Raw genomic sequence first — 288,358 nt, 5'->3', positions numbered from 1 at the left:
TTTTTGGTCGGAACCCTTCAGACTGAAAGCAGAAAGGAGGGAACTAGAGATAGTAAAAGACCAAAACAGATGACCAAGGAAGGGTGGAGCCCATAGAGATCCATTGTTGGCTGGGGAAGGGATGATAACGAAGGGACATATGGATGCAAACAGTGAAACTAGTCGGATGACTAAGGTGGGAGGGGGGGGGGGGGGTCAGAGGGAGTGCAGGGGTTACTTGAAATTAGAGGAATCAATTTAAAAAATAGTATACTCTCATTGTCAGCGATGAAGCTATCAGATTGTCCTAGAGCGGCATTTGGTTCACCAATGCCCTCTGGCGAAGGAATCAGCCCTTTGGCTCCATGTGACTCAAAACCCAACTGTGTGGTTGACTCATTGGTCAAGGCTGTACTTATTGGGCAATAAATCCAACCAAAAACTGCATCCCAAATATATAAAGCAAGGTAAGAGTACAACTATTGGGCCAACTCATCACACCTGAGCTTGTCTCCTCAAACAGAGGGGTGGGCCAAGGGTGGGTATGTGTTCCTGAATTGTGTACAGTGTATTCTGTCAGCTGCATGGTAAACCCAACAGTGTACTAATTGTGCTCCCTCTCTGGATTCAGGGCTGGGGTGACGAGGAGGGAATTGAAAATTGAGGAGGGCGGCACGGTAGAGTTGCTGCCTTACAGCGGAATCGAACCCAGGTTTGATCCCGACCTCGCCTGCTGTCTGTACAGAGTATGTACGTCCTCCCCATGACCGCATGGGTTTTCTCAGAGAACTTCGATTTCCTCCCACACCCCAAAGACGTACAGGTTTGTAGGTTAATTGGCTTGATATAAATGTTAATTTTCCCGAGTGTGTATAGGGTAGTGTTGAGGTGTGGGGATCTTTGGTCGGTGCGGACTCGGTGGGCCGAAGGGCCTGTTTCCGCGCTGTATCTCTAAACTAAACTAAACTGAATACGTGACAGATGGCATTGCGTTCACTCTAACATCCTCACCCCCCTCCCCCCTCTCCGTAACAGATGCCTTCAACAACCCAGTCCTCAGCACAGTCACCTCAGGTGACCGGACTCTCCAGGTGACTATATCTTCAATAACAAAAGCTCCTCTGCCAGTTCTGTTCTTCCTTTTGTGCAACTGTCTCCTTTTTTTGACGGACTTCTTGACACGCTGCCAGGCATAAATTCTGCGGCAATCGGATCCAGCAATATGCAATAAATCCCACCAGAGACCGACACTCTGCACTGACGTGAGTAGATCAAGGACATGAAACTCAGGCTGCAACTGCTCCCCATTCCTTCCTTGTGAAACTTTGGTTAGGCCGCATTTGGACTTTTTGGGGTAGTGGGTGCAGTTCTGGTCACCCCCATTACAGGAGGGATGTGGAGGCTTTGGAGGGGGTTCCGAAGTGGTTTACCAGGATGCTGTGTGGTTAAGAGGCTATTGGCGAGAAGGAGAAGTTGACAAGCTAGGATTAGTTCCTGCCTTCTCCCCATACCCCCTGACTCCGCTATCCTTAAGAGCTCTATCTAGCTCTCTCTTGAATGCATTCAGAGAATTGGCCTCCGCTGTCTTCTGAGGCAGAGAATTCCACAGATTTACAACTCTCTGACTGAAAAGGTTTATCATTGTCACTAAGTTTATTGGACCAAAGATTTTTTTTGTGTTATCCAGCAAGTGGTACTATACACAAGTACAATCATACCAGACACAAGAACAACAGGTAGTAAGTAGCAAGGTGAAAGAAAGTGCAGGATATATTGTACATTCTCCCCATGACATGTGTGGGTTTTCACCGGGGTCTCCGGTTTCCTCCCACGCTCCAGAGACGTACAGGTTTGTAGGTTAATTGGCTTTGGTATCATTGTAAATTGTCCCTAGTTTGTGTGTCAGATAGTGTTAGCGTGGAGTGGTCGCTGGTCGGCATGGACTGGGTGGGCCGAAGGGCCCGTTTCCACGCTGTATCTCTAAACTAAACTACACAGGGAGGATAATTTGAATGTGAGCGAGCACAGGATTCTGAGCGTACGCACCCCAGCCTCTGCCTCTCTCTTAGACAACGTTCCCACAAGTGGACCATCTTCCCCGAGTACGTGAGGTGCTTTCCACTCACTACTCTCCACTGCGGGCAGTTGGGAGTGGAATAACACGTGGACTCATTGCGGGAAGCATCTGTACACAGGGACTCTGTGGCAGCTTATCACAGTGGGGAGAGAGACAGAAGACTTCTGGCTGTCTCTCAGTATGAATTGCCCTCTCTGTCACACTGTCCTGACTGTGTTGTTGCTGTGCTTATCCTTTCCTTCCAGTGACAGATGCATCCATTCCACAGAGAGGCAGGCACCTGCAGTGATTCAGCCTGTTAGTTTCCAAAACAGGCAGAGATTTAGACTCTTGTCCGATGCAGTGTCTCCCTGTTTGGAATGAAGTCTCAATATAAGAGCCCCAGGGACCCCAGAGATTGGACCGGTTTGTTAAAAAAACACTCAACTGCACGGAGTGATGACAGGTCAGGCACAGCCCTCAACGCACCGCAAGACATCCAATGTCCGAGAAGTGTCCTTCAGCCCTACCTGAGTCAGCTGGTGAATTATTATTGAACACCGAGCTCGGTAATCGGGCTCCTCACACTGCCCTGTATTGCCTGGGACAGTGACCTCGTCTCTGGCAACTCAGGCCTCCTGTCCACCGCTGAGGTTGTTCGGTTCTCAATCACGGCCACACCTTCGGCAGTCTGGAGCTTCCGCTTCGGAAATTCCCTCCAAAATCTCTTCTCTCTTCCTCCCACTGCTGTGCGAAAGGAATTTGATTTGAATCATGAGTACCAGGGTATTTATTCACAAAATGCTGGAGTAACTCAGCAGGTCAGGCAGCATCTCAGGAGAGAAGGAATGGGCGACGTTTCGGGTCGAGACCCATTCCTTCCCTCCTGAGATGCTGCCTGACCTGCTGAGTTACTCCAGCATTTTGTGAATAAATACCTTCGATTTGTACCAGCATCTGCTGTTATTTTCTTATGAGTACCAGGGTGTCGTTTCTCAATTTAAGGAGGCACCTTACCAGAGAAGCAGTCTGGCCCGCTGAGTTACTCCAGCACTTTGTGTCTGTCTTTGGTATAAATCAGCATCTGCAGTTCTATTTTATTACTATCAAGCAACCTTCTCCACGTTGATTTCATCAATGATAACTAGACATTGAGCGAGCTGAACGAGACATTAACAGGTGGAGCAGGTGAAACTATTTCCTTGGTTGGTGGGATGAACAGCTGTCTGGGACCAAGTTCACAGACTCTGTTAGAATACCCATGTTTAGTTTAGTTTATTTAGTTAAGTTTAGAGATACAGCGCAGAAACAGGCCCTTCGGCCCACCGAGTCCGCGCCGATCAGCGATCCCCGCACATTAACACGATCCTACACACACTAGGGACAATTTACAATTATACCAATCCAATTAACCTACATACCTGCACGTCTTTGAAGGGTGGGAGGAAACCGAAGATCTCGGAGAAAACCCACTCGGTCATGGGGAGAACGTACAAACTCCGTACAGACAGCACCCGTAGTCGGGATAGAACCCGAGTCTCCGGCGCTTTAAGCGCTGTAAGGCAGCAACTCAACCGCTGCGCCACCATGCAGAGAGTTAGTGTAAGAGGTCAAAGATTTAGTGGGATTCTGAGGAAGATCGTTTTCAACCAGAGCATAAAACAAAGTGATGGAGGAATTCACCAGACATACATGCATTTAGATGGACGAGGGCTGACTAGGAATAGTCAGCACGGTTTGTACATGGAAGATCGTGTCTCATGAATCTGATTGAGGTTTTTGAAGATGTGACCAAAAAGCTTGATGAGGGCAGTGCTCTAAATGCTGTAAAAGGGCACGGTGGCGCAGTGGTAGAGTTGCTGCCGGCACAGGATGGACAGCCACACACAGCACGGTGGTGCAGCGGTAGAGTTGCTGCCTTACAGTGCTAGAGACCCTGGTTCGATCCTGACCTCGAGTGCTGTCTCTCTGGAGTGTGTGCATACTCACAGTGACCGTGGGTTTTCTCCGGGTGCTCCGGTTTCCTCCCACACTCCAAAGACGTACAGGTTTGTAGGTTATTTGGCTCTTGTAACATTGTAAATTGTCCCTAGTGCGCAGGTTAGTGCTAGTGTAATGGGAGATCGCTGGTCGGAGCGGACTCAGTGGGCCGAAGGTTTGGCGCTTAAGGGTTATGGAATGGGGGATATTTCAACTTCCCAGGCATTATCTGGGAAGCCTTCCCATATCCCACTTATGGAATCTTTATACAGAAATAAGTGCTGTCAGAATTCTGTTTGAGAAATGATTTACTTTTTACTTTTTTTAATGGTTGTGGCCTTTGAATTCTCTATTTTATTTTTTAACAGAACTTTGTTTTAAGTTAGTGTTAAACGCTCAAAAAGTGTCAGGGACGTCAGGGCAGTGGAAGTGATGTATATGGACTTCATTCAAGGCATTGACGTTCTCACATGAGGGGGGCTTGGCTGCGCTCTGCAGCTGCGGCTCACCGGCAGTCTCTCTGTCTTTTTTTTTGTTTTTGTCTATTGTCATCGTTTAAATGTACGTTTTGATTTATTTTTAACTCTGTTTATGTGGGGGGTGGGGGGGGGAACCTTTTTTTCCAATCTCCTCCTCAACGGAGATGCGAGCTTTATCGTGTCGTATCTCCGTTCGCGCTACGGCCTAACACCGTGGAGTCGGCGGCCTCCATCTGGGATCGACCTTGAAGACTCCGGTCGCAGGGCCTGGACTTACCATCTCGGAGGCTTCGGCCGTGGGCCCTGCAGACCGCAACATCGGGAGTTCGCAGGTCCCTGGCTGGCGACCGGCTTTCGGGAACTCCAGCCGCAGCAGCTTCGACCGCCCCGGAGCGCGAGGTTTGATCGACCCGCTCGCAGGCCCCTCATCGCCCTGCGTGGCCTGGCCGCAGCACTTTCCATCGCCCGGTGGGGGCTTCAAAAGTTGGGAGCCTCGATCGCCTCGTGGCACCACGGGAGAAGAATGAGGAGGAGATAAGACTTTTCTTTGCCTTCCATCACAGTGAGGGTGTGCCTGGAGCAATCACTGTGATGGCTGTTTGTGTTAAAATTGTAATTGTGTGTCTTGTGTTCTTTATTGTCTACTGCCGGACCCTGACGTGAGAGGACGCTGGCGCTATTTGTTCGCCGCTTCTCCGTCAGGACAGTTCGTCTGTTTGTTTTTATGTCTTGACCCTTTTGTAAAGCGTCTTTGAGCACTTGGAAAAGCGCTATAAAAAATAAATGTTTATTATTATTATTATTATTATTATGAGAGGCAGCTTCAAAAGGCCTCATGGCACCGTTGGGTTCAATGTCCTGTTTCCATGCTGTAGCATTCTATTTGCCTTGAACACATCCAGTGGGAGTGAGCAATATGTTCTCACCGCCCTTTGTTAAAGATGTTTCTTCTCAATCCTCCATTGGGCTTCTAGCATGGCTCGCTCATAACAACAGCCGCCAGTTCTGAGTATAACACCAAGTGCTGGAGGGACTCAGCGGGTCAGGCAGCATCTGTGGAGGGAATTACCACAGTGCCCCCTCTGTGAAGCACTCATCCCCCTCTGACTCATCTCTCCCCTGGGCTGCCTATCCGAAGCTCAGAGTCAGAATTTTGGGAGTAAAGCTAGAAAAGACATTTACAGAGGATGGTAGAAATCTAAGACTATCTTCCATAAATGGTCATTGCTGTTGGACTAATAATAGAGCTTCAGCAATCAATTATAGTACATAGAAATGAGTCATACGTCATCTCATTAAAGGATGGAGCAGCCTCAAGGGGCCAAATGGCCTCCTTCTGTTTCAACATGCTATATTAATTCCTATAAATCTAAAATTATGAGAGATATAAATAGGGTAGATAGTCAGAAGCTGTCTGCCAGGGGTGGAAATGTCAAGGACCAGAGGGCACAGTTTTAAGGCGAGAGGGGCAGAGTTTGAAGAAGATGTGCGGGGCAAGTTTTTTTACACAGAGAGTAATGGGTGCTTGGATCATGACGCCTAGGGCTGGTGGTGGAGACATATGGTGTAAGACACCTTACACACAGGTGCTTGGATCATGACGCCTAGGGCTGGTGGTGGAGACATATGGTGTAAGACACCTTACACACAGGTACTTGGATCATGACACCTAGAGCTGGTGGTAGACAGATATGATAGTGGCATTTAAGAAACGCTTAGAGAGGCATGTAAGGAATGGAGGAATACGGATCTTGCGCGGGCAGAGGAAATTAGTTTACCTTGGCACTGTGTGTTCAGCACAAACAATGGGCTGAAGGGCTTGTTTATGTGCTGTACTGTGTCCTATATTCTATAAATCTTGCTTCCTTTGTAACCCCATGTTGGCATTTCTATGATGTTCCAGCGGCTTTGCTGCCAATTGTACAGACTGAGCTGAAACCATCTGTAGATGGTAAGGATGGCAAAGCCACCTTTATCCCTGGCATTCTAACGTTCTTCAGGGCTGACGGCCTAGGGTGAGGCTCCAGACTGCTGGCATCATCTCATGTTGCCGCCCATTCACCGTCAGTGGGTCAAAATCCTGGAACTCCCTCCTTAACAGCATTGTAGGTAAACGCACACGTCAAGGACTGCAGTGGTTCAAGAGGCAGCTCACCACCACTTTCTCTGGGGCAAGAAGGGATGGGTAATTAAATACTGTCTCACTGCAAAGTCCACATCCTTTGTATGTTTTTTTTTAAAATGTGGATTAAGGCTCATACTAAAGCAAACCAAATGTGACTGCCATTGACACAGCATGTCAAAAATGGTCAAATGCTCCAATTAAATCTAGAGGACCTTTCCCAAAGACTCAATAGGTCTGGTAACAGGTCACATGAAAGTCATAAAATCACACAGCAGGGAAACAGGCCCATTAGGCTCATCAAGTTCTTACTAACCATCAGCCACCCATTTATACAAATCCAACAATAATCGCATTTTCTTTTTTCTCCCCACATTTCCGTTCATCTCCCCCCAGATACTGCCGCTCACCTACACGCTAAGGGACATTTGCGGCGGCCAATATAGTCGCCAACCCGCACGACTTTGGGATGTGGGGGGGTAGGGGGGAGACCAGAGCACCCGAAGGAAACCCACGCAGTCGCAGGGAGGACATGCAACATGGGCAGCCAGAGGGGTCAGGATTGAACGTGGGTGGCCAGAGCTGTGAGCTCTACCAGCTTTGCCACTCTTCTGTCCTGGAAGAGGCCGAGGGCAGCAGCAGACCCTGAGGATACAAAGATCTTGAGAGGCTGTAGTCATAGAGCCACACAGTGTGGAAACAGCCCAACTTGCCCACACCGACGAACATGCCCATGTACAGCAGTCCCACTTGCCTGCGCTTGGCCCATAACCCTCTAAACCTGACCTATCCATGTATCTGTCTAATTGCTTCATATACATTGCAATTGTACCTGCCCCAACTACCTCCTCTGACAGCTCGCTCCATACACCCACCACCCTTAGTGTGAAAAAGTTACCCCTCAGGTTCCTGTAAAATCTTTCTCCCTTCACCTTAAACCTATGCCCCCTGGTTTTCAATTCCCCGGTTCTCAATGTGTCCACCCGATCTATTACACCTCTATAGGGTCACCTCTCATCCTCTTGCACTCTATGGAAAAGAGTCCCAGCCTGCTCAACCTCACCCCGTTGCTCAGATCCTTGGGTCCTGGCAACATCCTTGTAAATCTTCTGTGCACCCTTTCCAGCTTGACAGCTCCAGAACGAGCAAAGTGGCTGACACCATGATTAGTTTCACGAACAAGGCGTACATATTAAAATTAAAAGGGATTAATGTGGCAAAGAGGTTGGGAGGGTGGGGGGGAAGGGAAGGAAGGGGAGAGGGTTGATTGGGAATTGGCACACACGAGGAGAGAGGCAAAAGAGTTTGCAAATGAGGCGGGATTTGCAGAAGGCGAGAGGCTTGAGCGGAGTGCGGGGAGCGATGTGCTAGCATTATCTGTCAGAGAGGAATGAGCGCTCGTTGAGAGCAGGATAAATCATCGCTCGGACTGTGAGAGGCGTAAGTGGGACAGTGCAGCGTACGGTGATGGATTGTCAGCGTGCACCTTGCTCAGCTCCTCAGCTGCCTGCCTGACAATTCACTGCCGAGCTGCTTTGTAGTTCTGTCTGTCGCTCTGAAGCGAGATCAGGTTGAAAGTAAATGGATTGCCACTTGATTATACACCGAGGCTCTCTAAGACACTGGCCAGCCCGCATTTGGAGCTCTGTGAACAAATTTGGGCACCTGATCTGTGGAAGGATGTGCTGGCTCTGGAGAGGGTCCAGAGGAGTAGTTTTACGAGAATGATCCCAGGAATGAGTGGGTTAACATATGATGAGCATTTGACTCACTGTATTCGCTGCTCTAAACTCACTGGAGTTTAGAAGGATGAGGGGGGACCTCATTGAAACTTACCGAATAGTGAATGTGGAGAGGATGTTTCAACCAGTGGGAGTCTAGGACCAGAGGCCATTGCCTCAGAATTAAAGGACATTCCTTTAGGAAGGAAATGAGGAGGAATTTCTTTAGTCAGAAGGTGGTGAATCTGTGGAATTCTTTGCCACAGAAGGCTGTGGAGGCCAAGTCAATGGATATTTTGTATGGCGGAGATAGATAGATTCTTGATTAGTACAGGTGTCAGAGGTTATGGGGAGAAGGCAGGAGAATGGGGTTAGGAGGGAGAGCTTGATCAGCCATGATTGAATGGTGGAGTAGACTAGATGGGCCGAATGGCCTAATTCTACTCCTATCACTTATGACCTTCTGGTATGGTCAGCAAGGGAAACACCCGTAACACCTTCACACATGCCATCATCATTCAATTCATTTGTAAGTCTCTTGCCATCCATTAACTAAGTTTGAGGAGGTGAATGCTCCACCGATCTTCGACAGGTATGGTACTTTAGTTGTCACATGTACCGAGATACAGTGAAATTCATTTTTGTATGCAGTGCAGTACAAGTATTACTATACATAAGCACTTAGATATTACATATTACATAAGCATCTCAGATACAGTGCACGTGTATAGCAGTAGTACACTAAGACTGCATTCAGAGTCACCAGTTTGGCACCATTTTCCAGTCCCAGTTGTTGTAAGAGGAGGGATCTTGACCTGACCATGAAGGTGTACGGTGGAGACCATGCTGACTGCTTGCTTCATCACCAGACTCGGTCATTTGCATCCCCAAGAACGAAGGAGGCTGCAGAAAATGGATGGCATCGCCGGGTCCATCACGGGTACTGACCTCCCCAGCAACGAGAGGGATCTGCAGGAAGCCCTGCCTCGAGAAGGCAGCTGACATTGTCAGAGACCCACACCACCCTGGCCACGCTGGCAGCTCACTGCTATCATCAGGAAGAAGGTGCAGGAACCTGACAACTGTAGCCTCCAGGTTCAAGAGTAGCTTCTTCCCACAAATATCAGGCTCTGGAACCACCTTGCACACCCCTAACCATAACCCTATCCCAGCACTGAACTGCCATGGACTTCGTACTACTAAGGTTTCATTAGATTATTTTTAGATTTAGAGAGATACAGGGCGGAAACAGGCCCTTCGGCCCAACGGGTCCGCGCCGCCCAGCGATCCCCGCACATTACCACTATCCTACACACACAAGGGACAATTTTTACATTTGCCCAGCCAATTAACCTACATACCTGTACGTCTTTGGAGTGTGGGAGGAAACCGAAGATCTCGGAGAAAACCCACGCAGGTCACGGGGAGAACGTACAAACTCCGTGCAGACGACGCCCGTAGTCAGGATCGAACCTGAGTCTCCGGCGCTGCATTCGCTGTAAGGCAGCAACTCTACCGCTGCGCTACCGTGCCGCCCGTACTCTAACTGCTTCTCTTGTTACTTGAGATTCTTTAAAAGCTATCTCTGTCTCCAAGCTTTAGGTCTTCAATCCATATGTAACAGTGTCAGATAAGGATCAGCATTCCTGGAAAGTGCATCAAAGATGTCATACAAACAACAATGGCTGTTGTGGATTGTGTTTAATGTAACACGCACGGTGGTGCTGCTGGTAGAACAAATGCCTCACAGCTGCAACGGCCCAGGTTCTGACTTCCACTGCTGTCTGTGTGGAGTTTACGTGTTCTCCCTGTGACCGCATGCATGGGTTTCCTCCCACATCCCAAAGATGAGCCAGTTAGTAGGTGTATTGGCCACTGTAAATGGCCCCTGGCGTGCAGGCGAATGGTAGAATCTGGGTGGAGTTGATGGGAATGCGGGGAGATTTTTTTTTTTTAATGGTGAGATTCATCCAGGATTAGAGTAAATGTGTGTTGGATGGTCGTCCTGGACTCGGCAGGTCAAAGGGCCTACTTCTGCACCATGTAACTCTATGACAGGGCTTAAAGTGAGGTACGGACAAGATGGAACGGGAAGGCAGATTATTATCTGAATGGTGGCCGATTAGGAAAAGGGGAGATGCAACGAGACCTGGGTGTCGTGGTACACCAGTCATTGAAAGTAGGCATGCAGGTGCAGCAGGCAGTGTAGAAAGCGAATGGTATGTTGGCATTCATAGCGAGGGGATTTGAGTATAGGAGCAGGGAGGTTCTGCTGCAGTTGTACGGGGCATTGGTGAGACCACACCTGGAGTATTGCGTACAGTTTTGGTCTCCTAATCTGAGGAAATACATTCTTGCCATAGAGGGAGTACAGAGAAGGTTCACCAGATTGATTCCTGGGATGGCAGGACTTTCATATGAAGAAAGACTGGATAGACTCGGCTTGTACTCGCTGGAATTTAGAAGATTGAGGGGGGATCTTATAGAAACTTACAAAATTCTTAAGGGGTTGGACAGGTTAGATGCAGCAAGATTGTTCCCGATGTTGGGGAAGTCCAGAACAAGGGGTCACAGTTTAAGGATAAGGGGGAAGTCTTTTAGGACCAAGATGAGAAAGTTTTTTTTCACACAGAGAGTGGTGAATCTGAGGAATTCTCTGCCACAGAAGGTAGTTGAGGCCAGTTCATTGGCTATATTTAAGAGGGAGTTAGATGTGGCCTTTGTGGCTAAAGGGATCAGGGGGTATGGAGAGAAGGCAGGTACGGGATACTGAGTTGGATGATCAGCCATGATCATATTGAACGGCAGTGCAGGCTCGAAGGGCCGAATGGCCTACTCCTGCACCTAATTTCTATGTTTCAATGTTTCTAAAACCAGGCCATTCTTGGTGACACCCAGCTGCCTGGAACTGGGGATCCTGTGCAGTTATAGTGGTTTATAAGTTGTAACATGCTTCGTTGCCCCCCGGGGTTGGGAAAGGTTCTACGTGGATGTGACTCCTTCCTACGGAAAAGCGGTGTAAATGCTCGAAGCACCGACTACCACCACAGCGATGAATCCATTCCCATTAGAACCGAGCGTGATTCACTAATTCAACACAACTCGGGAGTGCGTGCAGTATAAAGAGATTTTTAAAAAACAAGGCAGACTAATTAGGCCAACAGTGACTATGTGCAACATCAGCAGAGGAGCGCGTCAGGATTTTGGATGAGTTTTCAGCCCAACGCTCTCACAAAGAAGCAAAGGTAAACAGGTTAATGCTGCTGTTAAACAGATGGAGGAGGTCAGGTTGATGTCACACAAACACATTAAGCATTTGTAGACTGGGATTAACAGAGGTTCGCAGCCCCTGGAGTCAGCAGAGAGTTGAGTTTATTATTTAAACTATCTCACGTAATTACAGACACACCGGCTCCAGAAGGTCATACGGAGAAAACAATGGGGAGGCTCTTTGCAAAGTCACAACAAGGAGCTGCATTTAGATTGTACCTGCAGCACATCGGTGACGTGCTCTGGCAGAGCTTTCGCAAACAATCCCTGGCAACAGGACCACAGGAAGGCATCGATCGTGGGTGATGGGTGACCACTTTAGCATTTCCCTCCAGCCCGCAAGGGGATCCCTGAACTTCCAGCTCCCCATCCTTGTCATTCTCCAGCTCACTCCCACTCTGCCTCTCACTCTTTGGCCTCCTGCACTAGTCCAGCGTAAACACCTAACCTTCCAACGTGGCACGTTGCGGTCTTCCATACTGTGAGCAAATTTGGGCCCCATATCTGAGGAAGGATGTGCTGGCTCTGGAGAGGGTCCAGGGGAGATTTACAAAAATGATCCCAGGAATGAGTGGGTTAGCACATGATGAGCGTTTGACAGCACTGGGCCTGTACTCGCTGGAGTTTAGAAGGTTGAGGGGTGACGTCATTGAAACTTACAGAATAATGAAAGGCATGGATAAAGTGGATGTGGAAAGGATGTTTCCATCGGTGGGAGAGTCTAGAGCCAGAGGTCAGAGCCTCAGAATTAAAGGGCACTCTTTTAGAAAGGAGGTGAGGAGGAACTTCTTTAGTCAGAGGGTAGTTAATCTGTGGAACTCATTGCCACAGAGGGCTGTGGAAGCCGTCAGTGGATACTTTTAAGGCAGAGATAGGCAAATTCTTGATTTGAGTGAGTGTCAAGGGTTACGGGGAAAATGGGATTAGGAGGCAGAGATCAGCTATGATTGAATGGCGTTGTAAACTCGATGGGCCTAGTGGCCTAATTATACTCCTATAACTTGTGAACTTCCTGACTCAACACTGTGTCCCATTACATCTTCTCCTGACCAGTTTACATTTCCTTATTTGTTCTGATTACAATCTCCTTTTCAGCATCAGTCCTCTCTGTCCTTGCACCTCCCCTGCACTTCACGTGCCCATGCCGACGAACATGCCCCATCTACACATGTCCCACCTGCCTGCGTTTGGCCCATATCCTTCTAAACCTGTCCTATCCATGTATCTGTCCAAATATTTTTTTATATTTTGATAGTACCTGCTTCAACTACCTCCTCTAGCAGATTGTTCCATATACCTACCATCTTTTGTGTAAAAAAAGTTGTTCCTCAGGTTCCTATTAAATCATCCCCCCTAACCTTAAACCGATGTCTTCTGGTTCACAATTTCCCTACTCTGCATATAAGACTCTGAGCATTTATCCTATCTATTCTCCACATGATCTTAGACACCTCTATAAGATCACTCCTCATCTTCCTGCACTCCAAGGAATAAAGTCCCAGCCTGCTCAACCTCTCCCGATAGCTCAAGCCCCCAAGTCATGGCAACATACTCATAAATCTTCTCTGCATCCTCTCCAGCTTAACAACATCTTTCCTATAACAGGGTGATCAAAACTGAACATAATACTCTTAATGTGGCCTCACTAATGTCTTGTACAACTGTAACATAACCTCACAACTTCTGTACTCAGTACTCTGATTGATGATGGCCAATGTACCAAAAGCCTTCTTGACCACCCTATCTACCTGTGATGCCACTTTTAAGGATTTTTAGTTAGTCCTTGCATTTTTTTAAAAATCTGAAATTGATCTTTTGCTGTAACACTACATTCTCCACTTGGGTATTTTTCAGTTTGCACTACCTGTTGCACTGGTGTCTGGTTTGATAGTACTCATGCATGGTATGATTTGATGGGATATCACGCAAAACAAAATATCTCGGTACATGTGACAATAAAAACAATACCAATACCAATGCCAATTCACATCAAAGCAACACCTTTTGAATCATTAGCCATCCCTCAGATTATTCCAACAAGAACTGTTGAGACAGACCCTGTCTCAGACACAGGTGATTCTGTCTCCTGTTGCCATGTGCTCTAGTTGCTATGGGGTGAGGTCATTCATGGTACGACATTCTTCTCCATGAATGAGACACATCAGTGGCTTCTATGGTGTTGCAGTGGTTAGATTACCTGACTAGCAATCCAGTGGTTAGATTACCTGACTAGCAATCCAAAACCCAATGTGGCTGGGATTTAAATTTGGTGAATAAATTCATGTGATAGGAGGAGAATAAGGTCATTCGGCCCATCAAGTCTAATCTAGAAGGATCTAGAGTTTGGGAAAACAGCAACAACTGTAATAATGTCCCATCCAGTTCAGTGTTGTCCGTCAGAGGGAAATCCGTCCGTGTACAGACTGGCCTACAGGTGACACCTGCCACGTGCCCGTGAGGTGGCATGGTGGCACAGCGGTAGAGTTGCTGCCTTACAGCGCTTGCAGCACCGGAGACTCAGGTTCGATCCCCACCACGGGGGGGGGGGGGGGGGGGGGTTCTGTATGGAGTTTGTACGTTCTCCCCGTGACCTGCGTGGGTTTTCTCCGAGATCATCGGTTTCCTCCCACACTCCAAAGACGTACAGGTTTGTAGGAAAATTTCTTGGTAAATGTAAAAATTGTCTCTGGTATTGATTGTCCCGATCCCAAGGATAGTGTTAATGTGCGGCGATCGCTGGTCGGCGCGGACCCGGTGGGCCGAAAGGCCTGTTTCCGCGCTGTATCTCTAAAACTAAATCTCTGAAACTAAAATGGTGACTGAAATGGCGGGTCCTACTACACCATCTTTCTCAAGGTGCGATTAGTAATGGGCAATAAATGCTGTCCTTGTCGGCAATGCGCAGATCCCCCCCAAAAAATGAATGAAGGAGAAATAAGTCCCTAGGTGTTCCTGCTAGTCCTGACAGGAGTTTTGTGGTTCTGGAATTTGAGTGCAGACTGCTGGATCGATGTTTTTTCATGGATTGGGAACCAATATCACCAGTCCTTGCAAGGGTTGGTACTGTAAGCCACACCTAATTACCGACAAAAGGGACTGATGTTCCAGCCAAGAGTGTGGAGGTGCGCAGCAAGGAATGCTGGAGCTAGATGGGGATCTTCACCAGCAGCAGGTGCTGGTGACTTGGTTCGAAAGACAACATTCAGGGCAAGAGGGACAGATAGGGAGACACAACCATGAATGAATGAATGAATAAGTTTATTGGCCAAGTATGTACACATACAAGGAATGGAGTTCAAATGGAATTCTACCATGCAGGGATTCTGTGAATGGGGTAGGAGGAGAGGTAGACACAAAATACAGGAGTAACTCAGCGGGACAGGCAGCATCTCTGGAGAAAAGGAATAGGTGACATTTTGGGTCGAGACCCTTCTTCAGACCATAAACGTCACCTATTCCTTTACTCCAGAGATGCTGCCTGACCCGCTGAGTTACTCCAGCATTTTGTGTCTATCTTCAGTGTAAACTAGCATCTGCAGTTCCTTCCTCCATGGAAGGAGAGGAAGTTGTTCCGAATCACGGCAGCCATTCCGTCCAGCCTGCCTGCTTTTATGTTGCTTTTACAAATTTTTTTTGGTAACTTCCCTGTTCAACTTCTGCTTAAAATGATCATTGCAATAAACTTCCACCATCGCTATGCAATCATTCTGATCTCAATAACTCTCTGGATGAGAATATTTCCCTGCATTCCGCTTGCTGGTTGGTTGGCAATGATATTAAATCAGTGACCTCTGGTTTCTCATACACTCACCAGAGGGAATAGATTTATTTCTTATGTACTCATGCTTTGATCTTTTCTGTTCTTTTAATGAGGCTTAGCTCCTCTTTAAATACATTTTGTCTTGGCCCTGTTATGAATGATTTCACTGACAGGTCCATCCAGTAACTTTGGTGGAAGACAAGGCCTTGACATGGAGGATTAACAACATCATCACTCTCCATAGAGGGGACTAGTTTCCTAATGTGAGGCGCTCCTGCCACCTAGTGAGCAACTGCGGAACTGCCGCCGCTCTGGGCATTAAAAGTAAAACTTTGGTAATCTGCTATCTGCTTATTCAGATATCCTGATGGCTCGGCATCTGGCTCGCAAGCCAGGCCCCTTCCGACTTTGCAGATGTGCAGTTGAAATTGGCATCATGGTTGGCACAGATGCAGCAGGCCTGTGCTAACGGACTCCAGTTCCAGCTTTCACCTTGAAACTGAAGAGGATTTCAGTATAGGAGTAATTAGGTTCTTCTGCAGTTGTATAGGGCCCTGGTAAGACCACATCTGGAGTATTGTGTACAGTTTTGGTCTCCTAATTTGAGGAAGGACATCCTTGTAATTGAGGCAGTGCAGCATAGGTTCACGAGATTGATCCCTGGGATGGGGGGAAAGATTGAAAAGACTAGGCTTGTATTCACTGGAGTTTAGAAGGTGAGAGGGGATCTTATAGAAACATATAAAATTATAAAAGGACTGGACAAGCTAGATGCAGGAAAAATGTTCCCAATGTTGGGGGAGTCCAGAACCAAGGCCCACAGTCTTAGAATAAAGGGGAGGCCATTTAAAACTGAGGTGAGAAAAAACTTTTTCACCCAGAGAGTTGTGAATTTGTGGAATTCTCTGCCACAGAGGGCAGTGGAAGCCAATTCATTGGATGGATTTAAGAGAGAGTTAGATAGAGCTCTAGGGGCTAGTGGAATCAAGGGATATGGGGAGAAGGCAGGCACGGGTTACTGATTGGAGATGATCAGCCATGATCACAATGAATGGCGGTGCTGGCTCGAAGGGCCGAATGGCCTCCTCCTGCACCTATTTTCTATGTTTCACCTCTTTCTGCTTCCTGCAATGCCTTGAAACTTAAGCTTCCGTTAATCTTACCTGTCGAATTGGAACATTTATTAACTTACTGCATTACATTTAAAAAGTAGTGAATTAGAAATATATTGGAGTATTACTGGAAATAAAATGCATTAGTCTGGAAATTCTGCAGGTTCTGGCACCATCAAATTTGCTAAGGTGCTGGATTGATGGAGTTTTAATATTATACCTGACCTTATTGCACAGAATCTCTTCACAGAATTATTCTGTGCACAGATTTACCTGGTCTCAATGCAGTGGGCCTGTTTTTTTTTTGCAAGGCCAAAGAAAACCAGACTCAATAAATGGGTAGTGCCTTGAATGTTGCACTGAAGGAGCCCACTTCCTGTAAATTGTAGCACAGTGGAGTAGCTAGTACAACTGCTGCCTCAAAACTCCAGTGGCCAAGGGGTCAATCCTGGCCTCGGGTGCTGTCTGTGTGGAGTTTGCACAGTGGCCCTGCTTCCTCCGGGTGCTCCCCAGTTTCCTGCCACATCCGAAAGGCGTGTAAGTTGATTAGTTTGTTGCCCATTGAAAAGTGTCCATGTTGTGTAAGTGAATGGGCAAAGTCAATGAACATGTGGTCAGAATGAAATGAAACGTGATTTGTGTAAATCAATGTCAATGAGTGCATGATAGGCCACATGAAAACAAAGGGCCAAAAGACCGTGCGGCACGGTGGCGCAGCGGTAGAGTTGCTGCCTTACAGCGCTTGCAGCGTCGGAAGCTCGTGTTCCATCCCGACTACGGGTGCTGTCTGCATGGAGTTTATCCGTTCTACCCCTGAACGTGTGGGTTTTCTCTGAGATCTGTTTCCTCCCACACTCCAAAGACGTACAGTTTTGTAGGTTAAGTGGTTTGGTATAAGTGAAACTTGTTCCTAGTGTGTGTAGGATAGCGTTAATGTGCGGGGATCGCTGGCCGGTGTGGACTCGGTGGGCCAAAAGGTCTGTTTCCACACTGTATCTCTAAAACTAAAACCGGTAAACACTGAACACTTATAATGAATGCGTTGCTCTCCACCATTTGCCAATGAGATGCCTCATTAAATGTCATTGCAGAAAAAAAAGCTTATGATGGTGGAGGTAACATATTGATGTGGACAGAAGACTGGTTGGAGAATAAGAGACACGGATTCGGCAGAACTGGGTCCTCTGGCAGGCACGATATAATGTTAGGGTGGTGTGTTACTAGGAACAGTGCAGTTGTTCCAACTTGTATGTCTTGTTATGTAAAAGACTTGGATGAATTCTAGTGAACTTCTACAAACATATTCTTTCCCCCTCCACTGTCTCCCCCCATCCAACACTTCCCCTCCCCCTTACTTCTCTCCCCCCCCCCCCCCCCCCATAAACCTGCCTGTTCTTACACCAGTTTCTCCCCCTTCCACCTTCCCCTCTCCCCACCCTTTCCTCTCCCCTTTCCCTCCCTCCTCCACTAAAGGTCCGTTAAGGTCCAGCTTCACAGTTCACAACTATGTATCCCTCTTCGGCTCACACCTGTCTCTATCCAACAATCAGCCTATCAGGGAACCTCCTCACCTGACGTCATCTATTGCCGGCTCTGATTTTACCTGCCCTTTCTTTGCTTCCTGTTTTTTCCCCACTCTCTCTGCTACAATCAGTCTGAACAACAGTCCCAACCTGCAATATTTACTCCAGAGATGCTGCTGTACGTCCAATTACTCTAGCATTTTGTGTCTATCTATGAAGGTTGTAGGATCCTGTGGGGTTTAGTTAAGAGATACAGCATGGAAACAGGCCCTTCGGCCCTCTGAGTCCGCACCAAGCAGCGATCCCAGCACATGAATGCTGTCCTCACACACTAGGGACGGATTTTACATTTACAAGCCAATTCACCTACAAAACCTGTACGTCTTTGGAGTGTTGGAGGAAATCAAAGATCTCGGAGAAAACCCATGCAGGTCACAGGGAGAATGTACAAGCTCCTTACAGCCAAGCACTCATAGTCGGGATCGAACCCTGGTCTCTGGCACTGTAAGGCAGCAGCTCTACCGCTACGCCACCGTGTGGTTGTGAAGAGAGGATGTTTCCTCGTTGGTAGAATCTAGAACTAGAACTCTTCTCAAAGATCAGTGGAACCAGAGTCTTTGAATATTACTAAGGCACAGGTAGATAGATTCTCGATAAGTGAGGGCTGAAAGATCACCAAACATACAGTGCATTCAGAAAGTATTCAGATCCCTTCACTTTTTCCACATTTTGTTACATTACAGCCTTATTTTAAAATGGATTAAATTCTTTTTTTTATCATCAACCTGCACACAATACCCCATAATAAAAAAAGTGAAAATAGGTGTTTAGAAATTTTTGTAAAGTAATTAAAAAGAAATAACTGAAATATCGCATTTACATAGGTATTCACACTCTTTACTCAGTACTTTGTTGAGGCACATTTGGCAGCAATTACAGCAAGTCTTCTTGGGTATGACGCTACAAGCTTGGCACACCTGTATTTGGGTAATTTCTTCCATTCTTCTCTGCAGATCCTCTGAAACTCTGTCAGGTTGGATATGGAGCTATTTTCAGGTCCCTCCAGATATGTTCGATCGAGTTCAAGTCCGGGCTCTGGCTGGGCCATTCAAGGACATTCACAGACTTGTCACGAAGCCACTCCTGCATTGCTCCAGCTGTGTGCTTAGGGTCATTGTCCTGTTGGAAGGTGAACCTCCGCCCCAGTCTGAGGTCCAGAACACTCTGGAGCAGGTTTTCATCAAGGATCTCTCTGTACTTTACTCCGTTCATCTTTCCCTCAATCCTGACTAGTCTCCCAGTTCCTGCCACTGAAAAACTTCCCCACAGCATGATGCTGCCACCACCTTGCTTCACCATAGGTATGGTATTGGCCAGGTGATGAGCGGTGCCTGCTTTCCTCCAGACGCGATGCTTGGCATTCAGGCCAAAGTGTTTAATCTTGGTTTCATCAGACCAGAGAATCTTGTTTCTCATGGTCTGAGAGTCCTTTAGGTGCCTTTTGGCAAACTCCAAGCGGGCTGTCATGTGCCTTTTACTGAGGAGTGGCTTCCGTCTGGCCACTCTACCATAAAGGCCTGATTGGTGGAGTGCTGCAGATATAGTTGTCCTTCTGAAAGGCTCTCCCATCTTCACAGAGGAACTCTGGAGCTCTGTCAGAGTGACCATCGGGTTCTTGGTCACCTCCCTGACCAAGGCCCTTCTACCCCGATTGCTCAGTTTGACTGGGCGGCCAGCTCTATGAAGAGTCCTGGTGGTTCGAAAGTTCTTCCATTTAAGAATTACAGAGGCCACGGTGCTCTCCGGGACCTGCAATGCTGCAGAAATTGTTTTATACCCTTCCCCAGATCTGTGTCTCGACACAATCCTGTCTCGGAGGTCTGCGGACAATTCCTTCGTCTTCATGGCGTGGTTTTTGCTTTGACATGCACTGTCAACTGTGGGACTTTATATAGACAGGTGTGTGCCTTTCCAAATCATGTCCAATCAATTTAATTTACAACTGGTGGACTCCAGTCAAGTTGTAGAAACATCTCAAGGATAATCAATGGAAACAGGATGAACCTAAGCTCAATATTGAGTGTCATAGCAAAGGGTCTGAATACTTATGTAAAATGTGACATTTCAGTTATTTCTTTTTAATTACTTTGCAAAAGTTTCTAAACACCTGTTTGCGCTTTTTTATTATGGGGTATTGTATGTAGATTGATGATTAAAAAAAAAGAATTTAATCCATTTTAAAATATGGCTGTAATGTATCAAAATGTGGATAAAGTGAAGGGGTTTGAATACTTTCTGAATGCACTGTAGATGGCAATATGGAGCTAAGGCTACACACAGATGAGCCGTCTTATTAAATGGTTAGAGCAACTTTAGAGTTGCAGAGTCAGAGTACTGCAGCACAGGCACAGGCTCTTTGCCCCAATTCCAACTGATTGTGATGCCCCATCTATACTAATCCACAGTCCAAATGACATTTAAGTGCTGTAACCTTTTAAGCATTGAGAGGCCAAGTGGCTCCTCCTGCTCCCAAATCTTTAATTTAATAGTCAATAGTCGTTTATTTGTCACATACACATAAATGTGTAGTGAAATGAAACATTACCCGCAGTTAAACAATAAGACCAATAAGAATAATCAATAAAAATGCAATAACACATACAATCACAACTAACACCAAACAAAAAGAAACATCCATCACAGTGAGTCTCCTCCAGTCCCTCCTCACTGTAATGGAAGGCCAAAAATGTATTTTTCTCTTCCCTGCCGTCTTCTCCCGCGGTCAGGCTGTTGGAGTTGCCACGTCAGGGCGGTCGGGGCTCCCGATATTGAAGCCCCCGCTGGACGGTGAAAGGTCCGCGGACTACTCCAGGCCGCGCCGGACGGTGAAAGGTCCGCGGCCTATTCCAGGCCGCGCCGGACGGTGAAAGGTCCGCGGCGGGCCAACCCAAGCCCCGCGATTCGGGGCGGGCGAACACGCTGCCTCTGCCGCTGCCAGAGCTCCTGATGTCGGCCCCCACCCAGGGGCCTGCGAGCTTCCGACATCCACGCGGCCCGCGCCGGAGCCTCCGGAGACGAATCGCAGCCGCTCCCGCAGCATCCGCAGGCAGCCAGCGCCGCAGGTGGTGAGTCCGGGCCGCAGGCTCTGCGAACCAGAGCCCCAGGTGGTCCCAGGTGCATGGCCGGTGGTAGGCCGCAACGGGAACGGAGACACGACACAGAAACAAAGGTCGCGTCTCCGTTCGGGAGAGAGAATTTTACAGTTCCTGTTCCCTCCCCACCCCACCCCCCCCCCCCCCCAAACATAACATACAAACACTACACCATATTAAAACTACAATTCATACAAAACAACAAAAAACACAAAAGACAGACGGACTGCAGGCAAGCCGCAGCTGCGACGGCAGCGCTGCCACACTGAACGGATGCCAGTTTGTCAGACCATCCAGTGAATCTCGAGCTGTCCCAGAGTGTTTTCCCTCCACTGGTCAATGCAAGGGTGCAGTGTCCAGTGATTAGTTTAGTTTAGTTTAGAGATACAGTGAGGAAACAGGCCCTTCAGCCCACCGACTCCGCACCGATCAGCGATCCCCGCACACTAATGCAAGCCTTCACACAATTTACACATACCAAGTACACATACCCAAGCCAATTAACCTACAAACCTGTCTTTGGAGTGTGGGAGGAAACCGAAGATCTCGAAGAAAACCCACACGGTCATGGTAAAAACGTACAAACTCCATACAGACAGCACCCGTAGTCAGGATCGAACCCGGGTCTCTGGCGCAGCAAGCGTTGTAAGGCAGCAATTCTAGCTATGTGCTACGTGCTGCCCTGTGATGGGGAGTCCCATGAGGGGGAGGATCCAGTCTCCTACTATTCTCCCCATGCACTCATGACTGTGCAGCCAAATGGAGCTCCAGCCTTATCTACAAGTTTGCAGATGTAACCACTGTGGTGTGGCCAGATCACAATGATAAGATGGAGTCCAGGAAGGAGACCCTTCTTCAGACCCGACCCGAAACATCACCCATTCCTTCTCTCCAGGGATGCTGCCTGTCCCGCTGAGTTACTCCAGCTTTTTGTGTCTATCTTCAGTTTAAACCAGCATCTGCAGTTCGTTTTAACATAAATCTAAGCCTAAATCTAGAAGGCTTTAAGAAGTGGATTCCTGATCTTCTGGAGGAGACAAAGTTCTTCTGAGCTGGATATTTACTGAATCATTTGGACAGGTGTATGGATTGGAGGGATACTGGCAAAATGCAGGCCTGTATGGGACTTGTTTAGGTAGGCCACTTGGTTGGCACAGAAGAGTTGGACGGACTATGAATCCTTGATTTAATGTCCATACTATTGGGCTTTAAGCTATGAAAGTGGGGTCAAGGAAAGAGCATTCACCTCACGGCCTTGTTTCCACCAATCTTTCCACCACTATGCACGAGAAGCGCAATAAGCACAAGAAGCGCAAGACGCCATTGTATTCAGATGCTGAGAAGTGTGTTCAGCTCTGGCTGAACAGTTCCTAATCTTGTGACATGGACTCGATAAGAAGAAGAAGAAGAAGAAGAAGAAGCTATAAAAGTGAAATATGGGGTGCTTGAAACAAGGAACTGCAGATGCTGGTTTACAAAAAGGGCACAAAGTGCTGGAGATACTCAGCGGATATCAGCGAGATACTCAACATCCCTGGAGAACATGGATGGGTGACGTTTCGTGTTAGATGCAGGGGAAATGTTCCCAATGTTGGGGGAGTCCAGAACCAGGGGCCACAGTCTAAGAATAAAGAGGAGGCCATTTAAAACTGAGATGAAAAAAAACTTTTTCACCCAGAGAGTTGTGAATTTGTGGAATTCTCTACCACAGAAGGCAGTGGGGGCCAATTCACTGGATGAATTTAAAAGAGAGTTAGATAGAGCTCTAGGGGTTAGCGGAATCAAGGGATATGGAGTAAAGGCAGGGGCACAGGTTACTGATTGTGGATGATCTGCCATGATCACGAATGGCGGTACTCGCTCGAAGGGCCTCCTCCCGAACCTATTTTCTATGTTTCTAGGCGTTGGGAGCCTTCTTCCGATGGTATGCTGTTCTAGTTTGCGTTTGGCTTCACCATGGCATTGGAGGCAGCCGAGGACAGATAGGTCTCTGTGGGAATGTGAAGGGGAGTTGAAATAGCTTTCAACCGTAAGCTCCAGACTGCCACTGTAGACAGAGGGCAGTTGCTCTACAAAATGGTTGCCTAATCCACACAGGGTCTCGCCAATACAGAATTGCACATAAATGTCAGCCTGACGTGGAAGGGCTGTTAGGTCATTGGATGAAGGGGCTCCCCCATCCAGCTCCATCTTCCTGGTATCCCAACACCCTTATGTGGTTCCAACCAACCCCCGCTCCTACCCCTCCTCGCACTTCTACACACCAGACATCTTTCCTCTTTCTCACCCTCTAGCTCTAGTCTTTAGACTTTACTTTGGACTTTAGAGTGTTACAGTGAGGAAACAGGTCCTTCAGCCCACCAAGTCCACCCCAACCAGAAATCACCCCTTACATTGGCAGCATTCTACACACAAGGAACAATTTACAATTTACTGAAGCCATTTAATGGACAAACCTTTACGTCTTTGGAGTGCGGGAGGAAACCGGAGCACCCAGAGAAAACCCATGCGGTCACAGGGAGAACGTACAAACAGTGCCCAAAGTCAGGATCGATCCTGGGTCTCTGGCGCTGTAAGGCAGCAACTCTACCGCTGCTCCACCGTGCCACCCTGGGTTAGCATCTCGACCCAGAAAGTCAACCATTCTCTGGCCTCTACTTTCTCTTGCCTCAACCAGCTCATCGGCCACCTCTCGTGTCTCCACAGTCTTATTGAATCAGAACATGGAACTTACAACATGGAGCAGTATATCACAGCCCAGGAGCCGAACCTTCGACCCACAATGTCTGAGGCGGGCATGATGCCAAGATAAACTAATCTCCTCAGTTTACATGTGATTCATATTCCCCAAATGGGGCGGCCAGAACTGCACAGAATATTCCAAATAGGGCCTTATCAAAGATTTACAAAACTGCAACATGACTTCCCAACTCTTATCCATATGCCCCAACCAATGAAGGCAAGCACGCCACAGATCTTTGTTACCACTCTATCTATTTGGGTCGCCACTTAAAATGTGGAGCAGGCTCAGGGGGCTAATTGGACCATTTCCCTCTGATTTATTCCTACCTTCTGTCTCTGCATGTCATCCTGAATCACATTTGCATTGTGAAATGGGGGCGAGCGATTGATTTAAGCAGGAGTCTTAGTATGTCCGCGTGACTGGGGTAATCTCCCTACCCCTGCTCATTCAGTGTTGACCTGGTTTATTTTTAGCTGGGAGCTGTTCCTGCTCACTTTCACTCAGCTGTCCTGTCACTCGAATAGCAGCGTCTCTGAGTCTGTTCCACAAGGCACTCGGACGGCCGGAGGTGAGCTTGCAACTAACTTTTTCATCTACGGTGTGTGTGTGTGTGTTTGTGTTTGTGTTTTCTGTACATACGTGCACACACACTCGTGTTTGTACACATGTGCGTGGGTTGGCGTGTAAAGGGGGGGGGAGGAATCACTGTATCACTCAGCCCCCTTTCGTGGCCGCTGAGAGTTTACTGTGTGCTGGGAGTGGGGTGGGGTGGCTTCCTGTGATTTTGGTCACCATCGCGTGGTGCGATTGTCAGGTGCTGTGGGGGGAGGGGGGAGGGGGTGGGTGGGTGGAATCTGAGCCTCCTGAAATTATATTCCATTGTTACTTGCATGTGAAATCTCTCGTTGCTCTGGGGGGGGGGGGGGGGGGGGGGGGGGGGTGAGATGGAGGTGATTCTATGATTTAATGCTGAATATTCACAACTAATTTGCAACCGCAGGAACTGTGCTCAAGACTGTCCTTGATCTTAAGCCAATCATCCTTGTTTTCAAACTCGTACAAGAGTTCTCTCTCTCCCTCTCCCTCTCCCTCCCTCTCCCTCCCTCCCCCTCCCTCCCCCTCCCTCTCCCTCCCTCCCCCTCCCTCCCCCTCCCTCCCCCTCCTTCCCCCTCTAGAATAACGACCTTCAAATATCTAATTTCCTGTCTGTCTCTAGTCTGTCTCAGTGCATCTTGTGTGTCTCGCTGTGTTTCTTCTTTTAAAATTCACCCACCAGACCCAATCTCAGAGACCTGAGCTAACAGCTGTGTTAGTTATTCACCATTTCTTTTTTAAATACACCTCTGATATACCTGGGGATATGTTGTTACAAGGCACTACATAAGTGGAAGTTGTTGAATGTCAGAGGGGAGTATTTTTTCATTCATTCAAAGGATATGAGCACTACAGCGTTTAATTGCCTGAGAAGGTGTCTTCTTAACTCGCTGCAGTCCTTGAGGTGTGGATATGCCTACAATACTTTTGGGGAGAGAGTTCCAGTGTTGTGACAGCAAAGGAACGGTGACATATTCCCCAGTCAGCGTGGCTTGAAGGGCAAATTCAAGGTGGTGATGTCCTCATGCTTTTGTCCTTGTAGCAAGTAGAAGTCAGGAGTTTGGAAGATGCTGTCTAAGGAGTCTTGTTGAATTGCTGCAGTGCATCTTGTAGAAGATACAAACTGCTGCTACTGCCCTTCAGTGATGGAGTGAGCGAGTGTTTGTGGATCCGGTACCTATCAAGGGGGCTGTTATGGTGCTCGAGTGTTGTTGAAGCTGCACTCATCCAGGGCAAGAGGGGAGTTTTCCATCACACTCGTGACCTGAGCCTTGTTGATGGTGGGACAGGCTTTGGGGAGATAGCTGAGCTATCGCCACAGGACTCTGAGCCTCTAATCTGCTCTTGCTGCCTTATTGTGTACATGGCTACTCCAGTTCAGATTCTGGCCAATGGTAACTCTTGAGATATTAAGAGTGGGGGATTCAGTGATGGTAATGCCATTGAATATCAGGGGGTGAGAGCTGGATGTTCTCCGGATGTCAAACAATTTCCACATCAGAGTCCCTTTTTTTCAAAAGCACAACGTCAACCACTGATCAAGTAATAACTTATGAGTTATAGAAACATAGAAACATAGAAACATAGAAAATAGGTGCAGGAGCAGGCCATTCGGCCCTTCGAGCCTGCACCGCAATTCAATATGATCATGGCTGATCATCCAGCTCAGTAGCCTGTACCTGCCTTCTCTCCATACCCTCTGATCCCTTTAGCAAAAAGGGCCACATCTAACTCCCTCTTAAATATAGCCAATGAACTGGCCTCAACTACCTTCTGTGGCAGAGAATTCCACAGACTCACCACTCTCTGTGTGAAGAAATGTTTTCTCATCTCGGTCCTAAAAGACTTCCCCCTTATCCTTAAGCTGTGACCCCTGGTTCTGGACTCCTCCAACATCGGGAACAATCTTCCCGCATCTAGCCTCTCCAACCCCTTAAGAATTTTATATGTTTCTATAAGATCCCCCCTCAATCTTCTAAATTCCAGCGAGTACAAGCCCAGTCTATCCAGTCTTTCCTCATATGCAAGTCCCGCCATCCCAGGGATTAATCTGGTGAACCTTCTCTGTACTCCCTCTAAGGCAAGAACGTCTTTCCTCAGGTTAGGAGACCAAAACTGCACACAATACTCCAGGTGCGGTCTCACCAAGGCCCTGTACAACTGCAGCAGAACCTCCCTGCTCCTAAACTCAAATCCTCTTGCTATGAATGCCAACATACCATTCGCTTTCTTCACTGCCTGCTGCACCTGCATGCTTGCTTTCAATGACTGGTGCACCATGACACCCAGGTCACGTTGCATCTCCCCTTCTCCCAATCGGTCACCATTCAGGTAATACTCTGCTTTCCTGTTCTTGCCGCCAAAGTGGATAACCTCACATTTATCCACATTATATTGCATCTGCCATGCATTTGCCCACTCGCCTAATCTATCCAAATCACTCTGCAGCCTCCTAGCATCCTCCTCGCAGCTAACACTGCCACCCAGCTTCATGTCATCCGCAAACTTAGAGATGTTGCATTCAATTCCCTCGTCCAAATCATTAATATACACTGTAAATAACTGGGGTCCCAGCACTGAGCCTTGCGGTACCCCACTAGTCACTGCCTGCCATTCCGTAAAGGACCCGTTTATTCCTACTCTTTGCTTCCTGTCCGCCAACCAATTTTCTATCCACCTCAAAACTGAACCCTCAATACCGTGTGCTTTAAGTTTGTACACCAATCTCCTATGTGGGACCTTGTCGAAGGCCTTCTGAAAGTCCAGATATAACACATTGGTATATCTTGTGTTCATATAATCATATTGACTAGTAATCAGAGTAACTAATAATAATATTTTGAAGTGGTTTATCGTTTCATCACTCATTGCATTATGGATAGGAATAAAGTATGGAGTAGCTCAGCAGGTCAGGCAGCATCTCTGGGGAAATAAAGTATGGAGTAGCTCAGCAGGTCAGGCAGCATCTCTGGGGAAATAAAGTATGGAGTAGCTCAGCAGGTCAGGCAGCATCTCTGGGGAAATAAAGTATGGAGTAACTCAGCAGGTCAGGCAGCATCTCTGGGGAAATAAAGTATGGAGTAACTCAGCAGGTCAGGCAGCATCTCTGGGGAAATAAAGTATGGAGTAACTCAGCAGGTCAGGCAGCATCTCTGGGGAAATAAAGTATGGAGTAACTCAGCAGGTCAGGCAGCATCTCTGGGGAAATAAAGTATGGAGTAACTCAGCAGGTCAGGCAGCATCTCTGGGGAAATAGGATGGGTGATGTTTCGGGCTGGGTCCCTTCCTCAGACTGAAAGGTTTTCAGTCTGCCCGCTGAGTTACTCCAGCACTTTGTGTCTATCTTCGGTGTAAACCAGCATCTGCAGTTCCTCCCTGCACAGTAATATTTTGGAGTTGTTGATCGTTCATCAATCTAATAATGATATTATTCACTATTTCAAGCAGGAGGCAGGTTGACACTCCACGTTTGAGCTGTGATTGGTTGGATTCCATCGACATCCAAGTGGGTGATAGTAATTGGGAGCGCGGTGTCACCATGCCCAAAATAACAAGCTGACACTTCCTCGGGCAGCTGACAGCTGCTTGCTCTTCACAACATTTGACGCACGCAGGACGTTTTTGTTTCCCTTGGTAACAAGGAGCTGGGTCACTTGGACATTCATCTCAGTTACCGGGTCCCTCCTGGGTCTCTCCATCTCGCCCATCTCCAATCTCACTGAGCTACTAGTTGCGGCCATAGAATAGAACAGCTCGAGTAATTGGAGTCTATTGTTTCTTAATAAAAAGTAGATAGATTTTGCCATAGAGTCATAGAGTCATTGGGGTCTATTGTTTCTTAATAAAAAGTAGATAGATTTTGTCAAAGAGTCATAGAGTCATAGAGTGATACAGTGTGGAAACAGGCCCTTCGGCCCAACTTGCCCAACATGTCCTAGCTACACTAGTCCCACCTGTCTGCGCTTGGTCCATATCCCTCCAAACCTGTCCTATCCATGTACCTGTCTAACTGTTTCTTAAATGTTGGGATAGTCCCAACCTTAACTACCTCCTCTGGCAGCTTGGTCCATACACCCACCACCCTTTGTGTGAAAAGGCTACCCCTTTGTGTGAAAAAGTTACCCCTGTCATAGAGAGATACGGCACAGAAGAGTCTCGACCTGAAAGGTCACCCAGTCCTTCTCTCCTGAGACGCTGCCTGTCCCGCTGAGTTACTCCAGCTTTTTATGTCTATCCACAGAAACGAGCACCTTTGGCCCATGTCCCGACCAACAAGTACCCATTTCCACACCTGGCACTAATCCTGTTTTATTCTCCCCACATTCCCACCAACTCCTTTCAAATTCTCCTACTCACCCACACCCCACGGACAAAATTGCAGCAGCTAATTAACACCTTTGAGCTTTGAAAGGAATTTGGAGCACCCGGAGGAAACTCGCATGGTCACAGGGAAAAACCTGCAAACTCCGCACAGACAGCATTGAACCAGGCTCACTGCAACTCTGAGGCAGCAGCTCTACTTGCAGCACCGTTGTGCCTTCCAAAACTCCTGTGCCAAAACTCCTCCTCCAAAATTAATCACTCCACTGGTGGTGGCAATGTCTTCACTAACTTGGGTTCTGGAATTCCCCTCACTGAACCTCACTGTCTTTCCAGCCCTCTTTCTCAACCTTTCAACAGTGGGCAACAAAAAATTGGTTTCTAGTCAAGAGGGCCACATAGAACAGTTCAGCACAGGAATAGATCTTTCGGCCAAACATGTTGCCCGGTTAAATTAAACTCCCCGCTTGCATGTCATGAGCCAAAACATTATGTCATCATGGGCACTCTGACCGGTCTGCGGCTAAGCAGCCCCATATGCAGCAGGGTGCAATGCACTCTGTATGTGACACATTCCTCCCGTGACCACCATTACATTTTTCTGTGACTTGTGCCACAGTAGACCTTATGTTGGTTCGGACCAGACGGGATAGCCTTCGTTGCCCTCGAGCATCGATGAGCCTTGGGCACCCAACACCCTGTCACCGGTTTGAAGTTTGTCCCTCCTCGACCCACTGTCAATAGGTACTCACCACTGCCGACCGGGAGCACCCCACAAACCTTGCCGTTTCAGAGATCCTCTGACCCACTCGTCTGGCCATAACAATTTGGCCCTTGTCAAAGTCGCTCAGGTCTTTACTCCTGCCCATTTCTTCTGCATCCAACACATCAACTTCAAGAATTGACTGTTCACTTGCTGCCTAATATATCCCACCCCTTGACAGGTGCCATTGTAACAAGATAATCAATGTTATTCACTTCACCTGTCAGTGGTCATAATGTTTTGTCTCATCGGTATATATTCCTCCATTCCTTACATATCTATATTCCCATCTAAAAGCCTCTTTGGCTTTTAAATCTCCTTTACATTTTCCGCTTCTGACCTTGTAGGTCTCCCCTCAGTCTCCAACGCTCCAGAGAAAACGATGCAACTTTGTCCAACCTTATAGCTGCTACCCTTTAATCTATGCAGCATTCCTGGGAAATCTCTTCTGCACTCTCTTCAAAGCCCCCACATCCTTCCTGTAATGGGGTAACCGGAACTGCACACACGACTCCGAAAGGTTTTACAAAGCTGAAACAGAACGTCTTGATACTCAATGCCCTGAGCAATGAAGGCTAGCATAAGGTCATAAGTGATAGTAGAATTAGGCCATTTGGCCCATCAAGTCTACTCCGCCATTCAATCATGGCTGATCTATCTCTTCTTCACAACCCCATTCTCCTGCCTTCTCCCCATAACCTCTGACACCTGCACTTTCTTTACTTGGACCTCTGTACATCAATGTTGTTAAGGGTCTTGACATTAAATGTATACTTACATTCGACCTCCTAAAGTGCACCACCTCAAATTCAGCTTTTAGATGAAACTCAAAGTAAACAGTATACACGTAGTAATGATAAATAAAACAATAAATACAATGACATGTGTCAAACAGTGGAATGGTGCAAGATTGGAGAATAAATTCCAAGCAGTGCAAACGAATATTAAAGCACAAAGGGGATTTAAATTAAAATTTGAAGGGGATCTGAATGGTAAGTCTTTCACACGCAGAGTGGTGGGTATAGAGAATGGCCTGCCAGAGGATGTGGTAGAAACAAGTATAATAACAATGTTTAAATGACATTTGGACAAGTGCATGGATAGGAAAGCCAAATGCTGGAAAATGGAAATAACTTGGATCTTGGTCGGCACAGATGAATTGGGTCAAAGTTTCTTTTTCCATGCAGTAGCACTCTATGAATCTATGGATTTCTATTCAAATCATCCCATAGATCCCTCTAAATCCCCCGGGGTTCCAGAATCAGAATTCCCCAACACAACAAAGAAGCGGAATGATGCTGTTTTGCTGTCAGTAGTTATTAGTCAATCTCACTTTTAGGCAGCAGAATACACAACTCACTGTGGTAAATAATGGGGCCACTCATTCACCCCACTTCCAGACCTTACACAAGTTGAGTTTCAAGAGTCAAGAGTGTTTTATAGTCATGTGTCCCGAAACAGAACAATTAACAAAGTGCATCAGTACAACCTATATGAAAACATAGTACTCTGTAAACACTGCAATAAACTCACACACAAACACACACATTTATACATATACTGTATGCATACTATGTAAGTCTCTTAACACCATAATAAGCTTACATATATATATATATGTAATAAACCAACAATAATAGTGCAAAGACAAAAAAATGCCCCCCCCCCCCCCCCCCTCCCCCCAAGTCAATGTAGTTTGGAGCTTATTTGGAGGTTGTAGTGTTTAATAGCCTGATGGTTGTAGGGAAGCTGGTCTTGAACCTGGACGTTACTGCTTTCCGTCTACTATACCTTCTTCCCAATGGCAGGATTGAAATGAGAGTGTGGCCAGGGAGGTGTGGGTCTCTGATGATGCTGACTGCCTTTTTGAACAGCGGTCTCTGTAGATCCCTTCGATGGGAAGTCAGTACCCATGATGGACTGGCCGGTGTTCAACACTTTTTGCAATCTCCTTCGTTTCTTGGCTTCCGAGTTGTTGAACCAGGCTGTGCTGCAACCAATCAGTAAGCTCCCTACTGTACAACTGTACAAGTTTAAGAGAGAATTCATTGACATACTGAATTTCCTCAATATTCTAAGGAAATAGAGGCATTCATGGGCTGATGCACAAGCACAGCAAGGTGTAGGTATAATAACAATCTTGCTTGCAGCCTTATCCAGGCATGTAGACTGAGACAACACTCAAAAGCATTCTACACATAAATTACACATATATTCTACAAGACAGTGAAAAGAAAAAGATTGTGCAAAAACAAAACATGAATGCAAAAACACAATTAGAAAACAAGTCCATGGTAGTACAAGAAGCGTTTGGCAGTGTTTAGTCTCATTCCACTAACTTGTTTCTCTACAAACTATCCTTCCCACATATGGGGTGGCACAGTGGCGCAGCGGTAGAATTGCTGCCTTACACTGCCAGAGAACCGGGTTCGATCCTGACCACAGGTGCTTATCTGTACGGAGTTTGTTCGTTCTAACCGTGACCTGCGTGGGTTTTCTCCAGGATCTCTGGTTTCCTCCCACACTCCAACGATGTACAGGTTTATGGGCTAATGGGCTTGGTATAATTGTAAATCGTCCATAGTGTGTAGGATAGTGTTAGTATGTGGGGATCGCTAGTCAGTGTAGATTCAATGGGCCAAAAGGCCTGTTTCCATGCTGTATCTCTAAACTAAATTAAACCAAAATGAAACTCTACCCCCCCCCCCCCCCCCCCCTCCCAGATTCTACTGCTCACCTATACACTTGGGGACAATTTGCAATGGCTAATTAACCAAAGCATTCATTGTGATGTGGGACGAAACTATAGAACCCACCGGAAACTATGCAGGCTCAGGGAGAGCAGGCACCACTGCGCCGCCTACAATGGTCATGGCATGAATGCTACATGCCACTTACCAGCCTGCACCTGATTATTGTCCAGGCCTTGTGCATGCATGTTTGGACCGGCCATTTATTGGGGATGGACACAAAATGCTGCAGTAACATCCACTGTCTCTCTGACCCTCACCGCCTCCCCAGCCGATCCCACCAAAGCTGCCGCTGCCGCTGCCGCCAATCTTCACCTCCACCCCGGAACCACCAACGCTTCCGCCAATGAGTTACTCCAGCATTTTGTGTCTACCTTCAGTATAAAACAGCATCTCCAGTTTATGCCTGTCCCGCTGAGTTACTCCAGCATTTTGTGCCTGTCTTCGGTTTAAACCAGCATCTGCAGTTTATGCCTGTCCCGCTGAGTTACTCCAGCATTTTGTGTCTATCTTTGGTTTAAACCAGCATCTGCAGTTCCTTCCTGCACATTTCGTCTGCTCCACTGCAAAATCTCCTCAAGGTATGTCTACTTTGAAGAAGTTCTCCTCCGCTCTCTGACGAGAGTTCTGCAACATCCTCTCTCGCTGCCTTTCCCCCAACTCTAGTCCGAAGAAGGGTCTCGACCCGAAATGGCACCCAATCCTTCTCTCCAGAGATGCTGCCTGTCCCATTGAGTTACTCCAGCATTTTGTGTCTATCTGTAGTTCCTTCCTACACACTTCATTTGCTGAGGAGTTGTGGGTGGAATTGAACATAATACAATCATGAAATCCCTGAAATTAAAAAACCCCAGAAAAGGCTGGAAACACACAGCAGAGCAGGTAGATCCTTGAAGAGAGAAATAGCTGATACTTCAGGTCAAGGACCCTTTATCAGAACTAGGGCAGACTCTTCAACTCAAAACATGAACTGTCTCCACAGACATTGCTCAACCTGCACAGTGTTTCCAGCTTTTCCTGTTTTTATTTCTTATTTCCCACATCTGCAATTTTTTTAATCCTTCTTTACAGAAGACGCCACAAACCTGGATTGAAAACATAGAAGAAGCTTAGCTGGTTTTCCTTTACGATTTTTAAATGATTTTAATTCATGATTATCACTTATGTATGCCTCAAACTTGATACTTCTTAATACATTATAACCTTTTATATTATCATTAAATGTCTCCAGTCAGAGACCTATGAAAAGGAGTTCAAAGACGTACAAAGATGTATAGATTTGTAGGCGAATTGGCTTGGTAAAATTGTGAATTGTCCCTTGGGTGTGTAGGATAGTGTTAGTGTGCAGGGATCACTGGTCGGCACAGACTCGGTGGGCCGAAGGGCCTGTTCCCGCTCTGTATCTCTAAACTAAACTAAAGAATGGCCTTTGCTAGCAGCGAGTTGTCTAAAGGTGGTAATGATGTCAGAGTCTCAGGATCCATTACCAGAGGCATGGTTGCAGCTCACAGACCACATCCCTTCCAGGGCAGCCAAGTATCCAACACATTCAGACCCGTGGGGACAGCATGAGGCATGGGCCAGAGCAAGGGCGATCCGGTCTAATGTTTCAGGATGAAATGTGAACCCTGGTTCTCTCCTTTTGGCTGAGAATGTTTTGTTTTAACTCAGAGTAGCAGCATCTGCAATATTTTATTTCATTTTTATGTTTTGACTATATGTTCATGTGTGTGTGTATGTGTGTGTGTGTGTGTGTGTGTGTGTGTGTGTGTGTGTGTGTGTTTGTATGTGCACATGTGTAGATTTGTAAATATGTATGTGTGATGCTTGCATGTTTGTGTGTTCATGTACATATGTGTGTGTATACAAATATACGTCCACACCCATGTATGCAAGCTTGTTTGAGTATGGAAATATCTATATGTATCCGTGCATGTGAACAACTTTCTTCCATATTCAAGCAGATGACTGTCACAGCTAGGTTAATGGGAAGGGAAATTTAAAATATCTCAAGGGTTGAGACTGTGCTAACCCAGAAAAAGCTCACAGCCATGATGTGAGAGTTCGCTGTGCTGCCCTTCTGTGGGTTTAGCAGTGAAGCTGCCCAGTCAGAGGGGAGGGGGGGGAAGGGAGTGTGTGACAGTGACTCTGGAAAATGCTGGTCAGCACAGCCCTATTTGGAAATGATCGGAGGGACAAGTCGTCGTGGAGCAGCTGCTGCACACGGGGCAGCTCCACGCACAAGGCAAGAGGGAAATAATTAACTCAGCCTGTCATAGCATCATAGCACGCAGCCTCTGTCTCAAAGGAGAATCCATCTGCAGCTCACCGCCAGCAAACACCATGAACACTTACGCACATGTACGCCTACACGCACACGCATTCACGAGCACGCACCCACACGCTTGTACACACACACTGGCTCTCGCCGACTCCATGCACAAGTATACACACAGCACACACATAAACACACACTCTTAGACTACACAAACGGGCTTGCATATTTGATATGTAGTAATGCGCAAACACCCACAGACACTGATGAGGCCATTGTAAGACCCACGGACTCTTCCACAGATGGGTAGGACGTGGTTGACAGAGAAGGTAGGTGGACAGCCAATGCGCTGGTATGCTCCTTCTTTCACTTACACAGGGTCTCTGTGTGCTTCCAATGCACAGGCTTGAGGTTCTCAATACCATACCAAATGCTCCTTCCTCAATCTGAGCAAACATGTTGGGGATGCTTCATTGCATTTGAGAACATCCATGAACCTTTCCCTCCATCTGCCTGGGATTTTCTTTCCACGACTGCTCGGAATAGAATGTCTTGCTCAAGACTTTGGTGCCAGGCATACAAACACTGTGATACACAAAGTGCTGGACTAACTCAGCGGGTCAGACAGCATCTCTGGAGGAGAATGGATTGACCATGTTTCAGGTCAGGACCCCAAATTAAGCCTATTTATGTTCTCCAGAGATGCTGACTGACACACTCAGTTACTCCAGCACTTGTGTTTTTTGTTTGTAAACTAGCATCTTCAGTTCTTTGTGTCTCACAATACGGCCGGCTCAATGTAGCCAGGCATCACTGGAACTCAGTGTAGGGGACATTGGCCAGGGGGAGAAGGAGGACACAATAGAATTTTGCAGAAACTGTGTTGGTGATATCTTTAGAGAGTTGTGAGGTGCATGTTGTAAATAATCCAGGTCTCAAAACCATACTAGAAAGACAGAATAATTGCTGCTCAGTGGACCATAATTTTTGTGTCAGATCCAAGATCTTGATCTTCAAATGTCCATTCCCTCATTTAACCAAAGCAGGGCTGGCACATTGAAAGTGATGGAAAAAGCTTCATCATTGATATCCCTTTTTGGTCCACCATCTCTCCCTAGTAATGGAGTCAAAGGCTATGAGATGGAAGAAGGTCATGCCCAGAAGACATTGCTGATTCCGGCATTTCTCTCGTTGAAGATTATGCCCACAGTGCCTATTGATGGAGGATCTATGCTGGGATTTAGGAGGAGCTCTTTCACCAGTGGAGGAGACATCCACCAATGGCGCTCCCTGTGGCAGGCGTCAGTAAGACCTTTCTTGGTTACCATGGTTATATTTGTCACCTTTCTTGATCATGATAACGGCATTTCTGATGTCACCTAGTATATCCTTCTTTGCCCAAATATGGATGATGAGACATTGAAAACTCCTCATCATCGAGTATTAGAACAGCATTAGTATTCCAGGTGTGACCTCACCGACATATCGTACAACAGGGACAGCTCCATGAGACTTGGAATGATAAATGTTTGGGAGCAGCTCCTTTAGATCAAGGAACGTTGCTTGTTGCTGGGAAGAGTGGGAAATGTTTGAAAACCATGACTTATAAAGGCTTTGACACAACTGGGTCAGTGCAGCCAGTGTACGTGTGGCTTTGACAGTGTGTTGTTCCTCCTTAGGCAACGTTGAACAACAATGGAGTGCCATGAGTCTGCCAACAACAACAATCCCTCACAACATGTCCCTCCTGATGGAATTGGGATGCAGGAGCCTGTCCAATCTCCAGCATTGGCACCCATTGCCAATCAACTAGAGAAGCAAGGAGCACCTGAGAAAGACCCAAAAGACCCCATCACTTCCGATCAGGCACCAGTAAAGATGGCCTCCCCTGCACTGAAGGAGGTGGCTCCACCTGAGCAGGACCCGATAGGCCCTGACATCGCGGAGGAGCTGGACAGACAGCTGGAGAACATCATCAAAAACTATGGCGCCGGGGACAGCAAGGAGGCGCAGGAAGAGGCGGGGAGAGGTGAGGCTTTGAACAACGGAGAGGTGGAGGCCCAGGAAGATGGGGACAGGGAGCAGCCGGGGCCTGCATTCACTGGCGATGCCGACAAGGAAACGGAGAAGGAGCAGAAGCTGGACAAAAAGAGGCTGAAGGGAATGGGTGAGTCAAAACAGGAAATAAATAAAACTGCACTCATTGAGTCCTACAGCATGGAAACAGGCCCTTCAGCACGACTTGTCCATGCCAACAAACATGCCCATCTATACAGGTATACATCTTTCTGCATTTTGGCCCATAACCCTCTAAACCTTTCTTATTCCTGCACCTGTCCAATTGTCTTTTAAATGTTGTCATTATGCCTGCCGCAACCATTTTCTCTGCCAGCTTGTTTCATATGCACATCTTCCTCTGTGTGAAAAAGGTTGTCCCTCAGGTTCCTATTAAATCTTTCTCTTCTCACATTAAACTTGTGCTCTTTAGTTCTTGATTACCAAACCCTGGGAAAAAAAGACTCTGTACATTCACCCTATTTATTCCCCTCATGATTTTGTACACCCTTATGATCACCCCTCCTACATTTCTTATGCTCCAGCAAATAAGACCTAGCCTACCCAATGTCCCCCAATAACTCAATCCCTCAAGTCCTGGAAACATTCTCGTATAAAAGGGTGCACCTCAGAATAAAAGGTCATAAGGACGTTCCTTTCGAAAGGAGGAGGAATTTCTTTAGTCAGAGAGTGGTGAATTTGGATTTTTTTGCCACAGATGACTGTGGAGGCCAAGTCATGGGTAATTTTAAGGAGGAGATTGACAGATTCTTGATTAGTACGGGTGTCAGGTGTAATGGGGAGAAAGCAGGATAATGGGGTTGAGCGGGAAAGATAGATCAGCCATGATTGAATGGCGGAATAGACTTGACGGGCCGAATGGCTGAATTCTGCTCCGATGACTTGTGAAAATCTTTTCTACATTCTTTCTAACTTAAGGCTAGAATGCAGAGGCTGGGAACTGAAAAACAGAAACACTGAAAGTTCTCAGCCTGTCAGGCAGCTTCTGTGGAAAGAGAAACCAGCATGGGATGAAAATTGACAGGGGAAGGTTAGGAAGCTTGCAGGCAACACAAAAGTTGCAGACGGTGTGAAAGGCAGTCAACGGATGCATTTCACTTTGTAAAAGTTTGGAGCTAAAAAGAAGTGTTAAATTGCAGAGACAAGGGAGAGGGATGGATCAAACAGATGGGAATGCTTGCAATAGAGTGGAGATGAGAAGAGTCTGAATGACACAGAAGGTGGATGGTCACAGTACATATTGAAAAGTGTAAATAAGAGGATACAAATTAAATGTACAAGAAGGGAGAACTTACTAAATGCTATAAATGTGAGATACAAACCCGTAAGGTAGGTTTTCTGAAAATGTTGAATTTTATGTGAACTCTGCCACGGTAGGATGAATAAGATTATACATGACTATTCCAGAGATTACAAGGAGATTCCATGGGCAACGCAGAGACATGGCTGGTAGAGCTATTGCCTCATAGATTCAGTATGGGGAGGGAGGGAGTTGGGGGGGCTGGGAGGTGGCGAGGGATAGAAATTTGGAATTTACCTCAGAAAATGGCAATTGATGTTGGGACAATTATTAATTCCAAATTTGAGATTGGTGTATCATTGTAATTCATCGATCGCAAAGTAATAAAATATGATGGTTAAGTTACTGGAGGAGCAGCCAGAGTTCGGAACACTGATGCAGGGATGTGAGTTCGAATCCCACCACGGCAGCTGGGTTAATTAAATTCAACGTGATTGAATAAAAACTGGAATTTTCTGTCATTTTCCATGACCAAAGATTGGCGTTCACATCCATATTTTGTCCTTCAGGAACGTAAATCCGCTGACCTTGCCTGGCATTGTCTTTTAATTGTCTTCTCAACATAAGAGCACCTTGATATGAATGTACAGCATTTTACTTCAGTATTCTCCTGTTGCCAGCTCTACCGTAGCCGGATATGTTGCCACCATCACTCCACTGGGGGAAAATTAAAGTATTGTTTTTATTTTTCTTCTGTTTTGAAACACAGGGAAGGAGATCGCTGCCTTGGTGCAGAATCTGAGTAAGATCAGCTCGCCCGAGGAGAGGCAAGATGCACTTCTCCTGAAGTACTCGGAACTGGTCAGTAAACGTGACTCCATCGACTGCATGCTCTTTCCCCCGCTCCTTGCTGGGAATGTCTGCCTCCTGTGTCCAGGTACAGCTCCAAGCAACTGCTGGTCATGACGTGGTCATCATCTGGTGCTAGAGCAACAAAATGTCAACACCTTTAGCAAGAAGGCCGCCGGAACCACGCTCTTTACTCTCCATTCTAAGCCCAGGGATTCTTGAAGTCAACTGACGGTGTTTTAATTATTATCCACTTGCTTTATATCATACTCTCATCACAGCTGGATGTCCCAAAGAACTAGGTAGCCAACGATGTACCCCAAACTAGAGTAATCTAATGAGAAACATAAAAGTAGACTGCAATTGCTTCCATGGATCTGTAAAAAGGAAGACTTTAGCAAAGTTTAATGTGGGTTCCTTACAAGCCGAGGCAGAAGAAATTATAGAGTGATGGCATGAAAACAGGCCCTTTTTACTCAGGACGGCACGGTGGCGTAGCAGTAGAGTTGCTGCCTTACGGCGCCAGAAATCCGGGTTCAATCCTGACTACGAGGACTGTCTGTACTGAGTTTGTACATTCTCCTTCTGACCGCGTGGATTTTCTCCGGGTGCTCCGGTTTCCTCTCACATTCCAAAGACGTGGGGGTTTGTAGGTTACTTGGCTTCTGTAAATTGTCCCCTAGAGTGTAGGATAGAACTAGTGTATGGGATGAAATGCATTTGAACTTTCAGTAAGTCTTTTCTTGATATTATGCTTTCATAACAGCAGGATGAATTATTACACAGAAGAGTTATTAAACAAGAGTCAAACATATGTGTTGGGAGTAAATATGGCTGTGGACTGAGTTCCAGAGAGAAACAAGTGTGGTAAATGGATAATTTTCAGGTTGGAAGTCTGCCTAGTAGAGATGCCACAACCTTTATGGATTATACAGATGTGGGGATTGTAAAATATCCATACTTACTAATTATACAAAAATTAATACAAAGCACCATATCAACGCCAGTTGCATGGAAGTTACAGGGAGACCTCAGAAAAAGACTGAAGAAGGGTCTCGACCCGAAACGTCACCCATTCCTTCTCTCCTGAGATGCTGCCTGACCTGCTGAGTTACTCCAGCATTTTGTGATGCGGGTACCAGAAGCAATTAGACTTCCAGTGACGGGTGTGGAGGCCAAGCCATTGCGTATTTTTAAAGTGGAGATTCACAGATTCTTGATCAGTAAGGGTTTCAAAAGTTATGGGGAGAAGACCAGGAAAATGCTAAGTCCTTCAGGAAGTCTTTGATAAGATACTACAGGAGAGTTGTGGGAAGATAGAGGGAAAGATAGATCAGTCATGATTGAATGACGGAATAGACTCGATCGGCCAAATGGTCTTATTCTGCTCCTATGACTTATGAACATGAACTTGTGTATTAAGGAGGCAAATAGTCCAATAGTCTTTTTTCCAAAAGGATTTGGGTACCATCCTGCTATTTAGCGATGAGATGAGGAAAAACTTCTTAGGACTGAGATGAGGAAAAACTTCTTCACCCAGAGAGTTGTGAATCTGTGGAATTCTCTGCCACAGAGGGCAGTGGAGGCCAATTCACTGGATGTTTTCAAGAGAGTTAGATTTAGCTCTTAGGGCTAAAGGAATCAAGGGATATGGGGAAGAAGCTCCTGCATCTATTTTTCTATGTTTCTATGCATCTGGAATATTATGCACAGTCTCGTCTCCTTATCCAAGGAAGGAGGATATAGTTGAGATTGTAGCAGTTCATTAAAGTGGATGGTGATCTTTTGAGAGGGGATTAAGCAAACCAAGGCCACACTTCCTCGAGTTTAGTAGAACAAAAGGAACTCATATTATAACAGTTCTCATGAGCCGTGAGTAGAGTGATGTTTGGCCTGGCTGGATAACTGGAACCAAACGTCAGTGTTACATTTTTTTTAAATGGCCTACTTAGTACATGATGAGAAATGTCTTCACCCAGAAACTAGCATTTCTTTTCAATTTACTTCCCAACAGAACTGTGGAAGCTTAGTCACTGAGTTTATTCGAGACAGGAATCGATAGAGTATTCGATAGTGAGGTGTGGGGTTCCTGCACATTTTTGGAATGTGGGAGTAAACCGGAGCACAAGGAGGAAACCCACATGGTCACGGGGAGAACATACATACTCCATACAGACAGCATTCACAGTCAGAATCGAACGCGGTTCTCTGATGCTGTACGGCAGCAACTCTGTGGCCTGTGTTACTGTGCCACCCCTTCCTATGGCAGAATTTATCTCTCATGTTATTGTCGTTTGTGTTATGGAAATTCTCCATTGCAGAATTCAGAAATCATTCCCTAAAAAGTTCTTCCTTACAGAATAGATGCAGTATTTTTTGGCTCCTACAGAGGCTCCCTGCTGCCATCTTCAGGGATGTAGCCAGTACTGCTTACCTTCCAAAAGTATCCATGTCCAAATGGATTCCATGGAAAACATGGAGACGCAAGCAGTTGCTGATGGGATCGAACCACCAGTCACATCTTCCCATTCCCACACTTTTCTGCTTTCGGTAGAGACCACTCTACTCAACCACTCTACTCAATCTTGTCTATTGCATTCGGTATGGCCTCCTTTACATGAGCGAGAACAAGCATAAATATGGCGGCTGCTACGCAAACACTTGGAATCATAGGGTCAAACAGCATGGAAATAGGCCTTTCAGACCAACTCCCCATGCTGACTAAGATGCCCCATTTACACTAGTCCCACCTGCCCACGTTTGGCCCATATTGCTCTAAACCATTCCTAGCCATGTACCTGGCCAAATGTCTTTTAAATGTTCTTATACATCTGCCCCAACTACCTCCTCTGGCAGCTTGTTCCATATAACCACTTACCCGCTGTGTGGAAAACCTTGCCCCGCAGATTCCTATTAAATATGTTCCCTCTCACCCTTAACTTGTGCTATGTATGCAAATTCCAGTGTTTAAATCTAATGGAAAGAAAAGAATGGGCAACATTTATAGGACATTTGGACAGGCGCATGGAATGAGAAAGGTTTAGAGGGATAAGGGTCACATACAGGCAAATGGACTAGTGTAAATGGACAGTAGACACAATCTTGTAAATGGACAGTAGACACAAAATGCTGGAGAACCTCAGGCAGCATCTCTGGAGAGAAGGAATGGATGACGTTTTGGGTTGAGACCCTTCTTCAGACTTCTTCAGTGTAAATGGACATCTTGGTCAGCATGGACAAGTTGGGTTGAAGAGCCTATTTCACTGCTGTATGCGCCTTGATGTTAGGTAGCACGCCTGCGGTCCAATGTGCTTGATGAGGTACCTGGTGTATCCAGTTCCCAGTTCCCATTTCCTGGGAATTTCCAACTCTTTTTATAAGAGCTATGATGTGATCAGACCTCTCTGGGGACGAATGGTTGTGTTTCACCATGTTGAAATAGAAATTTCATGGGAAATAGGCCCTTCGGCCCAACTTGCCCACAATGACCAATATGTCCCATCTACATTAGTCCCACTTGCCTGTGTTTGGCACAGATCCCATTAAACCTGTCCTATCCATGTACCGAAGATAGACAGAAAATGCTAGGGTAACTCAGCGGGACAGGCAGCATAACTGGATGGAAGGAATGGGTGATGTTTCAGGTGCCGATCGGAAACGTCACCCATTCCTTCTATCCAGAGATGCTGCCTGTCCTGCTGAGTTACTCCAGCATTTTGTGCCTTTCTAGGGCACCTGCAGTTCCTTCCTACACTATCCATGTACCTGTCTAATTGCTTGCTTCGTAAATGTTGCGATAATCAGGTTAAGATGTCAGGAACCAATGGATTAGATAATCAATGTCAGGGTGACCGCAGTGGGTGGCCTTGTGTCACGGGGCCGGTGTCCCCCGGAGTCTCCTGCTGTAGCTGGCAAGTGCCAAGTGTTCCCCAGTCACCCAGTGACCCCTGGTGTGTCCCTGTTGTCTACCTGCAGCTGGAGGTGTACCGGGGAGAGCAGAAGCAGAGGAAGTTGCTCCAGAGGAAGCAGATGCAGCTGGCCAATGAGAAGGACCATCTTCAGGGCGAGCACACCAGGGCCATCCTAGCCCGCAGCAAGCTCGAGAGTCTGTGCCGGGAGCTCCAGAGACACAACAAGACCCTCAAGGTGCGTAGCACAGGGAACAATCCCCAGCTTAAAGTAAGATAGCAACCATTAAACCCTACAAGTGGGTAACTCTCCTGAACGCATCGCGCCGAGTCTCTCTTCTGCTGACAGAGTGGGGAGAAGACAATCTCAGTGTAGGAAGAAACTGCAGATGCTGGTTTAAACCGAAGACAGACACAAAATGCTGGAGTAACTCAGCGGGACATCTCTGGAGAGAAGGAATGGGTGAGGTTTTGGGTCGAGACCTTCAGACTGATCAGTCTGAAAACAATCTTGGTATTCTCCTTCGGTTGGTGTTACCATGGATGGAACTCGTTTAAATAGGTTGGTGGGGGGGGGTGAATCACGCAGTTGTAGGGTGCCTCAGGTGTGAGGAGATCTGATGGAAATATATAAATTATAGAGACATAAATCAGGTAAAGTCAGAAAACCTTTTCTCAGGGTGTGGAAATGACAAATACTAAAGGGCATAGCTGGGAAAAGTATAAGTAAGACGTGTGGGGCAAGTTTTCTTTTTAACACAGAGGGTGGTGAGTGCTTGGAACACGTTGCCAGGGGTGGTGATGGGAGTAGATACAATGGTGGCGAGCGAGAGGCTTTTAGATTGGCACATGCACATCCAGGGAATGGTGAGATATGGATCCCATACAGGGAAAGAAGACTACTTTAACTTGTCATCATGTTTGGCACAGGCCTCGTAGGCTGAATCATCTGTTCCTGTGCTGTACTGTTCTATGTTCTCTGGTCAAACCAGGTAGAGGAAAACCAGCAGATTCCACAGAGGGAATGCTGGGAAATCTAGAGTTCCACCATCCACAAAATAAAATGTTCCATTCGTGTTTGACTTTAAAAGTTTCCAGGAATTCTTTTAAAAAAGTGAAGCAAAGAGCATTTCACAATAGGTTAATTGGCCATGGCAAACTACCTTGATGTGTGGGTGAATAAATAGACTGGGAGGAAAATTGATGAGAATGTGGGAGACTTAAACGGATTAGTGTGAATTGATTGGCATGTACTCGATGGGCTGAAGGGCCAGCTCCCATTTGAATAACTCAATGGCTTTTTTTTCTTTCTCATTATCCTGTCTTTATCCTCTCCTCCTTTTCCTTTCTTACTTTCGCCATTTTTTTTCTTTCCACGCTATTCATCCTTTGTCTCCCCACTTCTCTTCACCTTTTCTCTTTCTGTCTCTCCCGTGCTTTCTCCCTCATTCTCTCTCCCTCCTCCCCCCCCCCCCCCCCCCACCCCCGGTGAGTTACCCAACATTCTCGCTCTCCCTCTCCCACATTTTCTCTCTCTCCCTTATTGACTTCTTATCGGGTCCACATCGCAAGATTATAAATAGTTCAGCCAGAGCTGAACACACTTCTTGGCATCTGCATACAATGGCGTCTTGCGCTTCTTGCGCTTCTTGCGCTTCTCGTCCGTGGTGGTGGAAAGATTGGTGGAAGCAGGGCCGCGACTGAATGCTCTTTCCTTGACCCCCCCTCATTGACTGTCTCGCTCATTTCTCCCTCTCTCTCTTTCTCCCTTTCTCTCTCCCCATTCTCCCTCCCTCCCTCCCTTTTCCCTCTCCCTCCCCCTTGTTCTCTCTTTCCCTCTGTTATTTTGTCTCTCTCCCTCTCCCTCCACCTTTATTTTCCTCTCTCTCCCTCATTCCCTCCCCCACCTCCTCTCCCCCTCTCCCTTCCTCTTTCCTACCTACGAACCTGATACCTCTCCCTGCTACAGGAGGAGAGTTTACAACGAGCAAGGGAAGAGGAGGAGAAACGGAAGGAGGTGACCAACCATTTCCAGGACACCCTGGTCGACATTCAGACCCAGATAGACCAGCACACCCAGCGGAACATCAAGCTGGGTGAGGAGAACGTGGAGCTGGCCGGCAAGCTACAAACCATCATTGAACAATACGAGTCTCGAGAGGAGGTAATGACCAGGGGCAGGAAGCCAGGCAGTCTGTTCCTTCCCCAACACCTGGAGCTCTTGCCCAGTCTAAACGCCTTTCATGTTGGCATCTTAGTCAGCATGGAAGCATTGGGCTTGTTTCCATGCTGTACGACTATGTTTTACAGCTAGTAATCGGAAGAAATTGAATTCAATGCCACAACAGTGCCAAGAAGCTTAATTGTCAAAGGGGTAGAAGGAGAATGAGAGCTTTGTATCCACACCAGCCATAAAGGAGCCCTTAGTCAATAGCCCTGCAAGAACAACTATACCGATCCAGGTCCTTGTAAATACGATGAGATTTTCAGCCTCCCTTCTAGGGACCTCTCCCCATCCAGGAAAAAAATGATTTCTTCAACGGCTTAGTTTAGTTTAGAGATACAGTGCAGAAACAGGCCCTGCAGCCCACTGAGTCCGTGCCGACCAGCAGTACGTGCACACTATCACTATCCTACGTACACTTGGGACAATTTACAATTTTACCAAGCCAATTAACCTGCAAACCTGTACATGTTTGGAGTGTGGGAGGAAATTTGAGCTCTCAGAGAATACCCATGCAGGTCATGGGTAGAACGTACAAACTACGTACAGACAGCTCCCATGGTCAGGATCAAACCCGGGTCTCTGGCGCCTAATGATCTCTCTCTCCTGAGGGAAATTGCTCCTTCCTGTTCACCTTGTCCAGGCCCCCCACAATGTTATACATCTTATCTCATCTTGCCTCACTCTCCCACAGAGAAAACAACCCCAGCCTGGACATTTCCTCCTGATAACCACAATTCGCCAGCCCTGCAGCATTCTGGGAAATCTCCCCGCACCGTCACACCCCCACTCCTCGTGTGGTGGTCACAACTGTGACCAATGCTCCAGTTGTGGCCTTACCAGTGTTTGCAACAGTTCACCATCCTGATCTTACACTCAGAAAATGATGGAAACTCTCAGCAAGTCAGGCAGCATCTGCGGAAAGAGAGTCAACATTTCAGGCCAAACAACTGTCATCAGGATGCCTCCAACCTGAAACCTCTGTGCAGATGCTGCCTGACCTGCTGCGTGTTTCCAGCATTTTCTGTTTTTATTTCAGACTTCTAGCGTCTGCATTTTTTTGTTTTTCATTTACTCTAATCTTACTTGGCCTAACTGTTGATGGATGTCTTCTACTATTTCATTGACCATTAAATTCTCTGAGACTGAGAGTGATGATAGATTTGGGGAACAATGAATGAATGAATGAATGAATGAATGAATGAATGAATGAATGAATGAATGATACTTTATTGTCACATGTGACAAGAAACAGTGATATTCTTTGTTTTGCATACCCAAGTTATGCAAAGAGTTGCCACATAAAGGGTGCTGACAAAATTACAACGTATCCCACACCAGGTAGTTCTCCTCTCCCCCCCCCCACCCCCCTCCCCCCACACGGAAATGCTAATTTTCTCCACGATTTCTCATGCATCTGATGATCAAACTCCTGACTTTGATAATAATCGAGGGACTTTCAGAGAAAGTCATTGAGATTGAGGGCTTGGCTCCTGATAACTACGGGCAAAGTTTTGTCTCTGACTTTAGTCTCTAGCAGATCCAACACATGGCTGGATGGTCCCACTGACAGGCGGTTGGTGAATCTGGGAGAGGGGAAAAAAACTGCAAGAGAACTCAGAGGGTCAAGCAGCATCTGAAGGAAATGGACTGATGATGTTTTGGGTCAGGACCCTCTTTTAGTCTGATGGAGTAGAGGGGAGATAGCTGGAGAGAGGTGAGGTGGAAAGATGAGTTAAGGGCTGGAAAATGACAGGTGGATCCAGGTAAGGAGGGGTTGGTTGGAAGATGAGTCAGGTGGGGGAGAGAAGGGTGTGGCAGAAGGTGGTGCAGCGGTAGAGTTGCTGCCTTACAGCGCCTGGGACCCTGGTTCGATCCTGACTACGGGTGCTGTCTGCATGGAGTTTGTATGTTCTCCCCGTGACCTGCATGGGTTTTTTCCGGAATCTCCAGTTTTCTCCCACATTCCAAAGATGTGCAGGTTTGTAGGTTATTCGGCTTTGGTAAAATTGTAAATTGTTCTGAATGTGTAGGATAGTGTAAGTGCGCAGGGATCGCTGGTCGGTGAGGACTCGGTGGGCCGAAGGGCCTGTTTCTGCTAAGAAACCAAGAATTACAGCTCCTTCAAACTCGTTTATTACATTCAGAGCTCTTGTTGTGGTCTCCTCCACGTCGGTGACTCTAAATGTATATTAGGAGATCGTTTTGCCAAATATTTGTGCTCTGTCTGCCAAGCCAGCTGGAGCTCCCAGTTGCCTGCGACTTCACTTCCCTTTCCCATACTGACCTCTCTGCCCTGAGGCCACACACATACTGGAAGAACAGCACTCACTGTCCACGTGAGTAGTCTACCTCCAATGGCTTGGTTCAATGATGCTTTATTTGGCACTTATGCAACTGCACAGTGAAATTCCTTTTGCGTATATTACACATGCAGGCGCCACCATTTTTGGCGCCATTATTCAAAGTCCAAAGTCCGGTCAGCCTGCACACTCGGAGTACTGCAGCAGTTCCTGCGAGCTGACATCCCACTCCTCTCCTCGTCTGGCCTACCTTTGTGTCCCAGGGGTGGCTCCTGCAGCCGACCTTAAAAGCTCTGGAGGCATTACCCCGGATCACTCTCCAACTGACCCTTTGCTCCTTCTGTCTCCCGGTTACGCCATCTGGCCCTTTGCTCCTTGTGTCTCCCGGTTACGCCATCTGACGAGCCTTTGGGCGGGTTACCAGTCTTGTCGATTGTCGAGCCTTCGGGCAGGCAAACATTGAAATCTCCAATTTCAAGTAAATCCCCTGCCACTTTGCATCTACCCAGCCCCCCCCCCCCCCACCCCACTCCACCCCACCTCTCCCAATGCACACCTTTCTTCCCTGTCACCTGGTTCCTGTCCCCTCCTCTAATCACTCATCACCCACCCCTCCCCAGTCCAGGTCCCCATTTTTCTTCCTTCTCTCACCTCATTTCCTTCTTCTCTCCCTCAGTATCTACACTTCACCTCCCACCTACCTTTCTTATTACATTCCACCATTGCACCTCTTTGTCTTCCTCACTTATCACCTCCATCCTTGGCTACTATCTCCACTCTTTTCTCGCCCACCTGACTCATTTGCCAATCAAGTGTACAAGTTATAGGAGTAGAATTAGGCCATTCGACCCATCGAGTCCACTGCGCCATTCAATCATGTCTGATCTCTGCCTCCTGATCCCATTTTCCTGCCTTCTCCCCATAACCCTTGACACCCGTTCTAATCAAGAATATGTCTATCTCTGCCTTAAAGATATCCACTGACTTGGCCTCCACAGCCCTCTGTGGCAATGAGTTCCACAGATGAACTACCTTCTGACTAAAGAAGTTCCTCCTCACCTCCTTTCTTAAAAAGAGCGTCCTTTAATTCTGAGGCTATGACCTCTGGTCCTAGACTCTCCCACCAGTGGAAACATCCTTTCCACATCCACTCCATCTATGCCTTTCATTATTCTGTAAGTTTCAATGACGTCCCCCCTCAACCTTCTAAACTCCAGCGAGTAAAGGCCACAATGCTGTCAAACACTCATCATATGCTAATCCACCCCCACATTACCTGGATCCACCTGTCACTTGCCAGCTCTTGGTCCACCCCTTCCCCTCACCTCCCTCTACCTGCTACCTCCCCTCCACCCCCAACAGTCTGTGGAAGGATTCCTGCCTGAAACGCTGCCTGTCCATTTCCCTCCACAGATGCTGCCTGACCTGTAGTGTTCCTCCAGCAATTTTGTTGTTTGTTTGTTTAAGATTTGACTGTGTGTAGTCTCTGGTGTCTTCAGAGACAGTGGGAAATTGGGGATGAGCTTACTCACTGCGCAAAAGTTCTTGAACCGGTTTTGCCAGAATGCAGTCATTCACCATTTAGTCTGCCCGTGTTTAATCTCCCCTGCAGCACTTTAAGAAGATTGTCAAGCACAGGGATCTGCAGCAACAACTGGCAGATGCAAAGCTACGGCAGGAACAGGAACTGAAGAAAGAGGCTGACGAACGGCATGGGGAAGAACGAGAATATGCAAGTATTGGCCAATCTTCCCGGCCGCAAGGAGATCTGTTCATCAAACCTCACGTATCTGTTCACCCACCATCGGTGTAGTTGCTCGACAATTCCTCAAGGGGTGGTATCGTGGGGCAGCGGTATAGTTGCTGCCTCACAGCACCAGAGCCGTGGGTTCGATCCTGACTACGGGGGCTCTCTGTACGGAGTTTGTACGTTCTCACCGTGACCTGCGTGGGGTTTTTTCCCGGGTGCTCCGGTTTCCCCCCAAACTCTTAAGACGTACAGGATTGTAGGTTAATTTGGCTTCCGTAATTGTAAATTGTTCCTTGTCTGGAGGATTGTGCTAGTGTATGCGGATTACTGGTCGGCACGGGCTCGATGGGCCGAAGGGCCTGTTTCTATGCTGTATCTCTAAACTAAACTAAACTAAACGAAATTAAGTCAGCCAATTCTTTACCCAATTTAAAGGCCAGATTTCTCGCACAGAAGGTGGTGGGTATATGGAATTAGCTACCAGAGGAAGTGGCCGAAGCAGGTACAATACAACACTTGAACAAGTTCATAGATAGGAAAGGTTTACAGGGATGTGGGTCAGATATACGCAAATGGGACGAGCTCAGGTAGGCAACTTTGTTGGCATGGACAGGTTAGGTTGAAGGGCCTGCTTTCAAGCTGTCTGACTCTAAGCATTGGTTAGCTCTTAGATTATTTTGTAGAATATAGTTAGTTAAACACATGCCCAGTGTTATAGTGAGTCATGGAGAGAGATTTAGCATGGAAACAGGCCCTTCAGCCATTGAGCTCACCTAGACTATTAACCACATATTTGCACTAATATTCCATTAATCCTATCCTTATTCTCCATGTATTCCCATCAACTCCCTCAAGATTCTACTTCTCGCATACCCACCAGGGAAAACTTATAGTAGCCAATTAACCGACCGGCCCACCAGACTTTGGGTTGTGGGAGGAAACCGGACTACCCGGACGAAACCCACATGACCGCAGGTAGAACATGCAATGAGATATGGGCCAAATGCAGTCAAATGAGATGAGCACAGCTACAACAGCAGGTTGGCATGGATATGTTGGGCCGAATGGACTTATTCCATGCTGTTGGGCTCCATGGCCCAGGTCACTGAAGCTGTGTGTTAGCAGCTCTGCTGGCTGCACCACTGTGCCGCCCTTGGTCGTGCTAATAGGAAGCCAAGAGGAGTAGACGTGGAAGCCTTTCCTTTACCTCTGTAAGGTGAGCTGTGTGTGATACTCAAGGATCTTCCCATCGCCGAGACAGTAATGCATCCATCCCACATAAACTAGGCAGAGCAGGAGATTGGGCAGACTGTCTGAGGGAATTGGAAAGGTTGTCTGGCACAGCCAGAGGTGCTGCTCCCTCATAGACCCAGTGACTCAGGCCCAATCCTGACCTGGGTGCTGTCTGTGTAGAGTTTGCACGTTCTCCCTCCAACCCCATGGGTTTTTCCCAAATGCTCCAGTTCCCACGCACATCCCTAAAACACGTGGGTTAGTAGGTTAAGCAGCCTCTGTAAAATTTCCCTGGTGTATGGCTGAGTGATAGAATGTGGGAAGAGCGGATGGAAATGTGGGGAGAATAAAATGGGATCAGTATTGGATTGATATAGATTGATTGCTGGCACAGACCCATGGGGCTGAAGGGCCTGCTGCTGTGCTGTATGACTTCATAACTATAATTATCTATGACTCTATTTAGCCCCTCCAGCCTGCTCCACCATTGGAATAACCACACACTTCATTACAACCAGCTGTACCAGAGCTGCTGATGATCCCCAGTGATGATGGGCCGAAGGTCCTGTCTCCACGCTGTATGACTCTATGACCCTGACTCTATGTGGCGTGGTTCGGAAGGGAGATTAAAGGGCAGTGAGCGATCATGAGGTGTTGCCATCATGAGGGTTTGTGCAGGCTTGAAGGACCAGTTTCAGTTTATTTTATTGTCACGTGTACCGAGGTACCGCGAAAAGCTTTTGTTGCGCGCTAACCAGACAGCAGAAAGACAATACATGGTTACGATCGAGCCATTTACAGCTGGTCTTTTCTTGAGCACCAGTTCCATCTCTGCCAGATATTAGTGTTGGTACTGGTGCAGGAATCTGGAGAGAGTTGATGGAATGTAAAGGGGAGTAAAAACGGCATTAGAGGTGGATTAGTGAAAATAGATCCAGATTTAATTTTAATTAAAGTAAAACTAATTTAAAATCCAGTTACATTTTTAACTGCTGATATAGATGCTGAAATATGGCTTCTGGACGTGGAGGGGCAGGGTGGGGAGGTGGGGGGTAGCAGTCGTTCCTGGCTAATTGGCTCTTTACCATCTCTCTCAATGTCTCCCTCCAATAGCTACTGACCCAAGCCGCTGAGTGGAAGCTGCAAACCAACATCATGAAGGAACAAGAGACGCTGCTCAGGACCCAGGTTGTTCCACTATTGATGTCAGCGTGGAGGAGTTTGTGCACAGCTGCATGGTGTGCCAGCTGTGTCTCGTTGATTCATACCCTTTGCATGGGAAGACATGCCCCTCCATTTTAAATGCACCCAACCCTAACACAAAAGTGAGACCTAACATAGCCAATACCAGTAAGTGTGATATTTTAACCTGTTGCTAATCTTAAGAAGCACTTATTAACCGCAAGATGTTGTATTAAGCAATAGGACGAATGGCACTTTTACCCATTTTATTGGTGGAGTAGGGTACAAATGTCAAGAACTGGATGTTTTCAAACCAAGGGGATCCTTTACTTCGAAACCCAAGAGACAGCGATCGCAGGAATCTGGAGCAACAAACAATCAGGGGGTCAGGAAGCATCTGTGGGGGGTGATGGACAATTGATGTTTCGGGTCAGGACCCTGCTTCTGGACTGGAAAAGTAGAGGGGAGATGACCATTAAGGAGCAGAGGGCATCCACAAAATAGGGCAGAAAGAGACTCATTTTTCCACCATCAAAAAGACATCTCTAGTAATGTGACACTCCCTCAGTAGTGCATCGGGATGCTAACCTGCTTTCTGGGCTACAGTCGGGAAAGGATCTGCCTTCTGCAATACCTAAACATTATGCACGTCTTTACATTATGCTTTCATTAGTTATTCATTTGTGCCAGGTTTTACAATTTGATCTTGCAAGTGTTGGGGGTGTAGCTTAGTGGGAGAGCACATGTTTTGCATGTATGAGGCCCTGGGTTCAATTCCTGGCAATGCCACACTGGTGCCTGTGATTTTTTTCCCCCCCAATACCAGTATATTGGCAAGGATCTTAACTAAGTTCCAGATGTGATGGGGAGGAGAACATTGTGTCTGGTTAAGAAAGTAAAACACCCACAGAGCAGCAAAGTCGATCTAATGTCGCCTCGGGTAACCATAAAGTTAAGGACAATGGTGACTGAGCATTATGACTGGAAGGCTGACACCAGTGGGGTTCCACAGACTTGGTTCTCAAACCATTTTGTTATCTACCACAGATTTAGATCTAAATGCAGGGAACCGAAGGAAGACACCAAACTTGAGCATGTGTTTAACAGTGAGGAGGACAGCTTTAGACTGCAGGGTGGTAGAGACATCTATAGGCAAACTAGAAAGTGCTTGATGAAGAGTGCTATAGACCAAGTGGTGAGGTGATGGGATTCATATGTTTCCATGTTGAGGGATACCGTATGGGCAGGAAAAACATCAAATGGGTTTTAATACAGCGGTGGAAATTGAAGTACAAGACCAGGTTGAAGTACAATAAATGGAATATTGAAAGGTGTGGGTGAACATAGGAAGTGTGGATGTAACAAGTGGAATGGATAAGGGAGAGCCAGTGGATGTAGTATATCTGGATTTTCAAAAAGACTTTGACAAGGTCCCAAACAGGAGATTAATGTGCAAAATTAAAGCACATGGAGTTGGGGGTAGGGTATTGACATGGATGGAGAACTGGTTGGCAGGCAGGAAGCAAAGAGTAGAAATTAACGGGTCCTTTTCAGAATAGCAGGCAGTGACTAGTGGGGTGTCGCAAGGCTCGGTGTTGGGACCCCAGTTGTTTGCAATATATATTAACGATTTAGACGAGGGAATTAAATGTAACATCTCCAAGTTTGCGGATGACACAAAACTGGGTGGCAGTGTGAGCTGCGAGGAGGATGTTGTGAGGCTGCAGGGTGACTTGGATCAGTTGGGTGAGTGGGTAGATGCATGGCAGATGCAGTATAATGTGGATAAATGTGAGATCCATTTTGGTGGCAAGAACAGGAAGGCAGATTATTATCTGAATGGTGTCAGATTAGGAATGGGGGAGGTGCAATGAGACCCGGGTGTGCTTGTACATCAGTCACTGAAAGTAAGCATGCAGGTACAATAGGCAGTGAAGAAAGCTAATGGCATGTTGGCCTTCATTTCAAGAGGATTTGAGTTTCGGGGCAAGGAGGTCCCACTGCAGTTGTACAGGGCTGGTGAGACCGCACCAGGAGTATTGTGTGCAATTTTGGTCTCCTAATTTGAGGAAGGACATTATTGCTATTGAGGGAGTGCAGCGTGGGTTCACCAGGTTAATTCCCGAGATGGCGGGACTGACATATGATGAAAGAATGGGTCGACTGGGTTTGTATTCACTGGAATTCAGAAGGATGAGAGAGGATCTTATAAAAACATATAAAATTATTAAAGGATTGGACAGGCTGGATGCAGGAAAACTGTTCCCGATGTTGGGGGAGTCCAGAACCAGGGGGTCACTGTTTAAGAATAAGGAGTAGGCCATTTTGGACTGAGATGAGGAAAAACTTTTTCACCCAGAGAGTTGTGAATCTGTGGAATTCTCTGCCACAGAAGGCAGTGGAGGCCAATTCACTGGATGTTTTCAAGAGAGAGTTAGAGTTAGCTCTTAGGGTTAAAGGAATCATGGGAAATGGGGGAAAAGCAGGAACGGGGTACTGATTTTACATGATCAGTTATGATCATATTGAATGGCGGTGCTGGCTCGAAGGGCTGAATGGCCAACCCCTGCGCCTATTTTTCTATGTTTCTATGGTCCTTAAAGACAGTAGGACAAATTAACAGACATTAAGGATTATTATGGATTGCTTTCCTTTTTTAGCCGAGGTTTAGAATATAGGAGCACGGCATTCCTACCAGATATGTATGTAAGATAGGATGATATCATAGATATGTATGCAAGATATGCAGTCTGAAGAAGGGTCCCGACCCAAAACGTCACTGATCCTTTTTCTCCAGAGATGCTGCCTGACCCGCTGAGTTACTTCAGCATTCTGTGTCTATCTTCAGTATAAACCAGCATCTGTAGTTCCTTTCTACACAGATATGTATACAATATCCATCAGCCTCAGCTAGAGTACAGCAAACACTTCTGATATTGCCTGGATTGGAGTACTTTAGTTACAAGCAGAGGTTGGGCCAAGTGGGTTTATTATCACTAGAGAGGAGGCTGAGGAGTGAACTTAAATAGGTGTTTAAAATCATGATGTGCATATATATATATATATATATATATATATATATATATATATATATATATACACACTATATGGCAAATAGAGAGTTTTTTTCAGAGCAAGGGAGTCCAGTACGGGAGGGCACTGGTTTACGGTGAGAGGGGATACATTTTTAAATCTTTTTGATGCAGAGGGTGGCAGTTTTTTTTAATGAGAAGTCAGAGGAGGTTGTAGAGCAGATCCAATTATAATGTCTAAAAGTCATTTGGTCAGGTACTTAGACAGGAATGGAGCAGAGGGAAACATTTCTAATGGAGGCAAATGGGATTGTCTTTCTCAGCTGTTATCAGGCAACTGAACTGTCCTTTCATCAGCTAGATTGCAGTCCTGACCTCCCATCTACCTCATCAGAGACCTTTAATCGGACTTTATCTTGCACTAAATGTTGTACCCTTTATCCCTTTATCTATACACTGTGGGCAGCTTGATTGTACTCACGTATAGTCTTTTTGACTAGAAAGCAGGCAAACAAAGGCTTTTCATTGTAACAAGGTACATGTGACAATATTAAACTAGACTAAACATCACAGTTGCCATGGACACATTAGACTGAAAGGGCCTATTTCAACACAATATGATTCTATTATTCTATATAACCAGGTTCACGTTTTAAATTAAAGCAGTTAAAATGGGTTTTTTACTGCAGACAGATTGAATTTTAGGAATAGAAACTTTCATATTGCCCATCAAAAGATTTTAAAAATGTTAGGCGAACAGCTACACTTCCAAAAAACAGTCAGATATATGTAATTATGAGAGACACAGATGAAGAGACAGTCAGAATATTTTTCCCTTAGCAATGTTATCAAAAACACGAGGGCATAGTTTGGTGACAGAAAGGGAATCTGATGGGAAAGCTTTTCACACAGGGTTGATTAGTATTTGGATCTCGCTGCCAGGGATGGTGTTGTAATCAGATACAATCACTATGTTTCAGAGGCATTTAGACAGACACCAAAGGTATAGAGTGGTACAGACCTAACGTGAGTAAATGGGATCAGTGGTACGGACAAAACAGGTGGCATGAACACAGTGGGCTGAAGGGCTCATTATTTCTGTGCTGTCCGACTCCTTGTCAGATTCAAATGAACATAGGGAAACCAAACCACTCGTGCAAGGACATAATTAGGAAATATGTTGCCAGTGTATTTGTGACCAAACTTCATTCAGAATGAATGGGAAGTGCAACTCTTGAGCCTTTAATGCAATGAAGTATCCCAACCAAGTCAAAGCGACCAGGCAATAACATTACAGCCAGTCACATGTGGAGCCACCAAAGCTTGGTCAAAGAGGCCAAGGAGTGTTCCAGGGATCAGAGAGGTGAGGGTGAGCAATGTCAGAGGCCAGGGGCCCAGAAATTGATGATGCAGTGAAGGAAGGCGGGCATGTGGAATTGGCCTCATGCAGGTTACAGGCATGACAACTTTATGCAGGAGCTCATCTATTCCACAGGACATGTGGTGTTGGTCTGGACTGATGTTAGAAACAAGTATGTGCTTGGACAGAGTCCACTGTTTATAAATAAATGTGCTAATGCTCAGGTCTCTATAAATAAATACATGTTAGCGGGGGCAATATTGCATTGCTTGGTCAGAAGTGTATATGCTTGTGCTGTGCACCTGGGCTGTTGCTGAATTCCAGACCGGGGGAAATCATGTATCAAAAATGATATAAATTCTAGGGTTGGAGCTAGACTCAGAAAGGCCATTTTATACCCATGGAGATTTCCACTTTGCAACCATAGAGGTAATTTCTGAAATTGTTCTCTAGCATAACAAAATCATTTTTGAAGTGTACTCCACCAGTCTCCCCACAGTGGTGGTTAAACGCCCCACTAAAAACATGAGTATGGGTATCATAGAATACATGTTCATGTAAAGATAGTTAAAACACAGTCTCAGATTACAGGGCAAGAGATTAGGATTTAAAATGAGAAGGAGTTTCTTCACTCAGTGGGTCGTGAACCTGGTAAATCCCCTCTCATTGAAACTGTAGAAACTAGTGTCACTGAAGAAGGAGAAAAAAAGTTCTTGACTCAAAGACATTAAGGAGTTTGGGAAGAGAGCAGAAATACTGTATTGAGATGGATGATCAATTATCACTGACAACTTGTTCTTACTTTCAATGATTTACAGCAATAGTATTTTCATTTATATAACACCTTCCACTATCTCAAACTATCCTACCTAACTTTGCAAAGGAGTTTAGTTTCTATTTATTATTGTCACGTGCACCAAGGTACAGTGAAAAGTTTTTGTTTATTTGCTATCCAGTCAAAGACCATACATGAATACAATCAAGCCGTCTATGCACAGTGTAAAGGCTAAAGGGACAAAGTATGAAATGACCAGGTAATCGATTCAGGATTCTCTGTTGTCCTGGAGTCAATGGAGCGTCCTCTGTACCACCCTGAAACAGTGCTTGTGGCATCTTTAAGTTCCACCTAAGAGACTGAGCAGGGCTCCAGTTTACACTTCATTCAAAAGTGGGGCAGTCTTCCTCAGCAACAGACTTAGACACCAGCCTGGATTTTATGATCAAATCATTGGAGTGGTGTTTGAACCTACAATCTTCTACTTCCAAGGGCAGTGTCAAATAAAATGAGCTACACTTCACAATGACAGTTGGTATGAGTCCAAAGCACGTTATCTATTCACATGTCCATTGGCAGTGATAGCTGTTTTGCTATTAAAAAAAAACATAGAAAATAGGTGCAGGAGGAGACCATTTGGCCCTTCGAGCCAGCACCGCCATTCATTGTGATCATGGCTGATCATCCACAATCAGTAGCCTGTGCCTGCCTTCTGCCCATATCCCTTGATTCCACTAGCCCCGAGAGCTCTATCTAACTCTCTTTTAAATTAATCCAGTGAATTGGCCTCCACTGCCTTCTGTGGCAAAGAATTTGACAACTCTGGGTGAACAAGTTTTTTCTCAGCTGAGTTTTAAATGGCCTCCCCTTTATTCTTACACTGTGGCCCCTGGTTCTGGACTCCCCCAACATTGGGAACATTTTTCCTGCGTCTAGCTTGAACAGTCCTTTTATAATTTTATATGTTTCGATAAGATCCCCCCCCTCATCCTCCTAAATTCCAGTGAATACAAGCTCAGTCTTTCCAATCTTTCCTCATATGACAGTCCCGCCATCCCGGGCATTAATCTTGTGAACCTACGCAAGATAACTATACTGAGCAGCTCAAATGTATTCAGCTCATAGTTCACAAGAATCCATAATTCCCCATCCCAGTGGACGCCTAGAAACAGTGGCATTGGGCTGAGTTTTTCTTGCCCTGCTGACAATTTAGGCTGCTTTGCTCACAGTAACGCTCTGCTTTCTCACAGCTCCCATCACAACTTTTTGATGGATTTTTTTCCCCGTTTGAGCTATGACTTTAGAGAGAAAGAAAGATGTTCAGTAAAACAGCAATGAGAGGGAACAGTGTGAAGGACAACAGCTATTCGCACGAGGTACATCTCTCCACTAGTGACTTTTGAGGAGCGACCGTTTGATTATTTAAAGGAAAAATAGACGATGCATATAAGGACAGGTGGCGCTGTGGGATTGAATTGCTCTAGTTGAAGAATCAGCACCAGTGATGGGCTGATTAGCCCAATGATCTGCAAATCTGTGTGACAACAGACATTATCTTGTCGACCTGATTGGTATTTCGGCTTGGTAGAATTGTTTTAATTCATGAGATTGGGACTTTGCGGGCAAGACCATTGTTTGTTGCCCACATCTAATTACCATTGAGGAGGTGGTGGCGAGCTGTCTTCTTGAACTCCTGTGGTCCTTCTGCTGAAAGAGCTGTTGGGTCAGGAGATCCAGGATTTAGACCCAGCGGCGATATATATCCAAGTGGGGATTGTGTGTGGCTTGGAAGGCAAGATGCACATAGTTCCATTCTGCCTGTAATATTTATCCTTGTTGGTAGAAGACACAAGTAGCAGCTGTCAGAGTGGCTTAGAGAGTAACTGCAACCCATTTTGTGCATGATACCCACTGCAAACAGTGTAAAGGGACTGAATGTATAGGGTGGTGGACGGGATGCCTATCATGTATGCTGCCCTATCCTAGTGTCAAGCTTCTGTGTTGTTGGAGCGGCATTCATCTCGCATTCCTTTAATAAGATGTACCTCATTGAAATTGGGCTGCATAAGATAAACCGTGCGATGAGCTAAGATGCATGTGCATGAGAATTCACTGATGTTTAATCACACTTACTATTTTAAAGCCATTGGTAAACTAATGTTAATGCATTAATCGCTAACATTGGATGAACACAAATCCATAGCCAAGTGTAGAATGCAATAATGCTCTCAAGAGATCCAAGGGCAGGCATTGGCTTTGTGGCTCCTCAAACCTGCTGCACCATTCACTAGATTGGGGGGTGAGTCCAACCCTGACCTCCTCACTCTCTCCACTGTCTCCCTTGTAATTTTGAAAGTCAAAACTTCTGCCTCGGGAACATTCTGTGGCTCCACCTCCACACCTCCTTGGAATAGAGAACTCCAAAGATCACCACACTTGGAGAGAAGTTTCTCTTCACCCCCATCTGAAATGGATGAGTCCTTATTCTAAAATTATACGACCTTCTGAAAGAAAGTAACAAATTCAAATTGGTCTGTGCATGCAGTCTAAGCAGTGCATGGCCCTTCCACTTGCATTTCTATTTCAAGCACCAACATTCCAGATTTTCTTGTATTGCAACATTCTGTAGCCACGCTCAGTTAAAATATAATTTGCTTTTTCATTCCTCCTTCCAAAGTTGATAACATCCCATTTTGCCTCTTAATACTCCATCTGCCAGATTCTTGTGTACCAACTTAATCCATATCCCTTTGTAGGCTCTGTGTGTCCACCTTGTGACTTGCACTTACCCATTAATGTATCATAGTCTGGCTGCAGTACAGTTGGTGCTAAATCACCAGCATGGATGAGAAGTAGTTGATGCCCCAGCAAGATCTCTGTGATGCACAACTAGATATTAATTGCCAATCCAAAAATGACCCATTTATCCCTACTCTGTTACCTGATTGTCTAATGGATTTCGGCATGTCCTGCTGATCCTATTCATAATAGAATCCAGCATTTCCCTTTTAGCAGATGTTAGGCTTACTGCCCATGCTTCCCTGTTTTCTCTGTCACTCCTTTGAACAGTGGTGTTACATTTGCAGTTTTCCAATTTTGTGAGACCTCTCCAGATCCAAGGAATTTTGGTAGTAGATTGCAACCAATGCATCCCTTGCAAGCCAAAAGGTCCAGAGGACCTGTTGCCCTTTAGCTTTATTAGTTTGCCTAAAATATATGTAAAGGTATTGTAGAAATAAAGGACTGCAGATGCTGGTTTATACCAAAGATAGACACAAAGTGCTGGAGTAATTCAGCCAGCATCTCTGGAGATCTTTCTCCCTTCATCTTAAGCCTATATCCTTTGGTTCTCGATACACCCATATCGCTAAGCAGCAGGGAAACAGGCCCTTTGGCCCAACTCGTCTATGCCGACAAAGTTGTCCAACTGAGCTAGTTCCACTTGCAACTGCCTGGCCCATATCCGTCCAAACCCTTCCTATACATGTACCTGTCCAGGTATCTTTTAACTGTTGTAATTACATCCATTTCCTCTGGCAGATATTTCCATATACCCACAAACCTCAGTGTGGAAAAAGTTGCCCTTCAAGTCTCTTTTAAATCTTTCCCCTCATCATAAACCTATGCCCTCTAGTTTTAGACCCCTATCCTGGGGAAAATACGGTAACAATTCACCTTATGCTCCTTTGCTGAGATTTATGAAATATTTCCTCATGTCTGCTGCTGCTGATCCACTGTTTTACCCTTCTGGTTATTTCTCTGATCCATTTTAGCCAACTATCCTCATGCCTATTTTATTTATATCCAGAACACTGGTTTCGGACCCAAGTTTCTCACCCTCAAACTGAATTTGAAAAGTAAACATCCTATCATCACTTTTTCCTAGGGGTTCTCATTCTGTTGTGGCCATTAATTAATCTTGTCTTACTATATAATGTCAAATCCTTCACGTCTTCATCTGCCTTGTGCACCCTAACTGCGCAATGCCTTTCACCCAGGATTAAAGCGATTTGTATCAGTTTAAGTCACAGGGATGCAGTCGGCAATGCACACACCATAAGCTCTCACATACTGTGTGGGATGATGTTCAATTTTTGTGTGCTGATTGAGGAACGGACACAGGGAGAGCTCCTGTACTCTTCTTCAAACCAGTCCAATTGATTATTTACATTTATATAGCGGAGATCAAAGGCATTTGGCCCGACTGATAGATGCTCTCCAAGGTCCTTTCCTGAGCTAGTGTTTGACCCCTGTCCCTCTAAATCTTTCCAATTAATGTACCTGTCTAAATGCCTTTTAAGCATTGTAACTGTATCCATCTCTACCACATCTTCTGGCAGTTCATTCTATATACCCACCGCTATCTGTGTAGGAAAAACATGCTCCTCAGGTCCCCTTTAAATCACTCTCACTATGCCCCCTGAGAAGGCAGGTGGGGCCTTGATCTGATATTTCATTCTTTGGGCTGCACAATGTTGCTGCCTTACTGCACCAGAGACCCGGGTTCGATCCTGACTACAGGTGCCATGTGTACGGAGTTTGTACATTCTCTCAGTGACTGCATGGTGCTCTGGCTTCCTCCCACACTCCAAAGACGCCCAGGTTTGTAGGTTTATTGGCTTTGGTAAAATTGTAAATTGTCCATAGTGTGTGGGATACTGCTAGTGTAAGGGGATGATCGTTGGTTCGTTGGGCCGAAGGGCCTGTTTCCACACTGTCTCCCTAAAGTCTAAAGACAGCATCTGCAACAAAGCAGCACTCGCTTGGTGCTTCCATACAATATTCAGCCCGGAATATCTTCCTTGGAGAGCCAGCCACTGAAATGAAAGGTTTACTGTAGCTTGCAATGGGAATGCTCTTCTCTCCAAACCTAACGTGTGTCTGCCATTCTATTTTTAGCTTACATTGTACTCAGAGAAGTTTGAGCAGTTCCAGGGCACGCTGGCGAAAAGCAATGAAGCATTTTCCACCTTCAAGCAAGACATGGAAAAGGTCAGTAACAAGAAACTCTTTGGATAATCACAGATCTTGAGAAGATCCAGATGATGGATCCTGACCCAAAACATGAATTGCCCGTTTGCCATTGGTTTATTATTGTTGTGTGTACCGAGAATACAATGAAAAACTAGACACACAAATTTAAAATGAGAGGGCAAAGATTTATAGGAGACCTGAAGGGCAAGTTTTTCACCTAGGGAGTGGTGAGTATGTGGAACGAGCTGCCAGAGGAAGCAGTAAAGGGGAGTTCAGTTACAACTTTAAAAAGAAATTTGGACAGGTCCAGGAATAGAAAGGATTTAAAGGAGATAAGGACCAAATGCAGAAACATTGGATGAGCTCTGGAAGGCACCTTAGTTAGCATTGGATGAGTTGGGCCCAAGCACCTGTTTCTGTGCTGTATATCCGTACTCTATAGAACTTAAAACAATACAGTAGTGGAACAGGCACTTTGGCCTACCATGTCTGTGCCAACCCAATGCTAATTTAAACTGCATATCTAAAAAAGACACAAAGTACTGTTCAGTTTAGTTTATTGTCACGTGTACCGAGGTACAGTGAAAACCCTTTGTTCCATGCTAACCAGCCAGTGGAAAGACAATACATTATTAAAATCGAGCCATACACCGTGTACAGATACATATCGTTTAGTGTAAGATAAAGCCAGTAAGGTCCAATCGAAGATAGTCCAAGGGTCACCAATGAGGTAGATAGCAGTTCAGGATTGCACTCTGGTTGCAGTAGGATGGTTCAGTTGCCTGATAACAGCTGGGAAGAAATTGTCCCTGAATCTGGAGGTGTTCGTTGTTACACTTCTATACATTTAGCCCAATGATAGAGGGGAGAAGAGGATTACTGGTGTAACTCAGTGGGTCCGGCAGCATCTCTTTTGAACATGGATAAGTGATGCTTTGGGTAGGGAATGTGAACTTGAACCAATAATCATATGACCCAAGATGAAGGGGGGGGGGGGGGGGGGGGGGGGCAAGATGACAAAGAACTACCGACCTGAAACTTGTTTCTCTGGCTATAACACTGATCATTGTACTCTTACAGATGACAAAGAGGATGAAGAACCTTGAGAAGGAGACCTTAATGTGGAAGACAAAGTGGGAATCCTGCAACAAAGTTCTGCTGGGTATGATTGAGGAGGTGAGCATTAATTTTTCCCCACCCTTACATGACCTTCTCTCTTCCACAAGCCACTATTTCCAGCCTGTAAAGTCCCCCCCATCAGTCGCTCTCCAAAACAGTTGGCAGAAGAAGTTCCACACGATAACAAGTTAAAAAAAAATTGAGATCCATGTTGGATGAGAGGGATGTTTCATAGAAACATAGAAAATAGGTTGTATGGCCCTTCGAGCCAGCACCACCATTCATTGTGATCATGGCTGATCATCCACATATTAATTTTGAGCTGGGGTAGAAAATGGAAGATTCAGGGACAACCAAGAATATGATTGAACATTCTCAAATAATTTTTATTCTACCTTTCATATCCCTTTTGGAATGTCCGAAAGTGTTTTACAAGCAAAGGGCTTGTGAGAATGTAGTTGCTTTTGGAACAAACCTGCTTAGAATGTCAGGGAGACACAGGCTTTTTTATATTGTCATCCCTTTGCCCAGGATAGTCAGTGCTCATCCTGCCGTTATAAATAAGGCCACGGTTTCCTTTGGCAAGTTGTCAGTTTTATCCAGGTGTCTGCTCCAATAAACATTTAGACTTGAGGATGAGGTGCAGCACCCTCTCCTCCCCCACTCCCCTCCCCCCTTCTTCCTCCCCTCCCCCCTCCCCCCCCCCCTCCACCTCTCCTCCCTCCCTTCCCCCTCCTCCCCCTCCTCTCCTTCCCAAACCCCCCTTCCCCTCCCCTCCCCATCCCCCTTAACCTCCCTTATCCTCCCTCCTCCCTCCCTGGGAGGTAGATTTAAACTTTAAAATGTGAATAACTTCAAAAATATAACCGATTTCAATGAAACTTCTTCCATTAGCACCAAAGGGATGATGGTGAGTAAGGTGGGCCTAAAATTGTCACGCTATCGTGTACCCTTTTGGCTGTAGTTCAGGAACAAACAAACGGGTTTTAGTATATAGATGGGCCAAAAGCAGGCAGGTGGGACTAGTGTCAATAGGGCACATTGGTCAGCATGGGCAAGTTGGCCAAAGGGCCTGTTTCAATGCTGTATGACTCTATGGCTCTATGACCTAGCTCTGAACCCATTTCTTCATTGAAGATCATCTCCTGTAACTCGATTGTCCTATAGATCAGCTTCAATAGTACAGGTGCTCCCCAGGTACGACAGGGTACCGTTCCTGAGAACTGTTGGTAACCCGGACAGTTTGCAATCGGAAATCGGTTTAGGACCCGCGTTCGCACACAGCAGAAAGATATCTGCACAGCTGGATTGTGTCAGAGGAAGATAGTCTGGAGAAGCATTATAAATTTTGCTTTGCCATTCTTAATAATAAAGCTGACACTAACAAATTTAAGGATTGTAGGATTAATTAATTCTCTTTTAAAAGATTTTACTGCAGATGTGGTTTGAAATACTATTTACAGTGTTAGAAGGCACACTGCTGCTGGCCCAGATGGTGTGTATCTAGGATTCACAAAATGGACATCAATATGTTAATGATAAGAGCGGCACTGTGGCACGGTAGAGTTGCTGTCTTACTGTGCCAGTGACCCAGGGTTTGATCCTGACTATGTGTGCTGTCTACACAGAGTTTTTTCATTATCCCTGTGAGCTATAATGGATCGAAGATCGTGCAAACTCCACACAGACAGCACCCGAGGTCTAGATCGAACCCAGGTCTCTGGCACTGTGCGGCAGCAGCTCTACCAGTTGCGCCACTGTGCCGCGCTTTTAAATGCTTTTAAAAAGGTGATCTCAAATACTGGTGTCAGTGGGGAGCATATAGGATTGTCTTAAAAGCCCAAGTGGTGTACTAATGTGCTTTAAGGAAGGTAAATAAAATAGCCGTCCTTCCCAGGTCTGGCTTTAGGTAGAATACAAGATCCAAGTTAAAAACGAATGTTGCTGGGAACATTCAGCAGATCAGAGAGAAACAAAGTTAACGTATCACGTCAAATATCCTTCATCAGAACTGGGAAAGACAAAACGTTGAAGAGGAAGTGGGATAGGAATGGATAAGATAAAGGGATAAATGGAACCTCCGATAGGGTAAGGCCAGGGCTGCACACAGAATATAGAACAGTACAGCACAGGAACAGGCCATTCGGCCCACAATGTCTGTGCCGAACATTGAGACCAAGACAATCCCCTCTGTCTGCACATGATCCATATCTCCATTCCCTGCATAGCCAATGTGCCTAACTAAAAGCCTCTTAAACTCCACTACAGTGATTGCTGCTCCACCACTCCAGTAGTGCTTCCCAGGCACCCAGCACTCTCTGTATAAAAAAACCTGCCTGCACCTATCCTCGAAAATTGACTCTCTCACTTCAAATCTATGCCCTCTAGTATTTGACATTTTTACCCTGGAAAAAGGTTCTAACTGTCCACCTTGTTCATTCCTCTCATCATTGTATATACTTCTCTCACATCTCCCCTCAAACTTCGATGCTCCAGAGAAAACCAATGCTCCTGAGGAGGAATTTCTTTAGTCAGAGGGTGGCGAATCTGTGGAATTTAGGGGCATTTTGACGGGCACATGAACACACAGCGAATGGAAGAATATGGATCATGGTTGCCTGCTGAATGGTCTAGTTCTTGTTCTGTACTGTTCTATGTAAGAGCAGGGAGGAAGATTCATTAGAATCATGGGGCATACAGAAACAGATCCTTCGGCCCAACTCGTCCATCTAAGATAGTGCCATTTGTCCATATCCCTCCAAATCTTTCCTATCCATGTACCTGTCCAAGTGCCTTTTAAATTATGTTCTAGTACCTGTCTTCTGGCCGCTCTTTCCATATACCCACCGCTCTGTGTGTGAAGGGGCTGTCCCTTAAATCTTTCCCTTGGAGAACCAGTACGGGATCAACGGGCTGAATGGCCTCTGGCGCTGAGAGACTCTGACCCTGGTCTGCTCCGTTGCAGAGAGAAATACGATCCAAGGAATACGAGTGCTTCCAGCTGAAGATCAAGAGGTTGGAGAGCCTGTGCCGGGTGTTGCAGGATGAGAGGACCGAGCTCTACAAGAGGATCATGAACGTGCGCAGCAAGGCGGGGGACACAGAGACACAGGCCGCCGACCAGGGCGACACTGCAGGGGAGGAAGAGGACGGCTCTGCCCTCAGTGTGGCTGCGGGGCAACAACGTCTGCAAGACCTGGCAACAGCGCTCACGGTCGTCTACTGTGCAGAGGGAATGGAAGACAGCAGCTCTTCGCCGGGGCCCCTGGAGCCTGTCGCCGAAATGGTCCAGCAGACAGTGGGGGGAGATGCTGCAGGAACAGAGTCTGCTCCACCTCCTCGACCTGCCCCGGCCTCTGCTCCCATTCCCACCATTCACACTCCGCTCGCTGCTCCTGCTGCACTTCATGCTGCCGCTGCCGGGACAGGACTTGCTCCAGTCCCTGCCCCAGTCTCTGCTTCAGCTCCGGCTCCAGTCCCTGCCCCAGTCCCTGCTTCAGCTCCGGCTCCAGTTTCTTCCCCAGTCCCTGCCCCAGTCTCTGCTTCAGCTCCGGCTCCAGTCCCTGCTTCAGCTCCGGCTCCAGTCCCTGCCCCAGTCTCTGCTTCAGCTCCGGCTCCAGTCCCTGCCCCAGTCTCTGCTTCAGCTCCGGCTCCAGTCCCTGCTTCAGCTCCGGCTCCAGTCCCTGCCCCAGTCCCTGCTTCAGCTCCGGCTCCAGTTTCTTCCCCAGTCCCTGCTTCAGCTCCGGCTCCAGTCCCTGCTTCAGCTCCGGCTCCAGTCCCTGCTTCAGCTCCGGCTCCAGTCCCTGCTTCAGCTCCGGCTCCAGTCCCTGCTTCAGCTCCGGCTCCAGTTTCTTCCCCAGTCCCTGCTTCAGCTCCGGCTCCAGTCCCTGCTTCAGCTCCGGTTCCAGTTTCTTCCCCAGTCCCTGCTTCAGCTCCGGCTCCAGTCCCTGCCCCAGTCCCTGCTTCAGCTCCGGCTCCAGTTTCTTCCCCAGTCCCTGCTCCCACTCCAGTTCCTGCCGCCCCTCCAGTTCATGCTCCCGTTTCTGCTGTGGTCCCAGTCCTTGACCAAGCTCCCACTTCAGTCCCTGCTCTCACTCCAGTTCCTGCTCCCACTCTCGTTCCCGCTGCCGCTCCCGTTGCTGATCCAACACCACTTCCAGTGCCTGCTCCGGGTCTAAGCCTGGGTCCCACTCCCACTGCAGTTTCCACTCCTATCGCACAGGCCATTCCCGCTCCAGCTCCTCCCTGTGAAACAGCAGCTGAGGCTGCAGTGGCCGGGTGGGCGGGAGGCACTGATTTGGATACTGCTGACTGATTGGGAAATAAGTACACAGTCGGGCAATGCCAATTACTTTTTAACACTTGTCAATAAAGGGTTAATTTGTTTTCCAATACTTGGTGCACTGATATGAAATTAATCTCAGTTTCTCATTCTAGCATTCCACAAAATATGTCACAAGAGGAGGATCTTATGCTATAATGTATAAGAAAATAACTGCAGATGCTGGTACAAATCGAAGGTATTTATTCACAAAGTGCTGGAGTAACTCAGCGGGTCAGGCAGCATCTCAGGAGAGAAGGAATGGGTGACGTTGCGGAAGAAAGGTCTCCACCCGAAACGTCACCCATTCCTTCTCTCCCGAGATGCTGCCTGGCCCGCTGAGTTACTCCAGCACTTTGTGAATAAATACCTAGGATCTTATACTGACCGAACACTTATTTTAAAAAGGACACAAAGTGCTCGAGTAACTCAGCGAGTCAAACAGCATCTCTGGAGATCACGGACAGGTGCCGTTTCGGGTCGGGACCCTTCTTCAGAAAGTTGGAAAAGAGTTAGGACAGGACTAAGCGTGGCAAGTAATAGGTGGATACATGTGGGGAGAAGAGGTGGAAAGAGAAGGGGTAGAAAGTTGGAAGAGGAGAGGCAGGACAAAGCCTGACAAGTAATAGGTGGATAAATAATTGGTGGGGGGGGAGGGCGGGGGAGAAGGGACCTGACCCTAAACATCACCTATTTATGTTCTCCAGACATGCTGCTTGCTCCGCTGAGTTACTCCAACACTGTCTTTTTACAGGAAAAAAGGCAAGAGAATTAGGTTGGGGGGGGGGGGGGGTTAATAGATCCACTATGATCGAATAGCAGAATAGTCTTGATGGGCCAAATGGCCTAATTATGCTCCTATGCCATGTGGTATTTTTTGTAAACAAGCATCTGCAGTTCCTTAGCATGGTGTATCTCTGGAATTCTCTAGCTGAGAGTTGTGAAGCTTGGCTCGGTGAAGCTACTGAAAGAGGAACTAGGGTTTTTTTTTTAAATGTTGTGGAATTGAGGCCCTTGTGGAAGTGGTGCAGAAGAGGAGGGAGATGGGTCTTGAGGCATCATCTGCCACAGCCCTGTCCAATCCACCATTAGATAACCACTTATGAGGTGTTTACGCAGTAATCAACCAGAACCATTGTGTCCATACCAATGGACACTGGAGCTCACTGAGCTCCTAGGTTTTGATCATCTGCAAATGTGGAAACTATTTAATATTATCTCAAATTCACTTTATTAGCAGATTAAAGCTAAACTATGGGTGCTGGGACCAATCTCTGGGAATTCCACTGTAAACTCCCCCCAATTCTGAAAACAACTGTTAACTACTACGCCTTTTCCTGTAATTTAGCCAATTTTATAAACATGCCCCACTGTGCTTTACATTCCAAAGGCTATAACCTTAATGATGTTTATTAAATGACCCTATCAAACATCTTGTGGATATCCATATGCACATCATTACCTTCCTCAGCCCCCTCTTTCATACAGAAAGTATTCAGTCTCCTTCACTTTTTCCACATTTTGTTACGTTACAGCCTTATTTTAAAATGGATTAAATTCTTTTTTTTATCATCAACCTGCACACAATACCCCATAATAAAAAAGTGAAAACAGGTGTTTAGAAATTTTTGCAAAGTAATTAAAAATAAATAACTGGAATATCACATTTACATAAGTATTCAGACCCTTTACTCAGTACTTTGTTGAGGTACCTTTGCCAGCATTTACAGCCTCAAGTGTTCTTGGGTATAGCTTTACAAGCTAGGCACACCTGTATTTGGGTAATTTCTCCCATTCTTCTCAGCAGATCCTCTGAAGCTCTCTCAGGTTGGATGGGGAGCGTCGATGCACAGCTATTTTCAGGTCCCTCCAAAGATGTTTGATCGAGTTCAAGTCCGGGCTCTGGCTGGGCCATTCAAGGACATTCACAGACTTGTCACGAAGCCACTCCTGTGTTGTCTTGGCTGTGTGCTTGGGGTTGTTGTCCTGTTGGAAGGTGAACCTCCTCCCCAGCCTGAGGTCCAGAACGCTCTGGAGCAGGTTTTCATCAAGGGTCTCACTGTACTTTGCTCCATTCATCTTCCCTCGATCCTGACTAGTCTCCCAGTTCCTGCAGCTGAAAAACATTCCCACATCATGATGCTGCCACCATCATGCTTCACTGTAGGTATGGCATTGGCCCGGTGATGAGCAGTGCCTGGTTTCCTCCAGACTTGATGCTTGGCATTCAGGCCAAAGAGTTCAATCTTGGTTTCATCAGACCAGAGAATCTTGTTTCTCATGGTCTGAGAGTCCTTTAGGTGCCTTTTGGCAAACTCCAAGCGGGCTGTCATGTGCCTTTTAGTGAGGAGTGGCTTCCGTCTGGCCACTCTACCATAAAGGCCTGATTGGTGGAGTGCTGCAGATATAGTTGTCCTTCTGGAAGGTTTTCCCATCTTCACAGAGGAACTCTGGAGTTCTGTCAGAGTGACCATCGGGTTCTTGGTCACCTCCCTGATCCCTTCCCTCCCTTCTCCCCCGATTGCTCACTTTGGCTGGCGGCCAGCTCTATGAAGAGTCCTGGTGGTTCCAAAGTTCTTCCACTTAAGAATTACAGAGGCCACGGTGCTCTGCAATGCTGCAGAAATTGTTTTATACCCTTCCCCAGATCTGTCTCTCGACATAATCCTGTCTCGGAGGTCTACGGACAATTTCTTCGTCTTCATGGCGTGGTTTTTGCTTTGACATGCACTGTCAACTGTGGGGACCTTATATAGACAGGTGTGTGCCTTTCCAAATCATGTCCAATCAATTTAATTTACCACTGGTGGACTCTAATCAAGTTGTGGAAACATCTCAAGGATAATCAATGGAAACAGGATGAACCTAAACTCAATTTTAAGTGTCCTAGCAAAGGGTCTGAATACTTGTATAAATGCGATATTTCAGATATTTCTTTTTAATTACTTTGCAGAAATTTCCAAACACCTGTTTTCGCTTCTTCATTCTGGGGTATTGTGAGTAGATTGATGATTAAATTTTTTTTTTTAATCCATTTTAAAATAAGGCTGTAACGTAACAAAATGTGGGAAAGGTGAAGGGTCTGAATACTTTCTGAATGCATTGTATAAAAGGAGACAGCAGATAGTTTTATTTATATTATCTTTCATAGCCTCAACATGATTTATAGGTTTCGCAGTGAATTCAAACTTTTATTCTCTACTTTGAGCCCGATTGAACATCTCTGAAGGGACCTGAAAATAGCTGTACATCGACGCTCCCCATCCAACCTGACAGAGCTCGAGAGGATCTGCAGAGAAGAAAGGGAGAAATTACCCAAAAACAGGTGTGCCAGGCTTGTCGAGCCATACCCAAGAACACTTGAGGCTGCAATCACTGCCAAAGGTGCCTCAAAAAAGTACTGAATAAAGGGTCTGAATACTTATGTAAATGTGATATTCCAGTTATTTATTTTTAATTACTTTGCAAAAATGTCTAAACACCTGTTTTCGCTTTTTTATTCTGGGGTATTGTGTGTAGATTGATGATAAAAAAAAAAGAATTTAATCCATTTGACAATAAGGCTATAACAGAGCAAAATGTGGAAAAAGTGAAGGGGTCTGAATACTTTCTGAATGCACTGTATATAGATAACACCTAAAAGAAGCACTACATCTTACTTAGATATGGCTTAGAGTGGATGTGGAAAGGATGTTTCCAGTAATGGGAGAGTCTAGAACCAGAGGACCGACTCAGAATAAAAGGATGTACCTTTAGAGTGAAGATGAAGAATTTTATTTTGTTTTGTTTTAGGTGGTCAATCAGTGGAATTAATTGCCGCAGACGGCTGTGAAGAGAAAGACTTTGGGTATTTTTAAAACAGAGATTGATAGGTTCTTGATTAGTAATGGAGTCAAAGGTTAGAAGGGGTTGAGAGGGGAAAAAAGATCAGCCATAATTCAATCTCAGAGTGGACTCGATGGGCCGAATGGCCTAATTCTGCTCCTGTTTTATGGTCATAACTGTTGAGTGCACAAAGAACACACAAGACACAAAATCAAAAGGCTCCTTACCATAATTTATTGCAAGTAAAAATGTGCTCTTGACCAAAAATGTGGCTTTTACCACCCGAACAATAAGCTTTACAGCACAATACCCTCAAACCTTTGATCGCCATTCACTTTTCACAAGTGGAGCAGTGAAGAATCTCAGTAAAAGCATGAAACCTGCACCAGGTTCAGGTCCACCAGCTTGTGTTCCTCAGGCTTAGAAAGCAGAGTTACAAACGCTTACTTGTATAACACTGTACAAACCCTTCTTGTGCGCACACAAGCTCAACACACACTCTCTCTCAGACACACAAACTTTTCCTAATGCAAAAATAACACATTTTTTTCTCCAAATAAACAATTTATAATTTGTATATTTTTGACTGGGATAAGCAGTGTGAGACCATCAGCAAATGTCATCATTAAAACATGGGGCATTTGGAGGGGATTAGCTTCTAATGGGATCAGTAGTCCCAATCCAGTCTGGTAAATGCCAGCAGAGCAAGAAAAAGTCTTAGTCCAAAACCATCAGCTCTGACAGTCAGTTTAGGGATCACACCAACCACTTGGGGTTCACAGGGAGAAGGGATGAATGAAAAATACATGCAGCAGGATTGGGGATATGGGGGGGAGGGGGAAAATTACAGCCATCCTAATAGGCTCATTCTCCCAAGTCAAAAATCAACTCCATGAAGGGAAATCGTTTTTCCAATGCAGAATCTTTTATCCTTTATCAAGCTCAGAATTTAGACCACAGCGAACAGGTGTACAAGAACTTCCAAGGATCCTCTTCCATCTGATTGCCAATCAAAGGTTCAAAGCAGACCAATTCTCCCATTAGATCTACCTGTATAGAGCCAATACTCAAATAGGATGCAGGAGGTACAGAAGGAAGATGCACCTCTAAAAGAGTAATCCAATTAGTCTCAACATGTCCACTTTACCATAGGACTGTAGAGATATGGCACGGAAACAGGCTGTCCAGCCCATCGAGTCTGTGCCGACCAGCGATTACCTCGTAGACGAACACTATCCTACACACATACCAGGGACAATTTTTACCAAAGCCAATTAACCTACAAACCTTCACATCTTTGGAGTGCGGGAGGAAACCGGAGCACCTGGAGGAAACCCACGCGGTCACAGGGAGAACATACCAGCTCTGTACAGACAGCACCCACAGTCAGGATCGAATCCGGGTCTCTGGCACTGCAAGACAGCAACTCTACCATTGCGCCACCGTACCGCCCCTTCTTCTCCCTATGGATGTGCAGTATTTCTCCTCTTCTAACACAGATCCAATTATATGTTGAATGTCATACTTAAATCTGGCTCTTGCAACATTTTGGGAATTCAGTCGTTTAAAACGAGTCTCATAAAAGTGAAGGTGGAGCGGGTGTGGAGAGAGAGATTTACTGGAGAGCATCCATGGATGAGGGGCTCAGGTTACGTGGAAAGATTAGCAAAGTTGGAGATTTTTTTTAAGTCAAGTTCCGATTGAAGAGCTGGAAATCATCAAGAGTAAATAAGGAGAAACTGGTCTCAGGATTGCAAACCAGGATTCAATGATTAAGGGAGATTGGTAGAGTGGAGGGGAGGGCCGAGGAACAAGTGTTGCAACATGGTTTTAGTGGTGTGTAACACTGGTTGCACGGGCAAAACAGTAAAAATTCAATCACTATTTTCTTAAAAGAATCGGTTAGATTTACCTGCAGATTTATAGGAAGAGGATGAGGAATGGTACAGGCTGAATGTTCTTACAAAATGTCAAAGACCCAATGCATGAAATAGTCTTCAACTGTGTTGTAACCATTCTATAGTTCATCGCTTGCGATCTAATCATTTAAACACTATTCCCCACTGTAATCTGCCTTCAGAAAGTGGTTTTCACTAATCTAAACCCCTCAAAATTTTAATTAAATCTCTCTTTAAATAACCCAACTCCAAATATAACAATCTCAGACTCTCCAAACAACCCAAACTCCAGATGCTGCTTGAGTGAATTGCCTCCCTCTGCATTCTTGCCAGGGTTACATCAGCACAGTCAGACTAAGACAGGCTGATGCAGCCAAACCAAACAGAGACAGTAATGTACATCTCAGAGTCCAGAGTTCATCAGCACACATCCATCCTTTAATAATAATTGTAAAAGATTTTTTTGGGGGAAGGGGTAGCGGTAATGCAATGGCACATACATTGGTTGATAATGGACTCAGCAGCACAACATGGGACACTGCACACCGAGATGGCACAGTGGTGCAGCAATAGAGTTGCTGCCTTACAGCGCCAGAATTCAATCCTGACTGCGGGTACTTGTCTGTACGGAGTTTGTACGTTCTCCCTATGACCTGCATGGATTTTCTCCGAGACCACTGGTTTCTTCCCACACTCCAAAGATGTACAGGTTTGTAGGTTAATTGGCTTTATATAATTGCAAATTGTCCCTCGTGTGTAGGATAGTGCTAGTGTATGGGGTGATCGCTTGTCAGCATGGACTTGGTGGGCCGAAAGGCCTGTTTCCACACTGTACCTATAAACTAAAAAAAACAAAAAACATAGGGTCACCGGGTAATGGGGCTGGACCTCTTTGGGAAAATACGTCCTTTAGAGACTGGACCTAATGGCGCCCTTTATCCTCTATGTGATCCAACTAGATTATTGCATGGATGTCTGATTTTAGATGGTCCGGAGCTTCCTGGGCAATTCCTTTAATAGGAATCTGAGGGGTAACTTTTTCACAAGGGTGGTGGGTGTATGGAACAAGCTGCCAAAGGAGGTAGTTGAGGCTGGGACTATCGCAACGTTTAGGAAACAGTTAGATAGGTACATGGATAGGACAAGTTGGAGGAATGTGGACCAAACGCAGGCAGGTGGGATTAGTGTAGCTGGGACACGTTGGCCGGTGTGAGCAAGTTGGGCCGAAGTTAGGAAGTGATGTTATAGATACATGGGACATTGTCACGGCCACATTTGGAGTACTAAGTACAGTTCTGGTGACCTTGCAAAAGGAAGAATGTCATTAAACTGGAAAGAGGGCAAAGAAGATTTCTGAGTATGTGTTACTGAGTCTAGATGAATTTGAGTTCCAAGGGGAAGCTGGATAGGGTGGGTCTTTCTTTTCATAGAGTGTAAAAGGCCACGGGGTGATCTTATAGAGATTTATAATATAACGAGGGGAGTAGATAAGGTGAATAGCCACCATCTTTTTCCAGGTAGGGAAGTCTAAAACTAGAGGGCATAGGTTTAAGGTGAGAGAGGTAAAGATTTTAAAGAGACCAGAGGGGCATCTTTGTTAAACAGTAAGTATATGGTACTAGGAAATGGTAGAGTCAAGTAGTTAGGTCAATTTAAAAATAAACTTGTATAGGTACATGAAAAGGAATGAGAGACATTCAACACAAATTCTATGAATGAGTGCCAAAGGTTGTATTGAACCAAAAAGGAGACTAAAGTGCTGGTCTTTTAAGTGGCCAAAGACAGTGGAGTCAAAATGATTGTGGGATGGAGAAATAAAGTAACTGGCAACTGGAGCCAAGACCCAACTTCAAAGTAATATTCCAATAATTGACCTCTCAGCTGCAGCACAGAGGAGGCACCACTGCTAATGAGTCACAGGTTTATGGGTTCAAGTCCTAATCAAACAGCCTGGACAAGTTCTGGGCCCACTCTCCCACCCAATACTAATGAGGTTCTGTACTTTTGAAAGTTCTGTCTTTTGGTATTATTGCCAAGCAAAGGAAGGACATTATCTTCAGTTCCTATTCAACGGTTCCTATTCCACAATCAGCACGACAAAAGCCACCCATCATATTGTGATCCAACTAGTCACTACATTTTGAAGTAATTGAAACTGAGCAGAAACCCACATTGATATAAATCCAAGTCTTCATTCACAGAAGATGGGCTCCATCAGTAGGTGTACAATGGAGACCATACTGACTGGTTACATCACAGCCTGGTTCAGTAATCTGAATTCTCAAGACTTAAGGAGGCTGCAGAAAGTGGTGCACATTGCCTGGTCCGCCTTGGGTATTGTCCTCTCCACACCATTGAACGGATCTACAGGAAGCACTCCCTCAAGAAGGCAGCTGGTATTCAAAGATCCACACCCTGTCCTGACCACTCTCTTTTGCTCTGCTACTAACAGGAAGGTGGTGCAGGAGCCTGAGAATCGTTACCTCCAGATTAAAGAGCAGCTTCTTCCCATCACCCATCATGTTCTGGAACTACTCTGCACAACCCTAACCACAACTCTGCCTCAGCACCAAACTACTATGGAACTTGCACGACCATTGTTGCTCAATATACTTTGGTTTTTGCATTATTGTGGTGTGGTTTATTTTGAAGAACTGATCATTTATTTTAGATTTATTTGTCATGTTGCATCCAACGTGCCTGTAAAGCTGCAAGAAGCAAAACTTTCATTTTTCCTGTTCATATGGCAAATAATCACTCTTGAACCAACAGGGATTTAGGTCGGGGAAAAGGCAGGAGGAGAGTTTGTTATGGCAGTAATATATCCAGTGCAGAGAATAAATTAAGCAAGCAAGGGGAACAAAAAGTCTTACAGGGGGGAAAACATAGTCCTACCTAATGAAAGCAGCAAGCGTCAATCCACCTCCTTTGCGCAAAAATTATTTCCCCTCTTTAAATCCAACATATCACAACTGGAGTCTTGAACCAACCCTAATAAGGGCAGGGAAATACTCAAGGGAAAGGGAAGGCACCCGGTGCCTGGAGTAGAGTTACATTCAACCGTCAAGCACCAATTACCAACTACAACAGCAAAATAAAACCCCTTCTGATTCTTTTCAAGGTGGAAACAGAACCTTGGAGGATGCAGTCTCAAACCAACCCAACCGATCGAACCAGCAGCTTGTATGCAAATCTTTTTCACTTGGAATAGGCAACTTACCAATTCAGCTAACCCTCCCAACCCCATAACCAATGGCTAACACTGGATAAAGACTTACACACAAGCAACCGAAACAGAAACGAGTAAAGGTTCTATACCTCTATATAATAATTACTCTAGAAAGAAAACAAAAAGAGAAAGCATTTGTCAATAAGCTTCCAACACTTTGAAGGAGGAAAAGGGTTTTACAAAGTGGTAGTCTAGGTTGCCACAGTGCGGACATTGTTGGACATTGCTGTATTCAGAGAAATATTGCATCCCCACTCGCACATCGATGACCGGCTTCCCACAGTGCTTGCAGTTCAGCCTCGCCTGAAAGGAAAAAAATGATTTCTTTAATCACGATTTTGAGTGCAAGTGAGAAAGTGAGGACAGATATCCTTGTCAACTAACGATGTGGAAAAGGTGCGGAATGCAGCTTCAATACCTCTCTCCCCAAAATGTAAGGGGAATGGGGGGGGGGGGGCGGGGAAGCAGAAACCCCCAACACACTGAGTACCTGGATGAGCAGCAACCTGCAGAGGCACAGTCCAAGACTTGGAGGGGTTAGTCTCACCCAACATGCACTCAGTGGGCCAAATGGTCTTTCTGTGCTACAATTTTATATGGTACATAAGGTGGATTAGGTATACAGATAGCACGGGGAAATATTAAAAGGATAAAAGGGTAATAAAAAGGGTGCAGATGAACATAGGGGTACAGGAATGTGGATTGGCAACTGCTCTGTATTAAGGGATTTCCAGTATCTAAAAATACCCTCACTCACACCACTATCCCTTTGGCAAACCAACTTTAAACAGGCTAGGACACAAAGATCTGGAGTAACTCAGCAGAACAGGCAGCATCTCTAGAGAACATGGATAGGTGACGTTTCGGGTCTGGACCCATCTTCAGACTGATTGCTGTCTAGCTGAAACGGTTTTGAGGGACAGAAATGAACATAAGTGCAGCACTCACCTGACAGCAAGGAAACGCAGCCAGAATATCATAAGTGTACATGGTTCCCAGCTGGTGCCAGCTTCCATCCCAACGCGACTTGCATTTGATGCAAATTATCTTATGCACTCCTTCTAGGCAATCCACACAAATGGCGTAGAGGTGCATGAGCCTTCCTGCAACAACAAAATTTGGGTCAGGTTTAACCACCAATAGTATTTACAGTAGGCACATTATAAGCTGGGGAACATGGCTCTTACACAAGGTAGACGCAACCAGCTGGTAAATTGTGGCCGCAACACAAGAGTTACTTGTACAAGAGTGCCAACATTCAGAAACACACTACAGATCCCAGCTTTCATGGACAAGCCCACAACCACACGAGACCTGAAAGATTACATTACAATTTCCATTCTAAATATTTACGTAATTTATTTTGAAGAGCTAAAAATTATGGCTTAAAATAGTGAGACCAGAGTGTATGAACAAACAAACGATTTTCCACTGCTAAAGGGCTCAGGTTGCTATGCACACAGCAGTTAAGTGATACAAAGCCCTCTTCAAGCAGGTCCACAAGGTTGGCTGACTCCACTTCTACACTGAAGAGTTTCTTCTCCCTCAGAGCTGCAGTCTTTACAATCCAACATTAAACCAAATCTCAGTCTGTTCCCTCAGAAACATGTACAAGAACCTGTGGCACTGTTGTGAAGAAGAATTGGATAATTCCTGGTCCACTAGCCAATATCCAACTCTCAACCAACCATACAAATCTGATCATCCCATTGCTTCTGAGAGCTTGTTGTAAGCAAATTAGCTATCCTCATTCCGCATTGCAGCAGTGACCAAAAGTGTCAACAGCACTATGGGCTAGTCTAGAATTATGAATAGGACTTTGACACAGATGAATGGGACTAAGAATGGGATGTATTCAAGAGTGAGTTAGATATAGCTCATAGGGCTAATGGAATTAAGGAATATGGGGAGAAAGCAGAAAATGGGTACTGATTTTGGATAATCAGCCATGATCATATTGAATGGCGGTGCTGGCTTGAAGGGCTGAATGGCCTACTCCTGCACCTATTTTCAATGTTTCTATGTTTACAAATGCAAGGTTTCTTCCCCTAGCCCCCACTCTCAAAGACACCTCTGTTGTTGGAGTAAGGTTTCCTTCGTAACTTCAGTTAGAGCAGGGGTGTCAAACTCATTTTAGGTCAAGGGCCGAAATGGGCAAAATGCGACTTCATGCGGGCCGGATCAGTTGTGCATGCGTGAACGCATGCGTACGTGCTCCCACAGCTTTCGTTGCCTTTGTTTTTTCAACCCGCTCTCATGTGTCTCAGTCTCTGCTATAAACCACAAAGTGTTTCACTTTACAAATTTTGTTTCTTATGAAGAATATTGCCTAGCAAGCATTACTTTTATGATTGGTATCTAGGCCCAAGATAGAGTGGATGTGGAAATAATGTTTCCAGTAATAGGAGAGTCTGGGACTAAAGGTCACAGCATCAGAATAAAAGGTCATACATTCAAAACGGAGATGAGGAGGAATGGGTGGTGAATCTGTGGAATTCATTGCTTCAGACAACGGTGGAGGCCAAGACATTGGGTATTTTTGAGACAGAGACTGATAGGTCTTGATTAGGTTACAAGGTGAAAGAAGACAATAGAATGTGGTTGAGAAAGAAAATAGATCAGTCATGTGGTTGAATGGCAAAGTAGACTTGATGGGCTAAATGGCCTAATTGTGTGTTCCCTGAATCATAGTCTTCCTACAGTGTTTATGTTTTGCCCACAATGGGCTGGCTGGGTGGTGAGCAGCCAAACAGCAGCTACCAGGCATGGTGAAAGATGGTCTGTCCATCATCTCACCTGAAAGCCCCGCTCCCCATCCTTCTCCATATGTCTTTCTTCCTTCCCCTCACATCCTCTCCCCTCACCTCTCATGTCCTTCTCTACCCTCACCTGCCCTCCCCTTTCCTCAGCCTATCCCTTCTCTCATCCCCACTTCCTTCCTCCCCTCCCTTCTTCATCCCCTCTCTTTCCTTACCTCATCCCTAAATCCCCTTCCTTCCCTCATCCCTAAACACCATTCCTTCTCTCATCTGATCCCTTCCTCACCCCCTCCCTCCCTACTTCCTTTCTTTACCACCTACTCACCCACTCCCCTCCCTCTCTTCCCTTCCTCATCCCTAAAAACCCTCCCTTCCCTCATCTGCTCCCCCTCCCCTTCTTTTACTGCCAACTTCTCCCTTTGCTTCACTATTCCCGCATAACTACCAGCACGTCTTCACATCCCATCTAACCCTTACCCAAACCCAGAGCACCCACCCCGGAGAGCAACTCAGATTTTGGATCGCTGGCTGCGGCCCCATTCACAGTGCTGCGACTATCCACGCACTCACTGGGTCTCAGGTACATGGTGGCGGTCTCTGTGGCAGCAGCCCAGGAACTTCGATAATGCTGAGACTCCCCACCTTCCCCAGCGCCGGCCCCTTCCCACCCGTGTCACCGCATGGCCGGATATGGGCAGAGCTTCCACTCACCCCCGGGAGCTGAGGAGTGGGGAGGTGACAGCTGCAGATCGGACATGCATTTTCCTTCTGTGCAAAATTCATATTTCCTGTGAGTTTAAGCGGTCATGTTGCTCACTTTCTGTGTATAATCTAACAGCGCTTTTTTTTTTGCCAAATCATCCCGCGGGCCGGATTGGACCTCTATGCGGCCCACAGGCCGGTAGTTTGACACCCCTGAGTTAGAGAGTAGTTTAGCATGGAAATAGGCTCTTCATCCAAATCATTCATGCCGACAGACACCCATCTAAGCCGGTTTTATTTGCCCACATTTAACCCATATCCCTCTAAACCTACTGCATTCATGTAGCTGTCCAAATGTTATGTTATTTTATTTGTTATGTTATTATACCCACTTCTAGCACTTCCTCTGGCAGCTCACCCTCAGAGTAATAAAAACTGCCCCTTGGGTTCCTTTTAAATCTTTCTCCTTTCATCTTAAACATCTACCCTCTAGGTTTTGATTCCTTGGGGAAAAGATTATATGCATTCACCTATCTATGACCCTCATAACTTTATGAACCTCTGGAAGATCACCCCCCCCCAACATCTTGTGCAAGTGCATTCTGCAGTCAGTGCCCTGAATGATGAATGTCACTATGCCAAATGCTGTCTTCACCACCCCATTTACCTGTGATGCCACATTCTGGGAACAATGCATTTGTACTCTTGTTCTACAATACCTCCCAGGCCCCAACATTTCACTGTGAAAGTCCTTCCTTGCTTTGACTTCCCAAAATGTATACCTTGCACTTATCTGAATTGAACTCCATTTGCCATTCCTCAGATTACTTGCTGAATTGATTAATATCCCGCTGTGATTTTTGATAACCTTCATGGTCCACAATACATTCTATTTTAGTTTTATATGCAAATTGTCCAACCATGCTTTGCATATTTTCATTCAAATTGTTTAAATGACAAAGAACAATGTGCCCAGCACTAATCCTTGCAGCACATGACTTAACACAAGACGCCAATCTGAAACCAAACTTCTACCACCAATCTCTGCTTCCTACCATCAAGCTATGTATCCAGTTAACTAGCTCTCCCTGGATCCCACATGACCTAACCTTCCAGACTAACCTAGCCAGCCACACCTTGTCAAAGGCCTTGCTGAATGAAGCCCACATAGACAACGTCTACCATTCTGCCCTCAATCCTCTTGGTTACCTTTTTGAAAAAAACATTGTTTAGTGAGACACAACCCACACACAATACTGCACTATGTCCAATCAGAAGGACCCTGTGGGGCGGGGTAGGGGGTGCCAAGGGAAGAAAGAGGAACCATTGAAGACTATAGTGAATACTTTTGTAATTTGTCTGCACACTATACATGGCGGCTCTTTGCATACCCTGTGTATGATATGCAAAGCAAGGAATTTCACTGCAACATGTCACGTGATAATAAAGTATTAATCAATCAATCTTTCGGTTTTCTAAAACTACACCTGTAGCTAAAGATGAAGTAAATATCTCTGCAAGGGCCACTGCAATTTCTTCCTTATCTTCCCACAATGTCCGAGAATGCACCTAGTCAGACACTGGGGATTGATCCACCTTCATATACTTTAAAACTGCCATAATCTAATCTTTGGTCATTCGTATTCAGTCCAAGAGATCACAATTCAGTTCCTTAGCTGAATTCCTTAGCTGCCTCGATTTTCTCCACAGTAAAAATGGATGAGAAATATTCATTAAATTAACCCCCCCCCCCCCCCCCAATCCCCTGTGACTCCGCTCATAGAGCGCCATGCTGATCTTCACCAGGAAAATAGGCAGAATTCATTTATAAAACCGCAGTGTAATGAATTTGCAAAAAGTTCATGTCTGTAGATCGTTCACTCCAAGCCAATATCACTGTGACCTCGGAACATGAGCTCTTCACCTCTGCTCCCACAAGTTCCATCCTCACTATGTCCAAAGTCCCATCATAAGGTCATAAGTGATAGGAGCTGAATTAGGCCAATCAGCCCATTGTCTGCTCCACCATTCAATCATGGTTCATCTATATCTCCCTCCTAACCCCATTCTCCTGCCATCTCCCCATAACCCTTGACACCCGTCCTAACCCACACCTTCCCACTCAGAGACCTTGCAATCAACCCCATGTCTTTTGTCTCGAGAACCTCGAGAAGGGTGGCATGGTGGCGCAGCAGTAGAGTTGCTGCCTTACAGACCACAGACCCCGGTTCGATCCTGACTACGGGTGCTGTTGGTATGAAGTTGCACGTTCTCCACGATTTTGTGGGTTAATTTGCTTGGTAAAATTATAAATTGTTCCTAGTGTGTGTAGAATAATGTTAAATTGCAGGGATCGCTGGTTGGTGCAGACTCGGTGGGCCAAAGAGCCTGTTTCCTCGCTGTAACTCTAAACTAAACCTGCTATTTCTGTCCGCCAATCACCACCTTCTCAAACCCTAGTGCGCCATTCTCAGAGATTTACCTGCTCGTCCATTCGCCACTACAAGCCTCTCACAATGACTAAATGTGTTTAAATGAGCAGCAGAATCTTGGTAGAAGAGGTGGCAAATCTTCAATTCTCCTAGTCACGGATACTACCCTTACGACCTAGTGTTACGCACTGACTATTAACCACCCATTTACCGTACCCTAGTCCCATTTTATTCTCCCCATTCTGATCAACTCAACCCAGATTCCATCACTCACCTACACACTAGGAGTAATTTACAGTGGCAAATTAATCAACATCTCTTTGGAATGCAGGAGCAAAGAATAAGGTAGCGAAGATTTTTACTCCATATGCTTTCCCCATTCCACTAAGACAGTAACTAAATCTCCATTGGCAAGGCCCAAAATATTGACCAAGAATTCTATGTTGCAAGTTCAATACACCTGCATCGCTCAAACAATTTTTTTTAAAACGAGTAATTTAGAAGAGCTGCTTTAACTGTAGTTGCAAGTCCAAAGGCAACCGCATAAAGACCTACTTGCCATCTGCATCTCTGAATATTGCAATTTATAACAGTTTCCCCGCATTATTTTCAACCAGTTCTCAGGCTCCAGCTAACACTGGCAAGATTAACATTTATTGCTTACCTATCACTCCCTTGAAAGACAGTGGCAATATGTTACCTTCTTTGTAGCAGATCCACTTCAAGAGGGCAATAAACAGTCGACCACATTGTTGTGGCACTAGACGCAGCTGGCTTTCTCTTATTTACAAGAATGGCAGAATTCCTTCTTCCCACCAGTATAATAGTGAACAAGCTTATAAAGTACCTCTCAATTTCATGGCCACTTTTGCAGAAAGTAAATGAACTTGAATCGTCGTAACTGCCTGTGACTTTTGAACACACACAAGCCCCAATTTAGCTCAATCTCTGCAGATGAATGTTGGCTGGTTGGCGTTAATTCATTGGGTTGAGGGCCTGTTTCGTGCTGTATAAATCCAATGCTTTGGGCCTGCACCACCATTCAATTAAATAATGTTTGATCAGATTATTGGTCACAGTTCCACTTCCCTGCTAGGTCTCCATATCGTTGGCAGAAGTCTAAAAATCTAACTCGGCTTTGAATTTATTTGATTGCTCAGCCCCAAAGGTTTCAGTGGTCCAAAGATTCAACCCCTCAAAACCAAACTCCCACTTCATCTATGTCCACAACTGATAAACCTCTAAGCTGAAACAAGGCCCCAAATTTTAGATCCCATCACTCAACACCTACACTGTCAAGCCCGTCAGTGCCTGGATAAAAACAAATCACTTCGCATTCTTCTGAACTCCAGCAGGTTTTGGTCCAATTCACTCAATCGTCCTTTGTAGGACAACTCCCTTGTCTCATGAATTGTTAAAGTGAACCCTTGACTAAACAGTTTCCCAAGACCAAAGTGCTGCACATTACTGAAATATCATTAATATCTTGTAAAGTCATAGTGAGACGTCTTAAATCTTACATTCCACTTTGCAAGTGACCAGCCTTTCATTGCCTGCCGATTCTAGCTATCTCCACATTCGCCTGCTCTGGCTTCATCTGCTTTCCCTTTCTTTTGCCGTTTTGTTTTGGTCTGCCTGCCTCCACACATCATCTAGCTGCCTCCCACTGCCCAATCTAGCCCCATATGCCCCTCATCCTTCATTCCTCCCTCACCCACCTCTCACTTCAGTCTCACGGGTGAAGAGGGTGCTGCACCAATGCAGGAGAGGTTTGGGCCCAATGGGTCCACTTGGTCTAGTAATTTTATAAACTGAGAGGTCTCCTCTCAGTCTCCAACGCTCCAGAGAAAACATTCCAAGTTTGTCCAATTTCTCCTTATAGCTATTACCCTCTAATCCAGGCAACAATGTGATGAACTGCTTCCGCACCCTCTCCAAAGCTTCCACATCCTTCCACCAATGCAATGCATGCAGAATCACACGCAATGTTCCAAATATGGCCTAACAAAAGTTTTATAAAGCTGCAACACGATTTCCTGACTCTTATACTCAAATGCCTCAATTGACGAAGACAAGTATATCATATTCTTTCTTTACTACGCTGCTGGTGTAGCTACTTACAGGTAGCTATGGCATTGCAACCCAAGATCCCTCTTTACACCAATGCTCTTAAGGGTCCTGCCATTTACTTCAGGCAACTTGTTTCCTCTGTACTAGAACCGGTCATTTCTGCAGTATGGCAACCTATCTATGATTTTGCTCCATTTCTCTCACTTTCTCTATCAGCACACCCCAATCTGCTAACCACGCCCTTCAGCCCTGCAATTCACACTTTTCACTTTTGGCTGTGTGCTCGCTTTCTAACTCTCATCTCAAAAGCTTTCCATACATCCCAATACAGTAGATAGAAACATCTATATTTGGTCAATATTCAGAGTCTCTATCCCAGGGTTGAAATGTAAAATATTAGAGAGAGTCAGGACTTGGGAGTGCTAGTGCAGGATTCCCCCAAAAATCTGCAAGTCGACTCGGTAGTGAAGATGGCAAATGCAATGTGGGAGCCCTGGTTGAAATTTAGGAGTTGTCCTTGAATGCAGGAGAAGTGCCAGAAGACTGGAGGGTGGCATATGTTGTACCTCTTTTCAAGAAGGGCTGCAGGGAAAATGCTGGGAACTTAACATCTGTAGTTGGCAAGTTACTGGTGAGTATTCTGAGGGATAGGATATACAGTCATTTGGATGAGCAAGGTCTGATTACAGATAGTCAGTATGGTTTTGTATGTGGGAGGTCGCATCTCACAAATCTGATTGATTTTTTTGAAGACGTGATCAAAAAGGTTAATGAGGGCAGAGCTGTAGATGTTGTGCACGTGCACTTCAGTAAGGCATTCGACAAGATTCCGCATGGTAGGCTGCTCTGGAAGGTTAGATCGCATGGGATCCAAGGAGAGATAGCTGAATGGACAGCAAATTGGATCCATGGAAGGAAACAGAGGGTAATGGTGGAAGGCTGCTTCTCAAACTGGATGTCTGCGACTAGTGGTGTGCCTCAGGGTTCAGTGTTGGGCCCGCTACTGTTTGTCATCTACATCAATGATTTGGATGAGAACAAACAGGGCAAGATTAGCAAGTTTGCTGATGATACAAAAGTTAGTGGTTTTGCAGACAGTGAACTTGATTGTGAACGATTGCAGCAGGATCTGGATCGATTGGCCAGGTGGGCAGAGGAATGGTTAATAGAATTTAATACAGAGAAGTGTGAGGTGTTGCATTTTGGGACAAGGGCAGGACCTAGACAGTAAATGGTAGGCCTCTGCATGGTGTTGGAGAGCAGGTGAATCTAGGGGTACAGGTGCATGATTCCTTGAAGGTCAAGTCGCAGGTAGATAAGGTGGTCAAAAAGGCTTTTGGCACTTTGGCCTTCATCAGTCAGAGTATTGAGTATAGAAGTTGGGAGGTCATGTTGCAGTTGTGTAAGAAGTTGGTGAGACCGCATTTAGAATATTGTGTTCAGTTCTGGGCACCATGTTATAGAAAAGATATTGTCAAGCTTGAAAGGGTTCAGAAAAGATTTACGAGGATGATACAAAATCATGAGAGGAATAGATCGGGTAGATGCAGAGTCTTTTGCCCAGAGTAGGGGAATCGAGGACCAGAAGACAAAGTTTCAAGGTGAAGGGGAAAAGATTTAATAGGAATCCGAGGGGTAATGTTTTCACACAGTGGTGGGTGTATTGAACAAGTTGCCAGAGGAGGTTGTTAAGGCTAGGATTATCCCATTGTTTAAGAAACGGTTAAGACAGGTACATGGATAGGTCAGGTTTGGAGGGATATCGACCAAGCGCAGGCAAGTGGGACAAGTGTAGCTGGGACATTGTACACAGAGTGTGGGCGAGTTGGGCCGAAGAGTCTGTTTCCACACTGTATCACTCTATGACTCCATGTATTTCAAGGCAGCCAGAATAAGACACTGGACAGGCCATATTTGGAGTATTGTGAGCAATTTTGGGCATCATATCTGAGGATGTGCTGGCCCTGGAAAGGCTCCAGAGAAGGTTTACAAGAAAGATCCCAGGAATTAATGGGTTAACATATGATGAGCGTTTGACAACACTGGGTCTGTACTCACTGCAGTTTAGAAGAGTGAGGTGGGGACCTCATTGAAATGTACCGAATAGTGAAAAGCTTGGTCAGAGTGGATATGGAGAGAATGTTTCCACGAATGGGGGAGTCTGGGACTGGAGTTCATAGCCTCAGAATTAAAGGATGGTCCTTTAGGAAGGAGATGGAGGAATTTCTTTAGCCAGAGGATGGTGAATCTGTGGAATTCCTTGCCACAGAAGGCTGTGGAGGTCATGGATATTTTTAAGGCAGAGATTAATAGATTCTTGATTAGTACAGGTGTCAAGAGTTATGGGGAGAAGGCAGGAGAATGAGGTTAGGAGGGAGAGATAGATCAGCTATGATTGAATGGCGGAGTAGACTTGATGGGCTGAATGGCCTAATTCTGCTCCGATCACTTATGACCTTACGAGTTTAAGGTAAGAGGAAAGGTAAAGGTGAAGAGTTTGAGGTAAAGGAAGATGTGCCAAGCAAGTTTGTTTGTACACAGAGTGCTAGATGCCTGTAACATGTTGTTTAACCATCCTCTCTGCAACTTAAAGCCAACTGGTGTTCCCTCTTAAAGCAGGCTGCTGGAAATACTCAGCTGGTCAGGCAGCACATGTGGAAAAAAGAAGCAGGATTAATCTTTCAGATTGGAAACCCTTTATCAGAACTGGGAAAGAGAAAAAATAAATTAATTTTAAATTGGGGAAAGCAGGGAGATGCTAAGTGTATATCTGTTGTACGGGGAGACCAAGTAGAAATTAGAGCAAGATTATGCTTCACTCCCACTAATCGAGAACTGGACAGAGGCACAGAAACTCGTTAGCACGTAACAAAAGCTTTTCACTGTACCTCGGTACACGTGACAATATACTAAACTAAAATTACTGTTGTACTCCTGTGAGGTACGGTTTGTCTGGCTAGGTGCAATATAATGATTTTCACTATATCTTGGTACATGCCCACAATAAACCAATACCAATGTGTGCCTACGCTACTTCAATTTCCCCAGGTTCAGCCCAAATGAATGTGACCTACCTTGGAGGTGACAGGGGACGTCATATTCGATCTCATCGTGCCGGGAAGGGCTGAGAAACAGGGTGCCGTCCACCAGCGGGAAGAGTTCGAAGACAGGCAGTGCCTTGTGGCAGAGGGCACAGTTGACCACATTCCTCTGGCTGGCGCTCAGCGCCGCCAGGATGAACTTCCTGAGCTCCTCGCCCTGGCCGGCCTGCGCATCGTCCTCCATCCGCACGTGGTAGGTGTTCACCTTGTGCTTGGGCACATGGGCCAGCAGCTCTGACAGGTCCAGCCGCCGGAGGAACTGTACCGAGGGTTCCAGCCGGCCGGCCGTCGGCTGTGGCGGCAGCAGCGTCGGCTCACCCTGTCCAAAGCGAGAGCCGCCTGGCAGCAGCTTGCGGCAGGCCTCGGCCTGCAGGGCCGTCTTGAGGAACTCGCCCAGGTGGCGAGCCGCCCGGGGGCCGCCTGCGGAGAACGGTAGGTAGGGCTGGCCCGCAGAGGGCGGGGACTGGTGGGGCGGGGAGCCGCAGGGCGAGCGGTAGCTCCCGTTGGCCGGGCCTTTCTCCTGAGAGTTCTGCCGGTCCACCGAGTGCCGTCTCTGCCCCTCGTGAGGCTTAACCGGTCGGTTGAGCTTGCACTTCTTGCCGTCGTCGGACGGCAGCTCTCCCGCCTTGGGCACGCCCGCCTTCTTCTTCTTGTCGTCCTGCCTCCGGCGCACCTGGTACCAGTCCACGTCCTTCCTCAGGTGGCCCTGCCCGCAGCGGCAGGAGCAAAAGCGGAAGGCCAGGTCGTAACCCTTTTTGTTCCACATGTTCTGCCGGCATTGCTTCTCATTCCAGCTGCGAGCCCGGCCGATGCAATTGAATTGCACCAGGATGCTGCTCTCCCATTCGTAGAAGCACTGCAGGTGCATCCAGTTGCCGAAGGGACAGTGCTCGTTGTTGCAGACTACCCGCTGGTAGTCATCCTTGTCCAGTTCCACTGAACGACCCAGGCCGCACACCAGCGGTGTGGCGCAGGGCGCATCTGTGGAAGGCAAGAGAGAGGATGGGTTACCGGAGCAGTGTTTGTGCACAGTACCAAACACCCAGTGCGTTCACGCAACCAATACCAGATACAAACCCCTGCCAAGTACTTCCATGAGCACCACACCAAGCAAGACTGTACTGCCAGATGTCCTTCAACTGGGTCGCTATTCCTTGGAACGCAGGAGGATGAGGAGTATAAAATGAGGTGTGTAAAATCATGAGACGAATAAATCAGGTAGACGCACAGAATCTCTTGCCCAGAATACATAGGTTCATATTGGGCATAGGTTTAAGGTGAAAAAGGAAATAGGAATCTGAGGGCTAACTTTTTCACACAAAGGTTGGTGGATATATGGAACGAGCTGCCAGAGGAGGTAGCTGAGGTAGGGACTAAGAAACAATTAGACAGGTACTTGGATAAGACAGGCTTGGAGGGATATAGGCCAAACGCAGGCAGGTGAGACCAGCGTAGATGGGACATGTTGGTTGGTGTGGGCAAGTTAGGCCGAAGGACCTGCCTCCACGCTGAATGACTCTAATTGGATGAGGCCGGTCTACTCTCAGGGATAGCGTAATAAGGTCCAAATTCCCACGTCAAAGAAAAGAGGAATCCTCCATAGTAGCTCAACCATTTACTTCACCCTCAGCCATTACATGAAAATATGGTCTATTTTGGTTATCACCATACTTTTGTGTGGGGAATTGTAACATGGCTTACAAGATATGCAACAACTAGTTGTAAAACAATTTGGAATCTTGCAAGAACTGACAACATAGGAAGATATAAAACACCTTGATGTCATAAAAACATTTACGATCACCTTTCACAGACAATAAAGTAGTTCCGACCTTTGCGCTTTCCATCCCCTTCACCAAGATACCACCATCATACACATCTTCCCCTCAACATTTCAAAAGGACCATTCCATTTGAAGAAGGGTCTCGACCCAAAACGTCACCCATTCCTTCGCTCCAGAGATGCTGCCTGTCCCGCTGAGTTACTCCAGCTTTGTGTATCTATCTTCGGTTTAAACCAGCATCTGCAGTTCCTTCATACACATTCCATTTGAATTCCATGGTCTGCTCCTCCCCCTCCACCAACCTGTCCACTTCAAACTGCACTTTCCTGTGGATATGCAGGAGATCAAACACCTGTCCTTTCACCTCTTCCTATCCCATCATTCATGGCGCTGAACACCGTTCCAGGTGAAGCAGTAATTCAATTGCATAGGTTCCAATCTGATGTACTGTACTCATTGTTCACAACGTGGCCCCTTTTCAACAGGGAAAGGAAAATGCAGATAGGATGACCACTTTGAATAGCACTGTGTTCAGCCAGCAGAGGGTCCCTGAGTTTCCCATTGGCTACCATTTTAAATTTCCACTCTGGCCTGATGCAATGTAAGCCTGAGGAACAACACTTTTTTGTCTGGATATGTTGCTGGCCTCCAGACTCCACATCATTCTTTAACTTCAGGTTTCTTGCATTCTCTGACCATTCCATCTTGTGACATTGGCTCTCTTCATTTCGGTCTCCATTAGTACAGCCCATTTGGGCTTTTCCATCAGTTCTAAAATTCACAACTTTTATAGTCCTTTATGTTCTCCCTCTCTAGCTAATTAAACAGCATTTATTTTCCTGTTCAGAATCCCCCCCCCCCCCTCTTAACTGCCCGCATTAACCCACTTGGTGACTTCCTTTATTATAGCTTATCCCACAACAAATCTAGCCTCACTGTCAGAGATATTCCATTTGTCCTTTCCACCCCTTCCAACCTCACTATCCAAACCTTAAAACCAACGCCTCTTTTCCAATTCTGAACAGAGGAAACCGGACATGAAACATTAACTCCGTTTCTCAGTCCACACAAACGCTGTTGAAGCTGCGTGTTTTAACTGCTTCCTGTTTTTGGTTTGTTTCTGACTTTTCAGTGCTCCTGTTAACGTAGGAAATGCAGCAGACAATTTTCACACAAAATATAATAATGACCAGATAAAAGGTCAGATTGTGCTGCCAACTAGCCAGGAGGTCACAGAGTCAAAGTCCTAGTGGGATACAGCAAGGAAACAATCCCTTCAACCTATTCAGTCCATACTTATGATCAACTACCCATTTACACTCATCCTGTATTAATCCCATTTATGCGAATCTCAACAACTCCCCCCAGATTCCACCACCCACATACTTACGAGGGCAATTTATAATGGCCAATTAACCTACCAACCTGTACATTTTTTAAAGTGGGAGGAGACCAAAGCAACAGGGGAGAACCCATTCAGGGAGAATGTGCAAAACTCCTCACACACCGTGAATAAACCTGGGTCCTGGAGCAGTAAGGCAACGGATTGACCAGCTGCACCACTGTACCACCTACAAAGAACTGTGCAGGCTGCAGGTAACCAGTGTCAATGCACTCGGGGCTTTCACACATGCAGTAGGACAGAATGTGCTGGTGATCCAACACAGACACATCTTCTGCCTGTGCTTTGTTAGCCTGCTATTCAGCCAAATCATACTATACACGAATACAATCCAGCCATACACAAACACGACAGGTAGTACAAAGAGAAAAATACTGGAATGCAGAACATAACGCTACAGCATTGCAGCTTGAGAGAAAAAGTGCGTGGTCTGTAATGTGATAGGTTGGAAGATCAGAAATTTGGCCTAGCTTATGGGAGGACTGCTTACTAGTTGATAACAGCAAGGAAGAAGCTATACGTAAATCTGATGGGACATGCTTTCAAACTTTAAGAGGAGAGGGAATGACCAGTGTGAAAAAGGTCCTTCATTATGTTGGCTGCTTTCCTGAGGCAGCATGAAGTGTAGATGGAGTTGATGTTGAGGAAGCAGGTCTATGTGATGGACTGGGCTACACCTACAATTCAAGTTACAGGATTTAATGTCCAGAGAAGAAACTGCTGAGGTTTTTTTTAACCCGTCTCAACAGAGATGCATTTTCCAGCACAAATTCCAATTGTTGCTCTTCAAACCCCAGTCATGGCGCTGCAGATAGCTCTTCTCTCCCTGAGAGAGAAGGTTCACATCCCACTCTGGAGGCTTGTGCTGAAACAGAAGCTCTCCCTATAATGCATTACTGAGGGGGTGCTGCACTGTCTGAGGAGATTCCTTAAACCATGACCCCGTTTGCCATCTGAGACAGAAAATCTGCAGGAAAACGTGCAAACTTCCACACAGGCAGCACCACAAGGCAGGATCAAACCTGGTACTCTAGAGCTGCAAGCCAGCTGTTCTACCCGCTGCGCCACTTCCAATTTATTTCCTAACAGATACTGAAGCAGATGATTGGGTCTTTATTGCATGTGTGTGGGAGCTTGCTGTGCTCCCATATTTCCTATAATAAAAAATAAATGTACTGTTAAGTCCTTGGGACTGCCTTGCATGGTTGTGAATGACTAAATAAATATGTCTTTGTAGTGGCCTGGCGGAGGCCAGAGAAAAGGCAAGACGCCAGGCAGTGTTTAATAAGATTCTTTTATTAGGCTGTGAGCTCCTGCCCACAGCGTAGTTCTCCTAGGGATAAGATACGCCTTCCCTTGGTCTGGCTTTTAACCCCTTTCGCCTGTCCGTCACGTAACGAGGGGGCTGACCCAAGGAGTGGCCTGATCCGCCACAGGACCCCCCCCCCCAAGAACCGGAGGTACAAAACGGACAGGAGGGCGCACGAGGCGACCAGCCCGGGTGCGCACCATGACCGGCGCAGGGACCGGCGACTGACCGACAGGTGGAGGGGTCGTAGCAGACACTGGAGGGGGTAGCTTGGACGGGGGGCGACCGCGCGGGCGGGGCTGTGCAACCGGCACCGGCCGATCAATGTCCACGTGTGCCGGCTTCAGCCGTGCGACCGAAACAGTCTCTCTGCGACCCCCCATGTCCAGAACGAATGTGGCCGAGCCGTGTTGCAGGACCCGGAAGGGGCCCTCGTACGGCCGCTGGAGAAGTGATCGGTGTGCGTCCCTGCGCAGGAACACAAACTCCAGTCCTCCAGAGCGGCAGGGACGTGTGGCTGGAATGTCCCATGACGTGACGTGGGCACAGGTGCCAGCCTGCCCACCGTCTGCCGAAGACGTTGCAGGGCGTCAGAAGGCTGCTCCACTCGACCCTGCGCTGGTGGGATGAACTCCCCGGGAACCGTCAAGGGGGCCCCGTACACCAACTCGGCGGAGGAGGAGGCCAAGTCCTCAGTGCGGATCCCCAGCAAAACCCACGGCAGGGCGTCCACCCAGTCTGGGCCCGTGAGCCGAGCCTTCAGGGCAGCTTTCAGCTGGCGGTGAAAGCGTTCCACCAACCCGTTCGACTGTGGATGGTACGCCGTAGTGTGGTGTAGGCTGACACCCAAGAGTCTTGCCATGGCCGACCACAGTTCCGAAGTGAACTGTGGCCCCCGGTCGGATGTAATGTCCAGTGGCACCCCGAACCGGGCGATCCAGTGCGCCGCCAAGGCCCGCGCGCAGGTGGCCGTCGAGGTGTCTGCCAGCGGAATGGCCTCCGGCCACCGCGTGAAGCGATCTACCACAGTGAAGAGGAGGGTCATGCCCCGGGACGGCGGCAGCGGCCCCACGATGTCCACATGAATGTGGTCGAAGCGCTGCCGAGGGACACGAAACTCTTGCAGAGGCGCACGCACGTGTCGCTGGATTTTTGAGGTTTGGCACGGGATGCAGGTGCGTGCCCAGTGTGCGACCTGCTTACGCAGCCCGTGCCACATGAAACGGGAGGATACAAGGGCCACCGTCGCCCGAATGGAGGGGTGAGACAGCCCGTGGAGCACCTCGAATACCCTGCGACGCCAGACGACAGGGACGATGGGCCGAGGCAGGCCAGTGGAGGTGTCGCACAACAGTGTTGTATCCCCGGGGCCACAGACAATGTCCTCCAGCTGCAGGCCGGACACGGCTGTACGATAGGCGGCCATCTCCTCGTCCCCCAGCTGTGCGGCTGCTAGGGCGGAATAGTCGATCCCCCCGGCCATTTGTAGGACGGCGTGGATCGCGGGTCTAGACAGGGCGTCGGCCACCCTGTTGTTTTTTCCCTCCACGAACCGAATTGAGGTGGTGTATTCCGACACATAAGCCAATTGTCTCTGTTGCCGCGCAGACCACGGATCCGAAACCTTGGCGAACGCAAAGGTGAGTGGCGTGTGGTCTGTGAACGCGGTGAAGGGTCTCCCCTCTAGGAAGTACCTAAAGTGGCGTACCGCGAGGTAGAGGGCGAGGAGCTCCCGGTCGAACGCGCTGTAATGCCGTTGGGCCCCGCTGAGGTGCCTGCTAAAGAAGGCGAGTGGCCGCCAACACCCGTCGATGTGCTGCTCTAGCACCGCACCGACCGCCACCTCAGAAGCGTCCACGGTCAGGGCGGTTGGGGCATCCTCCTTAGGATGGACGAGCATCGTGGCCCTGGCTAGGGCCTCCTTAGCCTGCTCAAAGGCCGCTCCTGCTTCGTCGTCCCACTCAACCTCCTTGCGGCGACCAGCCATGAGGTGGAAGAGTGGGCGCATAGTTCTGGCCACCGACGGCAGGAAGCGGTGATAGAACGAGACCATCCCAACGAATTCCTGCAGGCCCTTGACAGTGGTCGGTCGGGGGAAACGGCGGACAGCTTCGACCCTGTCCGGAAGAGGTACCACCCCTTGTGGGGTCACCCGATGGCCGAGGAAATCGATGGCCGTCACCCCAAAACGGCACTTGGAAGTATTGATTGACAACCCGTACTCGCTGAGGCGTTTACACAGCTGGCGGAGGTGGGTGCAGTGCTCCTGCTTCGAGCGGCTGGCCACGAGTACGTCGTCCAAGTACACAAAGACGAATTCCAGGCCACGGCACACACAGTCCATAAGCCGTTGGAAGGCCTGTGCGGCGTTCTTCAACCCGAACGGCATCCGTAGGAACTCGAATAGGCCGAACGGGGTGATGATGGCAGTCTTGGGGATGTCATCGGGGTGGACCGGGATTTGATTATATCCACGCACAAGGTCCACCTTGGAGAACACGGATGCTCCGGCCAGGTGGGCATTAAAGTCCTGGATGTGCGGAACCGGGTACCTGTCGGTAACGGTCGCGTCATTTAAGCGCCGATAGTCCCCGCACGGTCGCCAACCCCCGTCCGCCTTGGGGACCAAGTGGAGTGGTGACGCCCACGGGCTATCGGAAGGGCGCACGATGCCCATTGACTCCATCTGACGAAACTCCTCTCGAGCTAGACGGAGCTTGTCTGGAGCGAGACGCCGCGCTCGGGCGTGCACGGGTGGCCCGGTGGTGGGGATGTGATGTTGCACCCCGTGCTTGGGAGCGGAGGAGGAGAAGTGGGTTTCCACAATGTCCGGGAAGTCCGCCAGGATGCGCGCGTACGTCGCATCCACGGACGACAGGTGTCCGACGTTGGGGGAGACCGGCCTCAGCGTGCTGGAGTGCACCAGGCGCTGCCGCCTGACATCCACGAGCATGGAATGCGCCCACAGGAAGTCGGCGCCCAGCAGCGGCTGGGAAACATCGGCAATGATGAACCGCCACGTGAACCAGCTGTCGCCGAAGTTAAGGGCGAGCTGGCAGACCCTGTAAGTGTTGATGGGGCTACCGTTCGCCGCAGTGAGGAGGGGGCCGCGTTTGCCCGTATGGATATCGGCGGTGGAAGGAGGTAGGACGCTCACCTCTGCTCCAGTGTCGACGAGGAACCGACCCCCGGTGCGGCGATCCCGGGCGAACACACGATGGATCTGGCCGGCCGCCGAAGGGATCACTGACAGCCGGTCCTTGCGTTTCCCGGAAAGGCACAGGGTAGGCGACATTGCTTGGCGTTCGGTCCCCAACGACGGTGATAATAGCACCAGCCGCCTTTGCTGGTGTCCAGTGGTGGTGCAGACTGGGATGCCCACCAGCGACCTCCGGTGGTCTCCAGCGGTATTGGAGGTGGTGCTGCTTGGGCCGACCACCAGCGACCTCTGGTGGCGTCTGGCTGAATTGTCGGCGGGCCGTGCGAGAAGGGCGTGCCGGCACCGGGGTGCCCGATGGCAGCCGGATTTCGCCGCGGGGGTCGCCCTGAAACGGGGTCGACGGCGGCCCCAGCTTGCTGTTGGCCTTCCGACGCCGCGGAAAAGACGGCTAGGGCTTCCAGGTCCTCCCGACGGGACATCCAGATTTGATCAGCGCGCTCGCCCAGCCGCTGCGTGTCGGTGAAGGGGTCCTCAGCGAGCTGAGAACGGAGGTCGACCGGGAGCTGCCGCAGGTAGGCCTGCTTGAATAAGAAACAGGGCGGGTGGTTGCCCATAAGGGCGAGCATGTCCTCCAGAAGGGCCGACGGCCGTCGGTCCCCGAGCCCCCCCTGGCTCATAACGCGAGTTGCCCTCTCGGCGTCGCTGAGGCCGAACCTCCTGATAAGGAGTTCTTTAAGGCCCTTATATTTGTCATCCGCGGGGGGGTCATTAAGGTAAGGCTTTACTCGCCTTGCTGTCGCCTGGTCCAGGGCGCCGACGACATAAAAGTACTTCGTCAAGTCGACGGTTACCCCTCGCACAGCAAACTGTGCCTCTGCCTGCTGAAACCAGACCTCAGGCTCTTCGGTCCACAGGGTCGGGAGTTTGAGGGAGACGGCCTCGAGGTCGGCAGGACCGAGGGCGGCAGGACCGGGTTGCACGAGGGCAGCAGGACCGGGTTGCACATTATCGTTTGACATCACTACGTGTGATGTCCGTCGAGGTCACCAATGTAGTGGCCTGGCGGAGGCCAGAGAAAAGGCAAGACGCCAGGCAGTGTTTAGTAAGATTCTTTTATTAGGCTGTGAGCTCCTGCCCACAGCGTAGTTCTCCTAGGGATAAGATACGCCTTCCCTTGGTCTGGCTTTTAACCCCTTTCGCCTGTCCGTCACGTAACGAGGGGGCTGACCCAAGGAGTGGCCTGATCCGCCACATCTTGCTCTTACCTTTGACTAAATGCAATATTTCAAATTTTATGCGATAACACTCCTATGAAGCCCTTGGAATAAAACGACACATTACAACTGTTTGTTAATACACTCAAAGTAGAAAATAAAAGTTTGAATTCACTGCGAAACCTATAAATCATGTTGAGGCCATGAAAGATAATATAAATAAAACTATCTGCTGTCTCCTTTTATACAGTGCATTCAGAAAGTATTCAGACCCCTTCACTTTTTCCACATTTTGTTACGTTACAGTCTTATTTTAAAATGGATTAGATTCTTTTTTTTTAAATCATCAATCTACACACAATACCCCAGAATGAAGAAGTGAAAACAGGTGTTTAGATTTTTTTGCAAAGTAATTAACAAGAAATAACTGAAATATCACATTTACATAAGTATTCAGACCCTTTGCTATGACACTCAAAATTGAGCTTAGGTTCATCCTGTTTCTAATGATTATCCTTGAGATGTTTCTACAACTTGATTGGAGTCCACCACTGGTAAATTAAATTGATTGGACATGATTTGGAAAGGCACACACCTGTCTATACAAGGTCCCACCGTTGATAGTGCACGTCAGAGCAAAAACCACACCATGACGACAAAGGAATTGTCCATAGACCTCCGACAGGATTGTGTCGAGACACAGATCTGGGGAAGGGTATAAAACAATTTCTGCAGCATTGCAGGTCCCGAAGAGCACAGTGGCCTCCGTCATTCTTAAGTGGAAGAACTTTGGAACTACCAGGACCCTTCCTAGAGCTGGCCGCCCGGTCAAACTGAACAATCGGGGGAGAAGGGCCTTGGTCAGGAAGGTGACCAAGAACCCGATGGTCACTATGACAGAGCTGTGAAGATGGGAGAACCTTCCAGAAGGACAACTATATCTGCAGCACTGTACCAATCAGGCCTTTATGGTAGAGTGGCCAGACGGAAGCCACTCCTCAGTAAAAGGCACATGACAGCCCGCTTGGAGTTTGCCAAAAGGCACCTAAAGTTCTCTCAGACCATGAGAAACAAGATTCTCTGGTCTGATGAAACTAAGATTAAACTCTTTGGCTTGAATGCCAAATGTCGCGTCTGGAGGAAACCAGGTACCGCTCATCACCTGGCCAATACCATACCTACATTGAAGGATGGTGGGGATGTTTTTCAGTGGCAGAAACTGGGAGACTAGTCAGGATCGAGGGAAAGATGAACGGAGCAAAGTACAGAGAGATCCTTGATGAAAACCTGCTCCAGAGCATTCTGGACCTCAGACTGGGGTGGAGGTTCACCTTCCAACAGGACAACGACCCTAAGCACACAGCCAAGACAATGCAGGAGTGGCTTTGTGACAAGTCTGTGAATGTCCTCGAGTGGCCCAGCCAGAGCCCGGACTGGAACCTGATCGAACATCTCTGGAGGGACCTGAAAATAGCTGTGCATCGATGCTCCCCATCCAGCCTGACAGAGCTTGAGAGGATCTGCAGAGAAGAATGAGATAAATTACCCAAATACAGGTGTGCCAAGCATGTAGCATCATACCCAAAAAGACTGGAGGCTGTAATCGCTGCCAAAGGTGCCTCAACAAAATACTGAGAAAAGGGTCTGAATACTTATGTAAAAGTGATATTTCAGTTATTTCTTTTTAATTACTTTACAAAATTTCTAAACACCTGTTTTTGCTTTTTTATTATGGAGTATTGTGTGTAGATTGATTATAAAAAGTAAATTTAATCCATTTTAAAATAAGGCTGTAACTTAACAAAATGTGGAAAAAATGAAGGGGTCTGAATACTTTCTGAATGCACTGTATGCCAATATTCATATGTCATTGCAATATTAAGGGTCATTCACATCAATTATCGTGAAAATACTTTTAGCCTTTGTGTAATATGTCTTTGTAGACAGTCTCTCACAAGTTCAGTTTCAGCTCAATTAAGTTTATTGTCATGTGTATCGAGGTACAGTGAAAAGCTTTTGTTACATGCTAACCAGTCAGTGGAAAGACATTACATGATTACAATCAAGCCATTCACAGTGTACATAATAGGGGAATAACATTTAGTGCAAGTTAAAGCTAGTAAAGTCCAATTAATGATAGTCCAAGGGTCACCAATGAGGTAGATAGTAGTTCAGAACTGCTCTCTAGTTGTGGTTGGATGGTTCAGTTGCCAGATAACAGCTGGGAAGAAACTGTCCCTAAATCTGGAGGTGTGCGTTTTTACTCTTCTGTACCTTTTGTCCAATGGGAGAGGGAAGAAGAGGGAGTGGCCAGAGTGCGACTTGTCCTTGATTTTGCTGGTGGCCTTGCCGAGGCAGCGTGAGGTATAAATGTAGTCAATGGAAGGGAGGTTGGTTTGTGTGATGGTCTGGGCTGTATACACAATTCGCGGCAATTTCTCCCAGTGTTGAATGAAGCTGTTCCTAAACCAAGCTGATGCATCCCAATAAAATGCTTTACACGGCGTATCTGTAGAAGTTGGTGAAAGTTGTTGCCAAACTTCTAAGGAAGTAGAGGCGTTGGTGTGCTTTCTTGGTCAGAGACTGGTGAATTTATAATGGGAAGTATGCAAATGAAGGAATAAAACAAGCACGATGTGTTTGTCTTCACAAACGTCACAAGCACCTGCTATAAAAACCTAAAAACCTGTCCAGCAAGAAAGGGGAACTGAAGGAAATAAGCATTCAGTAAACAGAAGTAAAAATTAGTTTCAAGCTAATAAATCTCGTACACTTAATAATCTACACCCCAAAGTTTTGAAACAGGTGGCAATGGAGATGGTGGATGCTCTCGTCATCTGCCTCCAAAATTGTCTGGATTCTGGAATTTCTCCCGACCAACTATTTAAGAAAATGAAAAGAAAATCTGGGAACTGTTGGCAGGGTAACCAAAAATCAATGGAAGAAGGTAAAATAAGAAAATAAGAAATCTATAATGAAGAATAGGATAATAAAACATGTTGACAAGAATAGAATTGAATTGAGTCGGTAGAGATTCATGAAAGGGAAACCTAGTTTGACTGACAGACTGGGAGGTCTTCAAGATGTGATTAGTGGAACAGTGAGAATACATGCCTGTTTCTAAGGTAGGCAGGCAATGACTATTAGGCTACCACAGAAGTCAGTGCTTGGGCTCCAGCTTCACAAGCTGCACCAAGGCTTTAGTGGAGGGGGCCAAATGCCATATTTCCAAGTCTACAAATGATGCAAAACTAGGTGGAATTGAAAGTGGAGAGGAGGATGCAAAGAGGCTTCAAGGGGATGCGGACAAGGTTGAGCAAGTGAGCAATAAGTGGCAGATAATGTGGCAAAATGATGTCATTCTGTTTGGAACACAAAATAGAAATGCGGAATACGCATTTTAAATGGTGAGAGATGAGGGATGAGGAAGCAAAGGAGAAGGCAAGTGGTGTACTGGCCTTTTGGACAAAATATAATAGAACATAGAACAGTACAGCAATGGAAGGGGGGTGGGGGAGTAACAAAGGATGACCCTGCATGGGGGAACCGCCGAGAACTAAGGTAGACCACAAAAAGAAAGTTAAAAATGGTTTGTCACCGCCCTTTATGTGGCGACTTTTTGCATACCTTGGGTATGCAAAACAAAGAATATCACTGTGACTTGTCCCATATGACAATAAAGTATCGTTCATTCATTCATTCTTTCAACCATAACATCTGTGCAGATGACGATGCCAATTTAAACTGTTCATCAATCTGCACATAGTCCATATCCCTCCATCCCTTGCCCTTTCATGTGCATATCCAGATGTCTCTCAAATGCCTCTATTGTATCTGGTTCCACCACTACCCCTGGCAGCACATTCAAGGCACCTGCAACCTGTGTCAAATAAATTGCTCATAAACCTCCTTTAAAGTTACCCCCACTCATTTCAAAGCTATGACTTTTTGTATTTCACATTTCCTCTCTAACTATCTACCCTATATACATATAATCATAATTTTATATACTTCTATTTGGTCTCCCCTCAGCCTCCGACTCTCCAAGTTTCTCTCCAAGAAAACAATCCAAGTTTGTCGAACCTCTCCTTACAGGCCGTGCATTCTTTAATCGCAAGAAAAGTTAAGAATGTTGCAGTGCAATTTATACGGGACCTTGATGAGACCACACCTGGAGTATTGTGTACAGTTTTGGTTTCCTTATCTAAGGCTGTATTTGCCTTAGAGGAGTGTGGCAATGAATGACTAGACATGTTCCAGGGAATAGTGGGATTTCTGTATGAAACAAGATTAAGACTAGGCTGGTTTTCTCTACCAGAAGAGAAGGATCTCACTAAATTCCGACATGGCTGAACAGGTTAATTGCAGGGAGGATGTTTCCCCTGCCTGAGGAGACTAGACCCAGGGATCAGAATAAAGGGAGAACCATATAGAATTGACCAAGGTGATTTTATTTTACTCAGGGGGGTTGGTGAATCTTTGGAGCGTCTTCCTCTGATGGTTGTGAAACATATCAGCATTGTTCATTCAAAACTAGTTGTCCACTATAAGGATGATGTGGAGACTTTGGAAAGAAAGAAATTGCCGCGAATTGTGGACCCTCCCTTCCATTGACTCCATTTATACCTCACGCTGCCTCGGCAAGGCCGGAAGCATAATTAAGGACAAGTCATACCCGAGCCATACTCTCTTCTCCCCTCTCCCATCGGTATAGAAGTGTGAAAACGCACACCTCAAGATTCAGGGTCAGTTTCTTCCCAGCTGTTATCAGGCAAATTAACCATCCTACCACAACTAGAACGCTCTGAACTCCACAGACTATTATTGTTATTATTGCACTATTATTGTTTGTTTGTGTTGTACGTGTATGTATGTGTGCGTGTGCATGTGTATATATACATATGTATGTATGTATATGTATATACACACAGTTAACTTTTTTGTTTGTTATACTGTTTACAGTGTACAATGTTTACATATACTGTTGCATGCTGCAAATAAGAATTTCATTGTTCTATCTGGGACATATGACAATAAAACACTCTTGAGCAGTCCTGAACTACTATCGACCGCATTGGTGACCCTTGGACTATATTTGATCGAACTGCTCTGGCTTTACCTTGCACTAAACGTTATTCCCTTATCATGTACACTGTAAATAGCTAATTATGTATTGTATTTCCTTGACTGGACAGCAAGCAACTAAATCATTTCACTGTACGTCGGTACACGTGACAATAAACTAAACTGCACAAAGGGTGCATCGCTCGACTTTGTTGAGTGGTGTGGGCTGAATCACCTGCAGTTCAATACCAACAAGACTAAGGAGTTTAGGAAGTGAGGAACACCCCTGTTCCCAGTCTCCATCAAGAGTGTGGATGTGCAGTTTACCAAGGAGTACAAGTACCTTGGAGTTTACCTGGACAGTAAACTGGACTGGTCCAATAATGCTGAGGCATTGTATAAGAAGGGACAGAGCCACCTGTACTTTCTGAGGATAAAATGCTGCAGATGCTCTACCAATCGGTAGGGGCCAGTGCCATCTTCTTCGCTGTCTTGTCCCTGCCTCCCCCCCCCCCCCCCCCCAAAATCTTCGCACATCCCCAATCCTGGACTTTCCACTCGTCACTTTGATTTAATGTTTCGTATATTGTTGTGTTTTACGACTGTTTGTCGACCAATTTCTCTCCTGGGATAAATAAAGTTCTATTGTATTGTACTGTATCGTATAAGAGGTTCACTGGGATGCTACCTGAATTTGAGGGTATTCGCTATAAATTGGATAAACCTGGATTATTTTTTCTGGAGCATGGATGCTGAGGTTGGACCTGATGGAAGTTTATAAAATTATGAGAGGCATAAATAGGGTAGATAGTCATAACCTATTTCCCACAGTGGAAATGTCAAATCGTAGAGAGCATAGCTTTAAAGTAAATGGAGGAAAGTTCAAAGGAGATGCTGCGCAGAGCAAAATTTTAATACAGGGAGTTGTATGTAGCTAGAAATTGCTGCCAGGGATAGTGATGGAAGCATGTGTGATATTAGTGTTTAAAAGGCTTTTTTATTAGGCACACAAATATGCAGGGAATGGAGAGATATGGATCGCATGCAGAAAGAAAAGAGTAGTTTAATGCGGCATCATGTTCGGCACAGACATTATGGGTGGAAGGGCCTGTTCCTGTGCTGTACTGTTCTATGTTTAAAACAGAGATCATCAGATTTCTGGATATCAAATGACACAGGATCGTGCAGGCAAAAGATACTGGAGTAGGAGATTGGTCATGCTCAGGACGAACGGCTGCGCAGGCTCAGATTTCTTTGTTCTAATTCATTCTATTTTCTTAGAAACTGATGAGCTGGTCTCTATGGAAATGTGTCACAACAGTAAGGCGGCAAACCAGGACTGTAAGGATTCAACTACAAGGTTAAATAGGAGAAAATGGGTCTTTGGAACAAAGATGGTCACAGAACAGAGGAGTACTTTTCAGGAAAGGGTCCCTCTGCTTAAAATGTCTGTGCCGAACATGATGACAAGATAAACAAATCTCAATTGCCTGTACATGATCAATATCCCTCCACTCCCTGCAAATCCACGTGCCTATCTGAAAGCCTCGTAAATATCACTATCACATCTGCCTCTGCCTCCACTCCACCCCCCGGCAGCATGGCCAGGCACCCACCACAATGTAAAATAACGCCCCGCACATCTCCCTTTAACCTTGCTCCTCACACCTTAAACCTCTGTCCTCTTAGTCTTTGACATTTTCACCCTGGGAAAAAAGGTTCTGACCGTCTCCCCTATCTATACCTCTCATGATTTTATTTATATGCTCCCATCAGGTCTCCCCTCAACCTCGGGCATTCCACAATCCAAGTTTGTCCAGCCTCTCCTTGAAGCAAATACCACCTAATGCATGCATCATTCTGGTACATATTCTGTACCCTCTCCAAAGCTTCCACGTCCTTCCTGCAATGGGCGACTAAAACTGCACAAAATGCAATGGGACAAACCAGAATTGCACACAGAACGCAACTGCACTCCTTGGAACGGAGAGAGCTGCTGGAAGATTTGATGGAGGTGGACAAGATTAAGAATGGTTTGGAATAATAAGTAGAGGGAATCTGTTGTCGTGCTGGATGGTTCAAGGACCAGGCGACATACATTGCAAGCAACGGAAACATAATATCTTTCGGAGGAATCAGTTTTGTTGCATATATTAAAATATCAGTTATGATGCCTGTAAGGGTGGTTACAGTTATTCAGGATCTTCAGGAGGGATTTAGATAGACACTTGAAGGCCTCCTTCTGTGACATAAAAACAATTCTGAAACCATCCAACTAGATGACACCACAACTGCAATGGGGTTAGCCTCACTAGGCTAAGGAAAGAGAAGAATATCAACTTAGCCTGTGAGACCCATCGCCCACCACTGCCCAGTGGCTCCATAGCAGAGCAGCGTTAGGTATTGGGTGTGAATCAATCACTGTTCAATAACTCAGCCCAGCCTACAAGGTGGAATTTGGTGCTATTTGTGTCCTCGAAGTGAAGGGTTGCAGAGGAGTGATCCTACTGACAATCAGCAAGTTTAAAAAGGAGAAAAAAACAGAAGATATACGCCCTTGCCCATAACATGTATTGATCGGTGATATTCATTCGCTCCTAAAGGTCTCAGTGGACATAGTGATAGAGTCACACAACACGGAAACAGGCCCTTCGGCCCAATCTGTGCTTGCTGGACAGGATGCCTATTTAGCGTGGTCCCATGTCCATCTCAATCTTTCCTATCTAAGTACCCGTACAAATGTCCTTTAAATGTTGTTATATTGTGATTTAGGTTGGTGTGTTCTTAAACCCAGCGTTTAGTCCGTGTACAATCGGCCAACCAGAAACCAGTGACATTCTCCACATAAAATCTGCTCGTCCACACCGGAGAAACTTCACACCCAAAATATAAATAATAAACAGCAACCTGTCGGTTCCACAATCACACCGCACTGTTATTATTTTAGTTGGAAGTGCTTCCTTCGCAGGGATTGTCTCACCGTGGTCGTTGCCCGCCTCGGCCGGGCCGGATGAGGCTCCGGTAGCCCCTGCCCCCACCGCCGCTCCCGCTACCGTCGCCGCTCCGGCTCCAACCCCAGCCCCAGCCCCGGCCACCAGAGGCTGAGCTGCCGTCCCGGCCGCCCACTCCTGCTCGTCGCCGCTGCTGTTGGTGCGCTTATTTTTCCGGCCCTTGATGCTCTTCTGGTTGGGCATGGTAAGGGTAAGGGTGAGGGTCCGGGGCCTGACGCTGGGCTCATCCGTCCGCTGTCTCTGTTGGTTTACATAACCCGCATCGCTCAACTCCCCTCCCTCCCTCGGTCGGTCCCGCCACTCGCTGTGCTGTGGCTCCGGTGAGGTGCGGGCGGCGCCGTCAACGGGGAGGGCGCGTCCCACCGCCTTGCTGTGTTGTGTTGTGTTGTGAGGGGGGGGTGCTCGTTAACCTGGTGCGTGAGCGCGTACACCGAGCTGCCGAGCGCGCGGCCCCGGGCCAACCGACCCACTCGACTGAGCGAGCGCGCTCCCGCGTCGGCCTATGCGCGCGCACAATCTGTCCGTCCCACCGTCCGCCCCCCACAAAAGATACTAGAGGAAGAAGATAGACCACTCGACCCTCAAAACCGTAAAATTGCACGGCGCCATTTTAGTAAGCAGAAACTCGCAGAAAGAAACATTTAAAAAGAAAAATAACAAAAATCTGTGAATTGATAGATGAGATATATTCTGCATTTTAATGGTATCACACATTCTGTTCCCCCAAAACAGATTACACTGCGAGAGGCATAGCGAACGTCGGGTTTTGCTTACTAAAATGGCGGACGTTCCGCTCCTTTACGTACTACACTTCAGTATATGTGATTTCAACGGAGTGGTCCATCTTGTTCCTCTAGTATCTTTGCCCCCCCCCCAGGCCAGTGAGCGCGCTCCGAACCCAGGCGCACTCCCGCGTCGACCTTTTCCGCTTGGGCGAGTGTGTGTGTGTGTGTGCGCGCGGCATATGGCGGGGGCGCGCGCGCCGATCGTCCTCTTCGGGCGTCGACATTTTACGGCCGGTGGAGCCGCTCCGGCACAGACTGTCCAGTTGTACTTTCAATCAAACGTTCTCCCACACCACACCAAGAACACCCCCCATTCCACCTCCACCTCCGTCCTGTGGAGATCAACAACGGGTGCATTGGTGTTGTGGAGACTGCAGTTTGCTGTGACCTGCAGCCAATTGATCCGCTTTCTGCTTTGCTCAGCTGCAAAAAAAAACTGTCGGTAAATGATGCTGGTCATAGGTCATGCTGGTCATGGATGTGGAATAGGTCAGGCATCATCTGTGGCAAGAGAAATCGGTTGAACGTTTAAAGTCAAAGACTTCATCTTGGAACAATAAGTTCGTTTCAGAGTCAAGAGATTTTATTTGTTTGGCATATTGCACTGGGTATGAACTTGAACGGTGAAATGTTTACTTGCTGCAAGCACGTTGGACATAGCAACAACAATAAATATTCCAGTGCAAAAAAAAAAAAAAAAAGTACTTGGAGCACCAAGTACTTAGTGCAAGTCCATAGCTGCTGAAGTAGGGTTGTGCACTACTTTTGGTGTTTCCACGTACTTTGTTTTATGATACTGGAATATTTATTGTTGTTGCTATGTTCAACCTGCTTGCTATAAGTAAACATTTCACCGTTCAAGTCCATACCCAGTGCAATATGCCAAACAAATAAAAACTTAACCACAACCCTATCTCAAGCTATGGATTTTGAGCCGGGTGGTTCAAGAACCCGATGATTGAATGGGAGGAAGCCGTTCTTGAACCTGGAGCTAATTGTGTTCTGGTTCCTGTATCTTCTTTTAGGTCGTGATGCACCGTCAGTGTGCTCGCGATTAGCTTGATTAGAAGTTAAAGTATTTGGCAACATGTCAGTTTAAGTTGCACAAAGTGTAAAAGGAGTGACTAAAATAAAGGGAAGATTTCTAATGGCATAGATCTGGGATTTTTGCTGTTTGTGGTAGATGGATGTTCATGATGTGATCTCTCTGCATTGGGGAAACCGAAGCCATGTTAAGTGATGGCAGATTAAGCATCTCCGCATATGCTATAGAGATGGCCTTGCATTTATGTAATGTCCTATAACAATCTGATAACCCTATCAGGCCCTAGGGACCAGCAAACTTGCTAAGATGCATAATGCTTTTCCCTTTTCAATGCTAATTTGTCCTTGAGTTTCACCATCCCACTCCCTGAATTCTACAACATCGTTTTCCTTAGTGAGTACAGATGAAATGTATTCAATTAAAACCTCACTTATCTCCTTTGGTTTTACACTTAGATTGCCCCTTTTGACCTCAATGGGCTGTTCTTTTAGTCCAAAATGCTTGTAGATACAAGAACTTGTAGATGGGGAGGAGCTCAGCGGATCGCATAGCATCTGGATTGGGAATGGACAGGCAACGTTTCAGATTGGGGCCTTGCTTCAGAAAGGATAAGGATCAAGATGGAATTTAATTGCAGAAGAGCCAACTTCTGCAGGTTGAAGTTACTTAGATATTTAAAATTAGAAGAGCTGCAATTAAACACAGAGGCTATTTAACTAGCAATGTTTCAGGTGCAGATAGGAGGTAAAGTAGTGACCAAAGTGAGACCTTCCTGGATGTTGATAGAGATAGACAAAGTGACAAAACCCCAAAACCAGAATATAGGACAGATGTTACAATGATAGCATGTGAGAGCGAAGAGCTAAAAAGGGAAAACACAGAGGGGAAGTGAAAAAGGAAATAGGCTAATGAAAATATTTTGAGAATAGATTCAGTGAACACAAAAGGAAACACAAAAGTCTTGCGAAGCAATGTAAGAAAGCAATTAGAAAAACAGGGGTTAGATGAGGACTCCAGACGTGATCTATGCCAAGATAGAGTGATATGGCATGGAAGCAGGCCCTTCGCCTCAACTCGTCTGTGCCGACAAGAGGTCCCTTCTCTGCTAGACCCATTTGCTTGCATTCGGCCCATATCCTTCTAAACCTTTCCTATCCATGAAGCTGTCAAAGTTTCTTTTAAATGTTGTTATAGTATCAGCCTCAACTATCTCGACTGAAAGCTTGCTGCATATACTCACCACCCTCTGAATGAAAAAAAATGTCCTTCAAGTTCTTATCTTGCCTTCTCTCCTGAAACCTATTTCCTCTGGTTCTTCATTCCTCTATCCTGTGTATTCACCCTATCTATTTCCCTCATAATTTTATTCACCTCTATATCATCCCCTCAGACTGCTGCGCTCGCAAGAATAAAGCCGCAGCCTGCCTAACCTTTCCCTGCAGCTCAGGCCCTTGAGCCCTGGCAACATCCTCGTAAATCTTCTCTGCACCTTTCCAGCTTAATGATGTCCATCCTATAGCAGGGTAACCAAAATTCAACACAGTACTCCAAATGTGGTGCCAAAACTGAACACAGTACCCCAAATACAGTAACCAAATCATGGACTATTCTGGTTAGGCACCTACAGTACCACTAATCGACACTAGAGGTGCACTGCAGATTGCCTCCTTAGAAAATAAGTGTTGTACAAGAAGGTTAAGTATCTTAATGAAAACCATCAGTCAGCCAAATATTGCATGCAAAAAAAAATCGAATAATTTAACGGTAATTGATGTTCAACATGATTGCATCTTTCATTAGAGGAAGGAACATGGATTATTTGCAGTCAGATAATAGTTGATTTTGGCATCGTGTTCGGCACAGCAGGCATGGTAGGCTGAATCCACTTTTCTTGTGCTGTACTGTTCAATGTTCTAACATGTTAAAAACATTTTGAGAACCAACTTCAATCTTCATAGAATAACAGAATCTTCAACTGGAGGCAACTAGCCCCATTTTGCCTGTGCCAGCTTAAAGATCACCCTATTGGTTCCACTTACCTGCCTTGCCAGGCACACCTTCACTTGACACGGTATTAGTTGATGACATTTAAATTCAACATGAGCTCACACTTTCTTGATCGACTTAGGTATAGGTTGGCACTTGTATTCGTTTTGCTATTGTCACATGCACCAAGATGGAATGAAAATTGTGTTTTGCATGCTAATCAGATAAAATATGCATACGTGAATATAATTAAACAATACAGAATGTCGTGTTACAGCTACAGCCAAAGTACAGAAAAAAGAAAGTGCAAAGGCCACAGTGAGGTAGATTGGAAGATCGGGACTACATTCTTGGCTTATAAGAATTCTGATGACAGCAGGGAAGGAGCTATTGTTGAATGGACTTTTTCAAATGCCTTGCGAAACTCGAGGCACATTGCATCATTTGCTCTACCATCACACCTGATGTTACCCCATCAGAAATTTAATTTAAGTTCCTTTTCAAAATTCATTTTTGGGACTTGGGCATTTATTGCTCAATCCTTGTTGCCCTTGAGCAGGTGATGGTGAGCCACATTCTTAAACCACTGTAGTACTTAAAGTCATAGTCATACAGCATAGAAACACGCCCTTCGGGCCAACTTCCCCATGCCTACCAAGATGCCCATCTAGGCGTCCCACTTATCCATGTTTGGCCCATATCCCTCTAATCCTTTCCTATCCATTTAACCGTCCACATGTCTTTTACATGTTGTTATAGTACCTGTCTCAACTACTTTCTCTGGCAGCTCATTCCATATACCTCTTATAAGCAATATTTCTCTTATTGCTTCTTCCACGTGAAATAAATGTTTATATTTATGAATAAAACTCCCCTCAATCCCAACACTTACTATTCCTGGCGTTTACAAAGACTGTGAACTGATTGGGGATAACTCTAGATAATTACACTGCATGTACATCAAATGCAAGTATAAAACTTATCTAGGCATAGGAAAAAATAAAATCAAAGAGTCCCAAATACATAAGTGATAAAATACATACGAGGTGGAGTCACTGTTGTAACAGCCAATGTGCACATAGCAAGCTCCCAAAAATAGCAATGACCAACTATTCTATTTTAGCATTGTTATTTACGAGACAAATATTTGTATGGACAACAGTGACAACTCTTCTCTTCCTTGAATAGTGCTACTTATGTTTTTATATAACTCACTGTTACCTCTGATGTGACAGGTGGTGATTGAATTTGCAGATCCGCTCATAGTTCCCCTGCCAAACCTGAGGTGAGTCATCAGTGGCACAGCTAATAGAAACCTGGCTCAATCTTGACCTCCAGTGCTATCTGTGTGGAGTTTGCAGGTTCTCCGTGTGACTGTGCAGGTTTCCCCAGGCAGCTCTGGCTTCCTCCCAACACCCCAAATCCTGCAGTTTGGTAGGTTAATTGGCCACTCTAACTAACTCACAGTTTGTAGATAAGTAATTGTTTCTGGGGAGAGTTGATGAGAATGTTGGAGACTAAAGAATATAGGATTAATATGGAATGAATGTAAATGGGTGGTTGAGGGTTGGTGCGGACTCGATGGGCCAAAGGGAGTGTTTCCGTACTGTATCTTTCTGATTCTAAGAATTACAAACATATGCAAATGTTATCTGCATTTAATGTGCCCTTCCAAAATAAGTCCAATGTAAATTCTTGGACATATTTTATGTAAAGACATCTGTGATGTAAATTATGTTTGTTGGAGTCCCGCAACAGTAACACTATAAGGAAGGAGATAATGTTAACCAAGATCTAAAGAGCCCTGAATTTATGCTACTATGGCTATGCGAAAGATTGAGGAGGCCAAGGTTCGAGATTTAATGGACAACATCATGAAAGTTTTGACAAGTAAGTAAGAAAATACTTACTAATCTTTCTGTTGTAGGAGACACTATCCCCATATTACTTGATTACCTTAATAACTAGAAATCAATTATCAATAGATATCTGAATATTAGGCTAACGAAGTGATATGAGGATTGTGCAGATAAATGGCAATGAGGTAAAAGATTGTCCATGATCTTCATGAATGGGCATTTGACTTATGCCTGCTTCTAATTCTTATCTTCTTATTGAGGTAAGTTTAAGTTGGTGGACGAGGGAAAGAGGAAATCAAAGCATTCCATGAAATGCCACAATCTGGAATGCATTGCAATGCCATAACAAAATTACTGGGAGATTTAGTGATGATTTTCCAAAGGGTGTTGAATTAAGGCTTGAAGAAGATGGATTTGCAAGTGCATGGTGAAAGATTAGAAGTGATATTAATTGGAAAACTCTTTGAGACTAAAGAAGCAAAGTGGTTACCTTCTGCTTAAAATCAAGAAAAACTGAAGCTACAGATTTCAAAAATCAGAAATGCATGAAATATTCAGTAAGTCAGGCAGTAACTTAGGAAGTGAGAAAATAAATTGGTTTTAAGTTGTTGAGAGAGTGGAGATAGGGTGGATGGGACAAAGGGAATCTTAGAGGTTTTATCATTTTTTTACATAAAATGAGAATTAAGTTTCTTAATCGAAACGTATAAGATTATTAAGGGGCTGGACACGTTAGAGGCAGGAAACATGTTCCCAATGTTGGGGGAGTCCAGAACAAGGGGCCACAGTTTAAGAATAAGGGGTAGGCCATTTAGAACTGGGATGAGGAAAAACCTTTTCAGTCAGAGAGTTGTGAATCTGTGGAATTTTCTGCCTCAGAAGGTAGTGGAGGCCAATTCTCTGAATACATTCAAGAGAGAGCTAGATAGAGCTCTTAAGGATAGCAGAGTCAGGGGGTATGGGGAGAAGGCAGGAACGGGGTACTGATTGAGAATGATCAGCCATGATCACATTGAATGGCAGTGCTGGCTCAAAGGGCCGAATGGCCTCCTCCTGCCATTGAGGGCCGAATGGCCTCCTCTTGTCTATTGTCTATTGACTAAGTGCCCAAAATATTTGAAGAAATATAAACCTTCAAGATGACATAAATTAAAAAGAGAGTGCATTTCTGCACATATTGTTTAGGTTTGATGACTTTTTAATTATCTCCATGGCAATGAGAGATACAGCTGGAATAATAATCATTTGTTGGCTTGATCCACACAGAAAACAAACACACTGATGTGCAGTCAAACTCCATTAATCCAATGCAGGTGCTTCTGGACTCTCAGATTTTCTGGACATTTGCATGTTATTCATGTTAATGCCCCAACACTTTTAATTCACTGACTGTAATTACATTTTTTTCTGATGTTACACAACAGAATGATAAATGTTCCAGTGAACCATGTAAGCTTAAAGGGAGCACAGGAAATAAATAAGTTTCTAGAAATTGTAGGAAATAGAACCAACTGAGGGAGTGTGGGCAGACCCTGGTGAGCAAGATACCGAACCATTGGAATTTCTGATTATTTGGACAGAGGATTATTGGGGTTTCACTGTTCCACTTTTCTACATTACAGTGATGACCATATTTGGGAAATCTTTAACTCTAGGTACTCAGGGATGTCATGAAATGGACAAGGATGGCATAGAAAAATCAAAGTATCTTTAATTAAACATTATCAAATATCCAAAGGTGCTCCTCAAGGATGATGGGGGTAAATCGTTAGATATATTTGGGATGGAGATGCGTAAATATTTGAAAGATAAGGGAATTGAGAATTGTGAGGAACTGACACAGAGGAATTGAGGCCTCAAGAAGATCAGCGATGATCATATTGAATGATGGAACAGTCTGAAGTGGCTGAATGGCCTTCTACTGCTACTTTCTTGCAGACACAAGGAACTGCAGATACCAGTTTACAAAAAAGGACACACTCTGCTAGAGTAACTTAGTGGGTCAGGCGGCATCTCTGGAGAACATAGATAGATGACGTTTTGGGCCAGGTCATAACCCAAAAATCACCTATACATGTTCTTCAGATGCCGCCAGATCTGGTTACTCCACCAATTGTGTCTATTTTTCCTTATTTTCTTGTGTTTAGGTGTGTTGGAACATAGACCGGTACAGTAGAGGACAAGCTCTTCAGCTCACTATGTCTGTAATGATCATGATACCAATTGAAAGTAACTCTCCTCTGCCTGCACATGATCCAGATCCATCCCAATACCCATCTGTTTATGTGCTGCTCTAAACATCTCTTAAATATCGCTATTGTATCTTCTTCAATCACCCACCCTAGCAGCACGTTCTAGGCACCTACCACTCTTTTAAAAATACTTGCCCACTCTCACGATAAAGTTATGCTCTCTAATATTTGATATTTCTATCCAAAAACTCTATCTACCCCATTTATGTCTCCCATAATTTTAGAAACTTACTAGACCAAGTGGACCTGTTGGACCCAAACCTCTCCTGCATTGGTGCAGCACCTTCTCCTCCACACCTCCCTTCCTCCCCCCCTCCCCCTTCCTCCTCCCACCTCCCCTCCCTCTTCCCCTCCCCCTCCCCCCCACTTCATCCTCCTCAACCCCCCTTATCTTCCCACTCCCCTCCCTCCCTAGGAGATAGATTTAAACTTTAAAATGTGAATAACTTAAAAAATATAACGCCAGTTTCAATGAAACTTCTTCCACTAGCACCAAAGGGACGACGGTGAGTAAGGTGGGCCTAAAATTGTTGCACTATCGTCTACTGTTTTGGCTGTAGTTCAGGAACAAACAAACAAACAACCAAGAGTTTTAGTATATAGATGTTTCTAATCAGCCTCCAATACTTCAGAGAAAACAATCCAAGTTTGTCTAACCTCTCATAGCTAATACTCTCCAATCCGGGGAGCATCCAGGTGAATCTCTTCTACAGCCCTTCCAAAGCCTCCACATCCATCCTGCAATGTGGTGACCAGTACTGCACACAATACTCCAAATGCTGCCAAAGTTTTATAGAGCTGTATATGACTTCCTGATTTTTATACTCAATCCCCCCATCATTGAAAGCATGCAGTATACGTTGTTTACCACCTTATCTACTCATGTTGCTATTTTCAGGTAGCCATGGACTTGCATCCCAAAATCGCTATGTACATCAATACTCCTAAGAGCATTAACTGTGTAATTTCCCTTTACATTTGACCTCTCAAAATGCAATACCTCAACTTGTTCAGATGAAACTCCATTTGCCATATCTATGGCTATATTTTCAACTGTTCTATATCCCACTGCATGATTTGATAACCTTCACCACTATTCACAACTCCACCAATTTTTGTGTCAACTGCAAATGTACTCATCAGCCCATCCGTGGGTGGCACGGTGGCGCAGCGGTAGAGTTGCTGCCTTACAGCGAATGCAGCACCAGAGACACGGGTTCGATCCCGACTACGGTGCAGTCTGTATGGAGTTTGTACGTTCTCCCCGTGACCTGCGTGGGATTTCTCCGAGATCTTCGGTTTCCTCCCACACTCCAAAGACGTACAGGTTTGTAGGTTTGGTAAAATGTAAAAATTGTCCCTAGTGGGTGTAGGATAGTGTTAATATGCAGGGATCGCTGGGCAGCGCGGACTCGGTGGGCCGAAAGGGCCTGTTTCCGCGCTGTATCTCTAAACTAAACTAAACTAATCTGCATTTTTGTCCATGTAATTTATATAAATTACAAACAAGAGGTCCCAGCACTTATCCCAGGAAACCACTACTGGTCACAGATCTCCAGTTTAAGAGACACTCCATCTCTACCACCTGCCTTCTATCACCAAGCCAATTTTGAATTTATTCTGCTAAGTCACAACAGATCCTGTGTGCCCTAATCTTCTGGATCATTTTACCACCTTGACAAATGCCTCACTAAAGTCCACGTGGGTAACATCCGCTGCCCTAGCCTCATCAATCATCTTTGTAACGTGCTCAAAAAACTGAATAAAACATGAAGCAATAAGAGAGAAAAAAGAGATGGAGAAACTGGATGGGAGTATTCAGCATTCACCAGACCCTGTTGTGGCATTAGATCAAATAACGGAAAGAAATATCCTGAAAACACTCCAGCAGCAGAAAACCATAGACCCAGTAGTTCAGAGCATCAGCATAGAATTTCCAGCACAAGGTGGCCATTGAGTCCATGCCAACCAAAACTTGAGGTAAATTTATTGTTTCACATCCAGGTCCACAATTGCTTCAAATTATCAAATCATATTGAAATTATTAAGGGATTGGACACGTTAGAGGCAGGAAACGTGTTCCTGATGTTGGGGGAGTCCCGAACCAGGGGCCACAGTTTAAGAATAAGGTGTAGGCCATTTAAAATGGAGATGAGGAAAAACGTTTTCATTCAGAGAGTTGTGAAGCTGTGGAATTCTATGCCTCGGAAGGCAGTGGAGGCCAATTCTCTGGATGCTTTCAAGAGAGAACTAGATAGAGCTTCAACTTCAGACCAATCTCCAACCTACCCTTTCTGTCCAAAGTTTTGGAACGTGCTGTAGCTTCCCAACTCAAATACCACCTCTCTACCAATAACCTGTATGAAACTTTCCAATCCGGATTCCGCTCCAACCACTGTACTGAAACTGCGCTCCTCAAAATCACAAACGACCTTTTCCTCTCCTCCGACGCTGGCAACCTCAACATCCTCATCCTACTTGACCTCAGCGCCGCCTTTGACACCATAAATCACTCCATTCTCCTCACCCGACTTGAAACCTCCTTTAACATCACCGGCACAGCCCTATCCTGGTTCAAATCTTACCTCTCTGACAGGCACCAGTTCATCTCCATTAACAACTGTAAATCCCCCACCGCTCCCCTCCCCCAAGGTGTCCCCCAAGGCTCAGTCCTTGGCCCCCTCCTCTTCATCCTCTACCTGTTCCCCCTTGGTCAATTAATCCGCCGTCATGGTCTCAACTTCCACTGCTTCGCCGATGATATCCAGCTCCTCATCTCCACCAAGTCAATCTCCACCACCACACACTCTACACTGACAAACTGCATCACTGAAATAAAATCTTGGCTTCAATCAAATTTCCTCAAACTCAACTGCAACAAATCTGAAATCATCATCATTGGTCCAAAAACGCTCACCAAATCCACCCAAAACTTCATCCTCAATATTGATGGTCTCCCAGTATCCACCTCCCCTCACATCCAGAATCTTGGAATCATCTTTGATCAAACCCTCTCCTTCGACAAACACATCAAACACATCACAAAGACAGCCTTCTTCCACCTCAAAAACATTGCCCGTCTCCGTCCATGCCTCTCCTCCACAGCTGCAGAAACCCTCATCCACACCTTCATCACCTCCCATCTGGACTACTGCAACAGCCTCCTCTATGGCACACCCTCAAAAATCATCAGTAAACTTCAATACATTCAAAACTCCGCTGCCCGTCTACTCACCCACACCCCGATCCGTGACCATATCACCCCCGTCCTTTACAAACTCCACTGGCTCCCCATCCCCCAGAGAATCCAGTACAAAATCCTCCTCATGACCTACAAAGCCCTCCATAACCTGGCCCCATCCTACCTGACCGACCTCCTCCACAGGCACACTCCCACCTGCACCCTCCGCTCTGCTGCTGCCAATCTCCTATCCCCCCCACATCCGGACCAAACTCAGATACTGGGGGGACAGGGCTTTCTCCATCGCTGCTCCCACCCTATGGAACTCACTACCTCAAACCGTCAGAGACTCCTCCACACTCACCACATTCAAAACATCACTGAAGTCTCACCTGTTCAGTACTGCCTTCAACCACTGAAGGTCACCTCACCTTCTGTCTCCTTTCTCTGTTAGTTTACTTATTTATCTATTTATTCACTTCCCTATGTTCTCTAAATCCCTGTAAAGCGTCTTTGAGTATATGAAAAGCGCTATATAAATGTAATGTATTATTATTATTATTATTATTAATGATAGCGGAGTCAGGGGATATGGGGAGAAGGCAGGAACGGGGTACTGATTGTGCATGATCAGCCATGATCATGGTGAATGGCGGTGCTGGCTCTAAGGGCCGAATGGCCTACTCCTGCACCTATTGTCTATTATAAAAGACTTGCATCTCTAAAACACTTAAAATACTTATGAGCTCTAATGACTTAGATGAAGGGATTAAAAGTACCATTAGCAAATTTGCAGATGATACTAAGCTGGGGGGTAGTGTGAATTGTGAGGAAGATGCAATAAGGCTGCAGGGTGACTTGGACAGGTTGTGTGAGTGGGCGGATACATGGCAGATGCAGTTTAATGTAGATAAATGTGAGGTTATTCACTTTGGAAGTAAGAATAGAAAGGCAGATTATTATCTGAATGGTGTCAAGTTAGGAAGAGGGGATGTTCAACGAGATCTGGGTGTCCTAGTGCATCAGTCACTGAAAGGAAGCATGCAGGTACAGCAGGCAGTGAAGAAAGCCAATGGAATGTTGGCCTTCATAACAAGAGAAGTTGAGTATAGGAGCAAAGAGGTCCTTCTACAGTTGTACCGGGCCCTGGTGAGACCGCACCTGGAGTACTATGTGCAGTTTTGGTCTCCAAATTTGAGGAAGGATATTCTTGCTATTGAGGGCGTGCAGCGTAGGTTCACTAGGTTAATTCCCGGAATGGCGGGACTGTCGTATGTTGAAAGGCTGGAGCAATTAGGCTTGTATACACTGGAATTTAGAAGGATGAGGGGGGATCTTATTGAAACATATAAGATAATTAGGGGATTGGACACATTAGAGGCAGGAAACATGTTCCCAATGTTGGGGGAGTCCAGAACAAGGGGCCACAGTTTAAGAATAAGGGGTAGGCCAATTAGAACGGAGATGAGGAAGAACCTTTTCGGTCAGAGAGTGGTGAAGGTGTGGAATTCTCTGCCTCAGAAGGCAGTGGAGGCCAGTTCGTTGGATGCTTTCAAGAGAGAGCTGGATAGAGCTCTTAAGGATAGCGGAGTGAAGGGGTATGGGGAGAAGGCAGGAACGGGGTACTGATTGAGAGTGATCAGCCATGATCGCATTGAATGGCGGTGCTGGCTCGAAGGGCTGAATGGCCTACTCCTGCACCTATTGTCTATTGTCTATCCCAGAACAATAGGAGCCAATGAGACTGGTTCCACTTGATTGACTGAGAGGTACAGCGTAGAAACAGTGTCTATGCCAACCATCGATCACCTGTTCACACTAATTTTATGTTATCCCTTATTCGCATTCATTCCCTCCACACACGGGGCAATTTACAGAGGCCAATTCATCTACAAACCCGCATGTCTTTGCGATGTGGGAGGAAACTGGAGCACCCAGAGGAAACCCACACGGTCACAGGGAGAACATGCAAACTCCACACAGACAGCACTCGAGGGCAGATTCAAACCTCGGTCTCTGATGCTATGAGGCACGGCTCTACCAGCTGCGCCACTGTGCTGCTCTCAAATGTGACATGAAGTAAGTAGGCTATGCCACTGTCAGACTTGTGCAAACATTGAATTTCAGCAGCTAATATTGAACAGTAGTAGTCATGCTTTGGAACTCTTCCTGGAAGTGAATGACTTTTCTAAATGATGTTCCGCAAACACAGATGCAATTATTTTTTTCTTTCTTCCTGCCTGCTTTCTTTCCGGAAGGTGCTGAGATGTGCCAGTGCTAGCATTACTGTTTCAACACACCCAATGGCCTTCAAGCTTATCACCTGTTTGAAACGCCTCACAGCCTTATGCTGTATTTTGTGAACTATCACTAACACTGCCAAGCAAGATCTGGAAGGTTTAATCTACCTCTCCCATTACCCCAACATAGCACATGCTACAGAGGAGGAGCTGTATTCCCACCCATTCCCATGATGTGCAGAGGAGTTCTGGAATGATGTAGAACAGCCCACTCTTTTCATGCTCCATGATTCTTTATGGTTCGCATGAACCATTCGGCCACTGCAACGGTGACACTTCAATATCATCTGACATTTCCAATGGGCTGTGTACTTGTCCCAGTCCTGTTCAATCTTTTTTACTTTTGTCCTGAATCATGCCATACATGACCTTGGGGGAGGAATGTACGTGAGACACAGACTGGATGGCTTTCTCTTCGACCTCCAGTGACTGAAGGCAAGGACCAAGGCGCGTGTGCTTCCAAGGTGGCGCCCAACACAGGTGACTATTCGTGTTCTAGCCACAGAAGCAGATCTACAATCACATATTACAATTGCTCCACACTTTTAAATCTGTCTATACATTGTAAATAGCTCGATTGTAATCATGTTTTGTCTTTCCGCTGACTGGTTAGCACCACAACAAAAGCTTTTCACTCTACCTCGGTGCACGTGACAATAAACTAAACTGAAACTTGTGAGTCTGATCTTAGAGGCACTATTTGCTGATGGCTGCACCATTGAGGCACATTCAGAGTTTGATCTTCAAGTTTGCCAAAACATCATGACCGGTTGGTCTTACAATCAGTCACAACGAGACTGAGGGCCTGCACCAATTTGCCCCAGGCCTTGCAGTATATTCTTTCAGTATAAGCATCGATGGTGCCGAGTGAAGATACACTTCAAGTGCTTGGGAAGCATCACCCATGCTTTTGTGATTAAGCTGTTAACCAAGATCAAACTGATGGGTCTCGACCCGAAACGTCACCCATTCCTTTTCACCGGAAATGCTGCCTGGCCCGCTGAGTTAATTCAGCTTCTTATATTTATAGTCGTATAGGCTGTGAGATTGGATACTTAACAGGAAATACATAAAACAGCTTGTGGGTTTCCACATAATATCGCAGCAGTCACTCATAGGCATCAAATGGCAGATCAGGGTGTCAAACTTGGACTTCCGGACAGGGTGAACACCAAGGCCATGATCCTGAGAGCACAGATGTGCTAGATAGACCATGTAATCCGTATGCCACTCCCGCATGCAACGTCTGCTCCTTTACGGAGTTATTGTACAGAACCACCAGAACCAAGGACATCCAAGAAAACAATTGACGATGTTATTCAAACACAGCCTCCAACACAGTCGCATTCTTGTAAGAGTTGGAGAACCAAACAGACTGATAAATTTTCACCAAAAAGGCCTGAATCAACTTTGAAGGCAGTTGATAAAACAGTTACCAGAGTTGAAGAATGCAGGAAGGTCTAAGCATCTTCTCATCTGGCACAACATTCTTTTCATGCCCCCAGTGTTGCTGAGTGTGCAACTCCAGGGCTAGTCTTGCTACCACGGTCAGGCTCACCAACAAAGATTACACGACTGACATAATTGAACTTGATGGTCAACCGACGAACTGCCTCCACCTTTTTGTCTCACCTTCTCTCACCCATATCTTTCAAGTTAATTTCTCCCCCTTGCCTTTATCCAGCTTTCACTTATATGCACCAATGCCAATTTTAGTTTTGATTTTTACGAGTTCGTCACTGAATTTATAAAGGATTAACAGTTTAAAATACCACATATTTACAAGCATTTATCACCCAATTAAACTCTTTCCATAGTCTGAAGTATGTCAATCAAACCCTCCACCGCTCCTTCATTTATTTATTTCCTTTCTAGATAGGTTCTTCAGGCTGACAATGTGAAGCTGTTTACATAATGATTGTTTTAACAGTATCATGCAGAACACTGCCTCACTGTGTTGTCAGAGCTTCACATTCCCAGCCCACGAGGCAGCCCCCACAGTCACCAGGATAAGTGCCTTCAGCTGTACAATGAATAATTGCAATATTTAGGACTTCAGTTCCTGCACAACTGTTTATCTCCATGGACTTTGCAATAGTAAGAGTCACTGTTGTGTTGAGATTGCTAACTCTGCAGCATGGGAGGATTTTCATGTTGTTTATGTTAAAACTGTTGCTGTGATTAGACAGAACTTTTAAGCCAAACAGTATAAGTAAGACATAAAGGAAGACCTGCATTTATATAGCACCATTCTCAACCTCAGGATGCACCAAACCCTTTTGCACTAATTGAAGTATTTTTAAGGTGCAGTTATTTTGGAATGGATAATGTGAACAAAGTAACCTCCAACAAATAGCAATCGAGTCATAGTCATGGAGGGATATTGCATGGATATAGGCACTTCTTCCCACCGAGTCCACACAATTGTCAACCAATGTAGCTAATGCTACATTGAACCCTATTTTTAAATCTTCTGCATTCTCAACCGCTCTCATCTGCCTACTTGAGGCAAATCACAGTAGCCTATTAACCTACCAGCTCGCAAGTTTTATGGGATGTGGGAGATAATTAGAGCACTTGGAGAAAACCCACACAGCAGCAGAGAGAACATGCAAATTCCCCACCGAGGCAGTGGAAATCAGGATTGAACCTGGGTCACTGAAGATGTGAGGCAATGGTTCTACCAGCTCTGCCACTGCACTGGACATTGTGACCAGATACCTTTCCATGATTTTGAATGAGAAATGACTACAGGTTATGACACCAGACAGAATTTATTCGCTCTTCTTTCATTTCCATTTAGCCTTACGTCAGAGAAGGTGGCTCCTTGTTGACTCAAGGAGCAATCTCATGTCCCCACTAATTTTATCTGTCAACTAAATTTCAAGTCAAGTCGAGGCTATTGTCATAAGCACATATACGTTGATGGACAGATACAATGAAAATCTTTCTTGCAGCAAGAAAAACGCAAAACATAAATAATATAAATTTCATAAATTACACAAAATTTTTCAAAGATAAATGATTGCAAAAGAACAGACATTTGCATAAATCACATTTAGAAAAAAATTTTGTGATAGTGCAACTGTTGTTGAGATAGGATTAGGGTTCTCCACAAATTCCTAACCACTCTACCACCCATTTCTACCCTAGATGCAATTTGCAGTCACCTAATGACCCAACGACCCGCACATCTTTTGGACATGGGAAGAAACTGCAGCGCCTGATGAAAACTTACTGGTCACAGGGAGAATGTGCGAGCGTGTTTGGAAATGGCGCCAAACATTTCTTTTCAAAAAAGAACTTTGCTGGTTTGCACATGTGACAATAAAGCAATATAGAACTCTACACAGACAGCACCTGAGATCAGGATTGAACCCAAGGCACCAGAGATGTGACGCAGCAGCTCCACTAAAGGCAACACTGTCTTGCTCTTTTTGAATATTGCTTTGTACATGAGAGGTCAGACATCAATTTGGTTTCATTCCAATCCAAAAGGTGACACTTCTAGAAGTGCAAAGACTCCCCAGGCATTGCCTGGCTGGTGTGCTCCAGTCTTTGGGCTTGAATTTGAACCTTCGCTTTGATCAGTTTGACTTGGGTCAGCTGGAATATTGGATGAAGGAAAATGAGCAAATAAAGAGAGAATGGAACATAAACGTGTTTAAGATTATTTGCATATAGAGAATAAACTTCAAAACATAGATCAGATAGGTCAAATTATCTGCTTCTGAGTGTCCATATATATAGGCGGCACGGTAGCGCAGCGGTAGAGTTGCTGCTTTACAGCGAATGCAGCGCCGGAGACTCAGGTTCGATCCTGACTACGGGTGCTGCACTGTAAGGAGTTTGTACGTTCTCCCCGTGACCTGCGTGGGTTTTCTCCGAGATCTTCGGTTTCCTCCCACACTCCAAAGACGTACAGGTATGTAGGTTAATTGGCTGGGTAAATGTTTTTTTTAAATTGTCCCTAGTGGGTGTAGGATAGTGTTAATGTATGGGGATCGCTGGGCGGCACGGACTTGGAGGGCCGAAAAGGCCTGTTTCCGGCTGTATATATATGATGATATGATATGATATGATATAAAATGAGATAAAGTTAAGCTGCAGGGTTGGAAAATAAATCTTTTAAAAACTCAAAATAAACACATCTATAGATGTTTTACTTTATTGCATGGTTTCTACATTTCAAACAATCCAATTACAATTAAAAATCCAAAATTTCAATCTTCTTACAAATGGCATATATAAAAAATCTATTCTGTGTTTCCAGAGCCCTGGTTACAATGGTATCACCATCTCAGCCCAAAGGCTCGAAACATTGCCAATATTGCTGCTGCACCCTTGCCTTTGCTCCTGTCATCAGTCCACTTCTAAAACAATGTCAACGTTGTCATGACACCCTTGTAGTAGAATTTCTCCAGGGAAGCTGATCATTTTCTTCTTTTTTGCTGCTCTCAGAGTTCCCACCAGAGCCTCGAAAATATTGGCACATCTCTCATCGTTGAACAGCACTCCAAACGTCACCTTGATTTTGCCATCTGGTCCTAGATACAGCAGAAGGACAGTGGAACATCAGTGCCAGCTATATGTACTCTTCAGTACCCAATATCACAGGGCTTTCTGAAACTTAATATTAGCAGGGCTTAGAATATCCAGGGCAGTAGCCAGCAGAAATTTGACATTTTGGGAATAAATGGATTTCAATCGTGATAACTGTCCCACTATTCAATCAGGAAAAAGTTAATCAGTGTTCTGTGACTGACCTGCATATTTCTAGATGTCCTTACGTAACAAAAATCTGTCAATCACAGTTTTGACCTTTTTAAATTGACCCATATCTGCCTTTTTTTGTGAGAGAGAATTTCAAAATTCACACTTATTAATGAACCCCTCTTGATATCAGCCCTAAAGATCCCATATCTCTTGTAGTCTCTCTATTCTTCCAGTCATTGAGTTACTCAGCTGGGAAGAAGGCCCTTTGGCCCAACTCGTCTATGCCGACCAAGAGCTTGACCCATTTGCCCATGTTGGTTCATATCCAATAAACCTTTTCTATCCATTTGCTTGTCCAAATATCTTTTAAACGTTGTTACTCTACCTGCCTCAAACACTTCCTCTGACAGCTCATTCCACCCCTCATGATTTTATACGCCTCTAGAAGATCAACCCTCAGCCCCTTCCGGGGAATAAAGTTTTAGCTTGCCCATCGCTGTAGCTTAGGCCCTTGAGTTCTGGCAACAACATCCTTGTAAATCATCTCTGCACCCTATCCATTTTACTGAGGGGGGTGTTGAGGGCAGTGATAACATTTGAAGCGTGGCAAAAGTTTGGAGGTTAGAACGCTAATTATGTCTGCACTGTAAATTATATATAAAAAAGAATAGAGGAGCAAGAGTTAGGTATTTACTGCCCCTGCAGCTAATTCCAATTATACACGCGTAAGTGCATGCAGCTTTGCGACAAATGCAGAAGTCCTGACCATGAAGGCTAAATTCCAATGGCAATTCTCCAACCTGTCCCTACATGAACTCTGTATAAGGTTGAGCACGAATTTGCTGGAAATCCCAAGGAATCAGTACTCAAACCCTGGACTGGATTAGACCTGCCAAAAACACGATCATCGGAATGGCAATTTCACACAAAAAAAGCTCATTCAATTGATTACATCTTGAATATTATTAACACAATTCTGTGTACTGAGTTGATTTATATTTGAGCTATTAATAAACTTTTAAATTAGTTGGGTTTGTTTTATTATTTTTTACAAGTTCCTGAAGCCTAATGCCTTGAAAAAAGCCCGATAGTTTTAGACAAATGGAAAGGCTTGGGTATGAATTACCAAGAGTTCCCAGGGTAATTTCCCGGCAGGGCCAGGTTATATTATATATTATTTAATCACTTGTCTGCAGAGCATCACCAAATCATCCAGCATGGAAACAGGCTCAGCCCGCCATCTACCTGCTCACCATCAACCACTCATTGACACAAACCCATTTTATTGACCCCTTTTTATTTTTCCCTTCATTCTTATCAACTCCCCCCAGATTCTACCATTCACTGACATACTGGGAGCAATTTACAATGGCCAATTGTGGAAGCATTGGAGAGGGTGCAGAAACATTCAACAGGATGTGCCCTAGATTAGAGATATTAGCTTTAAGAAGAATTGGACAAACTTACATTGGACATAGAACAGTGCAGCACAGGGACAGCCCCTTCGGTCCACAATATCCGTGTGGAACATGATGCCCAGTTAAACTAATCTCCTAGTCTTGCACGTGATCCGTATCCCGCCATTCCCTGCATATCTATCCCTGTGCCTATCTAAAAGCCCCTAAATGCCGCTATCGTATCTGCTTCCACCACCACCCCTAGCAGAGCATTCCAGGCACCTACCAGTCTCTGTGTAAAAATTTGCCCCGTACTCTGGAGCGTCGGAGACAGAGGGGTGATCTGATAGAAGTGTATAAAATTATGAGAGCGAGAAAAGGATATTGGGTAAATAGTCAATCCCCCCCCCCCCCGGGTGGAAATGTCAATTATTAAAGGACATAGCTTTAAAGTCAGAGAGTCTCGGCGCTGTAAGGCAACAACTCTACCGCTGCTCCAACGTGCATTCTTGAAAGGCTTGGGTTTAATTTATGCTCTCTAGCCCTAAACTCCTCAGTCCATCTGCCTGCATTTTTAGATACTAAATCTCTGATGCGCACTTTTGCCTTATTTTGTTTATAATCCATGACAAAGACTACATGGTCAGCAGCTAGAGAATATAAAATATGCTGGTTAAAAATAAATATTTTTCAATTTAGGGTTTAAATGGCTCTTTAGTTCACTAACCTGAAGATCCAAGGCGACGAATCTCTTCAATCAGAAGACTGATTTCATGGTCAACATTCATTCTCACCTAAACAGAATTAACCATTCACATTAATACGTTGAAGATTATGATTGACAGCTGTGTAAGACAGGACAGCATGCTTCTAATTTGTCCCATGGATTTGTTCAGGTTTTAGATCAGTTAAGGAAAAGGCAAACGTTGTTGGAAGAGTTCAAAGATTTGAAGAGATTTGCTTGAGTAGATAAGGAATAACATGATAGTTTAACAACCAAAGATAACAAAATAAAATAAGATTAAAACAAAGAAGACGAGAAAAATCCATTTTACTCAGCAAGAGGGAGAAAAATCTCCAAGGCTAAGAGGAAAGAGCATGGAATTAAGACACATGGACAGTCTTTGCAAGGAGCTGGCACAGTTGTGATAAGCTAAATTAACTTCAGTTATGCTATACAATTCTCGAAGACATGCTTACTGAAGCTAACACAGCACACAAGTATACAAGATAAGAATTCCAGAGCCAAATGCAAGTTAATGAGAGATGAGGAGAGGAATATTCTAAAGCGGATATATTTCCGATACCATAAATATAAAATACAAACAGCGAGTGCTGGAAATACTCAGTAGGAGGGCCAACTGGAAGAAAATTGGTTAACCCTTTAGGTTGAAAATTGCATCCCGTGGGTAACAAAGAGCTATGTCACCCACATGCACCTCTAAAAGGTCAACCCAAATGACACATCCAAAGGGATCCACGGGCTTGGAATTTAACACAGTGCTAAAAAAATCTATCATGGTATCACCTTAAGCAGAACAATGCTTCGATACGTAAGAGAATGTCATCCTTCTTGGTGAGAGGTAGTCAAGTAAATGGTTCCCCAGGCTCTAGAAATGCAATGAATATATACTAATTCAGATTGCCAGTCCATCTATTTAATAACTGCATCTGTGCATTGGTGTTGCAAATCTTCAGGAAGGAAGTCAGATCTTACAGCAATCACAGGAATTAAACAGAGGATAAGAGGCTGCTGGTTTTGTCTGAACAAGTTATTTTGTAAAGGAATGTGATGACTGCATTGTACAAATTTCCTGGCAAACCACAAACTGAACAGCTCTAGTTTAAAAAAACTTCATGTGATGCCGAAATATAATCTTACGACATATTTCTGCATTAGACTCATCTGCACCACCATACATCTACAGAAACAGAAAGCTTTTGCATAAGGGACATTGATAAACCTTACTAACTGTCACATGATTAAAGTTACAGAACATACAGCACAGAAACAGGCCATTCAGTCCCCCATGCCTATGCTGACCATCAAGTACAGCTAATCTCACTCATCAGCACTTGGGCACTACATTTCTATGCCTTGGTGATTCAATTGCTTATCTTGATATTTCTTACAAATGTTCCTTACCTTAAATTACCATTCAGGTCATACACACCTCTGGGGAGAGCATTTACAGAGGGAGATGTGGATTGAAATAGGGAACAGACCAGGCAGGATGAAAGTAATTTATTTTTACCGATACAGATGTGTTTCACTAACATTGGCAATTTAACCCATTTCTACTGCTTTGGCCACAGTATACGATGCCAGCTGAATTTGCCTTGAGGGAGTGTTGAAGATTGAAGGCGTGCTTGGGGGCTGGTGGGAAGGAGATGGTGAAAGGGAAGGGGAGTTACATGGGGTAAATCATTTAAGATGAGGGGCATATAAATGTCTTCTTGCAGAGGGTGGTGAATCTCTGTAATGATCTGCCCTGGAGGTTTCTGCAAGCTAGATCATTGCAAGTATTTAAGGTGGACAGAATATTTTTTGAAAGGTTGGGGGATTTGAGAGCCATGGGGAACTAACATTGGAGGGGAGTTGAGGCCAGTGCATGGGAGCCGTAAGCATACTGTATGGCAGGTCAGGTTTGAGGGTAATGGTGACCTACTTCTGTTCTTATTTTATGGTCCCATGTGGTGGTAAGTTGGGAGGAGGAGATGGAGAAAGGGAAGTTGAAGTGAGAATTGGGGGGGAGGGGAGGGGGGGGGATGAAGGTTATATGTTGAGTTGGCGGGAGATGGTGAATGGGGTGACATTAGCAGCAGTCAGTTGAGATGGGAGCGGGGGCAAAGAAGAATGAAAGAACACCATCAGGAGTGGATGAAGAGTGAAAACATATGGTAGAGTTGCCGGACAGATGGACGGCGAAGCCCCGTCACTTTGCGAAGGGCTCATTTCCAGTGATTAAATGTGTAAGTGGAGCAGCGCCGAGTGGATGCACGGACGGGGATCTGGAGAGCTGCAGCACCCCTGAAGAGCACACGTGAGACAATACTCACCGGCGCGGAAGTAAGCTACTTTACCAACGCCCAGTGTCGAGCACAACCGGACATGTATTACACAGGCAACAAAGCACAGAAAAGATACAGCCCTATTATTAAAAACAAGGTCGGCTTAACTAAATTAAAACAATACACCCACTCCAGTCGCTTTGTAGAACAAACATTCTGCAGCTGCGGTAAAAATTCAGAAACACACGCATTTATTAAAAAGATCAGCAAATGCTGCCGAGTTTACGACTCGCAACCAATTTCCCAGTACAACCGCCCCCCTCCCCTCCGTGCGCCACAATTACAAATCAAAATACAATGTACTTCAGTCTCCTCCACTCGCCTGTCAAATTGTTTTCGGTGGGTTACCCGACAAGTACAGGAAGTGTTAAAGATGAGGAAGTTGAGGCAAGGGACTGACTCCCTGGCCTGACGTCAGGGAGCTTTCTTTCTCTGAGTTGCAGCGGATTTCCACCAGGGTTTGGTTTCACTGTTCTCCCGAGAGTCCAAGGCGACTGGTGCTGAACTGGCTGTCGTTCCCATTTCCTAGATTGCGAACTGCGTCCCAGCCGGTTACGTTTCTGTACGCATGGAAATGAAATGTAGGACACGATTGCACTGGGGGCGCAGAAGCAGAGATCCACCTGCACGTTAAAAACCAAGTGCAAGATGAACTCAGCGGGTCAAGCAGCATCTGGCGGGCAGGGAATGGGCAGACGACGTTTCGGGTCCGTTCCCTTTAGACTGATTGGAATAGGGAGAAGGCAGCTGGAAATAGAGAGGTGGGGAGAGAGCAAAGCCTGGCAAGTGATAGGTAGATTTATTCACAAAATGCTGGAGTAACTCAGCAGGTCAGGCAGCATCTCGGGAGAGAAGGAATGGGTGACGTTTCGGGTCGAGACCCTTCTTCAGACCCGAAACGTCTGAGATGCTGAGATGCTGCCTGACCTGCTGAGTTACTCCAACATTTTGTGAATAAATCGATTTGCACCAGCATCTGCAGTTATTTTCTTATACTAAGTGATAGGTAGATACAGGTGAGGGGAGGGGGCGATTGGCAGACGGCTGGAGTAAGTGACAAAGGCTTGAGATGAGAAAGAGACGAAAACGATGTCAGATTAGGAAAGAGGAGAAAAATGTAAAGCAGGAGAGAGGGATATGGGTGAAAGGGGACGGGGAGGGGGATAAAAGGGAAGAGTGGGACTCGAGGATGGGAGATGAGCACATGGAGGGGGAAGGTACAGGTTGTCGAGGGTGATGGGAGAAATGGGGACGGGGTGTATATTAAAGAGAGTCAGTCTGAAGAAGGGTCTCGACCCGAAACTTCTCTCCTGAGATGCTGCCTGACCTGCTGAGTTACTCCAGCATGTTGTGAATAAATACCTTCTATTTGTACCAGCATCTGCAGTTATTTTCTTACAGAGTCAGAGGTATTACTTGAAATTGGCCAATTCATTGTTCATACCGTTGGGTTGTAAGCTAGCCAAGTGGAATATGATGTACTTTTTTTTCCAGTTTGGAGATGGACTCAATCTGGCAATGGAGGCCAAGGACAGAAAGGTTGGTATGGGAGTGCGGCTTAAAATGCTCAGCAAACTGCCCCAGCAGGCCATGGCAGAGCGAGTGTTCAACGAAACTGTGACTCAGTCTGCGCATGTTCTTGCTGATGTAAAGGGAGGCACACGAGAAACACCACATTCAAAAGACTCAATGGGTCAAGCACCATCTGTGGAGGCAAAGAGGTGGTTAATTCTACAGGTCGAATCCCTCTACAGGTCAATCATCCCTTTGCCTCTTCAGATGCTACTTGTCCAGTCGAGTTCCTCCAGCAATTTATTTTTCGCATCCAAATTCCAGCATCTGCAGTCTCCTGGGCTGCCTGGGATGAGGGGTGGCCTGGGCTTGTTTTCATTGGAAATAAAGGGGTACCTAATGAATTTACAGTCCATTCAGAAAGTATTCAGACATTTTCATTTTTTCCACATTTTGTTACGTTACAGCCTTATTTTAAAATGGATTAAACTTTTTTTTTTAATCATCAATTTACACACAATACCCCAGAATAAAGAAGTGAAACCTGGTGTTTAAAAATTTGGCAAAGTAATTAAAAAGAAATAACTGAAATATCACATTTACATAAGTATTCAAACCCTGTGCTATGACACTCAAAATTAAGCTTAGGTTCATCCTGTTTCCATCGATTATCCTTTAGATGTTTCTACAACTTGATTGGAGTCCACCAGTGGTAAATTGAATTGATTGGACATGATTTAGAAAGGCACACACTTGTCTATCCCACAGTTGACAGTGCATGTCAGAGCAAAAACCAAGCCATGATGATGAAGGAATTGTCCGTAGACCTCCAAGACAGGATTGTGTCGAGACACAGATCTGGGGAAGGGTATAAAACAATTTCTGCAGCATTGCAGGTCCTGAAGAGCACAGTGGCCTCCGTCATTCTTAAATGGAAGAAATTTGGAACCACCGGTCTGTTCATAGAGCTGGCCGCCCAGCCAAACTGAGCAACCGGGGGAGAAGGGCCTTGGTCAGGAAGGTGACCAAGAACCCGATGGTCACTCGGACCAGGGTTCCAGGGTTCCTCTGTGAAGATCGGAGAGCCTTCCAGAAGGACAACTATATCTACAGCACTCCACCAATTAGGCCTTTATGGTAGAGTGGTCAGACAGAAGGCACTCCTCAATGAAAGGCACATGACAGCCTGCTTGAAGTTTGCCAAAAAGGCACCTAAAGGACTCTCAGAGCATGAGAAACAAGATTCTCTGGTCTGATGAAACCAAGATTGAACTCTTTGGCCTGAATGCCAAGCGTCAGGTCTGGAGGAAACCAGGCACCGCTCATCACCTGGCCAATACCATACCTACGGTGAAGCAAGGTGGTGGCAGCATCATGCTGTGGGGATGTTTTTCAGTGACAGGAACTGAGAGACTAGTCAGGATCGAGGGAAAGATGAATGGAGCCAAGTACAGAGAGATCCTTAATGAAAACCTGCTCCAGAGAGTTCTGGACCTCAGACTGGGGTGGAGGTTCACCTTCCAACAGGAAAACGACCTTAAGCACACAGCCAAGACAATGCAGGAGTGGCTTCATGACAAGTCTACGAATGTCCTTAAGTGGCCCAGCCTGAGCCCGGTCTTGAACCCGATCGAACCTCTGGAGGGACCTGAAAATAGCTGTGCATCGACGCTCCCCTTCCAACCTGACGGATCTTGAGAGGATCTTGAGAGAAGAATGGGAGAAATTACCCAAAAACAGGTGTGCCAAGCTTGTAGAGTCATACCCAAGACTTGAGGCTGTAATCGCTGCCAAAGGTGCCTCAACAAAGTACTGAGTAAAAGGTCTGAATATTAATGTAAATGTGATATTCCAGTTATTTCTTTTTAATTACTTTGCAAAAATTTCTAAACAGCTGTTTTTGCTTTTTTATTATGGGGTGGAGCCATAAGCCACTCCTGCATTGTCTTGATGATTTGATGTAGATTGATGATTTAAAAAAAAAATGTAATCCATTTGAAAATAAGGCTGTACGTAACAAAATGTGGAAAAAGTGAATGGGTCTGAATCTGAATGCACTGTATGTGTGCAGAGTGGATAGATAGTAGGAAAGACTTTTCTCAGACTAGTGGTTATACGTTTAAGATGAGATGTGGGACATTTAGAGGAGCTCTGAGGAAGAATTATTTTGCCCTGAGAGTGGTTGCCATCTAGAACACACTGCCTAAAATGGATGGTGGGGTCAGGTAGTCTCACGAAATTTAACAACCTTTGAACAAGCTCTTGAATTGCCGAGGCATAGGCCAAAGGCCAAGTGCTGATAGTTGATAAATTATAGGAGCAGAATCAGGCCATTCGGCCCATCAAATTTACTGCACCATTCAATCATGGCTGATCTATCTTTCCCCGCTCAACCCCATCCCTGTAATCCCTGCCACCCGTACTAATCAAGTGATAAATGGGAGTGGTAAAGATGAATACCTGCTGGTCAGTAGGATCTGCTTCTGGGCTCTATGACCAATCATTTTGCTCTCCCCACAGAAGTTCATATGTACCCCATGAACATTCAAATACTCAGCGAAGCATCCTGTAAATGCACTGGAAACAGCAGGTCAGGTTGTTAAGATTAGATTCCCCCCCCCCCCCCATATTTTCAACGTAATTTTGCTTTTGCTTCCTATAAATATTTCTCAGGATAGAAAAATATGTAAATATTTATAAACTCTCAAAGATCCTTTAATATTCACATATTTGTGAGGTACTTTGTAAATATTGACACTTATGTTCTTGGGAATGCACTGCAAACATTTAAACTTTCTGAGAGGTTTAATGTAAATACTGACAGATTCTCAAAATATTGATACATTATTAGGGAATCCTGTAAAGATTGAGGAATACCCAGAAAATATTCATCATTCCTAGGACTTCCCTGTAAATATTAATACATACCCAGAGGAACACTCCAAATATTAATACATAAATGGGATCATCTATAAATATTAATACCCAAGCAATAGTTTATCTTGATTATATTAACAAACACCCAAAGATACACTGTAGATATTAGTACACACAAAGATACCCTCTGTATTAACAGATCCAGGGATAACATAAATATTAATACAGTCTGAGGAATATTACCACACTGATTGGATAACCTGTAAATATTAATGAACATCCAGGAATACTGTGTATTAGTACACAGCTAGCAATATCATGTAAATATGCCTTTTAAATATTGGGGCACTTCCAAAGATACGTTGTATACATTGACAGGTCCCAAGTAGAGTTGCCAAAGTTGTATCCTGACAATAAGGAACTATATGAGGTTAGTTTTGAACATGGCTTGTGGTGGGTGGTCTTTTGACAAGGTCACAAAAGGCCCCCACAGCATACCAGCTCTCTAGAGCAGCATAAAAAAAATCAAAACATTGATTAGACTTCTCTTATCACCACCTGTGGACCCTCCTTTCCTACCCCCTCTTCTGACCATGACTCATCTTAACTGCAGATTGACACAGAAAGCTGGAGTAACTCAGCAGGTCAGGCAGCATCTCTGGAGAGAAGGAATTGGTGATGTTTCGGATCGAGATCCTTCTTCAGAAGAAGGGTCTGAAGAAGGGTCTCGACCCGAAACGTCACCCATACCTTCTCTCCAGAGATGCTGCCTGTCCCGCTGAGTTACTCCAGCATTTTGTGTCTACCTTCAGTTTGAAGCAGCATCTTCATCTTAACTGTAATTTGTCCACAGCACATGCTTCACCGTTGTACCCCTATGCATACACCCAGTGATGCCAAGATATTCTTCCACTACCTCCGTACCTATTTCTTCAGCAATGAATCCTCAACTCCCCACTGATGACCATTTTACCTGTCACATTGACTCCCCCTTTTGGCCCTTTACATTCTATGGATTTTTAAATTTCCAATTGTTGATGTAACATTGACTGTCTTTTGTCCAGTCCCTCAGCCACTCCGAGCACACAGGGCTCCTCATTTCAGACCAACCCCAGCTTTGTCATTATTTCCTCAGGCATGGGGAGTGCTGTTGTAGTCTGGTACATTATCTATCTTGCAGACACCATATCATACCATCTTTGGGAGCATGACCCCACCATTGAAAACCAGGCCACCATCTCCTAGATGGTTACAGATCTTCTCTTCACAGCCTCCAATCTCATAGTGCCCCGACCTACACTACCCACTTCTATCTCTTACTTGAAATCCATAAACAGGACTGAACTGGTTGGCCCACTGCTCTTGCCCAAACAAACTCACTGGTTCGTACCTGGACCCATCCTTCCTTCTTATGCATGGGACATCTTTAATTTCAACAAGATCCCTGGTCCCAACCAACTCATCATTACCATGGATGTCCAGACTTTATACACCTCCACCCATCAGGAATGACTTGGGACTCTCCATTTATTTTCTGAACAAAGACCCATCAGTTCCCCTTCATTAACACTCTCATTTGCTTGTCAGAGCTTGGCCTTATCCTCAAAAACGTATCTTTTGATACCTCCCACTTTCTATGGATTGAAGGGGGAGACATGGGCATTCACATGAGCCTTAGCTGAACTTACCTTTTGGTGACTACATGCACCAGTCTTTCTTCCAATCCTATTTTGGCACGTGCCCAAGAAATACATCTACTTCTCCCACCCTAGCTCCTTTAAGGATGCCTTTTCTCATTTCTCCGTCCCTGCCACATCTATTTCAAGACAAGGCCTTTGCTCCAAAGCATCCAAAATATTCTTCTTCCACAAGTATGGTTTTCCCTTCGTTAGAGTTGAGGGGACCCTCACACATATTTCTTCCATTTCCAGCACATCTGCTTTGAACCTCCCCTTGCCCAGGCAGAAAATCAGTAATTTCCCTTGGTCCCTACCTATCACTCCACGAGCCTCTGCATCCACCACATCATCTTCTGCCATTTCTCCAACACAATCTTCCCCTTGCTTTCCGTAAGGACTGCTCTCTTCGAGACTCCCTGGTCTCCTCAACCCTCCTTGCCCACTTCTCCCTCCTATCCATTCCTCCCTGTCGCCTGGCTATTTCCCCTGCAACCAAAAGAGGTGGAATACCCTTTCTTCAATTCCTCCCTAACCACCATCAGGAATCCAAACAGCTCTTCCAGGTAAGGCCTCCTCTACATTTATGAAACCAAGCACAAATTCAGCGACTGTTTTACAAAGCACCTGTGTTCAGTCCACAACAGTCATCTCGAGATGCTGGTTGCATGTCATTTAAAATGTCCTTCCCACTCCCAAACAGGCCCGTTTGTCCACAGCCTTCTACATTGGTATGAAGAAGCCAATGAGAAAAACACCTCGGCATGGAAGTGCAGCTGTAGAGTTGCTGCCTTACAGCACCAGAGACCCGGGTTCGATATTGACCACGGGTGCTTGTCAGTACTGATCTGCATGGGTTTTCTACGGGATCTCCGGTTTCCTCCCACACTCCAAAGACGTATAGGTTTGTGGATTAATTTGCTTGGTATAATTGTAAATTGTCCCTAGTGTGTGCAGGATAGTGTAAGTGTGCAGGGATCACTGGTCTGCACGGACTCAGTGGGTGGAAGGGTCTGTTTCCGTGCTGTATCTCTAAACTAAAACTAAACCACACATTTGAAGGGATGTCTTACAACTCCATCAATTTTGATTGATTTCAATTACAGGCAACCCACACCTGCCCAGGGCTCTCCTCCCTCTCCCACTTACCTGTCCATCTAGATTTATTTTCCCTTTGCTCAACTCTTACATCCATTTATTTCAAGGCACACCTCCTAGCGAGAGGATTTGAGTTTAGGAAAAGGGAAAATTCTCGTGAACCTCCTCTGTTGCCTCTTGAAAACCTCTGCATTCGTTCTGTATTGTGATGATCTGAATGAATCATATTTCAATTGCGACCTCACCAAAATATTATGTACCCATAACATAACTTCCCAACTTTTATTACCAACCTGATGGATGCTGTATGTGTTCTTTAACACCCTCTATACTTATGTTGCCACTTTCAAGGAACTATATACATAAACCCCAAGATCCCTCTGCACATCAATATTCCCGAATGTCCTACCATTTACTATATACTTTCATCTTACATTAGAAACATAGAATATAGGTGGAGGAGTAGGCTATTCGGCCCTTCGAGCCAGCACTGCCATTCAATATGATCATGGCTGATCATCCTAAATCAGTCCCCCGTTCCCGCTTTCTCCCCATATCCCTTGATTCCGTTTGCCCTGAGAGCTACATCTAACATCTAACAGATTATTATCTCAACGGAGTTAGGTTAGGTAAGGGGGAGGTGCAGCGAGAACTGGGTGTCCTTGTACACCAGTCACTGAAAGTTGGCGTGCAGGTACAGCAGGCAGTGAAGAAGCTAATGGAATGTTGGCCTTTATAACAAGAGGATTTCAGTTATTAAGTTATTCAGTTAAAGAGGTTCTTCTGCAGTTGTATAGGGCCCTGGTAAGACCACATCTGGAGTATTGTGTACAGTTTTGGTAATTGAGGCAGTGCAGCGAGATTGATCCCTGGGATGGTGGGACTGACATATGAGGAAAGATTGAAAAGACTGGGCTTGTATTCACTGGAGTTTAGAAGGATGAGAGGGGATCTTATAGAAACATATAAAATTATAAAAGGACTGGACAAGCTAGATGCAGGAAAAATGTTCCCAATGTTGGGCGAGTCCAGAACCAGGGGCCACAGTCTTAGAATAAAGGGGAGGCAATTTAAAACTGAGGTGAGAAAAAACTTTTTGACCCAGAGATGAGAATTTGTGGAATTCTCTGCCACAAATGGCAGTGGAGGCCAAATCACTGGATGGATTTAAGAGAGAGTTAGATAGAGCTCTAGGGGCTACGATTTGGCCAGTGATCCATCCATGCTGTACCTGCACACCAACTTTCAGTGACTGGTGTACAAGGAATCAAGGGGTATGGGGAGAAGGCAGGCACAGGTTATTGATTGGGGACGATCAGCCATGATCACAATGAATGGCGGTGCCGGCTCGAAGGGCTGAATGGCCTCCTCCTACACCTATTTTCTATGTTTCTATGTTTAACTCTCTCTTGAAAACATCCAGTGAATTGGCCTCCACTGCCTACTGTGGCAGAGAATTCCACAGATTCACAACTCTCTGGGTGAAAATGTTTTTCCTCATCTCAGTCCTAAATGGCTTATCCCTTATTCTTACATTGTGTTCCCTGGTTCTGACCTGACAAAGTGCAACACACTTGCCCAGATTAAACACAATCTGTCTGTCCTCTGCCCATTCTCTATCTTGCTGATATTTTGAACTGGTCTATCTTTTGCTACCTCTTACACCATTCTGCTTTTGTTTTAGATTACAGCATCTGCACTTTTTTAAGTCTTGATTAGATCATATTTGCAGTATTCTGCAAAATTCCAGGCGCCTGGAATTGAACACTGTAGTTTAAAAGAGAAATTGGACAGGCTGGGTTTCACTGGAACTTAGCAGGCTAAAAGGTGACCTTATAGAGGTTTATAAAATGAAGATGGGCATAGATTGGATAGTCTGAGTCTTTTTTCCCAGGAAGCATAAAACTAGAGCACAAATTTAAGGTGAAAGGGGAAAAAAGGAGATCTGAGAGATAGGTTTTTCAAACAGCAGCTGGTGTTTTCTGGAATGAGCTGTCAGAGGTATTAAAGCCAAATACACCTGGAGCTTTTAAAGAGCATGAAAAGAACCTAGAGGGATAAGTGGCAAATGCAGGCAAATGGGATTGGCATCAGAGTCAGCATAGATGAGGTAAGCCGAAGGGCCTTTTTTCTGAGCTGTAAATTCCATGCTCAAAGGCAGCACGTTGGCGCAGCAGTAGAGTTGCTGCCTTCCAGAGCTTGCAGCACCAGAGACCCGGGTTCAACTCCAACTATGGGTGTTGTCTGTACAGAGCTTTTACCTTCTTCCAGTGACCGTGTGGGTTTTCTCTGAGATCTTTGGTTTCCTCCCACACTTCAAAGACATACAGGTTTGTAGATGAATTGGCTTTGTATAAATGTAAATTGTCCATAGTACGTGTAGGATAGTGTTAATATGCGGGGATTGCTGGTAGGCGGGGTCTCGGTAGACCAAAGGGCCTGTTTCCGCACTGTATCTCTAAACTAAAAAAAACATGTTTGGTAACTACAATGTACCCACTGTGGGTAGGCCCAAGGAACGGGACCTCACACAAGGTGGCATCTGGAGACCAGGCATACCACTTCATTATTCAGCTGTTGATTCACAAGTTATAGTAGAATTAGTCCATTCGGCCCATTGAGTCTACTCCATTTAATCATGGCTGATCTCTGCCTCCTAATCACATTTTGCTGCCTTCTCCCCATAACCCTTGACACGCGTTCTAATAAAAAATGTGTCCATCTCTGCCTTAAAGATATCCGACGGCCTCCACAGCCCTCTGTGGTAATAAGTTCCACAGATTAACCCTCTGACTAAAGAAGTTCATCCTCACCTCCTTTCTAAAGCAGTGCCCTTTAATTCTGAGGCTATGACCTCTGGAACGTGGCTGGAGGCCTTTATTGACGCGCCGTGGTCCAGATGCCTCCCGGATCGCCGCGTAGAAGCCCGGGTCGGGGTTCGCGAGTCGGGGCCTCGCTGGTCGGAGTCCAGGTCAGCAAAACATCCAACGGAGCGGCAGCATGGAGGCACCGACAGCGGTGAGGCCTCCGCGGCGGTGAGGCCGCACGATGATGGGCCCTTGGTTGTGGGTGAACTGGGAGGGGGGGGGGGGGGAGAACAAAAGGAGGAGCCAGCGTGCTTTGTAACTTTGTCAGCGCCGTAGGTGGCTGCTATTTGCATACATTGGGTATGCAAGCAAAGAATTTCACTGTGCCAAGTCACATGTGACAATAAAGTATTCCTATTCGTACACCTATACTCAAGTCAAGTCAAGTCAAGTCAAATTTATTTGTCACATACACATACTCGATGTGCAGTGAAATGAAAGTGGCAATGCCTGCGGGTTGTGCACAAATAGAATTACAGTTACAGCATATAAATAAAGTTAATAAGTTACTAAACATAGCACAAAAAGTGTCGACAAAAATTTAGTCTCTGGGGTTATAAAAGTTGACAGTCCTGATGGCCTGTGGGAAGAAGCTCCGTCTCATCCTCTCCGTTTTCACAGCGTGACAGTGGAGGCGTTTGCCTGATCGTAGCATCTGGAACAGTCCGTTACTGGGGTGGCAGGGGTCCCTCATGATCTTGCTTGCTCTGGATCTGCACCTCCTGATGTATAGGTCCTGCAGGGGGACGAGTGTAGTTCCCATGGTGCGTTCCGCCGAACGCACTACTCTCTGCAGGGCCATCCTGTCCTGGGCAGAGCTGTTCCCAAACCAGACTGTAATGTTGCCGGACAGGATGCTCTCTACAGCCCCAGAGTAGAAGCAATGAAGGATCCTCAGCGACACTCTGAATTTCCTCAGTTGTCTAAGGTGGTAAAGGCGCTGCTTAGCCTTACCCACCAGTGCGGCAATGTGCGTTGCCCACGTCAGATCCTCTGCGATGCGGACTCCCAAGTATTTGAAACTGCTCACCCTATCCACAATAGACCCATTTATCTCGAGTGGCGTGTACGTCCTTGGATGTTTAGCCCTTCTGAAGTCCACAATCAGCTCCTTTGTTTTAGTGACATTCAAGAGGAGGCTATTGTCCTGACACCAGAGTGCCAGATCAGCCACCTCCTCCCGGTAGGCCTTCTCATCGTTGTTGGAGATCCGGCCCACCACCACAGTGTCATCAGCAAACTTGATGATAGAGTTTGAGCTGAACCTGGCCCCACAGTCATGTGTGTACAGGGAGTACAGTAGGGGGCTAAGGACGCAGCCCTGGGGGGATCCTATGTTCAGGGTGAGGGAGCTAGATGTATGTTCCCCCATCCTGACCACTTGGGGCCTGGCAGTGAGAAAGTCCAGGACCCAGGCACACAGAGGGGTGCTAAGCCCCAGTTCCAGCAGCTTCTCAACCAGTCTGCTGGGGACTATTGTGTTGAATGCTGAACTAAAGTCAATGAACAGCATCCTCACATAGCCCCCCTGGCTGTCCAGATGAGAGAGAGCGGTGTGTAGAACCTGGGAGACCGCATCATCCGTGGACCTGTTCGGACGGTATGCGAACTGTAGTGGGTCCATGTTGCGAGGAAGGAGGGCGCAGATGTGCTTCTTGACTAGCCTCTCAAAGCATTTCATGACAACCGAGGTGAGGGCCACCGGTCGGAAGTCATTTAAACACGCTGGAGAGGCATTCTTTGGCACCGGTACAATGATGGATCTTTTGAAGCATGCTGGGACCACGGACTTTGCCAAGGAGAGGTTGAATATTGTGGTGAGCACTGGAGCAAGCTGAATAGCACAAGACTTTAGTACTCGCCCAGATATACCATCTGGGCCTCCAGCTTTCCTTGTGTTCACACTCGTCAGAGCCCACCTCACTTCATGCTCGGACACCGAGAATGTGTGCACATCCCCGGCGGTGGATCCCCCTCCAGCCTCGCTAGCCAGCGCTTCGGTGCTGTTTTTAGACGGCGAGCTGGTGGTGTTACCCGTCTCAAACCGTGCGTAAAAAGAGTTCAGGTCATCAGCTAAGGAGGAGCCGGCACTTCCGGTTGAGGGGGTGCTGGACCTGTAGCTAGTTATAGTCCGTAGCCCCTGCCAAAGGCGCCTGGTGTCCTGCTGCTCCATCTGTGACTCCATCTTGTCCCGGTACCTCTTTTTTGCATCCTTTCACTGCCCTTCGCAGTCGGTAGGACTCTCCCTTGTAGTCGTCCATGTTGCCGGATGCCAGGCCGGAGTTGTAAGCAGCGGTGCGAGCATTCAAGGCCACGCGAATAGACCTGTCCACCCAGGGTTTTTGGTTGGGGAAGATACTGACCCTTACCGTGGGGATGATGGTATCGGCTATTGTGGCAATGAAGTCCGTAACCGCTTCCGCAAACTCATTTACGTCTCTGGAACTTGCTTGGAACATGTTCCAGTCGACTTCGCTCAGTGCATCCTGCAGCATGGCCTCTGAATGGTCAGCCCACCGCTTTACGTCCCTCGTCACTGTCGCTTCCCGTACTATCCGTTGTTTGTACTCCGGCAGCAGGAAAATGGCAGCGTGGTCAGATTTCCCAAAAGGAGGGAGAGAAACGGCCTTGTAGCCTTTCCTGAACGGCGTGTAGCAGTGGTCCAAAGTTCTTTCCCCCCTGGTGACACACGTGATGTGTTGGTAGAAGTTGGGCATGACCTTTTTGAGATTTCCCCTATTGAAGTCTCCAGCCACCAGCACAGCCGCATCAGGGTTCTTGTTTTGGTGTCGACACAACACATCGTGTAGGGTGGACAGTGCCACGTCGGTGTCCGCATGCGGTGGGATATAGACGGCTGTGATGATCACCGAGCTGAACTCCCGGGGTAGGTAGAATGCTCGGCATAAGATAGTTAGATGTTCCAGGTCCGGCGAGCAGGAACGAGAAAGCGTCTTAATATTTCCAGGATTACACCAGTTATTATTGGTCAAGAAGCAGACTCCTCCGCCCTTGGATTTCCCGGATTCTTCCGTTCTGTCCGCCCGGAAAACAGTGAAGGACTCGGATGGGCAGATCACCTGGTCAGGCACCAGCGGGGTCAGCCATGTTTCGGTCAGACAAAGGATGTTACAGTTCTTTATGTCCCTCTGGAATCTGATCCTTGCCCTCAGGTCATCCAGCTTGTTCTCCAGGGACTGGACGTTGGCCAGAAGTATGCTGGGCAGAGGTGGACGTAAGGCTTGGGTTCTCAGCCTGTTCCGAATCCCCCCTCGCTTCCCTCGGTGTTTTTTCCGACTTTCCCACTGACCTGCGCTCCCACTGCTGCTGCCGCGGTGCGCTCCTTTGATGATCTCTATCGGTATATCGGTGAGTAGATTTCTGTTTAATAGTGCTCCTGTAGCGCTCAAGTTTAATTTTACGAGCGTTTCCCGGTCGTACATTGGTTAATGCTAAGTGCTAGCACACGCTAGAGCACTTAGGGATAATTTTAAAGTAAACATACCAGTTTAAAACGCACAGTTCCCGCAGAGCTACCACGACGGCGACTGGACTGGACCGCGCCATTGGCTGTTGTAGAATTGTGGAAACATCCTTTCAACATCCACTCTATCTATGCTTTTCACTATTCTGGAAATTTCAGAGGTCCCCCCTCAACCTTCTGAACTCCAGTGAGTAGAGGCCCAGTGCTGTTAAGCGCTCATCATATGCTAAAACACTTATTCCTGGAATCATTCTTGTAAACCTTCTCTCAGAGCCAGCAAATCCTTCCTCAGATATGGGGTCCAAATTTGCTCACAGTACTCCAAATGCTGACCAGCGCCTTATAGAGCCTCAGCATTACATCAAGTCAAGTTGTCATACATATATATACAAGATGTGCAGTGAAATGTTTTTGTATTCCAGTCCTCTTGATTTAAATACTAGCATTGAATTTGCCTTCTTTACTACCTATTCAACTTGAAAATTAACTTTTTGGGAGACCTGCACCAGCACTCCCGAGTCCTTTGCACCTCCGATTTCTGGATTCTCTCCCCATTTAGAAAATAATCCGCCTTTATTCTTAGTACCAAAATGCATGACTCCGCACTTTGCTATACTGAATTTCATCTGTCACTTCTCTGCCTACTCCCCTAACCTGTCCAAGTCCTTCTGCAGAGTCCTTGCTTCCTCTACACTGCATGCCCCTCCACCTATCTTTGCATCATCTGCAAACTTGGCCACAAAGCCTTCAATGCCTTTATCCAAATCATTAATATACAATGTGAAGAGAAGCGGCCTCAGCAATGACCTTTGCGGAACTCCACTAGTCACTGGTGAAGTGATTGAAAAAGTGCCTTTTGTTGCAACTCTGACCTCCACCATCCTGCCAACCCACTATTCACGCTAGTATCTTCCCTGTAATACCATGGGCTCTCATCTTCACTAGCAGCCTGACATGCGGCACCTTATCGAAGGCCTACTGAAAATCTCGATAAACAACATCTACAGCCTTCCCTCTGTCTGTCCTGCTAGTAACTTCCTCAAAGAACTCCGTCAGGCAAGATCTTCCCTTCGCAACACCATACTGACTTCGGCCTATTTTTATCGTGAATTTCTAAGTACTGCGTTACCTCATCCTTTATAATTGACTCTAAAATCTTACCAACCATCAAAGTCAGGCTAACCGGCCTTTAGTTTATGCTCTTCTGCATTGCTCCCTTCTTGTACAGCAGGGTGATTTTTGCAATTTCCAATCTTCAGGAACCGCTCCTAACTCCAGTGATTCTTAGTGTTGATCACTGTATTCTTCTAACTGTGCAATTACATAATCTTTGAATGAGTTAGGCTTCCTGGGAATTCGTCACCTTGGCTCCATCTTGGAAAATGCATGCCTAATTCAATGCTATAAAAGGACAGCAATTTTCCTTTCTGAAAAAGGAATTCTTATCCTATATGGTGCAAATATTGACACATTTCCAGGGGCCTCATGGATAGAAGGGAGAAAATTATATTGAAAAAATAATTATATTTCCTCCCTCCTATACATGAGGAAATGTATCAATATTGGCACCATATAGTATGGGAATTCCCTTTTCTGAAGGAGGAAATTGTTCCCTACTTGCCCAAAAACCTTGACTGACTCTTCTTTTCATCGCTTCCCTCAGGGTCTTCACTCCTACAGGCAAACCTTGGGTAAAAAAGGTAATAAGTTACATTGTGCAGCATAGAGCAAAAACATTTGGCCTAAGTCGTCTGTGCCTACGGAAGTTTAATGACTTCCGCTTTCCGAGTCCCCACTCCCTCATCTTTTCTATGGACGTTCAGTCACTATACATCATCCCCCACCAGGAAGGCCTTAAAAACCTCCATTTCCCTCAACTGCAGAACCATCCAATTTCCCTCTACTAACACTCTACTCCGCCTAGCGGAGCTGGTCTTCACCCTTAACCATTTCTACTTCGATTACTCCCACTTCCTTCAAGTCCAAGATGTAGCTATGGGCACCCGCGTTTGCCCTAGCTATGCCTGCCTCTTTGTACGGTACGTTGAACAATCCCAGTTCCAGGCGTGCACTGGCCCTATTCCCGAACCCTATCTGCATTACATTAACGACTGTATCGGTGCTATCTCCTGTCCCCATGCAGAACTCATGGACTTCATCAACTTCACCACCAATTTCCATCCTGCACTTAAATTTACTTGGACCTCCCATTCACCTCCCTCCTCTTTCTTGATCTTACAGTATCCATCACAGGAAATAAACTATCGACTGACACCTATTACAAACCCACTGACTCCCACAACTATCTCGACTACACTTCTTTCCACCCCGCTTCTCGCAGACTCTATCCCCTACTCCCAATTCCTCCGTCTATGCCGCATCTGTGCCCAAGATGAGGTGTTCCATACCAGGACATCCAAGATGTCCTCATTCTTTAGGGAACGGGGGTTCCCCTCTCCTATCATAGATGAGTCCCTCACTTGTGTCTTCTCAGTACCCCGCAGTTCTCCCCTTGCTCCCCCTCCCCTAGTCGCAACAGAGACAGAGTCCCCCAAGTCCTTACCTTTCACCCCATCAACCGTCGCATACAACACATAATGCTCCGAAATTTTCAGCACCTCCCAACGAGATCCCATCACTAGTCACATCTTCCCATCTCCACCCCTTTCCACCTTCTGCAGAGACTGTTCCCCCCCACAACTCCCCGGTTAACTCATCCCTTCCCACCCAAACCACCCCCTCCTCAGGTACCTTCCCCTGCAATCGCAGAAGATACACCTGTCCCTATACCTCCTCCCTCGACTGTGTCCTGGGACCCCAACAGTTCTTTCAGGTTAGGCAGAGGTTCACTTGCACCTCCTCCAACCTCATCTATTGTATCCGTTCTAGATGTGGACTCTTATACATCGGCGAGACCAAACGTAGACTGGGTGATTGTTTTCAGTCCGCCTGAACCTACCTGATCTCCTGGTTGCTCAACACTTTAATTCTCCTTCCCATTTCCACACAGACCTTTCTGTCCCAGGTCTCCTCCATTGTCCGAGTGATGTTAAATGCAACACTTACAGCCCCAGTGGTATGAATATTGATTTCTCTAACTTGTTAGCCCTGGCATTCCCTCTATCCCTCCCCCACCCAAGACGCACAAGTTTCTCGTTTTCACCCAACAGCTAAAAATAGCCTGTTTCCTTTATCATCATTACTTTTTTGCATATCTTTCATTCATTGTTCTTGATCTCTCTATATCGTCGTCTATATCTCTCATTTCCCTTATCCCTAACCTGTCCGAAGAAGGGTCTCGACCCGAAACATAACCCATTCCTTCTCTCCAGAGATGCTGCCTGTCCAGCTGAGTTACTCCAGCTTTTTGTGTCTATCGGTTTAAACCAGCATCTACAGTTCCTTCCTACACATTTACGGGCCTGTCCCACTTTAGGCGATTTTAAGGGACTGCCGGCGACTAGGCTGTCGCCAACAGTTCGCCGGGTGTCGCAGGCATGATCATGAGGAGTCTTCCAAGAATCGTGGTGGATCTCAGTGCGTCGCTGAGAAATCATCCGGAGTGAAATTTCGCGGCGACATCTGGCTTGTCGCCAGGTATCGTTGCTTATTGCGGGCGCTGTCGCCTGCTGTCCCCAGGTTTGCCAGGTTCCCTTAGGTGCATTTAGAAGCACATTATATTAAAATAAGTAAAGTCATTTCAAAATACCATAAAATGCTTGTGTTTAACCAATTTATTTACCGTCAGGACATTTGACAGGTAGATTGGAGGCGACAGTTTGACGGTCAGGTAAGCGTGGGAATTTCTTGATGTTTATGGCCATCAGCCATTACATTTAAAGTGAGCTCCCAACCCAGATATGCAACCCAGGAACCAGATATGCATCTCCCGTACATTTTCAAAGAATGCCGACACACTTTTCACAAAAATCCACTTAACCACTTAAATATATATATTTTTAATACAGCTGTTAATAAACTGGAAGTATATCCAGTTTATGCCTTGTTACAGTGACGCTTGGTTTTTAAGTAACCCATACAAGATGTTATTGTTCAAAACTCTCAAGTACTTACCGACTTGTCAGTGATTTCAGTGAAAATGAGGACGCCGGAGAAGCATTGACAGCATGGGAATTTCACGATGTTTCCGAAGACGCTGTAATCTCGACCTGACTCGGCATTGTCGTGGTCATTGTCGTCGGGTAAAAGAAAAGTTTGGCAATCTGCTACGACTTTGACAGTCGCCTTAAAATCGCCTAAAGTGGGACAAGCCCTTCAGTCTATGCCTGTGTGGTTTTCTACTAATCCCTTACATGCATCTAAAGTTCTTTTTCTTCAACTATTCTGGGTGGCAGAGTTCAACATACCAATCACTCTCTTCAGTTCCTCTAAATTCCCTATTGGTTTTAGTGGTGCCTCTTATGTTTAATCCTCTGCTCTTCTCTACAGATAGAAAAGATCCAGTAGGCAAAGGGATTTCAGAATGAAGATATTCTAATTAGTAATTTCACTCAGGCAGAACAGACATGTCATGAGGCACATAAATATGCCCTTCGGCCCACTGTGTCTCCTATGATTATCCAGTACCTATCTATACTAATCTCATTTACCAGAACTTGTTCCGTAGCCTTATGCCTTGGTGATTCAACTCCTTAACTAGGTGCTTCTTAAATGCTGTGAGAGTCTCTGCCTGTCAGACGACAGGGTCCGGATTTCAACCATCCTCTGGGTGAAAAACCTCTTCCTCATATTCCCTTGAACCTTCTTAATCGTCATCTTAATCTTTTGCCTTCTGATTTTAGATACTTCCAGCTTGGAGAAATATTTCTAAACATCTTTATATTGGATTTTCTTTTGAAACATCATGGTGGCTAAGTATGGGGTTGGTCTTAAAGCATATTGCTACAACAGATAACATGGGAAACTAGTCTACAAATGTCAAAGTGAGTGCTTGAAATGAAATATTCTATTCCCTAGCACTAATATCCAACTTGTGAGGCATAATTTTTTTTAAAAAGATAAAAAATATCTGTCTTAACACAGAAGCATTTATTTTGCAAGTTTGACAGTTTATATGATTTGAATGAGCTCCCTGAAAAATCTACATGCAGAAGCTTGGAGGAGTGGAGATTTCAAAGGAAATGCATTTGTGTCTTGTGTCTAAGTTACCCACTGAATTAAAACCCGTGATAAGTTACCCACTGAATTAAAACCCGTGATAGTATGGAGAAAAGATACAGAAGTTTAAAAAAAAAAATCACAGGATGGAAAAACCAGTAAGGAAGTATAGAAGTATTTTTCTGAGGACGTGACAAAATACTGCAGAATCCTAGACTTTGTTGAGAGGCTGGCAAATGTTCTATGGAATCCCACTAATCCAGAACCTTCTTCATTACTGTCATGGCAGACCACATGATGTCCAGAAATGTATCATTGTCCAAACCTCCAAGTCTTGATTTGATGTTACAGAACAGGAGAAACCATGGCTTTTCTTCTTAACCATTCCCTCAGTGTCAATGATGATTTGCTTGCACTCCAGTTCTGTTAGCCGGGAAGTGGAAGATACCTTTGTGGGATCCCCACACTGAAAAAGGCAGGGTATGAGGTTCTTTAAAGGGCAGGTGGTTACTTTGAGACGTAGTGAGTTATTTCTGCCATTTCCATTGGGTCTCACAAACTGGATTACCATACAGCCACACTAAAAAAAGCAACAGGCACACACACAACTTGATAAGTTAACATAAACATCCACAACAGTGGATACCCACATTCCCCACTGTGATGGAAGGCAATAAAGTCTAATTTTTTTCCCTCTTTATTTTCCCACAGTTGAAACATCCACAATCAGGGCGATCGAGCCATCCGCAGTCGGCGATCGAGGTTCCCACGATCGAGGCAGATGAAGCTCCTGCGGCTGGAGCTCCCGAGGTCGGTCCTTAACTAGGGACCGCAAGCTCCACAATGTTAAATCTGCAGGCTCCCGTGGTTGGAACTCCCGAAGTCGGTCCCTAGCAAGAGGCCACCAGCTCCTCGATGTTAGGCCGCAGGGCGGACGGAAATACGATACGGAAAAAGTTACATCTCTGTCGAGGTAAGAAATTAAAACTTTGTCCCAACCCTCCCCCCCACATAAAACAAGCTAAAGAACACTAAAACATACATTGAACACATACTAAAAAACAGCAAAGAAGGAAAAGGACGAGACAGACTGTTGGCGAGGCGGCCATAGCGGGTGCCACCGTGTGGATGAGACTACAATGTACCTTAATTGGTACACATGACAATAAACAGACCTTACTTCTAACAAAGTGATTGAAGGTTCTCAGTCCCTGCTGTAATACCTCTCCACTTTCACTGATGAGGAGCCAGAGGGTCCCAGAAGCGAGTGAGGATATTATGACGTTGAGAACATCCTTGACATGTTTTTTTCTATGGATGCCTATATTGGTGCTCCAGCAGCAGGCGTACAAGTGATTGAACAGCTCACTGGAGCTAGTTGAATAGGAGCCTCAAATGTTGATAATTGGCCTGGGAGGCGATACTGACATTACTTGGCTTAATCCTCGCAATGGATTTGGAGGAATTTATGATACGATAGAACTTTATTTATCCCAGGAGGAAAATTGATCTGCCAACCGTCATAAAAACATAAAATACATGAAGCATGAAATTAAAGTGACAAGTGGAAAGGATTGGGGATATGCAAAGATTGGGGGGGGGGGGGGGGTAGTAGTCAGGCTACCCCACAACAGAAGGGGGAGGAGTTGTACAGTTTGATAGCCACAGGGAAGAAGGATCTCCTGTGGCTTTCGGTCCTGCATCTTTCGGTCCTGCATCTTGGTGGAACCAGTCTGTTGCTGAAGGTACTCCTCAGATTGACCAGTGTGTCAAGGAGAGGGTGAGCTGTATTGCCCAAGATGCTCCGCAGTTTGAGGAGCATCCTCCCCTCCAAGACCACCTCCCATGAATCCAACTCCACCCCCAGGACGGGGCCAGCCTTCCTGATGAGTTTGTTAACAACTGTTTCTGATAGATCAGTGCTTTATGGTGCTTGCTTTAGATAGTTGTCATCTCTGAAGTATAGAGGGTGGGAATCAAAGCTACCTGGTTAACAATAAACTTAGTTTTGAGCTTGAAGCCTTGACCTTGATGAGCCAAAATATTAAGACATCATGGGCACTCTGACCGGTCTGCGGTTACGCAGCCCCATACGCAGCAGGGTGCGATGCATTGTGACACATTCCTCCCATGACCATCATTAAGATTTTCTGTGACTTGGGCCACTGTAGACCTTCTGTCGGTTCAGACCAAACAGGATAGCCTTTGTTGCCCTCGTGCATCGATGCATTTGGGGGCCCAACACCCTGTCGCCGTTTGTCCCTCCTTGGACCACTGTCGGTAGGTACTCACTGCTGACCGGGAGCACCCCACAAGCCTTGCCGTTTCAGAGATGCTCTGACCCAGTCGACTGGCCATAACAATTTGGCCCTTGTCAAAGTCGCTCAGGTCTTTACTCCTGCCCATTTCTTCTGCATCCAGCACATTAACTTCAAGAACTGACTGTTCACTTGCTACCTAATATATCCCACCCCTTGACAGGTGCCATTGTAACAAGATAATCAATGTTATGCACTTCACCGGTCAGTGGTCATAATGTTTTGGCTCATCGGTGTATTCCTCAAATGACTAAATGCCATACTGGGGAATAGGTGGTGGGAAATGTAATTATTGTTGACGAGCATAATTGATAGGTGCCTCCTGAGAAATGGAAAACAATCCATGTTTTCCAAGATCTTTTGAAGGAGCGTTATTATCAGGGGCATGTTGTACAGTGAGGCAGTTTGACAAGAGGATGTTTAGTTCATGGATATTTAGTGTACAGCCCATTAACTTGCATGCTTCTGTGAATAGGTCAACAATGACTTTGAGCTCAGTCTCTGAATGCATATACAGTATTTGCAAGCATCATAAATGTACAGTTCGATGACCAAGGTTGGAGTTATCGTATTCTGGAGTGTAGTCGATGGAAATTAAAGTGTTTCCCAATAATCCTGTTGATTAGCTCCACTCCAGTAGGCAGTTTGTTCGACATGATTTCCTGTTCCCCACATGATTCATTGCAATTTTAGCTTGATGAGGTGTCAGGATATAAAACAACTCTACATAGAAAATATGAATCAATTCTAATAATGCTTTGATCAGTATAGCAGCAAATATAACATACCCATTCTTATACCAAATATCTATTTATATTTTTTATGAATCTACTTCAATTACCTCAACTGTGAAGCCTCATAGACCCCTTAATCTTTGGTGTGCCACACCACCCATCTCTCCAAAGGGTCACAGATACCAAATTGGGAAACTGCTGTCTGCAATATTTGGGCTGCATGCAGAGCCTCCATCTCTCTGATACCCAAGGTATGTTTAGAATCTCTCTCTTTGTAAAACAGAGAATAACCACAGAGCCCTTAATTCTGTAAGATTCCTGCTATGTTCAAAGCTTCTTCTCTCTGCAATGTAAGGGCTACGTTCAAAACCTCAAACTCTCCAATAATTATGTTATGTTCATATCCTCTGTCTCTCTGCAATACATTGGTATTAGTTTATTATTGTCACATATACCAAGAACCAGGGATAAACTTTGGTTCAGCATCCAATCCAGACAGATCATATATTGCATTAATACAGTCATACCATATACAACTACATCAGGTACTGCAAAAAAGAAAGCAGAAGAGTGTTACAGCTACAGAGAAAGAGACAATAAAAAAGTGTTAGGGACACAAAGGAAGATTGGAAATACTTTATTGGCAAATATTTGCAAGAGGTCTATTTAGCAGTCTGATAACAGGTGAAATGTGCATCAGGCACATTTGTATCTTCTATCTGATAGTAGAGAATGACCCTTGGGCCTTGTGGTCCAAGTGCACCTTGATTATGTTGGCTACTTTCACTGAGACAACGTGGTGTTGATGGATTTGTAGTTTAATTAGCTTCTGTAATATTGGCAATAGTGTGTAAGGAGTGTATGCACAACTGGGATAATATGGAACTTGTGTGAATGGATAATCAATGGTTGGTGTGGACCCCTGTTACAAGGGAACAGGTTCAAGGATTTGACTAGTAGAACAGAAAAAAGGCGCACTCGTCTGTTTAGTTTCAAATTAGATTTAGTGGCAAGAGAGAACAAAAAACAATACTTGTCTCGGTATACGCAGGATCCTTTTTACAGCAGCACATCTACGTCTCTCTGTATCTGTCCGCGACGCTGATCGTGACTCAGCCTGTCGGTGACCCCCTCGCACATGAACTAACTTATGGCTTACCAGATATCAGCTGTTGAAATAACCGCCGTTAGGTCCTGGCCAATCGCGCCGCTTCCCAATTCAAACTGTAACCCATGGCAGGGGCCTGCATCCAAGCGAGACCCCCACCCCCCCCGGAAACAAAGCGCTATCAGTCGCAGACTTGGCACGTAAAGGCAATATACACAGCGCTACCGGCTGCAGACTTGGCACGCAAAGGTTTAAACAGTGCTACTGGCTTAGCGCGTGGCCCTTTAAACAAAGCGCTGTCGGCTACAGCACTATGGGCTTCAAATAAAGCGCTGCTGGCTAAGAGCTATGGGCTTTAAATATAGCGCGACCGGCCACAGCGCTATGGGCTTCAAATATGTGGGCAGAAAGGCCTGCTTTCATTGTGTATCTCTGAACTAAACGAAACTTACCAACAAGGGACAATTTCCAAGACCAAGACATATTTTGGTATTTGGAAGGAAACTGGAGCCCTCAGGGGAAACTTGCATTCTCACAAGATGAATGTGGATGATCATTGAATTTGAGTGGCCTTATACAGGAGCTCTTCAACTTACGATGGGGTTACATTCCGAGAAACCCATTGCAATCCGAAAATATCGTAAGTCGAAATGCATTTAATACACCTGATCACGTGGCCGGAAGCGAGCCACTTCCGTTTCACTGCCGTTTGCACCATCGCAAAGTCGAAATTTCGTAAGTCGAATCATCGTAAGACGGGGAGCATCTGTACATGTCCCCAGTGATGTTGTAAACCTCTATGGTCACAGTTCAGTCTCCTAAACTCGCACAGTGGGGGAAAGCCCTAACATTTCCAGTCTTTCCTTGTAACACAAGTCAAGATAAGATTATTATCATATGCACGATGAGGTACCGGGACAATGAAAATATTGTTTGCAGTGACATCATAGCATATGGACTCAGACAACATGCAAAAATACAAATTATACATTGCACATAAATTATATATTATACAAGATATGTGGAAGGAAAAAGGCACTGCAAAAAACAAGACATTAGTGCAAAACAAGTTCATGGTCTGACAAGAGGTCATCTGTTGTGTTCTGTCGCTAAGATTAGGGTTGATCAGTTCAAGATCAATTGTGGGAAGTAGCGGTTCCTGAACCCGCTGGTATTGGACTTGAGGCTTCTGTATCTCCTGCCCACTGGTAGTAGCGAGAAGAGGTCATGGCTCAGATGGCAGGGATCTTTGATGATAGATGCCATGTTCATGAGGCAGCTCCTCAATGATGCAAAGGAGTATGCCCAAGATGATCCAGGCCAAACATTTTCCGGGGCATTTTCCGTTCCCGTGCCCTCTATTCCTGGTAACCTAGTATCAATCTTGTTCTAAAACCTTTCCAGCTTAATCACATTCTTCCTATGGATTGGCAACAAAAGCAGTACAAAATACTCTCTCAATAATGACTTGACAATTGTAACATAACGTCCCAACTCTTGACCAATGAAGGCAAGCCTGCACGCCTTCTTCATCACCTGCAAATGTGCTACTCATGCTACCTACATTCCGGCATTGGTATATTATTATCACAAATACCCAGTTACAATAAAATCTTTGTTTTGCATTCTATCCGGGATAATCATATCATAATTGACTACATTGTGGCGGGCCGAGCCACTTTGGTCTCGAACCGTCGTTTGTCAAGCTCAAGCACTTGCGTGATCTGGGCCAACCAATCAATGCCGACCGTGGTGGTCTGCTGGCGGTGTGCAGCGAGTGGAGGTAGTCTTCATTTCACAGTCAACATGTAAACACACACCTTGCCCTCTTGTACTAATTGTTGAGCTGTACCGTTTAAATATTAAACTGAGTGTTTATTCAACACGTGAACTTATACAGTGGTGAGCCTGACGATCCAAAACGGCCTCTTTTGGATTTCATCATGCCTGGAGGAGACAACCCAGATCAGCAGAATGCAGTTTCACTCAAACTGCCCACCTTCTGAACATCACAGTCTCAAGTGTGGTTTGAACAAGCCGAAGCCCAATCCCACATCCGCCAGATAACTGCCAACGTCACCAAGTACTGCTACGTGGTCAGTGCGTTGGACCAGGACACCGCCGGGCACCTGATCGATTACCTTTGCCAGTCACCAGCCGACAGCAAGTACGAAGGGATCAGAAAGCTCCTCAAGGACACTTTCGGTCTCAACCACCGCGACAGAGCGGCAAAACGTCTGCACACGGATGGCCTAGGCCACCTCAAACCGTCCGTGCTCATGAACGAAATGCTCGCCCTGGTGGATGAACACAAGACCTGCCTCCTTTTCGAACAGGTCTTCCTCGAGCAGAAGCCTGAGGACATCCGCCTGCTCCCGCAGATGACGATTTCACCGACCCCCAACTGCTGGCAGCCTGTGTGGACGTGCTGTGGCAGGCCAAACAGCAGGGTGGAACCACCATCAGTCGGGTGGCACCACCATCAGTCGGGTGGCGGCGGTGCCTCTGCAGTTCATACGGGTTGTCCCAGCCTCCACGCAAGGAGCGGCAGTGACATCAGCCACGAACGGCGCCAACAAGGAGAAGTGACGCTACTACTCCAAGGCAGTCTTGGAAGTCTATCCTGCCTAGTCAAACCGCATGTCAAAAACCTCGGCATGATATTTGACTCTGCATTAAAATTTGATAAGCAAGTCAACGCTGTGGTAAAAGCCAGCTTCTTCCAACTTCGAACCATAGCTAAAATCAAACCTTTCCTCCAATTCGACGACACAGAAAAAATCATTCACGCTTTCATTTCCTCCCGCCTAGACTACTGCAACTCCCTATACACTGGGATCAGCCAATCTTCCCTGTCCCGCCTGCAACTGGTCCAAAACGCCGCAGCGAGACTCCTGACGGGTACCCGTAAAAGGGACCACATCACCCCGATTCTGGCATCTCTCCACTGGCTCCCTGTACGGTACAGAATCAACTTCAAGCTCCTCCTATTCACGTATAAAGCCCTAAATGGACACTCCCCCCCCACATCAAAAATCTTCTAACCCCCCTCTCTAACTCCAGGTCCCTCAGGTCGGCCGACTTGGGGCTACTCACTATCCCGCGGTCTAGGCTTAAGCTCAGGGGTGACCGCGCTTTTGCGGTTGCAGCTCCTAGACTGTGGAACAGCATCCCTCTCCCCATCAGAACTGCCCCCTCCATCGACTCCTTTAAGTCCAGGCTCAAAACCTATTTCTGCTCCCTAGCGTTTGAGGCTCATTGAGGAGGCGCTGTGAACTGTTTGCGTGCTACTGTATGTTTTATTTTTTTCCCCATTGGAACCTAATCAGATGTACAGCACTTTGGTCAACGTGGGTTGTTTTTAAATGTGCTATACAAATAAAATTGACTTGACTTGACTACCACCAAAGGTGGGGCTCCGAGGCCTGCCGATGCCAACCACCCTGCACACATCTGGGAAACGCCTCGGCCGGCCGTCGGTAGTGGTAACTGCGGCTGCCGAAAACATCGCCTCCTCTACACCTGGGATCGTCATTCGGGGCGGCGTTTTCTTGTGGACACGGGAGCGGAGGTCAGTGTTTTGCCCCCATCGGGCACCGACACTCGATCCGGAAAGAAGACACCTCCCCTGACCGCCGCCAACAGCAGCAACATCAGACCAAACAGGGTCCACACGATCCTGCTCAACTTTAACTCCTGTCGCTTCAAGGTGGACCTTTAGCATCGCCGATGTCTCACAACCGCTGCTGGGCGTCGACTTCCTCCGAGCGCACTACCTACTGGTCGACGTAAAAGGACGTCTCGTTAATTCTGAGACGTTCGAGTCGATTGCCTTGTGCCACTCCGAATTGACTGCGCCCAGACCTCCCAACATTTGATTTTACAAATTCATAATTTTAATGCCCAAAATTCAGAATTTTACATCAAAATTCATAATAGGGCGCGTAATGCAACTTTTTAGCCAAAAAAAAAGTACGCATGCCAAATGCGCATATGCGTTGCGCTAGATTCATGTGTGAAAAACGACTATTATTTCCAACAGTCTGTAGTTCTTGACTACATGTACAATGTCAGGGCTATCATGATATATTCCGCTATTTATAGAAAGGTTATTGAACAGAAATACCTTTTACAACACAAAGGAAAAATTTTGTTTTGTTTTTTCTACTTTGTGTTTTCCTTACACATCCCAATTCTCTTGGTATTGAATAAAAGAACAATGGTCATAAAATGTATGACTAAGTTATGAAGTTTCATTTAAAACTGCACATACCTAAATGTTCATTGAAGACAAACTTGCTCCAGTGGTCTTCAACAGCAAATCCCAACGGTCCATGTCAACCCCCCCACTCCCACTCTACACCCACTCTACACTCAGTTTGGCCTCACTTCCATTAACTTCGTCAGCCACCACATCATCCAGCAGGGAGAGCTCCCGCTCCCGACCAAGGTCGAGGCCATTCGCAAGTTTGCCAATCCCTCTACTGTGAAGTAATTCAAAGAGTTTGTCGGCATGGTCAACCTCTACCACCGCTTCGTGCCAGAAGCCGCCAGGATCATGCAACCGCTGTTCAAGACCCTTGCCAACAAGTCGAAAGTGCTCGTTTGGGACGAAGTGGCCACGATCGCATTCGACAACTCCAAGGATGCGCAGGCAAAGGCAACGATGCTGGTACATCCACGGGCCAACGCACCTACAACTCGCACGGTCGACCCATCTGGCATAGCCGTGGGCGGGATGGTGGAACAACTGATCAATGGCAGCTGGCAGACCCTCGTCTTTTTCAGTCGTCACCTGAGACTCCCCCCCCCCGAGCAGAAATGCAGCGCTTTCGACCAGGAGCTCCTCGCTCTCTACCTGGCCATCTGGCATTTCCGCTACTTCCTCAAAGGCAGGAATTTCACAGCTTTCACCAACCACAAGCCACTCGCATTTTCCTTTGACAAAGTGTCTGATCATTGGTCAGCCCAACAGCAGCGCCACCTGGCCTACATCTCAGAATACACGACTTGCGTCCAGCACATCGCAGGCAAGAGCAACCAGGTCGCAGATGCGTTGTCTCTCACCGCCTTCAATGCCATCCATGCTCTGGCCCCAGGTGTCAACTACATAGCCGTGGTGGCCGCCCAGCGAGAGGATGAACAGTTGCTCATCTCCTGCACCGCCATTTCAGGCCTGCTGTTGGAGGATGTGCGATTCTGGCCCGCTGACACTACACCTCTCTACGACGTGTCTACTGGACAGCCAAGACCCATTATCCCCGCTGCCTGGTGCCGCCGGATTTTCGACATGGTTCATGGCCTAGCTCACCCTTGATGTGTTGGATGCGGAGGTTGGTGGGGTGAAAAGTGAAGACCAGGGGAACACTAGCCGTGTTTCGTCTGGTGGGAGAGGGAAGTAAGAGCAGAACTACGGGACACAGAGGAGACATCTGTGAGAGAATTGGGAAAATCATGGTTACTACAGAAATAGGGCAGATTGGATGTTTTAGAAGGGAACCACATTTTTGGAGCAGATGCGGCAGAGATTTTTAGATTTTTTTTAGATTTTAGAGATACAGCGCAGAAACAGGCCCTTCAGCCCACCGGGTCCGCGCCGCCCAGCGATCCCCGCACACTAACACTATCCTACACCCACTAGGGACAATTTTTTTAAATTTTACATTTGCCCAGCCAATTAACCTACATACCTGTACGTCTTTGGAGTGTGGGAGGAAACCGAAGATCTTGGAGAAAACCTACGCAGGTCACTGGGAGAACGTACAAACTCCGTACAGACGGCGCCCGTAGTCAGGATCGAACCTGACCCGGCACTGCATGCGCTGTAAGGCAGCAACTCTACCGCTGCGCCACCGTGCCGCCCATTGGATGGAGGAATTGAAAGTAGGAAAGAGTGAATTTGTAAGAGGCCAGGTGGGAGGAAGTGTAGTACAGAAAACTATGGGAGCTGGTAGGTTTATAGTCAACGTCAGTTGATAATCTGCCCCCTGTGATGGAGACAGAGAGATCAAGAGAGAGAGGTGTCAGAGATATTCTTGGTGAATTTGGAAGTTAATGGTGAAGTTAATTAAATCCATGAGTTTAGTTTAGTTCAGAGATACAACGTGGAAACGGACCCTTTCGGCCCACCAGGTCCGTGCCGACCAGCGATCCCCGTACATTAACACGATCCTATACCCACTAGCAACAATTTATACATTTATCAAGCCAATTTACCTACAAACCTGTACGTCTTTGGAGTGTGGGAGAAAACCGATGACCTCGGAGAAAACCCACGCAGGTCACGGGGAGAACGTACAAATTCGTAGACAGCACCGGTAGTCGGGATCGAACCCCAGTCTCAGGCAGCAACTCTACCGCTGCGCCACCGTGCCGTCCAACGAGAATGCGTTCTGCACAGGTGCAGGAAGCCGCCCTGATGCAGTCGTCGATATAGCGGAGAGTTGGGAGATAGCCAGCGATCGCCAGAAACAATGACTGTTCGATACAACAATCCATAATTAAAGCCTGTCTCACAGCTATTGTTCTTATCTCTAGTCTTTGATCCAACTATCTGCATGTCAAAACATCCTCCTCGCCCTTGTTGATTGATACCTGCCACACTTTGTCCTGGCTCTCTCCTTTTCTAGCATTCTTCACACACCCTACAATCAGTCCGAAGAAGGGTCTCGACCTGAAACGTCACCTATCAATGTTCTCTAGAGATGCCTCTTGACCTGTGGAGTTACAGTTCAATAATGTTTTATTGTCACATGTACAAAACACAATGAAATTCTTTTTCAAGTTACCAGATAACTCATTAGTCTTATGGAGCATCCTTCGATCCAAGCGAGCCCCTAGATCGTCCAGCATACCAACATTCCTCTTCTCACCCAGCAGTCACGCCAGCACTTTGTTCAACAGATTTGTTTTTATTTCTTCGGATTCCACCCTGGATCCTATGTATTCTGACCATCCAGAAGCCTATCATGCAGTGGTTTATGAAATACCCTGCTGAAGTCCATGTTGACAAGTTCTACTGCCCTGCCCTTCTTGGTCACTTAAAAAAAATCAGATTAACTAGACAAAATCCCTTGGACAAATCTGTCAGAGTTATTCCTTGTGTCCTATCCAACATTTCCCCCACCCTCTCTACAATTTAAAGTTCGTTTCCTCACCTCCAGATGAATTGGATGTCAAACGTTTCGTTCTCCACTAGTGCTGCCTGACCTGCAGAGTGTTTCCGGCATTTTTAGTTTGCAAGTCAGATACAATGTGGAGGCACAAGATATGCGGGGTATGTTCAGCTTTGTTTTACATCTAACCCCCGCGGGCCTCCATCGCGCTGCCAAATGGCGTCCTGGCGCCAAAATGGTGGGCCGAAAAGACCTGTTTCCGCGCTGTATATATATGATATGATATGATGATATGATATGAAAATGTAGCGGCCGTTGCCGTTAGCGTCGCCACCGCCTGGATCACGTGGGGCCACCATCCAAGCGCAGCGGACCGTCGACGCCAGGGCGCCATTGGACAAACCGTCTGGCACGATAATATCTCCTTAAAATGCAATTGTTCGCTGAATCGGAACATTTGCCAGGGTCGACGAGAGGACGGGGCATACTGACGGGCGGTACGGTATGTTCCGTGCGCGGATGAGCGAGATGATCCGTCCGCCAGGTTGCACTGCCCCTAGACAGCGCAGCGCTCACACAGGCGCAGAACCAGGTTGACGTTGGGTTGACGCATGTGCAGAAGCGAGAGCCGCTGGGAGGGTGGGAGGGGATAATCTCGCGAGATGACGGCGGTCCCGTTCCACTCCTCCCCCCCACCCCTCGTCCCCCTCCCCCCGCCTTCTCCTCCCTCCCTCCCCCCTCACGGAGCGCGGCTCGCCATCTGGTTGCGGGACCCGGGCGGCCATTACGCTGGGAAGACTTTAGGAGGTAGGAAAGCGGCTGGGGAGCAGTTGGTGTAGGGGCACGCGCTGCTGTGACTATAGGAAGACGCAGGGTGGAATAAGCGTTTAATTTGTGGAGTTGCAGGATCCGGGACGGAGGGTAGGAGCTGGATGAGCGGTGGGCAGGGAGGGGTGAACGTTGGGGTGGGGGATGTGAGAGCAGGCCGACATGGCCGGAGTCGGTGTTTGCAACTACATTTCCCAACGTGCACCCACTGAACCGCGCAGTCGTAGAAACATTGGAGAAAAAGTTTGTGGAAGCTCTGGAGAGTGCCGGCCACTTTCATTTTCTCTGCCAGGGTGGACGCTGGCAAGTAAAACTGGGACCACATAAGTGGTGGAAGAGTAAAAGAGTCTCTGTTTTGTGGTAGATCTTTAGATTTCATTGATTCCAAGGAAAAGCCAATACGCAGGGTGTGTTTCAATTTCTGGAATGTCGCAGGCAAAAACAGCATAAATTATTTTTGAGAACGGGCGATGAGTTTCTTAGTCTGTGTGGTGAAGGAGTTCGCACATTATTGCTAATTGGGCGGTGATTGCAGGATTTGGAGTCGGCGATGATGAATTTATTGATCTGCATTTCCGAGACAAAATATTGTGTGGTTTAGCGAACATGTACCGATGGTCTTTTAGAGTGCCTCTTGGCTTGTTTTTAAGATGGTGGAAATTGCAGGTTGGAAGCTTCAAATGTGGTGTTTAGAAATTTGCTTTTTTCCCAAAGATCACTCAGTTGCACTTTGTATTAGTTACAGTCTTAAATTGATTGAATTTATTAATGTGCAACAGTATTTAGGAATCCACCTGAGTACCATCTTCGATTGTATCTGATCATTTGCAAGGAACCTTGGTTTTTGATATTGTTTCGTTGTTGTAATTGTATTTTTAGTATGGTATTGAGTGTACAAATTTGGCGAATCAAGATTTGATGCACCTGCTGTGCTATGGGAATGAGGGATATCTGTACCACATTTTTTATACTCTAGTAAAATTATTAAAAGTAACACATCTGAGATTTCAAAGTTGAATTTACCCTAATTCAAGATAGTGGTTAGGTTTTAGAATTGGAAAGGTTGTTTGTCTTACCCAATGGTGGATGATGACATTGGGGTATTATTCATATAACTGGCTTGTTAGGCTGTAATATATGACCACACCATGAAATAAATATATATATATATATATGTGTGTGTGTGTGTGTATGTATGTATATATATATATATATATATATATATAAATGAGATCAAATCATCAAAAAGTAATCACTTCCTGATATGTGCCACAATGTGTGTAAGGCATTAAATATATTCTCAATTCCCTTGCTTTCAATCGCTCGGCACTTAACCATAACACGAGCAAAAAATAAACTGCTCGAAGAACTCAGTGGGTCAGACAACTTTGAGGATCAATCTGAAGAAGGGTCCTATGCTCCAAAATGCCAATGGTCCATTTCCTTCCACTGGTGTTGCCTGACCAGCTAATTTCTTTCAGCAGGTTGTTTTTTTCTCGAGATTCCTGCATCTGCCATCTCTTGTGTACCCGAATACAAACTACTGATAATCTACAATCACTTTCCTGAGGAATGAAGTTGGTCTGTTAATGTTCACTGAAAAATTGCTCTGTTAATGTTCACTGAAAAATGGGCTTATTGCCTGCTTTTCTGTTTTCCAATAACCTAAATGTTGGCCTGAGTAACTACTGTTGATTTCTCTGGCTCTGGTTAGATGTGGTGGAAGCTTAATGCCAGATAAGATGTTTGGTGCTGCTAATTTAAAGGGTGGACAAATCTGGAAGTATTCCTAAACTTAATTTCTGTTTTTGCTACCTTGGGAGATCTAAGACTGGATCTGCCTAAAGCTAATACATGTTTGTTTAGGAAGGAAAAGCAGATGCTGGTTTACACCAAAGATAGACACAAGATGCTGGTTTATTCAGTGGGTCTAGCAGCATCTCTGGAGAGATGTAATGGGTGACGTTTTGGGTCGAGACTCTACTTTGGTCTCGACCCGAAATATCACCCATTCCTGCTCTCCAGAGATGCTGCCTGACCTGCTGAGTTACTCCAGCATTTTGTGTCTACCGTCCTATTGAATTTGGTCGTCTTGGGGTGCATGTTTTCCAAGGATAACTTGCTGGATCCAAGTCCAGTGCAACCTTGTTTGGGATATCATTTTCCGAATAGTCATTTAGAAAGAATACGTGAAACAATAATGTTAACTCTTGTTAAATTTGGAAACTGCAGGTAGAGTGTGATATACTTAAATTTGCTGTCTTGTTCAAATCTATTCTCATTGTAGGGTTCTGCTCCAGCACAAGCTCTTGAGGATACACAGTAATATAGGGCAATGTGATTAATTAAGTTTAATGTGGTTTTTGTTGGAATAATTATTGCTCACATAGATTGAGCTATGTGTGATTTTGTTTTTATCAAAGTTTCAAATTAGTCTGTTAGTTCAATCAATTCAATTTAAAATACTTTATTGGCATGATAAGATACATCATTATATTGTCAAAGTATAGAACATAACATACATATTTAAAATGTATGAATATAAAAACAAGTATACAATGCATGGGTCGATATGCCCCTGTACATACATACATACATATATATATATATACATTCACGCAATACATTTATAGCCTTTTATCGATTGTTACTCGTTCTTGCAGTTGTAAACAGTACATATAAGTAACAGTACATAGTTAATAATATGACTAATTTATGGGCATCTCTAGTATCTTTTTTACTAACATATTTTGCATTTTTTGATCACTGATATATTTCCACATTTATCAAGAATGTCCATAGCTGGTTAGCAGCAAGTACAGTTTCAGTAGTATAAACACTTTGTTAGACTGGCTGCATTGAATCATAGCCAGAATTCTGCAGCACAGGTTCTAAAAGTGGCGGCTTTAGAGATTGTGGTGGCATTAGTGGTGATCTTTCAAAAATCACTAGTCAAGTGTGATTCCAGAGGAGTGAAAATGGCATTCAAGAAGGGAGCAAAGCAAAAGAGGGGAAACTATAGACTGGTTAGCCTGACTTCAGAAGTTGGTAAGATTTTAGAATAAATTATAAAGGATGTAGTTCTGAGTACTTAGAGGTACATGATAAAATAGGACGGTCAGCGTGGCTTTGAGAAGTTGCCTAATGAATCCATTGGAATTCTTTGAGGAAATTAATAGCAGGATCAACAAAGGAGATTCGGTGGATGTTGCGTACCTAGATTTTCGTAAGGCCTTTGATAAGGTGCTACACGTGAGACTGCTGAAGAAGTTGAGAGCCCGGGGTATTAGAGGGAAAATATTAGCATGGATAGAAAGAAGGGTGGCCGAATGGCAGAAGACAGAATGGGAATAAAGGGGCTTTTTAATACTAAAATCAAGGACCATTAGAGGGTTATTTAAATGTAGGTTATAAAAAGTATGTTTGTATGCTTTGCATTTTTTTTCCACCTTGCCTGCCACGTCACTTAATTATGGAACCACAACCAGCGTTCCACTGAAACTCTGTCGTGTTTGCGAGATTTAACTGTTCTTTTATAAAAGTGCATTGATTCAATTGTGGTGCCAATTCTTGATATAATTTATGGTTTTAAGTGGTCTATGTTGGTCCTCATTAGTATGTGTAGAACTGGATTCTGTGCAGATTCTTAACGTCTTTGCAAACTATGTACAGGTGCTCCTCAACTTACGATGGGGTTATGTTCCGAGAAACCCATCGGAAACCAAAAATATCGTAAGTCGAAATGCATTGAATACACATGATCACGTTTGCACCATCGCAAAGTCAAAATATCGCAAGTCGAAGCATCGTAAGGCGGGGAGCATCTGTATGCCTTTTGCATGTCTCTCCCTCACACAACTATGTGAAAATTCACCATTCTAAAAATAAATAAAACCTGAATCAGTGGTTAAAGTTGACCCTTATTTTTCATTGCAAAATGCAATTGGCAAGATATCCCAGGTGGGTCTTGAGAAGGCTTTTGAGGGTGGGAAGACGTGTAGGCTACAAGACTGCTACCAAAAGAAGGAGAACTTAAAGCCATGGAAATATCAAAAGGCATTTGATAATTGGCAAGACTGAGGTTACAAAGCAAGGAAGGGGTTTATTGGTTTTCATGTCTGCAAGCAAAATTATTCCACCCCTAGAATAAGATTGATATAACAGGAAGTCAAACTTAGTGCATCACAGAATGCAGTCAGTGATATTTGAAAATTGTGATGATTGTGTGGAATTTGGAGTCTTGACAATAAGGATATATTGTGTATGTGAACAGTTACGCCAGTTAAAGTGTGTATGTAGCAATTGTATTGCCCACTGCAACACACACACACTAATGTTGCTAATCACCTTGCTTGAAACTAGACCTGGGCTCTTCAACTGAATGTTCTGCCTGCTGCTCACTTGTTAGTAAAAACATCTTGGTTGGTATCTAGCAAGTGTTGGTTATTCATGCATAATGTGTCAATCATTTCTCTATTTCATTCTCCCCTCTGTGAGATGCAATGTACTAATGGTTACGGAGTAAAGAATGTGTGAGAGACCCATTCTCTGACATATGTCTTCAGATTGTATCCTCGACAGTTGGAATGGATTGTTGAGTGATATTCAGATGTCATGGTATATATGGTTGCACCAGTTTAATTGCCTATTTTTGGGGCATAGGTTGAGCAGAAGAGAATATAAAAAGTTCCTGTATAATGAAAAGCCCCAATAACTATACAAATAGAGTTCCAAAAAGCAGAGTACAAAAATATCTGTTTACTACAGATTTGTGCAATGCATGATGAGGAAGTATAAAAAAATTACTTCGAAAGGTTAAGACTCAAGAGTGCCAGAAAATGTAGTGGAACTGTAATGAGTAAATATTAAATTCAAGTGCAAGATTATATAACTAAATTAATTAAGACGGGGTTAAAATATAAAACACAGCAGAAAAGCCAATTACTACCTTTTTGGGCTGATTATCAATTAATGTGCGAATTTACTTCAAAATGTTATTAGTATACAGTGACATATTCACATTATTTTCTAATTTCTGTTTTTACTTTAAAATGCACCAAAAGGAAACTGGTAATTTTTTGTGTGAATTTTCCAATGTTTTGACCCCTGTTGCAAGCGCTCGGCTTTTTCCCTCTTTTTTTTAACCTCACTCACATACATGCCTGGTCAACCAGGTCATGCAATAACTCCTGGCTACAAAATCACAAATTGGAAATTTTGGATATAGAAAATTCGAATAGATTTGAATCGATATCAGTGTCAGTTGAATCTTATTGCATAGTTAGTTACGTGACAAATAATAACAGGTTATGTGAATAATACTGCAGATTGATGTAAACCAGCACTACGAATTAAAGCAGATCAAAATATAGATTTTTGAAAGGGGGTAAGGTTAATTTATGTAGAATATACCAGACAATCAATCTGGCAGGTCAAATTCTGTAATTAATATTATTTCAGAGTTTTTGTAGTACAATCTGGAAGTCAATCTTTCTTCCAGGCATATTAATGTTTGCAACATTTAAGACAAGGGTGCCAGGGATATCAAACAACCTAATATGCAAAGGATCATATCTAATTTTTTCAACTATTTTGCTATCAGAAACAAGCTTGTATTAGGTATTTAAATTTGACGTTTTCTTTGTCCTGATTATATTGCACAAAATGTTCAGCCATTTAGAATTACTTGGAATTCTCAAAAGCAAACTAAGTTTGCTATTCATTGACTGCAAGCTGAACGTTTTGTACTAACTTGCTACATAAAGTTGGAGACGTGACGACATGAGAACAAGGTCATCAGTTTTCGATCCCCGTGTTCGCAGAAAACTCTCCATTGTCACAATTTCCTATAATATGAAGCTACCTCTCTCTGTGCATGATCCAAGTAGTACACATTGAAAATGAAATAACACTTGGCAAAAATTCTGTGACACCAAATTTTATTCTCCAGAACTGCCTGTATCCCTAAAAACTAAGGATATTGACATCAAGACAAATGTGAGGTGTTACATTTTGGGAAGTCTAACATGGGCAGGACCTACACAGTGAATAGTAGGATTCTGGGGAGTGTTGTGAAGCAGAGGGATTTCGGAGTGCAAGTGCATGTTTCCTTGAAGGACGAGTCGCAGGTAGATAAGCTGGTCAAAAAGGCTTTTTGTATATTGGCCATCTGTCAGAGTATTGAGTATAGAAGTTGGAAGATCATGTTGCAGTTGTATAAGACGTTGGTAAGACCGCATTTAGAGTAATGTGTTCAGTTCTGGGCACCATGTTGTTGGAAATATTGTCAAGCTAGAAAGGGTATAGAGAAGATTTACGAGATGTTGCCAGGACTAGAGGGTCTGAGCTATAGGGAGAGGTTGAGTAGGTTGGGGCTCTATTCCCTGGAGCGCAGGAGGATGAGGGGTGATCTTATAGAGGTGTATAAAATCATGAGAGGAAAAGATCGGGTAGGTGCACAGTGTCTCTTGCCCAGAGTAGGTGAATCGAGGAACAGAGGAAGTAGGTTTAAGGTGAAGGGGAAAAGATTTAATAGGAATCTGAGGGGTAACTTTTTCACACAAAGGATGGTGGGTGTATGGAACAAACTGCCAGATGAGGTAATTGAGGCTGGGACAATCCCAACATTTAAGAAACATTTAGACAGGTACATGGATAGGACAGGTTTAGAGGGATATGGACCAAACGCAGAACACTCCTAAAGATGACAACAAATGGGAAAAGAGATACAAGTGCTGTGGTTCAACTGCTGGTGCCAGTGGAGTCCTCGCAGAAAATTAGGAACAGATAGAAAATGAACTAAAATGTCGTGGAAGATGCCATTTCCTGGTATCTTGGGAGGGATAGGGAAGATTAGGTCTGAAGAAGGGTCTTGACCCGAAACATCGCCCACTCCTCTTCAGAGATGTTGCTTGTCCCGCTGACTTCCTCTAGCACTTTGTGTCTATCTTCAGTTTAAACCAGCATCTGCAGTTCCTGCCTTCACAAGATTAGGAAACGCTGCTATTTGTTTATTTCTGGCTACCATATTACAAGACAACAGATGAGACACAAGAAGATAAAAAATGTTGGAATCTAGAGCAAAAAAAAAAGGTTTAAAAGAACTCAGCAGGTCAGGCTGCATCTGTGAAGGAGAGTGAAAGAATGTTTCGAGTCTGGATTTTTCTTCAGCTTATACTTGCCATGGGGAGTGCAACAAAACGTTCACCATAATGGCTCCAGGTGTAGAGTTTGCTTTGAGGATGGATATAGACAACTCTCTTCTCGTGTTTAAAAGGATGACAGCAGATTGCATCAAAAATGTACAAACATCCTAAATGGCTTGCCAGACTGATTTCTACAGCTGAGGAGTCTAGGACTGGGGGTGTGGTTTCAGAGAAAGTGGAAGGTTGTTTAGCACAGAGATGACAGACAATCATAGTCATACTGCATGGAAACGGCCTTTGTTTCATCTCATCCATTATGCCCCATCTAAGCAAATCCCATTCATTGTGGCGAAGCTCTGTGAGCAGCTATGGAGACTTGATTTCTTGAAAACATTTTGAATGAATGAATACGTTTATTGGCCAAATATGCATATACAAGGAATGTGCCTTGGTGCTCCGCTCACAAATGACAACACAAACATACAGTTAACAATTAAGAATAGAGCATAACCACATCAAAACAATAAGGATACAACATTACGGTCTAAACATGTGGGTGAAAATAAACCAGAGCAAAAAAGAGACTACAGACTTTGGTTATTGAGTAGAACTATCACTCGTGGAAAAAAACTTTTTTTATGTCTGGCTGTGGCTGCTTTGACAGTCCGGAGTCGCCTTCCAGAGGGAAGTGCTTCGAAGAGTTTGTGGCCTGGGTGAGAGGGGTCAGAGATGATCTTGCCCGCTCGCTTCCTGGCCCTTGCAGTGTACAGTTCGTCGATGGGGGGAAGGTTGCAGTCAACAACCTTCTCAGCTGTGCGAACGATCCGTTGCAGCCTCCAGATGTCGTGCTTGGTGGCTGAGCCAAACCAGACCATGATGGAGAAGGTGAGGACGGACTCAATGATAGCAGTATAGAATTGGACCATCATTGCCTGTGGCAGATTGTGTTTCTTCCGTTGCCGCAAGAAGTACATCCTCTGTTGGACCTTTTTGACTGTGGAGTCGATGGTGGCCCCCCCCCCCCATTTAAGGTCCCTGGAGATGATGGTTCCAAGGAACTTAAATGACTCCACCGATGTAACTGGTGGTGTTGATGGTGAGTGAGGGGAGGGGGATTTCTTCGAAAGTCTACAATTAGTTTCACATGTCTTGAGAGCATTGAGCTCCAGGTTGTTGCGATGGCACCAGGACGCCAGCTGTGTCACTTCCCCTCTGTAGGCAGATTCCTCCCCATCCTGGATCAGTCCAATCAGGGTAGTGTCATCCGCAAACTTGAGTAGTTTGACAGCGGAGTCTGTGGAGGTGCAGTCGTTGGTGTAGAGAGAGTAAAGGAGAGGAGAGAGTACACAGCCTTGCAGAGCTCCTATGCTGAGGATCTGCTGGTCCGAGATATGCTTTCCCAGCCTCACATGCTGCTTCCTGTCCGTCAGGAAGTTGATGATCCACTGACAGAGAGGTTCAGGCACAGTCAGCTGGGAGAGTTTGTAGTGTAGTAGCTCTGGCACAATGGTGTTAAAAGCAGAGCTAAAGTCCACAAACAGAATCCTGGCATAGGTCCCCTTGCGGTCTAGGTGCTGGAGGATGAAGTGCAGGCCTAGATTGACTGCGTCGTCCACCGATCTATTGGCCCTGTATACAAACTGCAGGGGGTTTGTGATGTTTTTCAGCTGGGCCAGCACAAATCTTTCAAAGGTCTTCATGACTACATGTCTGTGTACTCATCGAGGCTTGTGGTTGCTTCCCTGAACACATTCCAATCAGTGCAGTCAAAGCAGGATGGTAGTTTTTCAATGCCATCATTTGTCCACCTTTTCGTTGTTCTGGCCACGGGTTAAACAAATCATAGATTTCTGAACATTAAAGGACATAGCAATTGTGATGGAAAATGGAGTTGAGGAAGCCAAAATCGTAATAATAATGGAGCAGGTTTGAAGGGCCTTGTATTTCTTGTGTTCATTTGTTCTTAAGGTGGATATTTGAAAGAGTAAGGTAGCATTTTGCACTTCACCAGTCTCATCTGGTATATAACATCCCATGATTTCCAATACTCGACTTTAATAACTCCCCTCTCCCCCCCCCCCCCCCCCCCGGTTGATAAATGGGAGCCGATTGTATAAGAGAAAATAAATTGGAATGGGGTGGGGTGGTTGACTATGTAATTAAGAAAAAGAAGAATCTGAATATACAAGTCAGTGAGCGTCTTGCCATAAAAAATCAGTGAAGCTTGGGTTTACACTGGGATTAAACGGAAACTCAAAGTTGCAGATGTCAAATAATTGTAAGGCATAAAATAATTGTACCTTTTTGTTTGATAAGCTTGAGGGGATAGGGAGATGATATTCTTTCAAGCCAACCATTGGCTCCCACAGGATGACCTAGGTTGCTGCTATATCCCTCCTTGAGAGAAACCACTTTTCTGCCTCTTGGATGGATAGCACCAAACATGATGGGTGTTTGGAGCCTGCTGTCAGAAGTGGAGATATGCAGATATGATCGTGACATTTAAGAGATTTTTTTTAGATGGGCACATGGGTACGGGTGATGTGCAAGCAGAGGAGACATGATTAATTTGGCATCATATTAGGTACGGATATTGTAGACCAATGGGCTTGCTCTGTTTTATCTAAAGGGTAAGCTTTTCAGAGCTGGTGCATATTTGGATGGAGCTGTCAGAGGAGGTAGTGGTTGCAGATACTATTACAATGTTTTGAAGGTATTTGGATAAGAGTAGAGGGATATGAGTCTAATATGCACAACTGGGATCGGTTGGGATGGACATCACAGTCAGCATGAATGTGGTGAGCCACTTAAAAGATATTTTTATGTTGCACGTTTCTGAATGTGTGCCACAAAATACTTTTAAACATTAACAGTGCTTCTACCAGACAGTAAGTCTGCAACTAACAATGTGAACAAGTCGAACAGCGTTAGAGAAAAAAAAATCACTGAAGCCCAACATCAATATAATTCAGTATATTTATAGCATGATAATTGCAAATTAGCTTAGCTTCAAGCAGTGTAGATACACTTTTTAATCCTAGCATTACCTTCTATTTAACCTATATTTTGTTTTTCTCAACAGTGAAGATCTATTACACAAATCTAGTTTCTGCGAACAAGCTCAAGCTGAGGCACGCATCTATGTATTCTGATCCTGATAGCCAGGGCACGTACACCAGTGTCATTCCTCCCCCTCCCAGCCGAACACAAATAAAAAAAGTCTCCACCAGTGTGCCTCATGATGTGATAGCACAGCGAGTGCCAGCAACAGAACAGCAGGTATTGTGAAACAGTCCATTCTCTTCAGTCTCATTTTTTTGGAATGTGCACTCGGATACAGTGATACGCTTTGTTTTGCATGCTGTCCAGTTGAATTGTACCATGAGTACAATCAAACACTGGTAAAAGAATGGAACAAATTGTAAAACTGTGGAACAATTACAGGATAATAGGAGACCCACTTCTGGGACAGCATGTAAAGAGTCGTTGCACTCCAGCGGCATCTTGCAAATTTTAAGTTTCAAGTCTGAAAATTTCGCTCTTTTCCCTCTTCCCCATCACCTTCATGAAAGCTTCCTGATTTTGGCAACATTTATTGACTTTAATTTCTTATTATAAATTCAATGATTTGCCAAGGGATTTGAACTCGTGATCTCTGGATTGTTCATCCAGTGCCACGATCATGAGACTACCAAATGCATGCAGTATTGCTGTTTGTAAAGGTTACTGCCTAAAAATTACAAGACAAATTTCTTTTAATATCGATTGTTTTGAGAACAAGCGCACTCGCCTCTTGTTGAATCAGCTGAATTGTGAATTAAATACAAGCAGTTCTATAATGCGAGTTATGTTCCTAAGAAACCTCGTGTTATAGAAAATTGTCACTGTCTTTTAAATAGCCATATGTTTTTGTTACAGTTAGCTAAAAGGATTTATGTTACATTGTTCAGAGTATCATTGCACAAATTTCAATAGAACCAACTACTTGCAAATTTCAGTGGTCAGCTGCAGTGAAACTAACAGACTGTATTCTTAAGAGACAATGTCTCTTAAGAATGTCTGGTTATTACAGAAAAGTTTTTTCTCCTGGATTGTTTTGCAAGACAGCTTTCTTCTGTTTGCAATTTTGAAAGTAACAAATAGTTTTGTTCAGATCAAAATTATGTTGTAACCAATATAATACAAACAATCCCTCATTCAACTGCATTATGTCCAATTTGTGACATAGAAACATGCATTATTGCAGAACAATTTGTGCTAATTTGTTTTTGTTTTTTTAAAAATTTGATTCGAAGCCTGAAAGTTTTCTCTTTTTCTACTCCATCAGGAATCTACGTCTCCAGTTGTGTCGCCCCATCACTCGCCACCATCTTCACCAGTTGCCTGGAGGAAACACAGCAAGCAGCATCCAAGTGGAGGTAATGCAGAGAGCACTGGGGCAAAAGTGGTACATATTTTTCTTTGTCAATGTTGGATTGTCCTTTTCCATTGTTGAAGATGGGTGTGACTAAAGAGAACTTGGTGACGATCAGTAAAGTAATTGAATGCAAAAATTGTACCATTAGATGAAAATGGATTATTATTGTGTCGGAAAGAACTGCAGATGCTGGTTAAACTGAAGATAGACACAAAAAGCTGGAGCAACTCAGCATCTCTGGAGAAAAGGAATAGGTGACGTTTCTGGTTGAGACCCTTCTTCAGACATGCAGACAAGAAGTCAAGTCAAGTCAATTTTATTTGTATAGCACATTTAAACACAACCCAAAGTGCTGTACATCAGTGCAGTGCATCAGAAGGGTCTTGACCCGAAACGTCACCTATGCCCTTTCTCGAGAGATATTGTCTGACCAACTGAGTTACTCCAGCTTTTTGTGTCTATCTACAGAATATGTTTTTGCAGTCAAAGCTGAAAAGCCGAAGCCGTTTACACTTTGAGAGTTTGTTCCACTTTGTTAGCATTTTCCCCATATCTACTAATTGGTGTAGGAAGTAAATTTTAATCTTGAAGTTAATATTGATAGATATCTAGAACCTGCTGTGCAAACTCCCTATACCTCTATTCCCTGCATATCCATGTCCCTGTCCAAATGCTGCTATCATATCTGCTTCCACTACTCTGGCAGCGCATTCCAGGCACCCATCACTCACTTTCAAAAACAAAACAAAAAAAGATGTGCCCCGCACGCCCCTTTTAAACTTTGTCCCTCTTGTTCTATTTCTGCGTCAGAGGTTATGGATAGAAGGCATGAGAATGGGGTTAGGAGAAAGAGATAGATCAGCAATGATTGAATGGTGCAGTAGACCTGATGGGCCGAATGGCCTAATTCTACTCCTGTCACATGATCTTTCTCTGGGTTTTTTCAAGACATTGGCTCATAGGGGGATCGGTCATCCTGTTCTTCATCTCATCCCACTGAGGGATTTGACGATGAATCTTGACTTGGTTGTGGAGATGTCAATGAGCTGTTACTTTAATTATTAAAAGCCTGCATCGTCCGGCAGAGGTCACTAGAGGGCCAAGATCTCCGGTCTTTCACAAATGCATCAGCAATCTTGGATTGTCTGTCAGCGTAGTTTGAACCTTGTTCTGTCATAGGTAAATATTCTGTAGAATGCTTTACCTGTTGAAGGTGTCCAGAATCATAAATTCCAGAAGAATGTTTTTGGAAAATATGAGATGGTTGGATAGGATTTGAAGTGAATGGTATAGAGCTCTTTGTAAAGAATTGTGAAAGTTAGTTTGTCTAGAATCTGTTTTCAAGCATGTGGGGAGTGGTAAAGGTGGGAGGGGAGACACAGTTATTAAAGCAAGTACTTTTTTTGTTTAAAATGAAGACTGAAGGGTACACACCACCTCCATCATAATAAGTCACCATTCTGAAATGGAACACAATAAAAACAATAAGAAGCCATTAATCCAAAATCTATTCAGCAGTAAGGATGCTAATGTGGATTGCAATGGGTTCTGGAATATTCACTTGTTTCGGTCATCCAATAATATTGTTTGCCACTGAGCTGCGATCCAGTTGCCCTGGGTAGATTGAAGCAGTAAATAGGAGATACAAGAAACTGCAGGTGCTTGAATCTTGAGTAAAAATCAAAGTGCTGGAGGAATTCAGTGGGTCATGCTAAATATTCTACATAGCTTGTTATGCCTACTTTCCTTCTGATCCCATGTTCAATTTTAATGTGTATTTGCAGAATATTTTTTATAAAATGTAATTAATGACATGTTTTGTTTTGAAAATTTGTCTTTAAACCATAAACTTCATGCTGCTTAGTTAATCATTATCCCTTATACTTCCATTCCAGGGTCGGCTGCTGGTGATGGCATGTGGCCTGCCCACTCCCCACCTCCCAATCAAGAGAACTGGGTGAGTTTCACTGATACTCCTCCAAGCAGCACACTTCCAACAATGCATCCCGCTTCCGTTCAGGTAAGCAAGGGCAGCATATGTAAAATACTCTTAAGCCATTTGCTTGAAAACAATCTTAAATAAAAATAAAATCTTCAATCCATAGTTATACAGCCTGAAAATGGGCCCTTCAGCCCGACTTATACATGCCATCCAAGATACCGACCTATCCCAATCCCATTTATCCATGTTTGGCCCATATCCCTCTCAATTGTTCCTATTCAAATTCCTGCCCTAATGTCTTTTAAACAGGTGACCCTCATGTTTCTGCTGTTCAGGTTATGGAAATTCGCCCAAAAAATTGGGATGGAATTAAATTTACACGTGAAATTTGAGGGGAAATATTTATTTTGACTCATTTCTTGACCTTCGTGCAGATGATCCAACTTTATGTTATTGAAAATAATTTTTTCTATAAATACAAATCCCTCCCACTGTCATACGGGGTCACCTTGGCTCCAGGGAAAGCAGTCCCAGCCTATCCAATTGTCCTCATAGCTCAAGACATGTTCTGCAACATTCTGTGATTCCATTCTGTATTTTCTCCACTTTACTCGCATCCTTCCCACAGTGACTATCAGAACTGCACCTAATACTTTGTGCGGTCTAGCCAACGTTTTGTACAAATCTAACATGATGTCACAACTCCTAGACACAATTTTGTTGCCTTCAGTGGTTATGTGACAAAAATGGGAGGGCAGCTTGGAGCATTGAGCTCTTGAAAGTGAAGTGCAGGGGTGATGAAAATTATTCAGTGACAGTGGCTAATGGGTTGTTTTCAAGAGTCAAGTCCCATTTGTTACACAAACATGCAGGGATGAATAGGAGATTATCATATTATCAGGTTAATATAAGTAATTCCTGTTGGCTATAAATATCCCAGATGCTTTGTAACAATCTGATAGGTTAATGGTAACTCTTACAGTTGCCAGAATACCTTTTTTTTTTACAAAATTGCACAAATCATTGCATTGATGTGATTTGAATGTGTTCACTAGTTTATCTATCTAGACTGCAAACATTCAAAGTGTTTCCCAGCCAAGACTCAAAAACATATTCTGGGGGATGCTACTACTCTAATCATACATTTCCCCCAAAGAACCAAAGAAGAGGATTTGAGTGCACAGCAAATCATTTTAGCAAATTTGTTTTTTCTTTTAATTTCAGCTCAGCCTGAAATGTTTTTCCATATTGCATTTTTTCTATTTTTATGGTGGAAGTACAGCTTTACATAGGAAACTCTAGCCATGCACACAGTTTGAGATGGGAAGCTGACTGACTTACTGAGTTGAATATCATTTTTATCTCAGTTCAATCATTTATAGTCATACAGAATGGAAACAGGCCCTTCAACCTTGCATGTCCATGCTGACCAAGAAGCTCCATTGAACTAATCCCTTTTGCCTGCTTTAGCCCATATCCCTCTAAACCATCCCTGCTCATACACCTGTCCAAATATCTTTTAAATGTCTCAACTATTTCATCATGCAGCTCGATCCATGTATTCGCCACCTCTGTGAGAAAGTTGCCCCGGAGGTTCTTATTAAATCTTCCCCTCTCGCTTTAAACCCTACATCCACTTGCTCTTGATTCTCCTCCTCTGGGTCACTGCATTCACCCTATCAATTCCCCTCATGATTTTACACAGCCCTATAAAATTATTCCTCAGTCTCCTGTACGCCGAGGATCAAAGCCCCACACTGCCCAACCTCGAGTATGTTAGTTTAGCTAACTACAAGGTCATGGATTTGATTCTGTGGTTTAAAATGTTCACCTTGGGTTTGTTATGCAGGAACACACAACAGTAAGGACAGTGGCATCTGCTACAAATGCCATGGAAATTCGCAGGCAATCTAGTGGCTATGATGATCCTTGGAAGATTACAGATGAGCAAAGACAGTATTATATCAACCAATTCAAAAATATTCAACCAGATTTGAATGGTTTTATTCCAGGTACGATTTGAAAATCAAATGTAGTCTGATGTTCTTTATGGTGAATTTCGGTGAATTAACAGATGGGCTCGGCATTAAATTATTGCTTATCTCAAAAGAGGAAAGCTATCAACTCTTTGCTGCCCATGTTAAAGTTGAAGCAGCTAGTAATCCTCAACTGTTTTCTTTCCTCCAAAGTGAGCATCCTCCTCGTGATAAAATAGCAGCATTTTATTAAAGAAACTATCATATGCAAGGTCTGTATAACTTTATGAACTTGCATTGTCACAGCCTGCAAATTCCCAGAATCAAAATTTTCTGTAAGAAGTTTAGGTATTTACTAGACGACCCGTGGACCCGTTGGGTTCCCGTTGTGACGCCAGCGATCTCAAAATGGGGATCTCATCTTGTGTGTATATGTATGTGTGTATATATATATATAGATATGTATGTGTGTATATATATATATATATATATATGTGTATATAAATTATATATGTGTGTGTGTGTGTGTATGTAGAGGGAGCCACACCCCGCCCACGGGCGGCCATCACGGTGGCCAGCAGCAGGAGAGCGGCCACAAGGCGCTACCCCATGTCTGTCCTGCCGGCGGCCATCTTCTTTGACCTCCTCTCTACTGCCGCGCTGCACCACGGGAGGAAGGTCAGGCGTGGGGCACTCCAGGACAGGTGCCGGTCCTCCCGGTGCTGTTGTGCAGGCGCGCCACCGTCGAGCCCGGCAACCCTTCCTTCCCCCCCCCCCCCCCCCGAACTGCGCACGCGCGGATACCTGTTGGGTTCCCGTTGTGACACAAGATGAACACGGAAGTGTTAGATTAAAATGGCGATGTTTATTTTATGGGTGATGTGTCCGAAATACAGCCAAAACGGTACACGAGAGCACAACAATTTGAACAAAACTTAATACTGCACACCGTAGGCGAATGGTGAGTAAGGTGCCTCTAAAATTGTTGCGCTATTGTGTACAGTTTTGGCTGTATTTCGGGAACATACATATATAGATTATATTGTGTCCAACTCCACTCATGGCCTTTTTCATTGTTTGGCTATATAGGCAGAAGTTGAAGTTCAAACTTGAAATTTGACTCGATTCCTTTTGTTAAATTTTTTTAAACATATTTTTAGTTTATGCAAGTTCATATACATCCAAGATTGAATTATTTGGAATTACAAATAGGGTTTAGGATGAGCAAAACATACACTTAGCTATGAAAGTGGGCGGCTGAAATCGTTTTCCAAGTCCATGTTACTGCTCTTTCACCTTGCTTACTTTAATGCAATTTGTATGGGGAAATATTCACTTTGAGCCATACAAATCATAAATTAAAGTGTACTGGAGTTAACAAAAACATTCTTAATTTCTCTTACCAAGATGCTGTATTCTTGCAGGATCTGCAGCTAAAGAATTCTTCACAAAATCCAAATTACCGATTCTTGAACTTTCTCATATTTGGTAAGTATCAGCATGATTTAATATTTGCAGTATTTCATTTTCAAAGATTCCCATAACAAATCACTTGGGGGAAGAAGTAGAGATTTGCTTTACATTGTCATTGAACCAAAAGCCTTTCTGATCGGCAGAAACAATGGACAATGTACATTCAGTAGTCAGTCATTCCTTTCAGTATCTTTTGTAGGTCCACCTACTCATACTCTTGTTTTTCTTAGCATTGACAAAACCTAAATAATTATGGATTGATGAACTACTTTGTAATGTTGGAATTGGAGACCTTTGTCAGAGATGATCGGCATACATCTCATTCTAAAGTATTTGTGATTCAAGTAAAAAATGCGTCGGAAGCAAATAATTTGATTCAGTGGAAGTTGAACTGAAGGATTCAAGTGAAGTTCCACAAAACTAAAGCTCAAAACTTTTTTGCAGACTAGCTAGCTGGACTGAAAATCATCTTGCCATAGTCACACATGGATTAATCACCGAATTACCTGTATCGCTTTGTTCATTGTTCAGAATTCCCATTGACGAGTTGAATATTTACACCAAAGGCCCAAGCCAATTGAGAGCTGATAAATGTGGCAGTCACGTGTTAAATAAGTGAATACCCATTTATTCCCCATCCTTACAATATCATTAGCTTAATTACATGAAAGAACAAAGTAAAACAAAAAACAGTAATGCAAAGGGTATTGTATATTTGATTGCCTTCTTCCCACTATATTTCTCTTCCATTTTTTAATATAGCTTTTCTGTATTTCAAACAGTTTGTCGTATTGACGTTTGACCTGTTAGTTTGTTAACATCATGCCAGTGGATATTTTGTTTTATTTCCCATCTTCCTGGGATGAAATTTGCCTCATCATAAAACAGATTTGTATCGAATTGTTGATTTAGTTTATTGTCACTTATACCTGGATACAATGAAATTCTTTGTCTTTGAATAAAGTACATAAGAGTCGTCACAAAGGTGCCGACAAAGATACAAAAAGTACTCACCCCTTCTTCGTGTGGCAGCCAGGTCTCCCTTAGTTCTTTGCTTCCCCCCCCGCCAGGTCTCCTCCCATTGTTCTCGGCGGCCTCCCCACTCCAGGTCTCCCTTGTCTTGCCTCCCATGCCGGGTACCTCTTTGTTTTCTCGGTGGCCTTCCGTCCCCCTTAGTTCTCAGCGGCTCCCCACACATCAGGTGTCCCCCTTGTCAGCAGATCATTACATCGGCTGTTCTTTTGTTGGGATGCCATCTTTATGAGCCACATTTGTACCTAGCATAAACCATGTACCTGTTATATTTGCTTGGAAGAGAAAATAATCTACTCGGAGCTGGAATTGGGACAGCAGATAGCAATTGTGTTCTCCCTATTGATTATCCGCAGCTATTGAAAGGACACAACAGAGGATAGAATGATTAGATTGAAGTGTGATTGAGCATGTTCATACTGAAAAGAAGGTTAAGAGGTGATGCGGTTGCTTTTTATGATTTTAAATAGATTACGTAATGTAACCCATGATAACTTGGTTCTATCCTTCCAGATAAGAGGATGTGGGCGCTCTTAAAGAGTAATTTCTCAACAAATCTGTAGAAACAGTATTTTGTGATCAAATCCACAGCATAAGATTGATTTATACAAATGCAAATTTTATTATGGCTTGTTATGAGGTGAAAGCATTTGTGCGCCATGACAAGTTGGGAGAGTTGCAATGCTGGGGATGCACGAGTAATTTTATACTGGTTCCCAGAGCATTTCACCAATCTTGTTGACCTTGTTCTACAGGCATGTGAAGTTTCCGCAGGTTTCCGTGTTTTTAAAATCCATTTTCCGTGCTTTTTGGATGGTTTCCGTGTTTTTCACTTTGCCAAATAAACGGAGAAATCGGTTTGCAAAAAAGAAAAAAAAATAGACGATGTATAGACTTGTAATGAACACTAGGCTCCGCTAGAGGTCGTTAGGGGTTCCACAAGAAATCCTCCCTCCCCACCCCGCACACCCTGGAAGTCTCTCCGAAAATGTGGCAACTAGGCTGGGCAAGGCAGCCAACCTCGACCTCATCGGGACTTCCATGGCCAATTTGTCAATTCAGCCGCTAGAGGTTCCGCGAGAAATCCCCCCACGCGCCCTGGAAATCTCTCTAAAAAATGTGGCACCTTGGCTGGGCAAGGCAGCCAATCTCGACCTCATCGGGACTTCCATGGCCAATCGGTGGGTTTAATTTGCAACCTGCGGCCGGGGTTCCGCAACTCCAGCAAATCTATCCCCATAGCCGGCTTCCTTGGCCTGCTGGATAAACCAGCAAAGCTGTGGAACCAAGAGTGCCAGAAAATCAGTGGTGGAACTGTAATGAGTAAATATTAAATTTAAGTGCAAGATTATATAACTAAATTAATTAAGACAGGGTTAAAATACAAAACACAGCAGAAAAGCCGATTACCACCTTTTTGGGCTGATTATCAATTAATGTGCAAATTTACTTAAATGTTATTAGTGTGCAGTGACATATTCACATTATTTTGTAATGTCTGTTTCTACTTTGAAATGCACTAAAAGAGGCTTGAAACTGGTAATTTTGTGTGTAAATTTTCCAATTCTTTGACCCCCGTTGTACGCAAGCGCTCAGCTCTTTTCCTTTTTTTACCTCACTCGCATGTTTTGTTCTGGGCCTGGATATGTTCCAGCTGCCTTGATAATTACTAGTTAACCACATGATTAACTATGGGCGGCACGGTAGCGCAGCGGTAACGTTGCTGCTTTACAGCGAATGCAGCGCCGGAGACTCAGGTTCGATCCTGACTACGGGTGCTGCACTGTAAGGAGTTTGTACGTTCTCCCCGTGACCTGCGTGGGTTTTCTCCGAGATCTTCGGTTTCCTCCCACACTCCAAAGACGTACAGGTATGTAGGTTAATTGGCTCGGTAAATGTAAAAATTGTCCCTAGTGGGTGTAGGATAGTGTTAATGTACGGGGATCACTGGGTGGCACGGACTTGGAGGGCCGAAAAGGCCTGTTTCCGGCTGTATATATATGATATGATATGATATGATATGATATGATATGATTATATTGTGTGACTTCCAAACCAATGAAGGAAAACAAGATAGATTAACCCACGTTAATGATATTGTTGTTTGTGAATGTCTTAATAAAAATGATAAATCTGATAAATTTCCGTGAAAATATCCAGAGTTCAAATTATACCGAGTGCATGAATTTGTACCTTTACCTCGTGAGTTAGATGGTGTGGGAAATGGTAAAATGTTGAAGTGACGCAATGGGGGTGACTTTAAGAAGTTGGCTGTCCAAAGTGGAAGATCTCAAGTTCCCAACAGATTAAAGCTCTTCATTGTATTGAACTCAATTTGTAACACATACTTGAAAGTGATTGAATTTGTCAGTGTTTGTTATTGTGATTCAGGGAATTATCAGACTTTGACAAAGACGGCGCATTGACACTGGATGAGTTTTGTGCAGCGTTCCATCTTGTAGTGGCCAGAAAAAATGGCTATGATTTGCCAGAAAAGTTACCTGAAAGTTTGATGCCAAAGCTGATCGATCTTGATGATTCGGGAGGTAAGTAACGTTTTATTAGAGATCTACAAAATCATATTTTGGGGTGTAGAAATACTATGTTTCATTGGGGTTTTCTTACCATTACAACCGAATTTAACCAAAATAATTAAATATTTGCTCTGCCTGATCAGCATAAAGTGCAACATAACTTCTCTTGTGTTTAACCATTTGAGTTTGATGCTGGATAATGATGGGATGTGTAGAGCATTGCTCATTTTTGATTGTTTCAGCTGAAGTGGGCCTTTTTTGTTTTGCTCGGAAGCTATCTGGCAACTTTTAAATTTCACCCCTAGTTTAGGATTCACATGAGTTAAATGAAGTTTCAAATGTAGCCTTTATTTTTGACACTGGTCAAACATTCTGCTTTCTACCTAATTTTGCTTTTATCTTCCTGTTAAAATGTTATCAGCTGTGAAATTTTAAATACAAGTGGGTGTTCAGGGTCAGAAGGTTGGTTGAAAATGAGTTTAGTAGATCCATCATGATGGCAGCCTTGCCTACAGTCTTTTTTTGGGGTTATTTTTGGTATGTTTAGAAAGCATGTGTTAATGTTCTCTGGTTTGTTTTATGTGGTTGGGGGAGGGGAGGGAAGGGTCAGGGGAACCTTTTTTTTCCAATCTTACCTTGTCGGAGACGCGATAGTTTTCCGGATCGTATCTCCAGTCGCTTTGCGGCCTAACATCATGAAGCTGGAGGCCTTGCTCAGGACTGACTTTGAGCCCCACCGTGGGTCGTGGACTTGCTTTCGGAGCCGATTCCTTGCCTGGGATCGACGCTCCAACAGCGGCCTGCGGACTTTAACATTGAGGAGCTCGCAGTCTTGGGTTGAGACCGACGTCTGGAAGCTCCGAAGCCGCACAAGGTTCGATAGCCCCGACCTGGGGTGGATCGCCCAGCGCGGGGGAGCTGAGACTCCCCCCCCCCCCCCCCCCCCCATGCAGGAGCTTGATCGCCCCGACGAGGAAGGCCTGCCGCAGGCTACGGGAGTAAGATCGTCCCATCAACGGAAGGTTAGACATCCCCGACTGCTAGAGGATAACGAAGAGAAGAGATTGAACTTTTTTCGCCTTCATTAAACAGTGAGGAATGCGGAGGAGTCACTGGTGGATGTCATGTTAAAATGTATTTTGTGTGTTCCGTTGCTTTTTGTTGGTATGACTGTATGGCAAATGAAATTCCTCATATGTTGCAAAACATACTTGGCTAATAAAGTATGATTATCATTAGTGGTAATCCTGCTGTGATATGTTTTAAGACAACAGTTGCTGGTAACTGGAGCAAAAAAAAAATTGGAAGAACTCTATGGGTCGAGCAACATCTTTGGGGGGCAAAAGATAGATTCATGTTTCAGGTCAAGATCCTGCAAGGGTCTCTATGTGAAATGTTAACCCTCTTTGAGTTATATTTTAAACAATGATAATAAATGCAAAGCTTTGAAGAGATGGTTAAACTATGTAGATTTTGGTTCCTGAATTCTAGAATTGTCTTACTGGAGCAAATAAATTATTTGTAAAGAAAGTAGTATTTCTTTCAACATGCGGAGCAGCTGTGTGGGCACGAGTAGTATATTTGATTTCCACATATTTGGGTTAGAACATTCTACCACTTAAGAGATTCTGGCAATGTGGTATAATTCACATAATCAAAGTATCACAGCACAGAAACAGGCCCTTCAGCCCAGCTAGTCCGTGCCAATCAAGTTGCTTAACCAAGCTGGTCTGCCTTGCTTGCACCTGCCCTATATCCCTCCAAAATGTTCCTGTCCATGTACCTGTTCAAGTGCCTTTTTAAATGTTATAACTACCTGCCTCCACTACATTCTCTGGCAGTTCATTCCACGCTCTGTGAAAAAGTTACCCCTCGGGACCCTTTTTAGATCATTCCCCTCTCACCATAAACCTATGCCCTCCTACGCTGGGGGAAGCACTGGCTATTCACCTTATCTATGCTCCTCAATATTTTATATACCCCTATTGGATTACCTCTTGGCCTCCTATGCTTCAGGGAGGAAAGGATCCAGCCTGTTCTTATAGCTCAAACCCTCCAGATCTATTAACATCCTCATGAATCTTTATGCGTCTCTTCCAGTTCACTGACATCCTGTCTATAGCAGGCTGCCAGAACTGTACACTGTACTTCAAATGTAGCCTAACCAATGTCTTTTAAAGTAGAAATATGATATTGTAACTCCTTCGAAGATGAAGGCAAGCATGCCAAATGCTTTCTTCACAACCATGTCCACTGGAGTCCGCACCTTCATGGAACTATGCACTACAACACACCCTAGGGTCCTACCATACCACCAATTTTCATGTAATTCAATAACTTACTAACAATGACACCTAAATTCATATCCAAGTCGTTTTAATTAAATTTGCACCTACCATCCTGTTTGAAGTAAAAATTGAGCCTAAATTACATTAAAACACTTAGAAATTGGGAATATGTAAACCAAATTTCCAGAGTTTATTTTCCAGAATATCCAGAAGTAGTTGTAGTTCACGCACACGCACACAAGTGCAGCTACAGTCAGGAATGGAACTTCCAATGTGCGTGATGAATTCCAACATTTATATACAGTTTAGAAATATTTACTACTCTAGAGTGCTGTCAGAAGTGCAGAGAACTAATATATTCTGGAGATTTTTCACTATTGGGTTGATTCCAAGATTTTTGTTCAAACACGATTCTAATCTTGGTTGTGGTGTTTAGTAATTTCTACTTGTTTGAGGATTTGTGCTGCAAATTTTGCACTAACTTGCATTCTATTTTAGAAGTTGCTGACCAAGAGTCTGAAACTGGCTACTCAAGCTCTCCTCCAGATGTACCCCCGAGCAAATCACCATCAATGCCCTCACTAAACCAGACGTGGCCAGAACTGAACCAGGGCAGTGAGGTTAGCAATTGAATTCTATCATATAATATGCGTTTGCTGTGTTGCAATTTGTGCTATTTTTGATATCAACCATCTTGTGTTCATTAATGGCTTCAAACCTGCATTGTCACCAAAGCAGACATGGTGTACAATAGTTTACTGTTTTTGTTTGCTCTTATTAATTCCCTCCATTGTTCGCTCTTCCTCTCGAGGCAATGTCTTTCTGTTTCAAAGTAGGGCACGGGCTCATTTTTGTGCATGGTTAAATAGTGTGTGTGAGAGGACAATTTGATTGTTGAGAGAATCACAATTTGGTTTAATTGTGGGATGGAGCATTGGAGCTGAAGTACAAGATCATGTGAGTAAAATGTGATGTTTGTTTATTTTTTGTTGAAGCCAGGGAACAATGAGGCTGGTTATAGTGCCCTCTCAATACTTTTATGAAAAAAACACTTTAATCTTAGCTAAGATGGGCTAACCACTTGTATAAAATAGATTGGCTCTGTTGGAATGCAAATAAGCATATACTGGAATCTGAAACAAACACAGAAGTTACTGGAAGAACTCAATCAGTCGAGCAGCATTGCTGGGTAAAAACAGTTAATGTTTGAGGTTGTAGACCCTTCAGAACTAAGACAGAAAGCAAGTTGGTCTGGGTGGCAGAGAAGATGGATGAGTGGAACAAAGTGAATGCCGGTAATAGGGTGAAAGGATGTGGCAATTAAATGATCAATTCAGCTCCTTTGTGTAACCTGGTAGTAATATTGAAGTTTGAGTGCCGTTTTATAGTCTCGCCTGCTGGTAGGTGCTAAGTAAGTGGGGAAGGAGGAATGGCAAGCACGGATGGCAAGTTCTGATACAAACAGAAAGCTAGAGCAAGTTATCCAAGGTTGGAGAATTTGATATTGATCCCTGTAGGTTCAAATGGAAGATGAGATGTTGTTCCTTGAGCTTGCACTGGGCCTCATTTTAAAACTGTACAGGAGACCACAGACACAGGAACGAGTGGGATTGTGAATTAAAATGGCAGACAAATAAGTCAGGATCATTCCTGCTGCCCGAGCTTGGGTGATCTGCAAGACAAACACCCAACATACATTTGCAAGGGAAGATGATGTGGTTCGGGTGGACGTTGATGGGGACGGACTGAAATGAGTGATCCCTGTAAAATGCCGAAAGGGGAGCAGTGGGGAGGATGTGGGATCACATTAGCGCAGAATCTACAAAGGATAATAGGATGAATGTAAAGGTTGGCAGGGTGGAAAGATTCCTATACACCTGCTGCTCGTGTCATCCATGACATTGGAGAATGTGGGCTTGGGAATTTGTGTCACGGTGCCTGTATGAACCCTCCAGTGAATTTCGTAAATGGTGCACACTTTTCGTGGTAGTGCTAGTGGTTGAGTGAATGAATGTTGCTGCTGATTAATATGTTGCCTTGTCCTGAATGGTGTTGAGCTCAAGAGCCTTTGGGGCTTCACTCTTCTTAGCAAGTGAACAATATTTCATCTCATTCCTGAATGTGGTGTTAATCTCATTCTCCCAAATACCATTGCCAGTTTGTCTTATTTGAATGAACATTAAATCTCATAATTATAGTTGTTTAAAGCTCCCATTAGTTGTGGTGTCACCAACAACTTCTGATGGTATCTATGAACAATTCCCACAAACCTTTCATGTTAATTATAGTTTTGTTCCAAATTTTAATATTTTTTCAGTTATTATGTTACCCTTAACCCCTGGGACTGTTGCTTTGATATTTTAAATATTGATTCGCACCATTGGTGGGCATGCAATTGCATCTCTTAAACATTGGCCACAAGCTGCAGTTTAGAGGTTGATTTTGGGATGGTTTTGGATCTTGTCAGGATTAAGTGGAACAGGGGAAGATGAAACAGGCTAGGGGCGAGAAGAAAGATCATTATGGATATTAGAAGCTTTGAGAGTATCGTGAGAATGCCAGGAGATGAGGCTATTTTGGTGGCAGAAATTTTAAAACTTAATTTACCTGGGTGGACTCTGGGTAGAAATAATTGTAACGGTTGATGACACCAAGCTGGCAGTTTTTGAATACATTGTGTAAAGTAAAATAGAAAGGAGACAACATTAAGTAAAATATAGAATCTTCTTTTCATTTTAGAATGGCAGCCTTGTCCTTCAAAAGTTTAACAATTCCTTAAAAAGAACATTAGGTAAAATAGATAGAAATTGTCCAGATATTAGCCAGTGATGTTCTAGGTGCTTACAGAGAATATAGGTTGGCATTCAATGAGCACCTTGACATTTGCTGATTGTAAATAATTTGATCACTTGCCCACTGTGCTCTGGTTTATAATTCTGGTCTCTACACATATTAAAGTCTCAATTGTCTTTTGGACTTCATATCTTTGATTCTTACTCGAACTTCAGTTTTGCTGTCCAAATTCCTAATGTCCTCTGCCATAATCAATCCCACTGTAATAATGCAAAACTTTATCTGAAGCTGCTGGGACTTAATCACTTTGAACTACCTGTTCATGGAGGCAAGTCTTCCTTCTCCCAGTTCACCATCTCCATGGCATTCCTTTTTGTTTAGTAAATTGGATAATTGATTTGTATCTAAATGCTGAAAAGAAGCTGGTGAGAAGAGATGCAACCTCAAACAGTTAAATGGATATGTGCATCTCTTATTTGATTTATGATGCTTGACTGTGAAACTTCTTTTTTTTTTTACTCCTCTGCAAAATTACCTTTATGAAAGCTTTTGTGATGTGACTTTTTTCATTCTGATTGGTCTCTACTATGTCTGTCCAGCAGTGGGAGACTTTTAGTGAACGTTCTTCCAGCTCGCAAACTCTGACCCAGTTTGATTCTAACATTGCACCAGCTGATCCTGTAAGTGAATCACGTAGTGGGCTTTCTGATGTTATGCTTTTGTTAACCCTGAACGTTATTTTTAATAGCTCACTGGTTTTGCATGTGCTGTAATCAGAAAATCAGTGTTTGTACATACTAATCAACCCTGTTGAAAATAACTGGTGATATTGTTGCATTTTGAAGATCTTATTGCTATCTATGCTGCATTTGAATCATCAGCATGCGCTTAGTATTATTCTGACTCTAATCTAAAATCTACCATAATTAAAAGGGCTTCCTTTTGCTACAATGTTTCAACTGCCATAATAAAAAAACTTGCACAATTCTCTTCATGTTCAATGATTGGATATTTCCTATATGCTTTTCTTCAGTGTCCCAGTTTCTTTATTATGTTCTCTCCCTCTTGTGTATGCTCTCATCATTGTCCATCTCCCTCCTGAGATGCACTGACATTTTTTAATCTTGCTCACTTAGCCTTCAGTTATTTGTGAGAGTAGACTGAGTGACTGTGGGCTGCTTGACTAGAACAACCAAGCCTGGTCTCATCTGCCCAGCTAGGTTGCTGGTTGGTATTTAAGGTCAGGTGTACTTTGGCTTTCCAGTTTAATTATTGCACCCCTTTGTTGACCTGTACACATTCACTGTTTGGGCATCATCTTTTTGACGTTTTCTGCTTTCAGTGGCTTGATTTCAGATGGTGCTAAGTAATTAGGACATTAAAAACCTTGTTATTTCAAAGCCAGCTAACAGGTTAATCAAGTTAACTGGGATGTCAAGTTAACTGGGATAACTGGGAAGTTAATCAATTTAGTCAGTTTTGCTCAATTTTCTTAGCTGTACAGTTTGAAAACACAGCCTGAGTTGCATGATATATACTGACAATGTGGGAGGAGTAAATGTTGTGCAGCAACTGTTTTAGTTTTGCAGAAGGATTTATCAGATCTGGTATTTGTTTAGTTTTTAAGCAGGAGTGAGCTTAGTGCTTGTAGAGTCACAGAGCACGAAAACGGGCCCTTGGCCTAACTTTCATCCATAATGACTATGATGTCTATTCAAGCAGGTTCCATTTACCTATGTTTGGCCCAATCCTTGTAAATCTTTTATATCCATCTACCTGTCCAAATCACTGTCATACAGCATGGAAACAAGACATTTTGTTTTAAATAAATGTGATATTTTGCAACACCATAGGTGGTCCACAATCTGCTTCAGTTCTTGGTTCTTCTGATGAAGTTTCACAAGGATTTCTTAGTAATCTTTGTCAAACCCCAACATTTGGAAGGGCTCCTCACCCACAAAAAGAAATCAGAGTTATGAAGACATCTGTCACCCCTGCACATATCTGCACATTTATGCAACATTTAAATTAGCTGTGTAGGAAAGAACTGCAGGTGTTGGTTTCAATTGAAGATCAACACAAAATGCTGGTGTAACTCCGTGGGACAGGCAGCATCTCTGGAGAGAAGGAATGGGTGACGTTTCAGGTCGAGACCCTTCTTCAGACATCAAATCAGCTGACTGCGTTATCGGTGAATGTTCTTAACTTTCACTGTTGACTTCCCATGAAAAATGCTGATCAAGAGGCTTGTTAGAAGTAGCTGACTCGGTGATGTCATATTGCCATATTAGTGCTCAGATTAAGAGGATACAGAAGAAAAATACTGAAAATTTGAAATAAAAACTAAATTAGGCTGGACATATTCAGCAGATGAGCATCATTTAAATTTCTTACCTGGCACCATCTGGGGAGAGAGCAACAATTCATCATATTTCCATACAACATAGCAGTTCATTCAATCCAAGTCAACTCGAGTCATTCGTGTATTTCCCCCAACTCCTCCCAAGTGTTCATCTGTGTCCTATTGAGTCATGTATCCATCAATATGTCCTTGATTCTCCCAGCAGCCACCTGTGCTAGCGTAACTTATTACTGCCAATTAGCCCAACAACCATCACCACCTTGGGACGCGGGAGGAAATGAAAGCACTTCAAAGTCACCCATGCACTCAAAAGACCATTCTTGAGGTCAGGATACCAGGACTGAGAAGTAGCTATACTACATTCTTAGTTTCTGTTTGCACAGATGTTTCCTCATCTGATGAGTATTTCCAGTGTTTTCATTTCAAAAGTGTACATAGATCTGTGCTGACATCAGTTTCCGATTCATACATTGATCTCTCATTCCACATTTTTCCAAAATGGAAGATATAGGTGGCAGGGGATCACTTTAGTTGTAATATTTTTTTAAACCTTTTATGTAAGGTAAGAATTCTTATACAAGAATTTATGTAAAATAGAGTATGTTTTGGAATAGAGTGGGAGAAATAATTAAAATAATTCACAATGAAATATAATAGGTAAGAATTCATAATGAAATCATAATGATTCATAATGAAATGAATTCATCAACTCTGCCTCATGGGTGTGGAGTAAAGGGATAGATGTGAACTTCAATGCAGTGTTTTTGGGCATTCACTGTAAACATGGAAAGATATTGGTACAGTTACCTGGGTATTAAGGATTTACTTGGAGAACCAGGCACTGTGTTGGTCCTCTTATTTAAGAAAGGATATAGCAGCATTAGAAGAAGTCCAGAAGAGATTTGCCAGTCTGACACTTGGAAAATGCTGAAAACATTCAACAAATTGTGGGAGAAGTTGGTGTTTTGGGTCGGGTTGATTCTGATAGCAATCTCCAAATTGATACTCTTTTAGATGCTGTTTGACTTGTTGAGGGTCTTCAGCATCTTTTAAATTTTAGTTACATTCCCTGGGCAGGAAGTAAAAGTATCGAATTTACTTACGTGAAAGTGGTTACATGGCAGAATGACTGTCATGTCATTGCAAAATCATGAGACTTTTGATTAACCCAGTTTAAAAACTAATTTAAGAAAACTTCACGCACAAGAAAGGAATTTTAATATTTTGGTTAAAGTAATGGTAGAATTACAAAATCATCAGTGTTTAAAGGGCAGATAAAAACAGGAACGGAATTGGCTCTTTTTCTTAACTTCTAACAAGCTTATTGATCGGCATTTTACATGGGAAGTCAACAGTGAAAGTTAAGAACATTCACCGATAGAGCAGTCAGCTAATTTGGTGTGCATTTGATTTCCATTTGATTTCCATGCAAGTAGTTCCTCGGGTATTATGAAAGTAACCTACATATGTGAAACATTTATTAGTGCAGTGTGGATCAATTTCAGCTGCTTTTTCTTCCCCAGTCTCCCACAAAGTAACATTAACTAAATTTTTATGATGCAATAGGAGACCTTTTGTTTCATGGGGTATGACATGTCACTGCAGAACAATGTTATCAGTTCCATTCCTCCTCTTCATTTCCCTTTCCCCCGCAATTCGTCCCTTCCAATCAACTCCCATTGATTCTTTTGACACTCACCAATACTAAGGGGTAAATTAGGGTCACCATTTAATCTACTAGCATATCTTTTGGGCAATTCTATATCTCTTTGGATTTACCTAATGTTGGCTTAATAACAGAAAATACTATAGCTTTTTTCTATGATAAATTATGTCTAAAAGCAATGTTTTTAAGTAATAGATACGACGGAACAATCTGTTCAAATGTGTGTTTTTTGTTCATTTGAGCTATACCGTTGAATTTCACAACTGCTTTTGAAAATTTGTGGAAATACTAAGCTTTATATCTGTAGCTTTGGTGTAGTAATTGGGTTCAAAGATTGGAGAGATAATGAAAATGGCTTGTCATCTAGAGTCGTGGGGTCTGGAACACTCTTCCTAAAAGGGTGATAGAGGCAGAAATGGGTATCACATTTAAACAGTTATTGAAATGTGCATTAAAGAGGTGTAAGTTACAGTGATACAGATGTAGTTCTGGAAAGTGGGACTAGATTAATAAGAGGCGGGGTAGAATTGCCCATCAAATCTACTCCGCCATTCAACCATGGCAATCTCTCCCTTCTAACCCCACTCTCCTGCCTTCTCCCCATAACCTCTAACACCCGTTTCGCGAATTATTTTTGGATTGGCTGAAACGCTACTCGGCCAGCATTTGTAAAGTTTTTGATTCTATGAAATCAAGACTTCCTGGCCATATAGCTGTGGTGTTCTTACAGGAGTCTTTAACAGTAGGTTTCCCTACTTCCCAAGGCAGGCACGACGCGAAAGCCATAGGCTGAGCTCTAATGTATCTTCTCCCATGGCCCAGTTCTCCTGCAATCAATGGGCAGAAGATGCAGGAGTTAGCAGAATTTATTCAGCTTACTAGATAGATTTATTTCCAGGCATTAATGTTTACTAATGGTCCTGTTTAAAAAATATTGCAAGGATTTTTTTCATTTATTTAGCTTTTGGGATGTGGGCATAGCCATAGTTTACTGCCCAACCCCATGTGGTGATGCATCATTTTAAACCACTCTGAAGGTAATTGCATTGTGTTAGTAAGTAGGGACTTCTAGAATTTGCAGTCGGGGACAGTAAAGTTATAGAAGTAATTTTCAAATGGTGTTGGTATGTTTTGGATGGGCTTTGTAGGTTGTAATGCTCCCATGCGCCTCTTGTCCTTGGTGGTAGAGATTAGAACTTTTGGAAGGGGCTGTCAAAGGATATTTTCCTATCAGTTTGTCAGCCTGATATCTACCCTTGCATTGAAGTCTTAATTGAAATCATCAATCAATTGGAGCACATGTGCCACTAGAATTTTGTGAATGTGTTTTCCTTTTTTGCTGCAGTTCAGTTGGAAAATAAATATCAGAGAGATTCATAAAATCCTTGATAGACACAGTGCTGGTGTAACTCAGCGGGTCAGGCAGCATCTCTGGAGGAATGGGTGACGTTTCAGGTGAGACCCTTCCGAAAGGTTACCCATTCTTTCTCTCCGGAGATGCTGCCTGTCCCGCTGAGTTACTCCAGCTCTTGGTGTCTATCTTCGGTTTAAACCAGCATCTGCAGTTCCTTCCTACACCTATCCATAAAATCCGTGTTATTGTTAGACATCCTATCTGGATAAAGAGCACCTGAGTCCTGCAGATTTGTTGACCCATCCTGCAGCAAAGAACCCTTCACCATTTCTGGGAAGCTGAAAGAAATAATGAGTTTAAGAACGTATAGCTATTTGGAGAGGATTATCTTAGCTGTCTTAAAAAGGAAAATAGCACACATTGCTTAGAAGAGGATGTATTTCAATGAAACACATCATTGTATTTGCAATGAATGCCTATTCCTGGATAGTAGTTTTATAATTACCCTAGTTTAATAATTACCTGTTATGGTGATTTATTATTTGTTTTTTAGCATGCATTTCTTAAGAAAAGTTGTTCAATATAAATAACGTGATTATTTTTGAATAAATGTTTTCTTGAATTGTCAGTAGTAATTTCTTTTTTTTCTCGCCTCCATCCGTTTTCCAAAATTAACTCTCAGGACACAGCTATCGTTCACCCTGTGCCAATCCGCATGACTCCAAGTAAAATTCACATGCAAGAGATGGAGCTGAAAAGAATTGGAAGTGGTAACTAAAATGGCTGCTCCCATGTCTGTCTGTCTAATTCAGCATTTATTTAAACTTTCTGTTATAATCTTGCTTTCCAGAGAAGGTGTTTTGTTTTATTCATGAATCCGACTTATATCATCTTAAAGAACCTTTCAAACACACAACTGATTTGTTACTGTGCTCAGAGCCATGAAGTAAAATTGCCTATGCTTCTTTGGCCCTAATGAGAAGGTGTTTTGAAGTTCTTGTATGTCCCAGAAGGTACAGTTTTGTTCCTGAATGAGAGGTTTGACAAAAGTTGATGGCTGGGCAGACTTAAGGTACAAGCCAAGTTACAATCGCTCAAACTATGGATGACCCCACATGCAATTTGACCTCCTGTATATTAAATTCAAAAGGCTGGCGCACACACTCGCATTCATTCCTACAAATGGCAGAACCACTTTTAGTTCTTGTCAGTCTTTTTTGCTTTTGATGCTGTTCATTTTAATACTGTGGAAATATGGTTACCATATGTTGTGTCTTCGGGTTTGATGTCCTGATAATAACGACACAATTCAGGTTGTTTCAGTTGCCTTAATTTACTCCTTTATTCAGCTCCTTGCCTGTGTGGCGTAGTGATACTGAAAAGTGCTTACATACCTAATCACAGTGTGTGTGTGTGTGTGGTGAGTGTGCCTGATACAAAGTAGTGCAGGAGGTTGGGACTGCTACAATGAATATGTAGCATATGTAACATCCCCCCTTCTCAAAAGAAAAGAATAAAAGTTAGTGACACTAGAGGATTTCCAGAGCGAGGGTGGCAATCCTGTAGCAGATACCGTGGGATTATTCTGCCCACATTCATGGCATTCTGCTTTCTACTATACTACACAACAAAATATATAATGGCAGCTTGTTTTCTTTCAGGTAGTGCGTAGCCAGTCAAGAGTCATGTCTTGGCGTGACTTGTGACTTGTCCCTTCCAGTGCTAGCGATAACGCGCTGGGGGTAAGATGTTGCTCCTGGATCTAGTAGATCTGGTTGTTGCCTGCAGTGTTGCACTCGATGTATTGGTGACTTGTTGAGTCGTTTCCTGGCCATTGGTTGGTGCTGGTTGACTATATAACTCACTGGTAGCAGTTTGTGAGAATGTGTTGTCATCAATGGCAGGTGTTGCTGTTGCTGTGGGTGGTGTCCTAGGAGTTGCTGGTGTTGTCTTTGAAGTTGCAGGTGTTGACATTTCAGGTGTCGGGCGGATGTGAATTCTGTTTCGTCTCAACTGCCTGCCCGGTTCTGTCTCTATGATATATGATTTTGGGGTTCCAGCCCTACTGGTGATTTGTGCTGGGGTCCATTTCTTTGTTATTGGATCCTGAGCATGTACGTTTTGGCCTTGAAATAGTTCAGGCAAGTACTGTGCATTTTTGTTGTATTGTTTCAGCCCCTCCTCCTGGGCAGCTGCCAATTTTGCCCTTGTTTCTTCTTGGTCGATAGGGGGTTGGATTTTGCTTGGCAGGGTGGTTTTGTATTTCCTGCCATTTAGCATTTCTGCAGGAGACTTCATGTCAGCCTTTAGTGGAGTTGCCCGTAAGGATAATAGTGCCAGGTTTGGATCCTCCTTTGCCTCTCGGCATTTTATTAGTATTTTCTTGGCTGTCTGTACTTGCCTTTCAATAAACCCATGGCCCTTTGGGTAATGTGGTGAAGATGTTGTGATTTTGAACCCGTATTCGGTGGCCAGCTCTCTGAATTCCCGAGATGTGAATTGGGTTCCATTGTCACATACGATCTGCTCAGGTATTCCTTGCTCTGCAAACAACCCTCTAACAATTGACACAATTGTTTTAGCTTTCAAGTCCTTTATGTTTCTCACAAATGGGAATTTGGAGTAGTAGCAGGCCATAATCAAATACCATTGCTGGTTCTCTGTGAACAGGTCTGCTCCGATGGTTTGCCATGGCCGGCTTGGGATATCACTGGGTGTCATTTCCTCCTTCTGTTGTGAATTCCTGTATTTTTGGCATATGTGGCATGTAGATACCAGCTTTTCTATGTCCTTGTACATGCCTATCCAGTACACAGCGGATTTAGCACGGAGTCTGCACTTTTCCATTCCTAAGTGTCCTTGGTGGATCTTTTCGAGGATTTCTTTTTTCATGGACTTGGGTATGATGATTCGTGATCCGGCCAGCAGGACTCCATTCTCTACCGAAATATCATCACGGATGGTCCAGTATTCGCGGAGGATAGGCTGAACTTGTTGTCTCTTTTCTGGCCACCCCTGTATTACCATTTGGGTGAGGAGCTGGAGTTCTTCATCTCTGGCTGTTTCCTCTTTAATCTGTTCCAGCTTCACGCTTGTCACACTCACAATGTGGTGGATCTTTATGCTCAGCCCTTCCATCTCTTGTTTGTCATGTGTTGATAGTCTGGATAGGGCGTCAGCTAGCAGCAGGTCTTTTCCTGGCTTGTATCTGATGTTGTAGTCGTAGCTCTGTAGCCTCAGTAATAGTCTCTGTAGTCTGGCTGGTGCTTTGGTGAGGTTTTTTTTTCCGATTTGTTCTAGAGGGCGGTGGTCTGTTTCGATGTCGAAATACCTTCCATATAGGTAAGTGTGAAATTTCTCGCAGCCATAGACTACTGCTAAGAGTTCTCTCTCTATGTTTGCGTACCTTGATTCTGTAGGAGTGAGTGCTTTGGATGCATACGCAATAGGTCGGCCATTTTGTATCAGTACTGCTCCAACTCCTCTCATGGAGGCATCAACTTGGAGTGTTACAGGTTTCTGTCTGTCATAGTACTGCAGGATCGTTTCTTTGCTGATGAGTTGTTTTAATTTCCCAAAATCTTGGCTATGTGAAGCACACCAATCAAATTCAGCGTCGTCTTTCATCAATTCACGGAGATTTGCTGTATGATTAGCAAGCTTAGGTATGAAGACTCCCATGTATTGTATGAGCCCTAGGAAACTTCTTAACTGTTTCTTGTCTTTGGGTTCCTCCATGTGGTTGATAGCATCCACTTTTGTAGGGTCCGGTTTCACTCCTTCTGCAGAGTAAATCAGTCCAAAGAATTTGCACTCCCTTTCTTTGATTATGCATTTGTCTGCATTGAGCTTTATGCCGGCTCTTCGAGTTTTTTCCATAGCCTCATGGAGGTTGTAATCATGCGTGTTTTCATCTCTGCCGTATACTTGGATATCATCTGCTATCCCGATTGCCCCTTTACAGCCTTTGTATGTTTCATCTATTTTCCGCTGGAAGACATCTTGACTCACCTTCAGCCCGAATGGGAGCCTGTTGAATCTGAATCTGCCAAATGGCGTGTTGAAAGTGGTGAGCATTGATGACTTCCGGTCTATTTTGACGTTCCAATATCCATTGCTAGCATCCAGCTTGCTGAACACCTTGGAACCGGCTAGTGCGGGTGTGATCTCTTCAAGGGTTGGAGTTGGATAATGGTCGCGCTTCAATGCATTGTTCAGATCCCTGGGATCAAGGCATATCCTTAGTTTTCCGTTTGGCTTTTCTTTGATAACAATTGAATTTACCCAATCAGTTGGTTTAGTTATTGCTGTGATGATGCCCTTTTCTTCCATTTCGTTTAGTTGTTCCCTTAGCCTCTCTTTCAGTTCAAGGGGAACACGGCGGGGTGGGTGGATCACTGGCTTCACACTGGGGTCTACTGTGATATGGTATTCGTATTCCTCAAAACAACCAACGGTATCGTCAAAACACTCTGGGTACATGTCCATCAATTCTTCTTTGTTCCTGATGGGCGGCCGGTTTTTTGATGGGTATGTTTCTGTCAATTCTGCAGGAGTTTGTCTTGATTTCATAGTTGATTGACACAATCTTCAGTCTTTGGCACGTGTTCAGGCCGAGAATAGCAGGTCCTTTCGATTTAGTGATGAAGAAGGGGCATTTCACTTCTTTCCCTTTGTATGTTCCTGCTATGATTATTTTGCCTAGCTGTGGGATTATGGAACCTCCGTATGCAGCTAGGACTACATCGCTACTTCCAAGGATTCCTTTCCTGACGCTGCCATCTTTTGTCATGTGTTCAGGGAATATCTTTCCGTAAAGATTGACTGGTAAGATATTGCTCTGGGCTCCAGTATCAATTTTGAGCCTTAGATTAATCGTTGTTCTTTTCTTTCCCACTTTTTTCTGTAGTTGTATTATAGTATATGCTTCCTCTCTGTTGCTATGTGTTTTGCTGTTTCCCATTTCGTGGACGTCAATGGTCCCAACGGAAAGGAATTCTTCCTCAGAGGTATCTGAGGTTATCTCCTCTTCCTGTTGGACGTGTGCGTGTATTTGTTTCCTTCTCGTATTTCTATCGTTCTTTGACCATTGCTGCTTTGGCTTGGTGCTGTATGATTTTGTTGACCTACACATTTTCTTCCAGTGGTTAGGCCTCCCACATGAGTTGCAGGTAGTCCCGTATGCTGGGCACGCCCTGCGATCATCAAATGCATGCTCTGTACCGCAGTTCCAGCAGCTTCTTTGGCTTGCTTGTTTGTTTGCATGCCTAGAAAATGTCTGCTTTGGAGCCTTTAAGGTGGAGCCAGGGTCACGTTTTGAGAGAGCGTCTATATTCACTCTGGTGCTGCTCTGAGATGAGCCAACTTGAAGGCAGAGGGAGGACATTTGTTTCCTTGTGGCTTCGAAAGCTCTGGCAGCATCTACGGCGTCTTTTAGGTTGAGGGTGTCTTTCCCTATTAGGGACTTTTGGACCTCTTGGTGGGCGCACCCCCATATTAGCTGGTCGACAATTCTGTCATCTTCATCACCAAATCTGCATTTCTTGGCCACGTTCCTTAGTCTCGAAAGGAAAGTGTCGGTTGTTTCTTGTGGGTCTTGTCTTAGCCCTTGGAACTCATACCGATGGATTCTGTGGTTTGATTTGGGCTCCATATGGTTCGCAAACCTTTCAAGGACTATTCCCGGATTATTGCAGTCAGGCTCTGTTAAGCTCCAACTGTTAAAAATGTCTAGACCCTTCTCCCCGAGCCATAGTAAAATATAACTGACCTTCTCTTCATCTGCAGTTCCTTTCAGGAAGCTTTTAAATGCCAGCTGGCTCTTTTGTTTGAATTTCTTGAACGCCTCCACCACATCATCGGCGTCCCAGTTCATCGTAGGGTGGAGGCTCATTGCTGCTGTGGAGGCCGCCATCTTGTGTTGTTAGGCGGGTGCACAAAAAAAATCAATTTCTCTGCAGCCGCTGTTCCTAATTCACAATAGCGATTCACAATAGCGCGGGTTTTTACTCGAAAGTCACCGCTGCCACCATGTTGTGTCTTCGGGTTTGATGTCCTGATAATAACGACACAATTCAGGTTGTTTCAGTTGCCTTAATTTACTCCTTTATTCAGCTCCTTGCCTGTGTGGCGTAGTGATACTGAAAAGTGCTTACATACCTAATCACAGTGTGTGTGTGTGTGTGGTGAGTGTGCCTGATACAAAGTAGTGCAGGAGGTTGGGACTGCTACAATGAATATGTAGCATATGTAACACCATATCTATTTTTTGTGTATTTTCTGACTCAAATTACAAAATTGACATGTACATATTTGTAAATGGAACCCATTCTTTACATGGAGATGGCAGGTATCCTTAATGGATTCATTGTTGGTTCCTGGGGCTTCATTGGTGGAAGCACTGCCTTGACTGCATGTTGCAAAGACATCCATCTCTGAACTATGTCAACTTCATCGTAGAGTAGAGCTGAGTTCTTGATTTTGGGAAATGGCATTAGCCAGAGGTTTGCCCCATGATTGTTGAAGTAATGCTACTTTTCAGTATTTGATACAGGCAGTTTTGGGCAGAGTTGCATTCACTCATGTAGCACCTTTTTTTGTTGGTGTCTCTATAACTGATTCAAATTCACTTTGCAGTAGAAAAAAGTACCATAGTTGATGGTTAACTGTGTTGTATGGATGGGCTTGCTATTATAAGTCATTTTATAATGGAAGTAAATATATCTTCCAACTATTGAACTAATGTACATCCCTATTGCCCACTCTGATGTATATGTTTTTAGTTGAGACATAAGACTACAGATGCAGGAATCTGAAGCAACTATCAATCTGCTGGAGGAATGCAGTGAGTTTAGCAGCATTTGTGGAGGGCAATCGACAGTAAGTATTTGGGTCATGACCCTTTATACAGACTGCTAGCATAAAGAGTTGATGGGAAGGAAGGGGCTACAACTGGCAAAGCAGTAGGCGAATCAAGGTATCAGGAGAGCAAGGCTTTGAGGCTCTAATTTATTTCCAGAACGTGGGTCCAGCCAGTTCCACTCTACTAGCGTGCAGCTCCACCTGGTGGAACTTGTGCTTGCCTGAAATGACTTCTCTTGATTCCTCCCAATGTCTACAAATCAATGGGGTAACTATGAATCCTAGTTATCCTTGCCTTTTTGTTGACTACTTGGAATGGCTTTGTTCAAAACCTACTCTGACACCACTCCCAACTCTGCTCCACATAACTACATTGACAGCTGCCTCCTGTTGCCTCCTGCACCTGTGCAGAACTTGGCTATTTCATCATCTTCACTACTAACTTCTGCCCTACACTCAAAGTCACAGACAATATTCAAACCCTCTTTATCATGAACAATTCTGCCAGCTGCAATGTGATCCCACAACCAGAGGTATCTTCCCCTTCTGCTTTCCACAGGGACCACCACATGACTCCTTGGATTGCCTGCCCCCCTGGCACTGTACCCTGTGAAGGTTGAAAGTGTAGAACATCTCAAAACCTTCTCCCTGACTACCATCCATGGGCCTAAACTGTCCTTCTAGATGAGACAGATTCACATGCACCTCCTCCAACATCGTCAAGGGCATTCGGTGTTCTCAATGTGGCTTTTCTACATCGGTGAGACCTAACAAACACTTGGCAACTGGGTTGCCGAGAACCTGCACTTTGTGTGCCATGGCCAACTGGACCTCCTAGTTACAAACCTTTCCAATTACTCTTTCCATTCTCGCACTGATCTGCCTGTCCTTGGCCGCTTCCGTTAGGGCGAGGCCAAACCCAAACTAGAGGGATAGCACTTTGTATGCTGTCTGGGCAGTGTATAACCTGATGGAGTGAACATTGTATTCTCCAATTTCAAGTACCTTGCTCCTCCTTTGTCCCCTTCTCTCTCTCTGATCTATCTAGCTCCTCACATATACCCCCTTCTTTCCAACCCCCAACCACTCCATCTGTCCATCTCTCACACATTCCACCTTCTGCAGCCCTTTGCTACCACCATCTGGCACCTCCAGCCTCTATTGGTAGTTCCACCCCCTCCATCTACCCTCTTCACCTGGATCCATACATTGTTTGTCAACTCTTGCCCCAGCCCTCCCACTCACTTTTTCACTGGCTAATTTTCCACTGGCCTTTCAGTCCAGGAGGGTACTGACCCAAAATGCTGGCTATCCATTTCCCTCCACAGATGCTGCTCCACCAATGTTCTTACTGCAGATTTTGTTGCTGTAATTCTTGTTCGTTGTGTCACTGATTTTCTAAATTAACTTTGTATCCAATTACTACTGCATTGTTGTAAATTTCACTTTTCACCTTTTTGTTTGTGGGAGCTGTCCAGATTGGGTGTTCCCCTCATGATCCTTGTTCTTGAGCTGGAGCTCAAGAGGACTGCAGAGGTGGAGTAGTTTAGTTGAGATACAGCGTGGAAACAGGTTCTTCGGCCCACTGAGTCCGTGCCGACCAGCGATCCTCTGCACATTAACACCATCCTACAACAATTTGCAATTATACCAAGCCAATTAACCTACAAACTTGTACGTCTTTGGAGTAACTTGCCCAAGCAAAAGATGTTGAACACTGCATTTTGGGAATCATCTGATCAAATATTCATGGCCATCAGTTTATAACCGATCACTGCATAAAGTAAGGCATATAGTGTTTAATGTGAGCATTTGTGCTGTTGCTTCCGTTTTGGTGCTCAGTTCTGATGCAAGATAGCACATTTATCACTCTGATGAATGCCTTAGGTCTGCCTTTGAAAATTTGTTTCATTCTCTATTCTCAACTGGCATTTGGGAAGGCTCTGGCTTGTGTGTACAGATGAGACTCTATAGAATATTTAAGTTTCATAAGTGGCGGGGGGGGGGGGGGGGGGGGAATATTTTAATCTTTTCGGTCTGGTCTTATGCTGAGGTCCCAGAAATGAACTTGTATTTGCTACATCTCTCTACCCAACCATATTTATGGATGCAGAAATCATATTTTGTCATTTGTATAGCCTACAACAGATTGTTAAACTGAGGCTTCCCAGGCTAGAAAATGAAACCTAATAGACTTGCCAGTTTGTGGTAATAGGTTCAATGGTAAAAACATAAGAAATAAAAGCAAGAGTCAGCCTTGAGCTTGCTCTGCTATTGAATGAGATTTTGGCTGAATTTATTTGGCCTTCAGCTCTACTTGTCTGCAGTAACTCCCATATCCCTTGATTTCTTTGATATCTAAAGAATTGTGCACTCAATATTTCATTAATGGGATATTGTGTCATGCAGTTACAAAATGTAGGCCGCACTTAGACTTTTGTGTGCAGTTCTGGCCGCCACACTACAGGAAGGATATTGCAGAGGTAGAGTGCAGAAGCAATTCACCAGGATGTAGTTCTAAGGGGATTTTGGATAAGCTGGATTTGTCACTGTAACATAATCAGCTGAGTGGTGATCTTACAGAGGTGTATATATAAGTGGTGCAATGGTAGAGCTGCTGCCTCCCAATGGCAGACACTCAGGTTCGATCCTGACTATGGGTGCTGTTTGTGCAGAGTTGGTGCGTTCTCCCTGTGACTGCGTGGGTTTTCAATGCGTGGTCTGGTTTCTCCACATTCCAAAGTTGTACAAGTTTGTAGGTTAATTGTGAAAGTCCTGCCCTGGTTTGACAAAACAAACTCCCAACACTTCACACTTGACAAGAGTTAAATTCCATTTGCCTTGGCCCACCTTCTGCACTGATCAAGATCATAAGTATATAGATATCCTTCCTCACTCTCTACTGTGCCACTAATTCTGATGTCATCTGCAAATTTACTAACAATGTTAACTACATTGTTATCCAAATTGTTACTATATATAAAGTAGTGGACCCAGCACCCACCTCTGCAGCACACCACAGAAAGCAACTTGGGTATTGCCAGGTTAGTTGACTGGATATGGAAGAATGGTTTGTGATAATGTATTGAGCAATAGGTAGCGTTATTGAAATAAAATGTACTTGAGGTACAGTAAGGATTATTGGCTACTATGTTTTAAGAGAAAACTCGTGCAGACAAACTAAAGAGGAGTTGATTGGTATTTTGGAAGTAGGGGGAGGGGGGAGGAATGGGACTGGTAAGAGAGTTTTGCTGGAAGTGGCAAATGGACCTAATAGATTAAGTGGCTGCCTTCTGTGTCATAATAAGCAAGCAAATAGTAGACTAATGCATTTTTCCACATGCCCATAAATTCCTGCCTGGGACACTTGTGCTAAATGTATTTGCAGGTCTGATGTGAAAAGTGTACTAAGTGGTACTGGAAAATGTACCCTGATTTATGAGTGGTGGTGTTTTCATATTTTGAACTGTGGTTGATGAAGTGCAAATGACCTCTCTCAATATATTGCAGAACTAACACACCCAACTAGTCCTTTGCTTACAAACTCGCCGGAACTTTCAGAAGAGACCAAGCTCGCTACCACTGTGAAATTTGTTGCAGGAAACACTGTAGGTAAGGGAAATAAATGTTTGGCACCACATCCAACCAACTGTTTGATTTCTGTTTGCACACTCTATTGGGGAAAATGCACTTGTTTTTGTCGTAACTCTGGTGTTCAGCTTGGTAACAAATAAAATGTAACAAACAAAACAAATGTATGGATATTCCTAAGCTGCACAAACTTGATTTTATTTCCCCTGGATTCTGGATGGATCATTTGAGATTGCATGATGATTCAAAATGTGATTCTTTTTCCCTCGACAGATGGCTACAGTAGTTCAGATTCATTTGTTTCTGAATCTGAGCAGATTGGAAACAGCATAACCCGGCAACGGTGAGTAGTTGCATCTCTAGGGATCTTCTGGTTTTGAAGCTTCATAAAATTGAATTACTGCACGGAGAAGAGTGTATTATGATTGATGGTTTTTGAAGAGAGAGTGTAATGGAATTAGTTCTGTGGAAATGCAACTGATGACGAGGCTGAAAGCATACATTATTGTTCTTTTTACAGTTCGCACTCGGGCACTTCTCCAGACAATACGCTCAAAGCTGCACCTCCTCCACCTCCACCAAGACCACAGCCATCACATTCAAGGTCGTCTTCACTAGATATGAACAGAACCTTTTCCGCAAGCAACACAGGTGGGGAGCCTTATTGGAAAGGTTTTCTTGATCACAATATTCAAAAAGCTCTGACTGCAAGGATATATGCAGTCATTAAATTATATATCGGTTTCAATCGTACCAATTCCAAATGGCACATCAAAGGAAGTGGCTGCAGGTGTGAAACTGGGTCAGCCTGTGTAATTAGCAAGGCAGGCGTGATGTTTGTTTGAGAATATTCAGTGATTGCATTTTTATTCCTGTTCTATATGGCTCCTCTACAGGGCAACCACAGGCTGGAGCTGTTGCCTGTCCCCCTGCAGTGCCTCCAAGACCACAGCCTACACAGGTAACCGAATTAACTTTTTGAGACTGAGTTTTGACGGTGTAATAGTGGGTGAGGGATGCATGCTGAAATCGCTGGAATATCTCAGCAATATGTATCTGAATGTAATAGATATATAACGTATACATTTTTGGAAACTAGCAGGACTCGTAGGATTTGCATAATATTACTTCAATTTTGGTTCTATTCTATGGTTGTGAAAGATTGTGTATTATTAAAGTTCATCAGTGTGGTCACATGGGGTTTGGGGTTCACTTGTGACTTGATTCCTTGAGTGGATAGAACAGAATTCTAGAAATGTGATTCAACGTTTGACTCATCTTTTCTTTAATCCAAGCAATGGATTCATTTTTGCACGAGCATTTGGAGGCTTTCAATGTTTGTACAAATCATTTTGGTGCCAACAAGTTATTTTTGTTTTTGTGCTACAAAAAGTACTCTTGGAATGTCCTGTCTATTATCAATCTGTTGTGACTGTTTGAAGACTGCCACGGAAATGAAATGCTTCACTGAACACTGCTGCTTTTCGCCTAGGTGACTGCGCCTCCATTACATCGGCCAGTGGACGTTGATGGTCACGTGGCGCACGGCAACACCTCGCCACACCAGATGCCAGAACAGCCAAACTTTGCCGATTTCCGCCAGTTTGAAGCGTTTGTATCGAAGGCCACAGAGCAGCAAGTAGATGACTCAGATCAGCATTCTGAAACTATTCCGGTGAGCGAGGTTGCAACGTGGTGTTGGGGAACTCGTACCATTGCTCTACATATCTGGTTTAAGGCAGCTTTTAATCAACTTCATTTTTTGTGTAGCCAGAGAAGCCTTCAGATTCAACAGGGACGTTGAGAACGGCAAAGCTAGCTGGTTCTAGTGATGAAAAGCCAACTGGAAACACAGTACGTTGTATATTTGATTCAACATTATAACAGCATTTAATAGGTATAGGTAAGAAGGATGGTCACTTTTTTTCTGCACGGTAGGGAAATCCAAAACTAGCGGGCAAACTAGGGACCAAAATACAGTGTAAGATGGTTGAACAGGTTCAATTACAATGTTTGAAGACATTTGTATGGTACATGGATAAAAGCAGGGTAGAAGCCATCCTGGAACCTGTTTGCACGTGCTTGAAAGCTTTTGCATCCTCTGCCCAAGGGAAAAAGAGAGAATTACTGGGATGTAAGTGGTCCTTCATAATGTTAGTTGCTTTCCCAAGGCAGCGTGAATTGCAGATCGAATCAATGAGGGTGGTTAGTTTGCATGATGGATGGGGCTACATCCATAACTCGGTAATTTCTTGCTGACTCAGCCAGGTAATTGTGAAACCTAACTGATGCATTCTGAAATTAGGCTTTCTGCAGGAGATCCTCATGACCCTTGTTCAATTTCAGCTTCCTAAAGCTTACATATGCTTCCCTTTTCTTCCTTGACTAAACTTGCAATATCTCTTTTGTCATCCAAGGTTCCTGAACTTTGCTATCCTCAATCTTTCATCTTCACATGAACACGCTGTCCTGAGCTCTAAGCAGCTGACCTATAATAGACTTCCACGTGTTAGATGTGAATTTACTCCCTAAGAACTATTCCCACTATACTTTCCTCAGTTCCTGCCTAATACTGAATTTTCAGCAAGGAGACCTGAAGTACCCTGAAGTTTGTACATTAAACATCAACTAGATACAATGACGTGCTTCTTCCTGCTTCAGAATTGCTTTCGAGAAACAGGCATGAAATCGAGCTTGGTTCCATGTTTACTGTGCCCTTTTCAGTCCCGAGCAGTTCCTTTGCATTTGAAGTGATCCAACAGTCTTATGGGTTCCAAATCATTTAAAATGTTCTGTATGTACTTGTTTTCAACCCCTTGCATTTATTAAGCATATTTAAAATAGTAAAATATATCAAGGCATTCTACAGGAGTCAGTGAGCCACATAAAGGGCACAGTGGGTCTGGTGAACAAAAACCTAGTTGAGCATATAAATTAAGGATCATCACAAAGCAGGGCTGGAATTTAAGGGGTAAATACCAACGTTTTAGTTCCAGGTTACTCTAAGTATGGTTGATTGTGATAATTACAGGTATGCAACTGCCAGAGTTAAAACAATGTGGAGATCTGAGACTGGTGTGGAGATTATGGATAGGAAGGAACTGCAGATGCTGGTTTAAACTGAAGATAGACACAAAATGCTGGAGTAACTCGGCGGGACAGGCAGCATCTCTGAAGAGATGGAATGGGTGACATTTCGGGAGATGGAGATACATAGATAAGGAAGTGTAAGATGTGAAATAGGACAAAGGGAACTTTCGTCAGAGAGAGGAGGAGAACTTCTTCAAAGAAGACATACCTTGAGGAGATTTTGCAGTGGAGTAGACAAAATGTGCAGGAAGGAGCTGCAGATGCTGGCTATGGGTATGATTGGGGATTAATAAAGTGGTTGATCGAGGTTTTGCTGGACCAAAAAACAGGATAAATTGGCACATTGAATGAGACAGTACTAGTTAGAATGAGAAGCAGAGTTTGGTTGTTGAAAATCTGGAGGGGTTTCCCCCATATTTTCACATCGTAAAACTTTTTTGGGGTGGTGTAAAAAGATTGGAAGACATCTTCAGCAAAGAGCTCTTGGTTCAATTGATGAGGGTGGATAGAGAAAAATCAAATTCACGAGCTGCTTATTATCCAGATTGAACTGCAATTGTAATTTAGTGGGAAAAGTTAATTCTGGAATTTTGAATTAATCCTGCCTTTTCCAAATTACAGGTTAAAAGTACAACGTGTCTTGTTCCTCCTCCAAAACCCATTCGGCGAAGACTGCAATCTGAAGAAGAACTTCGGGGCGATGCAGAGGAGCCTACCCCAAAACCCAGCATCATCAATACCGTATTAGTCTCGCACTCTTCGGCTTCAAGGTGGATTGGATTCTCTTTAATTCTCTTTTGCAACGAGATTGCAATTTCCCTGTGGCTGATACACTGAGTGTAAACCATATTAGATCCTGCTGTATAAGAATGTGCTGTTGATGCCAAATAGGGTCATTACTTTGGGTTCAATGCATGGTTATTTGTTGTACCTGGTCATCTTTGCTGTTGATATTTTCACCCACTTATAGATGCATGCACCAAGAAAATTAGACCCATGGTAGTTAACAGGATGTCTATTTGCAAGAGCAATGCCATACTGGAGCTCAAGTGGCTATGTCGTTCCAAACCAGTTGGGCCACATTATGACACTACTCATTGCCAGTCTCTGGGCCAGCTACTATCCTTAGTCATAATAAGAGTAACAAAAATACGCTGCTTTAAAATAAAATGGATGGGCACACTAACATCTTATTTTCATTTTAGGTCAATTGGAAAGGATAAAAAGTCCATTCAAGCTTCGATCAGAAGGAATAAGGAAACTAACACAGTGCTTGCCAGACTCAACAGTGAATTACAACAACAACTGAAGGTAAGAGAATCGAAGTATCGGTAGTGAAACTTGAAAGCATTGATACTTGCAGATTTGACTTCCTGAACAGCACATTTCAAAGTATTAGGTAATACTAGATGCCAGCAGGGCAATTTTTAACAAAGGAGCTTATCCAAACAATTGGGCAAACTTTAAAAAGTTCAATAATTAATGCATTCATTTAAGAAAGGTCGCAGGAGGAGCACTGTTTTGCCAATCTATTATGTACTTCCTTGCATAAGTGTATTGGTAGTATGGCGAAATCTGGGGGCTGCCTGATCAGTATGTATATGGTTTTCATACAGATAAAATTAGTTTACTTTTTTTTGCAAAATTTCATTCTGATGGTGTGACAAATAAATGGCATAAAATTGTATTTACATTTAACATGTGCTACCTCGCCACCATATTTGTTCAGCTTGCATTCATATGAACATTGCATTCAGTGAATGTATCCATAGTCAAAGGCTAACAATAAAATCTCAATTTGGCCAGAAGATTTGCAGTTGGTCTTTAGTTTATGTCAAGTGGTTCAAAGGGCATGTGGGATCAGTTGACGGCTTGGGAGAATTGTCGGAAATTAATACATTCTGCTTTAGACTATGAAAAAGTTCTGTTTGGTAGAAATCCATGTTTGACTGGAAGTCAGATTGCAATAAGGGATTTTGCAAATTTGAGTACTCAATGGGTTTTTTGAGGACTCATTTTTAAATATGTCAGGAAATAAAAAGAACCCTCATCCTGCAACATTTCCATTCTGTTTTCATTTTCCCATTTTCAGACACTCAATGTTTGACTAACAAATATTTTAGAAAAATCCAGAACAGTCATTGACTACCCCAAAGTACAAACTGCCTGCTCAGTCCATGTAACGCGCATGATGTCTCCTGCACATGAGTGATGCATGTAGCCTTTGATGCTTCAATTTAAACTCCCAGAATGTGAGCTTTATCTAAGTGGAGTACATGCTCCAGTCAGCATCAATGGTGCCAAAGTGGAAATGGTTGAGAGCTGCAAGTATCTTGATGTCAATATTACCAACAATCTGTTGTGGACCAACCACATTGATGCAACAGCCGAGAAGGCACGCCAATGCCTCTACATTCTTAGGAGACTGGGAAAATTCAGCATGTCTCCAATGACTTACAAATGTCTACATATGCATCATAGAAAGCATACTGTGGGTTACATCACAATTTGGTTTACGAACAGTTCTGCCCAAGACTGCAAGAAATTGCAGATTTGTAGATGTAGTCCAGTCCAACACACAGACCAGACTTCCCACCATTGACTCCATCTACATCTCACGCCTCTGAAAATCAGCAGCATAATCAAATACTTGTGCCACCTGATCATTCCTCCTCCTCCCTGCTCTCGTCCAACAAAAAGTACAGAAGCTTTAAAGGGCACACTACCAGATTCGGGAACAACTTCTTCTCTGCTATTATTCTTTCTGAATCCCCTCTACCCCATTGCGGACATTGGACTTTGTCTATGTAACTGATGCACAACAATGCTGAGAACTATATTATTTCCTCTACATCTTTCCCTTTACTATCTATTGTTCTTGAGTTTGACTTGTATTTATGTCTGGTATATCTGAACTGTTTGGATAGCATACAAAACAAAACAGTTCACATGACAATAATAATCCTAGAAACATAGAAAATAGGTGCAGGAGGAGGCCATTTGGCCCTTCGAGCCAGCACTGCCATCCATTGTGATCATCCACAATCAGTAACCTGTGTCTGCCTTCTCCCCATATCCCTTGATTCCACTAGCCCCTAGAGCTCTATCTAACTCTTTTAAATTCATCCAGAGAAATGGCCTCCACTGCCTTCTGTGGTAGAGAATTCCACAAATTCACAACTCTCTGGGTGAAAAAGTTTCTTCTCATCTCAGTTTTAAATGGGCTCCCCTTTATTCTTAAACTGTCCCCTAGTTCTGGACTCCCCCAACATTGGGAATATTTTTCCTGCATTTAGCTTGTCTAATCCTTTTATGATTTTATATGTCTCTATAAGATCCCCTCTCATCCTTCTAAACTCCAGTAAATACAAGCCGAGTCTTTCCAATCTTTCCTCATATGACAGTCCCTCCATCCCTGGGATTAATCTCGTGAACCTTTGCTGCACTGCCTCAATAGCAAGGACGTCCTTCCTCAAATTAGAAGACCAAAACTGCACACAATACTCCAGATGTGGTCTCACCAAGGCCCTATTCAACTGCAACAATCCTGTACTAATCCCTTGGGTTATGATTTGGAGGGCAAAGGCAGGCCATTGTTACATTGCTGCAGCAGGTAGAAAGACCACAGTTAGTGAGATGAACTGAAATAATACTGCATACTCTGAGAAATAACTATTAACCAAGCTTTCTTTCCTCTTGTCTCTGCTGGCTGATCGTTGCAGGATGTACTTGAGGAAAGGATCTCGCTTGAGGTGCAGCTGGAACAACTTCGGCCATTTTCGCACTTGTAGAGCAGGAGCTTCCTGGTCACGTGGATGAAACTAAAGATCGTGTTGGTGCAGATGTGCCACTGGATCCTGACTACTCCCTGCAGGCAGCTTAACTGCTCAGCTTTGTGGGTCTACTATGCAGTGATAGTTGCCATGGTTAACTTCATAGAACTGCTCTCTTGTCATGTGGGTGCCATTTGTTTAAAAAGAGGGAGAAATAAAATAAGGGAGCTGTGAAGCTGGTAAATATTCTGGTCCTGGAGGGCAAGGGGGTGGGGGTGGGGGGGGGGGGGGGATGGAATAGAGGCAATTACAATAGTTTTGATTATACAGAACAGCAAATAATTTCATCTTCCCCCCTGATTCCCTTCCCTTTAAATCAGTCCTCAATTTAGACAAGAGAAATTACTTGCCAATAAGACAGTTCTTCAATAAGATGAGCAGGCCAGAGCAGTTCCTGTTGAATCCTCGAGTCATTGTCATTGAAAGAGGAATGCTGCCGGTTTGCTTCAACATTTGAAGCACTGTGTTCAGTAAGCCAATGTCAAGTGTTTTATAGTCTTGGGAAATATTTGGTAGAATTGTGAGACATGGAATGGAAGAGCTCTGCTAGAGTGGGCATATTTCCTGTATCAGTTTTCAAAGGGGTATCTCTAAATGCTTTTCCCTACTCCTTAACTTGCATAGCTTTCTGTTTGGGTGAGGCCTGTGTTTGTGCAGCTTGAGTAAAAAGGACTTCCTTAGCCCTTTTTGTGTTTGAACATTCAAAACTTTTTTGCATTGCATTACTGCAGCAGAACACTAAGAAGAGTATCCCCAATCAATTGGAACAAGCTTGGTGGTGTTGTAAGGCTTGGTTGAAGATATGTAATGAAATATTTTGCACTACTGAAGTATAAGTGTATTCATGTATTGCTAGTTATGGTTCAAAACCACTTTTTAATTGGAGGGTGTAAAAGATAATATATGCTTGGAGTTGGGGTGAAAATGTAGAGACCACCACTAAGATTTTTTAATATAAATTGAAGCCAGTGAATTGTTAAGGACCACCAGCGTATTTACACTGAAGCAATCAGTTGGTTTCAGCATGTCAAGAAGCTTGGGGTGTACTGTTTTTTTAAAATACTGAGTGCACTGGACTTGCTAATAAAGTTGCTCTGTGGCTGTATCCCAGTAGTTCTATTGTAAACATTCACAGAGGAAATTATTGTAGCATAAACCACAAAAGTGGGGTTGGATTTGGGAGGGATGTTGGATGCAGTTGTATGCGTATGGCACCTTGGGTTTGAGTAAAATATCACACAGAGCTAAATCTGTGCGCCATTTGTTTGGATAGTGAATTAAGCAGGTGAATCAATGCTCTTTCCCCAGCCTCTGCACTCACTGGAAGTGACGGTGTGTGAAGTTTTTGTAGTATGGGGGTTTGTGAGAATACATTGTGACTTAGGAAAGACAACTTTAGTGTGTGTATGTTACTGATCTGCAGTTGTGCGATTACTCAACGCCACCTCTGCATGCTGTTGAGCAACCTCTGCTCATTACCTTTTCATTTCACCCACATCACATTCTGAGTACTGATAGATGCTGTCCAACTCCCTGACACAGCTAAAGGTAATCCTCTTCACATTTAATACTCAAACTAATTGAAGATTGTACAAAACTAGAGAATTTTTCTTTAAATTATTATGCAAGGAACAACATTTTATAATTGTTTGACTTCATTGTTCAGTATTCTAAGGGTTAGTGTGATTTGCAGTTTCTTATCTGTGTACTTTTTTTAAAGAAAACAAGTTTCAGTTTGGGAATATTTTTGATTTCTCTAACTTCAAGCCTTACTGTTACGGTTTGTAGTTTAACAGAGAGGGATGTTTGGACAGATGGGGAGAAGAGGGGGAGGCCTTCCATTTTCACCCAATGAGAGCCACCTTGCTATTCAGGTCAATGTACTGTATAAGGAGTATGATGTAAATTGTATGATACACACTTTTGATCTTGTATGTAAATTTACATTAAATTGCTGACTCACAGCAAATCTATTTAATTGTTTATTTTGGCTCTGGGGTCTTGGGGATTCAACTGCATGGATGTATCTTGGCAGAGCAAAGTAGCAACTGTGATTTTTACACAAATAAAACTGCACAATATTTTATCTTGACAACTTGCTCCATTCACCGTTCGTTCACTATTTCCTTGAGTTCAGTTCCCAAAGAGAATTGCTAATATCTCATATTGATGGATGAGGCCTGTAAAAGCAGATAATGATTTGTTTTGTGGAATTTACTTGAAAGAAAAATATACAAGGGACCTGTGAAACCTATTGTTTGAATCCTGGAGCACATCACATGGCTAATTCATCTTCTGTCATCAATTGGTAGACACAATGCTGGAGTAACTCAGCCGGACAAGCAGCATTTCTGGAGAGAAGGAATGTGTGATGTTTCGGGTCGAGACCCTTCTTCAGACTGATGTCGGGAGTGGGCGGTACAGAGATAAAATGTAGTCGGAGACAGTAAGACTGGTGGGAGAACTGGGAAGGGAAGGGGAGGGGATGGAGAGAGAGGGCTACTTGAAGTTTAACAAATCAATGTTCATACCCCTGGGGTGTAAGCTACCCATGTGAGGTGCTGTTCCTCCAATTTGTGCTGGGCCTCACTCTGACAATGGAGGAGGCCCAAGACAGAATCTGTCATCAATTCCTCTCTATAATATAAAGCAGTGATGCCATTCCTGCAACGGTCATTTGGTACACATCCTAACTTGGATGTGTATTGCTGTTTCTTCATTCCCATTACCTCAAAATCCCCGAACTCTATCCGACAATACTAGAAACGTAGTAAAATAGAAAATAGGTGCAGGAGGAGGCCATTCGGCCCTTTGAGCCAGCACCGCCATTCATTGTGATCATGGCTGATCGTCCCCTATCAATTCCCCAATCAATACCCCAATACTCTGGGAAACCTGGACACAACTACTTCAATTGAAGGTGGTTCACACTACCCAGCTGAGAACAATTTCAGATCATCAATAAACTAGCTTTGTAAATAATGTCCACAACCAAAAATGTATAACAGAGAATGAAGTATTAAGTTGAAGAAAAGAGGAATCCTGAGCACTGCCTTTGAGACAAACCGCAACTATCATATCATATCATATATATACAGCGCGGAAACAGGCCTTTTCGGCCCACCAAGTCCGTGCCACCCAGCGATCTCCGCACATTAACACTATCCTACACCCACTAGGGACAATTTTTACATCTACCCAGTCAATTAACCTACATACCTGTACGTCTTTGGAGTGTGGGAGGAAACCGAAGATCTCGGAGAAAACCCACGCAGGTCACGGGGAGAACGTACAAACTCCTTACAGTGCAGCACCCGTAGTCAGGATCGAACCTGAGTCTCCGGCGCTGCATTCGCTGTAAAGCAGCAACTCTACCGCTGCGCTACCGTGCCGCCTAAAGATGGATGAACTGACAAAATGCAACTGGTGCACTGCAGTCAGGAAAAACGTCATCAAATGTTGCAAACAAAAAAATCTGAACTTGTCTTTCCCGTTCTGTTCTGGGTAATACAGAAACCAAAAAAAGTTAGCAGTATCAGCAAGGATGCAATGTTGCTGGGGCTTGTGTACAGTTCCAGTATAGTGCAAACATCATTGAAATATTGGTTAGTTCAAATGTCTTTGGGGGATAGACATTAAATCAAGGTCATTAATGCTGTCTGAGAGACAAAACACTTGGCTCTTTTGAAGAGAACAACGTGCTTTATTGCTATTTTTGATCTGGGTTTTTAGCATTTTGCAGCAAAACATGGGCAGTGCATTTCTCAGTCATTTTAAATCACAATGCAAAAATACACTTTGTTGCTTTATTCACTGCCGATAAATGTAGACAGCAATTTAATCAAACTATACTCTAAGTTGTTTATAATATTGGAAGATGTCATCAGCAGAATTATTTTGCTCATTGCAAGCCAAGAGATGGAAGAACTCTACTGCGGTCTAATTTTATTTTCAGAGTGTTCCATGGTATAAAATATTGCTCCCTAATTCTTAGACAATGGCTCTTTTGAAAGAACCAGTGATTTTCACCGGTGATGTGCCTTGTTTTGAATAAAATTGCACCATGTACCATGAATGTGAAATACAAGGCTTATTTTTATGTAACAGCTTATGAAAAATGCCAGATGCTCAAACACAAATGGCATGCCAATAAGGGAAGCAGCATGAATTAAAATCATATTTATTTTTCAATTAAATATGTTGCAAATAATCAAATTTAAAATTGGAAAACCTGAATAGTGAGAAGGCCCTTGGTGGATATTGTGCTGAAAGCTTTTAGTGGTAATAACGAGCTGCCTGGGAGATCAGGTTTCCTCAACTGCAGCACAAATGGCACTTTCTAATATAGACAGCCAAGTGACTTTGTCTTCCTCTGTCTCTGTTGCACAAATCCATTGCCGTTTTGGCCCTTGCAGTACGAATGCATTTTGAATATCTGAAACGCAAGAAAAATATTTTTATGCCCCCAAAACAAGCTGTGAAAACATGTAATATAAAATGTTTGCCCTATTGTGTGGTTGAAACAGTGTGCTCATCCGGAGCTCAATTTGACAATATTGAAAGGTATCACTTGGGTCCTGCTTTGCAAAGGCATTGTATGAAAAGCTACTTTCAGGTAGACGCTTAACATGGCGGCACGGTGGTGCAGCGAAAGAGTTACTGCATCGAAGACCCGGCTGTAATCCTGACTGCGGGTGTTGTCTACGGAGTTTGTATGTTCTTCCCGTGACCACGTGGGTTTTCTCCGATCTTCGGTTTCCTCCCACACTCCAAAGAATGTACAGGTTTGTAGGTTAATTTGCTTGGCAGAAGTGTAAATTGTCCCTAGTGTGTAGGATAGTGTTAATGTGCGGGGATCACTGGTCGGTGCAGACTCAGTGGGCCGAAAGGCCAGTTTCTGCGTTGTATCTCTAAACTAAGCAGGACAGCTTCATGTATGTTTCTGTAAACTTGCAGCCACTATGTTTGATCTGGTTCTATCAGAGTAGCCAAGAGAAACAATGGGAGCAATAGGAATGAGTGAGATTGGGCAGCAACTCGCCATTACTATGATACGAAGACTCAATTGAGTGAAATGTTTGTCCCATGAGTGTGGAAAGCATAATCTTAGATAAGAAAATATACAAATAGCTGTACATTTGGAATCTGGAATGTCTTCAATAAGAAGTCTGGAGAGAGCCACAGATGCCAAAAACTGGAGCGATGTCTTTAGATTTTGTTCAAAGGGCAGATGAGAAATCGTTCTTGAAGCGAAAAGAAGAGCATCATTGAAAAGGAAGAGACTCAGGTCACTAATGTACTCGTAAATCCTGGGGAAAGAAACCAAACCTTTGTAACATCATGCATAAACAATCGTTTAACATTCACAATCAGCCGGATGTTTTATGGGATTGTGTTTTTACCCAATCAGCAAGGTTTGGAATTGCAAGAAATTTGACAACTTTTTTTATCCAAGCATTTTATCACGCTTCCCTGGTTGATTCAGTTAATTTCTAAAGCATAAATGCAAGTTTTTATATAAACTTTTTCTCAAGCTTGGATTGTTCCACGCTTATGAAGAATCATTACTGCAATGAAAGATGACAACCAATTTGTGCACAAATAATTTTTGAGTCGTGATTGTTTGGATAAATATTACCTCAACACCACAATAAATTTCTCAGTCTTACATAATGTGGTGGAATATGTAGGACAATCTCAACTGTTCCAACAGGGAAGCATTAATGCAGGAGAAATCATGCAATTCTAAGACCAATACTGACCTCAAACCATCTTGGGTGGACTATTGTATGATGAGGGAAAATAAAGTTTGGAACCTCATACCTTAAGGTAGCACAAATCTTTTCATCAGGGCTGCTCATCTGAGCCACTTCTTGAACCCCGATCAGGTACCTGTTCGCCTCCAGAAGAATCTGTAAATCAATCACGTATCCTATCAGTGCTCCTGAAAGAGCAGTTCCAATGCACTGAGCCCAAATTCAATACCACCACCCTTCCTCACTACCTGTAACAGCAGTAAACAGCTAATGTATTGGGTAGAGAGTATCAATCTCACTCAAGTTAACTGTGAGATTTTTTTTTCCCCCTTGGCTGAGGTGGGGAATTCATACAAAGCACATCTGTCATGATCCTCAGAGAAAATGGCCAACATATCCAACTAGGGAATTAGTATTATACAAGGCTGTACACAGAGTGGAAAGTGCTTTGTGAGACTATACATGCTCTCTCTTTGGAGGGAGAACTGATTTGTTTAAATTGCAATTGCAGTTTAGAAAAAGCCCATTTATCCCATTGTGGCAGTGTTGGTACTTTGCATTTTGTTGTCCCGATTAAACTGATCATGAAGAGGACTTTATGCACTTTATAGACAAAGAAAGCTCACTCCACATTGCCAGCACATCAGTCACGGCACTGCATGTACTTGCTGAATGCTTTCAGCATTGTTTTTCCTCATTGGCTCAGTTGCCTGCATTTCGCTGTTTCTTTGAGGCTGCCCATCAAAGAGATGGCTTTCCCATTTTAGAGGAGAGCAAACACATTTGAAGTATAAATGAACCATTGCACAGGGGGCTGCTGCAGAGATGATATTTGGCCTTGTATGCAAAATGGCTGTAATATTTGCCAATGTACATGGTAGCCTTGTAGTGCATTGTATATTCCTGATATGGGTATATTCAATGCCGCTCTTAGTAACAGCAAATTGGTACAATTGAGGTTATTGTTACTGTATTATTAAATTCCCATTTACAATGTGCATTGTAACATGTGCCAAGGTTCTTAAGTGACTTGTCAAATGAAGTGACATTGTACCAGAGGGAGAGCAGAACAGGTCATCAAAACTTAATCAAAATGGTCTATTTTAAAGTAGTCTTTGAAAAGAGCAATAATCGTTAAGGATGATTATAATCAGGTTACAGGTCAGGGTTGGAAGAGTGGAACTGATTTCAAATAATGTATTCTGCTGCTGCACAGTGGACAACAGTCAACACAAGCCTATGAGTAAACAGAAAGAAGAATTGCAGACAATGGGAATTGAAAATGAATAAGGAGGGCTAGACAAGTAATAGAGTTAGAACCATCTTAGAAACATTACTAGAAAATCACTCACCATTACTTTGCTAGATACACCAGGGAAAAATCCATTCAACCTTGTTTATATATAAATGGAAAGATAATTTGCACAATCTATTTTGGCAGTTAAAGAAAGTTAAACAACATTAAATTTACAAAGATCATATTAAGGCCAAATAATATGATTTTTGCAATAATGTGAAAATATATTCTGTACAGATACAGGTTTATTGGTTGAATTAGATGCATATCTATTCCTGGCCATCTTGCATATCAATCATTGGCTTACAGGACTGCCGCCTATGCTGTTTTGAGCTTCCACCATCTGCAGTTCTCTTTCCTTCTGCACTTTCAGCTGGAACAGAAAATAACAGCATCAAATCTTGACAGAAAATCTTGAAGTCACATTTGTGCATGAAGTTAGGGACAGGTACAGGTACAGAGACAATTGAGGTTATTGTTACTGTATTATTAAATTCCCATTTACAATGTGCATTGTAACATGTGCCAAGGTTCTTAAGTAACACCTTCTTTAGATCGGCGAAACCAAACGCAGGCTCGCCGATCGTTTCGCTCAACACCTTCGCTCAGTCCGCCTTAACCAACCTGATCTCCTGGTGGCTGAGCACTTCAACTTCCCCTCCCACTCCCAGTCTGACTTTTCTGTCATGGGCCTGCTCCAGTGCCATAGTGAGGCCCACCAGAAATTGGAGGAACAGCACCTCATATTTCGCTTGGGCGGCTTGCAGCCCAGCGGTATGAACATTGACTTCTCCAACTTTAGATAGTTCCTCTGTCCCTCTCTTCCCCTCCCCCTTCCCAGTTCTCCCTCTATCTTCCTGTCTCCACTGATATCCTTCCTTTGTCCCGCCCCCCTGACATCAGTCTGAAGAAGGGTCTCGACCCGAAACGTCACCTATTCCTTCTCTCCTGAGATGCTGCCTGACCTGCTGAGTTACTCCAGCATTTTGTGAATAGATACCTTCGATTTGTACCAGCATCTGCAGTTATTTTCTTACAGTACAGTGAGACAGATCATTCTGACAACTGCAACATTAACCGTATATTAATCCCATTTTATTCTGCCCATGTTCTCATCAACTTCTAGTTTTACCAGTCACCAACATGCCAGAGACAGTTTACAGTGGTCAGTTAACCTCCCCACCTTCATGTCTTTGGGATATGGGGCAAAATACAGGGGGACCCACAATACAAGTGTGCAAAGTCTTTAGGGCATACTTGCAAACTCCACACAGACATCAGGAATGAACTTGAGTCTCTTTCTACTACACAGGATCCTGGTTCCCATGCCCATTCTAAACTCAATTGATTAACTGAAAATAATATACTGTCAAAACATCTTTTAAGAAAGTGAGTTAAGCGTGTTCAGATTTTAACAATAACATCCAATCGCATGGAAAATGTGCCAGGCTGTCACCACCAAGGTCCTGCGTGTGCCATATGGTTGGAGTTTTATTGCTAACAAGCATATTTATTTCTATGCGTGACAGTATATTTCTAAGTCAGGGTGGTGTGTGACAGCAAGTGGCCGTGTACCCATGTGAATGGGTCCCTTGTGCTTTTCTGTGACAGGTGTCGCAAGTTGAGGTGGTGCTGCTGAATCAGACTTGGTAAGTTTCCTTACTATACAGCCCAAAACTAAAGGAGATGTGTATAGAGGTTGTAGCTAGCTACAAAATAATAAGGTAGCTTTAGTGGGAGATTTTAACTTCACCTAATATTGACTGGGCCACCCATAGCACAAAGGGCCTTGATGAGGGGGCGGGGGAGAGGGGGATGGACATTGTCAAAATGGACTTCAGCAAAGCCTTTGACAAAGGTCCAGCATGGTAGGCTGGAAGGTTAGATTGCATAGGATCCAGGGAGAGCTGGCTAATTGGATACATAATGGAATTGTGGATAGTGAAGAAGAGCCCATGTTTTGAGTTACCTTACTCAAAAGCTACGGTGCTAACTGCGGCAGTCTTAGACTCCTATTCCTGGGGGAAAGAGCTTGCTTAAAATTTGCATTTCTCACAGAATAGATGTCCATGATGAGACAGAAAGGCTCTGACAAACATTGACAGATGAGTAAAGAGAGGATGTTTCATTTCCTTCCACACTTAAGAAGGAAATGAGGAATTTCTTGTCTAAGAAGCTTAGGCATCTTTGGAATTCTCTTTCCCAGAGTGTTTTGGAGATAGAGCCAGTATATTGTACGCCAAGGTAGATTTTTAGACCGTAGGGAAGCTTTGGAGGGGGGGGGGGGGGGGGGGGGGAGTTATGGCAGAGAGTGATTATTGCGATTACCAAGAAAAAAGATCAGATCAGCAGTGACCTCATTTAATGGTGGAATAGACTCCCGAGGCTAAATGGTCTACATCTCCTCCTAATGTCCTTCAAATTCAACCAATACACTCACCCAAGAGACACAAAATCACGGAGTAACTCAGTGTGACAGGCAGCGTCTCTGGAGAGAAGGAATGGATGGCGCTTTGGGTCGAGACCCTTTTTCAGACCGCAAAGTCTAGTCTGAAGAAGGGTCTGGACCTGAAACGTCACCCATTCCTTTTCTCCAGCGATGCTGCCTGACCCGCTGAGTTACTCCAGTGTTTTATGTCTTATCTTTGGTGTAAACGGGCATCTGCGGTTCCTTCCGACACAATCCACTCACCTGTCGGATATAATCCCGAAAGCGTTTCAAACTGCCGATGGCGGTGGTGAGGTGATGGTGGTCTGCATGCTCTGCTGGAGTATGCAGTTGCAAGGCATGCAACAGTGATGTATACTCGTCAAACCGCAAGGATGGGGCCAGAAGGATTTCATGAAGCCTGCAATGACAACACACGAGACCGCTGAGGAAAATGCGCTGCGATGCAAGCTCGCCTCCTGATGAATCAATGTTGATGAGTGGTTACCTCAGCATTTTGGTCATGGGCGTTCGTTCGTGCCTCGTCAGGAAGGCACGGAAGCTTGGGATTGTGTTTCGACACTAAAAGAAACGGTAAAGCAAGCCTTTGGTTAATCAGGGAAGATGTACAGAGTTTCCCCAGTTCTTAACTCCTGCCCTTTCACTGAATTTGGCTTTTTCCTGCTTGCTGTGAGGAAAGAATGCCAAAGGGGACCTGAGCCCATGATGTTTGTACCAGGATCCATCAGTTCATCTCATCAATCGTCCATTCCATAAACCTTTCTTGACCTTTTCTTTTCAAAATACTTTTCCAACTCCCATTTTAATTGAATCAACTTCACAGCCTGTAAAGTGAAAGTTCATAAGTGCTCAATGTTTAAAAATAAATTCTCAGTGGCTGTTTTTTAACCAGTAATGTTAAAATATCTCCCTATGACTTGCCTTGTCTTACAGAGGACAATCCCGCCATTACCTCTTCCACTGATCATGCATATTTTGTATTCATTCAGTGGATGTATCACAGGTAGAGGAAGCATTTTGACACAAGAGTGTACAGAAGCTGGAATCTTGAGCAAAAAAAAATCTGCTGGAAGAACTCAGCGGGTCCTGAAGAAGGGTTCCAATCCAAAACATGTCTATTAATTTCCCTCCACAGATGCTGCTGGACCCACCGAGTTCCTCCAGCGCTTTGTTCTTTTTGCTAGAGAGAGCATGCATTGGCTTCCCTGAATTGCTTTCAAAGATTTGTGTGCAGGTCTTCCCCCAGGTTACAACAGGGTACCATTCCTGAGAATGCTTCATAACCCAAACAGTTTGCAAATTGGTAATGCGGCCACCCAGCAAGATGTTTTTAAATAAAAACGTAGGCTAACCAAAGGCGACATAGTGAAACCAAGGTATTTAACTCAACCAGATATTGCCTCTAACCAAACTCCCACACGACAGAACTGCAGATGCTGGTTTACACCGAAGATAGACACAAAATGCTGGAGTAACTCAGCAGGTCAGGCAGCATCTCTGGATAGAAGGAATGGGTGATGTTTCGGGTTGAGACCCTTTTTCAGGCTGAAGAGTTACTCCAGCATTTTGTGTCTATCACCAGATCCATCTACCGGGCTCCCAAATTTGTGTGTACAGGTTAACCATAAGTCGTAACCTCAGGAGGCTTTGTATGTGATCCCAACACTAGCTATCTTTGTTCCAGTAAATGTTATATGTTAGATTACATTGCCTCTCCTTTTCATACACCACACAATTATGCTCAAGCGATCTTTAAAATTATGAACGTTTTTGAGATGCGAGGCATCCACCCATCATTCACCAGGCTTTGTCCTGCCCCTCCTGTCTTCCAGCTTTCCACCACAATCAATCTGAAGAAAGGTCCCGATCCAAAATGTCACCTATCCATGGTGCCCAGAGATGCTGCCTGACCGTTGAGTTGCTCCAACACTTTGTGTCTTTTTTAATAAACCAGCATCTGCGGTTCTTGTATTTACAGCTGAAGCCCTGCCTGAAATGACTGGGGATTAATATTAGGACTGCTTAAGTGGACACAAATGAAGAGGGCCGAGTTCTCGGAAGGAAGAGATGACAGAGAGGGAGGGGCAAGGCCTTGTAGAGATTTGGGAACAAGTATGAGAATTTTAAGGACAGCTGGATTCACCGTCTACTCCGTCCCATGTTGCTGAGGTCCGCCATTTGGTTTTGGGTCATGGGCACTGGGATGATACTGGTTGTAGAACTACTTCAGTGAAGGGCAACAAAAGATTTTGGTAGCACTGTGGTTTAACTCATGGCGGCACAGTGGTGCAGTGATAGTGTTGCTGCTTTACAGCACCAGAGACCCCGGTTTGATCCTGACTGTGGATGCTGTCTGCACGGAGTTTGCAAATTCTCCCTGTGACCACATGGGTCTTCTCCTGGTGCTCCAGTTTCTTCCCACACTCCAAAGACATGCAGGCTTCTAGGTTAATTGGCCTCTGTAAAATTGCCCCAAGTAGACAAGTGCCCTGTGTAGTTGGTGCAGATTCAGTGGGTCGAAAGACCTGTTTCCATGCTGTATCTTTAAACTAAACTAAACAGTTCTGTTTATCTGTGTCTAACTTGATGACTAAGTTCCAGTTCAAGAGTTTGCAGCATTGCATTTGCTGAGTATTTTCATAAATTCATCTTAAAATAACTAACTCTAGGTGAACTACCCAAATCTGTTCACTGAAATCTGTAAATCTGAAATCTCGTACCTTATCGAGGGTCTTCAGGATGGCGCCGTAGTTGTTGAAATAGTTTGTGTAAACGCTAAGTTTGTTGCTGAACTTAATGAAGACATCTCCTAGGCATTGCGGAGGGCCCCACTCCTGGAGACGGTCAGTCAAGTCCTTCAGTAAATTCCTACACGGTTCAGTACAACCATCATTTGTTATTGGAGTGAGAAATGTAACCGGCACACAGCATATGAATAATGAGATTTTTATACAAATGAAAGGCTCAGATGGTTTATATATGATTAGATGGGGGAGGGGGGGAGGGAGAGACAGAGATAGAGAGAGATAGATCAATAGATAATTAATAACAATAACTATCGGGTCCTCGAACTGACCTGCTGAACCCTAAGCCTACCTCAACAACGGAACACTAAAGACAACCTCTTGCACTACCATTGACTTGTTTTCTTCCAATTGAGTTTGCACCAATGTCTTTTGTTTTCTGCAGGGTTTTTTTCTTTTTACTGTCTTGCTGAATTTCTGTGTAATTCATGTACAATTTGTTTTTGTGTGTTTGTCTAAGTCTGTGATGCTGCTGCAGCGTGATTTTCATTCTATCTTACTTCACTGTACATGATCAAATGTCAATGAACAACTTGACTTGGATTCAATTACATACTGAAAGCTAAACAAGAATAACAAATAGTTTTGTATAGAATAATGGAAAGATTGGAGGGGATTCCGTGCTAATCAAGGGTTTTGGAAAACATTGTATCTACAAGCTGTCAAGTGAATCGCATGGGGAAGATGGTTCATTTGTTGAAATTAATATAGGTTCATTAATGTCATGTGTATCAAGATGCAGTGAAAAGCTTTGGTTGCAATGCCATCCAGGCAAATTATATGCGTATACGAGTACAATCAAGTCATACACAATTACAATAGACAGTGTAAAGAGAAAAATACCAGAGTGCAGGATTTCGAGATACAGCATTGTAGCATTGCAGTTACAGAGAAAGTGCAGATAAAAATACAAAAGGTGCTACAACCACAATGAGGTAGGTTGGAAGATCAGGACTGCACCTTAGATTATGGGAGGACCATTCAGTAGAGTCACAACAGTGTGGAAACAGGCCCTTTGGCCCAACTTACCCACGCCAACCAACATGTCCCATCTACACCAGTCCCACCTGCCTGCAGTTAGCCTATCTAGCTCTAAACCTGTTCTATCCTTTACCTGTCCAAATGTTTCTTAAACATTGCGATACTTCCTGCTTCAACTACTTCCAGCAGCTTGGTCCATACACCCACCTCCCTCTGTGTGAAAAAGTTACCCCTCAGGCTCTTATTAAATCTTTCCCCTCTCACCTTAAACCTATGTCCTCTGGTTCTTGATTCCCCTACTCTGGGCAAGAGACTCTGTGCGTCTACCCGATCTATTCCTCTCATGATTTTGTACACCTCTATAAGATCAGTCGTCTGATAACAGCAGGGAAGAAGCTGATCCTGAATCTGATGGTTTGCGCCTTCAAGCTTTGATATCTTCTGCCGAAAGGTAGAGGAGAGAAGGGGGAATGGGCAGGGTGAATATGGTCCTTGATTAGGTTGGCTGTTTTCCCAAGGCGGCCTGCAGTGTAGATGGAGTTGAATGGGGGGGGGGGGGGGGGGGGGGGAGATATGAACACATGGAGAGAGTTAATGAATGCCTGTGTACCCTGTTCACCACCTTCTACCTTTCACAGTGCGCTGTGAGTTTAGTTTGAGAGCACCACTCTCACTAAAGTGTCAGATAGAAACCTGTTGAGCTCCAGGATGGCCAGAATGTCGGTAAAGATGCAGTGGATGTTGGCGATGCTCAGGATGGCTCGGTTGGAGGCCAAAGCTGCGCTGAGCGGAGCCCAGTAAATGCTCTTCACAATCTCCAGGGTCTGCGTGTACTCTCGCTCGCTGGTCAAAGCCTCCTTGGCAACCCGTGTCCGCTTCTCCACAAAGCCACCAATTAATTTTCTGTCCTACAAAAATAATGGAAAATATAAAAGTGCTTTGTTTGGATGAAAGGCTACTTATCAATTCCCTGAATGTGGGCATGGCCAATTGGTCATTCCTCATTGTCCCCGTGAACCACCTCCTTGAAATTCTCACACCTCATGTGGAGAAGGTGCTTTCACATGAGGGAATTGATCCAATGATAATAAGAGACTTGGACATGATGTTCCCTTGTTCCTTCCCTCCAAGCTGTCAAGGCTGCTGTCGTCTCTGCAGTGTATTTTGTAGATGGTATAACGACTGCAGTGGACTAATATTTAGAGGTTAAATATTGGAGGCAAAAGGTAAGCTGATCACATGGGCTGGATGGAGTTGAACTTCTTGAATGCAGGTCACCAGTCAAATGATTTAGTGATAAATTGTATTTAGTTTAGGTTAGTTTAGAGATACAGGCCCTTTGGCCCACTGAGTCCGCACCGACCAGCGATCCCCGCACATTGACACAAACTAGGAACAATCTTATATTTGTACGCCAAGCAAATTAACCTACAAAACTATGTCTTTGGAGTGTGGGACGAAACTGAAGATCTTGGTGAAAACCCAAGCGGTCATGGGGATAACGTGCCAACTTCGTACAGACAGCATCCATAGTCGGGATTGAACCGGGTCTCTGGCACTGTAAGCACTATAAGGCAGCAACTCTACTGCTGCACCACTGTGCTGCCCATATTTACTGACATCCCTAAGAACCATAATCATACAATGCGGAAACAGGCCCTTTGGCCCAACTTGTCCACGCTGACCCCCACATCCCATCTGTACTAGCCCACCTGTTTGAGCGTTTGGCCCGTTTCCCTCTAAACCTGTCCTATCCATGTACCTGTCTAATTGTTAAACGTTGTGGTAGTCCCTGCCTCAACTACCTCCTCTGGCAGCTTGTTCTGCCAAAGCTACAAAGTTAAAAATCACTTTGGATGTTTCATTGTGTTAAAGACGCCTGGTAGTTGAATCCAACTCATGAAGGCTCGTGTATAAAACACATATATCTCAAGGTGTTGAAGAATTGTGAGGACTCACCAGGTGGGTCAGCTCCTCAAATATTTCCTCACGACATGCAAGTTTCCTGGAGGTATGGTCCACACCTCTGATTACAGCCACAACATTTTCCTTACAGAAAAAGAAAAAAATAATTGTGGCTAGGTTCACAGTATTGGGACACTTGGAGAAACTCCATCTGCCATTGCCCAGCCCATTGGCCCACTTGATCAAGATCCTGTTGTAATTGGGGTGGCATAGTGGGGCAGTGATAGGGTTGCTGCCTTACAGCGCCAGGAACCCGGGTTAGATCCTGATCACGGGTGCTGTCTGTACGGAGTTTGTACGTTCCACTTTGACCGCGTTAGTTTTTCTCTGGATGCTCCAGTTTCCTTTCACACTCCAAAGACGTAGGTTAATTGGCTTGTAGGTTAATTGGCTTCTGTAAATGGCAAATTGTCCCTCGTGGTTGTGGTAGGATAGTGCTAGTAGTGATCACTGGTTGGTGCAGACTTGGTGGGCCGAATGGTCTGTTTCCGCGCTGTACCTCTAAAGTCTAACATCTAAAGTCTTAGTTAACCTTCTACATTGTCCACTATACCAACAATTTTGGTGTCATCCACAAACGTACTAATATGCCATTCTCATCCAAATCATTTGTATAAACAACAAACAACAGTGGAGCCGACATCAACCCTTGTGGCACACCATTTGTTACAGGTCTCCAATCTGAATAATGACCCTCTACCACCACCCTCTATCTCCTACCTTCAAGCCAACTTAGTATCCAAATGGGTAGATGGCCCTGGATCATATGTGATCCAGCCTTCCAGACCAGCCTACCCTGTGGTACCTTGTCAAAGGTCTTGCTAATTTTCATGAAGACATCTACCACACTGCCCTAATCAATCTTCTTGCACCTCTGCAAAAAACCCATGCAAGTTTGTGAGATGCGAGTTCCCACTCACAAAGTAAATGCTGATTATCTGTAACCCCCCACCCGTACAACCCTTTTACAGCTCCCTGCATATTTCATCTTCTAATTCCCTCTCCATAAGTACCTGTAGTACAATGCCATTAATGATCACTCCTTCATATTTTTCAGATCCACCCATATAACCTCATTGGAGAATCGCTCGGATTTATCCTCCCTAAGTCCTGCTGAGATATTCCCCCTCATCAAAAATCACAACTCCTTCTCCTCTCTTAACTACACCTCTATCCCTCCTGTAACACTTGTATCCCTTAAGATTGAGTTTGCACCAATGTCTTTTGTTTTCTGCAGTTTTTTTCTCTTTTTACTGTCTTGCTAAATTTCTGTGTGATTTATGTACAATTTGTGTTTGTGTGTTTGTCTAAGTCTGTGATGCTGCTGCAGCATAATTTTCCTGTAACACCTGTATCCTGTAACACTTGTATCCCTTAAGATTGAGTTTGCATCAATGTCTTTTGCTTCCTGCAGTTTTTTTTTCTTTTTTCTGTCCTGCTGAATTTCTGTGATATCCAATTCTCTCCCTTCCTCGGCCAGGTTTGTGTGATAGCTACAATATCCTAGTCCCATGTACGTATCCATACGTATCCATCCATCCATGACCAAAATGGCGGCGCTGCCATAGCAGCTGCGGCTTACCTGCGGTCCATTTGTCTTTGTGTTTTGTTGTTTTTTTGTGTCTTAATTGTCGATGTGATGTGGTGTTTTTGTGTTTGTGTACTATGTGTGGGTGTGGGGGGAGGGGGGGAAACTGTAAAATTGTAAATATGTGTCCCTTCCGAACGGAGACCCGACCTTTGTTTTCTGGGTGGTGTCTCCGGTCCTGCTGCGGCCTACCATCGGCCCAACTCCTGGAGCTGGCGGCCTCCAGGGCTCCGGTTCGCAGAGCCCGCGGATCGGACTTACCATCAGCGGAGCCGGCCGTCTTCGGGGCTGCGGGAGCGGCTGCGACTCGCCTTAGGCTCGGCCCGCTGCGGACCGTCCGGTGCGGCCTGCAACCACAACAACCTGACCGCGGGAGAGGACGGCAGGAGAAGGGAAAAGACATTGTGGCCTTCCATCACAGTGAGGAGAGGACTGGAGGAGACTCACTGTGATGGATGTTTCTTTTTTTGTGTGTTTTGGGGGTTGTGTAATTTTAATGCCTATTTTAATGCTTTTATTGTTGGACTGTGGGTGACTGAATTTCGTCCAATTTGGATGACAAATAAAGCTATCTTGAATCTCTTGAATCTCTTGAATCTCTTATCTTGAGTTTGTCTCCCTTATCTGCCGGGCCCTTTTTGCATTTAAATAAATGGCGTTCAATCCATCAGTCTTTCCCTTGCGCCCTGCCATGCTCCTGTCTGAGCTGTCTACTGGTGCAGGGCGGCAGCGAATACACTTGCTCATGTCTTGCTACTGCTCAGTGCGTCCTGATTTGAACGATACTTAGAAACATAGAACTGACAGGAGCAGGCCATTCAGCCCTCCCAGTCTGCCCTGCCATTCAATATGATCATCCAAATTTGGTACCTTGTTGCTGCTTCCTCCCCACATGCCAGGTTCTCATCTCAGCTTTAAGAGAGAAGATACCAGCTTACATCCTGGTGTATCTGCTGAGCCCAGCAGGTATATTCCCCTTCCCATCTGATCTGATATCATTCCACGGAGCTTCATCCATGTTTGATCGCTGACCAAGTTAGTAAATGAGAAGGTGGGTGACAATAGGCATCTGCCCAGCTGGTGTCTGTGAATCTTTCAGAAGGAGCCCAATCTCAGAAAGTTATGGATTTCAGTTCTACTGTCTGGGTCTCGCTGCAAGTACCATGGATTACTTTGGTAGCTGAGAAGTTGTGAATGGAATTGAACACTTTGCAATCATTAGCAAGCATTCCCACTTCTAACCATACGATGGAAAGAAGGTTATCCGTGAAGCAGTTTAGTTTAGAGATACAACTTGGAAACAGCCCACCGAATCTGCGCTGACCAGCGATTCCCACACACTAACACTATCCTACACACAGTAAGAACATTTTACATTTTTACCAAGCTAATTAGTCTACAAACCTGAATGTCTTTCACAGATTCACAAGTGATAGGAGTAGAATTAGGCCATTCGGCCCTTCGAGTCTACTCCGTCATTCAATCATGGCTGATCTCTGCCTCCTAATCCCATAATCCCATTTTCCTGCCTTCTCCCCATAACCCGTTCTAATCGAGAATTTGTCTATCTCTGCCTTAAAAATATCCACTGACTTGGCCTCCACAGCCCTCTGTGGCAATGAGTTCCACAGATTAACTACCCTCTGACTAAAGACGTTCCTCCTCACCTCCTTTCTAAGAGTGTACCCTTTAATTCTGAGGCTATGACCTCTGGTCCTAAACTCCCCCACCAGTGGAAACATACTTTCCACATCCACTCTATCTATGCCTTTCATTATTCTATGAGTTTCAATGAGGTCCCCCCTCAACCTTCTAAACCCTTTAGAGTTGTGGATGTGGGAGGAAAGCAGAAGTCCTGGAGAAAACACATGCAGGCCACAGGGCGTGCAAACTCTCTACAGATAGCACCCATAGTCAGGATCAAACCTGGGTCTCTGCCACTGTAAACCAGCAATTCTACAGCTGCGCCACCGTGCCGCCCAGTTGAAGGTGGCTGAGCCTAGGACATGGGCCTGAGGAATTCCAGGCAACACCAAGGGAAATAAATTAAGGGTAGGGGAAAGAAGCAGGTGGGAGGACTAACCTTAGCAAAGAACCAGCACAAGCACAGTGTACCCATTGATCCACCCCTGAACTATGACTCTCTGGTTTATGAATGAAATAGAACAAACAGACCTTCAGTGGAGCCATCCCTCCATCAACTTCTGTCAGGAAAGTTTCACCAGGTTTCAATAACTTGTTCTTAGATCTGCTCATCAGGAAGTTGGAGAGAAATCCTAGAGGGTCCTCCTGAAAACCGAAAGCAAGAAATTGACTCTACTCCCATCTGCTCATCTCAGGTCTCCACAAGCCCACGACAGCCAAGTATAATTAACACATCCGACACTTGAAATGTGCTTTGAAAATAGAAATAAAAAATGGCTGAAACTTAGTAAGTTCGGCAACATCTGTGGAGGGAGAAACGGAGTCAATATTGCAGGTCGGACACCATTCATCAGGACTGGGTAAGAGTTTCTAAAAAAGAATAGGCTTGGTTTGAAGTGCGTAGAATGTAGAACATTACTGCACAGAATTATGCTCTTTGGTGCACAATGCCCATGGCAAGCATGATGCCAGGTTAAACCAATCCTCTCTGCCAGCACATGATCCATATCCCTCGCATATGAATGCCTCTTAAATGCCACTGATGAATCTGCCTCCACCATGTTTGACCTCTGACCAAGTTAGTCAGTGATATGGTGGGTGACAATCTGTCCTGGAGGTGTCCTTGGATCTTTCAGAAGGAGCCCATCTCAGAAAGTTGTGGATTTAAGGTCTACTGTCTGCTACCATGTTCCAGGCACCCACCACTCTGTGTAAAAAAAACATGGCCCAAATATCTATGTACTAAAACTCTCGTTTGTTTGATTGTTTGTTCCTGGACTACAGCCAAAACGGTACACGATACAGGATTACCAGACTGCAAGCTGAATCTCATCACAAGACGTGAGCATAGGTGGCCAGAGACCAAGTTGAAGAGTTTGGAATCAAGGAGGATCTTAGAAGTGTTGAGAAGGTTCATCAGGTTTAATTCTTGGAATGAAAGGATGGACGTGTGGTGAGAATGAATGAATGAATGCGTGCTTTATTCTCACATGTGGCAAGTCACAGTGACATTCCTTGCCTGCATACCCAAAGAATGCAAATAGTCGCCCCATCAGGGCGCGGACAAAGTTACAAAGCATCCCGCGCGAGGTCCACCTTTGTTCTCCTTCCTCCCCCATGGCGATCTCCCCACGCCGGGACCTCCATTGTTCTTCCTCCCCCCTCACGGCGGTCCCCCCATGCCGTGTCCTCCTTTGGTGAGGTTGAGCAAATTGGCTGATACTCATTGGAGTTTAAAAGAACAAGAGGTGACCTTATTGAAACATGTCAAATTTTGAGATGGTTAGCTAGGGGGACTACTGAGAGTATGTTTCCCTAAGTTGGGGTATTTGAAACCAGGCAGAAAGAGGGATTGCCCCATTATAGGAGCAAAGAGGTCCTATATTGAGTATAGGAGCAAAGAGGTCCTTCTACAGTTGTACTGGGCCCTGGTGAGACTGCACCTGGAGTACTGTGTGCAGTTTTGGTCTCCAAATTTGAGGAAGGATATTCTTGCTATTGAGGGCGTGCAGCGTAGGTTCACTAGGTTGATTCCCGGAATGGCAGGACTGTCGTATGTTGAAAGGCTGGAGCAATTAGGCTTGTATACACTGGAATTTAGAAGGATGAGGGGGGATCTTATTGAAACATATAAGATAATTAGGGGATTGGACACATTAGAGGCAGGAAACATGTTCCCAATGTTGGGGGAGTCCAGAACAAGGGGCCACAGTTTAAGAATAAGGGGTAGGCCATTTAGAACAGAGATGAGGAAGAACTTTTTCAGTCAGAGAGTGGTGAAGGTGTGGAAGTCTCTGCCTCAGAAGGCAGTGGAGGCCAGTTTGTTGGATGCTTTCAAGAGAGAGCTGGATAGAGCTCTTAAGGATAGCGGAGTGAGGGGGTATGGGGAGAAGACAGGAGCGGGGTATTGATTGAGAGTGATCAGCCATGATCGCATTGAATGGCGGTGCTGGCTCGAAGGGCTGAATGGCCTACTCCTGCACCTATTGTCTATTGTCTATTGTCTATTAACACAGAGTTTATTCTCTCAGAGGATTGTGACTCTTTCCCTGACGGAGATTTCTTCAAGGCCGAACTTAACCAAAATTTTAGAGAAACAAAACATATCTGAGGAAAGATGTGTTAGCATTGGAGAGGGTCCAGATGGCATTTAAAAGGTCCCAAAAAGTTCATCGACAAGTCAAATCGGTAGTAAAGAAGGCAAACACAATGTTAGCATTTATTTCAATAGGGCTAAAATACAAAAACAGGGATGTAATGTTGAGCCTCTATCGGCACTGGTCAGACCGCATTTGAAGTATTGTGAGCAATTTTGGGCACCATATCTGAGGAAATGATGTGCTAGCCCTGGAGAGGATCCAGAGGAGATTTACAAGAATGATCTCATAAATGATTGGCTTAACATTTGATGAGTGTTTGGCGGCACTGGGCCTGTAGAAGGATGAGGGGGGACCTCATTGAAACTTACCAAATAGTGAAAGGCCTGAATAGAGTGGATGTGGAGAGGATGTTTCCATTGGTTGGAGAGTCTAGGACCAAAGGCCATAGCATCAGAATAAAAAGACATACCTTTAGAAAAGAGATGAGGATTTTTTTTAGTCAGAGGGTGGTGAATCTGTGGAATTCATTGCCACAGACAACTGTGGAGACCGTCAGTAGATATATTTATGGTGGAGATTGACAGATTATTGATTAGTATGGGTATCAGGGGTTATGGGGCGAAGGCATGAGAATGTGGTTAAGAAGGAAAGATTGATCAACCATGATTGAATGGTGGAGTAGACTTGATGTGCCAAATGGCCTAATTCTGCTCTTAGAACATGAACTTATATGGAGATAGCAGGAAATTAACAATGTGAACAGAATTGGTTACACCTTGATCTTATTGATTGATGGATGGCCTCTCCCCCTTCTTTAGTAGTGAGTATTTGGAGAGCCTCAGAGCGCTGCACTGAAGCCCATCTCTTCTTCCTCATTACAGCACTGCTAAAGAACTACCTCAGGATAAGCCTTTGGTCATCTACCCTCGCATCCATTTCAGTGGCTCAATATCAAAGATTGGTTTGATAATGCTGCCTCAAGCATTTCAATGCCTCACAGGCACTATGCAAATGTTATTGCTTCTGGTCAAAGGAATTGCAGCGTTCCTCATTCCCGACACTGCTCCAGTTTTTAACCAATTTGACATTGGGGGACTGTGGTCAGTTTTGGTCACCCTGCGACAAGAAAGATGCCATTTAGTTGGAAAGAGAGCAGAGATATAAAGATGTTGCCGGACTCAAGGGTCTGAGTTACAGGGAGATGTCGGACATCCCAGTATTTTATTCCTTGGAGTGCAGGAGACTAAGGGATAGACAATAGACAAAAGGCAATAGGTGCAGGAGTAGACCATTTGGCCCTTCGAGCCAGCACCGCCATTCAATGTGATCATGGCTGATCATTCAGAATCAGTACCCCGTTCCTGCCTTCTCCCCATACCCCCTGACTCCACTATCATTAAGAGGTCTATCTATCAGATCTTACAGCGGTGTAGTAAACTGTGAGGGGATTAGACAGGGTGAATACACACTGCCTTTTCCCCAGGTTAGGGGAATCAAGAATTAGACTGCATGGATTAAAGGTGGGAGGGAAAGTTGCCCGTCAGGAGGAACCTTTTCACAGAGAGTGTGGTCAACTTTTTCACAGAGAGTGTGGTCATGTATGGAACAAGCTGTCAAAATAAGTAGTTGAGGCAGGTAAAATAACAACATCTGAAAGACACTTAGACAGGTAGAAGGATAAGAAATCTTTAGAGCGATATGGGCCAATTGTGGGCAAATGGGACTAAAGTGAATGGGGCATCTTTGTTGGCATTGATGAGTTGAGCTGTAGGACCCATTCCCGCGCTGTATTGCTCTATGATTCTAATTTATCCTAAAGCAAATCAGTGGGTTTATTTGGCTTAGAATTACCTGTTTTTCCCTTGACATTAAGGTAAGTCCTTCAGTTAAGGCTCGAGCAACATCTTGGTTTTGCTGGACCTCAGCTGAGCTCATCGAGTCAAACATTAGCTGTCCTGCAGGTCAGTAAATGGACAAATTACCTCCTCACCTATGGCGACGCGCAAGGCACTGAAGCTCAACGTTACTTCTGGTGCCGAAGGAAACTGAGCATCGGCAGAAATAGGAGCAGTGAGAATAGAGCGCGAAATAACAGAATGAAGCAGATTAAAGCAAAGAGATCCCCAACATAAAATAGGCTTGTTACATAGTAAATACCAGAAATTACATTTGCAATTATGCAACATCTCCGCATGGTTACACATTGCAGGGAGCGTTACCAGACGACAAGATGAATCACATTAGGAGATACAAGGTCAAGAACAGATTGCCAAAGTGTTGGTCAAAACGTGTGGATGAAAGAGCACCTGTTGAGTAGTTCACCAGAGAACAGGACAGGGAATGGGAGGAGAAAGGGTGAAAGCTGAAGAACAGGAAGATGCTGCAGGGAAATGAGAAGAAAATGGAAAAGGGAACTGAACAGGAGTGGGGGGGGCGGGGAGATGAAGGACGGTGTTAAGTCCCTGCAGTGGCGGCAGCCCCCAGGGCAAGAATGGGTTCCATTTCAACAGACGGCCATTAGTAGATTTTGCCTGTGTCGGAAAATAAATCCCTCAATGTGGTAACCCTACCTCCACAGTAATGTAACGGATGGCTTCAAAAGCACCTCGGACTGATAAGAAAATAATTACTCAAAGTGAAGGGAGAGAGGAAACAAGTTCTGCTCTTCCTAGGAACAAACATATGATGCATGTTGGACTTTTTAATTTAGTAACATTATGGGAGCTTGTTCATATGTAGGGATGTCTGTTAGATAATAGACAATAGACAATAGGTGCAGGAGTAGGCCATTCGGCCCTTCGAGCCAGCACCACCATTCAATGTGATCATGGCTGATCATTCTCAATCAGTACCCCGTTCCTGCCTTCTCCCCATACCCCCTGACTCCGCTATCCTTAAGAGCTCTATCTAGCTCTCTCTTAAATGCATTCAGAGAATTGGCCTCCACTGCCTTCTGAGGCAGTGAATTCCACAGATTCACAACTCTGACTGAAAAGGTTTTTCCTCATCTCCGTTCTAAATGGCCTACCCCTTATTCTTAAACTGTGGCCCCTGGTTCTGGACTCCCCCAACATTGGGAACATGTTTCCTGCCTCTAACGTGTCCAACCCCTTAATAATAGTCGGGTTCCTATCCTGGGATGGCCTGTGCGTATTCACAGGTTCAGGAGCTCTGTAGGATTTAAGGAGCTCTGTGGGATATAAAGAGCGCTGTGGGATTTGAGGAGGGCTGGTAACATGGAGAGAGGAACAGAAGCCAGTGCCCATGTATAAAGGCCCTGGTGAGGTTTTCACTGGGTCAATGGAACAGTCTGCTTGTTAGGATTTGCTGACAGTGCCCCTTGCCCCCGTGGCATTCAAACATCTAGTTGACAATGTCTTAATAATGCTTGGGGTCGTACCGATCATCCTGCCACAGACGTGCCGCTGTAGTTGTCTGAGGTGCGGTTCCATCTGCCCACGCGCGTGTCCCAGGACCTCTGCCCTCGCTTCAGCCATCCTGGTCCACGCCTGCAGCTTCTTCTCAATCAAGTAGCGGGTCGGGGGAGACGGGTCCTCGGCTTCCCACAGCCACTCACTGAGGACTAAAATCCAACACAGCTGGAGAAACTATGTTCGAGAAGCATTCTACACTGACACTTATCACAGCCAAAGGAGGAGATGGTTCTAATGCAGGCAAAATGAGATTAATACCGATGGTCAAAAAGGTCGGCATGGGCCGAAGGGTCAGTTACTGCATTGTACGACTCAATGACTTCCTGGTCATGGTAATAGTCAATGTTCCGAGTCCTAACTCACGCCACCTGCTGCTGTTACGTCGCCACCACCAGCCAACCCCTGCCTGCCCTTTGAAAAACAATGCCAGCAAGGTGTTGAATTCAAGATTTGCGCGCTCGTCTTCAAATCCTGGCATTGCGTCGGCACTCTACATCTCTGTTAGCCTCTCCTAACCTTACTGCCCTCGGGGTCCCTGTATCCTCTCCTATCCTTGCGGCCCTCGGGGTCCCTGTATCCTCTCCTATCCTTGCTGCCCTCGGGGTCCCTGTATCTTCTCCTATCCTTACTGCCCTCGGGGTCCCTGTATCCTCTCCTATCCTTGCTGCCCTCGGGGTCCCTGTATCTTCTCCTATCCTTACTGCCCTCGGGGTCCCTGTATCCTCTCCTATCCTTGCTGCCCTCGGGGTCCCTGTATCTTCTCCTAACCTTACTGCCCTCGGGGTCCCTGTATCTTCTCCTATCCTTACTGCCCTCGGGGTCCCTGTATCCTCTCCTATCCTTGCTGCCCTCGGGGTCCCTGTATCTTCTCCTAACCTTACTGCCCTCGGGGTCCCTGTATCTTCTCCTATCCTTACTGCCCTCGGGGTCCCTGTATCCTCTCCTATCCTTACTGCCCTCGGGGTCCCTGTATCTTCTCCTATCCTTACTGCCCTCTACATCCCTGTATCCTCTCCTATCCTTGCTGCCCTCGGGGTCCCTGTATCTTCTCCTATCCTTACTGCCCTCGGGGTCCCTGTATTCCCACAAACTCTTCCTCTTGTGCATCTCTATTCATTTTCCCATTCACCAGTGCCTCGGCTGCTGCTGTGGCACATGGCTCTGGAATTCCTTGACAGGCCTCCACTTCCTTCCCTTTGTTTTCTTATAAATGTCCTCACGGACGAGATGTGAGCATTTATTGCCAACCATAATTGCCGTAAAATGGAGCTAGTAATTTCAGAGAACCACAGAGTGAAGGGGCTCCCTGCCAAACTGGTAAGGATGGCAGATTTCCTTCCCTGAAGGACATGCCGGAAGTAAATGGGCATTTATGAAAATCCTATGGTGTTTTGATATAATTTCAGCTGCCTATCCATTACGGCTATTACTACTGTGGACAGGACAACTCTGCAGGTGTCTACCTGCAGATTGGACCCCAGGAGAACATGCCTGTTCCCAGTTTCCTGTCACATACAGTTAAGGTTGGAAAGGATCTGTTGACCACCCTGATTGGCTCTCTCCCATCCAGTGCCATGAACAACTGAGAGATCCCTCTGAGGCATCCAATCGAACATCTTCTCAATGATGTGTAGGAAAGAACTGCAGATGCTGGTTTAAATTCAAAGATAGACACAAAATGCTGGAGTAACTCAGCGGGACAGGCAGCATCTCTCGAGCGAAGGAATGGGTGACGTTTTGGGTTGAGACCCTTCTTTAGACTTCAGTCTGAAGAAGGATCTCGACCCGAAACTTCACCCATTCCTTTTCTCCAGAGATGCTGCCTGTCCCGCTGAGTTACTCCAGCATTTTGCGTCTATCTCCTCAATGATACCATTCTGCCTCATTGGGATCTAGAGATTCCTGGCCCTCAGTCCATCACCAATGCCAAATGCTCTCAATACTTTCCCATTTCCTGCTTTTGTTTGTTTTTTGCTTTTCTATTCCTGCCTTTGGGTTCCAAACACCAGATTCAGATTGGTCAGAATGGTCTCGACCTGAAACGTCACCCATTCCTTCTCTCCAGAGATGCTGCCTGTCCCGCTGAGTTACTCCAGCATTTTGTGTCTTGTCTTCAGATTAGTTTATTGGTGTATTAAAGGGCTAGCATAGTGGTGCAGCTGGTAGAGCTGCTGCCTCACAGCGCCACAGACCCAGTTCAATCCCAGCCTCGGGTGCTGTCTGTGTTGAGTTTGCACGTTCTCGCTGTGACCACGTGGGTTTCCCCCGGGTGCTCCATAGGTTGTGGCCACTGTTTCCAAATTGTAAGGGTTTATGACTCTTCCCTGACTATCCAATCAACTCTGAATATATACGAATGTCACAGTGAGATTTAAAAAAACATTAACAAGCTAAATAGACAAACATCCATAACATACATCGATAATATAAATATAGAGGGGCACACTAACTACATTCGCAGACAATACAAGTGGCTAATAGATTGGTCAGTAGGGCTGGCAAATGAAGTTTAATCCACAGCTGGAACATGGCATTAATACGAATGCGTGGCCAGCGGTCAGCATGGATGTAGTGGGCCAAATGGTCTGTTTCCATACTCGACGATTACACGAATATTTAACAAAGTTGCATAAAATTGTGAGGGAACTAGAAACACAGGACGGACCTATTTCTCTTAGCTGAGTAGTTAAAACCCAGAGGGCCGTGGTTTGAAGTAATTGGTAGATGTATTAGGGAGGATATAAGGAAAAACAATATCAGAGGATGGTGGAGGTTTAGAAGCTTTAAAGTGGCATGGTGGCGAATCAGTAGGGCTCCAGCTTACAGCGCCAGAGGCCCGGGTTCGATCCTGACTGCGGGTGCTGTCTGTACATAGTTTGTACGTTCTCCCCATGACCTGCGTGGGTTTATCCGGGTGCTCCGGTTTCCTCCCACACTCCAAAGGCATACAGGGTTGTAGGCTAATTGGCTTGGTAAAATTGTAAATCGTCCCTAGTGTGTGTAGGATAGTATTGGTGTACGGGGATTGCTGATCACTGGCACAGACTCGGTGGGTCGAAGGGCCTGTCTCTGCGCTGTATTTCTAAACTAAATTCACGGCCGGAAAGCGTAGTGGAGGACCCCTCGTGGCATTTAAACAGTACTTGGATATGTGCTGAAAGAGCTGTGATATGCAGGGCTATGGACTGAATCTTAAATGGGATTAGGATGGCTTGCTCTATAACTCGCACAGATACGATGGGCGGAATGTCCTCGGTTGTGAGTTTTCAATCTCTTATCTCTGTGAGGATGGTGCACTTCTGTGCTTGTTAATGTGAAATCCACCAGGCTCTGTGAATTCTGATTCTCCATCCCTTAGAAGCTAATTTAGAGGAATTTCCAACGGGTGTCCCAGAAGTTACACATTCGCAGTGATTGGGGGTAGGAGCCATATTGCCATCTGCAAGCCAGGCACCCAACCTAGTCGAGCAGTACTGAGATTCAGCTGGCTGAGTTAACAACTAGCTGGCATAATTAGCTCCTCCCAGAATCCATCCAGTGTGAACCACTGTGTTAATGTCCGATTCACTCTGGGAAAGGCAAAGTATTGTGCAACGTACCTCAGAAGCTAATCTGACTGAGGGGCGGACTCTGTGGATGAAGCATGGTACCACTTGTTTGTTTAAACATAGATTGGAACAGCAGATTTCTACACCACACATTCGGGAATCCAGTGAGGCATGACGTTATTTACAGAGCTCTAGTGGAGAGGTGGAGCGCCTACCGTGTTGGTAGGATCCTGTCACCATCCCTGTAGGCGAATCATGACGCACACCAGTCAGTGAGGAGAGCTGGGACAGGAGTTCCATTCCCACCTCTGGCAACAGAGAAAGAACAGGTTAAAATAAAATCAACATGAAACAAGGAATCCTCAGGATGTTCAGGAGCGGGAGCATGGTGTCTGGCCTCTTGTCTGATGGAAAGTTAACTCAGCTCTCACCTTTGTCCTCATTCAAGAGTCAAGAGTCACGAGTGTTTTATTGTCATATGTCCCAGAACAATGAAATTCTTACTTGCAGCAATGCAATAGAATATGCAAACACAGTACAATGTAAACAATATGATAAACGAGAGAAAAAAGTTCAGTGAGTGTATATATACACACTCACAAATACACATATATATAGATCGGGCAGCATCTCAGGAGAGAAGGAATGGGTGACGTTTTGGGTCGAGACCCTTCTTCAGACTGATGTCAGGGGGGGCGGGACAAAGAAAGGATAAAGTTGGAGACAGGAAGATAGAGGGAGAACTGGGAAGGGGGAGGGAAAGAGAGGGACAGAGGAACTATCTAAAGTGGGAGAACGTGCAAACTCCACACAGACAGCACCGGTGGTCAGGATTGAACCTGGGTCTCTGGCACTGGGAGGCATTGGGTCTACCAGACACGCCACCCTGCCGCCCACTCTCAAGTGCAGAGAGCTAACCTGATGAGGCCAAAGGTGCAAAGATGTGAATTCGGCCCCCGTCTTCTTGTGATAGGACACAGCCAGTGAGGTTCTCCCAGAAGTCTTGTATCTTAGCATCTGGCAGAGTCTTTGAGCTGATTTTGTAGCCTGAAAAGTGGATAAAATAGTAAATAGATTAAAGATGAATAACTGAGCACCCTGCTTTGCCGATCATTTTGAGTTTAGCCTTGTTTCTGGTAACCAAGCTGACGTTCCCCAGACACTGGGATGGAGATCTGGGATTCCTTCCATGCACCCCGTCATGGGCCAGTGGAAAATGTTAAGACCAATGGGATTTTGTTGGGTCATGGTTATTATTATGGGTGATGGAGGAAAGTCTGGCAAATTTGACATGCTCTCTGTTTACTGTCTCGTGTATCGAGGTACAGTGCAAGGGTTTAGTTGCGTGCTAACCAGTCAACGGAAAGACAATACAATGATTACAATCGAGCCATTCACAGTGTACTGATACATGATAGGGGAATATACGTGATAAGGGATGAGGAAAAGGAGGGGGATGCAGGTGAACCATGAGGTGGGCACCAGCTGGAGAGGCCGAGTGCCCTCTTGTGCTCCTGATATCAAAGCGGAACAGGTTGGCATTGGTCAACAGGCTGGAGAAGGCAGGGGAATAGGGTTAAGAGGGAAAGATACATCAGCCATGATTGAATGACAGTCCGAAAAACAACCTTCCACCATCACCCTCTGCTATCTTCCAAGAAGCCAATTTTTGATCACCTTGGATCCCATGCGATCTAACTTTCCAGAGCAGCCTACCATGTGGAAGCTGGTCGAATGCCTTGCAGTTCTGGTCACTGCATAACAGGAAGGATGAGCAGGCTTTGGAGAGGGTGCAGAAGAAGTTGGCCAAAGGAGAAGTTGGACAAATTTGGATTGTTTTCTCCTGGGTGTCAGAGGCCAAGTGGAGTCCTGATAGACGTTTACAAGTTATGAGAGGCGTTTTTAGGACAGACAGTCAGAGTCTTTTCCTCAGTGTAGAAATGAGAAAAAATAGAGTGCATGGGTTTAAGATGAGAGGGGCAAAGTTTAAAGGAGAATTATGAGGCAAGCATTTTTTATTACACAGAGATTGATAGGTGCCTGAAACATACTGCCAGGGGAAGTGATAGAGACAAACACAATAGTGAAATGTTAGAAGCATTTAGGCAAACATGAACAGGCAGTGAATAGAGGCATACAGATCACATGCAGGTAGATGGTGTTCGTTTAATTTGGCATCATGGCCAGCACAGACAACTTGGGCTGAAGGGCCTATTCCCATACTGTACTGTTCTCTGCTCTAGACCTTGATCAGCCAGAGGTATCTAATCAATGCTGCTACTTGGGAAGAGTGGGTTAGCATATGATGAGCGTTTGACAGCACTGGGCCTCTAATTGCTAGAGTTTAGAAGGTTGAGGGGAGGACCTCAGTAAAACTTACAGCAGAATAAAAGGCATAAATAGATGTGGATAGGATGCTTCTACTGGTGGGAGAGTCTAGGACCAAAGGTCAAAGCCACAGAATTAAAGGGCACTCTTTTAGAAAGGAGGTGAGGAGGAACTTCTTTAGTCAGAGGGTAGTTAATCTGTGGAACATTGCCAGAGAGAGCTGTGGAGGCCAAGTCAGTGGATATTTTTAAGGCAGAAATCGACAAATTCTTGATTAGAACGGGTGTCAAGGGTGATGGGGGGGAAGGCAGGAAAATGGGATTAGGAGGCAGAGATCAGCCATGATTGAATGGTGGAGTAGACTCGATGGGCCGAATGGCCTAATTTTACTCCTATAATTTGTGAAAACTTGTGTGAACTTGCCTTGGACCAAGTCCAGCTCTGTCGGGTCTCCCTCAGCGAGTATTCCAATGCTCCTCGCTCTCCGGCCGCTCAGAACGTGCTCGACTCGAAACAGGAGGCTGTCCAGTGTCGTTCCGCAGTGCTCGTACACAACAGGCATCACATCAATCCTCACACAGTCCAGGGCCATCTGTACAGAGAACAGCACCTCCAATCTCCACATGGTTGAAAGAAATCCCTCCCCAAATCCAAGGACGAGACTGAGGTGGGGATCTCACTCCTTTGTGTCAGAAGGGTCAGAGTTCCAGTCCTACCCAAGACAATGAGTGCAGGATTGCAGGGACAGATTGCTGGTGGTGGGGTTGAGATAAAGCGAAACCTCATCTGCCTGGGTGGACTGCGATGGTAGGCACAAAATGCTGGAGTAACTCGGTGAGTCGGGCAGCATCTCTGAAGAAAAGGAATACGTGACGTTTTGGGTCAAGACCCGACCCAAACATCACCTATTCCTTTTCTCCAGAGATGCTGCCTGACCCGCTGAGTTAGCCCAGCATTTTGTGTCTATCTTCGGTGTAAACCAGCATCTGCAGTCCCTTCCTACATCTTTAGACTGTGATGGGATAATTTAGAACGAGATGTCAGATTTTCTCCATCACCAGTACAGAGGGGTGGGTGGTAGTTGGTGGCTAACTGTGAATCCTTGAATCATAGATGGAATCAGTGTGGAAACAGACCCTCTGTCCCACCAAATCCATGCCAACCATCAACAGCACATTTACACAAATCCTACATTAATCAATGGAGACACAAGTGACTGTGGATGCTGGAATCCTGAACAAAAAGCGAACAGCTGGAGGAACTCAGAGGCTCAGACAGCATCAGTGGAGGTAATGGATAGATTCCCTTGGGTTAGAACCTTCCTTCATACTCTCTCCACTCCAAAGAGGTACAGGTTTGCAGGTCGATTGGTTTCAGTAAAATTGTAAATCATCCCTAGTGTGTAGGATAGTGCTAGTGCACGGACTCGGTGGGCCAAAGAGTCTGTTCCCACACGCTAAAGTCTCTGTCTTTGAAGTATCTCTAAAGTCTACGGTCTAAAGGGTGAAGTTGCATAAGACTGCTCCCCCTCTGTGATTCCTCTGGGTTTCATACATGAATCCCATATTGCACATTCCAGATAGCAACTATCCTTGGTGCAAAGACTTACTCCTGAGAACCCCTTTTAAAACTCCTTCCTCTCATCTTTAAACAATGCCCTCCTGTTTCCGAATACCCGATTCAATGGGAAATTCATATTATCCACCCTCTCTAAGCCTCTCACAATCTTAAACACCCCTCAGCCCCTCCTTTGCTCCATGGAAAACATAGAATTGGGCAGCAAAGAAACAGGCTGAAAACACCGCTCTCCATGCAAAGTAATTTGCCTGCACTTCTTTAAACTTTCCCTCTCTCACTTAAAAGCTACGCCCGCTAGTATTTGACATTTTCATTCTGGGCAAAAGAGACAATCTACATCTCTGTGCCTCTCATCGTCTTAGAAACTTCTCTCAGGTCACCCCTCCGCCTCCTTTGCTTCAGGGAGGACAAGCCCAGTCTGTCTAATCTCTCCCCATGTGAAGCTCTTCAATCATCATAGGGAAACTCCTCTGCACTCTCTACAATGCCACCACATTATGCCTATAATGTGGCAATCAACTGCGCACAATACTCCGAACCAATGTTTTGTAAAATTGTGACGTAATTCCTACACTCTCTACGCCTCGACCTATGAAGGCAAGCATGTCTTATGCCACCATTCTATCCATTCTGTTTTTCCGAGTCAAATCTCAAGATTATATCCATTCAACAATCGTCGGGCAGATCGTCTCCTATCCCCAGCCCCCCAGCATACAGCCCACTCGTGCCACCTCACCACTGCCACTGGGGTAGATCGTCGGGCAGATCGTCTCCTATCCCCAGCCCCCCAGCATACAGCCCACTCGTGCCGCCTCACCACTGCCACTGGGGTAGGGGACGGCAGGAGCCTACCTCCCACGCCGGAATCCTGGACGAAATGAGAAGCACCCGCGGGTGGTTGGAGCCGCCCTCCTCTTGCACGGCAGCATTGGTCTGGGGCAAGGTGGGGTAGGGACCGCCCCCCGTGAGGTTCTTCCTGCAAATAGTAGAGAAAATTAGAATAAATCCAGACAAACTCAGGAGGTATGGAGATGGGGAGAGGTTGAGGGGGAAGGATCAGAGACGGGATTGGGGAGCAAGGTTTCATTCTTTGAATTTCAAGGTCTGAAGGTCTCTTTATAGCTTCATGTGGAACTCAGTGACATTGAGGCACCATGGAGAACTGGCCCCCATCCTGACTAAACAATGTTTCAAATCAACAAGCATTGGTAGTTGGCTGAGGCCCACGTACAGTAAATCCGCGATCCCCACAGGGTTGTCAACTCGGGTGGGTCACTGGACACCTGATACCTCCACCTGCCTTTCCACAGTGAGAGCAGGGATGTTGATATTGACCATGTCATCCAGAATAATTCCTCTGCTCTTCTTCGAAACAGGCCCTTGGGAATTAATTTACAAACTTTGACTGCTCAGATGCTTTTTTCAAACTTTCTGCAGATTTTACTGTCTCTCTGCTGGTTTTCACCAGATGTTTCACTCTACGCAGATGTTTTCCTCCACAGATGTTTCTTTCACTCTCTCGGCTGATGTTTCTTTCACTGTCTGCTGATGTTTCTGTCTCTGCAGATGTTGACTGACAAAATGCTGAAAATTTTGAGCATTTTATGTTTTAGTTTGGACAAAAGAAGGCTTTTACATGATTAGATAACATTACCAATTTTGTCTTAGCAGAATATTTTCTTCTTCTCCAATATTGTTGCTATCAGCCACAAACGTTCAAAGAAACATTATAAACATTTTTTAATAATCCAATTACTTTTTGCAAAGAAACCCATATAATTTACAGGAAAAATGTGTAAACTTGATGCAGATAGCACTGGAGTTCAGGGCCAAACCCAGATGGAATTAAAAGTAACACTAGCAAGTTTGCAGATGACACAAAGCTGGGTGGCAGTGTGAACTGCGAAGAGGATGTTAGGAGGTTGCAGGGTGACTTGGACAGGTTGAGTGAGTGGGCAGATGCATGGCAGATGCTGTATAATGTGGATAAATGTAAGGTTATCCACTTTGGCGGCAAAAATAAGGAGGCAGATTATTATCTCAAAGGTGTCAGATTAGGTAAAGGGGGAGTGCAACGAGACCTGGGTGTCCTTGTACACCAGTCACTGAAAGTAAGCGTGCAGGTACAGCAGGCAGTGAAGAAAGCTAATGGCATGTTGGCCTTCATAACGAGAGGATTTCAGTACAGAAGCAAAGAAATCTTTCTGCAGTTGTATAGGGCCCTGGTGAGACCACGTCTGGAGTATTGTGTGCAGTTTTGGTCTCCTAATTTGAGGAAGGACGTCCTTGCTATTGAGGCAGTGCAGCATAGGTTCACAAGGTTAATCCCTGGGATAGAGGGACTGTCATATGAGGAAAGATTGGAAAGACTGGGCTTGTATTCACTGGCGTTTAGAAGGATGACAGAGGATCTTGTAGAGACGTATAAAATCATAAAAGGACTAGACAAGCTCGAAGCAGGAGAAATGTTCCCAATGTTGGGGGAGTCCAGAACCAGGGGACACAGTCAAAGAATAAAGGGGAGGTCATTTAAAACTGAGGTGAGAAGAAACTTTTTCACCCAGAGAGTTGTGAATTTGTGGAATTCTCTGCCACAGAAGGCAGTGGAGGCAAATTCACTGGATGAATTTAAAAGAGAGTTAGATAGAGCTCTTAGGGGCTAGTGGAATCAGGAGATATGGGGAGAAGGTAGGCACAGGTTGCTGATTGTAGATGATCAGCCATGATCACAATGAATGGCGGTGCTGGCCCGAAGGGCTAAATGGCCTCCTCCTGCACCTATTTTCTATGTTTCTCCGGTGCAGTGGGGCAGCAGCTCTATCAGCTACGCCAATGGGGAACCCTCATTTTAAACCCGAGGCTTGCTAGCTAGGTAAAATAACATGGATGGAGCACCCTCTTAAAGTGACGCACTGCAAAGCACATCTTACAGTGTGGGAGAGGTCAATATTCTCAGAGCTTCATCACTGACCCAGTCCCCAGTGTTCTCAATGATTCCAACATGCGCTGCTTCTCCAGAACTGGGCCGCACGAGACGAAGGACGGGGCCGCTTCACTTAGCAAGTGGGAGAGGGGGACACCGGCATGGGTTTGATCATCCTGCAATAAGTCAACACAAAACAGATTGTCAGTTACTTCAACAGTGCAAATGGAAATATCAATACAGAAAAGAATGAGGTGATTTACTCTTGCCAAAAGAGGGAGAGAGGCTACAAAGAGTTAGTGGCTCAGTGCTACGACATCTGCAGGAATAGAGGGACTTGGATATTCACGTCCATTTTTTCATCGAGAGAGTGGACAAGTCAAGTTTATTGTTATGTACAAGGTACAGGTACAGTGAAAATGTTGCTTGCAGCAGCATCACAAGCCCAACACACAAAACAAACATTTTTCATGCATTACACATACATTTCTATAAAACGGTGAAAGGACAAAGACTGTGCAAAGAACAAGACATTAGTGCATAAATAGACTGACTGTTCGTAATCAAGTCCATGGCAGTGCATGAATCAGTAGTGTTCCGTGCAAAAGGTGGTGAACACTCCCCAGAACTTCACGGGTACTGACCTCCCCACCATCGAAGGGATTTAGAGGAGTCGCTGCCTCAAAAAGGCAGCCAGTATCATCAAAGACCCACACCACCCTGGCCACACTCTCATTTCACACTTGCCATCTCCTGAAGAAGATATAGGAGCCTCAAAACTGTACCATCCAATTTCTGGAACAGCTTCTCCCCTACTGACCATGAGGCTATTAAACACCAATCTCCAAATAAGCTCTGAATTACATAGACTTGAGCGTATTGGTTTTGTCTTTTTGCACTATTATTGTTTGTTTATTTGTTTTATGTGTCTGTCTGTATGCACGCATGTGCGTGTGTATACACAGATTTTTTTTCCGTTTATTACATTGTTTACAGAGGACCATGTTTACAGATTCTGTCGTGCTGCTGCAAATCAGAATTCCATTGTTCCACTCACTTATCCTGGGAAGAAAGACTTTAGCTATTCATCCTATCTATGTCCCTCATGATTTTATAAACATCTGCAAACATCCCTCGGCCTTCTTCACTTTAGGGAAAATAGTCCCACTGAACTAGTCTCTCCTTATAGCAGTGGTAGAGTTGTTGCCTTACAGTGCCAAAGGCCCGGGTTCGATCCTGATGACGGGTGCTGTCTGTACAGTCGGTACATTTTCCCTGTGACTACATGGGCTTTCTTCGAGTGCTCCAGTTTCCTCCCACATTCCAAAGATTTGCAGGTTTGCAGGTTCATTGGCTCCTGTAAATTGTCCCTCGTGTGTAGGACATAGAACTAGTGTGTGTGTGTGTGTGATTACTGGTCAGCACAGACTCGGTGGGCCAAAGGACTGTTTCCACACTGTATCGCTAATCTAAACTAAACTAAATAAGTCTCCAGTTTTGGCAATATTTGGCAACATTTGAATCTTTTCAGCACCCTCTCCTGCTTAACTACATCTTCTTATAGCAATGGAGACCATAACTGCATACAATATTTCAAGTGCAGTCTTACCAATGTCCCATACGTTTGCAGCATGATATCTCAATTCTTGGTCTCAGTGCCATGTCTGAGAAAGGGCCTTTAAGCTGAAAATGTACTAACCGCTGGTGGGTGACAGCCGGAGTATGGCATTCAGTCTGGTCACCACACCTGAGGTACAGGAATGAGGATGTACCAGGAGGTGGGGTTTTAATTGTAAGGTTAGATTGAAGGAGGAGGAGTCTGAGGGTAGATTTAGTGGAGTGGGTTTACATGAGGTTTAGTTTAGTTTAGTTTAGAGACACAGTGCAGAATCATGCACACAGAGTCCGCACCGACCAACGATTCCCGCACATTAACACTATCCTACACACACAATTAACACTTATACCAAGCCAATTAATCTACAAACCTGTACGTCTTTGGAGTGCGGGAGGAAACCGAAGATCTCGGAGAAAACCCACACATCCACGGGGAGAACGTACAAACTCCTTTATCAAGGGTGCCACAGTGTTGCAGCTGCTCCACAACTTCAACCATTCTGGCTTGCTCCTGACTGCCGTTGCTGTCTGTGTGGAGTTTGCAAGTTCTGCCTCTGACAACGTAGGCTTCCCCCGGATGTTCGAGTTTCCTCCCACATTCCAATCAGCCGCTGTAAACTGTCCCCAGGTATAGGTGAATGGTGTATGTGATGTGTTGCGAATAGGAAATGGGGAAAGTGAGTGTGGGAATGGGATTGTTCCATGGATCAGCACATACACAACGGGCTGAGTGGTCTCATTCTATGTCCTGGGGATAGGGAAAGGTTCTGAAGCATTACCATCGGACCCAGCGACATGCCGCTCACTCTGGGCTGCTCCAAGCTTGTGAAGATCAGACTGCGACGTGGTCGTGTGTTGAACCAGTGGGCATTCCACTTCCCACTCAGCCAGGGCGGTCGGGAGCACAGCAATTCCTCTGGGGTTTAATAGATGCAGTGGTTTAGTTAGAAACATAGAAAAATAGGTGCAGGAGTAGGCCATTCGGCCTTTCGAGCCAGCACCGCCATTCAATATGATCATAGCTGATCATCTAAAATCAGTACCCTATTCCTGCTTTTTCCCCCCATATCCCTTGATTCCTTTCGTTTAGAGATGCGGAAACAGACTTCGGCCCACTGAGTCACTCGGGGCAATTTACACTTATACCGAGCCAAATAACCTACAAATCTGTACGTCTTTGGAGTGTGGGAGGAAACCAGAGCACCCGGAGAAAACCCATGCAGGTCACAGGAGAACATACCGACCATACCGACCGTACAGATAGCAACCGTAGTCAGGATTGAACCCGGGTCTCTGGCGCTGTAAGGCAGCAACTCTGCCATGGCGCAACTGTGCAGCCCATGCACAAGAATGCATGAGACGCCATGAGCTTTCAACCACTAAATCAACAGCAACTTCCATTTGTGTAAAACACTTTGGTGTTGAGTAATCAGTGAACCACATGAGGAGATACTCAGATAGGTGACCAGTGGCTTGGTTTTAAAGGGGCGGCAGAGTGGTACAGCTGGTTGACCTGCTGCCTCATAGCACCAGAAACCCGCGTTTTACCCAATCTCGGGAGCTGCTTGTGCGGAGTCTGCTCGATCTCCCAGTGACTACATTGGTTTCTTCCAGGTGCTTCAGTTTCCTCCAATAAGACATGCGAGTTTGTAGGTTAGTTAGACTCTGTAAATTGCCCTTTGTGTGTAGACAATAGACAATAGACAATAGGTGTAGGAGTAGGCCATTCAGCCCTTCGAGCCAGCACCGCCATTCAATGCGATCATGGCTGATCACTCTCAATCAGTACCCCATTCCTGCCTTCTCCCCATACCCCCTCACTCCGCTATCCTTAAGAGCTCTATCCAGCTCTCTCTTGAAAGCATCCAACGAACTGGCCTCCACTGCCTTCTGAGGCAGAGAATTCCACACCTTCACCACTCTCTGACTGAAAAAGTTCTTCCTCATCTCCGTTCTAAATGGCCTACCCCTTATTCTTAAACTGTGGCCCCTTGTTCTGGACTCCCCCAACATTGGGAACATGTTTCCTGCCTCTAATGTGTCCAATCCCCTAATTATCTTATATGTTTCAATAAGATGCCCCCTCATCCTTCTAAAGTATTCACAATCATCTAATCATGTAAGTATTGGATGAGAAAATGAGGGAACATAGAACGAGCGTGAACGGGTGATCAATGGTCCTTGTGGACTCGGTGGGCCAAAGGGCCTGTTTCCAGGCTATATCTCCAAACTGTAACAAAAACTAAAAGGAGGGAGAGTGGCCTCAACTTCCTACTTTCTACACAATCCTTACACCCTGCAATTCCCTTGAAGTGCTCAGTGATTGAACCGGGTAGAGAATTCCAAAGATTTGAATTCTTGGAGTGAAAAAAATTCTCTTCATCACAGTCTTAATGTCCAATTCCTTGTGCTATGACAACGACACCTAGTTTTAGTATCTACTCCTTTTAATGATTTCAGAAAGAACCTGGATAGACATATGATGGAGAGAAGTTTCAAGTCACAGGGGTAAAGTGTGGGAATAGGATGTACGGAGGCACAACAGACTGCAGATGCTGGAAGCTGCACCAGATGGAGGAATTCAATGGAGATAGATGCAATAAGCTGGAGTAACTCAGCGGGACAGGCAGCATCTGTGGATAGAAGGAATGGGTGACATTTTGGGTCGAGAACCTTCCTCCGACAGAGTCAGAGGAGAGGGACACGTTAGAGGCAGGAAACATGTTCCCAATGCTGGGGGAGTCCAGAACCAGGGGCCACAGTTTAAGAATAAGGGGTAGGCCATTTAGAACGGAGATAAGGAAAACCCTTTTCAGTCAGAAAGTTGTAAATCTGTGGAATTATCTGCCTCAGAAGGCAGTGGAGGCCAATTCTCTGGGTGCTTTCAAGAGAGAGCTAGATAGAGCTCTTAAAGATAGCGGAGTCAGGGGGTATGGGGAGAAGGCAGGAACGGGGTACTGATTGTGAATGATCAGCCATGGTCACATTGAATGGTGGTGCTGGCTCAAAGGGCCAAATGGTGTACTCCTGCACCTATTGTCTGTTGAAACACAGATTGGGAGGTGTAAGGTGTGAAAACGAGACATCAAAGGGGATGCAGGTAAAGGGAAATGTAGAATAGATCATTGTTAGTTCGGAGAAGATGAGAATGAATCATACAGGGATAAAATTTAATTAGGGGGACAGATCATGCAGCATCGTGAAGGAAAATGGACAGTCAATGTTTCAGGTCAAGATCCACATCTAGATTGAAAGAGTAGAAGGAAAGTAGCTAATCTAAAGCGGTCGGTGGAAAGGGTGTGACAGGTGAGGAAGGATAGATTTACAGATATGATTCAGGTGGGGAGGGAAGGGAGGAAGCTGGGAGGTGATAAGTGGAGAAGAAAAGGCTACAGGTTCTGGAATCAGATAGGAAGGGAAGGCAAAGAGTGGAACTGAATGAGGAGGGGTGGTAGCACATAGGAGTAGAGGGAGAGGAGGGATGAGCAGTAGAGGGAAGAGCCAGGGTAGATAGAAGGAGAGAAAAAAGGAACAGAGGAGATATGGGTTATCTAAAATTGGAGAATTCAGTGTTCATGTAGTTGGATTTGCAGGTAGCAGTTCTACACACTGCACCACTGTGCCATTTTATTTCTGATATTCTTATGCTTTTAACAGCCTTGCAATAAAGGCCACAACAAAGTACATTTCTGAAGAAGGGTCCTGACCAGAAACATCACATCACCTACCCTTTTTCTCCAGAAATGCTGCCTGACCCGTTGAGTTACTCCAGCATTTTCTATCTTTGATATAAGCCAGCATCTGCAGTTCCTTCCTATCACACCAGTGCATTTCTTCACATTGAGGGTAATGGAAGTAGACCAAAGTGAGGATCACCATTGGGCTTCAGTTGTCCTTACTTTTCCGTCGGGTCAGTCGCTCCTGGATCTGTCGCCTCAGCCACCTCTCGTTCCGTCTCTCCTCTCTCTCCTCCGTGACCTCTTTGGGTTCGGCGATGACACTGTACACCTTGGCTGCCTCCCCTGGCGTGAGGCAGTCCAGGCTGCGGGCGCAGGCAACGTAGTGCCGTTTCCACGCCCCGTACTCGTACGCCGTCGGGCTGTAAGGCAGGAACCACCCCTGCTTCACACACTTGGGCATCCACAGGCAGTCCTGGTGGTGAGACACTGAATCACATTGCAGCTCACTGGGGGAGAGCATGTCAAGGCCAAGGGCACAGGCGAATGCACCGTTTGGGGAGCGAGGAAGTGGGCATCTCCAAAGAGAAGATGGACCCAGGGGCGGAGTGAGTGAGGCCGAGGAGGAACTGACACTGGTGAGGACTGGAGGCCTGGGGCAGATCAGGCACGATCACATTGAAAGGTGGGGCTGACTTGAGGGGCCTGGTGGCAGAAGCCGAACATGTTCCCAATGTTGGGGGAGTCCAGAACAAGGGGCCACAGTTTAAGAATAAGGGGTAGGCCATTTAGAACTGAGATGAGGAAAAACTTTTTCAGTCAGAGAGTTGTGAATCTGTGGAATTCTCCGCCTCAGAAGGCAGTGGAGGCCAATTCTCTGAATGCATTCAAGAGAGAGCTAGATAGAGCTCTTAAGGATAGCGGAGTCAGGGGGTATGGGGAGAAGGCAGGAATGGGGTACTGATTGAGAATGATCAGCCATGATCACATTGAATAGTGGTGCTGGCTCGAAGGGCCGAATGGCCTCCTCCTGCACCTATTGTCTATTGTCTAAGCCTACTCCTATTTGCCTGCGTTCTTGTGATAGAAACCCCAAAGGTGAACAATTGTGTGGAATGAAGAGCACAGAAAAGGTCAAAGGGAACCGTTTAGAGTTATCTCCAACCAACAGGTTTGTGCCTTAATCTTATGTCCGTGTTTGATCTTATGGTCACTTCAATGTGGATGAGGCGAGAGTGGAGAGAGGGTGGTAGAGAAATTGGGAGAGAGCATGAGAAAGAAAAGAAGAGTGTTACTTGCCCAGAATGTGCGCAGGGATGGTTCACCAGACAGATTCCAGGGAGGGGTGCATGAGGAGGGATTAGGTCAACTAGCTTTGCATATGCAAGAGCTCAGAACATGTTGAACTGGGCAGACAGAATGGATATGAGGAGAGTCTTTCTCCAGGCTGGGAGGGGAGAGAGGGATGTGGGAAGGTTGGAACAAGGAACCACAGTCTCAGGTTACAGGGGTAGAGATTTAGGACTGAGATCATAGAATCATGGAAACATACAGCCCAGTAATGCAGACTGCGAGGCCTATCAATGCCAATCCCATTTGCCTGCATTAGGTCCACATCCCTCTACTCTTTTTCATTCCCACTACTTGTCCAAGCACATTTTAAATATTCCAATTGTATCTGCCTCTACCATCTCCTCTGGAGCTCATTCCAGATAACCACCATCCTCTGTGTGGAAAAACGTGCCCCTCTTATCCCTTTTAATCTTCTCCACTCTCACCTTAAACCTTGTTTCCATTGATTGTGGACTCCCTTAATCTGGGTAAAAAGATTCCGACTATTTATCCTGCTAAGTGCATTGCGTGGCCTTGGTGAAGCAACTCCTCAGAAAGATGGCAGCCGAGAGGGCGGCACTCCCTCCACCGCGCTGTTGTGTCGGCTTACATTCCTGCACTCAAGCCCCTGGACCTGCCCAACCCAACATGTCCCATCTCTCCTCATAACTGAAACACTCCAGCCCAGGCAACATCCTGGTGAATCTCCCTTGAGGCCTGTTTTATATAATCCCATCCTTCCTCATAGAGCCATAAGAGAGGTAGGTACCTTGCAGCCCATCGTGTCCATGCTGACCATCAATCACTCATCTACACTAAACCTATTTGATTCTCCCCATATTCCCATCAACTACCACCCCCCCCCCCCCCCCCCCCCCACCCCCAAAGTCTACCACTCCCACTTGGAGCAATTTATAGAGACCAATTAACATGCCAACCTGCACGTCTCTGGGAAGCAGGAGGAAACCGGAGCACCCGGTGGAAACCCATATTTGCCACAGGGAGAATGTGTAAACTCTACTCAGAGATCACCCAAGGTCAGGATTGAACCTGGGCTTCAGGAGCTGTGACAGCAGCTCTACTAGCTGTGCCACCATGCTACACTTGATGACTTGTCTACCCGTCCTAGTACCGAGTGACCAGCCATGTTCACAATCACCGATTGGTAAAAACCTTACTACATGCCAGGGGGAAAAAAAAACTCTGAAAACTTGGATATGGAGTAACTGGAATGGCAGACCTGTTCCATCAGGAATCTCCAGTGCCAATTGACTTGAGAGGATGAGGACAGAAGCCTGGGACTCAGGAACGAGAGGATGTATAGTGACAGGAAGCGTGGCAGGACGGTGGTGAAGTCCAGCTTGTCCATCGGCACAGTCTCTGTGAACCAATCCCGGGTAAACCTGAAATAAAAACAGGAAATGCTGGAAAACATTCAGCGGTTCAGGAAGTCCCTGTAGAGAAAAAAGCAGGGTTAATGTATCAGGTCGATGACCTCTCATTCAAGGTGTATAATATAAGAACATAACTGCAGATGCTGGTACAAATCGAAGATATTTATTCACAAAATGCTGGAGTAACTCAGCAGGTCAGGCAGCATCTCAGGAGAGAAGGAATGGGTGACATTTCGGGTCGAGACCCTTCTTCAGACTGGTGTCAGGGGGGCGGGACAAAGGAAGGATATAGGTGGAGACAGGAAGATAGAGGGGGATCTGGGAAGGGGGAGGGGAAGAGAAGGACAGAGGATCTATCTAAAGTTGGAGAAGTCGATGTTCATACCACTGGGCTGCAAGCTGCCCAGGAAAATATGAGCTGCTGTTCCTCCAATTTCCGGTGGGCCTGTAAGCACCTCATTGCTTCTCAATCAACAGAGACACGAATGTGATAGCAGTGCAGGAACATTCATAAGAGCATGAGGCCACTCAGCCCCTCGGGTATAGTGCGCCATTGAAGTTTAGTTTAGTTTAATAGGATAGACAGCATCTCTAGATAGAAGGAATGGGTGACGTTTCAGGTCGAGACCCTTCTTCGGACCTGAAATGTCACCCATTTCTTCTATCTAGAGATGCTGCTTGTCCCGCAGAGTTACTCCAGCATTTTGTGTCTATCTTCGATGTAAACCAGCATTTGCAGTTCCTTCCTACACATTTAGTTTAGTCTAGAGATACAGAGCAGAAGCAGGACCTTCGTCCCACTGAGTCCGTGCAGACAGGAGATCCCCATTCTATCTTACTATCGCACTATCTTACACACTATGAATAATTTACAATTTTTACCAAAGCCAATTAACCTACGAACTTGTATTCTTTTGTGTGTGGGCAGGAGGAAACCGGAGCACCCAGAGGAAACCCATATTTGTGTGGGCACCCAGAGAAAACCAATGTGGTCTCGGGGAGAATGTGCAAACTCCATACAGACAGCACCCATAGTCAGGATTGAACCCAGGTCTCTGGCGCTGTAAAGCAGCAACTCTACCGCTGCACCACCCTGCTGCCCAAGTTGATCGCGATTGATTAGACGTTCAACGATATACTATTTCTTTCACCATACCAATTGTTGCTGCAAAAAAAAATGTTAAAATGATATTTATGTCATTCAAATAGAAATGATGCAGAAAAGAGTCACAAAGATGTTACAGGAATTAGAGGGCTTGAATTATAAGGAGAGAGTGGATCGGCTGGGTCTGTTTGCCCTGGAGCAAAGGAGATAAGGGGTGACCATATCGCAGTTTATAAAATGATGAGGTGTATAGAAAAGGTGAATAGTCTCAGTCCTTTTCCTAGGGTAGAGGAATCTAAACTAGAGAGCATATTTTTAAGGTAAGAGGAGAAAAATTTAAAAGGGGACTTGAGGGGTAGCTTTTGCACATTGAGGGTATGGGTATACGGATGAGTTGTCAGAGGAAGTGGTACAATTACAACATTTAAAGACATTAGAACGTACATGGCTAGGAAATGTTTGGACAAGTATGGGCCAAACTCAGGCAAGTGAACTGCTCTGAAAGGCAAGTTGGATGGCGTGGACGATTTGGGCTGAAGGGCCTATTTCATGCTATATGACTCGGAATCTATAATAGCGAGAGGCAGAGTGACACAATGAGTAGAGCCACTGCCTCACAACTCTAACGACCTTGGTTTAATCCTGCCCTGGGTGCTGTCTGCACGGAGTGAGCACGTTCTCCCTGTGAACATAGGTTCCTGGTGGTTCAGTCTCTTCCCACATCCTAAAGATGTGCTGCTTGGCAGGTTACTTGGACACTGTCAGCTTCTCCTAGTGCATAGATGAGTGGCAGAAGAATCAGTAGGAGCTGATGGGCCTGTGAGAAAGATTGGGCAACACGGTAGTAAGTTGTGGAAATAGACTGATGGGGCCTAGACTCGATGGACTGAATGGCCCCCTACTATGTCAAAAGACAATAAGAGAATTTCATATCAATCTATCCAAGCTGACCATCAGTGGAGCACATAGTTTAAGGGTGTGGTCGCATAGAGCTACTTTACTGAACGTGGAGCCAAGGATGAGTTCACGTCCAATCATACACTGAGGAATTTAAATTCAGTCCATTAAATAAATTGGGAATTAAAATGTCAGCAATAGTAATAATGGACATTAAATTATCCGTTTGCTGCAAGATCTAGCTGGTTCATAGGCAAAGTAATCTGTTGGCTGTGTGAATACCTGGTTTACTAGGCTGAAAATCCATCTATTGCTTTAGATGATCAGCCATGAACATAATGAATGGCAGTGCTGGCTCGAAGGGCCAAATGGCCTACTCCTGCATCTATTTTTCTATGTTTCTATGTTTAGTGACCTTCTTCTCACTGCCACCATTGGGCAAGAGGTACAGAAGTCCCACACCACCAAGTTCAGGAACAGCTGCTTCTCTACAACAATGCTGGAGTCAATTAAAAAAGAATGAAGATGCTGGGGTCAATTATAAAAGAAGAAATTGCGGAACATTTGGATAGCAGTAACAGGATCGTTCCGAGTCAGCATGGATTTATGAAGAGGAAATCATGCTTGACTAATCTTCTGGAATTTTTTGAGGATGTAACTAGGAAAATGGACAAGGGAGAGCCAGTGGATGAAGTGTACCTGGACTTTCAGAAAGCCTTCGATAAGGTCCCACATAGGAGATTAGTGGGCAAAATTAGAGCATATAGTATTGGGGGTAGGGTACTGACATGCATAGAAAATTGGTTGGCAGACAGGAAAGAAAGAGTACGGATAAATGGGTCCTTTTCAGAATGGCAGGCAGTGACTAGTGGGGTAACGCAGGACTCGGTGCTGGGACCGCAGCTATTTACAATATACATTAATGACTTAGATGAAGGGATTAAAAGTAACATTAGCAAATTTGCAGATGACACAAAGCTGGGTGGCAGTGTGAAGTGTGAGGAGAACGCTATGAGGATGCAGGGTGACTTGGACAGGTTGTGTGAGTGGGCAGATGCAAGGCAGATGCAGTTCAATATGGATAAATGTGAGGTTATCTAGTTTGGTGGTAAAACCAGAATGGCAGATTATTATCTGTATGGTGTCAAGTTAGGAAAAGGAGACGTACAACGAGATCTGGGTGTCCTAGTTCATCAGTCACTGAAGGTAAGCATGCAGGTACAGCAGGCAGTGAAGAAAGCTAATGGAGTGTTGGCCTTCATACCAAGAGGAGTTGAGTATAAGAGCAAAGAGGTCCTTCTGCAGTTGTACAGCGTCCTAGTGAGACCGCACCTGGAGTATTGTGTGCAGTTTTGGTCTCCAAATTTGAAGAAGGACATTCTTACTATTGAGGTAGTGCAGCGTGGTGAAATAAACCCGGCAAAGCAAAATACTCAAGTTAGAAGTCACACCGTTATTGTGACTTTCACACAACCATCAAAATGCAACCTCCAATTGTTTCGTTAAGACTTACTTGAGCTGTGATTTGCTGCAGCGCATTAAAATACTGTGTATAAACAATTTCCTCTGCTTGTCAGTCCACAGATCAAACCAATGACCTACAAGCGTCACTCTCTCATCAAATAGCTGCAAGAGAAGAATGTAGTTAATCCATGGAGGCCAGTCAGTGTTCCCCAGGTCCAGAGAGCAGCGCAGTGGCATAGGGCACCAGTAGGGGGAGCATGCAGCATGGTGCTGCAAACTGCTGGCAGACCAGCAGGAGGAACCCACACCTTACATCTGGAGAAGATAGACGTCACCTATCCATGTTCTCCAGAGATGCTGCCTGACCCACCAAGTTACAGTGCGCTTTACATTTACACAGTGGGAATCTTTCGTCACTTGCCCAGGAAGTAAAATGACAGAGGATTTGGCTCCCGATGCCAGGACACAGAAGTTTTTGGAAGCCCGCATGGATCCGATGAACTAAATGTCCTCCTTAACAAACACGGTAAACCTCCAATAATCTGGCACACTCAGGACTATGGTCTGGTTGATCTTTCACTCGTCCATTAATATCCCAACACACTTTGATTTCATTTTTTAGATGGTGCACAGTATGATACTCAATTGTACCGTGAACCTGGTATATTTAGTAAAATATTTAGTGCAATATATTGATTATAATTTCAGCTTCAACACCATAATCCCAACCAAACATCTCCAAACTCCTGGACGTAAGACTCGGAACCCCTCTCTGCAACTAGTCCTTGACTTCCTGACCCATAGACAATAACTAGTAAAAACAGGTGACAAAATATCTCCACGATAATTCCCAACACCCAGATCCCATAAGGACACATTCTCTGCCCCTTACTATTCTCCCTGTTCACTCATGATTGCAGGGCCAAATTCTTCTCTAATTCCATTTACAAGTTTGCAGATGACGCCACAGTAGTGTGACGGATCTCAAACAATAACCTGACGGAGAACAGGAAGGAGACCACAGCATGGTGTCAAGCCAACAATGTCTCCCTCAAAATAAGCAAAACAAAAGAGTTTGTCATCGGCTTGAGGGAGCAGGGTGGAGCATACAGCCCAGTCTGTATCAATGGTGCTGAAGTGGGGATGGTCGAGAGCCTCAAGTTCCTAGCTGTAACTATCACCAACAAATTGTCCTGGTCTAAACATAGTAACACTATGTACTATGCACTACTTACTCAGAATACAGAGGAAATTTGGCATGTCTCCAATACTCTAGACGATTTTCACGGATAGAAGGAATCTTATCTTGATGCATCACAGTCTGGTGTGGCAATTGCTCTGCCCAAGACTGAAAGGAACGGTGGATAGTTGTGGACACAGGCCAGTCCATCACACAGACCAGCCTCCATCCCAATAACTCCATCTACATTTCACGTGACCCTTCAGGAAAGCAGCCAACATAATCAAGCTCCATTCACACCCCAGTCTTTCTCTCTTCTCCCCTCTCTTGTCGGGCAGAAAATATTAAAGTCTGCAAGCACATGTCACCATATTCAAGAATATTTTCTTCCCCACTGTTATCAGACTCTTGAACAGGCTCTCTAATATGCTCGGGATATATTCCTGATTTCTTCATTGTGGCACTTGTTTGGCTGCACCTCCTCTGCAGCTGCAACACAATATTCTGTTTATGTTCTCTTTTGTACTACCTGATGTGCTCATGAATGGTATCACCAGCCTGAATAGTACGCAAAGTGGGTCAGACATCATCTCGGGAGAAAAAGAATGGGTTACATTTTAGGGTTGGAACCTTATTCAGACAGAAAATGAATTACAACAGTCAGATAACAGATTACACAGTAAGAAAATGATATTCAGCCTAATACCACTCCCCACCCTTTCCCCACTTGCCCTGTAATTTCTATGTTATTCCCCTTTCTCATCCACTTCCTGCACACTAGGAGCAATTTACTGAGGCCAATTAACCTACAGAACCTGCACCTTTTTGGGACACGAGGGGAAACCAGAGCAGCCGGAAGAAACCCACAGTCAAAGGGAGAATGTACAAACTCCTTACAGGCAGTACTCAAGGCAAACTCCACACAGGCAGCATCCTCATACTGACAATGCAGCAATCCCTCAATTCTGTACCGGTGTCAGAAATGGAAGGTGGATGAAAGTTGCCTTATAGATGAAGCAAGTTTGATAAATGTTAGAAACCAAAGTTCTAAAAAAACACCTGAAGGGAAATGGGAGAGTAAACTATAAAGAGGGTAAGGGAAAAACAAAATTATTTTTCGTTTATTAGCTCTGATAACTAGTGATAAACTTAGGACAATGCTTATTGCTAATTGTTTGCATGAACGGCCAGCTACAATTCACCTGCTGGTTGGCAGCCTTGTGTATTATGGGTGTCCATGCGCTGAATCTGGCGTGCTGGCTGATGATGGTTTGCTTTGGGATGGACATTCTAGCCAGTGGCTCAGAGTCTCGGGAGCACCGTGCTGGACTCTCCAGCTGCCAGTGTTTGAGGCCACGTTGTACGGACATAGAGCTGGTGAACACTGCTGCCACCTTCTGCGACGGCAAGGTTTCCATTGCAAGCCCAACCCTCTGTCGCACCTCAAGGTCCTGTGTTCAACTGTGCTTGCCCTGCAAGAAAATTGTCATTGTTACTTTTAGTTGTCAAGAGACCAGTAAGAGGCTAAAAGTACACTGCCAAGGTTAACAACTTCACTCCCCCACTAATAGGGGGAATAGTTACCGGAGGGTTAGTACAAACTCAGTGAGCCAAAGGGGCTGTTCCTGTGCTGTATCTCCCTATGATTCTTACCAGATTGGCTCAAATTTACTTGTAAGTGCAGCTAGTTGAGCTGCTGCCTCATAGCACCATAGACCCATGTTCAATCCTGATCTCGTGCTGTGTGTGTGGAGTTTGCACGTTCTCCTTGTAATAGCATGGGATTCCTCTGAAAGATTTGTTGATTGAAAGGTTAATTGGCCCTAGTATTTAAATGAGTGCTAAATCTGTCAGATGTTAGCAGGAAAATTTAAAAAAACGATATAAAAGAGAAAATAATAAAAATAGGAACATGGATAGGAAAAGTTTAAAGGGATATGAGTCAAATACGAACAAATAGGACTAGCTTAAATTGGCAAATTGGCTGGCTTGTATGTATTGGGCTGTGGGGCCTGTTTCCATTCTGCATGACTCCTTGACTGTACAAAAAGGAATGCAGGATTAGTGTGAATGGGTGTTTGATGATCTATGTGGGCCAAAGGGCCTCTTTCCATGCTATATGTCTCTATGGGTTTCAGACACTCTATCTCACCCCACACAAGGAGTGATACAAGAGCTAGTCTGGTTTAAGGCGCTTCAAGGATTTGAGAAGTAGTGGAAAGAACCTCTGATGGAAATTCTGCAGGATAAGGGAAATGAGTGTTTACAAAGTACTTCCCAAAAAAGAAGTCATGTTCTGCACATCCCTCTCCTTAAATGTTTGATGCTGGGAGGGTAGGTGAAGGGGGTGGGGGGTACAATTGGAAACCTTAGAACAGAGACTGACAGTTTTTTGTTACTGAAGGGTAAAGAGGGAGCAGGCAGTGCACAAGATCATTCTGAGAATGATCAGCCATGATCACATTGAATGGCGGAGCTGGCTCGAAGGGCCGAATGGCATCTTCCTGCACCTATTGTCTATAAGAGTACATAGGTCCATCTCCTATCCCTGTACAGTTGGTTGTTCACTCCTGGTGCATTTGAGGGAATTTGTCAGCTCGCTTTCTCCTTCAGATCCCTTCTTGAAGGTGTTTGAGGAGGAAAGCCTCTTGATGCATCTTAACACATTGATGCATTAAAAAATCTGGTTAATCACTTCATTAAATATAGAAAAGAGTGTGTTGGCTTGTGAGACAATCCTGATGTATCTGGTGCAATGCACCAGTTGATTAGTAAAGGTGTCATTGATTAGTAGAGGTGTCACGGGTTATGGGAAGAAGGCATGAGAATGGGGTTGAGAAAGATAGATCAGCTATGATTGAATGGCGAAGTAGACCAGGTGGCTGAATGGCCTAATTCTGCTCCGAGAACCTATGTATGCTGCTCAGCTTATTAACACCCACTGTCCTTTTAGTACTTACAAGACAGGAGACAAGAAGAAACTGGATATCATTTTATAACGGCGATTTCCACACATATTTTTGTAACATAAAGGTGTTTGAGGCTCATTCACTCACAACACAACTCAAAATAAATAAGAACAGTGCAAAGAATTTGCTTTGTGCTCCCCGCCCACTCTATCTTCTATTACAGGGACTTTTCTCTCTCCTTCTCTCACTGCACCTCTCCTGTTCTCATTCTGTTCATCATGTCATTGAAAGCTCCCAGAAGAATCTTAGCTCCCTTAACAGACTGAAGCAGAAAACCAAAGCCAAGTATGATTTCTTACCTTTCCTTCTGAACCTGCGCTCCACCACTGTTTAAGCTGCGTGTGCATGCACAAGTATCATAGCCATGGCAACAAGGTACACATGAAACTCAATTTGGCTGGTGTTTCCGCAGGTGAAGTTCCTCAGCAGACACTTGCATTCAACTTTCCTCTTTACTTCAGAAATGACCACCTCTCCACAAAATAAAGACAAAGAAATAAACACTGCAATTTATTTTCACTTTTTCTGACTTGAGAGTTTTGCCCAAGAAGATTCACTCCTGATGCTTGAACACAAAGTTATCACTGATACACCAGTGCCTGGCCCCCTTCCCTATGAGATGTATGGTAGCGAGCTTACTGACTGCTTGCATTACAGCCTGGTTCAGCAACTTAAATGCCCAAGAACGAAGGACACATTACCCAGCCTATCTTGTGTATTAACCTACCCACCATCATAGAGATCTACAAGAAGCACTGCCTCAAGAAGGCAGGTAATATCATCAGAGGCTCATAAAACTTTGGCCACACTCATCTTATTTGCTATCATCGGTAAGAAGGTCCAAGAGCCCAAGAACTGTGACCTCCATGTTCAGGCTCTTGAACCACACTGCACAGCCCTAATCAGAACCCAATCTCACCACTGAACTACTGTGGACTTTGCATAATGTTGCACTATGTACTTGGGCTAGTATTATTATGGTCTGATTACCTAGTATAAATGGTGATCTATTGTGAGTCACCGATAATAGCAGTAAGATGATAATGTGGCCAGTTTTATGAGTCTTTGATGATATTAGCTGCCTGATAATTTATTATACCTAGTTTAACTGATAATTTAAAGTGGCAACACAAGTAGATCGAATGGTAAAGAAAGCATGTGGTTTGCTTGCTTTCACAGGTTTCGGCACTGAATACAAGTCAGAAAGTCATGATGCAGCTTTATAGGATTTTGGTTATGCTGCATTTGGAGTATTGCTTGCTGTTCCATTTGTCCCATTACAGAAAGGAGATGGTGGCATTGGAAAGGATGCAGAGGAGTTTTACAAGAATGATGCCTGGAATATGGGGTAATAACTACAGGGAGAGGCTGGGACAGACTTGGATTGTTTTCTCTGGAAGGCCAGATGTTGCAGGGAGACCTGATAGATAGGGTAGACAGTCAGATTTTTTTCCCAGGATGGAAAAAAAATAAAACACTAGAGGGCATAGCTTTAAGGTTAGAGGGGCAAATGTTTAAAAGGAGATGCGTGGAGCAACTTTAAAAAATATATATCATTACAGAGGTGGTGAGGGCTTGGAACACAGTGCCAGGGTGATGGTAGAGGCAGATACGATAGTGGCATTTAAGAGACTTTTGGATAAGCACATCCATATGCAGGGAATGGAGGGATATGGATTAGGTGCAGGTAGATAAGAGATGTCATTCTGATTGGCACAGACATTGTGGGTTGAAGGGCCTGTTTTGTACTGTATTGCCTATGATATAAATGCTATTATCCCTCTATCATTACCAATGATGATATTGTTAGTGCTTGATATTACTGTGTACACAATGGCAGCTACAACATTGCAGAATTAATCAAATTCTTATGAGAGAAGAGAATGGTGCAGCATATCAGCATAATGGATACCCTTACCTGGTAGTGATGAGCAGTGAAATAAATATGAATTCAGTATAACAATCACATTATTGTCCTGCATTATGGTGAGTGGGTGCAAAACCAGTCGAAAAGGGTGTAAGTCAGTGGACTAAATCAGTATTCTACAGGCTTAAAACAAGATGGGAGGCAGTCACAACGTCAGAGTGGAGACGGGACTGTGGGAACTCTGTGGAGGTTTACTCTACACCGTCATTCATAATATTCACAAATTGCAACAGCACAGAAACAGGCCATTTGGCCTAGCAATTCCTTGCTGTATTTCTGCTCCACACAAGCCTCCTTCCCCCAAATCATTAGACATAAACTTTTATTCCTTTCTCTCCGTTTATCTAGCTTTGCTTTTCTCATCATCTCTCTGCTCCCTATAACATATCTTAGACCAAATACTTCCCACAATATCTGCCTACATGGGTTGATAATAAATTACAGTACTGTCCAATTAAACTTCTGTCTGTGGATGGTTCTAGGTGTTATGTGAACAAGCTGTTCTTTGATATCCTCCAACTGGGTGCAGTAATTAAAGTGAAGATTCAGTCTGTGAACTGGGGAAAAGGATCAGAGAACCAAAATAAGGGGAACAAACTCAAAAGAGACAGTCAGATAATATTTTGATTTTATTAGGAGCACAGAGATAAAGAGAGTGCACACCAATACTCAGCAGAGGCAGTGCTGCATGCATTTAACGACAGTCTCTGTTTGTCCTTCATTCAGCAAACCATGAAAACTTCTACCCACCATGAGAAGCAGGGTTGGGAGTATATATGATTAACAGCAGAATAATTATCAGTAGTGTAATTAAAAATCGCTATTCTGGCTTTTGGCTTGAAGGGACAGAATCTCTCACTGGCCTGTGCGAATACTGGATAAAAAGCCAAGGTGCCAGGCGACATTGTTCCCAACTTCAGAGGGACTGGTTTTAATCAGATAACCCACTCCCTGCTGAAGAGAATTAAAACTGGTACACAATACAAAATGGCAGCACACGTGAAAGTTAATGCACAAGATCAGTGAAGACTGCTGTACACAGAAAATCACATTCACTCTTTTATAGTCTAAGCAATGTGTTGAATTGGAGTCTTCTGCAATTGCACTGATATGAATTGTAAACACAAGAACATTGCCAGTAATGTGCAATAAAGCTTGGATTAAACTGCGACACCCACATAAAAGCCCAACATCCTCCCCCACCCTACTCCACCCTGTCCCATCTCCACCCCCTTAACCTGACTAATAAAGTGCTGTGATATCACAGAGAGGGACAGGACATGTGTAGCGGGCTGGGAATCTCCCTAGCAGCAATAGGATTCATACAGTTGGTTCAACAAGCACTGGCAAACAATGCACCAGCTCGCTCAGGGCAGCACGCTCCTGCACCCCCACCTGCAGAAAGTGAGATAAAACAGAAAGCTTGGGAAATGCTCCCTTCCCTCACCTCCACACGGATCACTGATCCAGGTGGTTTTCTGTTGAGCAGATACAAACCAGATGAAGCACCCATGATTCACTGGTTGCTGTCACTTCAATTCGGGATGTCAGGATTTCAAATCCGGTTTTTTTCAGCACTCTTTCCCCAGATTCATTGTATTAAAATTGCAGTCATCAACATAAGCTATGGACCGATAATTAATACAGTTAAATACTTGGTCTGCTAATTGTGGTGGAGATCAGGGAACTAGTTCAACTGGATCATCCTGCAACCAGTAGCTCAATTGTCATAGGATCAGAATGTTCTTTCTTTCCCCTTTCCATGCAGGTCCCAGCCTGCCTCTCTTGAGACACTGAATCATACAACAGCGCCCTCTCCAGACAGGAACTCCGAAGCCACCGATTATGACCACAGAGTAAGCAGGAAAGCCCATGTTTCCCTGGCCAGAGACCCCTTGCTACACCCATCCTCCTACCCTTTAGACAAGGGATTCAGGGCAGAAACAGACCCTTCGGCCCATCGAGTCCGCGGCAAACAGCGATCAACCCGTACACTAGTACTATGCTACACACGAGGGACATTTTACAATTTCACCAAAGCCAATAAGTCTTTGGAGTGTGGGAGGAAACTGGAGCACCCGGAGAAAATACATACTAGGGTCAGGGAGAACACATTAACAGTGGCCGTAGTCAGGATCAAACCTAGGTCTCTGGCACTGGAAGACAGCAATACTACTGGCTGCACCACTGTGCCGATAAAGCAGCAACCCTGCAGGCCATCTTAAGGTAGTGACTCGTAGGAGAAACAAGATGCTGGAATCTTGAGCAACAAACAAGCTGCTGGGGGAACTCAGCAGGTTGAGAAGCATCCATAGAGGGAGGAGGAGAGGAAGGAATTGGTGACGTTTGGGGTCCTTTCAGCCCCACATATGCGGATTGACCTACTGAGTTCCTCCAGCAGATTGTTTATTGGCCATGACTCTTCGCCTGACTACCATCACCTGATGTGAGCAGGGCATGTGGGCTCAACAATCACCTTGGGACCAATGGACGTGTAGCACTGAGGAACCTCCTGAGGTTAGGTGATGGGAGCAAAGAGCATTGTACAAAATCAGAAGAAAGTAAGAAAATATTATCACCTTCATCCTCAGCGAGAACCAAATTTCCACTAATGGCAAAATAAAAGATGCAAATTGTGTTAAGAACCTGACCCGTGACGTGCTGAGAGCAAGCTGGCAGAACGTGGTCTGATTACAACCACTTGCTCGGTACCCCAGCAGTACTAGGCCCTTTCATACAACGAACAAGTAACATCATGAAAGGCAGCTGATTGTTGGACCATTGGTTCATCCTATTCCTCTGAGACCGGCAGCGGTGGTGAGCAGAGTCGTGATGACCAGTTAGCAGTTAGTTGTGGGTACTGCTCTGATCTTCACGGCAGAGCCTCTTGGAAACTCCAGCGAGAAGCAGTGCAAGGGCAAGAGAACAATGTCTATAATAAGAACACCCCACACCACTACTTTATCAAGTACAATTGTCAATTGGTATTTCAGTGATGCCGAAAATGTAGACTTCCCTTCCTTCCTCAGGAGGTGGATGCTCTCGGGACATCTTGATTATCAGCCAGGTTCAGTTTCTGACTGGTATACATGGTGGATTAAGGGTGAATAACAAATGGCTCAAGCAGTTCATACTCTGTCCTTGCCTGAACTTCTATCTAATGATGCTAACATGTTGCATCACCTGAGGGGAGGACAACTGGAGCAAGGGAACAGGGCAGTCCTGCTCTCAGGCCTGTTCTGTCATTTGCTACTGATGTGAACTTCCACGAGTCACAAGAGTAGAAGCAACAGGAGGCTCCGATGCCTGGAAATGTTATTTTATTCTTTTGTGGAATATGGGAACAGTCACAAGGGCATCACTCATCGGCGATCCTCAATTTCCCACAGAATTGAGTGGCATTTTAATTGGCTGTTTAGTTAGCCACAGGCTGGAGTTAAAGCCAAAACAGATAAAGATATTAATGATGTAGGAAGGAACTGCAGATGTTGGTTTACACCAAAGATATAGACGCAAAATGCTGGAGTAACTTAGCGGGTCAGGCAGCATCTCTGGAGAAAAGGAATAGGTTGCAGATGCTGGTTTACACAGAAGATAGGCACAAAATGCTGGAGTAACTCAGTCCGAAGAGGGTTCGCTACCCAAACCTTCACCTATTCCTTTTCTCCAGAGATGCTGCCTGACCCGCTGAGTTACACCAGCATTTTGCATCTATCAAAGATCATTTTGAATGAGATGTCTTTCACTTCATAGAAATCCCTTTAATTAATTGTATTTGGTGTGGTGGGATCCAAACTCATGCCACTAGATCCTTAGTCCAGGCTTCTCTATTCCAGCAACAACATTGCTGTGTTACTGTAACCCTGGCACATTAAAGGCTTACTTTCTCAGTCAAAGTAGTGATCCACACGGCTGAGCAACAGAAACCAACTCATGCAACAAAGTTTTATCCAGCTCTGCCAGTCTAACAGTGATGCAAAGGGTGGGCCTGGGACAAGAACAGCTAGCTTGACCGGAGATAGAATCGAGCTGTCATATAATGGAGGGAAAAGAACTATATAAAGCCAAATTAAAATACATTGATATCATAGGAAGGAATCCTTAGTTTTGTGGGTGGAACTTTTCTGAGCACACCAGCTAAAATGATTCATTACAGAGCCCGTTGTGCACAGAATGGCTGGTCACATTTCACAATGCTCTTCAAAAGGTTATATCCTAAAATCACACGCAATCTTCATTTCCTTTTATTCCTGGGCAAGATCTTGTTTACTTCTGTGGCCATGGAGTTCAAAATCTTAACCATTTAAAAGGATACATCGAAGAGCTCAGCTCCTCCAACTGTAAAAGAGAAGAACAAATGTTTGGTTACAGGAGATTAAATAAAAAGGTATTTTGCACCAGTCTTCGGTTTACAGGAAACGAATCACATCTCCAAAATAGTTGCAAATCAGCAAATGGAACAGAGTGAGGAACTCAGAAAAGTCACAATCACCAGGAGTGTGGTACTGAACAAACTGTTGGAATGATAAATCACCCTAGTGGCGAGTGAGGTCATTGATTTATTGGTTTAAATTTCCAAATGTTCCTCTCTCTGGAAAGGTTCCATTAGATTGGCAAACAGCAAATATAATTCCTTTATTCAAAGTGGAAGAAAGGAAACAGGAAACATGACCGTCACCAGGAAAATGTTTTAATATATATAATATTATAGCAAGGCACTTACAAAAATTCAAAGGAATCAGACAAAGTCCATATGAATTTGTGAAAAGGATATCTTTGACCAATTCATTGAACATTTTTGAATAAGCAATTTATACTGTAGATAAAGGGAAATGAATGAATGTATCAAGAACTGCAGAATGCATCTGTTAAGATGTTGCATCAATGGTCATTTTTGGGGGATACATGGTCATGGTTTAGTATGTAACATGCTGTCATGCTCAAAAGATTAGTTGGCTAATGTAAAACAAAGAATGGCCATAAGTTGGTTCTTCTCTGATTAACAAGTAGTGTGCCACAGATGTTGATGTTGGTGTTCAACTTTTTATAATTTAGTTCAATGACTTGGATGAAAATACCAACAGGTATGGTCAATGGTTGGTTGATAATGCAAAAGGCAGGTAGGAAAGGAAGTTGTGATGAAGACAAATGGGGGGGGGGGGGGGGGAGGTGGGTTGCTAAAGAGGGATATAGATAGGTTGAGAATGGGCAAATCTGCAAATCGAGTATAATGTGAAATTGTCCATTTTGCTTGGTGCTCACGATGCAATCCCATGAACAAGAGCACCACCAGAATCAGCACTAAACAAAAGGTCACTATAACCATTATGTACAGAGAAATGCATCACTGACAGTGCTACCCTACTGTGAAACTACTCTCTGAATACTGTAAAGATTGACGCTGGACAGGTGGAGATTGCTAATTAGCGCTGAGATGTGGCTTCCAGGACTGCACCCTGCCTTGCACAATAAGTGTGGGTCATTGCTGGGGATGGCAACATCTGATTCAAATAGAATGCAGAACATAAAAGAGTACAGCACTGGAACAAATGACCGAGGTCCCACAGTCCTTTTCATCATCTCCTGATGGACACGATGGAAATTGCTGTGTGTCCTCTTTTTGTTTGACTATATTGCTTTCCCCAACCCAGAGGTTCGTTTGATAACAAATGACTAATGCTGACCTTGTATCTCTGGAGAAATCTCTGAGGAGGGCAGAGCAATGGAGCCAAACAAAAGAGAGGGAGCGACAGCACCTTCTATATATACAGCAGGAGGTGAGGAGGAGGAGGACCGCTGGATCAGATAGCTCTGAACACACGGAGCAGCTGCGTTAACCCGAATCCAGTCCCAAGCTTGACACAGCACTGAGCGGCTGCCCTGCTAACCCTGGCCTGCCCATTGCCAGCCTCACCAGCTGTCTCTCTGCATGGAGTCAGGAGCAATTCTTTGCTGTTAATTAGTGCTCTGACAAACTTCACTGAGCTGGGTATATACTGAGCTGTGTTTATAGTCTAAATAAATATTAAAATAAGATATACAATTTCCAACTGGTAGGAGATTGCAGAATTGAGGGATTACAAATGATGAGGCATCTCAGTGATCTAACGTATTATTCACAAATGGTCACCAGCAGGTACAGCAAGTAATTAGGAAAGATGACAGAACATTAGTGTTGATTGCCTGGGAAAATGAGTACAAAAGTAGAGAGGTTATACTTTTGAATACCTAAGGCACTTGTGAAACTAGATCTAGAGTTCTGTATTGGTCTGTTTATTTAAGGGAGTGTTAATGTTTTCATTGAAAGCAGTTCAGAGACAGTTTACTTGACTGAACCAAGAATTTTCATGAAAAGATTGGACAGGCTAGACTTGTTAAAAGAGTGAGAGGTGACAATTTATTACAAGTGATGCAGTATGTTACCTAGTTGCTTTTCCATTCAGGTTCTGAGAGACAAACAACTAGCTCATGCTGATGCAAGGTGCTGCCCACCTGATCTAGACACTGATTTATAAAAGTTTCCAGAAGCCATGTGAAAGATATTGTTGCCCTGAGAAGATGGAGGTGATGGTGAACTCTCCAATCCATTGCAACCGGGCAGTACAAAATCGTTGGCTCCTTGGACAGAAGGAAGCTTACAGTCAAACACTTTTACTCTAGTGCGAGTGTGGAATCACTTGTGTGCCAAGACCATGCAAAGATGGGAGATCGCCTCCTTTCATGAACGAGTTGGGGTTTTATGATACTTCTACCAGCTGGGTTAAGGGTTGTGAATCAAGTGACACTTTTGGTTGTGACAGGGTCTCTGGAGCAGGACTTTGGGAGATCACTTTCTTATCAGCTTCTCCCGATGAACTGAGGTTAACTGTCAATTTCATTGCTATTTTGATTGAACTATCTCTGTGCTTCTTAGCCACCAGACGACTGTTGCATTGAATACCTTAGTTTTTCAAATTCTTCTCAGCCCTCTCCTCCTGACCTTCAGGATCCAGAGCTACTGGAACAGGTCGCTTCAACTGGGACTTACATTGGTCAGTAGTTTGTCCAGGTTCACGTCTACGGCTATATTCCGTTGTTCGTCCCCTGGTTCTTCGAGTTCGCTGAAAAGGTCAAAGTGCAGTCGTGCCAACTTTTCTTGCATCTCACGCACATGCTCCATCTGCTCGATGGAGCATTCGTTTCCTGTAGTGACAAGAGAAAACATATCAGCTCCCATACAAGCAAATAGGACAGAATAGAAATACAAAGGCAATGGCCATGGGTGAGCTGGGAGGCAGGAAGAGTTTGGGCCAACCCATTTATGAAAAGGATCAGCAAAGGTGACCACAGCACTTGGACCATTGCCCACCTTCTCGCAATGTATCTTTAGGTACTGCTCTGCATTTCCCATTCCATTCTGTGATTGCCCAGTGACCACCGATATTGTAGCCATAGTCCATGGATAGGACCGGTTTAGAGGGATATGGGCCAAACATAGGTAGGTGGGACTCGCGGAGATGGGACATGTTGGCCGGTTGGGCTGAAGGGCCTGTTTCAATGCTGTAGTCTAGTCAGTAGTCAGTTTCCATGCTATGACTCTAGTCAGTAGACACAAGCAATTACAGATGCTAGTTTACAAAAAAAACCCGTAGTGCTGGAGTAACTAAGCGGCCCAGACAGCATCTCTGGAGAACATGGATGGGTGACATTCAGTTGGGACCCTTCTTCAGAGTGATTGAGGTGGGGAGGAGAGAAAGCTGGGAGAGAGGAGCGATGGTATCTTTTCATCTCTGACCTTTGCCCAACCAATTGCCCATCAAAACCCCCCTCACCTGTATCCACCTATCACTCACCAGGCTTCGTCCCCGCACGACCCCATCAAAATCAGTCTGTAGAAAGGTCTTGACCCAAAACGTCACCTATCCATGTGTCTTTTTTAAAATCTTTGTCAGTAATTTACTTTGCCTTACCTTTCTGAAAGTCCCACAGTACATCACTGAATTGGCCAATTTTAGTCAAAGCTTGGCAGAGGCATCACATGCCTTGGATTCAGCCAAATAAAAAATTGGAAATCCATGAATGGGGTCTCTGTAAAGAAGGGCATTGTTCTCTCATTTACACATTGCTTACTTTATTTTTCACAGGTAAAGACTGGACATTGGAGTGGTATCAGATGTCCAGGGGTCATATATGCCATAAACAAGGAGGGAAGCGAGGTGAGGGAAGCTGGGTGCACTACAACATGCAATGAACTGGTCTGGCAAATTGCATTGGGTCTCCATTGAACAGAGATAGACACAAAAAGCTGGGATAACTCAGCAGGACAGGCAGCATCTCTGGAGAAGGAATGGGTGACGTTTCGGGTCGAGACCCGTCTTCAGACTCACTGTTCTCTCCATTGAACAGAGTTCAGGTCCACTGGGAAATGCAGGTGTCAGTGCAGAGAAAGAAAGGCAAAGTAAATAGCCGCATGCACTTTATGCTAGCAACTTCAGAGCTGAGGTATCGAGACCTAGGCTGTACTTCAGACAAGAATCTAGCCAGTCAGAAAGAGGCTTTTACCAAACGCTTGAAGCTTTCCAGAGTGGAAGTCGGTTAGGAGGCTGAGCAGTCCTCTCTCCATCTCTTTCACATCAGATACATCGGTGAGGAAGGAATGCTGAATAGGGGCTGCCTGGGTGCTCTTTCCAGCTGAACTCTGTGGCTTAGGTTTCTCTATAACAACCCTAAGATCAGAGGAGGGAAAGAATAAGTGAGTTTATATTGGGGTGATACAAATTATGGAAAAGCAGGACTTCATGACAAAAGCAATTGTGCTGCTCAGGTGTTCGGACAGCTGCCGCACCGCTCCCACACTGTGGGGTTCTGCTGATTTTCTCCCTTTCAGACTCCACAGTGTAGTAGCCCTGAAATCAATGACAAATATATTGAATCTTGCACTTTCTACTGCTGAGGAGTACTGTGTGCAGTTTTGGTCTCCAAATTTGAGGAAGGATATTCTTGCTATGGAGGGCGTGCAGCGTAGGTTCACTAGGTTAATTCCCAGAATGGCGGGACTGTCGTATGTTGAAAGGCTGGAGCGATTGGGCTTGTATACACTGGAATTTAGAAGGATGAGGGGGGATCTTATTGAAACATATAAGATAATTAGGGGATTGGACACATTAGAGGCAGGAAACATGTTCCCAATGTTGGGGGAGTCCAGAACAAGGGGCCACAGTTTAAGAATAAGGGGTAGGCCATTTAGAACGGAGATGAGGAAGAACTTTTTCAGTCAGAGAATGGTGAAGGTGTGGAATTCTCTGCCTCAGAAGGCAGTGGAGGCCAGTTTGTTGGATGCTTTCAAGAGAGAGCTGGATAGAGCTCTTAAGGATAGCGGAGTGAGGGGGTATGGGGAGAAGGCAGGAACGGGGTACTGATTGAGAGTGATCAGCCATGACCGCATTGAATGGCGGTGCTGGCTCGAAGGGCTGAATGGCCTACTCCTGCACCTATTGTCTATTGTCTATTGTCTATTGAGGCCAATTAAACATTTCTTCAGGAACCAAACCAACCTTAATTGACTTTCTCATTACTTTACAGCACAAGGAAATTTACAAATGCAACAAAAAAATGTATACCTGTATGCAGAAAACATAAACACAAGCTTGATAAATTATAGGGGAATTGGGTGACAAAAAATCTATCTTAAAGCTCATACTAGATGTTATTTGACTTATATCACTAAATCTTCAGGCGATGACACTATTAGTAGACAAAGGTTAGCATAAATTTCTCAGTGATGGTGTATATTAAAATACAAGATTTAAAATTTGTGACACAGAAACATAGAAACATAGCAAATAGGTGCAGGAGTAGGCCATTCGGCCCTTCGTGCCTGCACCGCCATTCAATATGATCATGGCTGATCATCCAACTCAGTATCCCGCACCTGCCTTCTCTCCATACCCCCTGATCCCTTTAGACCAGTCTACATGCATGCAACTTTCTTTAAAATATATTCCTCACTCTATTGAGGGTGGAGATCCCTCTGCAGAAGTAATTCTACAAAGCAGACACAAACTGTCCGGAGGAGGTCATAGATGGCCTGAATGATACTGACATTTATCAGAAGGTCCCTGCCGGTTTTCTCCCCCACAACTGGCCAGTAGGTAAAGTTAATCACAGCATCTTTACCCGGCTGAAATTAGCTCATTTATGCGGTTTAAAAAGTTGGACTTGGGACCTGTCTGGGCGGCACTGTCTCAGCAACACTTCAGATTTATTTACTCAGTATGCTCCAGTACCATGGTCTTTGTTTAATACAATCATAAATGCCATAAACCTGGTAGAACATTAATGAATCCTTTACAAGAAACAATATATCCTTCCTTGTCTGGCTTTGGAGGAGCAGTAATGATTAATTTACTTCATGTTTTCTCAGACCCAGTGGAAACTCAGTGTTCAAATAGCTGCTGATAAGCAGAAGGTGGACAACAGCCAGAGATGAAAAGACAGAAGGTGTGAGACAAAAGGATTGAATAGTTGCGAACTGTGAAGCTAGAGAGGAAGGATTATAGGTGGAAGAGGAGGTAGTAGTTCCAGAGGAAGTGGTTAATGCAGGTACAATTACATCATTTAAAAGACACCTAAACAAGTACATGGACAGGAAAGGAATTGAATTGAATTTATTTGTCATTCAAAAAAAATTGAACAAAATGTCGTTACCATACAGTCATAACAATAAATGAGGTATGCATCAAAAGCAGACAAATGAGACTGTCAGGAATACCCCTTAATTGACAAGTTGGGCTTAAGTTCTGTGTATGTGCTATATAACTATGACTATATAACTTGATAAGTTCTTGCACTTACTTATTGCGATGCAGGACAATGACATTTTGTTTGTTGGTTCTGTGCTGACTCCCAGCACAGCAATTTCATCAGTCCCTTTTGACTTGAAACCTTTTCTCACATGCCCACTTATCTACAGAAAGGGGTAGTTGATAATTGTCAATTACCCAATGTGCACATTTTGGGGATGTGGGAGGAAACCAGTGCATCGCACACATTTACAGAGAGAGCTGCAAACTTCTACAGAAAGCACCTAATCAATGAATCTGGCATCTATTCACATTTCAGTCTAGGACCTTTGGCATAGCAGTCACAAAATCGGATAGACCCTTCATAGGCCTGTCCCAAACAGTGATATTTTGCAATTAGAGCAGATGCAATGGTCCTCAACATCACCACAAGCATTCTACTTGTACACCCATCCTGGGCAAGGGTTGGAATTACTGAGTTGAGAATTTGTAGCATGGGCATTGTGCCACGAGTGATCTTGCCAATAATCGGAATTAAAACGGTTTACCATCAACAGCTTGATGGAAAGGACAGTATAACTGTCCTCAGTGTCACACACAATGACTGGGAGAAGAAAGATCAACTGGCGTTTGTGTCTTTGGTAGTTTTTTGCTGAAACATGCACAGCAGTCAGCAATATATTAAGAAAAGATCTGACTGAGTTACAGTTTCTTCCTGAATCTGCTTTATATCAGGAGACACAAGAAACCACAGAATCTTGAACAAAGAAAAGACCACTGGAAGGACTCATGCATGTCAGGCATGGATAGATGAAGGAGAAGAGTCCTGACCCGCAACATCGCCTAGTCATTTCCCTCCACAGATGCTGCCTAGCCAACTGACTTCTTCTAGCACTTTGTTTTTTGCTCTGCTCCAGATCTCCTTATCCAAGACCACATTCATCTTAGGAACATAAATACAAGAATTGGAGAATCCAAGCTGATGGCTACACTGTATTACTTCAGAAACTGCTATGGTCAACAACAGTTTTCAACAGGTAGGTACTTCAGTAAGACACTTCTGTAACTACAAGTTGCCCATTAAATGCCAATATAAATTAATATTCAACAATTGACAGAATAGGAGGCCAACAGTCTTCCACACAAGGACAATGTCAGTTCCTTGATAATGAACGACAAAATAAAGGCTTTGCATACCAATTTGATTTGCAATGGATTATAGTGTTTTTCCACTTTACCTTTAGCTTGCAACCACTCAATAGAGCAGTCCTTTGCTTGAAGAAGCTCCAAAACAGGCTGACAGTTGAGAATCTCAGACACGGTTCAAAAATAAACATTAACTTTTGTGATGTCACTCACTGATCTGACCTTGTGTGACCTTTAACCTCATACTTGTAAGGAGAGGAAAAAGTCAGGAGTCTTTCATTCTGTTTAAAGATCAGTTTTCCATTAAGGAGCTTTGAACCTCCTGGACGCAGCTCTGATCGCAATAATTTTATTATGTAATCACTGCCTACATTTTCACAGGCAGAAAATGCTGGCAATCTCCTAATTGGCCAATTCTCACAGATTTCCTCACAAGCTAAAGGAAGGGTTGATACAAGGCAAAAGTATAAATTACAACTCAGAGAAGCAAGATAATGCAGATTCCTGAAATCACTCAGGTGTATTTTTGCTGCAATCCCTAAACTGCAAGTATAATTTTAGTTAGGTTACACGACCAAAAATGCACACAATACTCTCTGCGTGTCTCACCTAGACCCTTTATAATTGCAGCAAAACATCTTTATTCAAATCTGTTTGCAATAAATGCCTCCCTAACAACTTGCCGTATATGCTGGTTTGCCTTCAATAATTTGTGTACAAGGACACTAAATCCCTTCGAACAACCTTTCTTAATCTGTGATTTGAAAAACATAATGCATTGCATCAAAACCAATAGTTTCACTTTTTTTCCCACATTATATTTCCAGCTGACTTGCTTGTCTTCATTCGCTCAGTTTGTCTGTCTTCCCTTAAAGCCTCATTACATCCTCCTCCCCACTCAAAATCCCATTTAGTTTTGTACTATCAGCGACCATGAAAATCTATTATTTGGTGGCTTGGTTCAATTGTTGACATAGATCATAAATGGCTGGGCCCAAAGCTCAAATCTCTGTGGAACACGAGAAAGATCTATTTATTCCCCTAGTTTACTTTCTATGAGATAACTAGTTCGTAATTCATATCCACTCAGGTTTTCCCATTTCACCACCCCTCCCCCCACCACAACCCTGTCACCTCATTTTGTTCCTCGTTTTTGGTCCTCATGTTGATAAACAGCAATAAAAGTTTCCAAAGGTGATGGAAAGACTGGAGGAAAGACTAGGTGCTGAGAGCTCTCTTATACCTGCATTAAGGAGGCAATTAAATACACCCGAGCAATTACAAACAACCGTGAGGCCATGTGTCCCAAACATTATGGTGCCCTGAAATGGGGGGGGGGGGGGGGGGGCTATGTATAAACACAACTGTAATTTCTACATGGTGAAACCAAAATGTATAAAAATGGCCTTTATTAAAATCTGACAAAATCTGACAATATCCACTTTAACCACAATCACTGTAACCACTATTACAAATCTCAAATTGTGGAGTACGGAGACAAATAAATAAATGATGGGTCTTTGTCCCAAACATTATGGAGGGCACTGTAAATCCTATTATTCTTTTCAATGTGTTTCAAATTATATCCATTGTAGATTCTAGCATGTTCACTACCATGACAAAAGGCTAACAGGTCAGCGGTTTGTCATATTCTCTCTCCCTCCTTCCCTTCACAGCAAGGTCATATTTGTGATCATCGACAGGAAAATGTCTAAGATCTATATTTTTGGAAGATGACAACTAGAGTGTCTACCACCTGTTCACAGCCACCTCAATCAGAATATCCAAATGTAGATTGTCAGATTCGCTAACTTCTCCAACACCATTTTCCTTTACGTACTACTAATTATTTTTTCAGTTCTCCATTTTCCATAGTTCTCTGGTACTTCTGGGAAGTTACTTGTCTTATACAAGTTCTACTTTAAATCTTCATGTCTTTGTTTGGGTGGAGACAACATTTTGCTCTCACACGTCTTTTCCTTTTAACTTGTAGATGCTCTTGAGAGTCCACTCAATGCTTCCTGCCAGTTTACTGTCATGTTCTAACTTGCCTTTCTTCATGATCCTCTTCTGAGGAGTTCCAAAATCCTTAAGCCTCCTGTTATTTCTGCCAACTTTTTAGCCACCTCCTTGAACAAAGGGTAGAGAACTGCCACATTCGCTGTTAATAAATACATATTTTATCTTCTGTTCGTTTTTCAGTGGGAGGAGCATGATTATTGACTTAGCCGAGAGAATTAGAAGATTTGTTATATTATGATTAAATATATTAGATTACAAAACTTGCCTTTAATGAGTACTACTAAATTCAAAAAGGTGTTCTCAAACTGAAGATTCCTATTAGGGGACAAACTCTTACAATTGCAGTTCAATAATACTCATTGGCCACTGGGGTAATTGGCCTAAACAGGAGGACAGTGCTTAATAATAAAATATCAATTGAAGATGGGGCTGAGTCCAGCTCTGAAGAAACATACTCAAATGCTGGCTGACAGTCACCTACCTGTGCATGCACTTGGAAAATGGTCAGTTTATTTTGGCACCAGAGCGCTGCTGGCACCCAGGAACTGAAAACCTCCCAACTCCAAGAAATTATAAGTTTGTTACATGAATAAAATGACATTCCTCAAATTTAAAACAATACTTAAAAGGACTATCTCACCTGACTGTAATAATACATCAGTGGAAAATGGGAGTGTGCTTCTTTTCATGAAACTGCCAATTAGAAAATATATACTAATCTTTTATGTTTGCCAAAAATCAAAAGGATTAACATTTGAAACAATTTTAAGACTACGCCCATTTACTCTGAACCTGCACCTTTAGCAAACAGGCTTAATGATATCAGCACTGTGAGAAAAGAACCACAAGCTACAATACACCTATCCTACCACGAGAGGGAGACGGACTAATTGAACTCTTGCCGGTTTGATTCCAGCTCCCAAAAGCTCATGATGAATCCTCCCTTTCATGTTCAAATGATCCAATCAGTGTTGGTTCTCACGATTTGACTGTACTGATTTGATACACCTCTCGAATTTAACACTCTATCTTCCCTACCACCAGACAAACAAAATAGTAATAGTACAATTTACAAATCTTGGATCAGTGTATAGAATTGGAATGTAGCTGATAGAGATATATTTACTGTAAAAAATGTCATAGAATCCCTGCCCCCAGAATGAAATTCATCCTCTGACTTTCACTTTCTCCTTCTCTAATCATTTTGCATTGATGAAGATCAGACTCAAGCAGTACTCTCCAGGTCTAAATTGTGAGGCATCTTAATTTATCTAATCACAGAGAGCAGATAAAATGCAATCAAACACAGCGGTAGAGTTGCTGCCTTACAGCGAATGGAGTGCCGGAGACTCAGGTTCGATCCTGACTACGGGCGGCGTCTGTACGGAGTTTGTACGTTCTCCCCGTGACCTGCGTGGGTTTTCTCCGAGATCTTCGGTTTCCTCCCACACTCCAAAGACGTACAGGTATGTAGGTTAATTGGCTGGGCAAATGTAAAAATTGTCCCTAGTGGGTGTAGGATAGTGTTAGTGTGCGGGGATCGCTGGGAGGCGCGGACCCGGTGGGCCGAAGGGCCTGTTTCTGCGCTGTATCTCTAAATCTAAAATCTAAAAAATCTAAAAATCTTTAGTAACAGATCACTCGAATGCATGCTAACTAACCAGCCAGGCTGCAGACTGAAAGGGTAGGTGGATAAACAGGGATAAGATGCAGCTCAGCCATGAGCCAACAGGTTTCAGGGGCCAATCTGGTTTCCCATATTCCTCTCATCACCTCTTTGTTTCTGCCCCCATTCCCACACCCTTATCTACAACAAAAAATAAAATCGTGAACTGTATATTATTATTTTTTAAACCCATAAAACCACTCTGCGTTGTACACAGGTGACATATTGAACAAAGAGCTATTGTGGCAATACCCCAGGTGTTGTCACTGGGCTTAATGTATTGATATCAATGTGCTGCAAAAATGATAGGTATCCATGTGATGCAATGAGATCACTACCTGAAACTGCTTCACAATCCTGGCTGATCTATGGCCTACAGCTATTCAAGGCAATGTTAGAGCTCAAAATACCATGCCACAGTTCCATCAAAGCCTAATAAGTTTATTTTCATACCATACAGTACAAAATAACAGACAGCCAATTGAACTTTCAAACCTGATGACAGCCCAAAACTGCAATTCTTGACATTGATAAAACTACTCTCAATGAAGAATGAAACTAGTGTGCATTCCTCCATCCTTAGATTGGAACAGCTCCAAATTTTTGCTGTTTAGTTACATTTCCTGATTGTTAGGTTTACATTACCTTCTGGAGTTATTGCATATACTATGCAGGTAATTCATTTTCATAAAGAAAAAGAGCTACTGTGATGGATTTTTTTCAAATACTGTGAATTGAACAGTTTAAGTTACTGAAAGCTTGTTGAGACCAGCCTAAAAGATAAGTCGAATTGCAAAACATTCCAAATCGTAAAGCATACAAAGCTGCCTATGATAAATTAGCAATGCCACTCAGACTTTATTCACTCCACAGCCTCTTGCTCTTCTACGGATCTATCCCAATGTTCATATATTCCTTATGCATGGTAAAACGTGTTTTGTCGGTATTTTGGTTATGCATTCCAGCAAAAGGTACACATTTTGTACAATTTAAAAAATAGTTAATGGCAGACCCTTGTAAACACTGTTTCCTAAACTCAAGTGGAATGACAAACTCTTCCAAAATGATGGGAGGGTAAAATAGATGATTTAGACATGCTATAGCTCTTCTAAGAGTTCTTGATATTTGAGAGGGTAATAAAATGTTGCACTGTTCCCAAGTAAAATGTAAAACATTGAAATACAACTTTTAATAGAACATTCTTCACTTACTTCTGAAAATCTTTATAATGTGAGCAAAGTGACATTCAGAATTTAAAAAACTGGCACAATCCTCTTTATCAGGGTCAGAAGCCTGCTGTCCTTACTTGTTCGTCCTATGCGTGATTCGATCCACGTCAAAATGACTAACGGTTAAAGGCCTCAGAAGTGACTTGGAAAACCATCATCACCAGCATAAGTGACGTGAGCTCACCTTGCCAGAGATGTCCACATCTTATGGTGGAATATCAACAATACAATACCTTTTTAGTTTTTGTCTTGGGGCAGCCGCCTGTCCGCCAACATTCAAGGCCGTGGTCTTACTCGGCGCCACATTTTTTTTGCTGCTCACTGGAGGAGCTTGCTGAATTGAAGCGGTCTTGGGGCTTCTGCGTTTCATTTTCTTTTCCTCCATTCTGTTGACTTTTCAGAGTGCAAAATCTGCCAACTGAAATACAAGTTAAAGAAATGTTAGAAGGCTTAAAAATATATAGTTAACTAGTAAGCATTACCCAAATGGTATTTTCAAACTAATAAATGGTTCAAATAAAATGCAGCTGACATGCATTTTATTTCATCCCCTTGAGCACAGCTTTGGGTTGAGAGGATGACTGACATCCATTCAAGCCTTGTGGGTTTTCGTGACTAATAAGGCCAATGAGGGTCCTACAGACCTTTCCATACGCTAAGCAGATATTTATACTTAAATTGTACGTAAATTTGCACATGAATTCTGCTAAAAAGTAAGAAAGACAAAATACTGTTCAAAACAAAAATAAGACATTGGTGCAAAACATAATGAGAGAAAGAAGGAGTTCATGAAAGCGCAAGAAGTGGTCCATAGTGTTCTTTTGCCGAAGTAGGATTGCGGTTGTATCTTCCTTGGCAACTGAATCCGCAACCTCCTCATCAGCATCCCTCAATCCCTCAATGATGAAGGGATTAAAAGTACCATTAGCAAATTTGCAGATGATACAAAGCTGGGTGGTAGTGTGAACTGTGAGGAAGATGCTATGAGGTTGCAGGGTGACTTGGACAGGTTGTGTGAGTGGGCGGATGCATGGCAGATGCAGTTTAATGTGGATAAGTGTGACGTTATCCATTTTGGTGGTAAGAATAGGAAGGCAGAGTATTATCTGAATGGTGTCAAGTTAGGAAAAGGGGGTGTACAACGAGATCTGGGTGTCCTAGTGCATCAGTCACTGAAAGGAAGCATGCAGGTACAGCAGGCAGTGAAAAAAACCAATGGAATGTTGGCCTTCATAACAAGGGGAGTTGAGTATAGGGGCAAAGAGGTCCTTCTGCAGTTATACAGGGCCCTAGTGAGACTGCACCTGGAGTACTGTGTGCAGTTTTGGTCTCCAAATTTGAGGAAGGATATTCTTGCTATTGAGGGCGTGCACCGTAGGTTTACTAGGTTAATTCCCGGATTGGCGGGACTGTCGTATGTTGAAAGACTGGAGTGACTAGGCTTGTATACACTGGAATTTAGAAGGATGAGAGGGGATCTTATCGAAACGTATAAGATTATTAATGGGTTGGACACGTTAGAGGTAGGAAACATGTTCCCAGTGTTGGGGGAGTCCAGAATAAGGGGCCACAGTTTAAGAATAAGGGGTAGGCCATTTAGAACTGAGATGAGGAAAAATGTTTTCTGTCAGAGAGTTGTGAATCTGTGGAATTCTCTGCCTCAGAAGGCAGTGGAGGCCAATTCTCTGAATGCATTCAAGAGAGAGCTAGATAGAGCTCTTAAGGATAGCAGAGTCAAGGGGTACGGGGAGAAGGCAGGAACGGGGTACTGATTGAGAATGATCAGCCACGATCACATTGAATGGCGGTGCTGGCTCGAAGGGCCGAATGGCCTCCTCCTGCAACTATTGGCTATTATCTATTGTCTATTGTCTAATCCATGAAGACCGGTAACATCACTCCTTCCTTAATAACCATCAGAAATCTTACTTTCACTAGCTTGTAAAATTTGTGTAATTTATGGTTTTGTGTGTTGTCTGAATCTACATACCTTTGATCTTACTGCAAGCAAAATTTCCATTGTATTTGTCCTTCACTGTGCTTCTGCCTATGACTTGAGTTGACTTGACAAAGGACTTAATAGCTATTCCTATTAAGTCCTTGACTTTGTAAATGCATGTAGATTCTGTCTCTCAGAATCCCCTCCAATAACTCAAGCACCTCTGATGTTAGGCTCACCAGTCTGTAGTTCCAGGGTTTTTTTGCAGCCTATCTTAAATAAAGACACAACTTTAGCCACCAACCAGTCTTCCAGCAACTTAGCTGTTGCTATTGATATGAATATCTCTGCCAGTGGTCCCACAATTCTTTCTCTAACTTCCCACAACATCCTAGCATCTATCCCTTTCTCCAAGTTAAATATAGACAAGAAATATCCATTGAGCACTTTGCCCATCTCTTGTGGCTCCGCACACAGGCAACCTTGTTGATCTTCTATTCTCTCCATAGTTACTCTTTTCTCCATTATACACTTGGAAAATCTCTTTGGATTTTTCTCAATATCATCTGCCAAAGCTAATATCATCTGCCAAAGCTATCATTTTGTGATGCCAAAGCTATCACATGCCCACTTTCTAACCTTCCCAATTTCCCTGTTAAGTGCACTCCTACACCCCCTATATGCTTCCATTGATTCACTTGATCTGCATATACCTCACATATCCCTCCTTTTTCCCTAACCGTAGCCTCAATATCTCGTGTCATTCCTGCCATCCTTGCCCTTCACTCCAACAGAACATGCTGGTCCTGAAGTCTCATTATCCCATGTTTCAAAGCCTTCCACGTAATCAGACATCCCTTTACCCTCCAACTGCCTCCCCAATCAACCTTTGGAAGTTCCTACCAAATACTATCAAAATTGGATTTGCCCAAATTTAGGACTTCAACTTTTAGACCATTGCTAAACTTTTCCATAATTATGCAAAAACTAATTTGAGTACATGTGAAGGATTTTCCAGAGACAGCATTGTGCTGCCTCCTCGGTGGCTTAAGATGCCCGCTGTAAGTTAGAAGTATAAAGAAGGGCAGGATTACCTCTGGATCACCTTGACAATAAGAACATCTGTCATGACGCTATTCATTGACCACATCTAAGCCTTCAACACTGTAATACCAAATCAGTCTCTCTCCCTTCTGGGCCTTGGTCTTGGGGCCTCCATCTGTAACTGACTTCGAGACTGCCTTACTGTCAGAATGAATTGGTCTTAACATTTCTTCCACCCTGACCCTCAACATTGGTGCTCAAGATTGTGTGCTCTATCCACTGCTCTATTCCTTGTACACCCTTGACTTTGTGGCCAAGAACAGCGCCAACTTGATCTTTAAGTTTGCCGATGACACCACTGCTATCAGGCAGATCAACAACAATGATGAGGTAGAGTACAGGAAAGGGATCGGGGACATTGTGTCATGGTTTCAGGACATCAACCTAGCCCTTAACATCAGCAAGATGAAAGGGTTGGCTGTTCACCCAGGGAAGCAGGGCTGGTGAACACAATCCTGATCTCAGTGATGCTACTGTAAAGATGGTCAATAGCTTCAGGTTTCTTGGCATCCACATCACCATGGCTGTTCCATTTCAAAGGAATCAAGGGATTTGGGGAAAAAGCAGGAACGGGGTACAGACTTTAGATGATTAGCCATGATCATATTGAATGGCGGTGCTGGCTCAAAAGGCCGAATGGCCTATTCCTGCACCCATTTTTCTATGTTTCTATGACACACCTCGTAAACGATTACAGGGGACAGCACCATGCAAATGGCCTTTTCAACCTCACTACAGCCTTTGACTCCATCAACTGGGAGGGACAATTAAGCCCCCTCCTCAAATTCAACAACCTGTAGAAACTCACTTCCATGTTACATTTGCTAGCCTTGATTTTAACTAACAGACCTATAGTAGAGCTAATCTTAGTGAAGACCACTTAAAGACCATTTATATTCCAGTCATTCTTGGAGCAATACAGCACGTCACCTCAAACAAGATTGTAATTGGAGTAAAACTAATCTATAGGGCAAATGGAAAATTATTTGATCTGCGTCATTTCCATGACAGAACCAAGGTCACCCCAGCCACAGTAGTTGAGCTGCAGGTGTAGATAGCAATTGGTCTCATGAAGCAAATAAATAAATGCACAATCCGTATTCAAATCTGGGAGTTGGAGATACTCCAGCTTTTTGTGTCTATCTTTAAATCTGGGAGATTTTCTTTGTTAATGTGAATGGCACGACATGATAGATAATGTAAAAATCAGTAGTCAGGAACCACTCTGGAACAATACAGGATCCAGCAACGGCTGACATAAAAACAAGTATTAACGTGCTTTTAGTTGTTCACTGTGAAGTTCCGGAACTATGACCCAAAATATAAATTAATGTAAAAGGTATACAGTAAAAGGTTGATAAAACAGGAAAAGAACTTCAGCACTCTTTCATTTGTAACATAACAAGTATTTAAAATATATCTCTCTGAAAACATTTCCTAAAAATACCAAATAAGGCGAGTACAGCAAATACATTTAAAATAAAGCTAAATTAATAAACGAGGGAAATAGAAGATGCTGTTCGTGTGCGGCCAAGTAGCAATGGGGAGGAAACTTTAATGGAGCATAAACTCTGAGTAAGACCAGATGGACCAAATAGTCAGATTCTATGGGTGGCATAGTGGCGCAGCGACAGAGTTGCTGCCTTGAACACCACAGACCGAAGTTCGATCCCTCCTATGGGTGCTGTCTGTACAGAGTTTGTACGTTCTCCCTGTGACTGTGTAGATTTTCTCCGGGTGTTCTGGTTAAATCCCAAAGACAAGCAGATCCGTAGGTTAATTGGTTTAATTGTCCCTAGTGTGTAGATTAGAACTAGTAAGGGCGATTGTTGGATGACACGAAGGATGACACGAAGCTGGGGGGCAGTGTTAGCTGTGAGGAGGATGCTAGGCGGCTGCAACGTGACTTGGATAGGTTAGGTGAGTGGGCAAAGGCATGGCAGATGCAGTATAATGTGGATAAATGTGAGGTTATCCACTTTGGTGGCAAGAACAGGAAAGCAGACTATTACCTGAATGGTGGCCGATTAGGAGAAGGGGAGATGCAACGAGACCTGGGTGTCGTGGTACACCAGTCATTGAAAATAGGCATGCAGGTGTAGCAGGCAGTGAAGAAAGCAAATGGTATGTTGGCATTCATAGCGAGGGGATTTCAGTATAGGAGCAGGGAAGTTCTGCTGCAGTTGTACAGGGCATTGGTGAGACCACACCTGGAGTATTGCGTACAGTTTTGGTCTCCTAATCTGAGGAAAGACATTCTTGCCATAGAGGGAGTACAGAGAAGGTTCACCAGATTGATTCCTGGGATGGCAGGACTTTCATATGAAGAAAGATTGGATAGACTCGGTTTGTACTCGCTGGAATTTAGAAGATTGAGGGGGGATCTTATAGAAACTTACAAAATTCTTAAGGGGTTGGACAGGCTAGATGCAGGAAGATTGTTCCCGATGTTGGGGAAGTCCAGAACAAGGGGTCACAGTTTAAGGATAAGGGGGAAGTTTTTTAGGACCGAGATGAGAACGTTTTTTTTCACACAGAGAGTGGTGAATCTGTGGAATTCTCTGCCACAGAAGGTAGTTGAGGCCAGTTCATTGGCTATATTTAAGAGGGAGTTAGATGTGGCCCTTGTGGCTAAAGGGATCAGGGGGTATGGAGAGAAGGCAGGTACGGGATACTGAGTTGGATGATTAGCCATGCTCATATTGAATGGCGGTGCAGGCTCGAAGGGCCGCATGGCCTACTCCTGCACCTATTTTCTATGTTGGTCGGTGTAGACTTGGTGAGCCGAAGGGCCACAAAGGTTTCCACGCCACATCTCTAAACTAAACTATGTTTAGTCTGAAGAAGGGTCTTGACCCGAAATGTCACTCATCCCTTCTCTCCTGAGATGCTGCCTGACCTGCTGAGTTACTCCAGCATTTTGTGAATAAATACCTTCGATTTGTACCAGCATCTGCAGTTATTTTGTTACACTATGTAAAAGGCTCAACCAGTCTGAAGTGAACATTGCTGCTGTACCGCATGTTTAATGACCAATTAGATCAAACACTGCTCTAAGAGAGCATAACTTGGCAGTCACCGTCCTCCACGAATTCTTTAGACTTCGAAGTTTCTCACAGCCATGTTTGGCAAAAGATCAAGCTATTTTCTCAATCTGATGCCAAAATTACTCTGCGACCAGACAGTAGGCAAAGCTATTCTCAATAAATCTTCATTTCACCCTGTAAAAACTTAGCCAGAATCTCATATTCTTTATTTTTCTCCTGGGCACCAACTTCACGCAACGAGCTGAAAAGTAAGTAAAAGTACTAACCTCCCAAAAAGAGGCTTATTGCCACCAGAGACTGACAAAAAAATTCACTGTACTCTCCAGTTTTGTTAAGGATTTACACAGTTACCAACACATTACTTTTCCAAGGTCCTTTGTCCACACTGTAACTGAACCTGGTGCTAAATCATAGATTTTGTACTTTAACAAGTTGCCAAAGATGGACAAGCCATCCACAAAGGAGAGGAGAGAAAGATGGGTGGCAGAAAAGAATGAGTGGGAGATACACATCTTTTATAGGACTTTATCACATAATCAGTTATCACATCATCCATAGTAACTACTGAGTTATGTTTTGTACACTATTATTTACAGTCCAGGCAATTTTTCAAGCCAATTTGCAGTTAGAAAGAAGGGTGAACAACTAGTTCACTTATTCCTAGTGGTAAAAAGCAAAGTACTGGAGTAACTCAGACATCACCTGTGAAGGGAATGGACAGATGATATTTTGGGACAGGACCCATCTTCAGACTGATTGGAGTAGTGAAAAAGAAAGCTGGTACAAAAAGGTTGGGGTGGAACAAAGCATGGCAAGTGATAGGTGAGTACAGATGGGGGGATTGGGGGGGGGGGGGGATTGGCAGTTGGATGACGAAATGACAAAGGCTAGCAGTGAAAGGAAGACCAAAGAATGTCAGAAAGGGAAAGATGAGGAGGATTGAAATGTAAAGCCATAGAAAAGGTTATGGTAGAAGGGGTCAAGAGGAGGGGGAAAAAGGAGAGATAAAAAGGAAATGTGGAACTTGGGATGATGTTTGTACAAAAGAGAGATTTACAATGCTGCACTCTCCATTTTCCACCATTATCTTTATTGTGGATTTAGCTCCAGATTATTGATTGAATTGAAATTCCACAGCTACCATGGTGGGATTTTAATTCTGACTGTAACTGGACTACCAGTACGATAATTTTACTATTAGATCACCAATGTTGTAATGTAATGTTAGCATTGATTAACCATTCAGAATCTGGAGCGCAGTGATTAGCCATTCAAAATCTGCAGTGGATCGCATCTATAGCCCGAGGAGTCCTTCATGCAGTTTCTAAACTCCAAGACTGTTTGAGAAAATAATACATTTAGTTCTCTAAAATATATTTTTGCCTTGCCCTCTCATGAGGGACATCAAGGTTTTGCTTGAGAGTACCCATCACTAAATATACTGTTCACATGTGAACCCTCACCAGCAAATTGGGTAATTCTGTACTTTCCCAATGTTCCCCTCACATATACACATATGTTCCAACAGGCACCACTGAGTAGCATTAAAACGCTAAGCCAACTTATGCTTTTCCCAGATACATCTAAATGTGCCATTGAGACTATGGCTCAGGCTAAAATCAAATAATTTAAACATACCTTTCTCTTTCCTAATTCATGGGTATCAGTACGATATCCAGAAAGAGTAACATGGCAGGTAATGCTGCAGATTTGCTACTCCAATGGTCTGGGCTCAACGCAATTTTGGTGCATTTTGAATATTCTCCGTGTGATTGGGTGGGCTTCCTGGACATGCCAAAAACATGCTGGCCCGTAGGTTAATTAGCTACTGTAAAGAAGGGTCTCGAACCAAAAAGTCAACCATTCCTTTTCTCCAGAGATGCTGCCTGTCCCTCTGAGTTACTCCAGCTTTTTTGTCTATCTTTGGTTTAAACCAGCATCTGCAATTCCTTCCTACACTGTAAATCACCCCTAGCTTGGTGGCCGTTGGGAGAATCAGGACAATTTAATGGGAATGCATGACAGAATAGGTTACAGGAAATAAGTGGGGAGATGGGACTGATCCGAGAGCCACCATGGATTCTATGAACTCCTTCTAATAGGAACTATGAGGAGCAATCAGAGCAACTCGTTTAGTGAAGGAATTTTATCCTTGAAAAGTGAAATCACCGAACAGTTCTTTTAGAGTTATGCATTAAAAAGGAAACCCTGAATAAAACTTTTGGCTAGATCAGAATAGCAAGAATGAGAGTGCCGAGGTTCAAAGTTTGTAAAAAGAAAATCAGTCAAATATTTCCTTACAACGTGATGATCAGCAGCTGCAAAGGGCCGCGATCATTTTGATGCAGGCCAAAATATTTGCTGAATTTAGGAAACAGTTAATGAATTACCTACCACTTATTGAAGATAACTGCATTCAGAGAAAAAACAAAGATTTTAAAAGCAATACAAAGTGCTCAGTTCGGGCCTCTGACAGCCCAAAGTACAAAAGATGGGGAAATAAATTATCTGTACAATGGTATTTAAATACCATACTTTTCAAGGTGCTCCACCCAAGCAGTTTAAGATCATTAATATTGGTGCTAATTAGTCTGATGGGAGTTAAGTCAAGGAAGCAGAGAACGTTCAGTTCTATCTTAACAGAGTTGTGTGCACATTCACCGACTGTAAGGTGGGTGGTTGAAGTTTTTATGGCTTGCGACCAGAAGTGGAATATAGAAAGAATGCCATTTTGTCAGAAAGTGATTCTTAAAGGAGATCTTAAAGACACATCCACCTGTTCTATTCTTCAAACGTTCCTCAATGTCTAAAAAATGTTTTGAGATATCCTCTCAGTGAGAGGAATTACAAAATGTGCTAGTTCTTCGACTAAGGAAGAGAACTGAGGAGCAGTGGCTATATTATTCTTCCATCCAAATAAATTTCTTGGTCTATGGTGCAAAAATGATCTGCAGGTTCTCTGGTCTGGAAGTTCCTGATCACTCTGGGACTACAACATAGAATAGATTTACACCAAAACAGAGCCTTTCCTAAGCAGAGGACATCCATAATTGCAATGTAGCCAAAATAAATACATTACAGTTTGATCACAGTTGTAATGCAAGAAATGTCGTGATTTTTACACACAAGCTTCACACACAGGTAACAAATCACCTATACAGAACATAGAACTGTAGAGCACAATACAAGAACAGGCCCTTCATCCCACATTGCTTGCACTAAACACAATGCCAAGACCAACTCTTTCCTGCCTGGACATAATCCATAGAAGGTCATAAGGAATAGGAGTAGAATTAGGTCATTCGGCCCATCAGGTCTACGCCATTCAATTATGACTGATCTATCTCTCCCCCCCTAACCCCATTCTCCTGCCTTCTCCCCATAACCTCGGACATCTGTACGAATCAAGAATTTATCTATCTCTGCCTTAAAAATATCCAATATCTGTGGCAAAGAATTCCACTGATTCACCACCCTTTGACTAATTCCCTCTATCTAACGATCACTCGCCAGACTTCGACCCTTCCTCCCACCACAATCAGTCTGAAGAAGGCCCCTGATCAGAAACGTCACCTATCTATGTTCTTCAGAGATGCTGCCTGACCCATTGAGTAACTGCAGCACTTTGTGTCTTTTTTTGTAAACCAGCATCTGCAGTTCTTAGTTTCACACTGAACAAAGTGTGTGTTATTTGCTGTGTTACAAATTGAGCCATCTCATAACACAATAAATAGAACAATTCTGTGGATGGGGGTATATCAAGTTCAAAAAAGAGAATGCTGGATTGATTCAGGTGGTCAGGCAGACAAACGAAGATGAGTGAATATTTCAGATAAACAAACCATGCAGAAAGAAACTTCTAAATATGAAACCCCTTTAGAAAGCAGTAAAACCGATGTCAACATGTTCTCCACCATTTGCTTTGACTACACTTCCTCTACTCTCGGAGGACTTATCTTTCTCATTCTTTTACAGCAATATTGTATCTGTTGTAAGGATGATACCCTCTTCACCAGTGTTTCTGAGATGCCTTCTTTTATCCTTAACTCCACTATAGCAGGGTTTTTAACCATGTCTGCTCCATGTTTTGCATTTTTGCTCTCAGCCCTCCTCCTCCCACCCAGACCAAGGTTTTTCTTCTTATCTCCACCCCGCCATTCTCCACATTCAAAGTAATTTCGATCACCTTCAACATAACACCATCATGAAACATCTGCTCCAAAGGGACTGTCAGCTCCATGATGTTTTGGTTCATCTCTGTCATCACCCACTCTCTTTCTCAGTGTGTTCATACATTCAGCACAGAAACATGCCCTCATCCTACTCCATCCATGCCAACCATGCAGAAACCATACAAATAACATTCACCGGCGCTTGATGCCTTGGTGATTTACGTACTTGTCTAGATAGTTCTAAAATGTACTGCCTCCACTATTCCCTCCAATGGTGTGCTCCAAATTCCAATAATGCCCTGGTGAAAAAGATTTTCCCTCTAAACCTCTTCTACCTAACCTTAAACATATGCCTTCTAGTTTTAGATACCGTTGCTGTGGAGAAAGGTTTCCCAACAACTACCTTATTTATGCCCTTCAGAATTTGTAACACCTCTATTCAAGTGCTTTAAATGAGGTGAACATCAAAAGATATGCCGATACTACAGCAAGCCATCATAGTCATTGGAACAGGGACTCGTTCAGTGAAGATATGCCGATGCTGCAGCAAGCCATCATAGTCATTGGAACAGGGACTCACTCGTTCAGTGAAGATATGCCGATGCTGCAGCAAGCCATCATAGTCATTGGAACAGGGACTCACTCGTTCAGTGAAGATATGCCGATGCTGCAGCAAGCCATCATAGTCATTGGAACAGGGACTCGTTCAGTGATGTCTTACATTCGCTGCAAGGCAGGATAATCTGGTTTTCCTCATCTGGTTACTGGGAAGAAACCACAGGAGATACCTTACCCCTCATCTTCCCGTTATCCCAGCTACTTTATCAAATTTAGTGTACCGTACTTGATGCTAATAATATGCTCCTCTACATTGGAGAAATCAAACACAGACTGAGTGATTGATTTACGGTGCACTTTTGTTCTGTCCTCAAGGGTAACCCCAAGATTCCAGTCAATTTAATCCTCCAACCCATTGTGACTCTGAGCTCTTTGTCTTTGACCTCTTACTCTGTTCTGCTGAAGCCCGAGTCAAGGAAGAATATCACATCATCCAACTAGATACATTGTATTCCTCATGACACCATCAAATGCAACAGTTTCAGGGAACCAACTTTTTCCATACATCCTTTTCCCCAGCTTTCATCCCTGCCCTCCCCCCCTCCCCATCCATGAGTCTAAAGTAGGATCCCAACCTATAATGTCACAAGGCCTGTTTCCGGCTGTATATATATGATATGATATGATATGATAATGTTGGCTGACCTACTGAGTTACTCTAGTATTGTGTCTTTCCTTTCCATATTGTATTAGAGCTGGCTAGCTCGAATAAAAAGGTAATTGAACTCTAACATTAATTGCCACTCTCCATAGATAGTTTAATGTCGCAGATTTATCCAACAGATATTTCAGATTTCCAAAAACTAGTTCTGTAACTCAGTTCCAACTATATTTTTACCTCGGCAGATGAATAATTAAATGAATGAATGAATGAATGAATGAATGAATAAGTTTATTGGCCAAGTATGCATATACAAGGAATGTGCCTTGGTGCTTCGCACACAAATGACAACACAAACATACAGTTAACAATTAAGAGGAAAGCATAACCACGTCAAAACAATAAGGATATTGTTAAGGAAGGGGAAAGTCTTTCAACAGGCACTACTTGATGTCTGGAACGTACTGCCAAAGGAGGTGGTGGAATCAGATACGATGATTACGTTGAAGAGACATTTAGATAGATATATAAACAGACAAGGTAGAGAGGGGAAAAGGTCCTAACTAGGAGAATGGTTACCGTGGACATGGTGAGCCGAAGGGCCCGTTTCTGTCCCGTTTTAACTCCACAATTCATGTGAAGTCACTGGCCTCCGTAAATGAATTATATAAATGCTGCATCATCTTGTTGCAATGGGTAATTGTGCTGACAGCTCCGTTCTTACCGGGCCACGCTGGGTCACCGAGTCTATGCCGACATTGGAGCAGCAGGCACCGGGGATCCGAGACGAAGCAGCCGAACCGGAGAGGCGATGGATCCCGGCGTGGACACCAGTGATCGCCCGCAGGACGGGCGCTGGTAATAATCGGATCAGTTCGGCTTGAATGTCCCGGACCCCGAGACCGTCGACCGCAGGCCTCCGGCGACCCCACCGAGTTCAGCTCGTTGCCATAGCGCTGACTGCCTCACATACCCTCCTCTGCCGGCGGAGGCCGCCGGAAGTATGTCTGCACCTGCGCATGCTGGGAGCTGTAGTTGCCTTCGTGCAGCGGCAGCGTCAATGAACCACGTGTGAACTGCAACTCCCAGGGAGCCGGGGGCGGGGGCAGTGAAGCACCAGAGCATTGAAGTGAAGGTGAAGTGAACCATGCTCATCAAAACAAACAAAAAGGTAGCTAGCTCACTGCAACAGCTAGGTAGGCCTTGCTGAAAATAATAATTAGATCGAGAGGAAAGATTATCAGTGGAGAGCATGTTTCCACTTGTGGGAGAGTCTAGGAATGCTAATGTTATCCCGCTTATTAAGAAAGGAGGGAGTGAGAAAACAGGAAATTATAGATCAGTTAGTCTGACATCAGTGGTGGGGAAGATGCTGGAGTCAATTATAAAAGATGAAATTGCGGAGCATTTGGATAGTAGTAACAGGATCGTTCCGAGTCAGCATGGATATATGAAGGGGAAATTATGCTTGACTAATCTTCTGGAATTCTTTGAGGATGTAACTAGGAAAATTGACAGGGGAGAGCCGTGGATGTGGTGTACCTTGACTTTCAGAAAGCCTTCGACAAGGTTCCACATAGGAGATTAGTGGGCAAAAGTAGAGCACATGGTATTGGAGGTAGGGTACTGACATGGATAGAAAATTGGTTGACAGACAGAAAGCAAAGAGTGGGGATAAATGGGTCCCTTTCAGAATGGCAGGCAGTGACTAGCGGGGTGCCGCAAGGCTCGGTGCTGGGACCGCAGCTATTTACAATATACATTAATGACTTGGATGAAGGGATTAAAAGTACCATTAGCAAATTTGCAGATGATACAAAGCTGGGAACTGTGAGGAAGATGCTATGAGGTTGCAGGGTGACTTGGACAGGTTGTGTGAGTGGGCGGATGCATGGCAGATGCAGCTTAATGTGGATAAGTGTGAGGTTATCCACTTTGGTGGTAAGAATAGGAAGGCAGATTATTATCTGAATGGTGTCAAGTTAGG

The 288,358-nt window shown here is 44.6% G+C and overlaps 6 protein-coding genes and 1 long non-coding RNA gene across 14 annotated transcripts; 3 read left to right on the top strand and 4 right to left on the bottom strand.

Annotated features, from left to right (window-relative positions):
* Positions 1–36,294: 36,294 nt before the first annotated feature.
* On the top strand, positions 36,295–66,939 carry txlnba (taxilin beta a). Of its 2 annotated transcripts, XM_078405899.1 has the most exons (11): positions 36,295–36,766; positions 38,685–38,776; positions 42,740–42,910; positions 44,642–44,836; positions 48,812–48,931; positions 51,296–51,370; positions 61,431–61,523; positions 62,586–62,681; positions 65,590–66,130; positions 66,479–66,725; positions 66,819–66,939. In XM_078405899.1, the coding sequence occupies exons 1-11, from the start codon at positions 36,295–36,297 to the stop codon at positions 66,937–66,939; spliced, it is 2,223 nt and encodes a 740-aa protein (XP_078262025.1). The 2 variants fall into 2 exon arrangements, with proteins under 2 accessions (XP_078262025.1, XP_078262024.1); XM_078405898.1 differs by having other exon boundaries at positions 66,479–66,939.
* A 4,054-nt stretch (positions 66,940–70,993) lies between these two features.
* On the bottom strand, positions 70,994–104,383 carry heca (hdc homolog, cell cycle regulator). The gene is made up of 4 exons (XM_078405451.1): positions 103,874–104,383; positions 86,935–87,942; positions 76,846–77,000; positions 70,994–76,200 (listed from the first exon to the last, which is right to left on the bottom strand). Exons 1-4 carry the CDS (start codon positions 104,085–104,087, stop codon positions 76,036–76,038), a joined length of 1,542 nt encoding a protein of 513 aa, XP_078261577.1. The 5' UTR covers positions 104,088–104,383; the 3' UTR covers positions 70,994–76,035.
* A 5,118-nt stretch (positions 104,384–109,501) lies between these two features.
* Positions 109,502–121,081, top strand: LOC144596995 (uncharacterized). The gene is made up of 3 exons (XR_013547680.1): positions 109,502–109,610; positions 116,890–117,091; positions 120,466–121,081. It is a non-coding gene; the product is annotated as an uncharacterized LOC144596995 (long non-coding RNA).
* Positions 121,082–121,488: 407 nt separating this feature from the next.
* On the bottom strand, positions 121,489–127,095 carry abracl (ABRA C-terminal like). 2 transcript variants are annotated; one of them, XM_078405896.1, is made up of 3 exons: positions 126,820–127,095; positions 124,153–124,219; positions 121,489–121,859 (listed from the first exon to the last, which is right to left on the bottom strand). In XM_078405896.1, exons 2-3 carry the CDS (start codon positions 124,211–124,213, stop codon positions 121,675–121,677), a joined length of 246 nt encoding a protein of 81 aa, XP_078262022.1. In that variant the 5' UTR covers positions 124,214–124,219; positions 126,820–127,095; the 3' UTR covers positions 121,489–121,674. The 2 variants fall into 2 exon arrangements, with proteins under 2 accessions (XP_078262022.1, XP_078262023.1); XM_078405897.1 differs by lacking the exon at positions 126,820–127,095 and adding an exon at positions 124,954–125,037.
* A 30,046-nt stretch (positions 127,096–157,141) lies between these two features.
* reps1 (RALBP1 associated Eps domain containing 1) lies at positions 157,142–207,661 on the top strand. 6 transcript variants are annotated; one of them, XM_078405449.1, is made up of 19 exons: positions 157,142–157,211; positions 167,460–167,656; positions 168,705–168,795; positions 170,690–170,751; positions 172,586–172,748; positions 174,137–174,200; positions 177,609–177,763; positions 180,538–180,659; positions 183,432–183,512; positions 188,897–188,984; positions 198,586–198,687; positions 198,940–199,009; positions 199,187–199,317; positions 199,563–199,627; positions 200,159–200,341; positions 200,437–200,520; positions 202,378–202,526; positions 202,962–203,067; positions 205,479–207,661. In XM_078405449.1, the coding sequence occupies exons 2-19, from the start codon at positions 167,519–167,521 to the stop codon at positions 205,545–205,547; spliced, it is 1,923 nt and encodes a 640-aa protein (XP_078261575.1). In that variant the 5' UTR covers positions 157,142–157,211; positions 167,460–167,518; the 3' UTR covers positions 205,548–207,661. The 6 variants fall into 6 exon arrangements, with proteins under 6 accessions (XP_078261575.1, XP_078261574.1, XP_078261571.1 ...); XM_078405448.1 differs by having other exon boundaries at positions 170,690–170,814; positions 183,435–183,512; XM_078405445.1 differs by having other exon boundaries at positions 170,690–170,814.
* Positions 207,662–209,738: 2,077 nt separating this feature from the next.
* ect2l (epithelial cell transforming 2 like) lies at positions 209,739–254,568 on the bottom strand. The gene is made up of 22 exons (XM_078405978.1): positions 254,353–254,568; positions 252,020–252,132; positions 248,351–248,513; positions 246,001–246,253; positions 242,881–243,017; positions 240,533–240,660; positions 238,414–238,537; positions 236,407–236,575; positions 234,574–234,702; positions 233,871–233,963; positions 230,074–230,256; positions 228,525–228,628; positions 224,605–224,718; positions 220,836–220,925; positions 219,570–219,784; positions 217,812–217,959; positions 215,579–215,652; positions 215,335–215,491; positions 212,950–213,015; positions 211,413–211,555; positions 210,726–210,898; positions 209,739–210,024 (listed from the first exon to the last, which is right to left on the bottom strand). Exons 1-22 carry the CDS (start codon positions 254,566–254,568, stop codon positions 209,894–209,896), a joined length of 3,123 nt encoding a protein of 1,040 aa, XP_078262104.1. The 3' UTR covers positions 209,739–209,893.
* A 4,092-nt stretch (positions 254,569–258,660) lies between these two features.
* On the bottom strand, positions 258,661–287,367 carry ccdc28a (coiled-coil domain containing 28A). Its single transcript, XM_078405444.1, has 6 exons — positions 287,096–287,367; positions 275,124–275,308; positions 266,588–266,751; positions 265,074–265,228; positions 262,362–262,384; positions 258,661–261,126 (listed from the first exon to the last, which is right to left on the bottom strand). Exons 2-6 carry the CDS (start codon positions 275,273–275,275, stop codon positions 261,072–261,074), a joined length of 549 nt encoding a protein of 182 aa, XP_078261570.1. The 5' UTR covers positions 275,276–275,308; positions 287,096–287,367; the 3' UTR covers positions 258,661–261,071.
* Positions 287,368–288,358: the final 991 nt, after the last annotated feature.

Source organism: Rhinoraja longicauda, chromosome 9, assembly GCF_053455715.1.
Source record: "Rhinoraja longicauda isolate Sanriku21f chromosome 9, sRhiLon1.1, whole genome shotgun sequence".
Classification (NCBI taxonomy): domain Eukaryota; kingdom Metazoa; phylum Chordata; class Chondrichthyes; order Rajiformes; family Arhynchobatidae; genus Rhinoraja; species Rhinoraja longicauda.
The sequence above is the reverse complement of the archived record's forward strand: the minus strand, read 5'-3'. Positions and strand labels throughout refer to the sequence as shown.

Excerpts from the sequence above, each read along its gene's own strand:
- heca (XM_078405451.1), bottom strand. The coding sequence starts at position 104,087 with ATGCCCAACCAGAAGAGCATCAAGGGCCGGAAAAATAAGCGCACCAAC. Across the intron at positions 87,943-103,873 it reads CGAGGCGGGCAACGACCACG|ATGCGCCCTGCGCCACACCG; the intron begins GTGAGACAATCC and ends TGCCTTCCACAG. Across the intron at positions 77,001-86,934 it reads CGTCCCCTGTCACCTCCAAG|GAAGGCTCATGCACCTCTAC; the intron begins GTAGGTCACATT and ends TTGTTGTTGCAG.
- ccdc28a (XM_078405444.1), bottom strand. The coding sequence starts at position 275,275 with ATGGAGGAAAAGAAAATGAAACGCAGAAGCCCCAAGACCGCTTCAATT. Across the intron at positions 266,752-275,123 it reads CCAAGACAAAAACTAAAAAG|GGTTGTTATAGAGAAACCTA; the intron begins GTATTGTATTGT and ends CTCTGATCTTAG. Across the intron at positions 261,127-262,361 it reads GAGGAGCTGAGCTCTTCGAT|TCAGAAACTGAACCTGGCTG; the intron begins GTATCCTTTTAA and ends CATGTATACCAG.
- ect2l (XM_078405978.1), bottom strand. The coding sequence starts at position 254,568 with ATGGAAACCTTGCCGTCGCAGAAGGTGGCAGCAGTGTTCACCAGCTCT. Across the intron at positions 224,719-228,524 it reads TAATGTCAAGGGAAAAACAG|GAGGACCCTCTAGGATTTCT; the intron begins GTAATTCTAAGC and ends TTCGGTTTTCAG. Across the intron at positions 217,960-219,569 it reads GCCATCCTGGAGCTCAACAG|GAATTTACTGAAGGACTTGA; the intron begins GTTTCTATCTGA and ends TGAACCGTGTAG.
- txlnba (XM_078405898.1), top strand. The coding sequence starts at position 36,295 with ATGGAGTGCCATGAGTCTGCCAACAACAACAATCCCTCACAACATGTC. Across the intron at positions 36,767-38,684 it reads AAAGAGGCTGAAGGGAATGG|GGAAGGAGATCGCTGCCTTG; the intron begins GTGAGTCAAAAC and ends TTTGAAACACAG. Across the intron at positions 62,682-65,589 it reads TGCTGGGTATGATTGAGGAG|AGAGAAATACGATCCAAGGA; the intron begins GTGAGCATTAAT and ends GCTCCGTTGCAG.
- reps1 (XM_078405445.1), top strand. The coding sequence starts at position 167,519 with ATGTATTCTGATCCTGATAGCCAGGGCACGTACACCAGTGTCATTCCT. Across the intron at positions 168,796-170,689 it reads CAAGCAGCATCCAAGTGGAG|GGTCGGCTGCTGGTGATGGC; the intron begins GTAATGCAGAGA and ends CTTCCATTCCAG. Across the intron at positions 180,660-183,431 it reads AACTGAACCAGGGCAGTGAG|CAGTGGGAGACTTTTAGTGA; the intron begins GTTAGCAATTGA and ends ATGTCTGTCCAG.
- abracl (XM_078405896.1), bottom strand. The coding sequence starts at position 124,213 with ATGAATGTTGACCATGAAATCAGTCTTCTGATTGAAGAGATTCGTCGC. Across the intron at positions 121,860-124,152 it reads TCGTCGCCTTGGATCTTCAG|GACCAGATGGCAAAATCAAG; the intron begins GTTAGTGAACTA and ends TGCTGTATCTAG.